At 39.5% G+C, this 288,358-nt stretch overlaps 1 protein-coding gene across 7 annotated transcripts; it reads left to right on the top strand.

The window, feature by feature from the left end:
* The first annotated feature begins 50,814 nt into the window (after positions 1 to 50,814).
* On the top strand, positions 50,815 to 276,029 carry SEMA6D (semaphorin 6D). Of its 7 annotated transcripts, none has more exons than XM_086757155.1 (20): positions 50,815 to 50,875; positions 140,485 to 140,565; positions 261,115 to 261,271; positions 261,636 to 261,747; positions 262,346 to 262,406; positions 262,523 to 262,585; positions 262,678 to 262,779; positions 263,000 to 263,090; positions 263,368 to 263,487; positions 263,945 to 264,033; positions 264,786 to 265,003; positions 265,112 to 265,243; positions 265,441 to 265,596; positions 265,680 to 265,853; positions 266,602 to 266,742; positions 266,844 to 266,921; positions 267,726 to 267,787; positions 268,135 to 268,191; positions 270,053 to 270,220; positions 272,321 to 276,029. In XM_086757155.1, the coding sequence occupies exons 3-20, from the start codon at positions 261,163 to 261,165 to the stop codon at positions 273,622 to 273,624; spliced, it is 3,237 nt and encodes a 1,078-aa protein (XP_086613281.1). In that variant the 5' UTR covers positions 50,815 to 50,875; positions 140,485 to 140,565; positions 261,115 to 261,162; the 3' UTR covers positions 273,625 to 276,029. The 7 variants fall into 7 exon arrangements, with proteins under 7 accessions (XP_086613281.1, XP_086613274.1, XP_086613280.1 ...); XM_086757148.1 differs by having other exon boundaries at positions 267,696 to 267,787; XM_086757153.1 differs by lacking the exons at positions 50,815 to 50,875; positions 140,485 to 140,565 and adding exons at positions 244,634 to 244,664; positions 248,376 to 248,449 and having other exon boundaries at positions 267,696 to 267,787.
* The last annotated feature ends 12,329 nt before the right edge of the window (positions 276,030 to 288,358 follow it).

Genomic DNA, 288,358 nt, shown 5'->3' with positions numbered 1-288,358 from the left:
TGATTTCTGTTCCTATTCTCTAGCATACCTGCAGGCCCTCCCTCTCTGGTGTCGTCTGCAAGCATAGAAAGAATCTCTCCTTGTAAAATCTTGAACAGAACCAGACCCAGGATAGAGCTTAGCTGCTTCTTTAGGTGGTTGCTTTCTTACCCTGTCTTTGAAGGAAATTACTTTTTTTTTTTTTTGACACAATTTGTTCATGCAGAATCCATGTCAGCTGTTGCCTACCTTCTTGTCATCTTCTAGGTGCTTACAAATAATTTTATTACTTTTCTTCTTTTTTCCAAGAGTTGAAGTTAAGCTATCTGTCTGATAAAATTTTCCAGTTACTCTCTCCTCCAATTTTTTAATATTAGGACTGGATTTATCCTTCTAGTAAACCCTTCTCTCTCTCCAAGTTCCCATAGCTAATAACTTCTGAGATTTCTTCAGCTTGTTCTCTGTGTATTTTATCATTAAAATCATCAGGCCTAGACTGTTTGAAATCACCTTAATTACCTAAATATTATCTGACATATTCGCTCCTCCTCCGAGATCTTATACTTTTTTTTTTTTTTTTTAATATTCAATGCAATAGACTCCTACTTGTAGCTGACTTATTCTACTCGTTAGGAAGGTGTAGACCCCTCTGCCAGGTCCCTGGCATAACACACTCAGTGCAGTTTTCCTAAAACAGAATTGAGGAGGTTATAAAGATTCTTCAGCAGGTGTTCCTTGTGCCCCACCATAACTCTCTAAAGAATCTCTGCGTTGCAGAGTGGAAGGAGGTAACGCGGCTCCAGTGCAGCTCAGCATGTCTGCCGGGCCATGGAGTGTCAGCCTGAGCCCATGTACTGGTGCCACCGCGACTCGGAGACAATGCTGGTTACAAGACTTCCCTGAAGGTCTGCTCTGCTTTTACAGGCAATGCAGTCCTGGCAAGGCTGTTACCTTGGAGGGACTTTCATGTGCCTCAGTATAAAGCAGAGTTTTTAACTTAGTTATTTCCCGTTATTGCAGTTTCCTACCGTAACATGCCTAGTTAGCATGGGATCAGTTTATGAATCACGGCCACTGGGGACGTGGAGAGGCATCCGAGCCAAATCCCTGTGCAGGGACAAAAATAAAAATTTAAGTGTCTCTGGCAGATGTTTGCCTTATCTGTTCTTAAAAACTCTGCAGCCCTTCTAAGTAGTTCTTTCAATGTCTAAATGTCCTAATAGCTAGGACGTATTTCCTTGTGTGGTCTAAATTATTCCTGTTGCATTGTAAGGGGTTTATCTTCTGTCCTGTCCCATCCTAGTGGAAAAGCAGAAAAGTTCATTATCTTTCTCTCTGTGGCAAAAGATTGCTGTCTCATGTCCAGGCAAGGTAGTTCTTCAATATTTACACCATTTCCTTTGAAATATGTTTTAAACATGTTGGGGACAGAGAATAGGTTGTTCAGTTTTGGAGCTGGCAGAATGTGAAATCATGTATTGATTCTGTTATTAACCTAAACTATGTTTAGGTTAATATGTTTGATCAGCTTTTCTCACTTTTCACTGCACAATCCTCAGTAATGCTATATTTTATTTTTATTACAATTTATATTGTCATAGTTACAAGTTTAAACAGGATAAAACCAGAACATATGGAAGAATCAAATATCAAAGTGAATATTTGATTTTTTGTATAGTTTCCAGGAAGCAAAAGTTATACCTAGTGTGAGCAGACACAGTTATTTGGACTTAATGGAGATATGCGGAATTATCAGGAGTCTGAACTGGCTTGTCACTGCAGTATTGGTTATTGTATATGTGCAGCAGTCTCACCTCTCCTGCCAGTAGTATTCAATGAAAATATAAAGCATATAAGGACACTTATATATGGTTCCATATTAATGTTACTATAATAGAAATTAAACTGAGGCTGTTAGAGTAATAATAAGTACCAGACTTCTGTTTGCATAATTAATGAAACAAACTATATTTGTAAACCAATTTGTAGGGCATCAGCTTTGTAGGATTTTCCAGACTGTAGGTTAGATAAACTGTTTAATGTTTAACAAGGCACATGTGAAGACTTCAAGCTGTGACTGCAGGACACAAGGTCAACCCCTTGTGGAAACAAACAGAAGAAATATTAGGATAAACAGAGTTGCATCTTGAAATTTATAAATTGATGGAGAGACTTGAGGGGAGGAAGACAGGAAGAATAGTATCAAACAGCAAGAATATAATGTATCAGAAGCAATAAAAAATAATGATAATGGGAAAACAGGATTAACACCTTCTCATTAAAGATCAGATACTGATCCTTCACCCTGTGAAGGGTGAAACGTGAGTCCAGAGGGCCCAGCCAGCGGAGCTGAGCGCATGCAGAGTGATATTTGCATATGGGTTCATCATCGCATAGTTACAAAACTGAGCACTCTCAGTGGTGTCAATGCCTTGCAGAAGGCAGTATGCCTCTAAGAAAGAAAGAGGAGGAACAGATAACGAAGGAGATGGTGGTGGAATAGGCTACATCAGCATCAAATTTGTGAAGGTGTTGCATTTCACTTGACATGAGTTCTGTATTAAGGCCAAATTCACTTTCAGAGCAGGTTCCTTCTCTGATACAAAAGACAGAGTGGAGCAATATACAACTATTATTTGTGCTTGCATAATATCCGTGCAAGTATAGTTTGTATTATTTCTGACTTTCTATAACTGCATGACAGTTATAGAAGTACAGTGGAAATACAGTGCACACATGTGCAGAGTCTCTTTGTCAGTTACTGCCCGGACGCAGCATCTGAGGTGGCCTCTAATAGAAATCCCTAACTCTCAGCATCATGTGCTGCGTAGAATCACACACGTTCCAAGGTGTTAAGGCTTTGCAATAATGTTGGAATTAAAAATGAAAAGTATAAAGAGATGTAGTTCTCATGTATAATTAAAGTGAAACTGGAGCTTATTTAAATACTTTTGTCAATAATCAGCATTTGACTTTTTACAGGATATATGTCTTCATGGAGTAATTAGAATATCTATACCTTCTTGTTCTTCTGAATTCTGAGTTTTGTTTCCTGTGTTTTCTCTCCGAGTAATATCAATCAGGCTACATGGTGTGAATTGGATGTTGCTTTTAAAATACAGCATCTCAGGCAGATCCAAGAGATGGCACAAAAGATTTTTGCAATAACTAGTGAATGTAAACTCTGCTGGTCCTGAATAGCAGGAGAAACTTGTAAGATCCTTTTTGTAATACAGTGCATATAAGAGCATCCCCAAAACTTGCACATGGGAGAATATCTTTGTGGGGAAAAGGACATAGCCATTGGCATATTTGAGATGATTGAAACCATTGACAAAATGCTTGTTAAGAGTTAGTTATTAATATTTATGCTGAGATTTTCAAAAGAGCTTAAGGGAAATGTATGCTCCTGACTCATTGAAATTCAGAAGGAACCGAGTGCCTAACTCCCTTAGCTTCTGCTGAAAATCCCAGCCTTAATCTCTGTGTGACAATCTGATTTTGATGTTTTAGAAACCATACTCCCAATAATAAGGATATGCTCGGGAAGCTGGGAGAATGCTGTAAGTGCTTATATTCAGCACCTTTATTTTGACATAATTGTTTAAAGGACTTTAGATAAAAATCTGTAAAGTGAAGCAATTTCCAGCTGAAAGCCTCATAACACAGGCTTCAGTCTGTGTTAGTGATGTAAACATATACATTAAACTTTGTAATGGAATTTATGAAACTTAATGAGCACATTTTTGTTGTGCTGAAATACTATGTTGAAGCTGTTCTTCCTTCTTCGTTTTTCTTTGCCTACAGCTACAAATAAATTTGACTTGCCATATTATTATGTTGTCCTAGTTCACTGTAAGTTTATAATGTTACCTAAACCCAGAGCCTTTGTTTGAAATTGCTGGCAAAAGTGATTTTGCATCATGCCTTTCACTCAGAACAATACACAAAATGCACACAATCTTTTGAAAAATAAGTTGATAGCATCTTTTTTTAAAAGTATTTATTTCTAATGTTATTGCAACTGTGAATCTTCAACTAACAAAGACAGCCCAGTCAGCTTATTTCTTCAAAGACTCACTGTAGCATTGTGAACAAATACAAACAGGTAATGGTAATTTAAACTATCAAATGGCTGCTTTTGTTCAAAGACACTAAGATCTGTGTGACTATGCAAATGTAGTCCTTGGTTATATTCCTGCAATCCTGCTGTCATCAAGCTGATTGCAGAAGTGTAACCAAAGGAGAAAGTTTTGCTCCTACTGATAAATCTGCGAGCCTGACTCCATAATGCCCAACTGTTTTATTAATAAGGTACCCAAGGGTGGAGGGACAGCCTGAGGACAGGCTGAGAGAGTTGGGGCTGTTCAGCCTGGAGAAGAGGAGGCTCCGGGGAGACCTGATAGCGGTCTTCCAGCACCTCAAGGGGGCCTACAAGAAAGATGGGGAAAGGCTGTTTAGTAGGGCCTGTTGCGATAGGACGAGAGGTAATGGTTTTAAAATAGAGGGGGGTAGATTTAGATTAGAAATTAGGAAAAAATTTTTTATGATGCGAGTTATAGAACACTGGAACAGGTTGCCCAGAAAGGTGGTGGAGGCCCCATCTTTGGAAGCGTTCAAGGCCAGGCTGGATGAGGCTCTGAGCAACCTGACCTAGTCAGGGATGTCCCTGCTCCTTGCAGGGGGGTTGGACTAGATGACCTTTGAAGGTCCCTTCCAACCCTAACCATTCTATGATTCTATGATTCTATGAAATAATTGAATATTTCAGCCTGTGTTTCAGCTAATTGCTTTCCCAAAAATGAAGTATCTCGCAAGGCCCAGTTCTTTCTGCAGAACTGGAAATTTTGCCAAAGGCTTTACTGTTGGAATAGGCTGAGGATTCCTAGCTGTACGAGCAACCTCCACCTTTTGTAACTCGGCTTCTTCCACATTATTGTTAGTGTCAGCTATCAAGTTAAACCACAGCTCATGTGTGCATATAGATTCGTAGAAATAGACCATAAAAATTGGACCAATTACTAATAGGTGAACTATTGTAGTTAAGTTACACTGTGTCATAATACTGGAATAGGATCATTTCAGTCTTTCAAATGACAGACAGTATTTTCACAATGATGTTTCTTTTACCTGAAAGACGTATCTTGAATGCCAAGAGCTGTAGCAAAATATGCACGATTCACATTAACATTCTGTTAATATTTAGAGGTGTAAATGGTAAGGTAACTGTATAGATGGAAACACTACACCCAGTGAGAGATGAACTACTTTATTGCTCTTCTTGTATGTGCTGCACCTAGAACAAGGGGCCCTAACTGAGGCACGCTGACCCGTGGACTGTTTGGCTCTAGTGCCATGTGTATGATAAATAATACCAGTAATACTCAGCAAGATCACACTTCACTGTCCAGCTGAAACTGGAGGATTCCTTACATGCTTAAAGAAATATTTACTGACATAGACCTTAAAGTAGATCTTACTGTATGGGTTGAAGGGCTCAGTACATTCACTGAAGGCAATAAGTTATTAGCATAGCTAAGGGTCCGCTTGGCTCTGACTTTCCAGGCATCCCAACCAAGGCTTTGTTTTAATGAGAAAGAATGCTGTGTTCTGGGGCTTATAGCTGAATTAGCTGTGAGATTTTAATATTCTTGTGCCTGGTTTGGAGCCCAGGTAACAAGCAGAGCTGGTTGAACTTCTTTCTGTATGAAAATGTAGGAAAAAATAATTAAACTGAAAAAAAATGTCAACTTTTTTGTTAATGCTTCTCCCCAGGCCTCGTTAGTTAATTATGGAGCTCTCCTTTCTCAAATTTGAAAGGTAAAAGAAAAAAAAAGAATAAAATAATTATTCCGCAATTTCATAGTTCTTCCATCTTTCTTTTAAACAACTCTAGAAATGAACCTTTTTCTTTCTACTGTGATTTAAGTTTCTCTGCCTAAGACATGAGAACACAAGACTTACTAGTGACCACAAATGATAACATTGGTTAACTTGACTTCAGAAGCTTCTCTCAGCTCCTTCTATTAAGAGAAAATCTTTGGTACTCAAAGATCACATAGTGCCCGCTGAAGGCTCCAGGAAACTCAGTTGCACTTAAATGGTAACAGACATCTATTTTTATGATAAATATGCCCCAAAACTTTATCTGTGCAGGTTTTCTTTATAGTCTTTAAAAAAATCTCACTATTCAGCAAGACATTATCCAAGTTGTAAAGAACCTGTTAAGCATTGCCAATCCTGTTAACATCATTGTGATGAACACAAGTGTACTAGGAGTCATCTGACAACAGGCAACAGGGCAAACCCTCGTCTTCCTAGGCAATTCCCAAAAGTGTAGAACAATCTTTTTTATCTTTGTTTTGCAAGTGGAATGGCACCTTTGTCTTCAGAAACATGTAAACTGTCACTGGCCGAAATATCAGGCTGAGCCTTGTCATGCCCATTTATATGAGGCTGATTGTGTAGTGCTAATCTACAGGCTTTGAAACTGCTTCACTTGCTAAATCCAGTTGAAGACTGAAAAGTGCTTGATAAATCCTTAGAGTGCTTTAACTTTGAAGAATTATTTTGCAACCGAGACAAACAGGATTAGTACATGTGGCCTCCTGTAAGGGAGCTCTGGATCTCCCTTTTACTGACAAGAGCACCCCTGCCATTTTTCCTCCCATTGGCACCTCTTGATCAGAAAGGTAAATAGATCGATAAGTTTGTAACAGCAACTTTTTAGCTGGGCCCTAATAAAATATCTGCTGAACTCTTTATATTACAAGACTGTGATTCAGATCTTTCTAATTTAGCTGTAAAGCACATTCTGGGCAATATTTTCTGATAGGAAAGTGTGCTGAAAACAGTGGAGTGCTTTCTAATCAATTCCAGTGGCTCTGGATCAGGTTATAAAATTTTATCCTGTTTTCCAGCTCCATCACTAAAAGATTCTACTATTTTTTTTTTTTAAATACAGATAAACCAAAGCTTACATAGTCACTGTAATTAAGGGGTTTGAGATTGTTTGGGTCTCGTAAGTCCTTTGTATGACTGTTTTTTAAAATAAACCTTACAAGCTGCTAAAGGCCAGGCAATCTGTGGTCCCTTTGCAGGTTCCTTCACCTGTGTGCACAAATAGCTTTTACTCTCCTCTCCCTTTGCTGAGAGTCCTGGCAGCCACCCACCCTTGTGTTCAGAGGAGAAGCAGACTCTCCTCTGGCAGCTGGGAGGTGCGAGCAGGATGGAAAAGCAAGGCCTTTTACTCCCACTCCATCCAAATATACATGTCATTGTGACCCAGTTTGTAAAAGCAATGGAGAACCATCCTGTATGCTGAACACTGCCAGCAGAGCTGAGAGGCATTTTGCTGCCAGGGAAAATGCCTGGCAGGTTACAGCGGCTGGAAAATTAGCTCATTCATTTTGGAAGTGTTTTAAGTCCATCAAAAAGAATTCTGTACTAGGACATGAAGACACAAGTGAGTGAATCGCACAAAAGCCCTGCTCAGCCTCTTCAATGCCTAGGGAGCCTTGGCACCTTTGGAAAGGCAGCCTGCCCATTTGGGTTGAGCTGAGTGCTTGCTTCCCCCTGCAGCCATTCTGGAAAGATGGACAAGGTGTTCTTATAGTTAACTGTCCAAGATGAAGACCTGTGCATAACACATAAGCACACGCTGACCATACTGAGTTCAGCTAGTGATGGCCACTGATGTGCAAAGGTTGCTCTGGTATTAGTATGGCTGCTGCCAATCTTTATTTAACACTTGAGCAGCTAAAAGCATCACTCTACAAAGTGTGAGATTATTCCCTCTGTCCTCTTCAGGGTGAGGAAGATCAAAGCCATGTTGTCAAAGGAAATGCTACCAGCATCCATGCTGTGGGCTCTGTCCAGAGTTGAGGTGGGTTCTGGGCCAGTGTATAAAGAGGTTTCATAAGGTTAGGCCTAGAGCAACCAGCAGTAAATGCAGTGGGTATATTTGGGCAGAACACTAGCCATGCTGAAAATAAGTCAAGTACCACAAGTAGTACCATAGAAGTCATGCTTCTCAGCAGAGCGGTTTAATGCAGGTGAAGTGATCCACTGAAGACTCACAGGGAGTGAGCTCAAGTAGCCCATTCTGGTACCGTGCTATATGGAATAGATATTTATAGAGAAAGGCAAGACTTCAGAAACAATTCTCTTTCCAGCGTTCCCTATTCCTCACTTAGTCTTCTGTCTCTAGTGACTTCCCTTTGTAACCATAATTAGTAAATTTTGCTACCAGGGTTGAATGCATTTCTAGCTGGGTCTTAGTCTTCTGCTTTTTTTTTGTATGGTAAATAATGGCAAATGCTTTGGCTTGCAAGGTTTTTCAAATGATGGTTAGCACAGAGGAAAAGCATCTTTGACAGCTCTGCAAACTCAATCTTCAGATACAATAGACTTTTACACTGCTGTAGTTTAAAAAGTTAATAGTATACAGTTTAAAACTGCCTACCTAGATAGTAACATGACAGATTTTAAGCGACTTTAAGCCTCTCCAAAGTAAACACTACTAATACTAAAAAATTGTTATTTCAAGCTTTTTCTTTCTTTTTTTTTTTTTTTCGTTTTTGTAAGGGGAAACCCAGCAAAGATGCGAAATGTGTATCTTTTCCGTCACTTCATAGAAAAGCAGCAAAACATACAGAAGAAAAGCCTTTCTCTCTGGCTGATTTCCCAAATGCACTTTGAATTACCAACCACATTTAAGAGGCTGCTGGAGCTTCTTTGTACAGTGAGAAAGTGCTGAAACAGAAAAAGCATTGAGCAGAATATGCAAGGACTTTGTCACAATTATGGGCATCAAACACAGGGTTTTCAGACACAATCCTTTATCCTGCAGATGTTTCAGCTCAGTGTATTGATCAGCACATTGCCCCAGGAAATTGCCTTGCTGATCAAAAAGTGTCTGTGTGTGCTCCCCTTGCACACATCCAGCACAGTCTTTTCAGGACGACTGCAGGTTTGGCTACATAGGAGCTAGCAAAATTGTAGACGAGCAGTGGAAACACTCCACCAGTGCACCTTGACTCATTAGAAATGCTTCATCCTATAGTAAGCAAAAATACACTCCATCACAAGTAACATTCAGCATTTATGTATGTAGGAACGTAACCTTTGCCTCTCTGTTTAATGCTCTCCTTTGGGAAACAAGTGCCTTTTGAGATATCAGGAAATGCAAGCTCAGTCATGGTAACATCTAGTTTTCCTTTCAACTTGTTGTATATAAAATGTGCCAGTGAATGAGAATTTTCTTGGTACTACAGACATGAGGACAAATCTTTTCCTGGTATTCTCTGTTTCACTTAGTTGAAGTCATGTCAAAAGAAAATTTAGTTTTATCTCTGTATTGTCTTTGTTGCTAAAACTGTGGCCACTATATAAAGTTGGCAAAGTGTTATTTATTTCTGTGCCAGGAAACATCTTTCCTTCTTCACCAAGATGATCAGTGATTTTGTGCCTTTTCTTTGTCAGATGCCTACCTTGTGCCATTTTGCATCTGAGTTTTGAAGATACTGAGAATCTGCTGCTCCTGTGAACTTCACTGACTGCTGGAAGGACTCAACAGTGAGAATCCATCTTATAGGTGAGCACTCAAAAATAGAGTTTCCATTATGTCCTTATAGTGATAAGACTTCAAACCACAGTCTGCCTCCCTGATCAGTCTAATGATGAAGGGCTAAACATTTGGATCTGGGTTCACCCACTTAGCTCTCTGGGCATTTACCCGAGACATCAAGTTTACTGTTCAATGCCCAGAAATTCACTGCTATAGGGAAGTAGCCAGGAAACACAGAAGGAGGAGTATGCAGGCTAGACCACTACTTGTGGAAAGGGGAACAGTGGGTCTATACTTGCCTCTTGAGAGGCAAAGGAGAACAAGGAAAGATTGGATCTTTCTCCCCAGTGTCCTCACCTCACATTCTTCCAACCCGGCTAAGCGAAACAGAAAAATAAGAAAGTAAAATATTGCTGTGCCTTGCAAAAGGGAAGGGAAGAACAAAGTGTGATTCTTCCACCCACTGTTTCATAGAGAAGCAACATGTGGCTGTAATTCAATCTAGTGCTCACTAATTAGTTCTACAAAGCATTTGCACTTTTATTCAGAAATTGGATTTGGTAAATCTGACGTATTCTACTGTGGACCAGAAGGGAAGTTCATTAGAGAAATTGCGAGGCTAAGGCCTTTTCACCTCAGAACAAGCCTTTGGATTTTGTTAATCAGGTACATTTTTCATTTACACTGATGATAAACATTTGACAAGTAATCAGCTCTGGGAGGAATATGATTTACTGCTGCAATCTGCATTTGTGCTATTAATCACAAAAATAATGTTTGGCAGCAGTATAGCCAGTGTAAGCAAAGGATAGAACAGATTTCCCAAGCTCTAGCTGGCTGAATGTGGTTTTCCATGTCCTGCTGAGAAGGGTTTGCCAGGGACAGGCCTACTGGGTTCAAAAGGACATGGAAATCCAAGAGCAGTGGCTTGGTGCAAGTTTGTCATTGTCTTTAAGGATGGATTACTGGGTTTGATTAGGATTTCTTCCATTTCATTTCTCTCAGATGGATATAATTTAAGACTGAATTTTCAATGTAGTGTTGTGAAAGGATTTAATTTTTGAAGGGAAATTTTAGTAGGATTCTGAGTAAACCATGTTGAAAATTTTATCTTCAACTTGCAGAAAATTAAGCATTTGTTGAGGTGATGGCTGGTTTTTGTTGTTTTTTTTTTTTTTCCTTTCATAGAAGGTGTTTGTTTTCCTTCAAAAGTAAAGGAGATCTGTTTTCATTAAAAGAATGAAAACCTGCAAACAAAACATTTATCTTGGTTGTAAAATCCCATCTCCTCTCCTAATAATTCAAGTTTAGTTGTTCAAACTTGCACTATTTTCAGGAAGGTGGAAAGGAGGATCTAAGAAAGGAATTTCCAGAAACATCTGGTGTGTGTGCATGTTTCAAGAATGTCACCCTGTCTTGGATCTGTACATTTTTTCCTCTATTGCAAAACTGTCTTGGGTCCAGATATAGAACTATTAGCAGTGAAAATAATTCCCACCAGGTCCATTTCTGTACTTCTGGGTAGCTGTTAACTTTTTCTGCATTAGTATATGAAGAATCAATACAGTTTCCTTTCTAATTCAGTTATTATTCAAAGGGTCTGGACAAGATTAAGAGCTGTTTGACTGACAGCAGAGCAACTCTGCCATTAAACAAATGTGAATCACTCACGTCCATGAGAGCCTTTATCCTGTGGAGCAGGAGCAGATATTCACTAACTTGTGCATTGGTGCAGTGTTTCTTTCTTATGGCTGATTGCTTAAATAGCAGAGCTGAGACCTGTGTGGCCCTGCTGCTGGAATGTGATAGGTCTCAGAGGGCAGCAAAGGTTACATGCCATTTTGATTATTTTATTCCATTTGATTCCCAGCTTTTCCAAGCTGCAACGTAGCCCTTATCTGAAAACTTTCTGATAGCTGTGTCATCTCAAAGAACTATCACCAACATTTTGTTCATATATTTACTTCTTTAGTGAAGAACTGTTTTTCTTTCAGGTATACCTGTTAGGAATGAAAATACTATTTTTGTAATGCACTTGAGTGTTTTGCATTTTATGCAAATTGAAAGTCTGGACTCTCTTTTCATCCTTTCTATTGCAACCTTTATAATATATTTGATAGATTTTATTACTATGTTTACTCCAATTTTATACAGCAGATTTAATTTATGAGAAGTAGTATCATACTTTGCCCTCATTCAGCCTGTTTTGTTTATTATTGTTTATTGTGGGTTTTTTTTACCACTTCTTTTCTTGGGAACAGGTTTGCAGCAAAATAAGGATCTTCTCATGTCTTTAAATCCAGTATGTTCTGCATTGCTACCTTAGAGAAGAATCTTACGTATTGAATTACCAATAAATTTTGTTGGCCGCAAGAGTTCAGAAATCTAAAGCACACAGAAAGCTTCCATCTTATTACATGGCTTTTTTTCTTTTTTTTTCTTTTCCATTAATTTTTGTTTGAAAAAAAAAGATTTTGCAGGGCAAGTCATAGTGATTTACTTGCGTGCTGCAGGCTGATTTAGGATGCTTATTTGATCAGTCTGCTTCTAATGACACTAGAAATACTGTAATGGATGGAACATTCCTGGCCTATTCTAAATTGGATTAGATGGTTTACTAATGTAATACTGGCAAGCCAAATCAGCCTGTGATGCCATGGGGATTAATCTATAGGGAATATTTGATCTCTAATGCCCATGTGCTAGTTGAAGTGCAGTCATATCTTTTGATTTAATAAACCATTTTTGTATTTCCCAACGGTATGTGTGTGTTTGAGCAGGATGAGCTAATTGGTAGCATTACCCTTTTAAAATGAAACTTCATAACTTGCTGCTAAATGAAAGGATACTAAGTACTTCAGTCTTAAAAGATTTGGCCATTGTTTATGCAATTTCTTCTTGATAGCTTAAATGCTAAGGACCACACAAGAACTTGATGTTCTCTGTTAAGAGAGAAAACTGACGATGCTGATATATCTTGTAAAATATTAATTTGTTACTGAACTGAGGAGTCACAAAAGACATGTATCACTCTAAGTCCAGTATATTAGATCTGGCTTTATTCTGGTCATCACATGATTCCTTTAAAAATTAACCCGTGAAATACAGACATTTACAGATCGATGATCAAACAGATTATTAGAAAATAGGTTGGGAAACAAGGAAAAAATGCACAGTGTCATGTTCTTGGGTGTCATTTGTTAGCACTGTACTGTTTGCTGAGGTGTTGGCTGCAGATGTGGCTAACCTTTGGGTGGCAGATGGCCTCTGCAGGTAGCAAACAGAGAGGCACAGGGGAAGGAAGAAGAGAACTGCAGTGTGCTTGTACTAATTGATAGCTTTTCCTAAAGCAAATGTAAAATATCTGCATTATGCCAGAGTAACTTGACTGTTAAATAACTCACCCTTTACCAACTGAAATCTGCTGCAATTTTGTGATTGATTTTGATAGAAGCGGAGGACGTTTTTAGGTGAAATTAATAAATTAATGCATATATATATATATACACATATATATAAATGTTTCCCTGGAATAGTCACCTTAATTCAAATAACCATGACATAATGTACAGAGACCTGAAATAAGATCTTTCCTTCACTTTGCTCTCTTACTTAGGTGCTTCTATGGCTGCTGTTTCAGACTTCCGTACGGATGACATGAACATGAAACAGTACCTACCACAGTACGAAAATATGTAATTTTTCCCACCAAATTATGCATGCCACACATCTCAGACAGACATATCTTTTTGCTTCCCGGAACTGTGACAGCTCTTAAATTTACTATCCTGATTAATACCTGGTTTGAAACACTCGCTGTATTCCGTAACACAGCTGGGATTATAGGATTTCCAGTTATATGTTTTGAAGTGTGTACCACATGGAAGCATGTGTTTCTAACTTTGGCCATTCACAAAATATCAGACCATAAAATAATTACATGCTAGTATATAGGAACAAGATTTTAGGTCTTTTTAAAAGTTTAAAGAATTTAAAGAGTAAATCTGTTTGAAAAGCACTTTGAGAAACAGTACTATAAAAACAATGAGGTTCCTACAGTTTTGTCTGAAACCCTTTTCCAAGCAGCATCATAAACAGAAATCGTGAGAATATTGGCTAGTCTGTGTCAGATGTTTTGGGTAACTTATGCAACCTCTTATATAGCTAGATATCAAAATATCGGTCAGTACAATCACCAGTACATCGTTCTGCATTAGAGACTCTCTCTTCACCCACTGGTTTGCTGGTAATTAGAGTGGGATTTCGTGTAGTTTGCTTCAAATGATAATCTATCAAATATATCAAAAGAAGAATGTCAGATCGTATGTTTAGCTTTCCAGCCTTTTTAAGAGGCAAGAGATGTTTGATCTTTTGACTGCCACTGAAACTTATCCTTCCAAAGAAATCTCTAAACATTACTAGATCAGCTGAAGTATTGTTGCTTGCTGGAGTTGTCTTATCCTTCATTAGACCAGTTGTCTTCACCTGACATCTTTAAAGTGGAATATTTTTCACTGGTACTGAGTCATGATCAGTTGCGTACCTCATTCCTTTAGGTGTCTGTGAAGGTCTTGTCTCACTGTAATATTCTGCATCTCTCTCACTTTATGTTGCTATGTAGGCCAGAATCTCACTATATGATAGTCTGGGTGTATGAGGAAACATCATGTTAAGGAAACAATTGTAGAGATTATTTCCTGTGGCTGGGTTGGTCAATCATTACATTTTCCAGCAGTGAGCTTTCTGATAGATGTGGACAGCTGTTCTTTGACTTATGCTACTAGCTATAAAACTTCTCCAGCAAGGGTAAGACACTTGTGGTAATAAATCAAGTTTGAGAGAACCCACATGCATTATTTGTTGTGTTTGTATGCTACTGACATGAAGGGACACCTTTTCAAATACAATTGCTTGAATTGTGCACAAGTATTTCCGTGCAAGAACAGAGACTGAGTTGTGCGTCTGACTAGAGCTTTGCATTTGTTTGTGCATGAACACATGCTGACTGTTCCGTCTTGAAGTACATCTGTGATGCTGATATACTGGACATTTGACACTGAGGGACATATATCATATCTGACATGTGAGTGTTGCTCTTATGCTGTAAAATTTAGCAGTTATTCCATTTAGAAGAGAAATATAGTTAGAAAAAAAGTTACTAGTTAACAGTTAGAAAACATGCCAGATGCAGTTATGAAATAAATATGTTTGACTTAATTTTTGAATAGTAAAGAGTAGCCTAATAGAAATGGAGTGATGTTACACATTGGAGTATCTAAATGTATTTTTACCTATTGGCATAGCTCTGCACAGTGCAAACATTCTTGATGCTGTGACAGTAGAGGGTGTGCAACCTTTGTGTCATAACTACCTGGAGTCCCAGGAGTCTGACTGGTTCTTGGTTAATGTCTGCTGAAGAAAATTAAAAACCATGCCTATGTAATTATTTGTCCCATGTACATTGTTTATAAACATTCGATGAATCCATTTATTCAGCTCGACATCTAGTGATTTGCAAGGAATGATGACTTTGAATGGAACTGAAGGTAACAGGGCGAAGAAGTGCTAGAGTAGTTCCAAATGCCCCAACAACATGGAGACCTTGTGCAGCCAATTCAGTGACTGTATCTAGAAACCCCAAAAAGCTGTTATTATGAGGGCATGTTTTACAACAACTTTAACTTCTGATCATTTGGGTTATGTGTAGCTTAAAATGAAAGATCACTGTGTTTGGACCGTAATAGAGACTTCTTACATTTCTGGTTTGAAACAATAATAATAGCAGTGGGAATAAAGATGTAGCCGTTACACAGCTATATGTATATAGAAGATATTTACTCTGAATTTGGGATTAATTTCCCTACATACTGTCCAAGACACTTTAAACATATTAAAGACCCTGCCATAAATCTATTCCTGCTATTTTCCACAACTGGAAAGTCACAAGAAAACAGGATTTGAAATCCTTGCTCATCAGTGTGTGCATATAAGCTGTCTGCAGTCTCTTCTGACTTTTCTCACTGTCAAGCCATATAACTTCCAAAGACACCTGACTTTACTGATGAAGAGCTATAATAAATTGTTCCAATAAACATTTCCAGACGTGTTCTGATGACACTCAGAGCCACATAAAGGTAGAGTCAGTAAAGAGCAGCAAACAAGCAGTACTTCATCGTCGCTATGATGCTAACAAGATAAGCATGCCGCTCCTGAGAACGTTACAGTATATGTTACGAAGCACACCCTACCTTGTGCAAGAGAAGAAGAACTGTAGGATAATGATGATTATTTGGAACAGTGCAAGAATAATGTTCTGGGTTTGTATTCCACCACTTTGTACTCCTTGACTTTCAGAAGCAACCATTTCATAAAAGTCGTATTTGCTTTCCTTTGATTTACAATTATTGAAATTTTAATAAGGATTGTGCAGCGACTCCAGACATCACATATTGTCAGTGAGAAATTATAACTTTATTGCAGCACACACTGACAGCCAACTCATAAAAATGAATGACATTCTATATCATAACATCTCGTAAGCTGTTCAGCATGTTAATAGCTCACTTCATCTTTCTTTAGCATAATGAGGCAGACAGTGTACCAATATTCAACGTGAAAATGAAGATTAAGAAAATTTGAATTGAAGCAAGAAAATAGCATTTAGCAGAGGTTCAGGCAACATTCAGATAAAAAGTTTCAATTAAAGTACTGTTAGGGAGCCTTTTATCACTGGAGTAAGGCTTTGTTACCAAAGACCAACACTTACTACAAAAAATCTCTGTTTCTGGCTGTACTTGTCTCTTGAAATGCTACTTCTGAAAGGATCTATAGTCTTTTTCTTATGCCATATAGGACTTTTTTGCAGACTCAATTGTATATTGTTAAATTGATTTATAGTAAGGTATTTTTTCACAGTAGATCAAACTAAAAAAATTGAAGTAATATTTAGGAAAGGGAATAGACAATTTTAGGACTAGCTTAGATTATACTTTTCTTTATGCTATTGTACAAACAGATAAAAATATTTAGTAGCCAACCTAGAAACCATTGCCATATAAAGCACTGATTACAACGTATGAATGTCTCTGAAAAGGATATTCATAGGTCCGCTTCAGCTCCAAGAGATGCAGTTACAACAGCAATATTTATGATACAGAATTGCTGCTTAAATATATACTTAAAGAAATGTAAAACAAAATATCATGGCTGATAATCTGTCAAGTTGCCTTACAGATAGATTTTTACTACTTTTATTAGCAGTTCCCGATGTACCTACTTAAACACAGCCAAAGCGTCCATTTACTGTCCCAAATCCGGGAGTGTTATTAGCCAAAAACTCTGTAGTCACTGACAGCCCTGGTTAAGACACCACTGCAGACTCACTGCAGTCAACTATGACCATATTTCTCTATTATATGGACCTGAATCAACCAACTGTAACTACTCATATGAGTAAAATTATCCAGTAAAATCGTGCAGCTGAAGTTGCTGCTGCTGCCTTTAATTTTGGTGATGATCAATGACAAACTCTCACTTTAGCTTTGTAAGGACTCCTCCTTCAGTTCTGAACATATCAGAATTAAAGAAATATACAGTTTTGGAAAATTCCTAAACCAAAGTATTTAATGTTTCTTTTTCAAAATACATGCGATTTTGAAACAGTTTTGTGGATCTGCATTATCTAGTGCAGTGCCTGAGCCAAATGTAGCTCCCTTTATGTGGAAATACATGTTGTATCTGTTGGAAGGGAATGTATCCCATAATCTGGAGAGGGCACAGTAGATTGGTATTCCTTCTTGGAACCGAATGGAAGATTAGGTCCTTTATCACTCTGGAGGAGTCTTTCACTGGAGTTTCTCTGTAAAAAATAATGTACAGTACATTAGTACGTTAGATCAGTACGATGTTTCATCCATCTCAGAAATATTTGTGATTAACCAACTTACTTTGGGGTCTGCAGTCACCAGTGGTGAAGGTTGTTGGTGCTCCACAGCATCAGTGCCAGACAGACTGCCAGCCACAGAAAGCCTTCTGTGAAGTGGCCACAGAAGTGGCCACAGGTCCAGCACAAGGTGACTTTTTTTTTTTTCTTTTCAAATCCCAGTGATTAAGTGGATAACTTAATCTCCAGGCTTGTTTTTTACCATTATTCAAACCAGAAAGTTATTTCTTCTGAGCACTCCCATAAGGTCTGACACCTGCAATGTTGTCAGCTGAGGTACAGGAAACAACAGCAACATCCTGGAAGCACTACTAAAGACACATCCAATTTTCAGCCAATTTAATTGAATTCTCTACCCTTGTTCCAAGTACAAAGAAATTAGCACTGTATGTACCAACTAAAAAGGACATTCCTTGTGATGTATGCTGTCCATGGAGATCTGTCTGCCCAAATGTAGTGGTGCTCCTCTGTTTGTCTGAGCTGCTTTGGCCAGTGCTTTTTTCCCCCTTTTGTTTTTGAGCTGTTATTCCTTCAGTGTGCTTTTCAGTTCATGCCATTTGGATTCTCTATCACCAACCAACTGTTCGTTCTGATTTGTTACCTAATGGCCTAAGCTGACTCCTGATTTGATTCTTCACTCATTAAGACTTTTCATTATGGGTGATTCTGAAATTTATGCTGATGCTTTGGAACATCCACTCCTACAAAGGTTTAATGGTTTGTTGAATCTCCTCAGTTTATCACATTATGTTAATTTTCTTTCTTGCAAAATGGTCGTACGTTAGGATTGGATATGTTACTTAATCTTCATCACAGTAATATACTACTCTTTTTCCTTCCCATTTGTTTCCTCATTGTGGACTAACTAAAGATTTTTCTCCCTTTTCTTGCTTTGCCTGTGGTATTTACCAGTTACCCAGGGCTCAGCAGTGTTTTTAAATCAGTGGCCCTGCATGCAGACAGTTCTCAGAGTCAGCTAAGGTCCCCTCCTAGGAATTCTCTCTCCCTTCTGGTTGTCCCCTCTCTGTCTCCTCCTTCCCTCAGCTGTATGGAATTCCTCCTTGCACTTCCTTTCCCTTCACTCATTTGGTTCAATGAACTGTCAAGCACACAGTGGCCATATTGGTATTTATTGCTTTTTTTTTTTTCCATTAAATTAAGATTCACTTCTCTGTATTTCTGCAAACAAAGCCCATTAGACTGCCTTACTCTTTTTTTTTTTTTGGTGGTTTGCCTTGTTTTAAGTACGTTGTATCCATTCCTAAGGCTAAGCAGCCTTCTGCTGAATATTTCTTTTCACTCAAGGTCAGTTTCTAGCTATCTAGAATATACCTGCATTACTTTTAAATTAAGAAAGCTTCACTAGTCTGACTAAACATAGTGAGTTTTAATCCGATCTATACCATTCCTTTTATTTCACTGGCAGTTAAGAAGGTGGTAGTGAAATAGCTTTTGCAGCAGCTTCATATATTTGATTTTATCAGTAAGTCTTAGTTTCCAGACCTGATTGCTCATTGGAAAAACTCAGAAGTAACTCTGTGCAGCTAGTCAGTTTAATTTATCCCTATGTTATAAGCGAGTTCAGTTTAGGACTAGAGGTCTGACGCAGATTAGTATTACTTTAAAGGTTATCTGGCTTTCTGCAGGGTTTAGGACATATCGCTGCAGTGAAGAGTAACTGGAATGCAACCACTGTCTGGCAATGTCATGGACACCAACAGATTTATGAAGGAAGTACAGAGCTAACCATATACATCAGCTGATGCCAGGTAAGGATTGTCCCCCAGGTTGATGGAATCACTTCTCGCACCTGCAGTATGAATGTACCATATACTTCAGCCGATGACAGGTAGGGACTGTCTCCTTTGCTCATGGAATCAGCTCTCACTACACAAATATATCGTGTAGCAGAAATTATTTGGGCAAAACTAATACGCATGGGAGGGCTTCATGTACCATGTTGCTTCATTTGAGGATGATTGCCTCGAATTCATGAGAGTTCAGAGATGTAAGTCTGGTGCAATCTGGGTAAAATTATACAGATTGCCTTGTTTTGCACCAATTAGTAGAGTTCAAACTTCTCAACTGGTAGGATGTAGTCAATCACTCTACGCAATATCTCTGTTTTCCTGTTTACCAAACTTCTTTTTTTCATGATCCAGGTATTTGTGATCTTTTCCTCTTTATTTGGGATTTTGACTGGTTTATCAAATTTTGGTTTTCTGTCTTCTGTTATTATTTAGCTAATTTATCTGAGGAATTATTACTGCAACTGCTGAATGCCTTTTGTGGTCAGAACACAAAGTTAACATTATTCGTAGACATTGCTTGTAGTGTCACTGGTATGGAGAAAATACCCAGATACACTTTCCAGTCTTCAGAGATCTTGAAAAGCAGTTCGTGTTTTGCATATTATCTGAGGGATACTTCTAGATAGATGGCTTCATATTCCTTTAAACCTAGTGGGTAAAGTACAGTCAAGCTGCTATTGAATTTCTGATTTTCAAAAAAAGCACTCAGGGTGAAAACAGCAGCTTTCTGCACTTTTTTCCCCCCTATAAATATATGTTATACTTATTACTAAAGCTATTTGCAGGTGATATGGGCTTTTTAGTTTGATCTTACATTTCAGTGTTTCAGTGTTCAAATACCTTATTTATAGTTTTTATGTCATCTTTTCTGGAAGAAAATCCTCCCACTTTTCGATATATATGTATGATTTCCCAAGGAAATGCCCGAGTTCTTGTACAATTCATGTAGTCTGTTCATGATTACTTGGATTTAGTACTATACTGTTTCCAGGTTCTTTTCTTCTTTGATTCAACTTCTCAGAGAAATGGAGATCAACAAAGAATAGGAGAAATTAAACAGACTTTTTATTAACAAAGCTTTTCAAGCACAGAGCCTGCTCTCAGTAGTTCAGCTCAGCATACGGAGGCAGAGAGTAAGAACCAATATCCTATAGAGACTTCTTGTGCATCTCTTAAAGAACCAGTGCCCTCAACAAACTTTTGCAAAATCATCTGCAAAACAGTAGAAATTCAGACACATCATTACTAGTATCCCTCTGTAATATTAGCTTTGAGAATGTACATCACATGGTGGGGAGGAAATAGTTGAGCCGTCTGGGTTCAGGTTGGTAGCTGGGCAGAGAAGAGTTGAGTATTTAGGTAATAATTAAGTCAAATACATGGTATGTAGTGGTGCATCTATTTTTTTTTTTTTTGTGGAGCAGAAACAAGATCATGACTTTACCAGAAATTCAGCATGGTATCATTGCTAGTGATCCATGTATGAAATGCATTTAGCACTGGAGTAGATGGTCCTAGGAGTGAAATCTCCAGCACTGAAGCTTCCAGGAACAGGCTAGGCAAGAACTTGTCAGCGGTACTTTAGGTCTAATTCATCTTGCCTTCCAGCAGCAGTTGGATTAGTTGACCTCAGAATGTCATTTCTAGCATAATTCTATGTATTTTCATGGTTGTGTTCATTAATGTATGTAACTGACTTTCAGGATCGGTAAGGATTGTCATTACCTTTCCTATCAGTTAGTGATTCTGTAGGTTTAGGCTAGGGGAGCATTTCTTCATCCAAGACTTAATGATATCTTTTGCTACATAGCTTATTAAATCTGATAGTCCACTTCTGTCTTTGAGAACAGTGAAAGATTTTTCAAGCTACACAGGACAGCATAAAGGAATATCTCAAATTAGCCGGCCCCTTACATTTTAATTATTTTTAGTGATCCGCTAGGTTATTGCATTCATGGTTGAAGTGTGTATAAGGACAGTAAGTGATTTACATCAGTTGGAGTAATAGCATTGGAACGTTAGCAAGGATAATATATGATACCATACGTCACTTACTTATTTTAACTCTCTTATTAAAAAAAAAGGAAAGAAGGCATCCAATACCACTATTTTACAAACTCTCCTTCATTGTGTCTGTAACCGTCCTTCCATCCATTCAAGAATATATTTCTAACTGTTATTTTAACTTAATATTGTGCTGTTATCCTCAAAAGCACTGGATAAAACTTCAGTTGACTACCTTACCATTGCCTTGTCTCTTTCTTCCTTTATTCTGTGAGGTCAAAGGTCTTAATGTTTCCATTAAAAAGAACATTTAAATACACAGGAAAGAGGATCTTCTATTTATTTTACAGATACAATTTTATTTATTAAAAAAAAAAATCACAAAAACATTTGTCATGGGTACATGCTGATGAAATATGTCTGTGCTTTAATATAACATATCCAAAACCAAAAAGGAAGTGCAGGATAGCTGCATAAAATCAGTAATAGATGTCCAAACTGAATGTATTGCCTGAAAGAACTTCAGGCTAATTTTTCTGATTTTAAAACAGCTGGAATGGAACTGAGACCAACTCCGTGAATGTCTGTCCATTTCTCTTTCCTCATTTGTAAAACAGAAATAATATTTTCTTCCTCAGTATGGTGTTACAAATCTCAATTTACATGCTTTCATTGCTTCAGCAATAAAATTTTTGTTCTATTGGTCTAAATCCAATGTAAAAGCTACACATGGGCAACAGCAGAATTGGATTCTATGGTATTATCAGAGTCCTAATAATTATAACTCAAACCATAGTTAATTTCTCCTAGGGATTTAAATTTACAAAATAAAAAAATGAAGCCACTGTTGTCCACAGTCAGCGAAAGGACAAAGGGAGAAATGTGAGATTAAACATTTGCATTTGGTAACTGATAATAATTTCAAACTCCATCATGTTGACAAAGCATTAGAGTAGCCTGGGACTGTTAAGTTATAGTCTTCAAAATGTTTAATAGGTAGACAGAAGAAAAAAAAAAAGGCTTTTGTGGGTTAATGCAAAGGAATCTTACACTGCCCTTTTAAAGACGGACACAGTGAGCACAAGCAGACAATATCCTGATCTTAACTCTGCAGATAGGAGTCTTGTTAAAAATGTAGTGTTGTAAAATATGTGCTTTTGATTCATGGCACAAATTAAACATTTCTTCCATATATTTCTGGAGCTAATTTGATTTAAATCACTTTTATCTGAATGGAGCATGTCCTACAAACCAGAACACAATAGATATTAAATATTGACTTTTCAATTGGGAGGACATATTCATTATCCACCTGGAATTATCCTGTCTTAAATGTACATAAGAAAACAGAATCTAAAAGCTATAGAATCCCTCTTGAAAAGTAACGTTTATTGTATCAGTAATGCTCTTCTGACTCTGCTTTTTGTTACTTGTGCTACTGTCAACTATTTGATGTTAGATGCTACCTTCCCATTATGACTTAAATAATGTTATAGTCTCATTTAAAATTGTTGTACACAATCAACTATTCTGACAATTACTGTTACAGGTTTTCTAGAGGTGGCATCACAGTTTCTAATTTTCTGATACCAAAAAAAACAGCCTTGAAAATATTTTTTCCCTCTTTATTTAAAACTTCATAGATTATATGGAACTTGCATTACCTCAGTAATGAAAGTGCTAGTCTTTTTTCTTTCTTCTTTTATAAAGCAAGTTTTCACATGGGACGCTTTCAAAACTTGTTAGGCTGGTTCTTTATATCTATCCAATTCCTACTTGGCGTAGCAGTCAGAATAGCAAAGGAGAGTGTAAGCCAGTGTTACGACTTCTCACATCCTGAGTTGTCTGCAGCCCAAAGTAGGACAAATCACTCAGACCTAATTTATAGTAGCAGAAATAGACTGCTAGCCTGTACGAAGGCCTATCAGACCTTTCATCTGCTGGCTTCTGTCATTCCCAGTATATGTCCATTTGCAGACGTGAATTCAACGTCCGACTTTGTCCCTAGCTGATTTTCTGGCTGTCTTTGTGTTGCAATGCATGGGGGACTCAACCAAGACCAAGTATTATGTCCATTCTGTCTATTTCCTGGCACAGTCAAACATAAACATGGTTTAGTTTTGCTTCAGTTCTAGTTAATCTTTGGCTGAGGCAGTTCTATTTCAACATCACAGTTCACATTTAGTTCTGACCGGAGAAAGAAAAAAAAAAAATGTCTGAGACCAGGTTTTGGCTGGAGTTTTATTTGATTCCCAGACTTACTTCTGCTTTAGTCACCAACCTATTGTGTCCATCTTTCTTTCTCTGAACTAATAAATATTTATAAAGTAAAATATTGGCAGCTGTCCCATGTGGCTTATTACGGTGTTTATCAGGAATATTATCTCTGTTTTACATAATCCAAAGCAGAGGCATAGGCTGGGTCTAATCTGAGTGTCTCAGCCACTCAGCTATTTACTATTTGGGTCTTTCCTGCTATTTTTTCCAGGACACACATCCCATACTTAACTTCAGAAATCATTCTAGTGAAAATATAACCTAGCAAAAATCCTTGACCAGGTTTAACCTTCATCCACAACAGTGATTGAATATTCTGAAACCCCTCTACCATTGCAAACTGCTGAGGACAGGCACACCTCACATGATGAGAATGATAGCTACCCTTGATAAATCCCTCCAGAAGTGCTTTCCTTAAAATCATTATTTGTGCCCTACCTTCAGTGAGCCTGAGGCTGTGACCTTCTGTTCAGAATCTTTTCTGGAAGAAATTAGAGACTGAAAAATCTAGGTTTGATCAAAAGATGTAGAGCTGAGTCACTCCAGCAAAGCGATAACGCTCATGCTTAACAGTCATGTCCCTTGGCATCATACTGGCTTTAGTCAAGTTGGTGTCAGGACAGAGGAAGGAACCTTTTGGGAGGATTCGTTTTTTAGTTACGTGAACCAGCAGCTATATTTCTCTTACCTTACACATCAGTTTTCAGCTTAGTGGAGCTGAAAGTTTTTATTTTTACAGCTTTCCACTCTACTTAGCTTCTTGCCAAGTCATAAAATCTAAGGTACTGCAGTACTTAGTCTCTTCATGTCCATATAGAGAGCTTATATCGGCAATATCCAATATAAAGGTGGCTTTGCATGACTTCTGTTTCAGCAAACAGTTGAGGATCCCGTCACTAAGTGAGTATAAGAATCATCATCCATTGTGTAACTGCTTGAGAAGCTGTAATGCATTTCTTTCCTACATCCAGGCTTGTTGTAGCCACAGGTATCAGATATAATTGAGAACATCTATCAAGTATCTCTGTACTACACCTGATCAAAATTAAAATTGATAAAAGAAGAAAAATGTAATGAAGCCATTTCCCACTGGAAAATGCACATTTAAGTACACCAGAGCATTTCAGAGTAACCTCTTTTCTTTATCAATATTTTTAATGGTAATAGCAAAATATAGCTTTAAAAACAATGTAAGCCATTTCAGTTTTAGTTTGTGTAATATAATATAATCAATTAAAAGTAAGATCAAAAGAATAATGAAATGAAAAGCATTATTAAGATTAAATATTTCTACAAAATTATTTGACGCTTCTGTAAAATGTTCTTCTAGCATTTTTTAATTCCTAGGAAGATTGACATTTTTTATCTTTTTCAGATTCAGCAAGAAAGAAGATTTCATAATAGTGACAGATATTTTGCAGAAATTGTACAGTTAAAATTCTATGGTAAAGAGCTTTGTTAATATATTTTGAATGACAGTGAAAATTGTGGTAGAAATATCACAAAAAGAGTGAAGCTTTGCAGTACAGTTTGTGATTTTTATGAGATTGCTTGCTTTGGGACCAGCTCACTTTCTGTAGAGATTTAGCAGCTCTAAGGATGGATATAAGGTATCCACAGGGATCCCAGGACTAAGCCAGAGGCAGAAGCAGGAACTGGGAGTCAGAGGCTGTACAGGCAGGAGTGAGAATACGAGATGGGTGCAAGAACTCATGCACAGCTGAATTACAGCTTGAGCAAAAGGCAAGAACAAGGTGGTAGATTTGCATAGGTTTCATTCCTGTGTGGTGTCAAGAGGTGGCCACTGTGAGAGCTTCCATGGCAAGAGCCATTACTGTGGCTCCTGCAGCCACATTGTCCAGCAACAGCATGAGACCGTCTCTGAGTGAACCGGTGTGGATTCGTTGCCTGTCACCTACTGCTGGCTCTCAGGATGTCATCATAGGGGAGTGTCCCTTTTTAGCACATATCCTTGCATTAAAATCTACTATGATACACATGAAGTGAATTGAAAGAATTAAGAGTCAGAGTTCCTAGGCTGGGCTACTCTTGGTCTCTGAAACAAATGGGACAAGTTCTTATTCCAGCAGTAGCAGAATGCACTGGAAATAAATTTTAAATAGTACTACAGTAAATGGCAGCTGTGAAAGAAAAAAAAAAAAAAGTCCTGTAAGGTCACCTGCACTAAAAAAACCTAGCATTAAAGCCATCACATCTGTGAATAGTGACTCTGATAAAAGTTTTCATTTCCTATTCAGAATAAGCAAGCAACAAGGAAAAGAATGGTTGAAAATAACTCCATCTTTACAATTCCTTGCAAAACGGTAAAGGATAATCTCAAGACTATTTGTTTTGATGATTTTGTCTTTTTGCTAGATTCAACTGATTTAAACAAGCTCAGGAAAAGGCAGTCATTAATATAAACTCCTTCTTGGCTTTTTAATGATATTTCATCCTAAGTGTGGTACTACAGTGGGTACTATTGCTAAAATAAACTGTGCTTTGAGAAGGTGTCTGATCTCTTCTCCACACTGGTCACAGAGCTCCAGAGAGAAGAATTACAAAACATTTTACTTAAAATCTGATAATACATGTACCTTTGTAATCCAGGTTATATCTGCATTAACTGGCATACTTGTACTGTTTTTATTGAACTGGTTTTACTAGCTAGTACAGACGCTTCCAGCAACATAGCCAGCAGACCATGGGATTAAGGTAATTTGAAAAAAAAAAATCAGAACAGCTGGAAAGGGGAGACAGAAGTCCACCACAGGAGAGACTGTGGGATAAGAGCTGATTCTTCAGGGGCAGTTGAGAGAGGAAAAGAGTTACACAGTGGCTGTGGCAATTCTCTTTTTAAAGAAAAAAAACAACCAATCAAACAAACAAACCCAAAAACCATTGCTGTATTTCTTGATTTGATTGTGCCTAGGTTTCTTTTATTTGTGAATATTCAACATCCAGCCTTTGATGTTACCTTTGAGTAAAGCCTTATCAGGTCCTGAGAATAGCTTCACAGATGAAATTTTTTTTCTATTTTATTAGCCTGGTTTGAAAAGAACCTAATTGACCTCCTGTAATAATAGGTTTGACTTTAAAGTTTGATCCCAGCTTGCAAGGGTTTGTATCTCTTGGTTCTGTCTTTTGAACGCTTAATCAGGAGACATTTTTCAGCTTCTAAAAGGCTTTTAGCTCGTCCACGTGTATGGACAGTACCTAATAGACCCTACCCGTTTATTCACTGGTCTCCACAACTGTTAGATGTGATTCTTTTATGTTTTACAACTTCAAAAATGCTTTCTATTTTTAGGTCCAAATGAAAAATCTATTTGTCTTATTTAGCTTTTTTAATATTTATTTTATAGTATTTTACACTCTTTGTGTTTTTGCCATGGGGTATTTATATAAAACATGCTTTAAAATGTGCATGTGATTGATTTGATTTTTGAGGCTGGCAGCAGAAGTCAGGTTTAACTCCCTCTGAAACTGCAGGAAAGTGATGGAGCCTTGTTAGACAAAGGGACTATTGCATTTGCCTTGCAAGGAAGAAAAAAATAGATATTGAAGAGAATGACCATGACTTTAAAAAGAATGGGCTGGATTATTTTCTGGATCTGTGCTGGCTCTGCAAGGTGAGAATCTGGCCCAGTATTTTTCTGTAGTCTGTAACATGAGTGAGCCGTGAAAAGTCAAGCCAACAACATTTTATTGTCCATACATCTTAGTGCCTCATTGGAGAAATATGATGATTTATTACTGGGAGGCAGAAATAGATTCTGTGTTTGAATTGTCTTTCCCATTTCCACTCCATTGGCGAGTGTAATCGAACATATCAGGTCAAAGAATGGAAAATTTTCTTCCCGAAGGAAGGCACTGGTTAAACCATTGAAGGCTGATTCTGCAGGTTGCACTCAGGTGCAGTGGCTCTTGCTCACTTAAACAGGCCTACTGATGAGAACTGGAGCTCTACGCTTCACAGACACTCGGCCGAATCTGAGCAACCCAGCTCCACATTTGTGCAGTCAAAATTCTCACATCAATTAACGGGGATTGTGTGAGAACAAGAATTTAGTAAAAAGTGAGGATGGCAGGATTTGGACCTGTACCAAATGCCTAGGAGAAGGCTGTGCTTCCTGCCCTCTCAGTTAGAAGTTGGGTGTTGTGAAGCAGTCAGTAATGCCAAGACAGTTGGCAAGCGAGCAAGACAGAAATAATAGAATTAAAGGGTAGAAGGACCTTTTGCAATTAAAATTGCATGTACTGGCATTTCTAGTGCGTGGCAGAGATCCTGCACATTTTACTCCTGAGTAACAAAGAACAGAGCTGTGTATGTCACCATGGATATGTAAACGGAGCTCCTTTGACAAGCAGAGAAATGTATGCTATTCCTTTATGCTCAGATGAACTGTTAGTAGTGGGATGCAAGAGAAGAATGGGATGGCTGTTACAGAAAAGACATGAAAATGTAATTGTAGAACCTTGTTCTCCATTCTGTTAGATTTTTATTAGGAGTTCAGAAAATATAGGGGCAAAAAAGGGTTATTTTTTTTTCTAATTGATTAATTAATACAATATTTATAGCAGGCAATATGAAATAGCAGTGATCAAATAAGTAGCAAAGAGCAGAGAGGAGAAACTATATATTTGTATGCTATGCTGCTCTACCTGGGCTGTCTGACTGCTTAGTTTAAAGAAAAAAAAAATTAAGGATATTTATGAATGAAAGGAAATTTTAAAAGAAGTGAGCAGCTGTGTTACAACATTATGAAGTTAATTGGAGAGGTTTTTTTGTTTAGTATTTATGATCAACATGTATTTTGTAATTACTCTTCTAATTCTGACTGTGCCATTCTTTTCTTTCTTGAGGCATAAGGATGTGTAGAGTAAAGGTAAAAATGATAAACTACAATCTATATTGGGAGCTCAAGAACTCATAACTTTTTTAATATTCTGAAGGTATCTGCTTAGATTTTTGCTATGTGCCATTTGGAAAAGAGGGCTAGGTAAATAATATCAAATATTTTCTGTTTTCTGTGTTGCTGCTGTAACATATGCTTGTGCTTGACTCCACCAAATACTTCTGAGTTCAGCTCCCACAATGACTGTGAGAAGTGAGTATCTAGCTCATATGTTTGGATATTTGAACTAGAAATGTTTCAGGAGACAAGCAATGGTGGTGGTGTTGCCAAGCCAGTCACTCTACAGTGAAAGCATAAAGGCAAAGAAAACAGAGAAGTATTTAAATCCAAACTCTTTATTTACCTTTTTACTGCCTCTGGAGTTATGTTTTATGACTATCATAAGATGAAATATCTTTAAACTCTACAGCAAGCCAGTAAACTTTACAGTATCCTATTTTCTTCTTAGGAATAAGGCCTTGGATGAGATTTCTGCAGCTCAGAAAGGAAAACCTTTAATGGTATCTATTGTTCACTTAATTTTGCTTATTTTCATTTCTTTCTAAGAGAAACCACCCAAGAGCTTCTTTAACCCATCTTCCTCATTTAAATTAATTCATTCAGAGTAGCAGTGATGCTCCACCCAGCTCGTGTTTTGATATGGAATCTTAAACATTCTCAGGGAAGTTCGTCATCAAGATATAGGGTGCTTTTCATAAGTTACAAAAGACATTTCTGAGTAAAGCTAATTGACAAATTAATTGAAATCACAAGCAATTTTCTAGTAACAGAAAAGATCAGCAAATTAGTAATCACCTCTAAAATATAACCATAAAGACTGCCTAGAGGCTAAATTGGCTTACTTAAATATGCTCAGCAGTGACCATTACCATGTTTTTTATAGATTATGAATTAAGTTTCTTCTTTTTTTTTATTTAGGAAAAAAAAATGTGTTTAGGAAAATTAGGGAAAATGCAGTGCTTTCAAATATAATGATAATCACATCATTTGTGTAGACTTTTTTTTCCCCCAAAGTAAGATAAGATGACACGCTTTTTTTTTTTCTTGGTACTAAAATGTAACTGATTTTGAAATGAAAGTGATACCAGGAAGCAACATTTCACGGTAACTTGAGACAGAAAGTACCCAACTGACAATGCAGGATCACTTTAGGGAGATGGACTATTGTATGGCCAGCATGAAAACAGTACTGGGGAAAGGACCGTGGTAGATTGTGCCATCACTTTTCACACAGTATCTATTTTTGCTTTAAAAGTTTGTTGTTTTTTTTAAAAGTTAGCACTCCATATGTAGGATAATAGTCCTTTAGAATAACTTTAAGGTAATTGTTTCCCAAGTACCTTCTGAAGGATCTAGTACTACTTTCTCCTTTCTGACCAACATGTCTCATAGCCTAGATTTTCTCTTGATTCCTGCTAAATAACAGTATTTTGTATAACTTGATGTGATAAGATACTGCAGCTTCCTCTTACCTCCATGTTGTACTCCTTGCTGGTGTTGGGTTTGGACAAAAGTCCTTTGGGTTTGTCTTGATGGAGAAATTACATGACATTGGCTTTTTACCTCTTCACGCAGTGTTTAACTATGCAGAAAGTGTAGTACCATGCTATCTTCTTATATTGGCTTCAGTACATTGCTTGCCAATCAGTGCAAACCTCTGGACTGAGTTTAATGTTCTGGGAAATGTCTCATGATACAACTTTTTCTGGTCTGCTCCATATTCTGTTTTTCAGGGGTGATACTGTTGGGTTTTCCCCCCACAGCATATTGTGATACGCTTGTGGGGAAGAATAAAAATTCTAGAATGAGGCAGAATCAAACTAAAAAGTGATTTCCCTCACAAAATCCAGTAGCAGTTATGAGGTGAGTTTTGAGTTGCTATTTGGTAGCTGAAAGAAAGTACTGTGACCATGAAGATTCTTGTGTGAATAGCACATGGAGTTTCAGAACCAGCTGGATTTGGTGTTGCAGCTTTGTGGGGATGAGGATGCTGTGAGGGTGTGGTTATAGCAGGAGAAGGAAGAGCAAGGAAGTAAATTTTAAGAGGTACATTTGTTGGCCTTGATATGAAGCAGTTATAATTAGCTGCTTTTAGAGTAAGTACACCCAAATTATACTGGCATCCCAAGGGAGCTGCTTTGCCTTGCATTGTGCATGCCAAAATAAAGTATGCTCTTCATCTCAAGTTCTTTTTTATGACACCTACATTTTGGCATTAAGCACACTACAGAATTAATAGCAGTCTGCAGTACTTGTTCTCAACCCAACAGGTTCAAACAACCCTGGATGCATATAACACCTTAAAATCTCCATGCTGTTTGAAATGTCTGTGTAGCCTAATTTGGGCTACTTAATTCATAAAATCCCACCTTAATCCAAAACTGAATGAATAAATGAAACTGATAGTCAGTTTCAACTTTGCTTTTCCTGTGTCTGTGGCTGCAATAAATATGTTTGCTTTGCAATATAGTTGAATTTTGTACCCATCTGCCCTCACCTTGTGCTGAGTTTCACAGCAGGCAATGGAGAGCTGGCGTGCAGTTAGGAATAGGGGAAGAGGTTTGGGAAGCAGCTGAAGAAGAGGGATGTATAAGCAACAAGTGTGCCTTCTGCTTTTAGGATTTGTTACTGCAAGGACATAAAACTTCACAGCATTAGGTTTATGGCACTTTTATGCTATAGTGAGTGACTTGGGAATGAGGGGATTAAAAGACAACAGGCAGAAGGAGAGCTGTAGCTTCTAACTCTTCCCAAAATGGTCATGAAGAGCTGGATACAGAAAAAATGAGATTTAAATTCCTCCCTGTGCCGTTCATAAGATAATGCAGTTCGTTACATTTAATAATAGATCTCCTCCTGTTCCGTAGCTTTACGTGGGGGCCGGCTGGGGGCTGTGGGTCCCCTCCCGCCGCTGCTCTGCTGCAGCCCGGAGCCGCGGGAGCTGTCCGGGCCGGGGGTGCTGGGCGGCCCCTCCGCGGGAGCCTGCGGGGGCAGCGGGGCAGCTCCGCGCTGGCCTCATGGAGCTGGTTGCTAACAGTATGCGGTAGAAGTTTCTAGTACCTCTTGCTGTGGCGTGGTGAAATAGAGTTTTAGCGCAGTTTGTCTTGTCTTCAGCTCTTTCTTTCTTTCTTTCTTTTTTTTTTTTTTTTCCCCCCAAAGCTTTTCCACTCATTGCTTGGGTCACATTTGGATGTTTGCCTTTCATTTTTTTACTGAATCTCGTAGGTGCCTTCACTCTTAGGAAAGCACTGGTTGTGCAGTTCGTCAAAGAGGTAAGTTAAATCTAAGGCCTCTAGTGCACACAGAAGCACCTGAAAAACACCAGTTTTAAAGGGGACGTGACACTAATTATATGAACTCAGTTCTGCCTGGGGTCTAAAAAGAACTTCTGGCTGTCTAACAGCCTTTGAGGAGAGACAAGAAAATGAATCCCTGTGAGCCGAGAATTGCTGTGGGTGCATAGATGCATGGATTTGTGATATAATACAGTGAGAGGATCATCAAAATAAGAGTAGAAATGTGGGGTTTTGGTCATCTAGAACAAAGAGATGTTAAATGATGTTACTCCTTTCCAGAAGGATTACTCATATAGAAATAATGTGCCAAAGATAGGGCTTAGATTGAAAGGATTTTTAGGATACCAAAGAAAAATCCATCTCCAACTCTGTATGAAATAAACTGGTAGTTTCAACATAGTTCCTGGGATATTGATGTCATGTCACAAAAGTTAATGGAATTTATACTAGTTGCATTTCAGATGTCAGATTCATTAGGGAAAAAGTCACTCTCAAACTTAACTAGTGCCTGATCCAAAGGGGAGAGCTCTGCTGAACCAGCGTGGGCATGGTGTGCAGGTCACTATGGGCAATCTCACACTACAAATGTTCACTGTGAATTTGCTCTCTATATAAAGAAAAATTGAGATTTCAAGCCTGTCAGTCAGGTGCCATTCACAAGACTTCATTTCAGAAAAGGAGAAAGGAACCTGCCCAGAAAAGACTGATTTGGAGGGAGAAAAAGAGCAGCCAATTTGCATTGTCTGCTAGGCAAGGATATAATAAATGAATCAATGACATGGCTTTCTGTTAATTGTGGGCAAGGCAGCATTAAGACATGGGTCTTAGCAAGTTTTGTGTTGGCTCTTTTTAAAAAAATTAATTCCAGTAATGATGATATTTAAAAAAATTAGCAAGAACATTCCCTATATTTCAAAACACCATTTTCAGATAAATCTCACTCTAGGCAGAGTAGGAAAAGGACACAGTGATGAAAAGGAAATTACAGAAATGGAAGAACTCAAGCTATCTCAAAATATGAAAGCTGTCTTTATCAATTTTGATAACAGGGCTCTCATGGACCTCTAAAGTCTCACAGCAGAAAACAGTAGCATGAAATATATGTATGAGGGTCCAGAAGAGTAACGTCTAGGAGAAAAACTGTACAGGTAATTTCTCTAGCCAGCACTAAAGAAAAATTCTAATGTAATTTTTCTGATTTTCTAAAGATCACAGTTTTTGCCATCTTGGTAAACTGGACAACTATGCTTACAGGAGACCTACTGTGGGTAGAAGTGATACTATTATTACTACTAGTAGTAATAAGAATATGTACCAAAACATCAAGTTTAGATCTGAATTAATAGTGCTGCTGAAGCTAGACAGAGAAGTTATACTACAACTAATAACATTTTAACTGATATTTTTCTAGGATGTCAGAAAAAGCTCATATATCAGATAAAGATTTTAATTTTAAAAACATTGTATTAGTTCAAAAATAGAGCACAAGCAATTTTCTCTTTGATCTGTTCTCTGAATGGGAATTCCCTACGTATGTTTTCTGCCCATCGGCAGGATAAGATGCAGTATATGGCACACAACTCATTTCCCAACTTGTTCTTTCTTAGTATCAGAAACGTAACGTTAGGCACTAACTTAGCAGGTGTAGACGCATCTGTGAATGACAACCTATTCTACATTCAGAAAGCTGGAAAATTCTCAGTGAAGTAGACAGCTAGAGAGCTTTTCACAAAATAATGATATGAAAAGGTTCCAATTCACCAAATCCTTTTTCCCATATGCTTGAACATCTGGAATACAGAAGAGCTTTCTATACCTAGCTAGACAAAATGTTATACTGACTGCTACCTGCTAGAAATTGGTACCTCATTTCTTCTATTTAAATTCCCATGGGATAAGCTACAATCAGGAGCTGGCAGATACCAAGAATCTACTAAGATTTGTAGAGAAGAGCTGAACAAATGCTTGAAAATAATGAAACAGAGGAGGAAGAGAGAAGTAAGAACACCCTTGGGTTAGTTATATTGTTCAAATGAAGAGAGGTTGAGAGACATGGCATTGGTAATATCCTCTTCTGGCAGTGACACAATAAAATGATTCTTTTCTGATTTATGCCTCTATACATCTGAGGTAATTTATGGCAATCGTAGAAGAATTCTACATTTGCATTTTGAGTAAGTTAGGTCAGTATCTGCTGCACTAATCACACTATCAAGTTCTAAGCCTTCCCATTACAAGTTATTAAAAACTCCATATTTTTATAGTGTTATTCACAAACAGATGGTAAGTTGCTACCTTTCATAGGTTTTTAAACTAATTTTCCAGTATAAAAAGGCTAGTGTACGGATTCATAGAGAATCACTAATAAAATAAATGCAGCACTGCATTCTTCTTTGGAGCCAGAACTGCATGGCAGTGCTCTTCACAAGAAGGTATTCTTATCTAATAAAAGATTCCACAACTAAATTCATTCATAAAATGAAGATTAAACAATTTTATTGTATCTCTTCTTTTTTCTGGAAGGGTCATGACAGCACTAATGAAGGTTAAGTAGACTGAGCAGTGATTTTTAGAGTATCTGTGGGAGATCTCAGATATGTGTAGCTTATAGAAAAAGCATTGTAGCACCTACCACATGTGTCATGTCAGGTGGAAAAAATCTTTCTTCAGTTCCCCAGGCATTTCAAATATAATTACTCTAAATACAATGAGTGAAGAATCCTATTAGTTATGAGTGAAGTGTTCAAAAGCATTTTTTTTCTCTCTGTTTTATTATATTTAGCTGGTTTTTTTCACCATGACTTTTTAAAACTGTGTTGAGTCCTATATTGAAATAATGACAACTTAAGGCATAGGAACATGTCAGATGGCTATACATGAGCAGGACAGCAGGCAAGGAGCCTTCCTCTGCTAGATGTGTGATCCAGGCCCAATCCACATCCTTTGGTGTTAAGATCAAGACGGTGCTAGGACTCTCTTAGCAGGCAAAGGGAAATGAAAAGCTTTTACTTGTCCCTGTATCTGTTCACAGACTTGTCCAAACATGGAATTGAGGAAGGACATGTTGTGGATTTTTAAAGGATTTCAATAGATTTGGAGTCATCCTGTGAGAATTTATGAGGCTGGGCATGTTGGCCTTACTATGGACTGTATACAGAGTACAGTTATGTTAGTAGTGAAATGTCTGAGATACCCACAGGAAGGGAAAGAATAGCTCATGATAGCTGTCTCTTTGCAAAGAGTTAAGTTAAAGTGTAATACCAAAACTATTAATTTTGCTATTTTTGCTGCGTCTGTGAATACACAAAACTTGCTTTGTCCCATAATGAAAAAAAGCCCATGACAAAGGCTAACAAAAGACTTGACTGTGGCTGAAGGAGAGAGATGTAATTATTGGAGAAAAACGGCTATCAGGGAACCAAACTAAAACATGAGGCTTGTTTGAATGTGCCTGAAGAAGTTAGACTTGCCTATGTTGCCATCAGGCTGGCGACATCTAAGTACACTAGGCAAGCACATACAATGCTTGTCGGTCTCAGGAATATGTGATTATATGCTTTATTTCTGCTGCTAATGTATATGGTGTTTTGTTGTTTAAATGGATTTTTGACCAGTATACACACCTCCCAAATGGGAGAATGCCACAAGTGCTTGAATTCAAGTGAACGGAGTGTGTAGTTGTATGCAGGGTTTGACAGTTTCTCAGCAGTTTTGACATTTCTTTCCAAAAGAGATAAATGGTCTGACAGCTGCGGATGAATGCAGTCTGAAAACTCAGAAAGGAAGCATGTCCAGCTAACTACATATCCGTAATAGAGATGCATCTATTTTATGAGCTCTCTGTAGTGTATGTTCAGACCTCATCCGGAGTGCTTATCTCCAATTTCTAACTAGGGGAGGAAGAGCTGGTTGTGTTATACATGAGATTTTCATTAAATTAAAAAAAAAGCCAATGTTTCTTTTGCCCAGAGCTGGAGTACTTCAACTCTAGAGATTGTGGGCCCAAACTTCTAAGAGACTGATTAATGTCTGGTTTTTTTCACTGTTGGAAAGAAAGTAATAAACACTATACTAGTATCAACTATTAGGTCAATTTGTGATGGAAGACACGCATAAACCAGTCAAAAAGGGCAGTCCAGCAGATTAAAATCACTGATGCCAAACAAAATCCTGCAAGCTCAGATGCTACACAAAATAATCACGTTGAAAGGCAGCATACCATAGCACTCAAACTAGCTAACAGAGAATTCAAGGGGAATCGTATTAAAAATGGTAAAGATATTTGTAGCAGAAAATAGAAATGTAGCGAAATATGGGAAAATGCAAGGCATATAGCACTACAACAAGAGTGAGAGTTTTAAACTCCGATGCAGTCTTGGTGCTAACATATGGCTGTGAGAGCTGGAGCTACCCGAAGTGTAAAATCAGACATACTAAAAAGCAAATGTCTATAAAAGATTCTGATTCTGAATAAATATACTTTTAACCAACATGGAGAGAGGAGAAATCAAAATCACCAGCCAGGTGTTTATCTCCATCAGTATGAAGAGCGTCCTCAGTGGATGCGCAGTGTGTACTTCAGATGCCAGAACGCAGACACATCCAGAGCTGTCAGATGCAAACTGACCAGTGTCATGAAAAGAGGCTGTGCAAGAAAAGCCCTTGGAAAACCCGTTAGCAAGCAGGATGCATTAGCAAGGCAGGTCACAACTCTATAGGGCACTTGGAAACAGCAGCAAACAGCAGAAGCAGAGAAGACTCCTTTCTGACCCATTCACTTACATTGGCAAGGAGGTGTTAAGCCAAAGAATACAATCATTAGAAGTGACCACATCCTTAGGTCAAAATAGCCAATTTCTTGGTTAATTCCAGTGAACAGAATCTTCTTCTAAAACTGAATTCTCTGGCACTTGCAGCTAATTAAAGTTGTCTTAATAACAGCTGCATCATTTGTATAACTATTTTCTACAGAGAGCAGAACTTGTCAGAAGCCTCAAGATGCTGCAATAGTATATAGGAGATTAGCATGGGTTCAGTGTGTCCATGAGTTCAGTGTGTCCCTGTTTCCTTGCTACACGTGTTGTGAAATGTATTCCTCCTCATGGCTTTGAGAGAGCAGCAATCTATATGAAAAATACAAAATACGACCTCCTTTCACTGTTTTGAAAGTTGGTGGGATAAGAGGACCGTGCTTAGCTCCTGCATGTTGGGGGAGAGAGAATGCCCATCCTCTGCTTGGAGAGCTCTGCTCTGACTCGGCTTCTGCAGGGCAGGTTCTTGGGGAAGCTGTGGCAAGAGGGTGGTTTATAGGGAAGACTGTTCCCTGCAGCAGGATGGATGATATAGCTACTACAGGTCTGGACACCTGGTCCCAGGTTACAGAGAGATTGCATAGGCTGTAATCACAACAGACAGCACTTTCTTTGAATTTGAGTGCCCTTCATCTCTGTAATCCAGTGTTTCTTCATTAGATGTACAGAAAAGCTTAGAAGCTGTGCTAAGCAATTCTGCTTTGGAATAATTTATTCTGTGAAGTAAATAAATAATTAAACCTGACAAACGTGTTTTTCAAAACTCTGAGGAACTGCACATTGCCTGCTGGCACTTCTGAATTTAGAGTGCTGCATATTGAATTGTTTCTGCTCTCCTGTATTTTGCTTTCCTTTCAAAAGCTTTTTCCACTGCAATTTGTAAAACATCTTGTGGGCAATTCCTCCACTTGCAGGCTTGCCTGTCACATTGCTTTTCCTTCTCAAATAGTATAAGGAAATAGAGAATGACTGTCTGGGATGATATAGGTTCTTTTGTTGCTATTACATGTGGACAGACTTGTGTTTTAAACTGGTTATCACTTGTTTTCTTCTGAAAATTGCAAAGCAATTTTCTTCTTTCTCATAAAACACATGAAAAATCTAATTAATTTTGCTCATATCCACTCATTTACATAATAAATCCTCATAGGACCACATGCTGAAATCTTATTCAAAATTCTCATAATCCATTAAGACTTTGTGTGTGTTTAATAGCAGTGTTTTCATTATTTGGAAAGCAGGGGGTGTGTAGTGTCACATTGTGCTACTAAATCCCAGAAATCCTGCGAAGTATTCACACTAAGTTTTGGAGTGACTTCTCTGTTGTATCACTGTGTATGTCCTCTGGGATCAAGTCTTCTAGAACATTGGCTTCTCAAATCTTATGACTTGCATGTTTGGTACCACTGAGTTGTTCCTCTTGCAGATGGGTTGGGCAGCATTGTTTCTGGTCTTTATACATGTGTTTCTTCCAGGGAATTTGGAGTCTGACACAGGATGCCATTGAACAGAATGGCACTGGTGAGTAGTTTAGCCCCAAAAGAAGCTGGGGCTTAATTACAACCAAATTCAAACATTTCAAACTTTCTATCCTTTCTCAAATCCTTGGCTTTTCCTTTAGATCTGTCAGTCAGTATTTCGTTAGGTATGTTCTACTTTCCAGCATCCTGTCATTTATGATAATAAAATACATGGTCATGAATCTGCCTAGAGGAGGTTTTAAATAAATCTGTGTACGTTTATAAATTCAAGTGAGCATATAATTCTTAATGGCCTGCATGGTTACATGATAAATAATTGTCATTGTATTCCCTCATTTTTAATTTCAGTGACAAAAGACTTGTTGCCATACACTTGAAAGGCAAAAAGAGTAACAAGGCATAGCAGAATACAGTTGTTTGTTCTGTTTTGTGGGGGGTTTTTATGTTGGATATCAAATAAATTTTTACACCTTGCTAAGAGCATTTTTTCATGGAATTTTTAAGGGGAAAATTAATTGTAATTGTGTAAAAATGTGATGTTTAATTATTCTCTTTAGTCAGTGGCATGCTGGAAATATGGGTCTGAAGGTTGCTAGCCAGATAGTGCAGCCTTGAGGAAAGCCTTGAATGGGTGCCCTTTTTCATGCCCAAGGAAATAGTGTGGGGTAGGGAGCAGAGAGGACTGGCTCTGTCATCGTTTGCCTGGGGCTGATAACACAGGGAAGTGAGCATCCTCTGGGCAGTGGTCTCTGTTGTAGGTTCTTTGGACTTCAGACGGAACTGGCAGTGCTTAGGACCTTGAAGGACCAAACAGTAGCCAATGAACTGGAAAACAGACAATTTAGTTAATAACTGGCCAGAAACAAAGGAAAAAAAAATGAGAGAAAAGCAGTGTGGCAGTCAAGGCCAAGCAGAGATAGATGGAGTTTCACCATTTATAGGAGCCCCTCTGGGGACTGTGATGGATTTTAGAGGAGGCCATATATGACTGTTAAATTGACTTCAACAAACCAAAGTTGTCTGTAATAAAATTTGATTTTCCGTCGAAAATCTATTTTTTTTTTATCTAAAGCACTCAAATTTTTTTGAGATAAAACAAGTGGAAAAAGAACCGTCAGTTTTAGAACAAAAAGCTGATCTTTTCACAGAAAGTAACTGCCTTCTGCCATTTTTTCCTGAAATTATTATTCTGCAATTAAAAAGATTGTCAATAATGAAATACAATCTAACAATTATGCCAAATTCTCTTGTTCATTTAAATTCTGAGGTGGTGCAGTACTGACTGGATTTGAGTTATACCTCTTCAAAAAACTGCTAGGCAAAAGCAGATAAGATGAGTTTGGTTCTTGTCCAGTGACTTCTGTTTTCATCAAATTTTATCCCTCCTTGGGTGTAAGAGGGCCTGTGGTTTTTATCTTTTTTAGCTCTAGTGGCTAATTCTCTGAGCTTTCCAGCATTCCTACTCTCTTTCCCTCTCTGAGATTCCACATCACAACATTCATTGCAGTGAATTGATATTATTAATACTCTATCAACTCAAACTAAGAAGTAGGGCTGTATTGTGACAGCTACCAAGACAGTATGTGTCCCAGAGCCATTATGGTCTGTTTGAAGGATAGGCAGGGAAACAGGCACACGTTGAAGGTAGTTCGGTGCCAGAGATGCTTGCTAGATCAGTCTGGCTTCGCTCTGGAACAAATCACAATCTTGCTCACTGAGTCTCTCAATTTCCTGCCAAGAGAATCTGCGCAGATCATGACGTTGGCAGTGATCTTCTGAATTGCCAAGAAAATTATGAAATAGGTGCTAACTATGGTATCTGAATGCCAGTAAAGGCCTTTAATATCCTATAATATGTAGCTACCCTAAAGTAATTCCAACAAGGTAACTGGTTAATTACATATTTCTAACTAAATACTTGTGTAATTTTAAAGGACTGTTTTTCCCAAGGTGGTCGTAAATTGCCAAGATAGATAGCATTAGGCAATTACCATTTTGAAGAATAGATGTTGTCACCATTAAAAGTGGGTACTTAGGACATATAATAGCAGTGTCACATTCATCACAGCATCTAAGAGACAGGATGTTTAAATGCAGTGAGAAGGCTATTAATGCAGAAAGGTTTTAAAACTGCCATCAGATCTCTGTAGTCAATACTGGTGCTTTACATAAAAATTGCCTGCACTGATGATAAGGTAACTTGTCTGAACTCAAATCATTGGAGAACAATCAAATATGATAAATGATTGCCAGGTGCTGCCATTTTCAAAGTAGAGACAAAAACGTAAGATAATGGAGCTAAGACAATTCACAGAAACTTCAAAAGGGTGACCCTTTCAAGTATTGTGTGATTCCTGACACTCAGTCAATGTAAATGATACCTGGTTTTTATAGGCAATAACAGGTTTATTTTTCATACATCCAAAACCATCTGTCTGTATGCAGCAGACACAGCCTATACACAGAAAAACTGCATTATATATCTAACTTATCCATAATTATTATTTAGAATAGCTACACTCATTATAGAGACTCCCATAAAATATTATCAGACCATCTGTACTGAGCAATTGCAGTTGTTGTTAACTTTGTTCATGGTTGAGGGTGCACGGCACTGTTGCAAATGATGCCTGAGTGAAGTTAAAATTCAGCACATTGGCAGAGTAGGCATTTAAAGTGAAGTATAATTTTGATTTTATAATACAAAATTGTTATGAATATTGTATACTTTTATGTTCAGGAAATTTCCAGGAGCTCACATGCAGCAGGGTGAAAATACACCTAATTTTTTTCAGAAAGAAAGGAAACACCTGTTTGGGGACCAATTATGAACTTCATAGAACTATCAGTCCTAATTACTAAATAGCTACAGGAGTCTCATTTAAGCAAAATCAACCATACTTGAAAACTAAACTTAGAATGTAAATGATGCAATCATTCATAATTCATTCTGCCACAGTACACAAAAGCAGAGCCTACTGTAGGCTGTTTTCAAATCTTTTGTGCGAATTAATACAACCAATGCTAGACTTTAAAAAGCTGTTAAGGAAAAATAGATCTTTAAGGGTACTATTTTTAATCCAGCATTTTAAAACCAATCTTAAACTTGACTGCATCTGCTTGAAAAGGAAGACTTAGCAGAAAAGGCAATATTACAAGCAGTCTGTCTTTGAGGAGAGTAATCTACGTTTGCTGCTCAACAGAAATATTAGAGGCTCTTTAAAGAATGTTGTATTACCGTTTGCAAGACCCATACTTACTTGTAACTGGCAAGTTAAATCTTAAATCTGGCAGTAGATAATATCTACTGCCCATACATTAGTGAAATCAATGGTCCAAGGTAATCCAAGGATAATTTCTCAGGCAAGCTAACTGAGGGCAAGACCTCAAGATCTCAAGTACAGCTACAGCCCTCTTGGGGAAGAAGAGAAGACTCTCAATATCAATCCTTGATTTGCAGGTCTCAGCCTTTTTGCAGGCTAGAACGATCGCACAAATTAGTTGTCCAAGCTCGGGCTGAGGTTTGCAGCTGTTACCCTTATAAATGGAAACTCAGTATAACAACTGAATATCCATTCAGTTTTTGCACTCATATAAATACCACTTTATGCACACATAAATATTAACCCTGCAGAAAGTTGATTACTAAGTACAATACACTCCAAAGCAGCAATTCTATGGTTTGTAGTGTTATTCGCTTATCATGTGCAAAGTTAAGCAGGAGCTGAGAAGTTTAATGTCTATGGTATTTCTGTGTACCCATACTAAACATTTTGTAAGCTGCTATTAATCCTGTGAGTAGCCTGGGAAAGAATTTGCAGTAAAAAAAAATATATTAATCAAATGTAGTCCTTCTTTCTGTTTGCAAATTGCTTGAACAGATTGTGAGATCTCCTCATTTGTTTGCCATCAGTTGTTCTTTATCAAATATTACGGTCAGGAAAGCTGAGCCTACTGATCGATCACAAATTGTTTGTTGATGTTGTAAATACATATAAAAATATAATGTACTCCTATACATATAATAATTTCTTATGCCATCTGTGTGATCCATCGCTTCAGATAAAATTATTAAATTCCCTGTGCCTTAACCTTTTTTCAACACAAAATGTCGCATTTCTCCGAAATGGCTTTCCACAGACATTCCTAGCACTAAAGCAGTATTTCATGTGAATTCTATGCATTCTAACCTCTTGGAGTCTGTCTGTTTATCTCACAGTGACGGTGTCCAATCTAGTGTCAATCAGATCCATGCTGGGCTGGCAGTCTCAGTGATCCAAGAGTGTATAGCACTCACAAGGGTAACTGAATACATACTGCTCTGAGAAATCTCTTTGTCATTAAACTGATCTAGGACCTTCTGTTGACTCTTATTTACTCCTGATTGTACAGCTCAAGTCTGGTAATATCACGTATTGCTTCCATTTTTATTCACACTGGTGTATCATATTAAATGGAGCCTTCGTGCAGGTGATCCCTGTATGAATACATCTTTGGTTGAAGAGAGATGGTAACAAAGGAAGTTCCAGATTGCAGCAAACAATGGATTCTTGTTCCTCCTGTCATATTGAACACCTATATGTTCACTCAAGCTTTTACTTGAAGTAAGGTTGGCGTAGAGTTGAATTCCCTAGAGGGTGTGTTGAGATTTTTCATTTAATTCTGATTTCTTCAACAAACACAATGCATTTGCGGGGCAAGAAAAGCAATGCTCAAATGAAACTTAATCCCATATTTGTAAAATCTGTAAATGATTTGAACTCTGTTACTGGTCACTTCGGATTTCGTTAAAGAATAACAGCATGAAAAAACAGCAAGCCACAGTGTTCCTTCATAATTTGAAAATACAACATTACAGATAATCGAATGTAATTGTCCAGAGGTTCAAGGAAGTGTTTCTGCAGACAATAATTTATGTAACAAGAAAGAAAACCCCATTGTCCATTTAGAAGGGTTAAAGGTGAGGAAGTGGGAATATAAACTATGCTATGTGATCAAATTCTTGACATAATTGCATTTGGTTTTGTGTTTTGTGTGCAAAAGCCACAAAAAATCATGTGTTCTAGGAGTAGTATTCACTTCAAAGAAACCTTTCTGCAAATATATTAGCAAATATGAAAGAAACTATGTAAAAAGTTCAAGCATTCAGCACGTTTAACCATTTATGAGTTGCTTATTAATATTTTATTACCTATTGCTTAAAAGAACAGGAAAAATGCTGCTCACCAATTCAGAGAAAGTAAGTGATATTTAGTTTAATGATTTAACATATAAGCTTTATGAAATTATGAAGTGTGCTGGTTGCTATGGTACACACGCATTTCTCTGATGGAATAGATGGGCAAGTAACATAATGCACATTGCATTCTCTTGCATGAAGAATATAATTCCTTTTGGATCCTTTGGAGTCTGCCTGACTTTTTTCTTCGACAGGCTTAATTTCCTATCTTTACTCTTTCTTGCTGGATAGTATTCTTTTTTCATGGTAAAAATGCATTCAGCAATTGAATTGCACCCTTTTTGAAAGTGAACAACCTTGTGATGTGCTTTTTAAAGTATCTGTTGCATTTAGAGCAGTTGAACTGCGACAGATTTTGAAAGATTGTGAAAAAAAAATATTGCTATTTCTGCCAGCAGGAACTGTTTCATGAATGCAAAAGCTATACAGAAAATAGAGCTCAAATTCATACTGTACAGGGTATTTTTACCACCTTGTATATGATACACTATACATCATAATATCTCCCTAATTTCTGTCTTACTCTACAGGACATACACTTTCATGAACCATTCATAATAATAATAACTAAAACAAATAGTGGTTGTTATTTTGACTGTCATTGTTTTAAAATGTCAGGTAAGTATAACAGATTGGGCTGTTTGTGTAGACTCTGAAACAAATTCTTAGTAAAGGGTGTACCACTGGGGCTACTGAAACATATAAAATCATTTGTGTGACTGGAACACTAAAATCTGATTATCACCTAAGAGATACAAAGTTGGTAGAAAAAAAAATCAGTGAGGGCAGCATGTAATAGTAAAGACGTGTTTAGACAACTCAGAAGACAAGAACCTGGGAATATTACAGATAAGTGTGTTAACTGGGAAAGTCCAAAGGCAGACCTTTGGAAACGTGTGCAGATCATCAAATCCAACTGAAGAAGAGATAAACATATCCTTAGCACATACCTGAAGAAGAAAAATAAGGGTTGTATGGGTGAATCAGTTTGGGAGAAAAATGCTGGAAGTAGCATGCAAACAGTAACAAAAATGTCATTAAAGTTCCTGATAGTTTTCTATCAAGAAGACAGTTTAGCCAAAATCAGGCATTTCTATTTTTCACCTGAAATTTTTAGTGTGCACAAATAGGACAATCCCAACAACTATGTTTCAAAAGGGGAAAATGTTTCACTGGTGGAAAATCTGATCAGGACCAAAAAAAAAAATTACAGAATGTGTGAATGAAAATTCATCATCAAATGAGGATACTGTCAGTGAGTTTTGGCAGGGCTAACGAGGAAGCCTGAATCTTTGCTATAAAGGTGTAGATATACGTATAAAATCCCTACCACTAAAACTCATGGATGAGCCAAAGATTGGGAGAACAATAACAATGAAGACAGGATGTCCACACAAAAATAATGTAAACAGTCTGCAGAGCTGCCTTAAAGAATTGCTTTAAGACAAGGAGATGCAAAGTTACTCATCCTGGGGTGCAAAAAGCTGGCCAAAATAGATAAGACAACACGACTTCTTTAGAAGACAGCAAACGTATATATCCTTCAGGCCAAAGTGTGTCTCTGAGATATCCAAACAGGCTGTAAAAAGCCAGCTCTGTGTGTGCTAGAGCTATGGCAAACCAGAGTCCTAAACAATCGAATTTATCCTGCCAAGAAGTTTGATAAAAACTATCTGCAGTATCTCTGTGATGCAGTACAGTCTATGATATTGATGTGTTCATATATATGTAGATAGGACTTTCATATCTAGAAGAGATATTTTTTTTTAATGATAGGTTGTTTCTGGTTGTTTACTAGGCTTTCTTAAAGTTCTGTACTAGCTCCTCTCTTCCTCTAGACAAGAAGATTGAAATAGGTAATTTTCATCTTCAGAAATCTACCCCAGTTTTCTGCTTCTGTCAAATCTTTGTACAAGGCCTGGAATCAGTACTGGGATTGTGGGTAACTACTGTTCCCTCTGTGTACTGTACATGTAACATAGTCCACATGCAGACACAGAAAAGGCTAACTTTTAACAATGTAGCCTAAAATACATTTGACCCTATTATCTCCGATCTCTGTGTGTGCTTAGAGTAGAAGCATTGGCCTCCAGTGGCTATGCTAGCATCCAAGTTCTAATTCAGGGCTTCTGATGTCTAACTTGTCAAAGTGTAGGTATTGCATCTAACGTGGTGAATATCTGTGTTCTGAGATCTTAGCTGCCACTTCTTCCATGGTTTTCATCAGATAATGTTAATGTTTGATGGGTTTATTTAGATCACATGAATCAGTTAATGTCTGTGCTCATTTGGGTTTGCAGTAACAACTGTAGAACAAAACATATTTGTAGGCTCATTTACCTTTTAAATATCTCTCAGTTCTTACGTATCAAATTATTTTTAAAGTTTGTCTCTTGAGAGATACTTTTTCTTGGTGTCTGGTTCACTAGGGTAGATTATTTGTCTACTGCAATGGAGTGTTCTCCTTTAAAAGGTTTGAGAATAGACAATTTTGAGAATTTTCCTGGTATCTCTGTACTATCCTGCGGAATTTTGGCAAGAATCTTTTAAACTAACTTCATGTCTGGACAGGTTTTATTGTAAAATTGGTCGAATATCAGCATTTGCTATTTGAATTATTATTAAGTGACACTCTCTTAAAACAAGACAGAATAGTTAGCTGTCCTTTTACTGGTATTTTATGCCCTGAATATGAAATAAGTTTTGACTTCCACTTTCGTACCCTTTTTTAATCTGAAGTATTATCACAACAATAACAAGGCATTGTGTGTCATTATCTGCTTGGAAACAATTCTGCTATTAACATTTAGTTGTATTCTGCAATCTAAAGCAATTTGATCTGCATTCACTGAGCCTGATTCTCTAGGACTCTAAGTTTGGTATAATCAGAATAATATTTCATGACAACTTTGCTTAGGAGTACATTATAGTAGTTAAAGGTAAATAAAATGTACGTTAGGAAGGAATCAGACCTTTCAATTTTCTTTGCAAAACTTTGTTATATTCCCTTTTTAATAGATATTCTGTCTTCTGCTTACTTTACATATTTGTGTTAATGTTGCAACTCTAAGAACTACACAGTTCAGATTTTTTAAATGAAAGCTGAAATTTCCAAGCAGTATTCTGTAAAATGAATCAAATTATTTTTCCATTATATCAGAGCACATAGAGATTTGCTCTTATATTGTCTATTCTATTACTGTAAAAAAAAAAAAAAAAAGGGAAAAACAGTAGCACGTACAGTGCTTAAGAATATTGGGAATTCCAGGAAGCAAGAGGATATCTGCCATATGACCTTAACTGCTTCACAAACTCTTGATTTAAATGCTCTCCAGGAAAAAAAAAAAAGGCTGCTATATTTGTAATTGAGTTTTAAGATCACAAACCAATTCAATTGCAGCTGAATCATGGGACCAGCTGCGATATGAGCCCCAGAAATATTGATAATATTACAAATATTACACTAGAGAAATGTAGCTGAGAGCTGGTGATATACAGTATATGTACTCTGAGTCCTGTAAGCAAAAACAAGATGTTAATAAGAAATCTGTGAAACAAGCAACATTATATCTTGGAGTTTGTAAGAGCTGACAGGCAGGAATACCTTGCTGAGCAACAGTGTGGCATGAAAAAGAGCAATTTGCTCACCAAGTTCCATCAAAAATACTGCAAACTGAAAGAGGGAGGACAACAGCATCCCAGTACCATGGGGATCATCCACACTTGCAGCAGCCATAGTAAGACAATTGAAGCAGGAACAGACATATCTTCAAAGAGAAGGTGGTGTTACATCTTCTGAAACAAGCACAGTGTGGATCTGCCTCCAAACAGTGGTGACAAAGTTTTTTGGTCAACATGGATTGGCATTGGCTCAGAAACACTTAGTGATGGAGAACAACATTGCTCATGAACAGCCCCTGAGAGGCTCTTGCCTGCTCTGCTAACATTCAGGAGTGAGTTTTGTGTTAAATTATACAAGCTTTCCTGTCACCTGACAAAGTTTTCTTCATCCTGTAGTAAGTACCTCTGAAAACGAGTAACTATGGATTCTTCCAGGAAGAATTAATGTTTACACTGAACTTAGTATAAACTGAATGAGGCACCTTCCACGTGCTAAGATCAGAGCAGATAATAGTTTTATCTTAGGAAATGGAAAGGGCAAGGGAAAAGTTATGCAGTGCTATGACACCAAGTTACAGTGACTTCTAACTAAGAAAAGAAAGAACACCAGGCTGAGTGAAGAAAAGCCGGTAATAAGTTTCCCTGCTTTGGAAAATCGATTTATTTGTCCATCCAAGCCCTAAGAAAGGTACCAGGAGAAGTATCATCACAAGTGTTAAAAGCACCTTAACGCTCGGCTCAGTTCACTTTCTGTCAGGGATTTGCATCCAGGGTGAGTGTCATCCTTGAGGCTGCAAAACAGGGCTCCTCCAGCTTCTCTTGCTGGAGCCCCATTGAACTCAGGTGGAAATAAATGCTGATTGAGAAGTATGAGCAGGAGTCTAGTCTCCCGGTTCTCGCTTGAGAGAAGACTCTGATCTAATTCCCACTCCAGTTAATGTTATTTGTACATATTGAAATAGTATTGTCAGGAAAATAATCTTCTCTTCCCTCTTCTTACACTCCCAAATAACTTAAAACTTAGTAGATCAACAATAAGAATTCAAATTCACTCAGGCAGAGAACAGAACTAGACCTGGATGTCCTACATGCTTCAAAACTTATCTTGCCTTTAATGTACTAGAAGAAGAAAGATTGATGAAAGTGATTCTGGCTCATTTGTGAATCTTATCCTGAAAAGACTCAAAAAAAAAAAAAAACCACCCTATTCAGCAAAGATAATCCAAATCTGTAACTATTTGAGGGTACTAAGCGAAACTGCATCTTTGTTGGATTTAGCACGTGGAGAAAAATAATTCCCCAGCTTTTATCTACAATTTTGTTTAAAGGGAACTAAGCAATTCCAGGCAGTTTAATCACTGATCTTGTAAAACAGACCCATGCTCACGACTTGAAACAGGGATATTCTCAAGAAGCAGCAAGAGAGGGGGGAGCGTTCTATTTTCCAATAATGAATGTTCAATTGAGATCATTTATGGGACAGTAAGGAAAGTGCAAACAGTACAGTGATTGACAGTAAAAAGTGATTTTTGCCCCGTGCAGTCGTGATGTCATTCTGCAAAGGGGACTATAGGATACAAATACGCGAGCTGACCTGGCTCCAGTGCATTCAGACAAGAATGGTAATCAGAAACTGAAGGTGTTCCAGTCTACTGAAATGCCCTGTTCAGACAGTGTTACACTGCAGTGAAATGTGAATGATCTGTTGCCAACTGGCAATTTCAGCAAAAGACATCTCCAGTACCCTCAACGCCTTCTGCAGTCAGCGGGATGGCAGCCCAGAGCTGAGTGGTGATGGTGGACCCCTCTCTGGCAGCACTCAACCAACCCCACAGAAGTTTATAACCCAGCCTGCACTGAAACTGATGTGCTCTGAACAGGATTCTGTTTCCGCTATGATGCCTGTAGCCCCTGTGGTGGGCTGATGCTGTCTACTGCCAGCCACCCACCTAGCCGCTCCCTTGCTCCCCATCTCAACAAGACGGGGGAGAAAATAACATTAAAATCTTGTGGGTTGAGATAAAGACAGGGGGATCGCTTGCCAATTACTGTCATGGGCAAAACAGACTTGATTTGGGGAAAAATAGAGTTGGATAGTGAGAAGCAAAGCCAAAAAATACCTCCCATCCCCCAGGCTCACTTTAGTGCCTCAGCCCGAACACCTCTACCTCCTCCCCACCCTGGGCTGCTCTGAGGGGCTCAGCTGAGCTGCCCTGCAGTCCCCCAGCTACCGAAACCTGGACAGGGCCATCCAGCATAGGGGGGAGGAGGAGGAGGAAGAGGAAGGCTGCACGAGGCTGCTGAGCACAGTAAGCAAAGCTGGCGGCCAGGTGGGAGAGGTGCCAGGTGCCGCCATGACAACTACAGTCATCCTGGCTGGGTCAGGTTCACGATAGCAGTGACAAAGAAATCAAATGCAATTGCAAAACATGGCCAACAGTGAGTCTCTTCCCAAAACCAAAGACAGAACAGGCAGCGCCCAGCAGAATGGTGAGTGACCAGGGCTGCAGCACTCACCCGCACGAGCTGCTGGTGGGAGAGCAAGGAGAGAAGATTTTGGAGGAGACACCAGAAAGTCAGTCCCCCTGCGTATGGCTTGAAGCCAAGCTGCTGTTGCAGAATCTGAGAAACAGGAGTGACACCAGAGGACTTCCAGCAGAAAAAAAATGACTAGTATATATTAGCATCCTCATCCCCTCACAAGTATCGCTTTCCTCTCTAGCAATCCCCTTATTTGTGGAGAAGGGTGTGATAATTTCCTTATGCTTGAAGCTAAGCTGCAGGATAATTTCTGTTCTATATGCTTTACCTTCCATTTATTTCCAAAGGGAATATCTAGCTTCTGAACTCAGGTTAGAACTACCCAAATCGTCAATTTAGTGGCTTTATTGTTTGAGTTTTTTTCTTCAGTGAAAATGATAGTGAAACAAAGAGATTCAGATTAGACGTTATGTTGCAACTCCCCAAATACAAGATTTCAATAAACAATAGCAGCAAAACAAAAGCTGCAAAAAAAAAGAGCTTAAATTGATATTTAACTTTCAAATTTAAAGCCCATTGTCTCTGATGCTGGCTGAGAAAGAGAGTATTCTGAAAAGTCATCGTTGCAAAATCTGCAAGGACACAAAGCCAAACCGAACCAAAAGGTTTCTGTTTCACACAAAAGTCACACTAAAGGGCTGTCGTCGGTGAACTTGGACCGGCTGGGAGGGCACTCGCCTTGCCTGCTCGGACTCTTGCGGGAGCGGCGGCGCTTCCCAAGGGAGAGATCCTGGCGGGCAGAACCTGCCCTTCCCCGGGAGCCGGGGGAGCAGCCCCTGCTCGCAGGTAGCGGGAAAGTTCGCCGGGAAGCAAAACGGGAAAAGTGAAACGATTTACTTTTCAGGGGAAAAATCTCTGCTTGATCTCTTTCCCCGCAGCTGAGCCAAATGACTCCCGTATTGATTGCTGGAGAGCATTTGCAGTGGCGGCTGGAGCCGGGGCGGGAGGGGACTCGGGCGGCCGCCGGGTTCCCCGAGATGCGGGGCCGCTGCCCCTCAGCCTGGGCCGAGCGCCCACGGGGGGTGCGGGGCTGCGCTGCAGCCGGGGGGGCGGCGAGGGACAAAGGCGAGGGGGGGGGCACGGAGGAGAGCGGGGTTGGGGGGGCGACGACGAGCAGGCCAGCAGCTCCCGGCGGCGAGCGGGGCAGGAGGCCCCGAGGCGGGACAGGCAGGTGCGCACGGGGGCGGGCGGGGCCGCCCGGCGGACAATGGGGCTCGCGGGGCGGGGGCGGGCGCAGGTGCGGGGCGGGGCAGCGGGGCGGGGTGCGGGGCGCGGCCGCACGGGGCGGGCCAGGCCGGGCCGGCAGCCGCTCGCCGCGCCGCGGAGTTGGCTGCGCCGCCAGCCGCGCCGGGAGCCGCGCTCTGCCTTGTCCTGCCGCAGCCCCTAGTAAGTCCGTCTGTCCGTCCGCCATCCTCCGGCCCCGCGGAGCTGGCTCTGGCCACCGCTGCCCGGCGCGGAGCCGGGATGCCGGGCGTTGCGCGGGGTTGCGCGGGGCTGGTCTCGCCTCCCGCCCATTGTTTGAGGCGCCCTTAGGCTGGGGGGGGTGGTGGGACGCGGAGCGGGGGGGTGAGGTGGGGCGGCTGCCAGCGTCTCCGTGGGTGTTTCCGTGGGTGTTTTCGCGAGCCCCGGGCTGAAGGGCCGCTGCGGGTCCGGCCGCCGCCGCTGGTACGCGTCTGTCCGCCGGGCACTTCGGGCATTTTGGAGCTCGGGGCTGCCGTTGCTGTTAATTCTCTCAGATGTTTCCACTTTCCAATTATTTTCTCAGCTGGAGGCTCAGCTCTTTCTACTCGGTGGACTGAGGAAATATTTATTTACTTATTTTAAATGGTGTTATCTCTTCTCGGTTGTGTTAGGGCATAGGCGGGCGTGCTGTTAAAGGTCTCTCTCTCAGCAGCGTTCATGAATCCCCTTTGCCATCATGAGGCATGTGCATCCAGGGCAGAGTAAACCAGTGAGGTACAGGAGGCAAATGCATGCTCTCAGACTGTGTCTCGCTGAACACAGGCACCTGCGAGCACCCTTTCCTCTTGCAAGTCCGTGTCCTGGTCACTTTGCTCGCTGCACCCACAAAGGAGTATTTCTTTAGCTGTGCAAGGTAGCAACGATTCAAAATACAGCTCATCTAAGAGCTGGTACAACTTATGACCCTAAAGCGCTCGTGTGCATCGAGTGATGCTGGGTGTTAATCTCTGTGGGCCCTACATACCTGACTGCCTGGAGTGCTTTTTGTTTGGTGGTCCTTGATGGACTCGCTAAGTGCATCAGTCTGCTGATGCTGAGAGTTTTCTAGCCCCCCAGAGCAACACATTGTGTGAACACTTCTGTCTCACACAGAGTTTGATTTCAAAGGGAAAATCTGAGATACAGAACTGGTATATGATACATAATTTCTTTGAAGAAAGAAGAAATCTTGAATTGATTTATAAAATGGAATGTAAGGATGTTTTGCAGGAATAAAATGTTTTCATTATCTTTCATCAATATAGCCATTTAATTCCTCTCTGCTGTCGTAGCAATTTGTTTTCATTTTCTATCTTTATGGCCCTTTCCATAATGATTTTCTACTGATTGAATTCCTTCTTTCCTATCACTGTGCATGTTGATCCCTAATCCAGTTCTTAACAGCATTTGTAACTACAGTTCTGTTTATGCCCTCATCTTAAGGAAAAGGGGAAAAAAAATTGTATAGGCAGTGCTCTTATTCATCTCACAACTTTGAATTTATAGGATTCATGCAATGTTGATCCCTTGACTGTTTGTTTGTGTTCTTTTTCAAATCTTAATATAACTTGTCCTATTTCGGGCAGGTCTTGATTGAGAAGGTGAAATAAAAATGCGTTGCCTGCCTTTAATGATCATTTTACCTACTTCCATTGTGTGTTCTCCAATTACAGTATGATGTGAGTTCTAAGTCTGTACATCTCTTCTCTCCCCTTCCCACCCTATCCTTATATTTTTCCTCTTCACCAAAATATTTAGTAATAAGCGAGCCCATTTTTCACATAACTCAAATTTGGTTACGTATGATGCTAAAATACATGGGATTGCTATGATTTCTTTTTCTTCCTTCCTTAACAAAAAAAAAAAAAGAAAGGAGTTGAGATGTGTATATGGGAAGATTTAATAGACAGTGGAGAACCAGAGATTTCTTTCTTTTGAGAAAGAATCCTTACCAATGTTTATTGAATTTGTTCGTCTGCATGAAGAAAAGAACTGTTGTTTTGTTATCTAGCAGCTGTAGGAAGATTGACAGCTACAAATTGCAAATCTATGAAGGATCTGTCCATGACACAATTTTTAGTTCATTTAGATAGTTATCCTACACATCTTGTCATTTGCAAAATTATATAAACAAGATCAGTAAGTTTGTTGAGAAGATATAAATGCAGTGAATATACTGTAAAGATTTTGAAGCTCTTTGGGATAATTAGCAGAGCATGGTCTTGTCTGAAATATGACATTAATACAGTTAATTTAAATTCAAATATAAACACACCATTGTGAACATTATACTGTAGAAAAGAAATACATATTTTGAAACATGCTAGCTCTGTCAGAAGAACATTAAGTGTAATAGTCTTTTTGTTAAGATAAAGAGAACATCATTGATGTCGTGGCGTGCTTTGCATTTTTAAACAGAATCTAATGAATTACAAACATTCATTACGCTACAAGCAATTGCTGAAACTTCTCAGGACCCCAAAATAGAGAGTTATTTGTGTACTGATACTTGCATGTTTTCTGATTATGGTTTGACTGTAAAAACAGAGATAAATAAAAAAAAGCTATTGTTCTGAAATTCAAAGAATTCTCTGCTAGCTACAAATCTTTTGTTGGTCTACTTGTGTCTTGTAAATTTGTGTTTAAATACGTCTGTGTGTTCAGGTTATGGAACTTTCTGTTGGGAAGTGTAGGAAATCTACAGGAGCGGGCTGGGAGCAGTCTTTGTTGGATCTTGGAAGAGTTAAGGGCATATAATCTGCTGCAGAAGGTCAGGCTTACCAAATGTCTGAAAAAGAAGATAGCTGAAATTTTCAAAGGTCGAAAAGAATGATGTGTTACTTTTAAAGGACATCTTGTATAAATATTGCTTATCCTAACATGTCAAGATGCAAAAAAAAATTAAATATTTATTGATCTGTGTTAAAGTAAATATTGACTTTAAGAATTCACTCTTTCTTAAATACGGTATTTGTAACACAGTTACTGTTCTTCTAATGCTGTTTCATTCTCTGTGGACTCGGGAACAAACCAGTGGAAATGGGCTGTGTTTATAGGCCCAAGCCAACTGACGACTTTTGAATGCCTCAGTTTGTGACCATTCTTGGCACTGTGCATTGGGGACTGTCGCTTTCCAAAAATTGATTCTTTGAAAGGTGGGTCTTTGGAGTTCAGTTTCATTTTACTTCCTATTCGGTTCCTGTGCATGCATGGCAGAGGTGGTGATCATGGTCAGCAGACAGACGACACGGAGCTCATCACTGCTGTCTGTGTTGACCACCAGCGCTGTCGGTTGACAAGCTTATGGTCCAAAAGGCTGATTGGCTTGGGTCAGTACAGATAAAACTAGATAGTTCCTCTGGGAATGTGGACAGAGTAGGAGGCTGATATCCTCTGCTGTTCACCAAGGATGGGTATTGACAGTTTATTACTCTGCTGTTATTTACAACTGTTTTGAATTTGTTTTTAAATAATGTCTCATAATCCTTTATCTTGAGAACTAGTTCCTGCCATGGCACTATATTTTTCAACTAACATAAACCTGAGTGGGTTCAAAATGCAGGAGACCCTTTATAAATGACAGTGTTAAGGACATGACAAAATGCAGGAGCTGGAGAACACATACCAATTTATCTGTTGGTTTGTGGTGCTTTCCATGCCATACTACAATTACATTGATTGTCCCTGGTACTCCAGGTGATTTTCGTTGAGTAAATTGCAGTGGGACTGAGGTGGGAACTGCAACAGAGTGCACACCTGCAGGAACTCTAGGTTTGATCTGAAGTAATCAAGAATTGTTGATCCTTCAAGGAAGTTCTTAATGCTCATCCCTTTTCCAGGCGAGAAAGCAGTCTGTAAGGATGTCTGCTACATGGGGAGTGAAGTTTTAATGGAGACAAGTCTGTGTCTCAAATTATGATGATGTTGTGGATGATTTAATTGTGAACTAATGTAAATGGTGTCTAGAAAACCAGACAAACCTTCAAAATGTAATTATAAATCAAGAGAAGAGAAAAGAGAGATGCAGCGTTTTCGAAGGCTGATACCTGGTGGTATTTAACGGCTAGAAACAAATGTTATTCTATGAAAGAACTAGGGAGTTCTTCTTTCTGATGTATAAAACATCTATTTCTTCTCTTGTAAGCTGACTTTATCATACAATTTAGATGCTTGAGATAAGCTTTCCTTAGTAGGGAAGAGTCATTGCATTTCTTGGTGTGTTCTGCTCCCATGGCAGGCCTGCCAACGCAGTAAGTGCTGATGATGCTATTACCCAAGGGACTGTTCCTTTAGCTCAAGTAGGAAAGATCTCCACTTGGAAGAGAGGCTTTTGAGTTCTTTCTTCTAGAGTAGGAGGAGTTCCTATCAGTTTTGCAGTAGTATTTTTAAGCAGCTTCAATTACATTTTCTTAATGTGGTTTCACTAATGGGAGCTTACCTTTCAGTCTCTCTGACCTTTTTCAGTGAGGTTACCTTCCACTGAAGCCACCCTGCCTGTTCTGTTAGGTTGTAATTCCCTTTACGAAGTCAACTTTTGCCTTTCTTTATTCTGCCACTTCTGGTTTTGATCATCTTCCCTCAGTTCTCAGAAATATTTCATATTCATTAATCTTTACCTTTCCCACTGATTATACTACTTCTGTCTCCCTTAGTCTATCCAAAGAAACCAATTCCTTCTACTCCAACTGTTTGGTTTGCTCAGTAGCTCTAAGATCTCTTTACACCTACAACTTTTTCTCCCACTTCAAAGCTAGTCATGACAATGTGACAGCACACATTTTCTTTCTCCAGCTGTAGTGTGTATCTGTAACTCTAGTATTATGTTTCTGAACTTGAATTTTCATGCCACTAACGCTGCACATGAAGTTGTCCTCATGAACAGAGTTCACCCTGACAAATAGTAGTAGTATGGAAATGGATGATCTGTCCATGTTCTTGAAAGCTGGCAGAACTGATGCTTGAGGACTTGCATTCTGTGTGTATGAGAGACCAGAACCACTGTAGAGATCATCTAAGAGACATATGCGATCCTAATTTTCTTTGTTAACAGGTTAACTTACTGCTGATGGGTTCTATTTGCTCCTAGAACAAAAAGAAGCGATCTCCTTGAGTTAACAGCCTGTGCTCCTTTTTCTTGCTAGTCTTCCAAGGCTCAGAATTCTCACTTGAGATCTATTCACTACTATAGAGTTTAGGTTTCTATCTACAAAATATATTGGGCGTCTCTTTGCGAGAGCCTGAAGTACAGAATTCTGCCTTACTGCAGCTACTCTAAGAAGTAGTAGTCTAGCCCTGCATTTTCCTCATGGATGGTAGCTTCTTGCTAGCTCATCATGGGAAATATTGTAGTTCCAATACTAGCCAAACTTATAAAATCTACTTTAAAAATACTTTAACCTCATTTATTTGTTGGTGTGGGGTAAGGGAGTGAGTTCTTCACATATAATGAAAATGCCCAGTACTGAGTTAGACGTAGCCAACCTGAAAATGTCAGATTGTGAAGTTCAGCATGTTTGAATTGGGGTTGAGGTGGGGGAGACCCACTTATGCTTTGCCATTTCAAGCAAGTATTACTTTTTTCACTTTCCTGTAATTCAAAGAACAGGTGAATGAACTTGTCAAAGGCTGTAAAATTAAAAAGAAAAATCACCTTTGGAAGGAAAGGAAACCAACTGTTTCACAAAGCAAAATATCAGGATGGGACTTCTCAGCTATAAATGAGAAATTGCACGAACATTATTAGCATAAGAATGTGGGTTTATAGTGCAAAGTCTAATGAAGTGAAAAGTCCTGTTTTCTTTCATACAAAACATAAAAAGTGAAAAATCCCAGGATATGAACAGTAGTCACAAAGTCAAGTATCCAAAATTTCTCAGAGCTGGAACTTATGTTTTCTAGACATCTCCAATTAGATCTCTCAACTACATGATATTTAAAAAAATATTAATTGTTAAATGACTAGATCAAGAGATCTTTGAGTTCTCCAATATCCATGCTGTTCTGCATGTCACCTCCGTATTTACTGAATATTATTGTGACCCTGCTATGAGATCAGCAGCTTTACTAGTCAAATCTATTTTTTTACTGTATTTCACAGCTTTTTAATGAATTTTTCAGACTAGCAGTGCTGTCTGGGCTTCTATTGATACCCTGCAGCAAGTACAAGTATTAAAGCTTCTGCAGGCTGGGCTGTCGTGCTGGTTACTGAAGAACTGAGTTAACATGCAATGACTGGGCATCTCTGTTAGGCTTCCGTCAAGGGCCATTCTTTGCGGTTCTGTTACAGAGACAGGATTAGAATCAGTTCTCTGGAGCAACTTCCGATTGCATTTATCAGTGAAATCTGCCTTCAGTCTTCTGTCTCATTCACTGCAGAACTCTCAGCTTTTACTAAAAAAAAAAAAAAAGGTTGGGCATTGTATATGAACTATTTTTTTTTTTTCAGTGAGTTACTGTGTAAGTCTTTGTTATGTTTAGACAAGAGTCTAAGTTTCAGGCTGAAACTACCAGAAGGCTTGTTGCTCTCAGCTTGTGAATGCATAACACTACAATTTTTTTTTAATGTTGCTTTGTATTAATATCTTCCTTTGCTGTTAAAAGAGGTAAAGAGATTGCGTCTGCTTTCTTAGCCTGTGAGCAATGTTTGAACCTTTGAATCACCAGGCAGAGTTGTGCCACCTGAACTAATTAAGTGTTAAGGAAAACAGCTGTTTCTGCTCAAACTGTGTTAGTGGAGAACATGGTACATACATTGCCAGATCTATCATTATTCTGTCATTTTCCCCAGCAATGTTGTATCCCATTCAGATCTGAAGAATATTCCAATTAATTAATCTAAATTAACTTCATCTTTTTCCACAGCCACATGTTCTTTGCTCTATTGCCCCACATAAATCTGACCTGGTTTCTTGTTCCGGTCTTTTCCACTGCTCACCTTCACCATCCCAGTTTTGTTTTCTGCTTCTCCAGAAATCTTACTTAGTCAGTGATATCTTTTAACAGCCCCCTCTGCCTCCATCCCCCCTTCCTATACAGGTTCACTGATCTCAGTGTTGCTTTATTGCTCTCGTTTTCACTTCCCACACAATCTCACTTGTCTGCTCTACAGTCTCCTTACTCTTATTCTGCTCTGGTAGTAGGGCAACTCTTGTTCCCATTTGAAAACTAACAAAAACCTGCTCTTTCTCCAAATTGTTTGAGGTTGTGAGGAGAGAAGCTTTACCTGCTAGCTGTCTAGGCAGCCAAAGCTGCGCTGGCTCCACCAAATCAAAGAAAAAAAAAATTGGGAGAGTTTTGCCATGTTCCTGAACATTTAAGATAAAATATGTTGTACACATGCTGAATTTCCAGAGAACACAGCTGTTAAACTCTAAACCCTTACAGAGAATTTCACGCACTTGTAAAGCAGACAAGCTTCTCTTCTTCCACATGAAGAATTCGTCTCTAACATTAGGACATGTTAGAAATGTTACTGTTTTGATCAAATGTCAATTTTTTCCACTAATGCAGGAAAGCCTTCAGATTTCCACAGGAAAACAGTTTGTCCATGTTAAAGCATTCCCATTTTCTCTTAGCAAACTGTATATAGCAAACTATGAAATTCTGATGAAGCATTTATTGAAAAAGCCAAAGGAAAAGGCTTTTTCTTTCCCCTCTGTAAAATGTCAGCATGCTGACGTTTGTGCAAAACTATACCTAGCCATACTTATAACAGCATCCCGTAATAGGAAATGTTGGGCAGCCTTAGGTAGGAACATGGCTCCCGTTCTACCTTTGACACATCACGGGTAGACAGAGATATTTTTCTGTTTGCAGATCCCCAGGCCTGCTAGGATGTGCCTGCACTCGCACTGTGCAGCAGTGAATTGATATGAAAGCCAGTTAAGTAAAAACAATGTGAATTCACGCAAGCGGAGTGCTCTACTACTAGATCTGCTATGTATGGAGTAGTTCAAGAATTTCCACAAAATACTTCTGTACACAGTATACTTGTAAGTGTCTTGCAGCATGGGGCTATACACTGAAAAGCAATTACATCTGGGGTACGCAACTAGCGTGTCTATAAGTGTATGGGTGAGAGGGAGAAAACGTGATAATGTTGGCATCGGGGATTTCGGTAGCAATTCAACTTAAGATGACTGCATTACGCACAATTGGAAGGGATATATATGTTGATGGATAGATGCAGAGAGTGAAAGAGATTGGTGTGTATGTAGGTATTTATCGATTTGAAAATAAGATGGAGTGAAGATAAATGCAGTTAAAGCACTGCAGTCGGAGAAGTAATGCTGTTCTGTAACCATTTTACCCTGTAGAAATGTTCACGTACGTGGTTCAGCTCATTATCTGAAGATGGCAATTAATTGCCAAACGGGGAGTTACCTTCTTAGGCTTTCAATTGGTTTAAAAAAAAAAAAAAGTTTTACAATTTGATTTTGTATGTGATGAGAGAAACTACATATTTTTCACAGGGCTTTCTGCTTTATTTAAACTTGTAAAGGCGGAACTCTGCTTACCTGTGCATCATTTCAATGTATTGTGAGCATCTAAGAGACATACTCATTGAGAAATTCTTGAAAAGGTTGTTAGCACTTTACTTTCTGGCAGGCAGTCGATAATCCAGTTTGTCAAATGAATTTTCTTGATTGCCTTGCAGCATATGCAAAGTACTTAAAAATGTCATAATTACCTCTCTGAAGAATTTGGGGGGTGGGGGGGGGGGTGAAGAGAAAGACACAAAAGAAAACAGGCAAAAATTCAGCTTTCTATTCTTATGTAAGTGTAAAGAAAATGGTACTGTACAAAAGCAGCACAAAAGATGTAGAGAAATTTTATAATGAGAGCAATCAAGTCCTTCAAATTACTGGATAGTAGCTGTACCATTGTAGGGGGGAAAAACCCCACAGATTTCTATGTAAAACATTGACATGTATTTGTTTCTATTCGGCAAGCTAAACTTAAACTATCAAATGCACTTGCTGATTTTCCCTTCAACCTAAATATTTGAGGTGTCAGTTCTGCAGGACTTTTAAATGTGGGTGCTTGCTAAAGAAGTCAATGGGTGCCCCTCTGCCTCTAACTCCACTGTTCAAAATTGCTATAAAGATAAAAAAAAAAAATTTCACTTTTTTACTGTGATATTTAATGTGGTTTAGAATGCATGTAAACAATTGTCATCATTGGCTGTGTACAGAATTTACAACTTACATTGACTTTGTTACCTACACGGAAGAAGGGAGAGATGTTTTTTCTATTTATTATTGTGTTTGGGTTATAGCTAGTCTTAAGCTATTGCTTTTCCTGTGTTAACTTATATTATTCTTACCAAAATCTTGCTTACAATATTTGTCAGGAATCTGTGGAGGGCAAAGATACAAACTCTTAGCAAACAGGCTTTCACAGAGAAGTGAGAAAACACTTTGCGAGTTTCATGTTATGAATTAAGCTGCTAGTTGATTAGCTTTTGCAGCTATTATTCCAACCTCTCAAGAAAGGCCAATGTGTGGTACAATAAATTTAGAGAACTTAGAGGCTGGTATTCCTATATCTTAGGCTCTCGATTTCCACAATGTCAGTAGTGCTTATAAATCCCAAGATTCTGCTTGGGGTTCCGGGCAGCATGCCTTTGAAGCCAGGCTGGAGGGAGCACCATGATTGTTGCCTTTTGGCTGAAACCCCTGAAAATTGTCTGGAGAAAGAAATTGTCTTACGTGGGAAAAGACCTTCTCGGTCTGTTGCCAGGAGGTGTCACTACAGTTCAGGAGTAACTATTTTGTCCCTTGAGACAGACTTTAATAGTCTCAAGGTCTCATATAAGTGCTGGTGTCATCAGGTGTAATAATGCACCGCCATTTATCATGTGCCTGGAGAAGGAACTCTGAAACTGTGCAGTCTCCTAATTCAAATATAGACAAGTAAAGAGATTATGCTAATGTGTGCTAAGTGTGTTGTCCCTCAAAAATACCCTTAGTACATCGATACAGAAATATGCATGCGATGTGACATACGCACATCCTTTCTTTGGGGAATTAGTGCTTACACAGAGCTATCTGACGCAGTTGTTTGTACTCCCTTGATCCTGTTCATCTTTCAGGGTTGTAGCAGAATCTCAGCAATCGCTGATCAAACGTATTATGCTAGAATTAGCATGGCAAGATATCTGTTGAAAACCAGAAGGGTGACAGTGTCAGTCTGAAGGAGATGGAGCCACGAGTAGGTTTGGGAATCATATCCTTAAATGCTACTGATACCAATCTTTCAAAACAATTTAAATCATTTATTTTAATGCATGAGAAGCTTTTCATTCTCAATCAGTTTGCACAGCATATTATATGTATTTTATACAGCCTGCTAATGAGCTGAAGGCTTGTTAATTATATGTGTGTGGAATGGCATAGCTGTTGAATTATGCACGTTATTTTTCTTTACAACGAAGTCTTCCTCTTAACTGTATCTGTCCCGGTTGAAAGTGTATACCTTGGATTGCTACTACTAACTCAGCTGCTGTCACTTCATTATCATCGGTCTCAGGGTTTGGGACGTATGAAGAGACAGTCTGAAAGCTGAAAGAGTTGACTAGCAATAACAAAATATACTGTTTAAAAGGAGCTTCAAACAACTGTTGGGAATTTTATATCCCCTGAAATAAAAGAAAAAAAGTGTAATAAAGGTGCGGAAAATCTTTAATGGTTCACTTCATTTTCTTTCTTTGGCTGTCTGGTTTGTAATTTCTTACAGTTTTCCTATTTAATAGTGTCCTCTTGATGTGGAAAAACAAACAAAAAAAACCCCTAGCCTCCCCCTCCCCCAATTCCCCAACATCAAAACCTGAAATTATACATGCTATTTCCAGCAAAATATTCTATTGAACCAGATTGGTATTATGGGAATTGGGAACTAAGTAGAAATAGGTGCACTGTTTCCTGAATTTGTTACTCTTACAAAGAGTATAAAATGCAATGGTAAAGCTGTTTCTTACCTTGGATAATTCCAGAAAGCTGCCAATGTTTGCAGTGCTGGTGATACTAGTTACTTACTGAACAGCATATTTTTATATAAACATGGTGTCTGGTAGAGAATTTAAATTATTACGTGGAAATAGCATTTTCAAAATCCCTCTGTCTTTCACTATGAATTATTCATGTTAATGAATCCTGTGCCTAGCTCCATACGTGTTGAATGGGGGTGATATTTAATTTACATGTGTTGGAGGTCATTCTCGTAGATCTAGGGTAAACATAGAGATGATGAAAGCGAACAGATACACCTTTGCTTTTACTGAGAACTCTGACCTCCAGTCACATTTACGCTGTGAGGCTGCTGTTAAAGTCTGGCTGTGTAGTGCTCTGTAGCGCACGTCTGTGATCAGAGCGGTATGAGTGTAGCTTTTAAGCCTCCATTGGTGAAAGATGTGCAAAAAAAAAGTGAAAACCTGTATGGAAAACTTGCAAAATGATGTCTGTTGGATGTTAGGCATCTCATTTCTTAACCTGCCCTTGGTGCTTTCAAGTTTCATTCTGACATTTAAAGTGGTGGTTTTGATTTAGGAGCCTTAAGTAGATGGAGATCAGCTTGTGTTAGCAGTTTTCACAAGTCAGTGTCGCGCTACCTGTGTCGGAAGCTTCAGATGTTTTGGGGCTTGCTGCTGGAGTCTGTGTCCCTTAGAGCGCACTTTGCTTTCCTCTGCTCTGTTCTCTTCCCACGCTGTGGGCTACGGGGTCTGCCCCAGGCTGATGGACCACCTGGCATTTGTGCAGGTGCTCGTGGAAAGCAGAGGTCATTTAAACCGGGATTTCTATCACGTTAAAAATTATGAACATGAACAATGTCATGACTGCAGCAGGACTGGTAGGCTGAAAGTCTGTCTGAAATGCTTTCTGATTTTCAGTGGCAAACGTTGATTCTTTCAAAAAACAAAACAAAAACCCCACCAAAACCAGATGCCCAAACCAATGAACAAATTCAAACCCCAAAAAAACACCCCAGCAAAAATCTCTCAGTTGAAAGAGTGAAAAGTTATTTTGCTGAAGATTTCTGAAGCTTCGTAGGGGAGGGAGAAGGTAAGAAAAGCAAAGCTCTAAAAGTAATATTATACATGTAATAAAAGGAACAACAGCTTTATTTGGTACCCTGTTTTTTTGAGTTTGTCAGTTTAGATTAGGGAGTTGTATATGGCTAAAAAAAAAGCAGAAAAAAAGTCATTGGACTGTCTTAGTCATAGGCCATGGCTGCATAAATCAGTATTGCCTCCACAAACAAAATATTTGCAATACTGTCACTTGAAAACCTGATCAGAAACTGTGTGTGTTCACACTCCGAGCTGCATTTGTGGACTTCAAGCTGAGGGACTTCTATGTTTTTCTCTAGTTATTGGGGTTTTTTTTTACAATTCACAAGCAATTTGAAAAAAAAAACAAAACAAAACCAAAAAAAAGCTGCAGCGTTTCACAGTATGCGCATCTTGGACACATACTCATGGAGAGAGGAACGGGTCCAACGTAAAAAATCCTTTTAGCTTGAAGGCTTCTTCAGTCTTTGTTTTTGTTTATGCAGAAAGCATTCAAGAGATTTCATTTGTTGTGCTAACATCAGCTTGTTTCAAATAAGCCATGAAATGACTATTAGACAGATTATCAGCCTTAAAGGATTATATGCATCTTTCATCTTAGGTGCTGCTGCAATATAAACACAATAACAATAATCAGCTTAGTTAAGTTCAAACAGGTGGTCTAAAAGCAAAGGTGCATTTTTCTTCCATCTTCAACAGCAGAACATGTGAGTATGTGGACAATAATTACGGAAATTGCGTAGAGGCATTTTAGGTAACTAGGTTTGTTTTGTTTTTCTGGTTATATTTTTAACCTGCTGAATTCATGACATGACATGGACATGAAGAACTTCAATTTTCTTGTCTGCTTTGTATAGGAGAGTGATGTATCATGGCAAGATGGTGAGTGGATTTGCCTTCCAAGCGAGCTGATGACCTTCCGATCATTCAAGTTTTATTAGTGAAAAAAAAATTTCTTTTTTTTTTTTTTCCATTTCCCATATGAGTATTGATTTTTCTTTTCCTGCCTTTGAAACACAGTACCTTTGCAAGTAAAAAGACTCTATGACCATTTCCTTCCATGATGTGGAAGGTGGTGGTAGCAGTAGAGCTGAGTTGGTGGCTCTCAGTGGCTTCTTCATGTTCTCCCCTTGGGTGGGCTGGCAGCTACAGAGCAATGGGATGCTGAGTTTTAATCAGACATGAAACATCTTGGTAGTTAAACTGAGTGTTAGGCCCAAAATAACTTTTAACCACTGCACATTTCCCAGTAACTTGGGATTTGCCCTTCCATAACAGACACATTCTGTTTCCTCAAGTTATTAAACATCTAAATTAGTTTGTTTCTTTGATATAAATTACTTGCTTTACTGGCTATTTGTGGTAGTAAGGGTATATGCCAAGTTCTTAAATGGATATTGATACTATACAAAATATTATTATTTCTGGAAATAACTGTAAAGCCAAAAAGGAAAATAGAGCTATACAATTACTTGTGGGGATACAGGGACTGAATGAGTTATTTCTTAGTGATTCATTATAGAGCTTAATTAACTGCTTGCCAAACTTTGTAGATTAATGTCAATTGTTCATGAACAATTTGGAGTACAATTTATTGTACTGTCTCAGAAAAAAAAAAAATGTGACCAAGAGAGTGTCTTAGGTAAGCAATCATTTCTGTAGTAATTTAAAAATATTTTCCTTTCTGCAGAATTCCTTTGGGTATTTTCTATGATGGTATAAAACCATGATAGCTTTAATTGTGTCAAAAGTTATTGTTATTAAGAACATTTATGGCAAAATGCTACACTAAATGGCTGCAGAAGTAAACATGTGGAAGAGGCAGTTTTAAGACTTTGAAATAAAGCCATGGGAGCTATGATTAACTGGAGATTTTCAAAAAGCCTTTTTTCAGTTTTGTTTTTTTCATAATGTTGAACTTAGCTTGAAAATGACATGGAAATCCCTTGACTTACAGATCAAAAAAATAAGAGGCATGAGATGCTGTCGTAGTAAACTCTGCTACAATTGATCAGATCTGTGTTTTGGGGCAGGGAGCGGAGGAAGGACTGGGAGGAGAAGGCAGCCTAAAAGGCTGTTGCTCAGTCTCTATTGAAGGTGGTCTTTCCTGCATATGGCTAAAACTTCCCTTTTTTTTTTTTTTTTGCCCTGTGTGTTCAGAGGAAAGCTTGTGCAATTTGCATTTCCTGAATTTTTTACACTGAGGTTGGTAGAACACTGGCACAGGTTGTCCAGAGAGGTGGTGGATGCCCTATCCCTGGAAACATTCAAGGCCAGATTGGACAGGGTCCGAGCAACCTGATCTGGTTGGAGATGTCCCTGCTCCTTGCAGGGGGGCTGGACTGGATGGGCTTTAAAGGTCCCTTCCAACCCAAACCATTCTATGATTCTGTAATTTACTCTTCCTAATTCACATCCAGAAAACTTGTTTCTACGTTATGTGGCTTTGTTTGGAACAGTGCTTGGAAGACTGTGAAATTCACCACAAACAGAGTTTCAAAGTAGGAACCCAGGATTAGCCCCTTTGTATCCCTGAAGTCTCTGTATATGGCAACAAGATTATGGACTACACTAGGATGAGCTAATTGGTTGATTAAGAGGGGTGCTGTAGCTTGCCTGGCTAAGATGAGAGTACATTTAGGACAGTGTGTTTTCAGACTTTTGCCATGACCTTGTTTTTGATTCTTCTCTATGGATTGTCCAGATAGAGGTGTCAACATGGTGTTATATCGCAGAAAGCACCAATATTTAAGCAATGCGGGGGAGGGGGGTATTTCTTTTTCCCCATGCTGTGCCACAAATAAATTGCAAGCAGAATGACCAAGAGACTGATTCCACTTGGATTGTGGTTGAAAGAGGGCATTTCATCCTGTTGTCTCATGTAGATCTAATTTTTTGGGGTTTTTGTGAGATGCTCTTTACCCTCACAGAAAATTGTACTGGCTTTCCTCATTGCAATAGGTTTTGCTTGTAATAATGCACAGCATACTGTATATTTTGCCACAGATTGATCTGCTGGGAATGGAGTGGAAACATACATTAGTGAGATAATGTAAAGATTTCACACTTCTGCTGCTTCCATAGTGCTTGTGTTTGAGATAAATGACAGACTCCAGGACACCAGTTTTCCTCCTCATTTGCACTTTCTCTAGGCACCAGGGAAAAGATTCGGAAGCCTAAACATAGACATCTAATGCCATTTTAGGTGCTCTGGGTACCTGAGACATCTGTCAGGGCTAGCAGGTGTGACAGACAACTTAATGCCTTCTTTAGCAGCAGTTGAAAGCCACAGTGGGATGCCCTTGGGCATCTAAAATAGCAGTAGATGTCTATGTTTAGGTGCTTGCATTGCTCCTGGATGCTCTGCTGTAAAAGGAAGTAAATCAGGTAAAGAGGATTTAAACAATTATATAGGTGTGTTTGATGTGTTTAAGAAAATACCTGGGATAATTTGGTAGTGGAAGGTAGTGATAAAAATGAGATTTAAGCTGAATTTCCTTTTGTATTAGTTTAAATTGCTTTAAAATTGCTGGTAGTGCAAACTCTATGCTAATTTGCAATTGTATAAGAAGTGAGGTGGGGGCTTTGTTTTTTAAATGATCAGTTACAAAGCTCTAGATAATGACTCATATTAAATTTGGTGTATATTGCACTATTAAAGTTGCTGCTTGTAAGCTAACTAGTGTCGCATTCACATCACTATGTTCAGGGAGATTTCCAGCAATGTCTGTTTCCATCTAACTGGTGCCATTATGGAAAGAAGACAGTGGTATGTCCGGTGCAATGTTGTGATCAGGCAGAGTCTTTGACCGGGGATACGCGTGGCAGTGAAGCCGTGTCGCCAGCAGTCGCCTTGCTTTGCTGTTGGAGTACCTTTCGTCACGCACCCAGATAGACGGTACCTGTATGCTGCTGTGGTCCTTCAGCCTTTATTGCAGACTGAAACACAGGGTTCAAGTTCTCCCTTGCAGCAGATGAGAAGTAAGGAACCTGTCTGCCACCTCAAAGGCTGTGCCTTGGACACTGTTAGTTTAGAAGGAATAGCAGCATTTCTTATTTTGAGGCATTCACTAGCCAGGTAATGTAGATAATTAAATAGATTAAATAAATTCTAAATAACGGTATTCTGGAAGTGGTAGTTACCCATTGAGCTCTATAATCAAAAAGAAAGTTTGAAAATTCCAGCATTATGTTATGTATTTACAGTCTCTGTAGTCAATGTATAGTTAAACAATGAGGCACAACAGGCATTGATCCCTTTGAAATACATTCCTGATGTCAGAGGTATCGTTGGAAATAAGCTGAAGGGTGTGTTACTTTAACTACCTGAAAGCTACAGTAATCTTTCATGAATTAATTACCTGAGGCATCTCACTGCTATTATGAAATGGTAATTTAAATAAATAAATAAATCCCTCAAGGAGTTGCTCTTCAGTTGACAGGGCACTTAAACAGAAGTTTGGCATCATTGGTAGTTAGTAAGAAAAATTGTATTTACATGCTGAGTTCTGAAGATGTTTGCTTCATTCCTATCAAGTCTAGCATGTGACATGGTCAGAGCTACCAGAACTATCAAAGCTTTAAAGTATGTATGCAACTGCAGTCAGTAGCTCGAGTAACTTTTCTTACACATGCTATCCACAATTTATTCTAAGCAAAGCCAGAAATAATTTGGCTTTAAAAACAACTGGAGTGTTGAAAACCATAATGCAGTACAAGCCACTTTTTTTTTTTTTTAAAGAAAGATGGAAAACAAACTACATGAATGATTTTTTTTTTTTTTTTTTTTTTTTTTTTTTTTTTTTAATAGTGCTTGACAATTTCCAGTATGGAACACCTAGTTAAACAGTACATTATTACAAAGTGCAGGAGGTGCAAACAAAAGTAAGAGCAGTCTACTTTTTTTTTTTGTCTAATATGCAATCACGGTTAGTACAAGATGTTTTTATTTTAAAATATGGAAGTGTATGTGTTCATAGGTTTTAACATCTGTTCTTTTGCAATTGTTTTCTTACCAGCTATTCTTAAATATTTCAGAGAAAACCCAAGGGCTTATTAAAATTTCAGTAAGAAAGCTCTTTTTTTTTCAGGGCACACAAGATGTTACCTCTAAAGAAATATTAGTGAATTACTTCATTCCCTTGACAGTAATGATTTTATAATTATACATTGTCATAAAGGAAATATACACAGGTTCATTGTTTTTCATCTTTTCTGGGTAAAAGAAAATCTGGACAGAGGGGAATAACCCCTGTAAGCATTAGTTATGATTATTGCTCTGCAAAAATTTAGTTTTGTTTTTTATCTTGATTTTTATATTGAGAAGAAAAAAAAAATCCATATGTATCCCACCACATTTTGGTCACTCTCTGTGTAGTGATAAACTGGAGGACAGCAACACAGACTACTTTCATGGGCTGGAAGGGATGACTTGGAAAAAGAATGCTGTATTATGCTATTTTATAATTAAGAAGCAGGCAAGAATGCATTAACTTGTTATATATTAATTTTCTTATGGGGTAATACCTTGCCAGATATGGACCTGGGAAGAGTCTTTTCTGTTAGGACTGCTGGGATCTTTTTCTGGTCATCTTTCTGTGTCATCAGTGAGATACAGTGGGATCGAGCGCACCCTGCATTGAGTTATCTGTGGAGTATTTTGTGGTAGGCAAAGTTGGCTGGAGGAGGGGTTTCCCTTGTGGAATTGACTTGATAATGTCTGTTACAAGCTGTGTGTGATCCTGTGAATTCACAGTTATCTTTCTACTTGCTCTTGTACTCTAGGGCTCCAGCACTTCATAAACATGATTTAAAAAAGTAAAACCAAAGTTGCCCACAATACTGTGACTCTCGTAATTCTGAAGAATGTAAGATAAAGATTTCACATGAAATCTAATGCCAAACAGAAATGTTTAAAAATCTGCAATATCTCATAATGAATGAGTAATCCAAAATAATTAAAATAGAACAAAATTTATTCCTTACTCTTGTCAGTAAACACCTGACTGAAGTATAAGGATTTAGATATCATCTTTAAATTTATGTATTTAAGGTCAGCCAGCCATCTTGCTATTTATTTATTTATTTAAATATCTAATCCTGTCTAAGTACTACTAAGCTCTTGGCTGTGAGTTTCTCCTGTAGCAAACTCCCCAAGTTAGTAATGTACTGTGCAAAAATACTATCTGCCCTCAATTTTACTTTTTTGCCTTCTAATTTTGTTGTATCTCTTCTTTACTCTTTGAGAAATGTCTGACTTATCTTCTCTGTACAATTTATTGTTCTGCACAGCTTTACTAGATCTGATCTTGTTTATTCATCTCTTATGGAAACTAGATATTCCTAGTTTTCTAAAGCCTTCTTCTATGTCTCTGATCATTTTCATTGCCCATCCCTGGACCTCCTCAGTGTTTTCTGGTGTTGACTTGTGTAATTGCATTATTGTATTTTCAATGTTTATTCTATTTCTCTATGTACTAATATTTTTTCACTGCACGTTTGCAGTTCAGATTGACGCTCATGTGTAAGCAAGACTATGTAGGAGATATTTCTAGCAAATGGCACTGAACCTCCTTTAAAAAAAAATTGTTTTGAAAACAATCTGTAGCAAGCTGTGCTGCCTTTCAGTTCTTCTTTGCTCCCTCTCCCTTCTGACCAGGCAGGACCCAAAAGCACTTACCTCCAGCGCGGAAGGATACGGCTGATTCTTGATTCCTGACTGACTTCTCTGCTTCCTCCTGCTCATAAACCTGTTGTGAGCTACCTCAAGGACTTGAAAGTATGGAAAAGTGGATCATTCTAAAAAATTTTTTTTTTTTTTTTGCCTTGTTCCTATCTTGGAACTGGTTTAACTGCAGCGGTCATGCCGGTGAGGGCTGAATAACCCTGTTGAGAACAGCTGGTTGTTAAAACTTGCTTGTATTGTCCAGCTGCACCCGAAGAGCAGTCTGCTGGAGTGCCTTGCCTTGTGTTTGAGCTTATTAATTTGCTGTATAGTTTGTGTTACAATTTACCATGTCTTCTGTAAAGGCAGGGCATGAAGGCTCTGCCTTCATCTCTTTTTGCCTTGGTAACCACACTCTAGGGTAGTTAGGAAGGGAAAGACCTAGTAGCACATTTGCTGAGGGTCTGGACAGTAAACCAGAAAACCAGTCAGATCGTTTAAACTGATGATCATTAAAATCTATCTGCTTTCCCCCACTGACTCAATCCACTGGTGAGTTTTCTTGAATTTTCTTTTGTTTTTCTTTCGCTCTTTCCAGAACAAGAATGTTACATCAGTTGATCTTGCTCCTTTGGTGTAGTTAAGACCTTTTAAATCCTCTTTGAGCTGCATAAGTAGCAGAATTAATGCTTGTAAAACTTAAAATACTTCATCTTTCAGGATGAAAGAAATCAGATAAGTGGCAGAATTTTATTATAGACTATACCAGAGACCTGATTATAGCTAGTCAAATCTGTGGGTGCAGAAACTCTTTGAGAGGGTGAGCAGTCAAGTCAGTTCTGTGTGAACATTAAAACCCACATTTCAGTAAACCAGAAGTGGTTTTTTTGTACCTGTTGTGTGTGAAGTGAGTTCAATCAATTACAAACAACAAAAAAAAAGACCACTGTAGCATGTATTCTGACACATGTCAAATTAATCCTTTAAACTGGTTTAGGGCTATAAAAATCGTTCTCCACTTCCAAATTGGATATTTCTTTCAGGGAGAAAAAACATAAAGGGCTGAAATTTATTGAATTTAATTAGCCATAGCTTGCAGTGCTAGCTATTTGCTTTTCTTCAGTAAACTCTAATTCATTTACCCCACACCTGATGGTATTATAGATGCTGAAGGAACTTATGAAGAACTCACATTAAGTGTTTGAGTGGTGAGAGGTTTTGAATCATTTTAAAAAGAGGAAATGTAAAAGGGAAAAGAGATTCCTGAGGATTTTTACAAATACGTGGGTATGGGCATCCTACACAATCTATCCTGGAGTTTTTCTGTGATGTTTAACTGTAGAATTAATAACTTGGCACACTTCCCAAGAGACATGAGAGTTTGTAAGAAGTAATTCCTCTTATGGCATGATGCTGCCCTTTCTAAAATTGATTTTAAGATATAAGACACTATACTTATTCCTGCTGTAAATGTAAAATTATTAATTGTTGAATCTTCATATTTTGACAGACGCATAGCAGTTTCTTTATATTAAGTATGTGCGTAAGTGTATATACAAACAAGAATAATCTTACATAATAATTGTGAATAATACTCTAAAGGCTTTCTTCTGAGTTTGTCATTGCAATATGTATTGAAGTAGCAGGCATACAAAAGCACTTTCAGCCTTTGAGTATGAATTCCACGTTGTGAGTAAGTCTGTCTGAACTGTGTTTTGTTTTGTATGTGTATGTATACATAGTACCAATCACATAGAGAAAAGAATGAAGGTCTTATTTTAAGCACTGAATAAACTCATACTTCTTCCATATGGCAAGAATGGATGTTAAGGAGAAGAAGGAGCCATATTTGGAGCAGGGGAATAAATATTCTATTGTTCTGATTTAGTGCACAGACCTGACCTTTCTCATGACTACTTGGCTTACTGCAGAAATGGCTTGTGTGATCTGTAGGACCTATGTAACACACACACACACACACTCTGGTAACCAAGGGTGAAAATTCAATGACCAGCAGGCAACGCCATGGACTACTTTAAAATGTAATAATTTTTGTTTGTGCAGGTCTTGAATTTATTTTTTTTTCAAGACTTCTATAGTACTTATTGATCTGCTAAAGAACAAATAAAAATCATTTAGATCCTACTCTAAAATATGGTAATTGTAGTCATACACTTTGCATACAATCAATAGGTGCCTTTCAACATTTCCTCTATTGCTGAAAGCAAGCGTGCAGGATAGCGCAGTTCGAGCTCCTCTGCTTAGAAATCACATTCAGTACGAGCTAGTAAGGCAGCACGTTTATAGAGGACAGGAGCTGAATACAAAGAAGTTACGGGTGTGTTATAAGGACAGTGGTCATCTGTGCAAAGCAGTGCATAGCATTCAGGCTATTGCACACTTCGTGTCCTCCTTTAGGAGGAAATTATACAGTAAACAGGGACTGCCTGAGGACAGCAGATCAAAGTCATTATTGATGTAAGCAGATACAATCCCACTGACGTGTCCATTGTGATCTGTAGTTTTGAGGCTTGGTATTAACTCTAAAAGAAGCTAACAAAGCCAGATGAGCAGAAAGCAGGACGGCAGATGAAATTGATTTTTGACGAGTGAAAAACTGCTCATACTGGAGGAACTTCATGTACACATTGCTTCTTTCTCTTCAGCCTCACGCACAGCAATGCTCCACCACCAGCTTTCTTTCAGGTGATAAATCATTCTGAGATCTCATCTACTTACTGACTTCTGGTGTATGTGGAATAAGGTAGCAGAATCTATCCCTGGTAAACCTAATTCTATCTCTCTGTGACTGTGAGAAATCATCTCTTTGTCTCAGGAAAGATTCCCTGTATCTGAGACAACATTATAAAGCTACAGAAAACCCAGGGAGGGAAGAAACAGGCTTGCATGCAGAAGCATAACACTGCCATTTTAAGGAATTTGTCCATCCACTTCAGAAGGAAGGAGAGAGGCACTGACAAGTCCCTATGTTTGTGTCTCCTCCTTGTTCTCACAGTAACTTGGAAACATCCAGATGTTGTCAGAAATCTATGACCAAATGTATTCTATTCTAAGGAAATGTTCACCAAATGTGAATTTCGGGAATCTTTAAGTCTTCATTGAGAGAACACTTCAAATGCCATAAAGCACTTTGATTATATTTACTAAATAAATTCTATGTTGTAGAATAGCACAGAATATAAAAATCAGAGTTGAGATCTTACCTTTAAGGAAAATGGCAAAACTGACTTCAGTTTGGTCATTTTTCACACCGAATCTCTAAGGTGTTAGAAAGGGAGAAAAATAGTTTGGGGCGGGGGAGGGGGGAAGCCTGTACCCAAAGGCAGTACTGAATTTGGAGCTAATGCTGATCCAGTCTTAGAGTTTTAACAATTGCAAGAGTTCTCAGATACATTTTATTCTGTTTTCTAGAGTTTTTTTCCATTTTTTATTTGCCTTTGGCCCTGTCAGTGCATTGTACTGAGAGTAGTTTGATGTAATTGTCTAACATGCATGTTTGTTTAGTGATTGAAATGAAAGTTGAGTTAAAATACAACTGAACAGATTAAAACATAGTATCTGAAATTATCAGAATGGGGTTTTTTGGGTTTTGTTTTGGTTTGGTTTTTTTAATCAAGAGGTAGCTTTATCTTATGCCTCTCCCCTACCTGTTTGTTGTCCTCGTGCTCCCACTGTCAGCCATCACGTGCGTGATCTTTGGTCTACTGTTGCGGAAGCAAATTGGTACATTCAGGGGACAGAATGAACTGGTTAATATTGTCAAAACATTTGTCAATTTTTCACATTAGGTGCAAATTGAAAGAAGTATTTTGCTAAGCAGAGCTACTAATAGGAGCTATATTAATAATGAAAGATAATTTAACAGCATGACTGCACAAGCAGAACAAGCCTTTGAAAAGGTCCGAACTTATGACTGTGACTGAATAAACCCATTAATTCCTTACACATTTCCATTCTCATTCCAGGCAATCAAAATGAAAACATGCAACTCTTTATTATAGGGAAGGAAGATGTACTATATTCAGAATATCGCAGTACATACGAGGTTGCCTGTAAAAAGTCATACAGACTGGGAACACCGAATTTTTAGATCAGAAGAAAAGCATATATTCTGTGGTGGATGTTTTGTTTACAGAGCTCCCCTTACAGATCATGTTTCAGGTGCATCATGCTGGAAACATTTAACAAATCAGAGTAAATAATTAAAAAATTAAGAAAAACATACCATCTTGCTGATTTCTGATGTGCAATGGGGACACAGAAATAAAACTACTTTAGCATTACAACTTTTGTCCTATTGTTGATCAGACTACTTTTGCATGTTTTTAAATGGGCCAGAATAACATTGGAGGAGTCACTCAAATTCATAAATGTGTACTTGAGAGGTGCTTCTGTGATATGTTAATATGTCATGTTTTTTAAAAAGTCTTTATAGAGAAGTTCTGTCATTAGGCAGTAGACCAGGAAGGATGGATCTTGCTTAAAAACAAAAGAACTGATGAATTACTGGGGCTTGATTAAAGCATGGGGTAGATAAAGGGGCCTTAACTGGTTCCCTGATCCCTTGTCGTCCGTTTTTTACCTGCTTTAACTGAACCAAGGCCCTAAATGACTTAAAACTTCTGCATAAGTGTGGTCTATGTTGCTCCTCTCTATCCTAGCTATTTTCTCACAGTGTAAGAAGGGGAAAAAGTCCAGCACAGCTCTTCCTTGTTGCTGCTTTTAGCAATTTTACAGATGAGTGGGAATTCTTCCCTTGAGCTCCCTTGCCACAACAATACTGAAATATCTGATAGAAGTTTCCTGTATACTTGGTAGACATGAATACATTTGATATGATGGGGAAACATGGGTAAAAAATAGAGATCAAGAAGGATTAGTTTAAGGGGAGAAATGAGATATAGGGGAGCAAAGGAGACTTAAGGAAAAGAATAAAAAGTTTACAACTGAGGAGGAGAAGATAAGATGATAACAGGGAGGAGATAACACTTTTTAAAGAGATACAGGAGGAATTCTACTTCTAAGAATTTTTCCTGTAAAGTGTAGGAAGGCAAGAAAAAAAAAAAAAGATAAATTGAAAGAGAGTGGTCATTTCGGTCTCTTAAACTAATAACTTCTCAAAGTCTTCCTCTAAAGCTTCCTTTTAATGTCAAGGAAATTAGAGACTACGTTGAAAAAAAACATGCTGTGAAAGTGGCTGACAGCAATCAGGAAATTTGGAGTTAGTGCTAATGCTATCTCTACAAGTTATTGGACTGCTTTGTTACTGGGATGGCTTGTACTTGTCCTAATCTTTAATAGAAGATGTATTGTGCTTCCTATCAGAAACAGGACGCAGTACCAAATTGGTATCCCAATTACTTCTCTTATCATTCCCTGTTTAGACTTTGCTTCAGGTACTTTTAAATGAGAATTTCTGAAATCTTGAAATTAAACCTCTAGTTATTAGACATGATCCTTCAGACCTTGCATAGGCAGTAACTCCTTTTCATTCTACCTTTGATAGACATGTCCGTGTACATATAATAGAGTGGCCCCTAATGAATTCACATAGGCTTTCGCCTCAGGGAGGACAAGGTCATGTAGATGACTCTAAGTATGATCCTTTGTCTATTGCCATTATTTTTAAACTTTTCTTCCTCAGACTGTGGTAACGTGTACTAAATAAATTATAAACACCATACCTAACAATCACCATTTGGGCTACAGAGGGTGCTTCCCAGGTAGTTGGAAGGTTTGTGTGTGTGAAGTATTTATTTGGGGCAGGGGGTTGATGGTGTTACCCTGTCCCTAATTTTCTCAAACAACTAGTATTCAAGTGTTCAGCAGTGGAGATGGATAGTATCTAGCAGTATTGTTAACTCAAGTGTATTTAAAAAAAAAAAAAAAAAATCACTACAATTCCCTGTTACACTGTGTCCAAACCATCCAGTTAGTATCTTGATCCAGGAATGGGAGAAACTGCTGTTTTTCCAAGTAGCTGTATTGCTAGTCCTTAGGTCCTGTCCCAGCAGTTTCTCCTGACAAAGCATAAGATTGGTACTGGTAAAAGTGCTAATTTCTTCTCTGATCAAACAGATATACTAAGTGATGAAATACTCACAAGACTCTTCCAAAGGCCAGTTTTATTGCTTACTTCCAATAAACAGAAAATACATATTTGGGGCATAACTGTGTGTAGCAAACTTCTTTTTAAACTTCTGTTAAAGAAATAAAGTTTCTTTACAGCTTAAACTGTAAAGATAGTGTTATCTGTATGCAGGATGTGGGTGTCCTTATTTTTCTATGGAGGCTAAAGCAGTTAATATAACTCGCTCGCTAGCCGCTTTTAGAGCAAAAGAGAAGTTTCAGATGAAACAATGTGTTGCCCTCATTCTGAAGCTGATCCATTAAACTGTGAGAGAAAGCCTGTCAGGAGGGTCACTTGGAGAAAGGAAGCACGTTGACCAGTTCAGGCTTATGCTACTGGGAGAACCAGGTATGAAGCTGTTCATCATAGCAGAAATGACTTCTGCATCCAAGAGCATTGATTATTGCACAGACTATGCCTTCCATGCTTTATGCTTTCAGCTGTAAATATTTATTACTTTCACATTTTGTTTGTTGTTTCTGAACATAATGAGTTTTTGTAGCATAAGCAAGCTCCCTGCTCTGCCAGCCCAAAAAGAGACAGTGAGTGCAAGGAAGTGTCAGGAGAAACCCAGCGTGCCTGTGATGTGACACTTCGTCTAATACGTTGCTATGTAATTCCTGCAGAAGTTTGCTAATTAGTCATTAAACTAAAGTTATCCTTATCATCTTGTCCAAAATGTCACATGAATAACATTCATTCAGAAACCACAAAGATGATTTTTTTTTTTTTTTCAAGCTGTCTGCATAATGTTGCATTATGTTATGTGGTGCCTTTCAATCTCTCTGCATTATACGTGCCCTTTCTAGCAAGTGGCGTGAACTAGTTTTAAGTGGGGGAAACAGTCCTAGAATTTGTGTTAGAATGACAGACTCACGTGTAGCCAAGGTTGCTATGTAACTACATGTCCTTCAGGTGCTGATATGCTTTACAGTCCTCACAAGATCGGGTGCAAGATTTGTATGAGGAAGTGACTCGGCCAGTACTCTGGGTCAAAAACTCTACCCTAGGTACGCTTAGGTTAGAAAGAGACCGCATACATTTCACACTGTCTTCTGCTGTACCTTTAAAAAATGTTATTGAGTTTATTTTGTATGGTGCTGTAAGCAAGTACTGTTTAGGAGGAAGGGGGACGTATGTACCAGCCTCGTGACCTAGCTGCAGAGAGACTCAGACTCTGTAGAGATTCAGTAGCAGATGCGTGGCGTCTATACTTAATGGAATTTCTCTCTTTTTTATTGCTATTTTTAATTGAATTAATAGCTAGTTAACTTGCTGCAAGCTACAAACGTTTGTAGTCTACCCTAGGGGACAGACATTTGGCGAGTGCCCAGCGTAACCTTTAGAGAGATGTTAACTCTTCTTAATTATTTGACTGTTCTTAAAAACGTAAGACTTGTTAGACCACTAAGAACCAGCGGGCACCTCCGACTGGGTGTGCAGGAGACTATTCTGGCTGGCGAGGAGGTGGTTCAGGGTGGTTTGTGATCAAACCTCTTTTGGTGTTAACCAGCTCCACCAGCAAGCAGTTATTGTATGCATATCCATTTTTTGTTTTTCAGAAATGAATGTTGTAAAATGTTAAATGGTGTAGCAAAGAATCATAGACCTGTTTGAGGAGAGGAGAAAATACCTGCAGTGAGAGATCTGATGAGCCAAGCCAGCACATTTTATCAAAAGTTTATTAGGAAATAACTTAAGATGTCTGAATTTATTGTAGGCAGGAAAATAATGCACAGAAAGGGTACCTTAATTTGATGAAAAAGGACAAAAAAGTTCACATGTGAAAGAGCACCTACTGTATTTTTTTAAACAGTGGATCTGATTAACTATTGAAACAAGATATTGATAGTTGCAGTGGATTTTGTAGGTTGTGATGATGTTTATTTGGAATTGTATGCTTGAGAAAGTTTCCAAATTTTTAAAGTAAGCAAGCTACTGTCAATACTCTTCAATTCTTAGGGATGACCCTTTCCTCAAACTTTTACTGGCAAATACTGAAAGGATGTTATAACGAAAATCCTAGGCTTTGTAGGCTACCTAAGGATCACTTTGTCATGGCCTTGTAGATCACAACAGAAAAGCCATTGTGTTACTCAAAACAAGATCTAGTTTAACCAAAAAGCAGCTATTTTGTTTATGAGACTCATAATTTAATTAAATTAAGGTCAGATTTCAATAGCTAGTGGTCTTTCTGGCTTTAAACTCTTGTAAGATGAGGAGTAGTAGTACCTTTCTTAAATCAAAAAAGTCCTGAGAATGTGCAAGTCCTAAAATCTAGGAAGATCTAGGTAAAATGACTATATAAACTATTTAATGTTCCTTGGCCCTAGTTACTCAAGCAATTGAGAAATGTGTTGGTAGCAGCCAGGAACTCTTACGGTAAAACAGGGGCAACTGGGAAATTGAAACAGACCACCACAGGGCAAAGATGGGAAAATTGGCCATCATTGAGAAGACGTGGAAGTGATCAGGTTTATATGGGAAAGATTCATGTGAATGAAGTTTCTTTTTTTTTTTTTTTTACAGTAACATTTTGAGGGTGATTCCACAAAACTTGGAGGAGTAAGAAACATCATTTCTCTTTTCCTCTCAGTCTTTTATCAAGAGTAGTCGTCTCTTTGAGCACCTGTCAATCAATTAAAATTCACATAAAATGTACAGACAAAACCATTTCAACTGACTCCATGTTGCTGACTTTCCTATATAGTGTTGCTGTTGATACAGTCAATTTTGACAGCTTGCTCATGTAACTCACATTTTAAGGCAAATTGGATCGTAAAAACTGCTTTTTTGAATGACTAGCTGTTGTGCTAGGCAGGATCTGTATAGAGATTTTGAGATCTGCTGTTGTGGAAAAAAAGTGCACTTAATGTGTGGTAATGTATGATAAAGTCAATATTTCTCAGTGCTCTCTGTATGCTAAATGTGGTGTCTGTTAGACAGACATTAGGCCCTATGGTTTGCTCTTTTGGAGTTTCAGCATTGCCTTCAACGAGAGCAGGATTAGGTCCTTTGTGCATAATCATTTCACTATTTATCAAAAGGCTTGACTCGTCGTTTGGGCATCCGGCTTCAGCAAATGGTTATGCAATGAGAAGCTTGCGATACATTTCCAATATTTCTTTCAAAGGCAGAGTCAATTTATCATTAAGTGACATACTATACTCTTTACACAATTACTTTTGGGCCTCAACCAAAAGCCATTAAGTATGTGGAAGAGCTCCCATTGACTTTAATTAGGGCTGGCTTAGTTGCACACTGAAGAAGACTTAATTGCTGTCTGAAGCTAAGACATAATAGTGAGAGGTACTTTATAACTACCGGAGATAAACAGATACTATTAGAATGATTTTATTTGTATGTAAGTAGGAACTACAGTGTCTGTATAATTCTTCTTACAATTTTTATTGCCTGTTATTTACTAATAAACAAAATAAACTTGCATTTAAACTGTCAAGTAACTACACTGTGACAGTACTTTAGCATAACATGAAAGTGACGCTGTCATACTACCTGATTTTAATTTTTAGAGATGGAACCCCAAAGCATTATTTCCTTTTGGTTTTGACTGTCTTTTGTATTACATTTTAAAAAGGTAAAATGCATGTAGCTCCAAATACTTCTAAACATGAACTTTGCATTACTTGCATTATTGCTTTTAATGGCACTTTTTTCTTGTATTAGAAATGTTAAAGAATGGCAGTAATTTGCAGTGAAATGGAAGAGACTGGTAATTCAGAGTTCTCAGAGTGCTCTGAACTAGGTCTGGAACATAGGCCTTATGGCATCCAAAAGGTTTCTCAATTAAATTTTGCAAGAGAGAAGAGGAGACTTTTCCCACAGCATACAACAATTGAACAGACTGTGGGGTCTTACGCATGTTAAATTTGTGTTGACATTAATCAGAATTACATGTGTGCTTTCTGAAATGAGTAAACTAGCTGATATTGCCTCAGATAGCTTTAGATTATTTCTGTATTTTATAATCTCATAGAAATGCCTCAAATTTCTGCAAACAGTAACTGTTTCTCCACAGCATATGTTCATGTGGAGTTGGATGCGACCGAGAAAGGAAAACTAGGTAGTGAATGAAAAGAATAGACTAGCGTGACCAGATTAGAAAGCAAGCAAAATGATTTTTGCTGCAGAGTTATTAATGAATAAGTTCAGAGAGGTAATAAATCCACCAGGAAGAGAAATTATGCAAAATGGGAGTCCAAGATCAGATTTTTAGATTAGTGGATAAGAAACAACACGTACTAGATGTTGCATTAAATGTGTATGTGACTTGGTTTAGGAAGAGTTTTTCGTTTGTAATAATGATTAGATTTTGTCATTTGAGTCAAGAAGAGGATAGATCTTCCTTCTTGTTTATTTGAAAGGGTCTGCAGCAGGGTAGTTTACTTGTGACTTCCTGAGGCAGGTGTGATAACCTCACCCCCAAGTGCAGAGGTTGAGAGAGAAGATTCAGAAGAAAAAAGAGAGAGATCCAAAGTTTGAACTGTAAGGTTCTTGTGAACAACATACGGAAAGAGTAGTAGAGACGCAGAGAGAGAATCAGGAGAAAACAGAGCCAAGGGAGGAAAAAATATTGAACAGTGTATGATCAGTACTTATAAGCCAGGTCTGAGGGTGAAACAGGAGGCTGGAGTATTGACTGTTACTAAGCTTTCTGCTAGGAATGGTGTTACACTTCCAGGAAGAGCTGGATGCATTAGAAGACAAAAGAGCAGGCCAGATGGGACCTGTTGGGGGAAAATGGTATGGGGATGGCAGTGAGATTGAGGAGGAAGAGTTACTGGAGCAAATGGGGGATAAAGTATGAACAGTGATGAAAACTTAAGTCTTGTTGATAGGGAAAAGGTAGAAAGCAACAAAGGATGACATAAGGAAAATCAGCTTGCGTATTTTGCATATATTTTCTGAAGAAATCATTAGATGCACAGATAAAAGAGAGAGGAAAGGTTTCAAAAGAAGAAAGACAAAAAATAGCATAAAGAAGTCTAGGATTACAAGCACAGCGTTCTGCCAGGGCAGAGAATTAGAGTATTTTAGCTAGGAAGATGTCAGAGCTGAAGGGCAAAAACATTTATAGAAAAAAGATGTCAAGTTGGTCAGTTCTTTCCTGCCAGGAATGCCCCCAGCAACACATAATAGTAGAGAAAACAGATTATGTGGATGAACTGGGCCTGTAGGTTGGCAAATGGCATTGCTTTTGTAGGGAAGGAAGAGAGAGCTGTGGTTAGGAGTACGGCCTGGAGAAAATCAGTTATTCTCAGAAATAGACCTGAAGAAAAAGAGGAAAGAATTTTTGGAGCAGAAAAGAAGTCAGTATTGTGCATGAGCTGGAAGTTGTTGCACAGATGTGGATGAAAGAGGGATGACTGGGAAACATTTTGGTTATTAAGAAAGGCTTGGTAATTTTGTCAGAGCCCTTCCAATTTGGGGACATGTTCCATGTTAACACACACTCTCACTTTTGTGAGACTAAAAAAGTAGTTATGTGTTATAGTGAAGGTATATTTATTTAGTACCTTTTAGCTATATAAAATTGCTTTTGGATTGTTTTTAGGATTCTTCATAAAACAAAGACTTATTAAATTTACTTGGCAGCTGTGGGGTAAGGTAAAAATGAAATAAGCTGTGCTTGGTTGGCTGTTCCTCCCCCTCCCCCTTTTAAATAGCCTTTGGCAGTTCTCCATCTTTTATTTTAAGCAGATCAGACTCAAAATCAGTGATTACATGTAACATCTTTGGAAACTTTTGATCATATTTGGCTATCATGAATTGTAGTGGGAAGTGTCCCGGAGTCCAGTTTGTGACCTAATTCCATGAAGGTTTAGCGAAGGAGGTCTGCTGCCTGGGTCAGATGTGGCTGCAGCGGTAATTAAGGCTCTGAGAGGTGGCACGGTTTCTTTTATTGTGCGACATGGAGTGTGTGCCACACTGAGGAGTGTTAATGAGAAGGGAACTGTACCGACTGAACTACTGCTGTAACAGAATTATAAATAATAAAGTGTTTGAAATGTCACTATTTAGATCCTCTACAGGGGTTTTAAACATGAATGGCTGCATTGATAGGACAAAAATATTTATCTTTTGTGGGTTTGGGGTTGGGGTTTTTTTGCTGTGATATCTCAGAATGTATTTCTTCAGCCTCAAGGGAGTCTCATCAAATTTTCCTTTTTCCTTCTTTATCCCATTTCAAGGCATTGCAGATTATTTTTCTCTACTCAAAACAGTTAGCAAGACTATAAATTATGGTTTATGCACAGGGAACGAGCCACTTTTTTTTTTTTCAATTTGTTGAGGGGAAAAAAAAAAAATTATTTCCTTTCATTTGTTTCCAGCAGTTCCTTAATTCTGTTCAGCTTTATTTGCTGACAGCAATTTTGCGCTCTCTGCTCCTGAATGTGATACAGCAGGTCAGTTATACCTTTTCGTGCTGATGACTGTCGTTGCTGGTTTCTGCACCCATCTGTGGGACAGCATCACTGAAAAGGGGGCTGGCAGCCCCTTCCAGCAGTGCCTGCCCAATGCTATATACATATTCCTCTTCATTCTCCTTTCCATGTCTAAAGACTGCATCTTCTGTTTACTTGTCACTTGTGATAACTTCTGGTATTAGGAATTTGCTTGGACTCCACTTTCTTGTTCTCCGTGAGATTGTTGTCCATTTGTTCTAATGTAGTATCTTAGATAAAATATTGTCTGGCTTTCACTTCCAGACATTAGATTAGTTACTCTAATATCTGAAAGTACTGTACCACCAATGGAGGGGTTTTTCCTGAACTGTTTTTTAGGACTGATTAATCATTTCCACTCATTATTTTAATGAAGAAATTAAGATTTAAAGAGCTTTTGTTCAGTTTCTGTGATTGACAAAGCAATTTTCTATAGGTAGTATTCAAAATCATATGTTACCATTTCCAGTAGGTATAGCAGTCAATAAATGAAAAGGTTTATATGTTGACCTGCCATCCTTGATGTTAAAATTGGAAAAATAAAGCAAATACTACCTTATAGATATGGACCACTGTTTTCAGAGAAATAAAAGTGGTAGACAAGTATGCACTAAAAAGGAATTATCTGAAACAAGGTGCTTGGTGGGAACTACTCAGTATTGCTACCTGTGTAAAAATATATTTTTCTGTAGATTTTTTTTATTATTCCTTATTGAATGTTGAATGTTGAAATATTTTCCATGCTCAATAAACTTTATTCTAGAGCTATGACTTCTCTTTCTGGCAAAGTTTGACTATTTCAGCGTAGCTTAATTTTGGATGCCTGTGAGATTCTTCTGAAAATTCCAATTTCAGTGTCTCCTTTTATTGGAATTTTAGCTCAAACCTCAGATAAGTTACAGAAGAATGTGTATCATTTGTCATCTTTGCCTTCTCGCTGATACCAAATATTTAATCTATTTGGGGGGTCGTGGGTGGCATGGCATACCATTGTATGCAAGAGTCAGATTATATTATTTTTCTTACAAGATTTACCCTGTCCTGCCTGTGTTGATTGAAGGCTGTAAACTGCTGACTGCTGTTCAGACCTGACTGCAGTCAACCTGCAAAGCAAATGCCTTCTTTAAGTACAAAGCAACCTAGTAACTTGTTTGATGTTAAAAAGTGAAACTTTTGGCAAAGTGCTGTAAGTGAAGAGGTCGTTGTTAAGCTGGGACTAAGCTCATGCTTTGTGATCACAAATGTGATCTATGGAGTTACTGGTTTTCTTCAGGTTGTTCCCAAGTCGCTTTCCAAGTGCGCTAAGGACAGGCTCAGCGTTACTGTTCGCTCCTTCCGTGCAAATGCTCGTCTTGCGTTGGTGAAGTCAGATAGGATCAGTAGATAGAATTGTTGGGAGAATGCGGCAAATCAGATTTCTAATTTACTGTGCATTTAATCTGGATTAAATCTAAATATTCTTACTTCTTTTCTTCTTATCTGCCTTAGCAGTTTGATTGTCTTTTAGCAGCCTTTAGAAGTATTGTGTGCTCTCCTCTTTGCCCATTGGGTCTGCCCATTTTACTTTGCTGTTAATTTTGTTATTATTTTCAAGCCCTCTTTTGAAAAGTTTATATTATTGCTGTAGATTGTCTTAGTCATAGGTACCTTCACATGTTGCACTTTTCAAGAGGAATCTTGTTTGTCTTCAAATAGAAATACAGCCTCCGATTTGTTTACAAAATAGAGGAAAATATACTAAACGCTGAAGATGAACTTACCAGTGGTCAGTTATAAGGAGATTTTTGTCAACTTTCATAAATTTTTTTGGTCTGTACTTAACAATAATTTGTTGCTTATGTATTAGAAATTCTAAAACATAAGACTTGGCCAAATTGAAAAGCTGCCTGTGAGAAGAAACTAGATAAAATTGAAGCTAACAAAGAGACTTCTGCATTGCTACAGCACTTAAATAAAATCGCATTGAGTCTGTCACGTTCTATTCATTATGGCCTGAAGCTTTAAATATTTGTGCCTATAAGTAACTGTTTATTTGAGTAAAAGTTCCCATTTGTGTGTATATTGGCAAGAAAAGATTCTTGAATATTCCAAAAGCTTTACAGAATTGTGGTGCAGATCTTCTTACCTTCATTTAAAAGTTTTAGTTCTGTGTGCATTAAGATGTAATGTAGTATGTGGTCTAGCTTAACATGTGCTAATTGGTTTGGATTCTTGGTTAATCTTTTCCATATATGAGTGAGCATCCCTGCAAGATTTATTGCAGGACAAGTTCAAAACTTTGTAACTTGGTTTTCTATACATGCAGCTACTTTGTTCTAGATGCTTAAAACACAAAGGGCAAATACAAAGGCAGACTCCTGAATAATGGCCTCCAGCTCCTGAAGGGAATAATTCTGAAGACTACCTAACTAAAACAGGAATGAGATTTTAGGACTGAGTGAACACTTCAGACAGACAGCATGTAATTCAGAAAGGGTACCTATGAGGAAGAAGCAGATATCATGAAAGGGAGGAAAAAAAAAGCCCAAGGACTGGTGGGAGTATGCCACTGAGGAGCTGGGAGAGTGATGAAGTGCTTGATTATACCAAAACATTTGAAGATAGAGCTGTAGCATACCTTAGTAGCATAATGTCTCTATATGTATGCAGCCTTCATACTAAATATTATGTATGACCTATTAAAAGTGAGAGAGCTTATGGAATGCCCAGTGGAAATCCATCTAGAAATTCAGGCACTGAAGAAACAATCATCTGGAAATTGCCTGATCTAAGGGAGATTAAAGAAAAATGTTTTTTTCAAAGGAATCGTGATTTGTTTTTCTCTCTACATAGGCCCGTTATGCAGGAAAAGAGGGGAACCTTAGTTCCAATAAAGAGTAATCGTCAAGAAGGCTCACATTGGGCTCTTTCTCCTCATCCATTTATCAGCTGGCTGTAACCAACTGAGCAATGCATACACAACCAACAAAAATGTTATCGACCTAGGACTGTGAATGTTCAGAAAGACTGATGCAGTTATTTTAGAATGGAGAAAAGCACTGTCCTTGCACGCATGCCAGTCACTTCTGGCCTTTCGAGTTTAAAAGGGTGAAATTAACTGATAGCTGTGTTGATAGTTGGCTCACATGGTACTTTAAATGCAAAAGTCTGAAAATTGTGTTAGCTGTGTCAGTCAGTACACTGTTATGCCAAAGTACTGTAAAAAGGAGGTTTTACACTGAAGAAAGAATGTATGCAAATAGCAGATTTCTGTTCAACGTCTCCCCTCCTCTAGATATATTTTTCACTCCTCTGCTTTGGCGGGGTGGGCAGAGGGAGACTGTTATGTGTAGCTGTCATCATGCCAGGTGATTCCTGGTATGTAAAATACCTATCTCTGTCCTGTGCCTCGCAGAGTGGTGGTTGGTAGCTGCTTTGCCTTTCCAGGATCACCTGTAAAGCCCTTACTTCTCAGTTCATGCCTTTTGTGCCATTGAAGACAATGGGGTTTTAATTGTGTGATTTAGGGATGAAGCAGCAGCTCAGTGTAACTGAGGGCCCTGTGGGTCTGAAAAACCTGATATTTATGAGATTGGAGGAAATTAAACTGACTTCTCTGGTTTAGTTTCATTTTGAGACCTAGCAATTAGTGGATGGGGGAGGTTGGGGAGCAGGTAGGGGCGGTGAAAGATCACCTTGGAGCTGCTTACATCTGAGCATCTTTGAGGGACAGTTGGTATGGAACCATATGTGGCTGTTCTTAAATATTTTGCTACATGGAACAATACTTCAGGGTTTCACCCTTTAAATTACTGTCTGGATGTGTAAACCTGGATTTCTACAGAAGCTCTACTGTGGTTTGTACCACGTTTAGAATTTGTTTTATTTTTATTATAGAAATGGTAATAAACTAAACTAGAAGTAATGGTAAAAATGAACGGTATGGAATATAATACAGTAGCAGTATGGAAAGCTAACATTACTACTGCTGTTTACACTCATGGTATTTTAAATGTGCAGCTTTGTCATTACATTACCATAGTTTTTTAATTGACACCAAAAAGAGTAGGAAAAAGCTGTCTATGCATATTAATATAAATTAAGATAAATATTAAATGTTCCCCATCAAAGTGGTAGCTGGAGTATAGCGTGTTCCACTGAACTCCAGCCATACTTTCCATGGAAACTATCCATTTAAGCTGGGGCCTGGCAGCAGTGGTGGTGGCATCTGTGTGTCTTTCACACACAGTTTATGTAGCTAACTGAAATACGATGAGCTTGAAAACATATATGTAAACACATCAAACAACATTGTATTCCTTTCCCTTCACAACACTCCAGGCAGGTCAAAAATAATCTTGCTTGTGTATCCCAAACTCATGTCAGTGGATTTTGGATGCTTAAAGTATGCAGGGTCAAATCCCCATGTCAGTATTCAGCTAAATACAGTTATAATATTAACAACCTTGGGACTAATGGGTGCAAAAACGTGACAGAACACAAGTTTTCCTTCAGTCTTTTGATTATATTCCAATTCTTTTAAATCCTAGGACTTCACTGCAGGTTACTAGTATATTGAAAATTGTGGTCAGCATCTGTCTTGTCTCTTTTACTGCTAATCATGTTTGATTTGCAATAGTTTACATTGTAAATTAGACATTATAAATAAAAACTCTTGCCAGATCTGAATGGGATCTTCAGTATTTTATGAGCAGAAAATTAAATGTGCATAGGCTTTTGGCTATACGTTAAGAGCAAGAAGGATCCCAAGAAAATAATTGTCTTTTTTATAGCATAGAAAGCCTAGTAGCTGCATAGCCACATAGTACATAAGTATAACTCATTGAAACTTGAATAGGTGAATTAAAAAAAATCTGAAAGAAAAATGTTAATTAAAAAACAATTTATGTGTCCCTATATAGTTTACAGCAACATATGAAATCCAGAGCTGCATGCAATATTTTAATAAGTTCTTTTACAACAGAATAATATATTGCTGTAGTAGTATTTTATTAAAATGCAAGACTTAGGAGAGGAAATAATCCCTTTTATTTAACAGATGAGTAAATAGTGCAGTAGATACCTACACAGACTGTGATTAGGTGTAACTTATAAACCTGTGGCAGACAATTATCCTTACAGTTGTTTTTTTTTTTTAGCACCTTCCTTTTCCTATTAACACACATCAACCTAGTAAATTATAAAGAAATTGAACTATGAGGAAGGGGGGAGGAAGCTGAAAATGCTGAAATGCATTTAGTATGCTTTTTCTTTGCCTCTAAGGAGTAATGAGAAATCCAATAAATAGAAAGAAGTGGTAGACACTAGTCATGTAATCAGGCTTCAGAAGTCATGAGTAATCATCTCAAACACATTGATATAAACCTTTATTTTACCAAGTCCTCCAAGATATCTGAGTCTACACTATGTTTACAGTGATTTTCAACATGTTAGGGCACTGCTCACTGTCATACTGCATGTCTGTGTGAGGCCAGGACGGGGTGGGGGACACTCTCCCCTCTGGTTTTGTGGCAGTTCCTTAATCAAAGCTACTCTAGCCAACAGAAGTAAGCTTGCAGTAGGTGACGCATGGCCAGTGAGGAGTCCTGCCCAACGGGAGCTCCCTTAAAAGGTGGCTTAACTCTTTCAGAGCTGCCCATAATCCACAGGGGAGACTAGGTGATGTCCTGCATATCGCGATGCTCTGTGGTGTGCCCAGGCTGGTGTGCCGTATCAAGATCCGGACTTCCCAGGCCAACTCTGTGATGTCTAACCATAGAAGCAAAACTTGGCCGTGGTTGGAAACTTATACTACTTTGTGCCCTCCTCTTTGCACAGAGAGATTCACTGCAATGACTACATTAAGATTTCCAGCTAAATAACGTTCATAAATACTGCTGGAATTGGTTCAGGGGCAGAATTGGTTGAGCAGTCACCAGTGAAAGGAGAGCCCTGTGCCTTGAACCGTGAGGGATAAAACTAAATGAAAGCGATCCCGCGGGTCCCCAGCATATGAACGGAATTACAGAAGTCACAAAACAATATTTTTCAATGTAATTATTTTATTTACTTTCAGAGCACAGATTTCTAAGCAGGACTGAATTTAGACAAAATTATTTTTCTTTCTGTGGAAGCAGAAAAGAAAAGCAGATATATACTGGTATTGTGGAAACTTAAAGACTACTTTTATGAATCTGACCAACACTGACACATGGGTATGTAACCTCTGAAGGCTGCATTTACCGAAACTAAAGAACAAATTATGCACATCCGAAGTTTTATTCAGTGCAGTTCTGATTGTTTTGGGATATTTTTCTTTGGCAATAAGAGTAAAGTTGATCAGCCCAGTCAAGAAACAACACGTTTTTCAGTTTTATCAGCAGGAGAGCTTTGTTATGGGCAGCAACTTCAAAAATTATCTCAGGAGGTGGGATTAATCTGGGGAAATTAAACTCATTAAACCGAGATTTAATGATCTTCAAGTAAATCAAGGATAAGAAATTATTTTATTCTTTTAGATTATGTAGCAGTTTTGTTCTTATAATATAGAACTGTAAAGAAACATGACTCCTCATCTGACTAACCTTGTATTCTTTAAAAAGGTCTGCTTTTATACTGTGATGTGTCAGTTAACAAAAGCAATCATGCAAAAATAGAGTACATTAGTGCTAGCCAGATAACTTCTTATTGTGTACAGCTGTACAGGAAACAAATACAAAGTTAATGTTTAAATTTATAAGATATTTTCCATTAACTCTCTATTTAACAAATGATCAGTTATTGTATGTAATACCCAATCTTCAGAAGTCTTAATGATCATGGATGTGCACAGTAAGAGATTAGCATAAAATTAGCACTGATGCAGCTATTAAAGAATCTCAAACGACTCTGTTATCCTGGTACGTAAATTGGGCTGCAGAATATATCTGAGCTTTGTCAAAACCCCCAGGCTAGCAGAGTTAAAGCATATTTATGTTCCCCTGGGGTGTAGTCCCTATATTCCTACCCCCTGTTTATTACTTTGTACTAATCTTCAAATTTAATGAAATAATTTATAAAGCTGTAGGAGACATGCTCCCAACTGATGCATCTTTTAGGATCAAAACTCAAAATGATGCAAGTTGCTGAGTGAGTCCTAGGCAGGGGGTACTGTGTTTTAATATCCATATTTGCTTTTTCAGCACAGTAAGAGGGGATGAGGGGGGAAGGGATGAGAGTTAAGGAGTGTCCTTGTTTGTTTTAGTTTGGTTTTTAAACTTTGAGGTTTGCACTTCTTGCAAAGGTGTGCAACAGTCATGTTGTATATCGTGTCAGGGTATCTAAGTGTATTATGGCTTGATGTTGTCTGGTACATACTGCAAATCAGTCTTTTTTAATATAAGCAAATTACCTAGTTTGTGATAATGTCCTGTTTCCAGTGATTTCCCTCAGCCCTGCTCCTGTCAGAGTGTTACATGGAATCGCAGCTCTTTTTGCTATTTCATCACTCTACTGAATGCTTCAGTTTTTAAGATATCTAACAGGACTCTCGGGGAGCCAGGCATATTTTCAGAAGAATCTGTTAGCCCTGTAGGGAATATTGTCACCAAAATGAAATATTTCCAAGATGAAGCAAACTCTTTAAATAGTCTGAAATTAATTCTGCGTCTTTTCAGCACCAGAGTTTGGGATGATGTGTTCTCTTTCATATTCCTCCCCCATCTCTTCAAACTGGCTCGCTTGTCCCTACTGGATACAACTTCCTGCTACTTGCAAAGCAGTAATTATCCTAATTACGCTTCAGCATTTAAAGCCATCTTCTGGAAGATGATTTACAAGAATTACATAAAAGAGATCTATATACAATGACACACTTGCTTGTTTGGCCTGAAGCGTTTTATGTTTTTCAGCTTAATCGGAATTCTTATTATGAGTAGAGAAGTTCTAATGAGTTTCTGTATGAGTCTGTGCCTGAAGATGCATTCAGAATTGTACTTGGCTAGTTTTTCTCTATGAACAGCTGAGATGGCAAAGCAATCCTTTATTACTCTGACTTGCTATAAGGTGTTTATTGTGACCGCATGAGATCAGTTGCCACCAGCGTGTGCTACACTTTCCACTAGTTTAAAAGTTAAAAATGAGAAAATACTGAGCTGAAGCTAAAAATAGTATCAAAACAATAGGCAGATTGATACACTGGTATGAACCAACACATGATTATTTTTTTCTGAAAGGAGAATTCAAAGAAAATATGAAAATAATCTACAAAAAGACTGAAGGATTACTACCTCTGCTTTTTGATATCTCACAGGTGAAGCCTGGGACATAGATTCGGACCTTTGGGTGGTGGGAGAGGAAATGGATGTGTGATTTTTTTTTCATAAAGACACTATGGCAGCATTTGGTTCTTTTTATCTGTCTGTCAGATACAGTTGTCAGAACAGCTGAAAATGAGTGGTGGAGCAAGATACGGCAGTAATTTGACTTATGCCCGTTTAGAGTTTTGTAGTCATACCCAAGACTAGTCTCAACTTTGTTCTTCATGTATATCTTGGAAAGTCGGCCATTGACACATAGACAAAGTGCATAGTAAACTGATATTCCCAGATAATACAGTAATTAGTAATGATCGGTGAGCTTAAATCAATCCTGAAAAGCCCACAGGAACATGACAGTACGCCTGATGATTTAAATTAGAAGCCCATTTCAAAACACTCCAGTTGTACATAGAATGCTTTCAAGACAAAACATTTTTTGAGTGATTTTTCTAAGCTCCCAAACTATAATTCTTATAATAATTCTGAGGTACAGTGCTTACTATCGTGCAATATTAAAAGAAAAGGACAATCTTTAAAAGCTGATTACTCTTCAAAAGTCTCATGAAAATTTAGAATGTATGCCAATGCCATTTTATTTATTGTATCTCTATATAAACTACTAAGTGAAGCATTAACATACAGTAGGTTAATACACATTTAAAACTGATTGTAGAATCGTTCAGGAGCTTTGCTTCTCATAGCTTTTGCCTCTGCCTCTAAAATAGTGATGGGAAAGTGGTTCATTACAGAAAATCTGGTGGCTTCTCGTGTAAGACTGTTAGAACAGAAGTGGTTGTAATGAAGGGGGAAGTAATTGAATCATCTACCATAACATATTCTACTTTCGCGATGTTGGGGTTATGATGATAAGCAATCTAGTTCTGTAAAACAGTCCAGTATTTTCTGTAGCTGAAAGTGGATATGCCAAGCTCTTTGATTAAGTAACTGCCCTCCTCAAAGGTCTTGCTTTGTGTTACTGCTAGCACTGGGGAATGGCTCATGAAAAAAGGGAGATTGGCTGATGCTGTCTTAAAATATAACTTTCTTTCAAGCATATAATGTCTCGTTTCTTTCTCATTGCCTTTAATAATGAAAAGGGCATTGCATCTATTTTTTCACATGATGCTTATCATCAAATATTAAACCTTTCTTACAGGGCAGATTTTTGAACAGGCATTTTAAGTGAATTTGTAGAACTACAAAAATACTTTAGCTGCTGACCAAGCAACTGAAAACTTTCACCTGCATTTCAGTATTGGTTCAAATCCCATTCTTCCTGACATTCTTAAGTTACTGGGTGGGGACACTTCAAAAACCTTTACGTGGTGAAGTTGTGTTCTTGACTGAGTTTCTGACAGCTAGATATCCCCCTGCCAGGTGAGGGTGGTACTACTCATTCTCTAATTGTATAAAGAAAAGTCTGCAAAGTAATGGAGATGTAAGTGAGCATACAGATTTCATGGATATGGATTTCATGTGGACACACATCTCATGTTTTGAGGGGCAAAATGGTAAAGAAGGACTTCTGTCTATAGGAAGACTTATGAACACTAAATTGGTTTGGGAAAGGATTAGGTCCTTCGATTAGTGTGCAATATTTTTCAAGTCAAATATGACCTCAGAAACTTATCAACCAAATTGCTCTCCAATTCCTTGCTCTTTAGCTTGCTTTGATGCTCGGTCATGTTATTGGCCTGTAGTGGGTCAAAGTGTGTTCTGTATTATGGGGAAAAAATAGGCAAAAAGTGATGAATTTACAGATTATGCATTTAATTAGGTAAATTAAGACTGAAGAAGACTGCAAGGCTTAAAGCTTAGCTAGTGGTCAGCGTAATGGAAGGTGAAATGTGATATTGACTAGTGCAAAGTAATGCACATTAAAATAATTTCAGCAGCTCGTAGAGATTACAGGCATGTAATTAACTGTAATTACTCAGAAAAAGGCCTAGGTATCTTTGTGGAAAGGTTAAATAGATATCCCTTTGAAGTAGAACACAGCAGTCAGGAAGTTCCTAAAGTTGGATAAGCCTAGAAAATGAGATTTTAGAAAATAAATATGAAAGTAATGTAATTCTCTATTTGGAAACAGTTTTTACCACAGTTTTAAATGTTGTATTAGGTTCTGATCAGCCATTCTAAAAATGACATTGCAAAGAAGATAAGGATTGGTAGATTGGTATTCACTGCTGTAGGATAGCGTTGTAGCAAAAAGCTTAGCAGGATTCAAGAAAGGATTAGACATTTCCTTTTAAAATGAGAACACGCATGTTTACAAAAAATAGGATAAAAACATTTGTAAGAAATATACCCTAAAGCTGAAAGACTGAGAAGTCAGCCACTGACTGGAGGTAAATAGAAAGCAATTTCTGCTAGGGACAGTTTCTCTGTTGTAGGATTTCTCTTAAATTTACTGGATCTACTCTAGGAAGTAGCGTTGTGGACAAAATATTACTGTTGCTTAGCGTAGCAAAGGTGGCGTGTAACCCTCTCCCTCCAGTGTATGAAAGAAGTACACCTGTGACAGTGTTCGTTGTGATGAGAAAGAATTACCTTGGCTGCAGATGCTGTATGTTTACATTTAAAAAACAGACAAACTCAAGCTTGCATTCTCCTTCGTAGGGATTATCAGCACAATCAAACGAACTCACAAAGGCGCTCATGTTTCCCACTGGGTTTTGAGGTCTCTTGCTGAGGGTTTCAGTGGTACTAGCAATGTAGTTGGACATAAATTTTAGCAAAGAAAATTGAACAAAAAATAGTGTCAACATGAAGTCATGCAGCCTAGATCCCAGTAAGATTTTTTTTTTAAATTACTCCTTTCATTTCTGTAAAGTTTTCTAGAAAATATTTCCCGTTTTCTGTGCTTTACCACCAATTTTATTTTTGTTAGAATTATTTTACGTTTTTATATTTATAAAATGTGTATTTTTAAAATCTAAGCGGCAGCAAAACTCAAGAGAAAAACATGCATTATTGATACTTTTTTTACTTGGAAGTTTTAGAAATATTTATGCATTTAATTATTCTTATTGAACAAACTATCAAGAGACAAAGTTTTTACACTTCTTTATTGTTTTTATTTGTTAGGTGTTTTCCCCTCATGTTTGAAAAAGGTACTTGGTGAGTGTGAGCTTGTTTAATGGTGCGTGGTTCACCTGTCTGGAAATGGTGTCAGACCACACAGCGTTACACTTTGCACGCCGGGTCTGTCTCTGTCACCATGCCAAAGCAGTTCAAACCCACAAGATTTGTTTGAGCTACAGGTTCCATTGGCATAAAGTCCCCAGCCCCTCCCTGAATGTGCTAACCTCCATGTGTAGAGACCAGGCTGGGGATAGGTGGTAACGCACAGACGTGCGGGGACAGCAGTGCAATTCAGAAACTTGAGGTATTCACGCAACTTCAGGGTTGAGACCCAGGCCAAAAAAGCAGCTTGCTCACCTTTTGTTTCCACCCAAGCTCACTTTCAGCCAGTATGTTTGGCCTAGAGGGTTCCTGCTGTAAAACAGTGAGCTTGTATTCCCCTAATAAATGTTTTTACAAAATCTTCAGCTGCCACCAAAACATAGGACAGTGGCATCATTGAACAGACTATTTCTGCTTGAGACTGTGTGAACCCATTAATACCTGGGCCTCAAAGAAGCAAGTGGACATACTTTATTTGCTTACACTTTCCCTGTCTTCTTTCCGTGACAAACTACCTGTCTCAAAGTAGAGACTTTATCACTTAGCGTTGCATATGGAGGGGGAGTGACTGCTTAAACAATCTTCTGTAGTGTTTTTCTTTATCGTATTCATTCTTATTCAGTGAAATCCTTTTTTTTTTTTTTTTTTCTTTTTTTTTTTTTATTTCTCTGAATTAGCTTTCCTGGAAACAAGAAGCAATAGTTCCTGTCAATCAGCTGGCAGAAGGTGTTGTTTCCAGGAGTGCTGATTAAACAACACATGGAACTAGAGCCTATAGGAATCACTTAGAAAAAAAATTCAGTAAGAAGATTTTATGAAAATTCCTTTGGTGGGTTTGAGTTTTTAAATGAAGTGCGAGGGGAGGACTCCATAGGAATGGAGTTGATTTAAATTTTCTCTCCAATTTACTCTTACATTGTGCAAGTCCTTTTGTCTCAAAAGTTGAAATTACCTCTTTCCCTCAGCTGTTACGGATTCAGTTGTTGCTTTTTCGTTTAGCAATATTGTCATCTTTCTGGAAGTCTATCAGCATCCTGATAACATCACAGCTGGACACTCTACCAGAAATCAATGATGCAGAATTTTTGTAACTTATTTTATTACATGCAAATACACAAGAGTGTAAAAAGAGGCAGCTGCAAACACTACACAGGTACTCCTATCTTCCAGATATCTCAGTTCCTAACATCCAGTTCCTAGGAATTGCTTCCAAATGTAGAGAATAACACAGAGAGCAACTCTTCTAATCTGCCACCAATTTTACGTTAATAATAATAATTTAAAAAAAAAAAACAACCAAACAAAACCAGCTATTTTTCTTTGTAGAAACTAAAAACATGCTCACACTGTGGAAGAACTCATAGACCTGTGTGTAACAGTACTTTTTTAATTCTTTAAGACTGAGATTATGCTCAATGTGACATTAAATAAGGACAGCTGTACGGAGTCCCGCTAGGAAATTGCATCTAAATTATTCAGTATTGTAGCCATGCTTAACTTCTTTCAAAGAGACAGGTAAGATCCTGATCTTACAAATTGCTTACTGCTTGTGCCAACTGCCTTTACTTTCTTACCTTTAAAAACACATCCACGTGTTTTTGTGTTGCCCTCAAGTTACACTCCTCAGACATACACCCACATCAAGCATTTTATAACTTCTATTTTGGCTTCATGCCGCTGCTCAAACAGTTTGAAGTGCTGCTCAATGTTGGCATTGGTCTGTAATCAAGAAGGCACTTGAAGGGAGCATAAAACAAGAATTCCCAGGGCAGGAGGGAGATCATGGATGTGCCAGGAGCAGGAGCAGGTCTCTCAGTGTGGCAAATTCAGGTTACTGTTGAAAGCTCTCAGAGGAAGGCAAGATAAATGGAAATATCATAATTTGCAGCAAGCAAAGGCCATTGGACATAGCAACCAAAAGAAAGCCTCTTCCACTATTTCTAGAGAACTAGTTTCAGCAATTGGAGAGAGGATTTTAATTTCATGAGCTGGGCAGCTGGAGCTGATGAGGCTGTAGTTTCTTTCGTGTGAGTAGGCTAAGAACTTGTCATAATCTATACCACAGTTGTATTTCTTTAGCAGTTTAATGGAGTGGGATAGGATATAAGACTTGCTGGGGTAGGGATGGAAATAGGAAGTGTTTTCTCTTTAGCATCATCTGAAGTGGCTTTTTGTAGAAGTAAAAATGTTGGGCTCTTTGGGCCTTCTGTAAGTGTGGTGAGGGCTTTTCTGAAGCTGAAGAGTTTGGAAAATACCAGGTTTCTGAAGGTTTTGTTTGGACATGGAACGCTTCCACTAAGTAGAGCCTTCAGTAGCCAGGAGGGTCCATTCTGTGCCACTGTGAGTTGAGCGTACGTGTAGCTGAACTGTGGAGGGGCTTGATACCTGCTGCGCTGAGAAGCACAGGGTTTTAGAACACTGATTTGCGAAGCATTGTGAGCTCCAGACAATGCAAATCCACAGGCCACAACCCCACTTGTTATTCACTCAAGGTGTAATTAATATGAGTTTGGAAAATCAGCAGTGTATTAGACTTCAAAATGAGGTTGATACAGAGTATTGCCTGTCTACACAATCAGAGGAAACAAGAACCATCTTCTGATGAATAAACATCCGAGGCTTTCATTTTCTGCCCTTCTGACAAAGCTAATGTCTTTTCCAGGTTTAAATTTGCAATATCAAATAAGTTGCAATTGCCGGAAGTCTAGGCTGTTAAAAAAGTATTCAGTAAAATCCTGTAAAGTTATTAGAGTGAACAGGATTTTTTTTTAAATAGGTTATATGTAATGGCTACATTATTTACCCTGGCACAGGGAGACTTACTCTTTTCATAGATCAATCATTTGTTTTTGTTTCTTTGGGGGAGAAGAATAGTGGATGTTTGGGTTTTTTTTTTTTTTGGTGCAAAAATTAGAACTGTTTCTCACTCTTTGAGTAAAGAAGAGGTGATGCCAGATTCATGACAGGTTTGTCCTTAAATGGATAAAGACCCGTGGCTTTTTATTGGGAACTGAGGGAGCCCAGAACCAGCCTCCAAACCAGGTCCTGATACTGAGTGATAGATGATTCTGTCTGAAGTGCCTGCAGCTTCTCCTGTGCTTTCCTTGTAGCGAAAGAGAGAACATTAATTTTCTGTAAGTGTATTGCTGCAAATATGACTTTAATATAATTCTCAGATGTTTGAGTAAAACCCTAATGTCTTCCAGTAATTCTCTTCTATAATCCTGTGTCACTGATGATTGTAGACAGTGACAAATGCCAGACCATGTCTGATTGCTGTTTTCTTTGTCTCCTGCCTCCAGTTACCTTACTGGTTTGGATAACACAATATTCCTTGTTAGGCTGTTCTAAGTTTATTATCCTTCATATAAAAGTGGTACAGGCGCTTGATGGATAGGCGTACCCAGCAGTACATCTAGGGAGCTGCTAACCACCAGGGAAGAGCGGGTGTGAAGCTGGAGGCAGTGGTCACTGCAGCTGAAGGTATAAATGAATGCGTGCATGTGCCTTATATGTGCGTGTTTTTTTTCCCAAAACCATTACTTTGCAGAAGCTAACTTTTTTTTTTCCATGTCTTTCTCCTTCACAGACTTACTACACAGATAACTTGGTATTGCTCTTCTGCTGCATCACTTTATTAACACTACCTGTTAGTGAAATCCAGATCAAGACCCATGTGCCTTTGTAGAGTCTTGATGTGCCCTTGGTATCCAAAGTTGCCCTTGGTTTTCTGTTGCTTCCTGTACATGTGTTTCTTCCTTTTATTCAGTGACTGTAGCTGGCAAAGTAAATGTAGAGGAAGGGCAGATTCATAATGAGGAAGCTTATCTGCTGCGAGTCTTCTTTTCTTTTTTTTTTTTTTTTTATTTTTTTTAGCATCCCTACTGGAGAAAAACACTTGAAAGTGCTGCATTTGTGGCTTTAAACAGTGTCCCAGATACCAAGAGAACACTCATGTAGTCACTGATTAGTCTCTACTGGTATAATTGAATTTGAATTTGTGGGAAATTTTGAAGGCTTTCAGGAATTGTAGTTGGCATTAAATTACTTTGAACATTAGGAATACAAGTAAGTGCAGCTGACCACTTGCCATTATGAAAAGCCTCTATGAGCAGTACAGGATCTGAGAGGCACTACTTTGTGGGAAAAAAAAAAGACATTAAAGGGAACATATTTTTCAAATGCAATTGTCACTAATTTCTTAGCTGCTGGGCAGAAAAATAACTGGAACTAAATTTCAAGATGGTCATACTTAAAATTTGAAGTCAGCAGCCACTGTGAGAATATTACTTTAGAGAATTTAATAATAAATGCTATTTTCATTTTGACCAAAGAAAAAATTACTTGGCTTAATAAAGAAAGCTGTGCATTTTGCTGTCTCTGAAGAGGAAAGAGACACTGATTAGTTACTGGCTTGTGAAGATTGACTGGGTTTCTTTAGTTATTAAAATAGTTTTGCTGTCAGCCTGTACAATTTTCCAAATCCTCTATGTGCAGATCGAGCTATCTAAAACAAATTGCTAATGGGTTTTTTCCTATATTGAAGAGGACCCATTGAGTATGGCAAAAGTGCGTTCAACATGTTTTTAGATGGATATCGTCTGAACACCCTTGTTCTCTGCTGGGGAGGGTTGCGTGTTGCCCCACCCTTTCATTTCACTGCTGTAGTTGTGTGCTGAGAGACAGAAGAGGGCAAGCGTATTATCCAGTGGGCCAAAAGACTTGTATGGAAGACAGCAGGAAAAGCTGAATTGTCGTACTGCTGAACTGAAGTGTAGCTCCCGACTAAAGTCGCTTCTAATTTTTTGTAGCAACTTTTTCCAGTGTTGCTTCTTTTGCACCTCTCTTTAGGTCAGAACAACAGGGTTGAGAGAGGGGATTCAGACTGATATTGCCACTGAGGGCATGGCTGTGGTGCAAGAACAGACATGGCAAGAAGAGAGCGTAAGAGAGTACATAGAGGGCTAGATGCTTTCTAAAGATATTTAAAACACTGAGAATGTAGTTGATGCTGTTTGGAGACGACATCTTTTCTGTCAATGGCAATCTCTCTCTGACGCACGCGTATACACCCCCCACCCCCATATGCTGTCCCAGAGGCAGAGTCAAAAGGGAATATATGGGCTCTGGCACACAGCCGTCAGAGCAGCTCTGAGCATTGACAGGTGTCACAATGCTTTACGTTGTGAACCTACTCATAATTCAGAATGCAGTAAAGACTGCAGTTCATTAGGGAAATGAATGTTTAGAAAGAATGAAACAGCTAATCAAATTTCTACTGAGGAAGGAGTGCTCCCTTACTACTTGTTAGCACTGACAAAAGAGGGTACTGCCTTTCCTTTCTAGAATTCCTATGAATATTTCCAGTTTTATGCCTTCATATTTTAGGGATAGGTGGGACTCTTTTCTAGATAACCCTGGCTTTTTTTCATGGGAATAGTAGAATTGCAACTAGTTTTGTATTTATTTAAAAGGGCAATGTGGGTTTTTTCCCTTGTTCTTGTGATGTTTGTTTTGCCATTGTTTTTGTTGTAGCACAGTGTCATAAGATTAAAGAAGTCATCACGTTGCTGTTTACTGTTATCCTAACACTGGTTTTGACATTTCTGAGTGCCTTACAGACATTGTTTTCTTGGCTTAGGACTGCTCCCAGAAAAACGAAGCAATCGTGTCATGGTTGAATACAGGTTTCAGGCTGTTAATTTCCATGAGCTGGCAAACAATAGCCCTTTGCAAATTGAGATGCATAATCTAATTCAAAACATATCTTCTGTAGAATTTACGTGTACTATGCGAGTACTGCAGCTGATAATCTTTCAGAAGACAATTCTAGTGACTCTATGCATGTGTGTAGTAATGCTGCCACTGTTATTCTACTGAATAACATCATTTTATGCATGTAGTCCTATTGCTTTTAATTGAATAATTTGATGAATAGGGAGGGAAAGAGCTTTCTTCAGGAGGACTAAGATTGCAGCATCAAGAACATGGATAAAGCAATGGTGCTTCAGGGAGGAGCATTAGACTTTAATATTTGTGTTATTGCCACTGAGGTAAGTATCTTAAGCTAAATTCTCAAAGGTTTGCAAAGGTTTTAACCTCATGTGCCATTCAAATCAAGGGGAGTCACAGAGCTAAAACCCCATGTAATGTTTCGGAATGTATCTCCTGGGTGTTAATTTCATCATCTAAAATATATAGCATAACAGATAGTTGCTACATGAATACGAAGTTTTAAGTCCCTCTCGGGGCTCTGCTAACAGCACAAACCATGAGAGTGTATCTGAGTTGTTTATGAGCAGAAGCAAAGTCCCAAGAGTGATACACAGCTATAAATTCAGTCCAGTCTGTGCCTATCTATTGTTATTTGTAATAACAGAGAGAGCAGTTTTCCTCTAAAATGACTTCCTTTAAGAGCTTTAACTGAGGAGCTCTGCTTGAAAATCAGTTCTGGTGGCTGAGGAGCTTTGCTGGAGAAAAAACTGTTTTCTCTATCAGTACTTGTGTATTCTATCACACTTTCATTTTGTACTTAACATAGTTATTTAGTCAGTTCATGTGACAGTGCCATTTATTTGCAAATAACTTTAAGAATGTGTTTTATTTACTGGACCTTATTTGAAAATGTTCTATTAAACAGATATGTTTTGTTAAAATGTCCTATTAACACACAAGCTATAATGACATACTTAGCACACCTCTTTACACAACCAAAATATGATGTTGTGTGGGTTGTTTTTTTTTTTTTTTTTTTTGCAAGAAATTGGAGATGAAAAGCCTGATGAACTTTTGAAGGGTTCAGTTGCATCCTTTTCCTGACAGCAAACCCAGCCAGGCCCAGTCAAAGCAAAGGAATAACATATTGGAGAGGACAAATTTGATTTTTAACCTTGGAATTTTCTACAGCAAGTTTCTGATGAGTTTTTATGAACACAGAATTTTTGTATAATGTCTAATTTGTATTAAAATGATCAAATGTTGCTGTAGCTGTCATTACAGTGACCTAAATAGTAGCGTATTATTACATTAAGTTGTGCTATGTTTAGATATAACAGAAGATATTGTATTTCTTCAGTGTGTGACAGCATGCATGAGTGCTACTTAAGGTCATGATGCCAGGTGACAGGCATAGCTGCGCAGAAAGGAAAGCCGTGCTTCAGCTTGGGGCTGTGGACAGGGATTGGGCAGCACTAACCAGCTTTGTGAAACATCAGCTTGAAAAATGAGTAAAATGAGGACTCTTAGTAGCAAAGAAAGCTTATAGTACTCATGACAACACTGGTGTCTTGAGTCCTGAGGAGAAACAGAGTATTTTACACATTGCTTCTGTATTTGGTTAGTAAGAGGCTCTGGTCTTTGTTCTTATCCTGCACTGGTTTTGGCTGCTACCTGGAAGAATTTACCACTTCTTGCATTTTACATTATTTTGGGGAGTTACTGTCTTGATGGGTATGTTTTACTTGTTGCATATACAGCAGTGTGGACACAGTTTTATCCAGCATAATTCTTCTGATAAAGCATTTGGATCAGCAGCAATTACTCTCTTGCTCATTTTGTACCTTTTTGTTTGCCTTTGCTTTGCTGTTTCCTTTCTGTGGAAGGTTACTGAGCAGTACATTACACACGCTTCAGCTGTGTGAAGAGGTCTCTCCCTAGACGGTCAGAATTGGTGCCAGAAATGGGAAGGACTGGCTCCGTTCCGTACCTTGCAGAGGCGTAGCAGGTGTAGGATGCCCTGAGCTGCTGGGGCTGGAGAGGACTGGGTGTCCACGGGTGAGGGTTCTGCCTGCTCACTGCCCTGTGCATGGGCCTGGTTTAGGTTATCAACCTGCAGGAGAAAACGGGGAGGGTAAATTCCCACTGTATATGTGTTAAAATTTAAAAAAAAAAAAAACAAACAAACAACTAAAACATAAACAAACAAGCCCACCAAACCTGCAGCATTTTTTGAGATCATTAACTGGGATAATACTGGGGGGTTTTTGGCAAAGAAATATCGTCATTGAGGCCCTGTCATCAGTAGGTATAAGAGAGGAGGCTTTAAATTCATTCTAGGTCAGCAGCAATAAGAAACTTGCATGTTTTAGAATAGATATGATTGTGCTTGAACATCAGTTTCATCAGTACTAGAGTTTTTGGTAAGTTTTTGCAGTAATTCTTGAAATTCATTTACGTTATAATTCTGTGAAGTTACTCATTATCAAAACAAACTTTCTGTAACTGTGCAGCTGCATGGTAGGAAGCAAGTCGTAAACACTTCTGTTCATGTTATCTGGCAGTTCATTTTCAAAGCTAACTGGAAAGAGTTCCATTATTTCCCTGTTATTTCTTAAAGAAATGTTACTCAATTGAAATGAGCAAGTGGGTCTAAAATATGATCTTTGTAAAACCTTATGTTGGACTGCTGTGTTTAGTTTGATGGAGAGAGATTTTCTGAGAGAGGCTTCTGTGATAGCACCACAGTTGAGTACCCGATGTAGGTAGCAGCTCTTTTAAGCTTTGACTTTATTGCACACACAGCAGTCCTTCCTCCCCCACCCTCCTGTGAAGAATAGGGAATAGAAAAAGTATAAAAACAGTAATTGAAAAGGGCAAGTTGGCATAATACACATTGCAGTGAAAAATACATGCAGCAAAGTTTCATATCTGTCGAGATATTTAGACTGTGCAAAGTCACTCACGTGAAAAATGTGGCAGGTTTTTTATTTAGTTTTTCAGACCAGAATCCTCTGCGAATTCAGAGTGCCTGAGCAACCAGGACAGGAGCTATTCTTAATGTCTTGGCTCGGTCTTGTCTAGGATCTTACTTTTAAAAATTTTAGTTATTCAAAGGAGACAGCTGAGGCCATTCCATCACCAAAGATGTAGTCAGCAAAAACACTCAAGTAAGCTGAAGTCTTCCTAATCTCTTCAGTATTTGTTAGACTGGGCTGCACAACCCTTGGCATCTTGCCTTTATCAAACCCCAAAGGGGTTTTTTTGAACTCGTAGAAATCACATTATCTTTAAAAGTAATACTTATTTTCAGCTGTGGAGTATTCTACGTACTCATAGTGTTAATGCTCTCTAACTGTGTTGTTACCTGCTGGCTGTTGTAAAGGAAGCCTTGACTGGAGGCCACCGTAGAATTTTTTCAATATGTATGTCTTGAAGTCCAGCTCCCTCATTCCTGTGAAACTTACTTTAAGTATTTTAAAAAAAAAATAATGTGATACTAGAAAACATCTGTGGGTAACAGTATTATGTCATAATACAAAAACTAATAAAAGAGCAAAGTTATCCTTGCTTTTTCAGTAGCAGCACGTTTGGATGAAAGCTGTGTATTTAACAAGTTTAAAAGGCTGCGTTCTCTCCTGACAGGGAAAGCAGCAGCAGGTGACAGGGCCTTCCTGGGCTGTGAGCACCCAGCCCCGCTGCTGCCTGCGGGCAAATGAAAGTCCCGGGGTTAGGATGGAAGCAGCAGTTGCCCAAACTTGTGCCTCGTCTGTTCAGTATGGAATGGGTTTTAGCAGTCATGTTCTGTACTTTTACATAACCGTGAAAAGCACTTTTGTGTTTCTTTTTTTTTTTTTTTTTTAAAAAAAAAAAAAAGAAACACAAAAGTCTTTCAATGTCATCTTGGCGTGAGGGAGGAAGTGTTCCTGTGAACTCCTGCAAAGTTTAGGAACTGGGCAAAGCAAATAAATTGGATCCTGGGGTTGGTAACTGTAAGACCTGTGAAGCTGAAGCTGTGTAATAGAAGTGTGACACTGAGAGTGCATCCCTAAACCATTGCATTCAGATTTACTCCTCTTATTTTAGACCATTAGCTTATGAGAAAGATTAAGCTGACTATTATGGATAGCATATCTCAAGAACATGGGTTCCAAAGCCTATTTGAAAGTCTACAAAATGTGGCTTCAAGGAGACAATTCATAAAATATTATTTGGTCTGTTTCCATGGGATTCCTGAAGTATTTCCCCACTGATAACCATTCTTTGTTTACAGTTTCTAAGACAGTTTTCACTCTTTTGGAGTTCTTCCACTATCCTTTGTGCTCCTATTTTTAAATAAGCTTTCCCCCCCCGCTCTGCTTTTTTTTTCCTTTTCTTGAAGGAAAACCCTTTGGAAAATCTGGGAGGAGACAACAGGGAAAGTTCACATCTCTCAGCACAGACTGACTTCTGACCTAAAAAAAAAAAATTATTACTTTTAATTATGTTTTTTCAAATTTTGTTGGCTATTGCATGATAACCTTTGTTTTGCACAAACCAATTTACTGTTGAGTTGATTAATAAAAGCTTCCAATAGGCTTTAGCACAGTGACAGTGCAATGATTGGCGTGAAGCAGGAAATGAGATTGTACAGCAGAACTAAAAAGTGGCACAGCATCTGCCAATAGTCAGGCTTTTGGTTCATCAGACTTAAAAAAAAAATATTATTCTGCTCTACTGCTCATTTCTTTCACATGACACTAAAATCTTAAAGAAGGTAAATAACTCTTCATGGCTTTTGTTTTGTCTTGACTAGACATAGTAGTTCACATCATTGATAATGTTAATAAAGCTAGAATCTAGATGGATACATAACCAAAATGACAAAAAGGGGATTTTTGAGAAATGTATCTAAGCATGGGAGCTCATTTCTGCAACAGGGACCTGTTCTGGAAGTAGGTAGTCTGAGGTATTTCTGTAATTTTGTAACTGACTGAAAAGAACAACTACGTTTGAGGAAAATTATAGGTTTTCTTCAGCAGTATGTAAATAATGACTCATAGCATTCAATAATCTCTGCAATGTGATTATCATGTCTACTTATACAGTCTTTTAAATGTAAATAAAGTGTCTAATGTGCAATTATACTTTGCACATAAAATATGCAAAAATTCATACATCTAAAAATTTTATTTTTTAAAGACCTCTCTTGCATTTTTTTCTTCATTTTTACTAAAAGGACGCAGAAGGATTTACTCCAAACATGTTATTTCCTGCTTAAATGTTGACTATTAGGACTTACCCAGGAGATGTCTTGTATGGTTGTCATCTGAGATAAAGGCAGATAGTAATTATAGTTAGAGATGGCTGCCTGCCATACTGTTTAAAAGAAGAACTTGTGTGATTTTTCTAAAGGGCTTAAAATCCACATTGAACCAATCTCTAAGGCTGGCAGGATCAGTATAGAAAAGAGAAACCAAGTAGGTTTATTTAACGATTTAATCTGCCTAAAATGTCTGTATCCAGTTGTCCATCCCCTTGGAATGAAAATGCTCAGAGAACAGAGAACTCTGAATTAATTCTGAGTTTATCAGCGAGATTCTGCACATCCCTTAAAACCTTAAGAAACAGCAGGAATTAAAGCAAAGTTTGATCTGATTAAAGATGGCAAAGGTTTAGATTTTCCCATGAAGAAGACCAGAGTCTACCCTGATTTGCTAAATAGCGTTCTATTTTCTCTTATTTTATGCAGAAATTATCTCAAATATGCATAAGAGATGATAAAAAGTAAGTTTGTGATAAGGTAGACACTTGGAGAGGACAAAATCTCAAGGTTTCTGATATTAATATTTATACAGAATTAAGTCTCCCTTGCAATTCCTACCCATTTTAAGAGTCTCCCTTGCAATTTCTATCAATTTTAAGATTTGCTGCAGTCTTTTTTTTTTTTTTCATCCCACTCCCTTTAGTTCTCCATGAACAAAGAGAAAATCATTTTATTTGTCAGTGATCGCTTTCCCACATTGAACAGTATCTCACTCTGTGAAATTGTCATATTGAAATTGGAAGCTAGCCTGAAAAATATGCAGTGAGAGCAAGCCTGGAAAGATCTATTTTTATACTTATTCTAATCAGTTAAAGAAGTATGACTTAATCTGTGATCCATTGATTGTAGGCAGCCCAGTCCATAAGCAAGTAATTCACTGTATGATTGAGCTTACAAATATTAACCCCATTTCTGCAAGTAAGCAAACTCTGGTGGAAAATGAAGTAATCAATGAATAGACAAACCTTAGGCTAATTTTCACTTGGCTGTAGATTAAGAACATTGTATAAAACAGTCCAAAGATTTGTGTTACATAGACTACAAAAACAGTGACGTGAGGCATGCCTAGTGTCAAAATGTCTAGATGTTGCAATATTATTTGAGAACAAGAAGGAGAAGTCGTAAGCTTAAAAAATGGCTTATTCTCACAGGACACTATTTGACTAAATGCTGACAGTTTTTTCTGGAAAATGATGCTTATGTTTTGAGTATGGTGCTGTACTGGTGCAGTAGTTTGGGTATCTCAGAGTACCACTACATTAGCATTTCAGTTCAGAAGCACACATGTGAAGTGAATCTGCCAGTCGCATGTGCTTTGATTTGCTGACAGAGGAGCTATGAAGTGCGAACTGAACATCTTTTACATGAAACTAATCAGAGGGTGCACTGCAGAAGTAGACCTTACGCCTTCTAGCTTCTAGTTGGCCTTTGGCCTATGGGACCAGACTACAACTCAAGCAAAGCAACCTCAAAAATACAATGTGTAGACACCAGGTTCTCACTACAAACTTCAATGTCTGTAGCTCTGGTTTCCATGAATAGACTGTACTTTCTCTAATTCTGCTTCTGTGACTCCAGGTGCACCATAGATTTGTTTCATGGTTGTCTTCCACCTTGAAACATTCAGGCTACCAGGAAGGCCACACTAAAAGAAAAACTGATGTAAATTCCCATGGCAGTGTCTGTGAATTGAATACTTAAGGCTTCTTGTTTCTCAGCAGTTTAAGGACTGAAAAGACAGAAAGTAGGCTTTTATAAGAACAAATTTTGGTTTAATTAAAATTCAACTTAATGAACGGTTTTGCTGGATCTTTTTTAGCAATCCATCCAGTTACATGTCAAGTTAAATGATATTCAGATACTGTAGTTTCATACTCATGGCACTAACAATAATAGAAAGAATGGAACTTGTGTAGAGTTTTCTTTAACTATCTGAGTCTCACTGTGAAGACAGTGATTTGCATGAATTGTCCTGATTTTAGTCAGTTCCCTGGCTTTCATAATGGGGGCATATTTGGTTGCTTGGTTACCCATTTGAGATGACTGTATTTTAGATAATCATTGATGGAAACGTTACCCAGAAGGTGAATGAGCAGCATAATGCAGATTTTCAACAGGTCGCAAATGTAAAAAGCAAGCAGAGAGAAATTGTAATAGATATATGCAATTTACATATTTGCTCACACTTCCTGAACAGATTTACACGCTGTTTGTATATGCCACTTTGTTGTTGTTCGTGCCTTCTTAAGGTAAAAGAAAGTAGAAATTACAGAAGTGTATGCTTTAGATCAGCAGGGGTGGTGATAATGCATATCCCATAAGACGCTGAGAGGAGAAATTGAGAAGGTGCATAGAGAAATCAGACTCTTGTACCTGATTAGGAATCCATTTACTCTCACATCTGCAGCAGCTCAACTGATCTTTACTTTGTAAGGAAAAAAAAAATTTGTTTATCAAACATAAGAAGTGTAATCTTGAGTATGTGAAATAAAAGATTCATTAAAATGTTTCTGATAGGAGGTGTCAGTTGGTTGACATGACATGGGACAGCAGTTTAAGACTGCTTAGAAGTGAAGTCATATTGCACAATACAGTGACATGGAGTGTTCAAATGTCTCTCATCTGTTTAAATATTTTTATTTTTTAAAAAAGGAAAAAAAAATTTAGAATTCCAAATTTACTAAAAACAGCTGGTAATTTTGCTGTTACAATGAAGTTTCCAGACAAAGGAATTAAGGAGGATGGCACAGACATTCCAGGTGACCATTTTGAACTGGATCTACTCCATAAAACCTCAGAACACCAGTGTGGTCAATGCTTATGATAGTGGTTTCTCTCCCTGAAGCTTAATCTCTGAGTGGATATTCAGACAGTGAAGGAAGCTTGTCTTTGATGGCTGAATAGAAGTGCTTGAAAAGAGAAAGCTGTGACCGAAGGATGGAAAATTTAAAACAGAACAAACTTAGAATAAATATGGCTAGTTTAAAGGCAATACCGAAAATTTTAGAGATATCTTCAGATCTCTCTATCTTCTCTATCTCTGTCTGGCTCATTACATGCCCATTAATATTAAAACACTTTAAACCTCAGATTATTTTAATCTGAAATTTATTTCCTTTATTTTTTAAACTGAGATGCAGATATCACTGATTTTTGCCCAGAAATACTGATTATGAATAGATGGAGAGTCAGAATGGCAAATTCCAACGTTTTCATGAGGGCTGACTGTTTATAGTAGCAGCTCCTATGTTCTCCATACAGATCTGAGTCTTGCTGTTCTAAGCACTGTGGCACTGTCTAGTATAAGATACTCTTCATTTGAAATATTTTCTTATGTGAGAAAGACTAATGGCAATTTCTAGGCACAATTTCAAAAGTGCATATAAAAAGGAGAATAGGATAAAAATGTTTGTGGTTGTCAGCATTTTTAGTTTTTGCAAAGGAGAGTCACCAAAGTGTCAGGGAGAACCCAGCCATGACTACAGGCTAGTATCCTGCAGTATTTCCAGAAGACAAAGTTGAAAAAGCTTGTTTTCTTGCAATTCTAAGTATTCAAAAATATACATTATTCCCCAAATTATCAGAATTCTGCTGGTTTTTTCCCCTCGAGATACAAGTTGTTTGCATTCCGGCTTTTGAGTTTTTACGGTATAGTCGTGATTGTTTTCAAGCTCTTGTCTCATAACTAAAAGAGCTAATAACTTCATCTTCATATTTGGCTTTTTCTTGAGAGGTTTAGGATTTTATTTTTCTTTTAAGAAAGCAGAGGTTCTCATTTAATCACTTCTCTCCAGGATCTTGAGATTTCAGAAAAGAACTAGATCATAGAATCACAGAATGGTTTGGGTTGGAAGGGACTTTTCAAGGCTATCCAGTCCAAACATGTCCCAAGGAGCAGGGACATCTCTGACCAGATCAGGTTGCTCAGAGCCCCGTCCAACCTGGCCTTGAATGTTTGCAGGGATGGGGCATCCACCACCACTCTGGGCAACCTCTGCCAGTGTTCCACCACCCTCAGTGTAAAAAATGTCTTCCTTATGTCTAATCTAAGTCTACCTCCTTCTATTTTAAAACCATTACTGTTCTATCACATCAGGCCTTGCTAAAAAGTTTGACCCCATCTTTCCTATCAGCCCCCTTTAGATACTGGAAGGCCTCCTGGAGCGTTCTCTTCTCCAGGTTGAACAGCCCCAGCTCTCTCAGCCTGTCCTCATAGGAGAGGTGCTCCAGCCCTCTGATAATTTTGGTGGACCTCTGCTGAACCAGCTCCAACAGGTCCGTGTCTTTCCTGAGTTGAGGGCTCCAGAACTGGACACAAGGCTTCAGAGCTGGATGCAGTACTCCAGGTGAGGTCTCACCAGAGCAAAGGGGCAGAATGACCTCCCTCGACCTGCTGATCACACAAATACTGCAGACCTGGCAGTCAGAAATGAATTTAACAACGCAGAGTCCAGTTATCCCCAAATCCATGAAAAAAATATTCTGGAAGAGGAATTCTAGGGATGTCCTTAGGTAATATGATATACGAGGTAATAGTATTAGATCAAAACTGGGATGCATATTCCTTTGAGCACAAACTTATTGAACTGTAGCTAATTCAGATGTGTACGTTTTGATTTTGTTACCCGCTGGGACTGAGTGATTTCTTGTTGGCAATGTTTGGATAGTTTGTCTGCATTCCATTTCAGGAAGGGATGAAAACAGAAGGTAGTATAGGTTGGAGTTGAATATAGCCAGCATAATGATCATGCATGAATCTTTGTGACTTGCTTCTGTTATTTTTTTTTCTTGTTTGAAACCATGTAATAATCTCCTCTCCTCATCAGCATGTGATGCCTTGTTTTCCTTTCACTCTGTACCAAGGTAGCAAGAGACTTCTTTTAAAAACACATCTCTCTAGTCATTAGAAACCCCACTGCCTTATAGCAGCTATTTAGTGTTTTAACTGCAATAGTACTTCTGCCTTATGGGTCTTTGTATTGATTTTCCCTGTGGGAAATTTAACCCCATCATTCAAGAGTAAATAGTGGATTCGGCTGTTTACAGAGTGGAAGAACAACTTTTCTGACATTAGAAAGGGCAGGATATGTTGTGGCTGGCCTCCTGCTAGTCTTATTGATACCGTTTTGGAGAGCAAGTGGCTTTTATGGGCAGATACCAGGGCCAGCAAATAAAATTACTTTGCAAGTGCATCTGATATGCACTTCGCATTATTACATGACCTGGAGCATCGATACTGGTGACAGCCCTACTCCTAGAAAAGAGAGTGTGGTTATAACGATGTGTATATGGACAGAGGTAGTGTGTTCATCTAATCTTATTTATGATGCAAACTTCTGATGTGTAATTTTGAATCAGTTCTTCTTATCTTATTACCATTGCATAGCTAATCCAGCTCCACAAGTGAATTGTTGGTTTTTTTTGTTTTGTGGGTTTTTTTTCCAAATATTCTTCATGGGTTCTTCTCTGTTTTTAATAGCAGCAGTAAAACTCTCATTGGCCTTACTGGAGGAAGAGGCAGACTAGCATCAAGTGCTTGCTCTTTTCTAAATATACTGTCTTTGTGAATCAGTAGAGTGGCAAACTTCTGCCATGATATAATAGTGATAATCTTCTTACCAAATGAGGAGATACAGAGGACAGCAAATCTGAAATCACATTCTCAGTGAAAATGCTAGTCCTGCAGCAAGATTCCTGATTTTGGCAAGCATCTGGAATTTTAAAGAGGGTCCTGAAACATTTAGTACGACAAATGGTAAAGCTGCTAGCCCTTCATAGAATTAGGTTGCTCTTATTTTGATGCTTAAGTATTGGAGATTAACTACATGCAGGCTTCCAAGTTTTAAATATTTTGCCTTTTTGTGTTGCAGAAGAACATTTAACAAATGTCATTTGTTTTCCATACTAGTGTGGTAACAAACATATGCCATCATTTTTTAGTACGGGAATACTAGTATATTTGTTATACATGTATGATATTAGATGGAACAGTTTTGTTTTAGCAAAAGCACACTTCACTTTTGCCTTAAACTCTTATCTGGTTTTAAAGCCTGAATTTGCCCATCATTCAAGTCATCGTGGAAGAGACTTTACCTGGGATTTGAGTCCTTTGTGCTGTATAAAAGTAGGATTATAAAACATCTGGCTGCACAGTAGGAATATTTCACTCTAAAGTACAAAAATAAAACTACAAAAAATAAAGAGAAAAACATTCCTGGCAAGAAATTATCCTTTCTTTATGTATATTGTATCCATCAAGCACTAGCATCTTAAAGATCATACAATGGTTTGGGCTGGAAGAGACCTTAAAGATCATGTAGTTCTGCTATAATGTCTCCCTGGAGTCTCCTCTTCTCCAGGCTGAACAGCCCCAGCTCTCTCAGCCTGTCCTCACAGGAGAGGTGCTCCAGCCCTCTCATCATCTTTGTGGCCTCCTCTGGACTCGCTCCAACAGGTCCATGTCCTTCTTGTGTTGGGGGCTCCAGAGCTGGATGCAGTACTGCAGGTGGAGTCTCATGAGAGTGGAGCAGAAGGAGAAAATCACCTCCTTCGACCTGCTGGCCATGCTTCTTTTGATGCAGCCCAGGATGCAGTTGGCTTTCTGGGCTGCAGGCATATATTGCCAGCTTGTGTTGAGCTTCTCATCCACCAGTACCCCCAAGTCCTTCTCCTCAGGGCTGCTCTCAATCCATTCTCTGCCCAGCCTGTATTTGCATTTGGGATTGCCCTAACCCATGTGCAGGACCTTGCACTTGGCCTTGTTGAACTTCATGAGGTTTGCATGGGCCCATCTCTCCAGCCTGTCAGGGTCCCTCTGGATGGCATCCCTTCCCTCCAGTGTGTTGACCGCACCACACAGCTTGGTTTCATCGGCAAACTGTCTGAGGATGCATTCAATCCCGGTGTCTATATTGCCGATAAAGATGTTAAACAGCACCAGTCCCAGTACTGCCCCAAGGAAAGCCACACATTGCTGGTCTCCACTTGGACATTGAGCCATTGACCACAACTCTTTGAGTGCGACCATCCAGCCAAGTGGTCCATGCATCAAATCAATGTCTCTCCAGCTTTGAGACAGTGATGCCAATAAGATCACAGCCCTGCAGGCGTGCGCTGATCTCTAACTCCACTTGTTTATTCCCATGCTACATGCATTTGCATAGGGGCATTTAAGTCGAGCCCCCAGTGAAACTGACTTGCTGGCTGGAGTAGCTGGAATTCCTCTGTGCTGCTCTTCAGGTGCTCGCCTGCTGACCTGTGATCCTTTCCAGGCTCTGGGCATCTGGTGTCAAACTGGTAGGAGTGAGATGGATTGAGTTTCCCCTCCCCTGGCAACTTTAGTTTAAAGCCGCCTTCACCAGCTTGGCAAGCCTATGACCAAAGATGCTCTTCCCCTTCTCTGACAGATGGACCCCATCAGCCCCCAGCAGACCAGGTTTCTCAAAGCGAGTCCCACGGTCTAAGATGGAAGGCAAGGAGACAATGAAAGAAAAATGGAGAGAATTGAAGAGCCACATCATATCATTAATACATAGGCAGTTTTAGCAGCCATGAGTAGCAATGAAAAACACTGCTGTTCCCACATCTGCAATCAACAGGGAACTCAGCAGATTCTCAAAGCTGGGTCTGTAGTTCAAATTCACAGAAAATGAGCATCCCACACTGTTACTGGATGATGAGGTACTTCAGAGCAGAAAATTAAGATGGTCAAATTTATTTATTAAATAATCCCTGAATAATGTATTTTTGAGTCTATTACTAGACCTGAGAGTTTTTTAAAAGAAAAATTATATATAATTCTTTTTAAAAGAAATCGGGCATTCGCAAGTCATTTGTTCACATCTTCTTTAGTAATTTTCTGTGTCTCAGTTAAAAACTGGAGCTGAACAAGTGTTTTTACTCTCTCATTTCTGTCTTTTGCTAATCATAAAGACATCGCAAAGATCTGTGTTCTGCTGTATTTTCATTAACACCTCGTCAGTCCAAGAGTAACTTGTCATGACATATTCATAGCATAAAATAGCAGCTAATGTCTTGGATATTACTTAAGTATTAGTTATATGGCAATGGAGCAAAGAACCATATTAATAATTACAAAAATAATTTCCTAATTACAATGTAAAAAGCACTATAAAACTGAAATATTTTAAGACTTTTAATGAAAGCCTTAAAATACCCATTTGGATTAAATGGGTGGTATTTTTTACATTGTGAAGTATTTATCAGTAGATGTGTTAGATATACAAAGAGATACCTTGCTAATTGTGAAATATATTATCTAGCTATCTTGTGCCTCAGCATTGTACAAAAAGCTGGTCAAGAAAGATGAACTTGCAAATGAGATTTACGTAAGATTATATAGCCTAGCAATATCAGATGACAAAACCATTGAATGTGCTATGATTTAAATAATTTAATTTTGAAAGGGGGATGGGGAGTAGTCCAGTTTAGGAAAAACAAACAAAAACACCTCACAAACCAAACCTCCCAAAAACACAAGTACCCTTTCTACTCAGCTGTCTGTGAAGCTGAGTTCAGCAGCCCAGGCTGAAGACACGTGGACACTTTTGAGACATGAGAGCAATGCAGGGATTAGCTTCCCAGTACGTGCTCTTCTGCCTGTTGGGATGACATTCACCACCAGCCGGTGCATGTATTTAAACTTCACATTCTGAAGCTTCTCTTGCAGACTGGTCGTGCTATTTCAGTTTGGTTTTCTGGCTGCTTCTGCTGTCCATGTAGCTAAGAGGATGAAAGGCTGTAACTCGTCTGGTAATATATGGCAGCTCTTTACTTGTAGAAGTCGGTATTTTCTATGTTAAGGTACTGCGAAAGTGTAGTTTTGGATGACCATTTGCTTTGAGTTTCCTAATACTTCAGAGACTATGATCAATTATTACTTCTGGTTTTAATGTAAATTCTTTTAGAATTGGGTCCTCTCAGCATTTGCACCTGTACAGTGCTGGCTGGTTTTACCAATTACCTACTTTGAATGAAGGGAGATTGGAAGCAATGAGCAGGCATTTATGAGGTGTTCTTCAGTGCCTTCATTTTTAGTTAAGAGGGAAGCTGAAGCTGGGGTCTATCATCTTCCTCTGTTTAATGTCCGCTGTCTTCAGGAAAGGAGAAATGGGTTTCCCAGTTCTGTGTTGACAGCACTAACATCTATTAAACATTTCAATTAAATAAGTTGAAGCAGTCCTGTGTTTACCTCTTACACGGCTGATGACAACCTTTTGGCTCACAACCACTTCCATTTGACAACATGAGAGCCGCTACTTCGGAGAACAGGAATGTCCGGTAGCTTGATATTCAGCTTTCTTGCCAGCAACTGCTTGGGTGCAATTCAGCCTTGTAGGAAGGTTGCAGAGAACTTCAGCAGAACCAGTGTTTCTCTGTGCGTAGTGATGCTTCAGTAGTACAAAGTGAGACATAAGCAAAATGTCTTGCTCATTTTAGGCAAGCCACCATTATTCCTAGAAGAGATAGGATCTTTTAGAATTATAAAGAGTTTTATGTAATTTCTTTCAAATTGTTTGACACCTTTACAATATATTAAAGACTTGCTAACGAAAGACAATAATAATTTGTAACAGATGTAATACTGTCTCAGCAAATTTCTTTGCTATATATTTTAATTTTCCATGATGTTTCACCCACACTACTTAGAGAGCAAAATCTGAAAGTACTGTTGTGATTTTAAATTCTTTTCAATTTGAGCTGAAAAGTTAGATTTTTCTTCAATACTAAACGATGGCAATTATCTTGAAACAAGGTTCGGACTGAATCTTGCTGATTATTACAGTGATCAGACTGCATTTTAATGCAAGCATAAAGTTAGCAAATTAGAACACTTTTTTAAATTTTTACCTCTTCTAAAACAACTAAATAAGAAACAGAAAAGTTGGGGTTTTTTTTAAATGGACAGTTTTCATTATTAAGCATTTTCTTATTAGAGGCAGTAGAAGTCTTAAATATTTAGTTATTGTGCACAATGGCCTGGATGTGTGTGTAGATATGTATTGCACCAGAAGTGTCTATGATAAATCAATACAGTGATGAAAAAACATTTTACTGTTTTTTCACTTAATTCCACATAAACTATTAGCTACTTAATACAGTCCAGCTTTGGATTATTTTTTAACTATTTATATTACAACAGCTCAGAAGTCTAACTGGGGTTGGTGTCCAAATGACCTAGATAATTGTAAAATTATAGTAAACTATGATCCTCGCTCATAATCGCATAAAAGGTAAATGGGTCATAAAGAGAGATGAGATACAAAGATACCAATGACTGGTTCAGAGGTGTGCTGAAAGCACGTGAAATATCCAGTAACAAGGATTTTGGATTCCTGTCATGTATTCCAGTGCTGTAGGCAGGCTCCTCTTTGCCCCAGATACAGCCAGCATAGCATCAACTTGAGTTGTGTACCCACAGTTTTTTGCAATGGCCTTCTGAAAAAATGAGCCTTGTGAAAGCATACTGTCTGCATCTGCCTGTCTGTTGTAGCTCAGCCCCGATCAGGACCAGACTACGCAGTCTCTCCTTCTGCCCTAGTAACTTCTGAACCAATGGGCCAATTCCAGTGAAATTAAGCAAAGTGGAGAGCTTCAGGATAAGTTAGTTCTCAGTTCTTCAAATGGGTAAAAGAGAGACACTGTGACGCGGAGTGAAAAGCTGTGGAAGGAATTCCTACTCAAAAGACAAGAGATCTTTGTTTCATAAGATTTGTGCCCTAACTTATGGCACAGATCAGTCAGCAGTTGCCCTTTACCAGGCAGATAAATTTGAAGATGCAAATCTGCAGAAAAACAGATTGGCTTAGCTGAAATGCTCAAAACTTCTCTTAATTTTTAAGCAAATTGAATGTATGTATTGGGGACTGTTTCAGCCAGATCCTTTATGCAGAAGCAGAAGGGAAGACTAGGCAAAGATGTATTTCCAGGGATGCAGGTCCAACTCTCCCTTACCTCGGAGTAGTGACCAGGGCACAGGCTGTACCATGGTAATGTTGCATATAAGGAGAAGCAGAAGTTTCATCTTTTGTAGTCCACAACGACCCCAAGAAGAGAAATCTATGGAAACATGTAGCATGGAATAATGAGGAAAAGGGCACATGGACTTATCTTAAAAAATTCCTCAAAAGCCAGGTAATTCACCCAAAATGACAAGTCATGAAGCTCCCATCAAAACAGATGTATATAGCCCTCTAGAACAGAGCCGCTGTTTCATGTTCCTACAGAGAGGAAAAATTCCAGTGATGATGATCTATTAAACAAGTGATCAGTACTGTGGTGAAATAGTCCTGGGACAAATTCTCACCAACATACTGAAGTGCACTGGAGTTGAATGAACATTTTCCAGGAGAAGATCTGTCACATAATTTAGAGAACTTCGGATTGGAACAGCTCAGTAAAATAACCAGGGAGACTCTTAATGCCCAACTTGTGGTCCTGTACTCATTTTTTTTCCAGTTTTTATATTAATCTAGTTAAGTTAATAACCCAAAAAACTATTTTACTCACTTATAGAAGTAATATTAATAGGGAAAATGTGCATGACTAATCAGGTAATAAAAACATGGACTCTGAAGTAGCTTCTTCAAGACAACCATCTAAATTAGCATTAACAGCTCCACCATTTCTGTTTTAAGTATTTGTCAAGAAAGGCTTTAGCATCATATAACTGTGTTCAATTTATTTATTTTTATCCTCTGCTGTTATTTGCAATTAAATTCTAAAGAGAACAGATGTTACTGTTCAAGGGCTGAGTGCTAATCTTGGATTTAGAAGGGCTTTTTTCCCTGGCAATTGAGTAAGTTCAGCCAGACGTAGGATGCTATAAAATTTCCAAAGCATCTACTCTGTGCTATAGTTTTTGTATAACTCTGCTTTTATGGTTTTTAAACCTAGAAATGACATGTTTTACATCAAAGAGATTGCACAATTCAGGGGTATACAGAATGCTAAAAAGAACTTGCTGCAAAGTTGAATACATGTTGCAGTACATACTGCAAGTTTGCTAAGTGTTGGGGAAAGATCTGTTTATGTATGAAGTGGATGTCTCAGTCCCTTGTATTGTTCTGTCTAATATCTTCATCAATACTTTTTGTAGTCTTTCTAGCGCAACGTTTCCAGCCTGGCTGCAATAACCATCGCATCATGGTATTCGTGTCTTCCACTGGTCATGCCAGAATCAGTTTATGGATAGTTGTTTTAGCCTTCTCTTTTGTCTTCTGTAGAGACACTATGCTATTTTATCTGTGGCCATCCATAATTATGTAAGCTGCTGTTTCTAGTTCGGTTGAAGTATCATTAACCGATATTTTGGAAATGCCTAAAAAGTAGTAAACAAGGTGATTCAGTTTATCCTACAGCCCATTTAGAGCTAGAGACTCTTAATCTAACATGGACCTGAGTGGAAAATTTTGACAGAATTAATTTACTGTCAAGAAAGAACTTTTCTGACCTCTTCCCCCCCGCCCCCCCCATTTCTAACCAATTTAGATTTGCTAAGTTTAGAAGCATTCTGTGGTATTTGTGTCTGTCTTTTTCTTGAGGCTTTGGCTCTGCGGGGAGTTACTCAATAACAACCATTTCTGAATCCTGATTGCAATCTAAACATTTCGGTTAACTTAGGGCATCTCTGAAGAGTAGGAACAGGCTATAGGCATCATTTACAGAGGGAGAGGAGACAGTGGTACCATCTTTTACTTTCTGTAGAAGAGAAAGGATGGCCTACTAGCTTAGAAGTGAAGACAGTGATTTCTCATAACATCTGGACATCAGCATGTGATTCTGTGACTGTTTAAATGGTTTGTATGGAGACAAGACCCTTTCAGTGGACAGCTGGAGGGGAAAAAAAGCTCCACTCCTCTCTGTTATCCTAACAGGAGGCCTCAGCTTGTTTTTAGGCCCTGTCTCAAGCCAAGAAAGAAAGGACTTTAAGATGGACTTTCTCATTCCGGCATGACTGCCCTGAGCATTAGCCTGACGAAAATAATGGAATGAGCCCTGTCTGCACTTCAAGGTTTATGAATGGCACGTAGGCTGTTGTGGGAGGCTAGCAAGGCTACCTTGAGAAGTCACACTCTGCCTGATATGCAGCGCAAAGACACATTGCCATTCCCAGAAGTGTGTTTTAATTTCTGTGTCTCTGGACTGATCCATACTGGGACAATCCCAGCACAACTGGAGCAGTCTGTGGGTTGGACTAGTTGCTCTGAGGTAGCTTTTACTCTTGGAACTGAGGACTGTCAGACCTGCTGACTGCCCGTGGGACATGTGAAAGTCGATGGCATGTTAAGAGCTCAGAGCTTTGCAGACCTTCTGCCGTGGTTTGTTAGCCCAGCTGCAGGGCAGCATTGTATTTGGAAGGGGTGCATGAGTATTCATGTCCAAAGTCAACTGATATCTCTTCTTGTTACAAATATTTATTGTTACTGATGTTGCTAATATTTATTATATTCTTGTTTAATTAATAAATGTATCTATAAGTTGTAAGTGTAGAAATGTGAGCTGATAAAGCCCTCTGCTGAACATGTTCAGGTTGCAAGCAAACATTTTCATTTAGCTTGTGAGAAGGTCAGAGATGCAGTAATTCTGTTTTTTCAGAAGTGACGCCAGATCCCGAGATACTGTCTGCCCACATGAAATGTGAGATGCATCTGAGAAGGACAACAACGAAGTGCAGCAGAGATAAAGAATTGACATGGTTTGAAAGGGATATCTAGTATCATTTTCTAAAAGACTAGATAACATTAGCTTCAAACCAAACACGAAAGATAGCAATCTTTTTTAAACAGAGGTGAGCATGTGTTTAACAGCTGATCAATTTGCTACAATACAAAGAATTAGTAGGAGGAAATTAGGAAAAGTGGAGAAGATTTGTTGGCTAATCCATGTTCTTTTTGTGTGCCTTTCTAACTCCGATCTCCATTTTATATTACTCTTTATTTCCACTTTGTTGCTCTTTACTGTGCTGTTACATTTATTTCAATATCATTAATTCATTTTGATCTTGAGCACAGTTGGTTGCAAACTGCTGTCTCCCTGTTACAAATTGATTTGTCCTTTATAAAAAAGAGAGACAGACAGAAATGTCAAACTTGTTTCACAACGGAAATGTTGAACATAAGAGTTGGCTCCAATATAGTGTCCACCCAGTGGTTGTATGAATAAGTGTTTATAGATTGCACTGAGCATTCTGGCCAACTCCTAGTGTCTCCTATAATTGCTACTGTAGGAAACAGAAATGTTTGTCTGAAAAACCAAACTCTTAATTTGAGCTGTATAAAGCTATTGTCCTTTAGCAAGCTACCCATAAAGTAGAATAATAAACTTATGTGTTTAAAGAATACAGAAATACAAGATTGACTCACTGCAGATTTTCTTCCAGCTTCAGTGATGGTTGACAATAACACTCTGGTTTACTTGGCCTCATTTACGGCCCTTTCTGTTTTTCAGTACTTTGGTGGGGGTTGGAAGGAGTGGTCCATATATTGGTCTTCATGTTTTCAGGGTTTGAGGTCATCTTTTTCTTTTCTTTTTTTTTTTTTTCATTTTTAAAAGCATTCTGAGCTTTTTCATGAGATTCTTGGTTTTACTCAAAACACTGTTTCTCCTGTTGGTTAAGAAGGTAGAGGAAATTACTTCAGAAGAAATGGAAAAAAATAATTAGAGAAGAATCATAACTATATTGACAAAAGTAAGCATTGGCAGCTGGCAAAGTAGTCAGGAACAGCTATAAAAACTCTATCTGATATTCATTAGAAGAATGTGCAAAAGCACATACTTGTCTTTAGCGTACAGGATCATGCAAGTGATGATTTTTTTTTTTTCATTTGCATTAAGCAGCTGCACGTGAATTGGTCCATACTGCTTTAGCTGATTGATATTGGTCATTGCCCTTTGAATGTATTAATATGGGACATATGCTAGATCTTTCACTAGCTCAAAGTTATAGTCTTTGTAAGTGAAACAGTTGCTAAATGGTACACAGACAAGAATCATTAAAAACTCTGATGCTGTAGAAGCTGGCATTGTTCTACAGTGCCACTCTGCTCGCTGCTTTTTAAATACGATGGGTCCTATCTAAACACACAAAATGCTATACAGTAAAAAAAAAAAAAAAGGAAAAAAATAAGGAAAAACTATATACTGCTTGCTGATGTGTGAATTGGATGGCCATGCAGGAAACGACGTGTTCAATTACTCTGATGATAGAACGAAGAAAAGTTAGAAAGTATTTATTTTAAAACACTGAATTAGAACATAGCATGTGTTCAATCTGTAATACAAAAGCTGAATTCAATATAATATTGGCCACTGACATTTAAAGTTTGAACAAATGCAATTATTCTAAAATTTAGCCATGAAGTAATACTCAGAACGTACTGCTATAATGTATGCAAAGGATTAAAGATTATACTTTATTAAATCTGAATCACAAGTCTGAAAGCCTTTCAGCTTTAAAGTCCATTTGTGTAGAAGTATGTGTGCATGGATGAGTGTACTTGTACGTATGAAATACAATCTGATTTTTCTAAAGCTCCATGGACAATGCACTTGTGATCTCACATGCCAAGTATCAGATATAGGTCTTTGTCCTATACTTTTTATACACAGGAAAGGTAGATTTTTAACTTTACCATTTGTATGTGCTACTCAGCACAAAAACTAGAAGGAGAATTCCAGAAGCTAATATACTCATTCAGGTAATGTGATTCCCTCTTTTTATATGATCCTTTAATTGAGGTATATTGCTGTGTATCCGAAATATCAAATTCCTATTTTATATTAGAAACATTAATTGCAAAACTTTGCAGCTTCTGATACCATGTGACTAAAGGAGGCAGCTTTGGTCATAGAAAAACCTCTCTTCAAAGTCTGTTTGCTAAGAATTTTTATGGTGAATTTTTAGGAGGGATGAGAGTGGTGGAATAACACACGACAAAAACAGAAGTTTAAACTAGGACTTGCTTAGGAAGAATGCATTTAGTGGCCAGAAAGCCTACATGTTCTTTGAAGAATGAGGGAAGCTTTGGCTTAAAGGCTACTCTGACTCGGGTCTGAACTGAAGACGGAAACTGGTAAGAAATTAATAACAAACCTTGTAACAGCAGAAAAAAAACCATAGTAATCCATATGAAGAAGTAATGAAACAGAAAGATGAAATGGAAAGGTAAAGCTATAAGGAGAAAATATATAGATGATACAGCTACAAAAATGGGTAAAGACTGAAGTGTGCATTTACTGTTTATTTTCTGCACTGGAAAGGATGCAGGATAATGTACTTTGATTACATGAAGAAAGCAAATAGTTTGAAGTGTCTTAGTAAGCAAGGAAAATATTTACTATCATTGAGGTCTAAACAATTTTTACAACATCTGTGGATCTGCTGTTTGAATGCTCTATCCAGTTCAGAGGCCCACACTTTTAAGTGATGCTGATAAATCAAGGAAGGTGCTGAAGAGAAAGATGAGATGATTTCTCCATGTGAAAGACTCTTTATTCTGTGTAGTTTTTTCATTCAGGAGGTAAAATCATGACACGAATCATCAGTTGGAAACAGAAACATAATAAATTCAAATGAGAAATCAAACAGGAGGAGAACAGTGGTGCTGATTAACCTTGAACAAACCCAACGGAGTGCAGAGGTTTTCCAGCTCTTGATAGACTGAGGTCAGGACTAGGTGCCTTTTTGGAAGGTCACGCACAAGATTTTAAGCTCAATACTGGAGCAGCTAATGAAATGTAATGACTTGTGGTGTACAAGAGGTCTCATCAATGCCTCTGACTGAAGGTGTTCAAGTGTATTCATCTTGGAGGGGGGAGGGAAGCTGAAACTCTGTATTGGTCCCTGTAAGACAGTGGGACAAAGCCAGGAGCTCACCCACCAAGCTGGAAGCCTGGCTCTGCATGCTCTGTTGACAGTCAGTAGGAAGGCTGGCACAGGGGCTTGGGGGATGGCAGCCCAGGAGCAATGCCGCACCACGCTGGCACTGCAATGGCAGTCAGCAGCTGGCATTTTGAGGTGTGATCTTCAGAAGCCTTCCTCTCGGTGGCTGTCCCTCAGGGTTGCTCCTGCTCTCCTCCAACTGCAGCTCTTGGCATGCTGAGAGCGCTGCTGCTCTTATGCATAGTCAGAGTTGTGGAAAACTTTAAAACAAACATCTGCCAGCAACACATCATTTCCTGTGGTTGTCCTAGCCATGAATTTTTTACATTGCTCTGCCTTCCCTCTTGCACATTGCTGATCTCTGATCGTGCTTTTTTCTCCCCTCTTATTCACTGGAGTCCGGCTTAGATTTAATGTAGAGGCCAGCTTGCACTGCTCATTGCTGTGCCTTTTTTTCCCTTTCTTTTTTTTTTTTTTTCTGAACTGTATGGTCAAGTTGTTACTCCTGCGCTGGCCAGTTATTCTCAGTATGTGACACTCCTCCACAGTTGTGCTGATTGTGCCACGTCCTTCTTCATTCCTCAGACTGTGTGCAGAGCCAGATTTGCAATAGTTTCTTTTTCCTATGACTTGCTTTATTCAGACACGCAGATCTCCCCATCTTTTTAGGTGGTAAGTACTGACAGATCTAGAGCACTAGTAATCGGGCTTTTTACCGCTGTCAGCAGCCAGTATCATCTAACGCCGTTGCACTGTGCACCCAGCAATAAGAAAATGAGGAAACCACAGAAATACAGCTGTGTTCCAAGTAACTCTTGTTTACTACTGTGTATAAACGCGTGTGGCTTTTCTATTTAGATACGCTGTCTCTCTCTCTCTCCATATTCTGGTGGTTTCTACAGCAGATCACAGGAAGAGCGCTTTGAATTGGGGAAATAAAACTGATTTTTCAGTTCTGGCACATGAAATGATCCAAAGTGAAGATTACTTGTGACAAATCAATATGTATATAAATATATTTTTGCAGGGTGGTTTTTAAGCCAAAATTCAATATTTTGAGGCATTTGTACAAAAACGTTTGGAAATAAACAGGAATCTTTGACTGTATTCCAGTTCTTCTGGCAAAATGCTAAAGAAAGAACTCTCTGTCCCATTGAGCTCAGTGATTTGATGCTTAACCCACAAAACAGAAGGAAAATATAGTCAAAGAGACTGTGAAATTCTGTTTACATAGATACTGGGAGCAAGTCTGGGATGGGTAGGAGGGGTAATGATTTTTTGTTGGTTGATTAGTTTTTTTAATTTTTTTTTTTTTTTTTCTTCCCTTCTCCTTGGGAGCTTGTATCTGAGAAGGAAGGATGGATTGACACCAAGACAGTGCCGTACTGTGGAATGCATAGCCCTCTGAAGATATGCACTCTTAGCATGAGAAAGTGTAAAGGCTGCTCAATAAGGGAATGGGAAATATATAAAGGAATAAACAATTGAGAAGCAGGTATACCAAAACAGTAACAATAACAGTGCTGTCCCAGGGAGATGGAAAAGCAAATTGTAAATTTGATACCACTACAAAATTATCAGTGGTCGTTTTGGTGAGTTTTTGGATTTGTTTTGATGTTGGGTTTTTTTTAGAGAGAGGGGGGATGTACAGAAAATATGAGAAGTTTGTGAATCATTCAGAGGTTAGTGTTAGTCCTCTGGTTGTACTGATGGTTTGAAAAAGATATTACATATGGAGGCTTTTGTTGAAAAGGTGAGGAAGTTGTTGCCTTTTGTTAGTGGCAGAACACGTAAGGTCCTGCATCACAGTACTCAGCTCAGGAGGGGGCCTGTGCATCTTGATTTTTTTTTAGTACTGTAATGATCCAATCTGAGATAGCAATTCATGTTTAGCAATTCTGATTTAATTTACAACTCAGCTAGAATATAATTATTTTCTGATTATACTTTAGATTTTGTGATGAAAGACAGATTGTTTTTGAAGTTTGTAGGAAGAGGAAAGACTCATAACTTTTTATAGTCAACATTTATTTCTAGAAAAGTGAGTTTTCTGCTAATGTAGAGTAGATTATGACTTTTTCTGATTTTTATTTATCCTAATGTCAGAATTGATTCCCGGCTGAAGATAGGTAAGGATTAATGGATTTCTTTATTACAAATTTTAAATTCTAATGCCTGCACAACAGAGTTCTGTTAATTTGTACTGATGACTGAAAGATTTGCAAATGAGCTAGTAAATACGATTAGAAAAAACACAAAATTACGTATCATAAAGTTCAGTGCATTCATTGACAGACACTGCATAGGATTTGGATATTTATTATAAAGCTACTGTATTAGCAAACAGAAAATAAAGAGGAGACATCAGTTTAGCACCATGTTCCTACTTCAAGCAGTTGTTACATTTACTAGTGCATATGTTGTGTGGCTTTTCTCTTGAATACTTGCAGCAGTAACCCAAGGGGCACATTCAGCCTTATGGACTTCTGCATCATACAGGCAATGTGGAAGACCACGCTGCCTCCTGTATGTTGGCAGCTCTCACCCATCTCCTTGCCCAGCCTTTGTACTGCCTGTGTTAGGACTCCAAAAATTCCATTCCCCCACCGTGAAACTTCTCTCTCTTAATCACCATTAATTTAATATATTTAATATATTTCATTCCTTTTTTTTTTCTTTGTAAATCTCCTTAGATCTTTATAGTATCATCAAGGCCACAGGCCTTGTCCTTTCAAAATGGCTGTACCAATTCAAAGCAGATGCTGTATGTATCTCTGGTTCTTGGGAGAAACATTTATCTCTGGTGCTTGAGCCATGCATTTATCTGCTAGGCAGGAGGCATCAGGCAAAATACTGGAACTCCCTCACTGGTTTCTCAGGAGTCAAAGGAACAAGCAGAGGCTTCTTATCTTATGAAAAGCCTGCATGTGCTCTGGCGTACCGTGCATCAGTATGGCTGAGAAATCTTCATCAGAGGAGGTAAAGAACAGATGGATTTTCAGGGACAGTACTTCTGAAGTACTCTTCTGGGGCATGATTCCTCTCCTCACGCTCTGATCCTACTGCCGTGTCTCCAACCCAGATCATTCCTGGGGGCTGGCGCACACCGCAGTGCTAGGGAATGTCGCTGCAGCTCCTGCTCTGAAGCAGCAAGCGCTGCTGGCACAAATTCTTGAGCTAGCATAGACTCTTACAGAGTTAATTCATCACTGCAACCATATTCCACGTGTTAGTCTGCAGAACTGATAAATCACAACACTTGCAGACACGTTCCCTGCTCAAAAACCTAATTTCATGCTGCTCTTCTGGCTTAGGCTTGTCTTTGGTGCCAGGGTTGCAAGTCCTGGACTAGCAGATCGAGACACTGATCCAGGAACTGATGGTGCATCCCCAGCCTTGCGCGCCTGCTCTGCTTGCTCCATCACAGCTGTCTGGAGGGCACCCACATGCACCCAGAGCAGCGAGTTCCCTGTTGCACTTACAAGTATATAAGGTGCAAGCACCTGCAAGGTGCTAGGAGACTGTGAAGGGTCTAAAGCTGACACTGGGTTTGGTGGTGGGGTACTCCTGTCACTGTGCGCACAGCTTCAGACCTTTCTAATTGCCGGTAGCAGAATATGTGTGTGGATATTTACTCAAGAGTTAGGGCAAGGTTATTATAAATAACTTGTAATTTCTGCAAGAGGTAGCTCGGGGTCTTTGGCATGTAAAATTCTGCAGCTGAAAGTAGAAGCATTGGTCATGTATTTCACCCTTTGTGCTCTCAGGGGAAAAAAAAAATAATAAAACAACCAAGAGAAACCTTGGGGTATGGCTAGCCAAATGTCACTGAGTACCAGTATGAGGGGCTCATACATGTCATTTTAAAGCTTTTTTTTTTTTCTTTAAGCAAGGAAAAGAGGGAGCCGATTTTGGGGGGATGATTCTTTTATAGCAATAAATATCTGAGTTACCTGAGGCACAAGTTTCCTGTGTTTGGGTCACTGGAGAAAAGTTATTGATACCACTGTATGGGGTGTGGGTGGCAAGGGGCTGGCAGGTATGGGGCTGTGGGGCGGGGCTGCCCCATGCCAGACACAGCCGGTTCCAGCCGGTTCCCCAACTGCCCCCTCTCAGGGCACCACTGAGCCCCTCGAGGCAGCTGGTGGTGCCTCCGTGGAAACAAAAAAAAAAAAAAAGTGCGGGCAAAACCCCACCCAGGCAGTGAGGTGTGAGGGTAAATGTGTGAGGAACAGCCCTGCCAGCACCCAGGTGAAAGCAAAAGCAGGTGTGGAGAAGGTATGCTAGTCTTTGTTTTACTGTCCAACTCTGTTTTAATTAGCAATAAATTAAATTAATTTTCCCCAAGTTGCGTCTGTTCTGCCTGTGATGGTAATTGGTAAGTGATCCCTGTCTTTATCTCAAACCATGAGCTTTTCAATCTTATTTTCTCCCCTGTCCTATTGAGGTGGGGAGTGAGAGAGCAGCCGGGTGGGCGGCTGGCAGCCAGACAGGGCCTGCCTACGGCGGCTGTTTTGACGTAGGGCTCTAAAATGTTCTCACTTTGCATGAAAATACGTCTGTGATTTCTGCTGATAGAACGAAGAGTGCTTGGGTTTTACAGCTTCATTCAAAGCAACACAAGAGGAAAAGCCTTATGGTGTTGGGCAGTTTTGGGGTGGGGGATCACAAAGGCAACGGCCACCTGGCCCGTGTAGCTGCAGTTTGCTTAGAGGAGTGGGCCTGTCATGTTGGCTGCAGTTCTTGAGCAACATTGTTTGGATCTAGGTTTGCTCTGTAAGAGATCAAACCACATAGTGTCTGGGAATAGCACTGTCAGACAAGCATTTAACAGAGCTAGCTTTTGTCTGGCATACTTGAAATGGAGTCAGGGACTCCCAGAGATAAAAGCAAAAGCTGTTGCATCTGAAGAGCCACATTTATGTGCACTGACAACATATCTTCTCTCTGAATTGGTCTGGAGGAAGGCTTGCAAGACACACCAACAGTTTTCCTCCAGCACTCTCCCCTTCTTGGTCCAATTGAGTGCATTGGTCACTCTTCAGCGCAATACCCAGTTGCAGAAGCTGAGAGGCAACTTAGTCACAAGGATGAAATTCACCCTTGTGCAACACCCAAGTGGTTTTTGAGGCATCTCTTCACAGAGCTGAACTGAACTCTGGAGGAATAAGAACTTCACAGAAAATACCAAACTTCTTTGCTTCCCTGTGACAACTGTGTGGACTGAAAAATCAAAGCAGTTAGAAACTGAGGGATGTAAACAGCAAGCTACGGGCATGGCTATTACATAAAAATGTAGTTAATGGTTTGCTAGGTACATGAGATACAACTTCCTCATGACTCAATAACATAATCCCATATTTAATTAATAAATATCTTGTAGAGTATTACAACATTGTGTTAGGCTTCTAATAGTTCCCTAGGGACAGGACAGCTAGTTAAGTGAGAAGATCTTCTTCAGTTAGGCCCCAGTACTAGAACTTCTGTGTTGCAGATATTACATATGCAATTCTATCCATGTAAGGGGGGAATGCCTAGTCTGCTTCCTGTTGATTTGCGTGGAAAAAATGTAAGGATTAGACAGAAAAGTTGTAGAAATACTTAACTTTACCATTCATGCAAGCATCTCAAATTTCTTAATTTATGTATTCTTGATAGATAAACTTGATTAAAATTTTCAGTGTAGGACTTCGAATCATATAAACGAGCTGATTTATTAAGTACATATTTACATATTTTAATGAAATTAATGTCAGTGGGCAAAAAATATTATCACCTACATTTGAATACATTACTCTTTTAAAATAATGTTCATTTTAGAAAAAGAAGTAGACTAGTGAGAGACATGGTGTTAGAAGTTAGTAGATGCTAGAATACCTTTTATTTCTGTAATGCTAGCCTTTTCCTCTTCAGCTATTTGAAATGGTGGAATTAGATTACTAATGTCCCTCAAAGGATACTTAAACTAATCAGGAAATATCTGAAAGAGCTTCTTTCCTCCCAAAAGGACCTGATAGGGTTGTCCCATCTGCCATGTATTATTTGCAATAGCAAAAAAGCTTCTAGGACTACTTAACGAGAAAGGGTAATGGAATCATATATATTAATGGTCAAGCCTGAGTAAGAGCTGATGCCCCCTAAAACAAGTTCTGAATATGTCCTTTGGGAAACGTTTTGTGCACAGATATTTTTTAAAATATATGAGGAAAATGCACCAGGCAACACCACTTCCAATATTAAGGAGCTCGCATGCACTCATCAGGTAGTGAAGGCCAAATCCTGAGAACCATAGCATCCAGGGCCTATAGCTAGTATCAGTTTCATTAAAGGCAGGTCTCATTCCAGTTGGATAACCAGATCCGATCTCCTTGTATATCATAAATCACTGCATTCCACTTGGTTACAGCAACATGAGTTTTAATAGGTTTCTTTAACTGAAACAAATTGATAAACCATACCCAATCCCATTTGCTAGTGAATGCACCTCTCCTCCTTGCAGTTTCTAATGATTAACTTAAGAAAGAGGGAGCTGTATTTTTAACTTTAATTTGCCTTGTTTTCAGCTTCTAGCAGTTAGTTCTTGTTATCCCTTTCTTCACGGTATTAAAGCAGCTCTTTGTGAAAAGTATTCTTTCAGTTATGGTCACTTTTCAATCTTCTTTTGTGTAAACTTAACAGATAGAGGTCTTGGAATATGGGAGGCCTAAGACCTTCTCTCCAGTCCTCAAAACATTTCTCTAGTTCTCTTTTGCACTTCTTGATCAGTTAGAGTTTCTTAAAAGTGGATTCCTCCTCTTTAAGAGGAAAAATGTATAATTCTTTAAATACACATTTTTTTGGAAGCAGGAACCTCAGACTCCCACAGTATAGACTTATGAGGACTGTTATCATCTATGTTGACTAAACAGAAATAATTTTCACCAGGGAATAGGGTATCTAAACCAAGAATACTCATTCTTGTAGTGGATGTTTCATGATGTTTGTGCAGTTCTGTTCTTTTAAGAACATATTTAGACAGAGAACATTAAGATTGCAAAATGAAGCACTCAAAAGGTAATAGATGCTGAAACAAAGGTTGCCTTATCCTACTCCTCTTCCTCTCCTCACCTCATGTACTCTTAAACCCTGCTGCTTCTCTTGGCACTAGCTGTCAGCACTACCCTAGTGGTAGGTCTGGCACCCAGTTTTACCCAGGCCCCTTGCAGAATGTCCCCAAGAAGGCCTTTTAAGACATGCTCAGTGTATACATCTTCAGATTAGTTAGTTTCCAGAAACTAATATATCTCCAATAATCTTATACAAATAAGATTGAAGCTACAGGATATGGTTTAGTAGCTGTGGCAGCAATGGTAGTGGGAAGACAGTTGGACTAGATGATCTTACAGGTCCCATCCAACCATGTGATTCTATGATTCTATGATTCTAAGATCTTTCAAGGGTTTTTCATGTAGCCAAATTTGCATTTTCTTAGGAACAACAAAAGGTACATCCTTACGCACAATTTGTTGTTTGAAAATGTATTTATATTGTGACATATTGAAGCAAAGTATTTAAAAAAAAAATGACCCCAGCATAGAAAAGTTCTCCTGCTTTCCCAAATACAAGGAGTTATGAGTCAAAGACCTAGATCGCTTGACCCTCCCAAACTAAGAAACAGCTGCATATTTGCAGATATAGAACCATAGGCAACAAGGGAGTTTTAACACCTGTGAAGTTTCACATTTTCCAAGTGAACTGACAGCTAAATTAGGTTTTTCAGACATGTGGTTCGGGTGTAGACACCAAAGTCCTTTGCAGATTTTGTCATAACGGTCCTGAAAAAAAGTCTCGAATTCACAGAATCAGCCTTGTAATGAAATTCTAGCTGATAAAGTGTGGATGATTCAAGGTTTTTACAAACCACTTGGCTTTCCACAGCTCCCTAGTAATTCACTGTAATTTCATAGGACAGAAAAAGAATATTCTTCACAAGGGAAGCAGTTGATGGAGTCCCAGATGAAATATATAATTAGAGCACCCGTAATATATCCAGTCTGCTGCTCTTTCACCATTTGTCTACTTCCAAATTGCAATTGTTTAGTAAAGTTATTTTCATTTTTTAATGTATTTTCTACATTGTAGCAGTTGATTTGTTTTTTCCCCCTTTCTTTCAGATAGGTTTTAGTACACTTTAACTGTGACAGTAGTAGGAGTTGTCACAGAACATTTTAAGGAATTACATCGATCAATTAGTTCTGATACCCAAATAACTAGAGTTGCAGAACAGTGCCTAGGTTTGTAGTGCATAATCATGCAAAAATTCCAAGTTTTAGATACGGATGTATTTTAATTAATTCTGTCAGTAACTTAACTAGTAATTTATGTTAGAAATATGAGTTTTAAATAAAAAATTCCAGAATTATTGAGAAGTAATATCTGAAAATTGATGAGTGAAATTATGTATGTTATTAGATGTTTCAGAAGGTATATTTTTCATTTACTTGCTTAAAACATATATAACCAGTCAAAAGGCTTTAGTTGTCCTTTTACTGAATATAACAAATGAGAATCCACTTACAGAGTAACTCAAAGAAAAGCAATTCTTGGCATCAGAAACTGGAAACAATGGAACTGTGCAGAATACTTCCATTCTGCAGAGCCCTCCCTTTGTATGGATATTAGACTGCCTCTGTGCAGAAAGTCTTGTAATGATAAATATAGTTGTGAGGTATGTCCAAAACCATGCTGCTGCTCTTCCTTTGTAATTTGCAGTAGTTGCCAAGATTTTCTTTTGCAGTTTGTCCTCCAGCCATTCCGTGATGGGCCAGGTGAAATATGGCAAACCTCTTTTTTTCAGGTTTTGTTTCCCAGGCCAGCATGTGACACTTCATTATCACTGCCTTCCAAATGTCACATACATCTGTTTCTTTGTGTAGCAAATCTCAAGATTTGCATAAGTAAATAGCTTTCAGCTTTCTTGAAGCCACAACAGTGTACAAACGTATTGGAAACTGGTGAACTAAAAATTATATTTGACTGACCTGTTCTAAATAAAGATTTAAAGGACTGAAAAAATTACACTGATTTCAGTGTTATGTCTTGATACTGAGATGATTAGGATGACAGGTTGACCAGGTACATTTAAATTTTGGTCCGTTATTTTTAGTTTGAGCTTCTCCTGAAGAAGTTTGAATTAAGAAGAATAGAATGAAGCAGAGACGTAGTTTGCATACTGAATTTACCTAGGAAGTAGTTCAAAGGGAGAAAACTTGAATATGTATGGAGTTAAGACAAGGTGAAGGCTTTTGCTTAGAGCAAAATATAATCATCAGCAGAGTTTTAGAAAATCTATATATATTTTCCTTGCATTTTTTTTTTCCTCAGTTCTACCATCTTCTGTACAACTGCCACTAAACTGTGCTTTGTTTCAAGAAGAAAGGTAGCTTCGGATTCTAGCTTGAGCTTCCCAGCCTGATTGCAAATACATATAGAGAAAGTCTAATAAAAATGAGTTTCAAGGTTCTCAGTTCTGGTCAGGCCCTAGTAGTTTATCCTCATGATTACCCTGTGATTGCCTAGTGTCCTTGGAGAGGTCTGACCCCTCTGCCTCAGTTGTGCTCCAGCAATGCAGGTTAGCCTTAGACAGGATACAAGTGTTCATGTACAGGTAATTTGGCTGGTGTTGCAGCCTAAGATTTTGTGTATACCCCTCTGCTTCTCTGGTTGGGGCAGAAAGGGGAGAATCAGCTGATTCTATGGCTAGCAGTTTCTGTGCCCTTAATCAAACTGGGTATCCTGTGAGGAATAAACTGTTGTGAGATATCCCGGACTTCTCCAATGGTTTATTTTCATAAAGGGATTACTCAAAGCACTTGATTCTTACTCTAAACCCGATGTGATTGTATTTGGCAATGTCTATATGTCTTCGTATTTGCATGCGGAGGAAATGAACCTTAAAACCATTCAGATGAAGATACAATATAGCTACTGTTAAAGCTTTCTTTTGGGGGAAATACCCACTGCTACCTGATCATGGCATTTGTCTGTTTTCCTCCTGCCTTTCCAGCATCTATCTGTTGTTTGGTTTTTTTTTTTTCTGTTCTTTAGAAGGTTAATTTAAGTGATGATGCCTTTAATGGTCCTCAGAAGGCACCTGTCACATATGGGACTCTACTTGGTGTAGCTCATAATGATGATAATCAGCCCCAGAACTTGAAATGATGTGATAGTAACTGTGAAGCCTGTAGTCAGTTATCTGTAGTCTTTAAGTACAATAGCTGAACTGTGAGAAGAGCTTGGTGTGAAAGCTGCAGAATGGAAATGAATGTCTGGCTGTTAAAATGAATAGATGTCTAATATCCAAATTATTTCAAGGATATGAAAAAATCTGAAAACACATGTTTACATGTCCATTTTAGCAAGACTCTCTTATTTAGACTCATGCTACTTTATCAGTGCCATGTATACTAAAATACATGCAAATGTGACCGATATTATGATTTTACTGGTAATTATTTTCAGTTATTTTTTAATTATACATAGTCCTTTACTTAAGCTCTCTGTAAAAATAGAGATCTTTGAAAAAATTGGAAAGGTATCAGGAGGAATAAATATATTGTTCTGCAAGTTCAGCCTTTATGTGGAAACCATTGGATTAAAAGCAGTACGTATTACGGGTCACCTGCACTCACTAGTCACTACCTCAACAAGAGAGGTTGACTTTGTTGCTAGCTGGCTGCAGTAAGACTAGTAAATCACTTCATAGACTTTATATTTATTCAGTTCACAGCTTGATCACTACTGTTTCACCTTTCCTCTGAAAAACAGTAATACTCTTCACTTTGTCCAGAAAAATAGAAACTGCTCATGGAATCTCCTATTTGTTTTAAGTGAATGAGCAGTACAGCTTATGCCCACTGGTTCCTGAAATGAAGCACTGTCGTAGCATGGTGGTTGCAATTAATATTTGTATTGAAAATTAGGGGAGGATGGGAGAGTGGTTTTTGTTTTGTGGGTTGTTTTTTTTTTTTTGACAGCCTCTGATGATGATTGTGCTGCTTTGTGCATTACAGTTTCTGTACTTTATCTGTGAAGACTGCCATAATATAACTTTGCAGGTAGAACTGCAGGCAGGCATCATGTGAAAGATGAGCCTCCTGGGATACTGATTGCATTACCATGCTAGACAAAATTGCTGTAACAAAAATGTTTAGCCAAATCTCCATAGAAAAGGGTAACATTCATCTAAATATATTTTCAAAGGGGATCTTCTGAAATGGAGAAAGTACCTAAATATGCCTTTGAAATAGCTAAGTATGGAGATGGAAGATGAAAAATAAGTGTTTGTTGACATACTGTTTAGCTTTCAAGCTGTAGAGTTTTAATTTTATTAAGAATTAAAGTGATGCCCTAGGTACTTATTGACATCAATATGTGTCTGTGCCAGGAAAAAAAAAGTCTTTCTGCCTAGAGCCAGGTTTGGAAAGATAGACGTGGAGGAAAAATTGGGCCTACAGCAAAGAACCGCCACGCTGGGGCTGTGGGACAGGCAGTTTCTGAGGGAGGGACATAGAGATGCAGGCATATTCTTGTTGGAGCAAATACCCTTTTCCATTGACTTCGTTGGTTCGAGCTCATGTCTCACAAAAGGAAAAGACTGCCTCAAACATTAGCTACAGTTAGGTCTGTAACGCCAGGTTTTGTAGTTTCCAGTACATCTTTTTGTAGCCAGTCACTAGATAAAAATAAGTTTAAATGCTTTGCTTTGATTGTGGGTATTCCTACTCTAGCTCTTAACCTAATAACATCTGAGTTACAATTTGAATATGATTATTATCGTCTAGTTATGCGATTTGACTGTCCTTTAAGAGGAAGAAATGGCTTTAATTCAGAAGTATTCCAGCTCACAAAATGGGTTTTGGAAGGTGCTGAATCCTTGCCTGCATAAATATTTCAGATCCTGTTAACAGAGTAATATGCTGCTATTAAACAATGAAATCAAAGGTTCATGATAGTCCTTCGTAAATCAGTGGCAAGAAAAATGAAAGTACAACAAGCACATGGTTAATTTAAGCCAGAGTTTCCAAAACTATGTCACATATACAGTTGCATTTAAATGAGTATGTTCTAGACATGTAATTAAGTTGGTTGTGGTGCAGCTAATGAAATACAAGCATCAGTTTCCACATATATTCTCTTGAGCATTCAAACTTTAATATATTACTGTGCTTAAGGCAGAGTCTTGAATTATGGGGGGAGAGTTGTTATTGCCTGTTAGTCTCAAATGTAGCAAAGCATGATACTGCTATAAAATGCTAAGGATATTTTGATATAGAGGTGATAAAAGAAAAGCTGTTCAATTAGCTGTTAACTTTAAATGATAAATTATAGCATATCGCTCTTCCAAAATATGCAAGAAGTGGCCATTCATTAAAGTGTCATGTGTCATTATTATTGGGGTTTTCATGCTTTTTGTAATCAGCATACTCTTTGTGATTAACTTTCTAAAAGTGCTTTTGGGGCATATAGAGGCCCACTTCTTCGAAGTTAGGGTCACTGATTTTGATGTCACAAAACACCTTTTCAGGAGTTTTTGTTTGTAAAGAGGCCTCAGTGCCTTGAAATTTTAGTGTACTGCTGAGATCCTGACTGATTTGCCTATGAGTCACATTAAATTCATGTATTCGGTAATCAGAAGGTCTGAACTTTGCATCCCTTTGCCCAGAGGCTAGGGAGAGATGATAGTTAAACAAGCTGCACTATTTTGGAAAGGGCAAATTCTTGGAGAGCTGGGGACTGTTATGTTGTGGAAGAGACTACTAATACTTTACTGGAAAAAAAGTACAGCTTCAAATAGGTTCAGCGTTACCTGGCCTTGGGCAGTAGTTGCTTCATGCTGATGGAGACAGCACAGAAGAGAACCTGGTCATTGTACCACATGTATTTGTAGTAGATGAACCTGGAATCATTTTATGTAGCAGTGAGAAAGCATCTACTTACTTATGTATCGAGAGAGAGATATGTTTATATTTAAATGGTTTTTAAGAATAACATAGGATACAAGTGCATAGGATGTTTACAGGTGTATTATAATGAAGATTTAGACTGTAATTCATAGAATCATTCCTGCAGTTTCTCAGGGGTCATTAATAACTCCAGCCTAATAAAAGCATGCCCAAAGAAAGAAAAGCATCCTTGCAGGACAGAGGCAGACCTCCGCAGGCCTAGGCTCCTCTTCTGCTGGAGCGGGGTGTAGGGATGCAGAGGCAGAGAAGAGCTGCGATGTGAAATCCAGTACCTCACTGATGTGACTTTACAGGGGAGTCCAGATGTTCTTGTTTAAAGTCTGTCTCTGAAAACCACCCCTGTTTCCCTAGAGGGATGGTGATAACCATAGCCAATTAAAAACTTTGTCTAAAGGGAAATGGGGGACATTCTTTTTTACCCTCTCAATGGGGGAAGAAAAAGTAATCTTTAAAATGTTTCCATGGTAGTGGTTTCCTATCTCTTCCAGGCCTTCAGAATATTTCAGTTTAGTAATACCTATTATCTGCTTCTACTTCTTCATTTCTTCAACTAATATGCATTGAAAATGTTAACTTATCCACCTGGGCTCAATGCAGCTTTATACACCATATGCATTCCTGTTAAAGGCTGAACTTATTTTTATATTACTTCAGGTTTTCAATTAACCTTGCTTCCATGTATTTCAGAGCATTGAGAGCAGTTTAATGTTAAACGGAACTCCCATCTCCTTACACCTTCTCTCCTCCCCCCATAAAACTTTAAAATGCAGCTTTTCTATGCTGTATGAAACCTTGTGACATCTGAGTTACACAACCAATTTGATATTGAATTTACATTATTTCTAGAAAATAACACTTGTGGTAATTTTCCAGTGTTTTACTCCACTGTTAGGCGTACTAGCAGGTGTTGCTACACTGAGCTGCACTCCTTAGTAAAGCATGGACGTCAATTTTTATTCAAGGTGGATAGGTAGATGCAGCTTTTTAATGTACATGTATACATCTAAAGAAACAAAAATTATTTTGGAAAATTCTAGTAAATTCAATGCATTTACATGGAAATAGGTGAAGAGTAGATTCATGAAGGAGAGAAAAAATGGTGAGAAATCATATTCTAAAATGTTATATTTGGTGCTACTGCATTTCTTCTGTCACACAAATATTTTACACAAGCTAGTCTAATGGATGTGTAAATTAATGAGTATTTTGTAGTAATCCATTTAGACAAGTTGACTACAATACCATATAAAATTAAGGATTGGTTTAATAGTGAATTTCAGGGCATTATCAGTTCAACTATGTTACTCTTTCTCATATCTAAATTTTTGAAAGTGCTCGTGAATGTTTGCTCAATTTTAATGTTTCTCTTGCTAAGGCCTTTCTCTCTGTTGTGCTTGATACCATCTGTGACATACTGCTTAGCAAGCTGAAGTCATGGGTGCCATCACAGACGATTGTGATTTGCAATATAAATTTTATCTTTAGGGAATCATCAATTTTGTCCTCTCAGCTAATTGTTCCATTCTGAATGTACGTTTGGATGTTACTTGAGATTATCTTTCTTAAAGCTTTTTAACTTAGAATTTTTACTTTTTTTTTTTTCCCATTCTCACTCCTTTAGTCTCAACTCCTGACTTTGCCAAAACAGTATTAAATTTCATTCGAATCATTAATAAGAAAATATCATCATCCAAAAAAAAAAAAAAATCCATTCTCAGTTTTTTAAAACAGTGTATTTTTATTAAGCTTTCTGGACCATAAGTGGTCATATTATCTCCAAGCTCTTCCTTGCTTCACAGGACTATAAATTTGCCTTATATAAATCATAACATTAGCTTTGTCAGACATTGTATCAGCCATTTGTCTGCCAGTGCTTTGAGGGGCTTGCTGCTGCCTCTGCTCAAAACTGTGTGTGCTGAAATCCTTCTGCAGTACCAGAAACATGATAGGATTGCTAGCATGCATCTTTCTATTCCTAGAATGGACTTGACCATAAAAAAAAAAAAAGGAAATTTCAGCCCAAATCATCAAATGTTCATGTCCTCACACTGAAACATGTCCCATGAATGTGAAATACTTCATAGGTTTTGCCTCAAAGTACCGATCATAAGATTTTTCTGAGATAAAAAGCATAGTGGGACAAATATGCTTGCATCTTTTAGGCAGTTCAGGTATTGTGTCTGAATATAAACCAGGTATTCGGGGACCTTTTATGGATTTGCAGTCATTTCTGAAGTGCTGTGGCTCCATGGTAAATTAAACTCATCCACGTGTCAAGTTCTGTTCAACTGTGACAGACACCATGAGAGTTTTAAAGACCCACTTACGACTTGGTCTAGCAAGAGTGGAAAATGCCCAGAAACTTCTTTGTTGTCTCTCCTCCCTTGATCTCCTTCCACAAAAGCAAGCAATGTTCCTGAATTGATTGAGTTCAGCATCTGCCCTTTCTCTGATTCTCTCCAAAGCCATTGAGACCACTGTTCTTACAGATACATTGTCTGCTTGTTGCTTTGTGCAACAAGGCATTTCTGGTAGAAATACTGTGACCAAGCTGACAGTCCACAACACAGTCATTCTTTTTCCCCCTCTCAATTCTGTCAGATGCCTAGCTACTGTAATTGAAATCTTCATCCACAGTCCTAATCTCCTCTTTTGCCACCTTTGGTTCATTCCTCAAACCTCTTCTCCCACCACAATTTATTTCTCTGAGAAGGATCTTGACAATTTGTTCCTGGTGAAAACTGATAAATATGACCTTCATCTTCATAACTCCTTCTTTCACTCATTACTCTGTTCCTGAAACAGTCCTCTAGCCTGTCACAAGTTATAAAGTTTTCCAACTGCTATCCTTCTTTGCTTGTCTGCTTTATGCAGTGGCCTCATCTTATCCCTTTTTTTCCTTCAATCTGTCACTCTATTCTTCCTCTTTTCTCACACAATTCAAGGTTGCCTTGGTCTTTCACTTCTTCAAAATGTCCTGGTGTTCACACTGCCCTCCCCCCGCCCCCACCCTTCTAATAAGCTCTCATCCTTGAATGCGTGGAACACACTGCAGTCGCTGACATCTTATTCCTACTCTTTGTAGACAACAGGAGCTGCTCAAACCAGTCTGTAATAACTTTTTCCAGCCTGATCAGAGAATCAGTACTCCAGCTTTGACCATGTGAACCTAGCAGGTGTCTTGGTATATATTGTAACTTTGATAATCTTACTACTTCCATGACACTAGCTTTTTCTCTGTGTGCTCTTTGGTGAATCTGCCTTGTCAAGTCTTCAGTTGCAGAAGTTTATGAGAGAGTCAGGTTTTTACTTCCTTCCGAGTTTATCCATGAGTTTATCTCACAAGAAAGCACAAATTCAGCTACCATATTAATGAGGCTGATAAGGAACTATGTGGACCTCTGTCCTTCAAGCCTGCCTCTTCCTACCCAAACTAAAATCTGTCTGTTTCTGTGTAAATACTGAAGTGGTATCTCAAATCAACATCACTGAAACACTCATCCTTACTCTTTCTCCAGAAGTCCTCTCAGTTACTCTTTCTCATGATGTCTGTTAACAACCTATCACCTTATCTGTCACCCAAATTCACTACCGAAGTGTTGTCTTCAACTGAGATTTCTCTTTGCCACCTCAAATCCAGCTGACATGTAAAGTTTGATGTGGTCTTTCCTGGCTATCCATATTGACTCTTAGATTTCTTGCACTGTAAATTTATTTTCTCAAATCTCAACAAACATAATCTTACCCAATTCAAATAATTCTGTTAAAAACCTCATTTTCCTAGTTTGTGGTTTTTTGGCCATATTGCTTTCTGACCATAACACTCAGGTGATACGTGACTCTTCCTTTTCTCTTTTAGGCAGCTTATTTGTCCTTTCTCTACTCTGTTATCTCTTAGTCAGTGTGAAAACAACAGCCTCAACCTCAGTTTGAGTCACGATGTCCATTTCTTCCTCAACTCTCACTTTCAAGCCAGCTCCTTCCTGCTTTCTCCCATCAAAACTCTTCAGACAGTTCTGCAAAATTGGTTCTTGAAATCTCTCCTCAAAATGTGCCTTTGCCAGGCTGCCTACAAAAATAGTGCTTATCGTAATGGCTATTATCTTCTTTTTTTCCCCTCTTACTTCATACTGACCTATTGCCTTTTGTCCTGAATCCACCGTATAAATTCTTAGAAGTTTTTTCCACCGTGGATTTAGACAGGCTAATACTGTGAAGTCCTGGTCCGTGAGTAGAATTCAGAGGTGCTGTGGCAGAGTAAACAGCACTGAAGGGAGCAGTAAAGGCCAGGAGTAGTTGAAGTCATGGCTGTATCCCTGCAGAATGGGCCTGGCACACTATTCTAACAGTTAATATTTTTGGCAAAAACACAGATATGGAAACTATGTCCGTGGCCAGATGTGCACACAGAGAGCTGCCAGAACAGAGCAGTATACACTGTAAGCTATGCTGTTTTCCCAATAACATATGGAGATGCTAGTCCTTACCTTGGAAAAAGTGAAATGCTGGATAAACTCTGCAGTCTGCAGCTATGCTTCCGGGGTGATTTAAAGTATTGAGAACTGATGCTTAACCAGCTAAGTCATTCCCTTCAGCACCCTTTTGTTGTAATCTCCCTCCAAAGATATTAAAAGCACAGAAACTTTGGCCAAGTTGTAGTTGATCTAATTTATAAAACATTTTCTGGGTATTAAAAGCTAGGGCGATGCACTAGTAGTTTTTAAATTGTGTTAAATATACTATAATCTCCCAGAAAGAACCTTTCATTGAAGATTTTTGTATGAAGATTTGAAGATTAAAGTGTCTAGATTAAAGATTAATGTGAAGTGCACTGGGAAATTGTTTGATGTATAAGGAGCTATATAGTATATTAATCGTGCACTTCTCAAAACTGCCTGAGGGAATTAGACACCCAGTTCTCTTACATGTTTTTGAAAAATTTCACTCCAAGGAATTCGTTGTTATACAGTGAAAATGGTAATATTTTCATTGGGAGCTTGAGTAAAAGAGGAAAAGAGAGACATAGAGACCCTGTGTACTCGTCTTGGGCTTGATGTTAGCTCCTTACAGTTTTTTTACTGTTTTGAATTTGCTCTGTTACTGTATAGAGGCAACTTGGATTTGAGTGCTACAAGTTTATAAAACTGGTCTGACCCCCAAAAAATTCTCCACCCACCTATGTATTTCTTGTAATCCATCCCATTTCTTCTTTGCTTTCACTTCAAGATAGTTTTCATGTTGTCCTAAACAGAAGTAATTTGAATAATTTTTAAAATAACCATGTAAACCTTAATGAAATAAATGTATACCTGTACATACCTGTATTTACATTATAATATGGATGAATTAAAAGTAAATAGCAAAAAATAATTGTTATACATTTATTTGATAAAATAATCCTTTTGCTGGAGTTTTTCTTAGTCCTGTTTTTCTTTTGTGTAGGAATTTCAATACTTCAATGAAAGAAACGTTTCACATACAGTAGAAATTAGAAGTCGTCTTGTCCCTGAAGTGCTGCGATACAAATAAGCTGTTACATGCCAACTCTGAATGTTATTTTTCAGATGTTAAGAGAGATAATCCTGTACTAAAACTATTAGGAGGCAAATTTGTTTGAACTTCAAAACCTCTTTGATCTGAAATGAAAATGAACTGTGTATGAGTGTATGCTTCGTAAATTTAGGATTAGCCAATTGTGTGTGTTTGTGTGTGTTTGGTTTTTTTTCCATGAGGCATCTTTCTAATGCAGTTTATTAAAACTAATTCATTACACTGTTATTTTTCCTAGTAAAATCTGTTGCATTACTTTCATAAAAGGACAGTTTCTCTATAGAAAGTGCCCTGTGAGAATTGATATTCAGGTTCACAGTCACTCAAAAAATCAACGTGCTGGTGTGTTGTGTTCAGATCTATTTTAGTGGTCTTATCATAAAACCTGCAGTAGGCATCTATAAAGTAAGGCTTCCATGGGTACTGGGAAAGTGTGATTAAACATAATCATCTGTCTGATGAATATTTTCCTCTGACTTTTGGCAGGATCGCCCATCTGAATTTGTGCCAGACTCTACAGGAACACTGATGCCAGCAATTTAAGGATCTTCACGTTTGGTCTCAGTGGTAAGGTCTAAAGATACCATAATAAACCACATTAGAATATTACTATTTTCTGTTATGTTACAGTGAAACTGAATCTGTGTGAAAAATGTATTTCCCCTTGGCTAATGCAAGGATACAGAGATGTAAGAACATGTATTGATCTGCAAGAGACTGAGCTCAGGACACAGGTTCTGAGCAATTTTCATCAAGCTAAAATGAGAAGAGCCATTTTTATTGTCCTCTCTACTAATGTAACTGCTCTCAGAAGGTTGTCATTGTACATTTTGAAAAATGTAACCATTTACAGAAGGATGGTGGGCAGGCTCCAAAGAGAAAGTAAAATGAACAAAAAGGAAATTCAGTAGGGTCCTCTTGCTGAGAACCAAGCAATAAGTAGGAAAATTACAAATTATTTTCCCCTCTAATGCTATCTTTATTGTAACCAGTCTGATTGCTCAAACCTTGGGTCATATTCTCAGATACTGCTGTGAAGACCTTGTGAAGGGATGCAGTCTGTCTGCATCTTGAAGCTCAAAATTTCTGCTACTGAGATAAATTCTCAGCTTTAGTAAAAGAGAAAAGGAAGAGGCAGCAGCTGAGTCCTGCCATACTTCCCATCAAATTGGAATACATTTTGCAGAAAACTTAGTTATGTAGTATGGAGTAGTTCTTTAACAGGAAATCATATTGGTGTGTAAGTGTTCAGCTTTTTAATTTTTAGATCATGATATTGCCTGTGATTATATTTTGGTCAAAATTAGTCTCACTGTTTTGCCACATACTGCATTAAGTATTTTGGGATCTGGGGAAGTAGGAGGTCAGGGGAGGGATATCACTGCGTGCTATACTCCTCCACTTAGCATCAACTAATGGCCGCTGTTAGAGGCAGGATGTAGACAGCCCTTTGACCTCAACCTGTCCAGTCATGCTCATGCTGGTTTTAGATCACTGTGATACAGATGTGCAGTCCCACCACTTCCGAGTCCTGCCAATTGCAGGCTTTTGAAGTATATATATATATATGTTAAATTAAATTACCACAAAACCTAGAACTCTTCTAACATGGAAACAAAACCTGTATTCAGCATTCCTCTAGCAATTTATCATCATTAACCAAGTAGTTCAATCAAATCTCTGCTTCACTGTAAAGATATATTCAGCAACAATAGCATTTCTATCCAATCATGCTCTTTTCATACAAAAATGAATATAATAATGTGTTATCATGAATCCTCATGACAAATTACATTTCATTATTGCTGGGTAAGTTTTATAATGTTGGAATGTGTTCCTAAGAAAGGCCAGTATCCCCCTCAGAGCATCCTGTATTAGTAATGCTCTTTATTAGAAATATAAGAATACAGCATTCATAACATGTTACTTGATCACATAAACAAGGTGTAGAACAACAAATTATCAAGGCAATTTTGTAAGGAAATAATATGATACTAAGAACGCTATTCTAAACTTTTCAAATTGTTGCTTGACACTATTAAATCCTGTATGCACTATACAATGGAGAGCTGAAAGTCAATGCGATTCTGACAGACAGAATGCATGGAAGCTAGAAGTGACTGGTACTGAATTACTAGATCTTTTTCCCCTGGAAACAGAAGACGCTAATGACCTAGTAAAGGAAAGCAAGAGAGCCTCATCTGTTGTGTCTTAACTAAGGCAAATGAAAATCCATTATGAGTCATCCAAGGTCCAGCCCTGTGACAAAACTCCCATTCACTTCAGGAGGAGCAACTTGGGTAATGAACATTTAAGCACTAAGAAATATAACTGATTTTAGATAATGTTCTTAACGTTTAGGAGAAAAATGTGACTGATTATAAATTCATACAGGGAGAGAGGGAAAGTTCTGTATACATGTTATCAGTAAATACGTAGCATATGCTTCAGAAGGATTAGTGACCTTCAGGGCATACAGATGACCAGTTCACTTTTTCCACTGTTATGGAATAATAAAATAGTTCCATTTTCTGTACAATTAAAGGAAAAGTGTGTGTATATACACATATATGTTAAAATGAGGAAAAAAGAGTGTTCCTTCTTACTGCATTTCTTTGTTTGACCATCCCTTCACACTTCATTTCAGCTTTTATATGGTTTTTGTGTTCATACTTTATTATATTTTCTTGAGGCAGAAAGGTTTTCAATAAGAAGTTGATGAATGTCCATATTAAAATGGATCTCCTTTTTTAATTAAGTTCATCTAAATTTAATTTTGCAATTTTACTTCAGTAAACTCATCTGACTCCAGATGTTGAATGCGCTTTTCCTATCCCTGCTCTCACATAATTGTACCTGTAAAAGATTTATGACTTAGAGAGGCATTTCTGAACACTTTTGAGTGTTTTCAGCATGTGTTTCATGGATGGCTAGTAACACGAGCAATTAGCATCCAAAAATACTGCTCTGCACCCAGGCTTTCTTTTCATAGGATGTTACTTCTCTTAGCTTGAACTTTAAGCAAATAATCAGTTTAAAAGAAACATTGTCAAAGCATTTCAAATGATAGAGGGATATTGTGTTCTACAGAAATTTGAGTTCTATACTCACTTTGATTAAGAAAACTCCAAACAATTTGTGGGGTTTGGGGCTTCTTCCTTTCATTACAACCGTGGTGGTGAATTGTTTGGTGCTGTCAGCATGTTACTTGAATTTTGTGAACATGGGAAATACATACTCAAGTGCTTATTGCTCTTAAAGATTTCAAAATACTTTTACTAATTTTGCTAACGTGAGCAATGACTTCTCAGATTAACTGTCACCACATACTTTTCATATTCCATCATGACTTCTGGATCAGTGTGAATGGCTCTTATTTTAAGAATTACCCGGAATTTGCTCCTTAAATCTGGACATATCTAATAACATTGTATGTGACACATATGAGGCATTGTATCATGAAGGCTCTGGTTCTCCTCAAAGAAACAGATACCCCAATTCAACTTTCAGATAATATTAAAAAGAGAGCAGTCCAATTGTAAACAAAAAGATGATTGTATTCTTTTTTTTTCTTCAAAACAAACTCACATTCCTTGAGTCTTTTTGCTAATGTAAGCACTTTGGAGATATTAATTTGAAGTATTTATCCATGAAGTAAACAAATCCAGTTTTGAACATTTGTTCAAATTCAAGGCTTATAGGATGCAAACTGCTCTAGGCATGATTGGCAATCTGTCACTCCAAGTTTGTTTGGAGGTTTCTTCAGAACAAGCAGAATTACCAGTACCAAGCATCAGTAATGCTAATATGAATCAACTTCTATGTTTTCTTCTTTAATATTCCTACAAGCTTTTGTAATATAACTTGGCACTTACTAAAGAATTCAAAGAGGTTTCGTTATTCCTGTGATCCATGTTTTAGGAAAGGGAAGGAGTAAGGGACCCGGTAGGTCCTGTTTGCATGAGGGAGGTCAGCATCAAGGCAGGCTGTACAGCAGTGTCTTTAATAACTTTGCCTAGGCAGTGGAGGAAGTTGGTTGTGGGAGCTTCGTCAGACAGAGCAAGACCGTAAGCCCTGGAAGTCTGGCTCTTCGTCTGTGCTCAGATTGTATCTTCCTAGTGAAAATCTCACTTCTGTGAGTGTTAGACTTGGGCATCTTTCTCATAACATATTTTATTACCTTTATTCTAGTTCATCTCTGTTTCCTAAATGGACTTTTCTCCATTTATCAATAGAGGGCGTGATTTTGCATAATTTTCATTTCCCCCAGAATTCTTAGTGGTGCTGGGTTAAAGTAACTGCAATACATAGCACCAAGCAAGTATACACTAATGAAAGTTTTAGCAAAGAGACTCAATAGCTCATTTAATTTCTAGCCAAAGAAAGAAACGTAACAATCCTCCATTGGGTGAAAAGCTTCTGAGCTTTAAAGGCTTCATGTGGGAGTCTGGATGGGACCCAAAGAGGGAACCACTTGGAAATTACAAAATGACACAGTTTGTTATTGTTAAATTGTCAAGATTTGCTATATATTTGCTGACATGGTAACCATACAGGGTGTTTTCAAAGACACTAACTAGAGAAGGGTATGTTAAACCTCCAGAGTCTAACCAATGTCTAATGACTGCCTGCCAATACAGCTGGATCCTGCTGGGTAATGGGGGAATGCCTACCATGTAAATATAAAGGGGGTTATTTAGGAGACCCAGTGAGCTGTGAATTATTGCCTAGGTTGTCACAAAAAAAAAAAAAAATAGTTGTGAGGAGGAAAGAACGTGTACTGAGTTCTGAATAGTAAGACTTTTTGAGATAGATGAGGAAACTCATATATACTCTCTGCAACAAGAGATATCTGTTTTGTCAGATTGCAGATGCACTAGCCACCTAGATTACTGTGAAAAACTCATTAAGGAAACAAAAATGGGTCATTTTTATGCCTGACAAATGCATGAATCAGAAGAAACTAATATTTGTCCAATAACTGAATTTAAGATCTATCTTGATCCGACTTCCACTGAAGTCAGTGGGAATGTTTCCAGTGGTTTTAATGGGACTTGGGCCGGACCCTTGGGGAGTTAAAGACTTAAGAGCCGGATTGATAGGAGAGGTAGTGGGGAATACCTTCCAAGCCCATTTGTATTGTGCATCATTAGCACAAAGCAATTGATATTATAAACTTGGAAATACTTTTTAAAAATTTGGCACTTAATATGCTAAAACTCATAATCTGAATTCCAAATGAATAGTCTGAAGATCTATACTGTGTACTTCTTTAAGTTTACATGTACGCAAACAATTTTTTTTTAAATGCAAAGAGTTTCACCTAAATTATGAAGCTCATCGTTCTGTTTCCCTCAGGCACTTCATCAGCCTGAGGCAGAAAATACCAGGATAGTAGGATCTAAACAGCACGTTATTTCTATTACATTAAACTCATGCAATCTCTGTATTTTCTGTTCCATTATATCGTAACAGGAACAAATGAACTGTCATCTTCTTATCTCTTTAAATAGAGTATGTGAGTTTATAAGTATAGTGACAGAAAGAGCATAGGAAATGAAAGTAGCTTATGTCAGCTGTATTAATTTTTTATAGATAGTTCCTTTAAGTAAATCTAGCTGGAAATATTGTCTTGTTTTTCAAAATTGTAAATGGCTTTTCAAATTAAAGCTTTTTTTTTCAAAACCATGCTTTCAGCAGAATAAATAAAATTTTATACAAATACTGAATAAAAGGGGAAGACTAAGATGACAGGACTGCTAAGTCCACAGGAAAAAGTATTTTTCAAGGGATTTGCCTTATTTTTCAATTTTAAAGGTTTGAGATTTTATTGCCGAAAATGAGCAGCTGAAATTAACATGAAAAGTAAATGTTTTTTCATCCACGTTTGCAGGTGGAGTAGAATTCTTCAGATCTCTCAGTAATTGTTGGTAAGGACTTTCTCTACTGAGTGGAGTGATTCTAAATTAAATTATTTGTTTTTCAATATGAATAAGGTTTTCTTATCAGTCAGCTTACACATAATCAACTTAAATGCAGTTTTAGAAAGAGATGAACCATGTCAATGTAATTCCCAAGATGAGAAATGAATACCTGATGAACTTTGTTCTTCTAAGGTAAAAAATAATGCATTATTTTAGGAGGTTTTTTTTCTCCTGGTGATTCTGTTAAGTAGTGGTTATGGGATGGGTTCTTGTAACAGAGAGAATATTCTCCATATAATATATACACATACGTAATCATCTTGTACTGTAATTCCATTAGTAGTGAAATATCCCAAACTATGTTAAAGGTTTTACCAATAGAACTGTTTAAGAACACTGAAAAATAAATTAAAGATGACAAATTAGGCTAGCCAAAAAGGAGGATTGGGTTTCAAACAAAAAATATAGTAGTCAAATATGAAGTATGGACATATACTTTGAACCATTACCTTATTTTTATTAGGTTTCACGTGATGAAGGTGAGTGTGAAACAATAGTCTGAAAGCAAACCCAGGCCCCTGAGAGGAGGGAGAGAGATATTTACGGTAGCAAGACAAAGTGAGGTAGTATGGACAATTTGGTGTTAAGCTCTGTTGAATTTCCTTCAAATTGACAGCACAGAGTCAATGAGAGATCTTGGAAGGGACTGCAGGCAGTTGTTTGGGTGCAGTGTGGGTTAGTCCTTAACTGTGGCGTTAAGAGAAATATGAAAAATGGTGTTTGGGAAAGAGTATAATATAAAGGCAGGTAATTAAGAAATCTTACATAACACTGTGGTGCTTCATGACTATAGGTTACATTTTTACCGAGTGCTAATGGCCTGCTGGATCTCTCTGTTATGGAGTGATAGGATGTTATTGTATCCCATAAAAATGGAATAATTCTTCATTCATGAGAGTTAATAATACACCATACAAGAAATTCATTACCTAATTTCTTCTTTTTTTTTAACTATATGTTCGTAGTGAAAGTGCAAACAATATATAGTGATTAAAAAAAAAAAAAAAAACATACCAAAACAAAACATAAAGACCCTACTGGTCCTTCAATTGTATCTGCTACGTGCTAATGCAGAATTACTAATGAGAACATATTTAGGTATAAATAAATCTTTTATCCTCATTATAACTCTACTGTGTTCCTGCAGTGAAGTCATCCACACAGAGCTGCTTATGGGTTGAAAGCCTCAATAGCCTCTTTTATTTATAATAAATATTGCATACTAATGTTAACAATGTCATTGTGCAATGTCTCAATAGAGGATTATGACTTCATGTAATCAGTTAGCTTGATGTCTCTTCTCTCCTGTAATGGAGTCAGTTTTGCTTACAAAGGAGATGAGAATCACTTATTCATAAACCTTGTAACAGATATTCTGTATACTTACTGTGCCAACCCAATATTAAGATGGCACAATGAAGCTTAAAGCCAGGAAACGCAGGGTTAAAGTTGAGTGCTTAATCTTAATTTACGCTTGTTGGGTGCACTGAAATACACTGTAAAGTTACAAATGCGTATTTTGCACCCAAGTAGTATTTGAAGTATGAATTACTGCATTATCAGGTGTAATTCCACATACAGGTATATGGAATATTCCTGAAATGTGCATACCTATAAATAACAAAATCATTAAAATGATTTTGTGGCACATAGCTAGTGCAAAGAGAGGATAAAATGTATTTGTATTAATGAGCAAAGGGTAAAGCGATCTTCCGTCATCTACCAGAGACAAATGGCACGTTGGGGAATAGGCACCCATCTCAACAGCACTTATGCACATGCTTAACCTCAATTATGGCATCAACGGGACTTCAGTACAATCTTAAACACTAGGGGGGAAAAGGGACTAATGCATTGGTGGAAAGACTCGTATTTATATAATAATGCAAAATATTAAGTAAACTGTAGCACATTCATTTGTGATGCATGAATATAGATATCTTGTAATTTAACATAATACAATTGAATGCTTAGCTCTTGAACGCCTTCAAAATAATTTATCTGAATGCTCATGAGAGAAGTTCAGGCTAAGATGAAAAGCATAAATCCAGCTAACAGCTAACAAATAATTCACATAACTGTCTGAAGTTATGTTCAGAATACAGGATTTTATGATAACTAATGGGCAGAATATTCCAGCTCTTGTGAAAATACTGGCTATTATTAGTGCTAGTTTGCAACTTAACATGAAAAATACAATTAAACAAGAGTTATCCTAAAACAAAACTCAAATAGGACTGGAATTGGACACCTCTGGTAGGAAACAGTTTCAGAACCAGTTTTTCACACCTGTATGAAAAATAGATGTCACATTGTATAGGCCAGTGCAGGTACTGAAAATACATGGATACTACTTATGGAGAAGAATCTGTGATACTTGAGAAAGAAATTATATTCTGATTAAAATATAGACATGAGTTTAGTTTAAGTGAGAAATAGTTCTAACTAAAGTGTAATTGTGCTTGATTTGTCTGGAGATCTGCAACGTGCTAGTACTGTTATCAAAGTTACAAATATGTTATTTAAGAGCTATTATTTCATTTAGTAATTTTAGGAACTGTTAGCTAGATTATTTTTTTTTCTGCCAGTATAAATTTGGGGATATTCCACCCATGGCAACAGTCAACTTCACATTTACACCAATGTATCTGTTCAGGATTGAGAGTTTGCCCTCTAGTCTACATTTTCTAAGTTTAACTGCATATTCATAACTTTATCATTTGGAGTTTCCTTTTATTTTCATTAGAGTATGTACTAATTAGGAAATAATCTAAGCTACAAAATGATGTGTATTGTGTTGGAATTAACAAAACGGAGGATGAGTATGTGACACCCTCTGGCTGAAAGGGGTGATCCGTTCCTGTGTGCACGAAGGAAAATGGTTAGGAATCACTTGATATTTTTGCCTGTAGTCACTGGGATGACATGGGTGTAGGTTTGAAATGTGTGTGAAATGAGAGGAGCAATGAACAGATGTCGTTTCAGCTTGTTGTTGACAAGCTGGGTGTCAGCAGGTATCATTTCAGGGGCAGTGTGCAACACTTTTGGTGCTCAGTGGTGTAGATGTGTGTACCTGTGGAATTTGTTACCTGTGTCCGGATAGACCCTGTTCATTTAACTCCAAAAAGACTGGCCTCTGAGTCTGAGCAGGACTCACTGTAAGTCTCATGGAGTCTTAAAAATTTACATTACCTCTGACTTAATTCTGTGTTACTTTACTTCAGTGAGCCTGTTCACATGCTTACAGTCAAGCATCTTGTAAACGTCTGCTGGATCAGAGCGTTTATCATGGCTCTTTGGGACACGACGCTGTGCTCGGCGCAGGAGGGGTCAAGTGTAATGGTGCCTTGATGTTTTAGCATGATGTAAATAATCGAGAGAAATGTGAGGGTCTAAACTTCAGGCGGCTTTTGAGTGGTCTTAAATGTATTTGTAAAACAGGAAAACCATTATTTTGATCTCATTTTCATAACATAAAAAATTCTAAAACAATTTTTCCTTTGAGCTTTACAAATATCTGCCGAAATCATGCAACAGCCCTGCACAAAAACTGCAGGTTGTGAGAATTAAAAATGAATGAACATGGGGATTTTTGCTGAGACAATATTTCCAGTTTATGGGATGCATGTCTAGCTGAACTTCCACCTGTCATAATAAACAAGGGGCAAAGCCTCCCCAGCTGTGAGGGAATTCCCCATTTGGGCAGGTTCACTCTGGTCATCTTGGTGGACATGAAAGGAAGAGCCTCTATGAAGAGGCCTGGAGCTCTCACCCAGTGGGCCTTGTCCCTGCTGAAGGTCCATTTAGGACTGCATCCTTCCTGAACTGTGGGGCTGCGGTATGTGCAGTAGCATCTCTGCCTGGAAGCGGTGTCAGTGCTGGACTCAGGTTACAGCCTGACTGCACGGCCTATCTGCAGTGAAAGCCATACATTAAGAGAGTTCTTGTAAACAGATAATTCACTTCATGTTTAATTATATGTCCAAAAAATTGTCTGAAAATTGATGTTCCAAAAATTAGAAATGAAAAACTAATTCAAATTTTTTTTAGCTGCTCTCACAACACTCATTAGGAAAATCCTCAAAAAAAATTGTCTCTCGAGTAAATAAGCCTCCACTTACATAAATAAAGGAGCCATATTTAGATGCCAGTTCAGCCTGCAGGAGAAATTTGGCAAATTTAATGTTTTAAAGTCAATTTGGTATGTGTTGTGAGAATAATTTCAGTGGGGAGGTAACTGTTTAGGTTTTTTATCTTAAAAAATGTAAAAGAGAAGGAAGAAAACTGGCTTTGATAAACAGAAAGGCAGCGCTTTAAATAGCAAGAGCAGTGACAAGGCAAAGAGCTTCTAAATGAAAGCAACATGAAGATTTTTTTTTTTTTTTTTAACTCCAAATGAAAATTCTGTATTCACCAGAACAGCTTTAAATTTTGTGAAACAGGACAGCAATATATGGTACAATTTTGAGCAAGGAAGCAGAGAGTCTTGCCATAGTGGAATATGTACTACATCCCTGCGAAGAAGACAAGTAACAATATCTAACATGCTTTCACCTTGACCAAAGAAACTGTGTAAGATAGAAGTAATTTTGATTTTGCCACAATAAAAGAACATCACAATTTGGAGTTCGATAAGACTGCTCTGTTGGCTGTGAAATCTGCCTTTCAGCTGTGTTTGATGTGATACTCGGTTCATTTTGCCAAAATATTTTATGCCAAGTATTGCTATTAAATCTTTTATGTTGCAGAGATTTTTGTCAACAGACACACAAGGATTGGGTTTTAAGTGGAGTTAATCATTGAACTTGGAGAAGAGAAACACTGGGGGAGTACTTCACTTAAACAAACAAACCGCCACGCAAGCTTCAGCCATTTCTATAATTATTACCCTGTTTTCAGAATAGTGTAGGTAAAACATAAAATCTGGCTCCCTCTCTGATCTCCATTCATGTTTACGTCTTGTAGAACCTATTAGGAGAAATGGATAATAAAATAGAAAAAGCCATGTATTTGCTGCAGGTGCTCGTTTATCAAATCTTTTGAAGCCTACTTTAAGCAATTATAGCTGAGAACTTCTTTTGGAAGCCGAAGAAATTACATAGAACTTTCTAAGATATCGTTGTTTTCTGACTCTTTCAATTCTTTGTAAATTACTATATATCATTATAATGATAGATTAAATGTTAATACATTTTGCCTTCAAAAAACAAACCTTAAAAGGACGAAGATCCCCACAGAGTAATGTAGTGCCCTGCTTTTTTTCCCTGTACCCGCCAGTGTGTCCAAAACAGTCACATTTTTTAATAATATTTTTAACTGGTGTTTGTGGTTTCATTTTACTACTTGATTTACATTGTAAATTTGGACATCTCTTAAATGAAAAGGTAAATATATATTGCAAAGGTGTGGTTCGGTGTTTTTGTTGTTACTGTGTACTCAGGTGTATATAATCAGTGAGTGTTGATTAGCTCCGTAATGGGAGCTGCTAATAATTGTAGACATTTGGCAAGTGATCCCTTACCACACCAGAGAGGACAAATAAGGGCATAGTTGTACATGGACAATACTGAGTAATGTTTAGCAGATATTACTGTGGTATTGCTGAAACTCTAGCTTATAATTCTTAAAGCAAGATCTACCCCCCATCGCCAAAATCAGTGAGGTGTGGTAGTCAACTGTGATTGGGAGAGAAAATCCGTGGCACAATCCAAGATAAGAAATAGATCACAGCTTGAAAACCAGGCAGCACTTGCTACCTAATGAAGCTGTAGTTCCTAATGAACTTGTCTTCCTGAACCATAGAGGATAATGGATCTATGCAGTTCTATAGTCCTTTCCCCATTTTGCAGAGCCCAGGTCCAACTGGGAGGCACTATGTCATAAAAGGATGACTACCATTTTCCATTGCTGACTCTTCAGTTAAAATTATTTGTCCTTGTGTTTCGTATTCTCTGTAGTAATCACTACCATAACTCTGTGTTCAGTGGCATTTGACTGAAAGTGACAGCCACGCTAGGGAATATGTCGAGAAAAGAAGCAGATGACATGACAACTGTTGCTAAAGTAGCATCATCCCTGATGGGTTTGTAGCACTCTATCCCAAACAGGGACAAAAACTTACACCATGGACCAAAAAGTCAACATGTTCAGGGTCATCTGCAGGCAATCGCTAGTTTGGGTTTTGAATAAGGTGGTAGGGAGTGGTCCTGTCTTCCTTGATACCATGATCAGAAGGACCATGGAGAGTTGAAGTGCAAGGTGGAATCCTAGGTATTATTTAGGAACTGTTGACAGGGTACAAAAAAGCATGCTGATATTGATTGCCTTTCTTTTGGTAGGCTAATGGCTCCTTGATAAAGCTGGCATGTGTTAGAGATGGCTTGGCAGTACAACACAAAGATCCCAGTATGGATGTCACAAGTAGTCTTTCTTCCCAGATGATGAGAGTTTTACAGGAACTGCTCCAGTCTGGCCTGGCAGCACCCAGAAATAGTAGCTTTCCCCACTGCTCACTTTGGCTGCTGCTGTTCCTGCTTCAGCTATAAGCCAGCATCTAAGACAGACAGACCCTGCACTGGTGAGCTCACTATACAGCCGCAGACAACAGTCAGGCAAAGAGTAATCCCAGTAAGATGCTGATTGACAAATGCCTGTGCCACTTGCACAGCTCCCTGGAGATGATGGAAGAGACATAACTGACTCTTCCAGAACATATGATTCCATTTCTTCTGATTTTGAGGAAGGTGGTCTGACTAGCTTAAACTTTGTAAGTGTTTATAAAAGGGTATAAATAACAGCTTTCTGAGCTATTTTAAACATTTTAAAAGTTGTATTAATCACAAAGAATTTATGTTTAAAAAAAATATATATATATCCTTCCGGCAGAGACTTGTCTGTTGCAAGTACTTAAAAATCGATCCCTGAACTGAAATTTCCAAATTAAAAGTTTTATTTCAAAATAAAATATTCTAGCACATGTTTTTTTTCTGAGGAAATCTTGATTAATTAGACTCTTTGCAACTTGTTTCTGCTGTTACGGCGTGGGAAGGTGGTTCTTCCCCTGCAGTGGGTGGCTCCAGGAGACGGAGCTGAAGAGCAGCAGGATGAAGGGAAAGATCCCGACTCATCTGCCCATTCACTGACAGGAGCTGTGGCGTGTGCGAGCCCTGGGGCTTTCATTTAAAGAGTATTTCTTTTAAGGGAGTTACCCATGGACTCTTGCATCCTACATTACTTTGTTGTGCTTAGAATGACTGTTTTCATGGCTTGCATTAAACAGCAGAGCCTATGTATTTTTAAAATAAAAGAGAGAAAAAGTCCAGTTTACTACTTAGTCCCACAAGCATCTGTTTTGGGGACAGTACAAGTGCAGAAATAAGGAAGATGATGCACAAAATATCTGATTATTTTTTACCCAGGAACATTTTCCTTCAGGTATACAATGTGGTCTTCAAATGCTTTAGTCTGGTTGAGGAGAATACTGGGGTACAGGGGCACAGCATGTGGCCAAGGCTCCTTCAGCTGTCACTGTGGAAGGAGACAGTCATTAATGTAAATCCCTGGATTCAAGTCTTGAGAAGCCCAAACAACCTGGGAATGGCCAAGTCTTGCACCCTTATGAGTCCACAGAAATCAAGACTTGAGTCCATCACCAAGACCTGTTACTGTTATTTTCACAACATTCGAATGTCCAGCAGATACAGGGGTACTATGCTGGCATAGATAAGTAAGGAATATTTTTCTGAACAGAAGTGGAAACAGCTGCTATGTAATGTCTCTGAGTTACCTTGAAACAAGAGCCAGAGAAAAATGCAATGTGTCCCTTGCCCATAAAGTCCCTCTGAGGCTTTAACTTTGTGCACATCAAAAGGTTTTACTCTCCAAAAATTACTCTTCAGTTAAAAAGAGAAAATATGCCCTTTGCTACTTTTGCCTAGAGCCCAATATCTTCTGACATTCCATAGCAGCTGTGGCAATGCTCTGCTTAATGCAAAGAACATCTGGGCTGCCTGCAATTCCAGGAGAGAAGTGTCAAAAGTGTCATAGACATCCTTGAGCAAAGAAGGATCTTCACTTTTATTACACAGAACTGTCAGAAATAGCATTATTGAACATCAGGTTGCAATTTGGCACGCAGAATATAAGTCTGAATAGATGTGACAAAACCCCTTCTAGGAAATTGCTACTTAACATTATTTTTTTTGTAGTTTTGAATTAGCATTTGAAGAAAAAGAACAAATGGAGAGCAGCTAGTAACCCTGACAATGGAAGATTCTAGCATTCTTTTTTTGGTGCTTACTTCGCAACCTCATTGCTGTCCACTGAGTGACTGAGATTGATTAAATCATTGTCATCATTGGTGGAATACACTGCATTGATCCAGCTTCCCTCACAAAGGCAGCTTGTGTGATGCAGCTAGTTCAGCATCATTGAAAGTTCCATCTCCAGAAGGTCACTGAGCTGAACTCGGGACACCAGCTACCATTTTATCCTTGTAACAAGGTCAGCTCTCCTGATCAAATACAATGGCTTTGTGTCACACTCATAATTGCTTTTTCATGGTGTGTGTAGGATAAACCCAGGCTTTCATATTTTGATTGAATTTTTATGGTGGACAGGAGACAATTATTACCTCTTTATGCTAATTTGTTTTTTAAACTCTGATTAGACCAAAACACGGGATTGAGCTCTTGTTTCTTACTCAAGTACAATTCTACTAAGAAAATCTTCAGATCAGGACAGCAAATGTCTTTAGATATGGATGGCAGTGTGACATACATTATTCTTTAATTTACAAAGGAAAATATGGCACTAGTTAAAAGTTTGTTGGAACAGTGTTGAAGGTGATGTTCCTCTCTTCTGTTATCACATCGGTTTTCCGCATTCCTCTCTTTGTTCATTTTCTGTTGTTATACCTGGAGCTTGAGTGCTGCAGTTGAGATCTCAGGCTCAAACAACTTTGAGACCATGGAGTTAAGTAAACTCACAGGTCACACACAGAGAACAGAGGAGTTGTAAAAAGACATGCAGACAGGCATCACAACTTGGTTGTCAGCTTCTTAGTAATGCCAAGTGTTTCAGTTGAAACTCCTCTGAACAAGGTCCAATTTCCTGATGAAAGGTTGTGCCTTCAGGAAAACGGCCATTAGGCCATTTGCTTCATGCTTTAAGGTGGACACTGAAATCCCATGCCACTTTCAAGAAGTGTGGTTTATGTAAGCAGTGCAGTATGAATATGCATATGTAAAAACAGTTTCTCATAACGAAGAACAGTCAAACACTGAAGTGTCTGGATAAAGAAATGTTTCTTTCTACTTTACAGATTCCAGTGGGCGAAGCTAGGAATTTAGGTAGGTTTACAAGCTGTGTAATTGCTTTGTTGGCCTTTTGCTCACAACGAAATTAGCAGCATATCTTTTATTTCTTTCCCTATATTTGCTGTTAAAAAGTCAGCCTATCCCAGTAGCTCCCATTGCTTCCCATTCCAAGTGCAGGTCAAAATACCAGCGTTCGAAATGTGTAATTTATCAGAGAAAAAAGGACTTGATAAAATCGCTGCAATAGTTTCTTCTTGGTTTGTTATTCAGATAAGGGTTTTCTTGTGTTTTGGGGGTTTGTTGGTTGCTTGGGTTTTTTGGAAGCATGCCTTCTATCAGCTTTAAAGCAAGCAAAAAAGAGAAGGCACCAAAAAGCTGAGGTACTGGTAAATAAGGTAAAGGCCAGCTGTGATACTCTTTTGGGACACTGGCTTGACACAGCTGTTTTCTAATCGATTAGTATACCTGAGTATCTGAGTTGTTCACAAGAGATTTGTGGGGAAGGATTTTCACAAAGCAAGCAGCATAGAATTGTTATGAGTTTGATGATACAATATTTTTTATGATGAACAAAACAGTGAGTTAAGATAGTTGGCTTATTGAATGAGCGTAAGACACACAAAAAGCAAATAAATCTGTAAGGTTTAAAAAAATCTAGTGTTTGGACATATGCAGAGAAATAGGAGGTAGATCTGTATCAAATATATAGCTCTCCTTTCAAAAATAAAGGCCTAATTTAGGCCAAAGGGAAATAACAAGCCATAATGCAATAGTTCTGATTGTTTTATATTTTGTAAGTCTTACAAAAGTTTCATCCTAGCAGCTTTTAAAACAAAAGTTGCAATCGACAAATTCCACTGGGCTCCTATTTATAGTATTCTAATTTCAAAGAAAGCAAATCAGGCAACAGTTTTTAACGTGAATAAAATTGCTCCCAGCATTCTGCTTGCAGCCCACACATTGTGTTTTTTGGCATGATCATGGTAATTAAAAAAAAAAACAGCTTTTTAAAATATTTTTTTTAATACATAAGCTATTTCAGTCAACGCTGACACAGCTGGCAAAGAAACTCAGTGAAAGGTAAACATTCTGCTCAAAATGTAATATAACATATTGTTGGTTTTGGTTGTTAAAATGTAATCTTCCTGAAAGAATATTTATTTTTTAAATATTTAAAAAAAAATTTACAGAATTTCTAGTATCTTGATATCTGATTAAAAAAATAATAACCTTTTAAAGAAATGACACTTGTGATATTGGATATTTCAGTCAACAGCTTATTGAATTTTTAAAAATAGTCTTACCAAAAATCAGGAAAGAAAATGAGGTATGATGTTTTATCCTTCAGCAGAATGTAATAGTCTGAGTTAGTAAAATCAATTTCTTTTAATAAAATTCTGTCAAAAGTGGGAAGTTCAATAATAAATGTCTTCAAGTATTTAAAAGGAAGAAAACTTCCAGTAGAATTAAGATTAGTTTTTTACTTGCTTCAGCACAATAAAAGATTGTCTAATTCGTTGACCTGTTTACTGTGAGTGTGTATGAAGGGAGATTGTGGAATGATATGTGTTTCACTAGAGAAAACACGCAAAGGTGTTTCTTTTAGGTGAGGACCAGAGGTAAATAACTATCTGTCCTATATGTCCAGAAGTCCTCAAGGTACTTTATTTTATTTTTAAAAATCATGACTTTGTGTGATTGCTTATGATTAAGATGCTGCACTTCCAACATTTTATTCCCTGTTGGAGGCAAATGCGGTGGCAGCCAACCAGAGCTGGGACCGTGTGGGATGCTGGCGCTCTCGCGGTGCTTGGGAGGATCCTGAACAAGAGCCGAGTGCTGCCCGTGTGTCGCAAAGCCCACCTCCGCCTCAAAGGATGCTGCTGTTCGTGGGGCCACTTTGTGGGAAGCGTGTGTAAATAACAAATGCTGAAAGCAGCTAGTATAACCGTTGTGAAAACTTGTGGACATATTATAGCTGCATGAGTTCCATATTGTGTGACAGCTCTGCAGTTACTGAAAATCCCAATTGCTGTTTGCTGGCCTGCCATGTAAGAAGATGAGATGTGCTGGTTTGTGCTAGCTGTGGGCAGTGGGACAGCGTTCTGTCCCCAGCAATCTGAGTGTCCACATAAACGTGTCCCTGTCAGCTTGCCTGGCACACTTCAATTATTTTTGGAAGGAATTCTTGAAAAGATCCAACTTTTCCTTTTACTGATTAGCGGTACATCCGTGGTATTGGGGTCTTCCAGCTTCCAGTTGTTTCTCTTTCTCTCAGACTGAATTATGAAAAGGGCAGGTGTGCTGCAAAATAGTTCTCTGCCATTTTGTAATCTAGTAAATAGCCCCCTGAGTACAGAATTGGAGTATATGGATTTCGGTTTACAAAAGCAACTGAATAGTCGTTTTTAATGTGTATAGCATGAGATGAAGAGAAACATTTAAAGTTTAGAGCAGTAGAGAGGAAAATTATATGGTGAATCCTATTGTTGATCTTATAATGTGTTTCAGATGTTAGATGTGGACTTCATATCACCCTCAGGGCACTTAATAACAGTTAAATGAGCATTAACTCTGCTGAAGTCAGTGGAGTTCTATCAGTGTGAATCCAGGGGGGGTGTTATCTTTATGTCTCATCACAAAATAAGTTCAAAATAACTGTGCGGCAAAAGCAATTTAACAGAAACATTCTGAGGCCTGATTCTCCAGTCATTCTGATCTGCTACACTAGCACAAATGTGACCAGGACAATTGTGAACTAAACTTGTCCTCTTTGACTGCGACAAATATAATGCAAAAGATTTTTTTTTATATAGAGATTTTTTTTTTTCCTAGTGGAAATACCAGAGTTAAAAGAGGAAGGGAACTTTTGGGAGACAGGAGATAATCCCGGAATTTTTGTCTAACTAGACATTTAACAACCTGTGCTCTCTGTGTTCATGGAGATGATCATACCTGGCATCTTATCATATAAAAATAACAAAAGGCTAGGAGCATGATGTTTTTTGTGTGGAAACTCAGTTGCCCTAATCTGATCCTCATATAAGAAAAGAGGGGAAGCCTTTCCAGGTTCAGGAGGTTTCAGTACAGCCTAAACTGTTAGAATATTAGATATAATATATTATGTATATAAAATTAAACACATATTTGGGGGCATCCCACATCAAGTTTTCTATTGATTCCTTAATCTCGATAGATGTGCCCCACACGGCTGTCCATACATGCATGTTGGTAGAGTTGAGGAGAGTCACGTAACACCTGACTGGGTTGTCTTGCTGTTCTTATTGACTTTCTGAGCAAGCTCCTTGCCAAATGCAACACCCAAACTTGTGGATTAAATAAAGTTAACTATGTTGTATCAATCAATTACACTATAGACCCTCCAGGATCAAAACAAATGAAAGCTTCGTGTGCCCCTCTCTATTCTTGGCAGTATATTTGGTTTAGGGTTTTGAAGCCATTGCTGTATGTTTGTCTGCTCTCTGCTAGTGTTCTCAGCAGCCTACATAGGCCTGTACACAGAGAAAGGTCATCTCCAGTTGGTGTAGTCCTGATGAGCATACCATCACCTGTACCTCTTCTCTGAGACTTCCAGCTGAGCAAGTTGGGGCTCCCTGTGGAGCTGTTGTCGTGCCCATGTCTACGATGGACAGCAGGCTCTGCATTTCCAGTCCAGCCCAAAGTAGGAAACGAGGTACTATACTAGGAAAGAATTTCAGTCTTTTAGGATATACAGCACTATGATCATTATTATTATGGACCCTGTATTAGGCACGTGTGAAATGAAGTTGTTGATGTTAAACACAAGAAAATCTGAGATATTTTTATGTCCATTCAAAACAAAAGGGATAGAGGGGGAAGAAAGAAGGAAAATGCAAGGGACTGATATTTGCTTAATAGAAAAAGTCAGCATCTGTAGGGAGAAAATTATAATTTTAAGTTTTTTAAGGCTATAACAAAGAATAGAGAATAAAAACAGAGCTGGAAAAAGCAATAAAATCTATAAACATTAATTCATAGCGTGCTTTTTTTGAAGTATATGACTTTTTTTCCCCACAAACACACTAACAGAGCTCTAAATATGAGTGAGAATAGCAAATTGCTTTTTCCATTTCTAGGATCTATAGCTTTACCTCTACACTTGAATCAAAGCATTAACCAAGAGGCAGATACTTATTTTTTTTATGCTTAGCCTCAGCAATTTTTCAGCTGAAATCAATAATTAAAAGGTTTATTAGCCATTGTAAGCGTTAGAAATGCAACTTTGTTAAACACAGATGTATATATATATCTGGAATAACTGAGATATTTATGTCCAGATTTTTTAGCCAAGTAACAAAATGTGGGAGGAAAGACAATGTATAACTTCATATTTGCTTGGTAGATACTGTGTTGTGTTCACTGAGGAGATTCAAACAATTTGGTATCTTTTTGTTTTCTTTACATGATAGAAAGCAGTAGTTGGTTCTTAAGAAGAAACAGATTCACATAGGGTTTATTTGAAGTGTTATAGCAAGCGTGGGGTTTAATGTAAAAGCTTCTAGAAGATCACAGGAGAAATGTACTAAATGATTGCGGGAAGTCAAACTCCTGGTGCAACGAGAATTTCAAACACTCTTCTAAATGAATATAAATATCTGATTAATCAAAAATACTTATAAAACCTACCTGATGTTACATATGTAGTTTTATACATGCATATGGAGCAAGATTATTTGGTTGTATATTTGAAAAGAGAAAATGAGACCTTAGTATTAAAATAGGTATCTTGGCTTGTAATACCTTTGCTATTGTCTATCTATTTCCCTGCTGTTGTCTGCTATCTCTACTGTTGTCACTGGTGCTTAGGAAAGAGAAGTGTTCTTTTAGAAATTTCATAACAAATTAGCTGAACGCCATCTCTGTGTCAGATGTACAGGACAGCAGCACATGAACCTATATTCAAACTGAGTGTTTGAGCGCATGTTTTGGATAGAAGAGGGATCGTGTGCACATGCACAGTACTCTGCAGTAGAGCAGCAAAGGTTAAAGAGACCCACACTTCTGTTCCTCCTCTTCCCATGGTGCTCTGGCCAGGAACAGTTTTATTGCTAAGGAGTGAAGACATGGTTCTCGCTTGTTAGGCTCTTGGGATCATAACACTGGGAGCTGGGAAGCTTTTCTTCAGATACCCACAGAAACATAAATCTGTTTTTATTTTTTTTTTATTTCCTTTAACAATTCCACAATATCAGTTACTTTGCCCTGATGAAACAAATTGCAGCTTCCTCATTTTACTCTCTCCGAGCATCGCTAGCTCTGAGGTGGAGCTGCACATTCAGCTGGCAAGGTGCTGACAGGGGAGGGCCACTGCTCCAGCACGCTGCTGCTAGCCTTTGCATTCGGTGGCGGTCCCTTAGAGAGAGTCACTCAAGCACTGCTGGATTCTTCCTCCACACCACAGCAAAATAATTCAAAATACTGTGTTGCCCCCTTGCTCTTCTCCTTATGCCAGTGGTGCTGCCTTGGAGTACTTCATTCTCACATGCTCCATAGCTTTTCTAATAAAATGCCTTAGTTTAATGAACATGTGAAATGCTCCTCTTCTCTGAATCTTTTCTTAAAGCAACATCTGCTGCAATACCACAAGTAACTTGCACCCAGGGACACCAGGGGTTCTGTGACAGCCAGAATCAAAAGCGGAGGTTTTTGTTAAAAACTTTCAGATTATTTTGGAATCATTAAACTGTGAAATAGCTATTTCATTAACTTAAATTTTTTTCTGCACACAACATTTATTCCTCTTCATCATTCCTTGGTTTTACTTCTCATAGCTATTTGTTGCATCTTGCTTCAGATGAAAGTGTAAACTCTGAATAAGCCTCAATATCCTCTTGCTGACTGACCTAGCACAGTGAAGCCAATAGCGACATCCACATCACTGCGGATAAGAGTCAGCCCCTCTCAAAGAAGGCGTAGGTAAGCAATACCCTTCTCAGTGTGAACAATTGCCAGGCATAGGTATGGTTCATACTGTAGTCCAGCATATTTCTTAGGAATTACATTCTGTGGACTCTGCTTTGATATGCATTTCTTAGGATAAAGCTATTATCCTATAGGCCAAATTAATATGTCCACATTTTAAAAGGAAACTAATAATTTGCATTTAAACGCTGTCTTGTGTTTGCAAGAGTGGAGAAAATTGAGTCTAATAGGAAACCCATGATTATATATCTGGTGTAATAAACACTAACAACAGATTTCTAAAGGCTGTCCAGAACTTGCAGTAATGTGCCCTCTGTTTCGTTCTCATTTAAGGCGGTGATAATACAAACAAAATCCTTACAACTCCATGAGTGGACTTCCTCTGAGCTGTGATCAGAACTAGACCTTCTGTTTGTATTGATACAAACCTGCCAAAGCTTCTGACTGGCAAGGAGATCCTTCGCGGACTGGAGGACTGAAAGTCCCTGTACTCCTGCAGTCAAAGGCACTTTGTAGTCAATGGCTCCTTGTAGCAAGCAGTGGCGGATTGAATTTTATATCCCTCAATTAGTTTCTGGTCAGATTTCTGGAAGGATAAGTTTTAAATTACGTGTATTTTGTTAGATGCTGAGCATGCCAAAATGTGACCTTTTTGCTTTATTCACTGCTGCAATTTGGAAATAAGCAATGCAGCTAAAAATGTTTTCTATTTTGAGATTGATAAAGGATAAGTATTGTCGAAAAACAAGGTTATTATTTCTGTGTGTTCTTCATTTAATTGTCAAAAAGTTTAGCCAGAACAAAGGAAAACTATTCATACTGTATGGAGGCTGTGATATGAGTGTCATTTTAAATACTCATCCCCTCATTTTGTCTCAGCTCTAAAGAACAGGCTTGGTTTAGCAAAGGAAAGTGCAAGGCTGGTAGACTTGGCTGTATTTTCACAATGCTGGATACATTGTATGCAGCCTAGCATACAAGCAAAAACATTGCAAAACAAAAAAAAAAGGCAAGCAGACACTCTAACAATAATTAATAATTCTCAGATAAAGGAAGAAAGCATATCTGGTGAAACTACAAGACAGGAAGGATACTGAGCTCCTGCTCTGCCAGATGGAAAGAAGATGGGGCTTGGATCTACCACAGCTTTCCACACTTGGCCTGGAAAGTGCAATGCTGTGTGTGAAACAGCCAGTTGGTTGGTGCGTTCCAGTGCCAGAGTCTCTCTTGACACTGCTTAAAAAGGAAGACATCTATTTAAATGAGAGTACAAAGATAGGACCCCCAAAATATGGTCAGATCCCCTTACACGTTAGTCTAAGTGTGTCATAAATATCACAGAAACTCTTTAGGACAAGAAAGATCTCTTTCTTTTTTTTTCTGCCTCAGTACAAACCCTGGATGAGGGAAGGTTAATCCTGAACGTTGATGCCCAGTTTTGAGATATCATGGTAGGCAGTAGCTCCTTCCAGCCTCATTTTGTCTAGATTGGCCCACAGGGACCTCTGTGCCCATAGATCTGGACTGCTTCTCATCCGGCCAAACTCAGTTAAGTTTGCAGACTCTATGGGGGAGGTACTCCTCATAGGGCACCAGTAAGGGCTGGGACTTTTCAGTATTACAGTAATACAAATAATACATTATGTTAGGAGGCTTTGAAAGAGAAATGTTTGACTGTATTGAGCAAGTAATGATGTTTGATGTACCTCCAAGGTGGCAGTCAGTGGGTGAGCCTTGCAAAACTCAGCTGCTCTGCTCTCAGAAACTTTCCGCCTTGTAAACAGTGCCTTTGTTTTCTGTCTATGTGGGCTCTCACGCCTTAGATTTCCCTTTGATGTATGAATGAATCCAGTGCTTCAAAACAAAACTCAAACTAGAGCTGGAAAAGTATAGAGAGAGAAGAAAGAAGGGAAAAGGAAAATGTAGTTTTGAATATCCACATTAATAAACCGGTGAAATGATCTGCGTACAGACAGGATGATTGTGTACTTGCTGTTTGTGACCATTTGGGGCGGTTGAGGCTTGTGGATATGCTTGAGGTTGCATGAGGTTTTTTCTGTTCACTAGCACCTACATAGATATTAGCAGTGGCAACATAAAACAGCAAAAGTTACGATCACTGACTCGCTGACCAGAAACAGTCTGATAGGCACTGGCTGTTTGAAGCATGCAGTTGTGCAGACAGTGCGTGAATGGCAACAGCGAGCTGTCTGTAAGCAGCTCAGAGGCAGAACTTTGATGACCTAAAGCATCTATTAAAAGAGTCGATGTAGCAAGTAATTCAGGTGAAAATAGTGATCTGGTCTTGGGCAAACTGCAAGAAGACAAATGGGCCAAAGATTAGGCTGCTGTGGCCCATGTATGGGAGAAGCAACCTGTCCTCTCCTAGCATCCTAGAGAGGATGATTCTTTCTTTGCACCTGCCCATCCCATGGCTCTTGATCTCTACCAATCCTCTAACTGGCTGGTTATCCCCTACGGAAATTGAAAAGAGGGAATATACCCTCTCTTGCTATTGCGTATCTGTCTGTGAGAGAGAGAGAGAGGTGAGGCTGTTTCCTGGGTCCAGAGTCTTGCAAGGCCACATGGGGCAACGTGCAGGACAGGCTGCCCTTCTCGTTTACGTTTCAGAGTTGTGAAACAGAGCCCAGCTGTACTGGCCTTCAGTTTGTCTAATAAAGTTGTGTACTATAAATGGATCAGCCAGTTGGGACTGGAACCACAATCCTCAGAGAGCATTTCAACAAATCTGGTTTGAGTTTCAAGTTGCAGTGAAATATGAAACGAGGTGGGTTTCATGCAGTTTCAGGTTTTGTTGAAAATGTTTCAACCAGCTCCAGTCAGTAGCTGTTGCTTTTTCAGTTTCCTCCTTCTAATGCGCCTCTAGTATGTCTAGTTGAATGTGCCTCAGATTAAGGGCAGTTGGGAGAAGGGGTGGAAATAAGAGCCCCTTAACACACTGGGAATTGAGAAAGAGTGTAGGGGATGCCCTTTCCTTGTTAAATTCCTCTTTTGGTCCCACTCATTCTGGAGTTTTACTGAAATTTCATTTTCGTATGGAGATTTTTTTTGGACAGTTTAGCTAACTGTGATAATAGCACTACAGCTCACCTCCTAACTGGCTGGGGCGAGTGTAAAAGGAGCCCTGCAGACTCTGTTTGGCAAGTGGACAGGAGACCTGGAGAAGCAGTCGGATTCCCAGCTGGCCCGTGACGCTCGCAGCCGGGAAAGCAGTCTGCGCGCTGCCTGCCACGGAGCCGGGAGGCGAGAAGGTGCTCGACTTCCCAGCTGGCAAAGGGAACGCGAGGCTTGGAGGAGCGGGCTGCTTTCCGTTTGGCTTCGCAGCTTGAGCAAGAGGCCAAGAAATGAGGTTCAGTTCCCATTAGCCTGTCTGGTTCTTGATTTGCTTCCTTTCGTTAAAAGAGGCAGAGAATACTGATGTTGTTTTGTCAGGCACAGGATTGAAGCTGAGTGGCATGGAAGAATAGAGACTTAAATAAGCACAGCTCGCTGTCTCCACTTGCTTTTGTCAGTTCGTGTAACAACCTTACTGCCAGCAACCTTCCTTGCTAAATGGAGGAAAAAACAGGGGTCACTGGGAGGTGATTGTGCAGTTCTGCTTTTCGTACTTAGGGTTGTTTTAAGTTATTACAGAACCATTTATATCAGTAGAAACCCATTGTCAGCCTAGGCAGTGTATTGATGGTTTAAATATTTAGGAAAAGATTAGTATTTAGTGATTCCTTCCCAGATGTATGGGAAAATATATGTAATAGTTTGCCTGTTAAAAGGTTATTTGAATACATCACAGGTATTTTATGTGCAGACAATTCAAGCTTCATCTTCCTTGAAAGCATATTTGTAGTAGAGTATTTTTTTTTAACACACAGTAGTTATGAGAAGGACAACAGTAGATCTTTTGTTAATATGCGGTTAGCTCCGTTGTAAAACCTGGTGATTTGGGTTTGTTTTTTTTTTTTTCTCCCTCATTGCCTGTAGTTATTCCTTTGGAATTTGTGACCTGTTTTTAAAAAAAACTAACTCCTGATTTCTGTGCCAATCTTCACTGGAGTTTGTAATAACACACTGTAATTTAGGCAGCTCTCTGAAGTCCCATGTGTAAAATTATCTGTGTAGCGCTTGCATGATCAGAATCCAAGATAGCCCCATTTTCATTGAGTGCAAGATATTAACATTTTTAAATTACTTCAGACCCATGATTCAGTAAAAGCCAATGGAACCTGAACTTCAGGGCTCTCTGCGCTGCAGGTAATAGCACATCTGTTACCTCACTTGTAACACAGTGCTGATAGCCAAGACTGTGGCAGCACATACTTCAGCTGAGGAACACCCAAAACCTTTGGAAGGCATGAGCAGCCTGGACTGAAGTTTGTGCTGATGCAGCTTCGTTCTTGGTATCTGAGTTGGCCAGTGAGTCTCATGCAGTGCATTCACAGGTGCAGCTTTCAGTACACGTCTGGTCCCAGTGCAGAAACAGCATGAGTTGCTTTTGACTTTTGCTGCAGATTTTTAGCAGATAACATGCATACGTGTACATAGCGAGGGCTCTTTTAATCTTTGAATGCCCTTTGGTAGTAGGCATACTTTGAAACTAGTCTCCCAGTCTCATCACACCACAGCCAAATCCAGGGCCGTGAGTGAACTCATGAATGCAGTGAATTAGTGGGGTGCTCCTAATCTACCAGCACATCTTGGGAACCATGTGTATCTAAGGACATATCTCCAGGACACAACACAGGTTTCCATGAAGATTATCCAAGCCAGTTCAGGTACTACAAGCAGTATGACCAGCTTTCTCTGTCAGTCCCCTTGGACTCAATTGCACTGTATCGTGCTGTCTGTGGGTCCTGAGTGGGCTACTGCACCCTCATTTTGGGAGATGTGTCACTGGTGAGGAGCTGTGAGTTTATTCATCAAACCCCAGTGTCTTGAAGCAGTTTATCAAGGAAAGCTGCTCAACCAGCTAGCATCTTCTGAGCCATGGAGGGGTATTTCGGAGTGCCTCAAAATACAACACTGTATGTGGCTAAGCAGAATCATAAGAAAGGTCATATACTCATTACTAAGTTATTAATAGAAGGCCCAGTAATGAAGGCAAACCACAGTCCAAAACAGGCACTCTCGAGCCTTCACTGAACCTCATCAGCATGTCTTTATTGAAACACACAACATCCATGAGGTGCGTGAGCAACCTGCCCTTTGAAAGCACTTGTGGTCACCTTTTTTTTTTCAGGAAGCCAGCTCCAATGGCGTTTGAGGAGACAAGAAGGCATTACCCTGTGTTCACTCCACTGGGGAAATGGTGTCCTTGCAATACAAACACAGCGCAAGAGATTCCAGGGGAATTTATTCACCAGGTTCCCACTTTGCACCCCAAGCTGGACTTCCGCATCCACTTGGGAAAAATGGGTTTGTGCAACTCGGCATGTACTCAGTGCACAGCTCACCCGCATAAGGAAACATGTATTTGGCCTGCTTGTACTGTCACAAAATTTCACTTTTTCCATAATCGGTTTTAATCATACTATTTATAAGTTGGTTCATTTTACTTTTTTTTTTTAATAACAGTTGATTGCCACATTATATAGGCAATAACCTATAAACTGGAATTGTTTTACACTCATAAAGGCTTAGAATAGCAAGTCTAATTTGTTTATAAAAATAAGACAATGCCCCATGCTGAGACTCTGTACACCGCCTTTCATTGTGGAGTACGTCTTTATAGCTGTGTTATAAACCTCCCATAAATGGGTTTTGTAGTAAAAGTGCTGACACAACTTTAACTATAGAATCTTGAACAGCAGCAATAAAAGATCGAACTGTAATGCTAGAATGCTACAGTCATGATATGCAAAAAAGGGCAAAAGCTTAGCTTTTAGACTGCCTGCCCAGGAGGCACTGGGCTGTTGGTGTCCATTGATCAGGTCCAGAGAACTACTGAAGCTCAACTCACTCTAGTGGGTTTCTGTTGTCCACTTCTGGCATGAACAACTAATGTTCATGAACAGCAGTCGGTTTACACTGCACTAAGCAATCAGTAAACTAGAGACCTAAGAGAAATGCACTTCTGTAAGGGATCTTCAGTGAGATAAATCCAGTGTAAGGCATTCCTGCAGCAATGCAGGCTAGTTGTTGTCCATCCATGTTGTCCATGCTCTTCTTGACAGCAGCTAAAACAGCATCCAAGTCAGTAGCAGCTGTCTGTGTTATAAGAGAATCCTTCTGGGGTGCCATATGCCAAACAAATTTTTACTATTGCTTTGCATTTGTCGCATTGATGTTCTGTTTGAATTAGTAGAGATCATGAGGAAAATTATGAGTTTAGCCAAAGAACGCTATATAGCAGTTGTGTATTGTAAATGAAATGGCTGGGGGGGTCTGCTGGAAGCAGTCTGACTGTGTCAAGTCACTTTGTTGTTGTTCAGCTTAGCTGTACCTGTAATGTACCTCACGCAACTGAAAATCAATTTGTTCTCTCTCAATTCTAAGCTACCTCTCAAATTAAGCCCTATAAAACATTTCAAATAGAACAAAGCAAGCTGGCTGAAATAATATTTCATCTTCTGAAATAAGGATTTGTCAAAGCCAGTTGCATTACATGTGGCCAAAGAGGACACTGCTCATTTGAAAGGCTATTGAGAATCTGAGAGCTCATAAGTTCAAGTCCATCTGCTGCAGACTTCATGCGCTGCTACCTATTACAGTAGCCTGACAATAATCTCAGCATCATCTTTTATTCCAGTCACAAAGGACTGTCAAAAACCAAATAGTAAGAATTACTATAAACAGCAATGATTCCGTCTCAATGGCGATGGCTCTCTATATTCTAGCAATGTAATCTGCTGCTCTACCCTTAAATTGGATATAGCATATGAAGTCTGTCAGCCATGCAGAAAGTGAAAATGTATATTGTTAAGGCCTTTGCTGTCTGGGAAACTGCTGATGAAGAGTCACAAAAGGAGTTTTAAATGCCCTAGAAGAAATTCCAAGTAACATTAAAGTCACAAATAGCAAATTTGACAAGTCCCTCTGGACTAAGAAACTGCCTTCAAAAGTTTTATATTAGCTTCATGCATCATTGTTATAATTTATTAATGTACAATTTTTAGGTTTTTTCAGACTGCATGGCTGGGGAATGGTAACTGTAACTTCTTTTTCATGATAAACAGCTGTTGAAAGATTTGGCAATATTCCCTCCTCTTATAATTCAAAAATGTATGCGTTGCTTTTCATATTTCTGTTTCCCCAAAAGCATAATAAGATACTATATTTATGATTTAATTGATGAAACCTGTTCTCTGTGGATATGACTACATTGTTTAGTTTGCTAATGTGCATGTTTACACCTAATCTATTAAAAATCAGATATCAGGGCTGCACTAGGGCGTATACTGGACAAAAGCCATCTTTAACACTTTGACTTTTTCGGTATTCAGTAGTTCTCTGGCAATTCCTATTCATCTTTGATCACAATCTCAGGAGCTTGGAAGAAAAAGACAAAATTGATAGGCCGTAAAAATACAGAATTTTGAAAAGGTCACCTGCTAGCAGGATTAAAACTTTGATTCCACCTGCTCGTTATAAAGAAGGTACCAAACATGAAATGGCATAACTTGAATCTGTCCTTCCAGCAGCAGTTGGTTTCTATGACAAGCAAATGCCATGTACCATTCGTACAGCAGTCTGCGTGCAGAGAAGCTTTTGCCCTGCCTGGGTATTGGGCACACTGATAGCTGAGGCATGTGCTGTTCTAAGGAAGGACGGTTTACATTGTCCAGCCCCTGAACAGTAGCTGCTAAAATTTGCAATGCAGGTCTGTCTCTACCCCCTGCAAGTACAGAGTCTGTCTTGCTATTTTGCATCTGAGTTTCTCCATGAGCCGTAAGTCACTATTTCCAGAGCCTATGGGGGTACAGTATGTGCTTGATCTTTTGTTCATCTCTGTGTAGCATGACAACCGAAAGACTATGGTGTTGTTTCTATGAAATATGTTTGAATTCTAGGATCCTCAATTTAATCATACAGTAAAACTCAACACTGGAAGTATTTGCCATTTCCTTCAAAATGAAAGCATTGTTCTGTTAGAGGCTTGAACAAATACTTTAAAAATTAATTAAATGTAATAATCTTCTTAATATTTATTATAGGCAAATTCTTCATTTGATCTTAAGCAACTCTCAGGGTAGATTCAGGTAAATGGGGAGAGAGAAATAATGAGGGAAAAAATCTACATTTTTTTATTAAATTCCACCCAAAGTCTTGTAACGGCTAGGTAGTGCATGTGTCTGATTATTTGCACTAAACTCAATGACAAAATTCTTAGTTTTATTTCATCTTTCATGTACCAGTCATTATGAACAATCTGCTTTTTGGTAATAGTTATTTGAAATCCTTATCTCTCTTCCTGAAATAGAGTGCTGTAACTGGCAATAGTTGATCCATAGTACAGTGTGATTTAGGTACTGATACAAAAATGTAACACTTTTCTGCTTCCCTGCATCACTGCACATAAGACTTCCTGCTTCCTCCTGTGCCTCCCTCAAGGATGGGTTCTTGTATTCCTGCAACCCCTTACCAGTGCAAGGGGGTTCAGGAGATAGCCCCGAGGATTCCGCATTACAAACCCTGTTGTTTGTATACAAGCTCACATCGCCCTTAAATATAGAGCAAAATTTGTCTGTATCAGAGAAGTGCTAGAGAAGGAGGCCTCAGTAGATAATTGAAGGAGAAATAGAGTCATTGCATAAGGAAATCTGCAGTGGGAATGTGTGTAGATAATGAAGAGAGTGGCAAATATTTTTCATTGTTTATGTGCTTGTTTTTAAATAGCTTTCATTTCATTGTATCATAACAAAAAAATGAAGGGTGGAACAGCCCCCGCTTTTGGGGTTTGACACTCAGTAGTTGTTCTGTAGAAGTAGCTAACTAATACTCCCATCCCAGGCTGTTCCAGCACATATCATTACAAGGATACTGGAGAACAAAGATAGAAGTAATTTTGGCTTCTGTTCTGTCCTAAATGAAATAATTCAAAATGCTTGCCCAGTACCTTAGATCAGCACAGTAACAGCAACTCTCTTAATAATTACCCAGGGACAGATAAACTTATGGCACAAGCAAATGTTTGCTGTGGAGGCATTTAGGCAATGGTATTAGTAAGTTATGATAAAATAAAGTAATATTATATTTTGTTTTCATGGTACTGGCCTCAGGAACTGCTGTGTAGCCTGCAACTCCATCCTCTATCTGCTCACTCACCCTAATGCATCAGGTCTACTCATTTGGCATATACAGCCAAGACATGCTGGCATTTCTGGCCAGAGTTGTCCTGGTGTAACCCCAGCCAGTAACAAAGCACCACACAGCCACTTGCTCACCCTTCCCTCTCTGCCCCCCGAGGGGTTGGGGAGTGAATCAGAAGGGCAAAAAAATGAAAAAGGTGGGTTGAGATATAGACAGTTTACTGGGACAGAAGAGGAAGAGATAAAAACAATAATAATATATATTAATAATTATTATAGTAATAAAAACAATAACAAAATGTACAAAATGAACGATGCAAAATTTCTCATGACCGATGACCAGTACAGCCCGTCTCAGGTAACGATCATGGAGTGGAAACAAGAGTGATCTTGGGACGATTCCCAGCAGTGATCTTGGAATAGCAATTTCCGGATCTCTACCCCCCAACCAAGCCCAGCTTATATACTGAGCATGACCTCTGTGGTATGGAATATTTCCTTTGGCCAGTTTGAGCCAGCTGTTTTGGCTATACACCTCCCAGTTTCTTGCACCTGCACATTAGCAAAACCTGTGAAGCTGTAAAAAGTCCTTAATCTCTTAGCAACAATTAATAACATCAGTGTGTTATCAACATCTTTCACATACCAAATCCCATACTAAATCAAAAACACAGCAGCTACTGGGAAGAAAACTAATTCCATCCCAGCCAAAACCAGGACAAGAGTTCATTTTGTATTTTACACTGACCCAAATGTGAGATAATCCCATTGATTTCACTGGCCCAACAGTGATTTAAACTGAATTAATCTTCCAGAAGTTTATCTTTGCGTCAGGGACTTGGCAACGTTCTAAAAAATCCTTAAGATTTATGTGGATGTTACATCAATTAACACAGCGTCTTGGACCCAGCAAGTTTTGGTTTTACCGAGAGATTACAGTGAGTAAGTGGGAGAGGACAGATACCATTTCAATTTTATTATGACTTCTTAGAGACTTTGTCTCAGGTGGGGATTACCCAAATCTGAACATAGTATGGAGATTGTTGTTATAAAGCATCCTAGTCAGAAATGGGATTCTTCTGACACTCCAGCTATGTAAGAAATCAGTATTTTTGTTTTCTTGAGGATGTGGGTAAATCGCAGAGAAGTGTGATTTAGAAGCAGAGAGGCACAACTGAATTAGGACACTTTGGCATTTTGTTTTCCACATGTTCTGGCTGTTTATTATCTTGGACCTCGTCGCTTCCTTTCTTCCTAGCATATGTTACTACTTTAGAGGGGCAGGAAGTACAGTCTGCTTTGATATGAGTGCCATTCTGTCTTTATTTTAGAAATTGCTACATCACCAGTGGATACAAAAGAAATGAAGGTCATAATCTGTTCACAATTGCAAGTTACATAAAACAACTGAAATTATTAATATAAAAGAAGGTAGCTTTGGCCTTATAATAAAGTAATAAAAATTAAAGGAAGTGATAGGGAGAGTCAGATATTTAAATGACTATCTGGAATTTTTATCTGTAGGAGTGAAAAAAAAAAGGTCACATCAAATCTTCTTTTAGTGAAAACAGGATAAGAATCTGAGCTCAACTGACATGAATTCTGTAATCTGTAAACTATGTTATTCCTTTACTCTCAAAGGAGCATCTGACTCTGCCTCCTTATTTCACCTCCCACCGCCCTCCACCCACTTCTCAAGTCAGACAATGCACAGCTCACACCTCCACCTAACTGGAGGTGCAGAACATGTCAGGAATACCCTCAGTGGGTTTCTGAAACCCTTTTGTATCTGTCAGTCTTTAATACATGTATCCTTCTCTTATGATCACAGAAGAAATAATTAAGTGCACTAATTGGTATTGTGAAAATGCTTTTATTTACATATTTTTAAAAAAATAAGTAGTGCTTTAAAGTTCTCCTTTAGTTCACTCCATGTTCTTCTTTGCCCTCTCACTAAAATCATTTTTGCTCCTTACTTTTCACTTATTTTCTTCTCAGCCTCCTCACTGCCATTCTTATCTCTCCATCCAGTTACTGCCCCTCCATATAGACCGCCTATGCTGTGCTCCAAGCAGTCAGAGCTTCTGTATTTTGGTGGTGTAAGTGTGCGCATTGATGGTACGCTTCTTGGGAAAGCCAGGGTGAATTGTATTGTCTGTCAGAGGCAGAACCAGGCACCTTTTGATCCAAGATTAGCTGGGTGTCCAGCTTCACAGGGCATTTGAAAACAATGAAAAGATTTGCACCAAATGTGCAGGAACTCTCAAAATAATGACAGTTCTAGGGGAGATGAGTTTTCTCAGACAATTCCTTCTTCCACTCAGCTTCTCAGTCCTGCCTGATTGAAGTCTAGCCATCCATCTGGTATGAAGATGTTTGGCTGGGCATGGTTGCACACAGCTGGAAATTGGTTCATCTTTTCTCACCTACTTTCCAGAAGTTTCATGCTGATAACGAAAAACCTGGGAAGAATCCTGGACCAGGTGGGGGGTTTGAAGGTCAAGAAACAGATGCTCAGGAGGAACACTCATTAAATACAAACAGACCAAAACTTTTCAATGAATTAAGTTAAAAGCCCACATAAACATCAGAGACCAATTAATGGTGCAAGAAACACAATAACCACCTCTTTGCAGATGTGATGCAGAGTACAACCACACAGCTCACAGCATAATAGCCAAGATCCTATTCAGTGAATCCAGCATTCAGTAAGAGTAGTCCCTGCTCTTAGCTTTCTACCTTAAGAATTTTATTTGTTTGGAGTGGGCAGCTGAACCTATATGCATCTTTAGGTGCTTTTTTTAAGCTTTGTGTCAGTGCTACAGACAAGATAGAGGCTGACCGTGCCACTGGAAGGAGGTTTAGAGAATGACTCACTGTTTTATTTCTAATTTGGTAATGTATCATTTTTCCCCACCTGCACTAGGGTGCCATTGCAAGCAGCTGAAATGATTGCCTGAATGAACAGGATGATGTCAGATTTCCAGAACTAATTTGTGGAAATCTGCAGTGTGATCTTGGTTCTGGAGCACAAGTCATGCAAAAGAAAAGATGATCTGTCTCCTAACTGAATGGTTTTTCTAAGAACCATGATCCAGAAAAGAATTCACCCAGTTGCCCAGCCATAGGTCTGTCTTTCCTTCATCTCATGGTCTCCCCGCCGTGTAAGCAAAAAGCTGTGAGCCACTAAGTGTGGCTTCAAAAGCCGTATGATTTTAGAGCATTTTGTTCCTTTCTCTATGGTTTTATTCTAGGTGAGTTCACATGAGCAATTACAGTTCTTTCTGCAGATAATTGGCATTAATGGTATTCTTAGTTGTAATTATGAAACAGCACTTTGACTGCTCGTACAATGGCTGTAGGTACAGTAGTGTCAAGAATCCTCTAATCTGGCTCTAAAGTAATTCTTTCAAGCTAAGCTTTCATGATCACTATGCCTGTACATCGTTTTCCTGTCTTCTACCCTGTAAAAGAAAAGGAAGCATCCACTGGACTGTGGTGTTAGTCATTCACAAAGTAAAAACTATTTGTTCATCTTAAATGAATGTAGTTCTCATATTGGTTTACAGTATACATTACTCTGACTGTAACTGCTTTACGACATTTCAACTGCCTATTTCAGTAGGTATGAATCACTGAAAGTACTGACAACTTGTTAGAATTGGGCCTATAAACAATGCTTTGGTTTTAACCAGGCCTTTGGAGGAGAAGATACAAATAATACAAAGTGAAAACCCTTTATTCTTCTTTCTCAACTTACCCTGAATAATGCCCAAGCTAATATTGCTTCTTATTATTTCCAGTTGTTTTACACAAAGGCTGTTATATTTAAGGCCAGAATATGTGCAGCATATGTTAAGCTATTTATAGATTTACAATTACCTCATCAGACAGAATCAGGCAGATGGTAAACATTACTAGTAGGCATAAGTACATTTACAATCAGATATTTAAATAAATTCAGATCTGTCTCAAGCTTATGTAAAGGGTTTTATCTCTTAAGCCCTTTGAGGTGTCTGGTTCTGCTGAGTATATTTGTATCACATTCTGATACCAGGCTGTATCGCCAACAGCCTATAGATAGCTGTAGAAATTGGATGACATTAATTCTTGTTTTTTGAACCTGACACAGGCGATTGAACTAGCAAGCCAAATTAATTTGAGAATAAAGGGAATAAAACTTTTAGATTGCAAATGACAATGGCTGATTTCTTTTATGTTGTTGAAAGAATATACATGCTTCAGGGAACATCAATTGGTCTCTCTCTAAAGCTGAAAGACTTCATATAGAGATTTAAAAACTGACAAAGATACATGCCAGAAGGCCAAATTATAATCTTTCAACTTCAAAACCCCAGGCTATGGTGACTTGCACATGAATCTTACAGAAGAACAAAAATAAGAGTTCAAACTAGATCTGAGACTTGAGTGAGCACTTTGGTTGAATGTGATTAAAGTTCACCCAAACTGCTTAAAAACATCTTTGGGTTCTTCAAAACTTATTTTTAGGCAATTTAAAAATACATATACAGTTAAATGGTGTTGGCAAATGAAACCAAGCAATCAGAAAAGCAGAGTTTGTCATTTGAATTGAGCTATCTGGGCTTTGAGGTTCTTTTTTTAACTGTCAGGGCTCATTTTCTGTGTTTCTCCAAAACTCCTTACCTGATGCACTGTGATACAAACCTGTTAACCTGATTTTTCTTTGGATGGCAGAGAAAGAATGCAATGATCCAAATTCTTCCCTTTGTTACTATGCTGCTAATCCAGAGCAACTCACTGTGAGTCTAAGCAATTCCTTCAGAACAGCTGCATTGTAGCTGAAAACAGAATCTGGCTTGAGGTCTCTTTAAGACACAGTCTGGCTAAGAGGCCCAAAAATATAAACCAGAGGAAATATAAAATGATGTATCTAGAATTTAGGTAGATAGTATCCCCCCAGATGCTGACTGCAGAAAGGGAATGAGTGACTTCTGCGTCAGCACTGCTGTAACATCCTCATCTGTGCAGCAGCTCATACATGGTGTGAGCACGGTCCCGGGCCAGTGGGAGCTTGCTGATACCCTTGGGCACAGCATCACAGACTGCAGGGAGGAGCCCTTCCAGCAGGGTCCTGGCACCCAGCAGGGACAAGCACCCAGCTTCTTGTCAGAGGTGACTATACCAGTCCCAGCCCTGGCCAGACCCAGCAAGCTACTGACACCTAGCATTTTTCTAAAACATCGGTTGGGTTAATCTACAAAGTGCCTAAAGCCACTATCCCCAGGCACTGAGTGACAGAGGAGTGCCTTCTGAGCCAGCAGTCCATCCCACAGAGCTCCTTTGTACTGCTGGTACAGGGAGCATGGAAAAAGGTTTGCACAACCTCCACCTCCATGAAACAGTTCATGCAGTTGTGTCTGCCAGGTGCTCCCACAGACAGCCCTCTTTGTCTGCCTCAGATAATATATGTCATGCTGGTAGCTGATCTGTAAAATGGATATCCACGATTATGGTAATTTGCTATGGTAATTGCCACATAACTGCTGTGGTGTTGGATTTTTTTTTTTTTTCAATTTGCCATGTAACTGTTTTCCAGAACCTAAGCTTTTTCTGTAAGTCTAAACCTTTAGCTTTTACAGTTGAAAAGTAAATCTTTGAAACACTCTATCTATCTAAATGTGTAAGAAGATAGTGAGCACCATTGTGATTGTACAGGGGTTGATTTGAGAAGGGTGGTGATGAAGAGCATGAGTGAGGCTCCTGCTCTATGATGCAGCAGTCTCCGCATCTCTGCACCTCACTGTGGATATCTGTATCATTGATAGTCATATGGCATCATAGATCAGCCCAGGTTGGCAGGGACCTTGAAAGATCATCTGGTCCAACCTTTTGTGGGAAAGGGAGCCTAGATAAGATTTTCTAGCACCCTGTCCAGTCACATCTTGAAAATCTCCAGTGATCGGGACTCTACCACATCCTGGGAGGTTGTTCCCATGAATGATTGCTCTCACTGTAAAAAAAAAAAAAGATTTTATATCAAGATTAAATATATTTGTATTATATATTGATACAAACTGCACGGGACGCAAAGCCATCCTAGACTCACTGTTGACTTACACATTCAACACCTGATACATATCACCATCACTATTTTTGCACATTGTGAGATAGCAAACAAGATCTCTTTATTTAGTCTATGAGTGTGTTAAATCCTAAACAGAACTGAGTCTGAATACAAATAATCTTCATACTGCAGCAAGTGATGAATATAAATTGCTTGTCCAACACTGTTGTACCTATCAAGCTCCATTGTTAAAAACACAGAGTAGAGTTAGTGTGGAATGCACTAATGCATTTAGATGTTATGCTTGGTTTTGTTAAAGGACTTGCAGGTCTGTCTTTGGATACATAGAATTGTCTGGGGGCTTTAAACTATTTTATTCTATGCAGCATTAACATGCTAAAACCAATCTTTGCTGCCAAAGATGAAGAGTGGACATACGTCTCTTATTGCAGGTGGCTCAGTCCTCGTTTCTTCTGGTTTGAAATTCACTCTGGTCTTGTATTGGTATACTTTGAAACTTCCCCTTCTTCTTCCATTGTCTTTTTAATAACTGAACCCATATGAGGAGGGGCAAAAAACAAATTAATGAAACTTATACAGATTAAAAAAAAAAGTAATAATAAGCTTACCTTCAGAAAGCTGCCTGATAGTACAGATAAATCATGGAGTAATAGGAAGCATAGTGTAGTCTAGCTAATTGTAAATGGATTTATACTGCATGTAGTCAAACCCTAAATATTTGGTTTTGTGATCGCAGTAAAACACAATTACTTCTACTGCTGTTTGTTACTATAGAATCAATAGGATCACTGTGCTAATATGCAGAAAGCTTCGAGGGATGTAGTTTAGAGGCGCATGTTTTGTACTGGTCAAGTTACTTCCGATACGAATCCTGCTTTTTCTTTGCTGGTAAGGAAGATCTTGCTAAATAACTAAACCATCATTTTTTCATGTAAATATAGTAAGCTCTAATTTAGAAAAAAAATAGTCAGAAATATGCAGTCTTGCCTCAGTAACTTGTCAAAATGATTGCTAAATGTAAGTTAATCATTTACGTCCTTGATATGTTTAGCTTGTTTCTTATTAATTGCTTTAATTTGGTTGTATGTAGTTGAGAGTGGGCTGCTTTGATCTGAGATTGTTCTATTTCATCCAGTAGCTTTAACTTCTAATGAGTGTAATTTTAATGATAAAAGTGGTTCCTAGCCAAAGTGTTGTATCAAAGTCTTTATAAGGAAATAAAGAAATTCACTGTTTGTGAAGAGAGCTAATCTTAGTTTTCTTTATGAATCTGGAAGTGAAAGGGGGAAGCTACTTTAGTTGTCAGTAAACTGGCAAGGGCTATTTTATCTGAGCTTTTGAATAAGAACTCTGAAGAGTACAGAAAGGAAACTTTCTGGTTTTAGATTCAGAAGTTTTCTGAAGAATGCAGAAAAACTATTCATGGACAAAATTGAAAGAAACATTTGTATTTTATCAAGTAATTATGAATACTTAGACTAGTGTGGTGCCTGGACTATATTCAATACAATATAGTTTTGAAGCGTCCAAAACCAATAACTGTTTTCAAAGGAGTTCAGCTCACGTCTAGGTCCTTAAGTGAGTGGAAAGTTTGGAAATTTGGCCAGTGGTGTCACACTGAGAACTTGAAGTGGCTAAATGCTTTGAAAAGTCTGTCCTTAATCTTGTGCCAAATGGGAGGTGAGCTCTTTTCATAGTTTGGTCCAGAGTTTTGTAGTTAAAAGTTTGGTTGCAAGTTGATTTGGATAAGTGGCTTTTAATGAATTTCCTAAACTTATTTCCTAAGTTTTCTCTATGAGCAAATGCAGTGACGGGGACAGGAAATCTTCTCTAATGCTAAGATTTAAAACTAGGGATGTTGAAAAAAAGTTGTGGTTCAATTTTTCTTTTGAGTTACATACTGGAAATAAACTGTTCCAGTGGGGGCAGCAGTAAGATACTGTGGAATTATTTTCAAACAGTGTACATTACTTTCTGAACTTCAAGGAAAACAACTTTTTTTTCACAATTATACTGGCTCCATGCAGAGCATAAAGCATAAATCAGGAGAAGAGTTTGCATATTTCGTATGTCAGCTGCAGACATGTGCAAGAAAATTTATAGAAATTCTGGGACGTGAAGCCAGAAAATATACCTTTTGCCTCTGGCAAAAGTGTTTGATTCCAAATGAAAATTGGTGAGCAGAGATGAAGGAACAAAAGAGCTACAAGCAATCTCTTCACACTCTGTCTGACACAGAATCTAGGGAAAGTCCCTGGAGATACAAAAAGATATTGCATATCTTTGCACTATGCACAGCCCGAAACTCTTGGTGCTATCTTTTTACTAAAAAAGGTCTTGTGCAATAAAAGTGACTTACTACTCCACTACTCACCAAAAGTAAGACTGCTTGGCGTTGGCAGAGGAAAGCTGGTGCTGTGCCATATAGATCCCTCACATATGAATTACATTGTATGTATATGATACAACGTAGATGACACAATGCTAGCTGTGTGCCGAAGAATGTAACATGGCATACGCATCAATTTTTAGCAAAAAAAAAAAAGCCTGATGCCATTTCATTTTCAGATGTAATAACTCATTGTGGATGTGCAAACCAAATGTTTTTAGTGATAAGCAAACCTGCTCTAGTTTTCAAAGCTGAATGGTAACCCTAAGATTAACAGCAAGGCTATCTCCTGAAAATATTTCTGTTTATCTTGATATTTCACTGATGAAGTTGAATTCATCAAAAAAAGGGAAAGATTCAGCCTGCTGTAAGGAAAAACATGTGACAGGAACACGTCTTGCAACAGAGGGATTTCACAGCTGAGAAAAGTTGAGCACAGTTCCCAGCGGCATGGCTTCTTTTCAGAGGCCTGCAGACTATGACTACTGCCAGTAAGCTGCACATGCAGCAATAAATTCAGCCCCAGGATGGGTGATTCTGTTAATTTGGATTGGCAGGCACAATGGGGCTATGATCAGAGTCACATTAAAGTGATGCATACTGACTGGGCTGAAAAAACACCCACGTTAGGACAAACCCTCTAGTGACATTCCTTATTTTTAAGGATATCTGAGAGGACACCAGTAAATGTATTCCTATGTTTCCATCACAATTACTAAACAAGCTAATTAGAAATATTAAATGTAGGGTATTTAATTACTGGAGAGTTAGTAGCACCTGCAAATAATTGTACGAACAGAGGCATGTGTTAGCCTGCCATGTGTATGCAGTAAACAGTAACCAGAAACTTTACATGCAATATGCAATCACTGAATTTTAACTGGATAAGGCATAAACAGGTATATTTAAAGCGGTCATCAAGGGAAATATAGACTGGTTTGGAAGCCTATTTTTAATGTACTCTGTTCCATGAGGAAACCTGAAATGTGCTGATTGTTAGAACAGGCTTCCACAGGAGAGTTTTTGCAGTACGTTTTTATATAAAACTCAAGTTACTGGATGACACCACAAGCAGAGGTGTCTGTAGAATTTCTGAAAGGATGGAAGCTGCAGCACCAAGGGCACGACTGTGTGGTGGTTCAGGGGAGGGGGAGGTGGAAATCTCTGAAGCTAGCCTTGTCTGTGGAACACAGTCATGTGAGGCCCACTCTGAGCCTCAAAGCAGTACAGTTTGACATTTGAAAAATGCATGTTTCACTAAACAAAAGTCCAAACTCTGTACTAATACATCTTGCTCAAAAAAAAAAAAGATTTGCAGAGATAAAAACAGTAAGATTACAGATAATTTACTTGGCATATGAGGTAAAAACAGCTAGTGTATCACGATACTTAGATAAGTATCATAAAACTAGGTAGCTGTGTGTCCGCACAGTATAGATATGTTACAGGATTTCTGTACAGGAAAAAGTAATGTTATAAATAGATTGGTGCCATTTCAGTGTTATTACTTGACAAGAAATTTGCAGAGCTAGTGGTAAGTTCTCAAGTGATGGCAAGTTCTTCCTCCCTGGGAATGTGCACCGCACCAGGCCCCTTGCTGCATCATCACACAGTGACTCAACCGACTGTGCCATACTTGTTCTTACTCCTACTCCGCTCTTCAAGGGAAAGGGCCAGCACCTTGGTCATCCATAAAATTAGAATTATATGACCCAGGGCTTTGTGAAAAATCCACCACTGCACATCTGACTCTTCACACCATGTGATGAGCTGGCCACAAGATGGGCCCCAGTGTCAGCTGGTACTTGCAGGTAGCCACAGCCCCTAGGACGCATGTACACTATCACAGCCGAGGTACAGGTGTCATTCTGGGAATAAAGATGCCCAAAGATGGGTCAGGGTAACAAGGCTGGCAGCTAAGGGTGTTGCATGTACACAGCCTCAGAGTCCATCTATCAGCAAAGCTGTGTGGGATGTGGGATCCCTCAGCAGGTTCTCTGTCAAGCCCAGAGACCCACAGTTCTTCCCACTCCAACATGGCCACAAGCAGGGAAGGACCTTGGCTTCTATAACACAACATAAATGTGTTAATGTTGTTTTTAGGATTGCAATTGCACCAGAGAATAAATTAGACCATATTGTAAATTAATCTCATGCCTAATTTCAGTCACATGAGTAACCCTGGTGAAGATTTAAGTGCTTTGCAGAACTGAAGTCTTAAAGAGGTTTCTTTTTCTGGGAAAGTTTCCGCTGTTTCATCTGTAAAGTTAGCTAGATTCACTGATGTGAGAACAATGGAGCAACTATAACTTATTCCAAGTAAGGACAGCAGTGTATAGTGCACAATCACAATGTGATCTTTAAACACCAAAGTGATTATGTCAGGGGCTAAAAAACAAGATGTTCCCATCTCTCCCTCTCCCAAAGAAGATAACTGAAAAGAAGCCGAATGTTTTTCCTTCTGTATTACTCCAGGCTATGGCCATTACTTGGCTATGGCCAAACATAAAAAATTTTAGCATAGAAGATTTTTGAAGGTGTTTCAGAATGTGTGAAGTGGCAAGGTAGAATGAAAGTCTCAGCCTTAACTCTCAAGTCTCTATTAGGTTACATCTTGAATTTGTTTTTAATTTTTGTTAACAGTAAAGTGTCAATGTTAGAGTTTTAAATTATAAATAAAATGTTTGGTTTGACATATTTAATAAGATCTCATATCAACAGCCTGTCTGAATTGTTAGTAGTTACCATAGCAACTTCGCAATTTTTCTCACTATCATTATTTGCAGCCTTTGGTTACATCATTTTAAAAGTTTGGTTTCTGTGATAGCATAGGATAGTTGCAAATTTATTCATACCATTCTTTTTTTTTTTAAAGGGCCACCAATTTCTGTCTCTCTGCAGAAGTCTCAAGGTTCCTAGCAGTTAAAAGCAAACTTGTCAGTGTTACAGCATTAAACAGTCAGTGGCTAAATAGTGGTTTGGGACTAAGCAAGAAACAAGCTGAGTCCATGGCTGATAACTAGCTTGTGGTTAACTTTGGTAACCTTGAAAAAGTCCCAGGCCTGAACTCGGTGATTATTTGGTTTAGGCTTTAATGTCTGTAGATTTCAATTTTCCATCTATAAATATTTAAAGAAATGGATAACTCTTTGTATGGATAACTGCTTTTTTTTTCCTCTGTGCTCACAGTTTTTATATTAAACTGCATATTTAATAGAAAAAAAACCATAGAAACATAGGAAAAAAAATCTTATGTATGTAGGTACAGCACCCACCTCAGGTGGTCCTTACTTCAGCTTCATCTCTAGGTCCCTCTCTAGTTTCTCTATCTATTAATCCAAGGTCAAACTACCCAAGATAGGATTTTTTTTTTTTCTGTCATAGAATGGTTTGGGTTGGAAGGGACCTTTAGAGGTCATGTAGTCCAACCCCCCTGTAAGAAGCGGGGACATCTCCAACCAGATCAGGTTGCTCAGAGCCTCATCCAACCTGGCCTTGAATGTTTCCAGGGCACCAAACTGCTTCTCTGGGAAACCTGTTCCAGTGTTCCACCAACCTCACTATAAAAAATTTATTCCTTATATCAAGTCTAAATCTACCTCCTTCTATTTTAAAACCATTACCCCTTGTTCTATCACAGCAGGCCCTGGGAAAAAGTTTCTCCCCATCTTTCTTATAAGCTCTCTTGAGATACTGGAAGGCTGCTGTACAGTCTCGTTGGAGCCTTCTCTTCTCGAGGCTGAGCAGCCCCAGCTCTCTTAGCCTGTCCATGATGCTTCATGGCAGTTGAGGTAATTTTTGATACTCAGGACTAATTGCCACAAATGATTGAAGAAGGGAGATTTCGCAGTAATTAAAAAAAAATGCATTTGAAGTGGTTTGCTAAACTACTTTTGTCTCATGGTAGTTATTTCTTGTCTTCTGAGAGACTTCCAGTTAGTTGACCTTTATGGGATGTGTCATAGTCAAGATTTCTTTTTCTGATCTTTTTTTTTTTTAAAAAAAAAAAAAAAAGTAGGTGAAGGTGGTGGCTCTTTCATTTTGCTTTTTTTTTGTCAGATATTATTGGTAATTATGATGCATTGATTGAATAAGGAAGGGTTTAATAATTAATCTGTGAAATTCACAAATTTTTCTTTGGACACATGCCAACTGTGAATGGATGGCTGTAACTAAAAGGAAATACGTGAAGCAAATAAATGGCACAGTCAGTAAGCTTTGCTTGTTGTTTCACCTCAAATGATCCTTTCTTTGGCTCTATTCCACTCCTTGGGGTGACAGCACACTCAATCCCTTCAGTCCTGTTATTTTTCAAACCCCACACGCCCCTAGATGTGTTAGTACTTACATCTAAGTAATACAGTTCTGTATGCATACTGCTTCTCGCATGTCCCACAAAATCACTTCATATTAATTTACTCTTGCTTTTTATTCTGTGTCCTTTCATCTATGCCTGCCATCTTCCCATAATGACCTCAACATCCATCCACCTCTTATCTACTCCATCCACTTCCCTCCCAAATATTTTTGTGTATTTAGACAAGATGAGCACATGGATATATGAAGTCTTCAACTCAGCCTCATGGGCAATCTTATCCTAATGATCCCAGATTTTTTTTAAAGCTTTGACTTAGCAATGTTTAACCAGTTTTCTAAATAGCAATGAAGTCCATAAACAGTTATAAATGCATCATATTTTCTTTGTATTTTTTCTCTACACATTTGTCTACGCAGTGATCTCTTGTTTGTGACTTAAACAAGGTAGGATTCAATCTTTTAATAAGCAGCAATTGCTGCTTATTAATTGTTTAGTGAGGCCCCCCCTCACTAAACAAAACCACAACACTTCCCTAAGACATAGAAATAATAAGAAATATAAATACTTTCAAGGCATCTTCTTTGCTATATACAATAGTAAATGTTTTTATTTTTTTAATGCTCCTAGGAGCATTTGAAGGTAACTCAAGTGTCCTGCATTAACTGTTGTACCTGTTAGTACATGTCACAATAAACTTTCATTGCTTAGCTGTTTTTTATTGGCCTCCCACTGACACATTAGATAAAACAAAGACCAGAATGAGTCCCACTTACTTTACCAAGATTATCAAGACTGAAAGAATACTCAGGTACTGTCTCTTAGAAGGGTATGGTGCTGGAGGGAAAAAATCCCAGAACGACCTTGAACTGCATTGCCTGTTGCTCACGGATTCTGTTCTTCCCCTGGCAGAAGTCCATCTCGGCATCATTGCAATCTACCAGTGGGTGCTACTATGGACACGGGCAGAAAAGAGCCAAGTGTGAGATAGAGAAAAGGCAAAGACAAAAAAAGGGAAACCCTTGACTGAAACAAAGAGCAAAAATGTGATGGGTGCTATGGGTACTAATGGAACAGCTCTACAATTTCAGTTTAAGTCCTGCCACAAACAAGATTTCTACTGCTTTTCCAAAAGTGTTGAAAAAAAACCTCTGGTCTTTAAATAGCTAAATGTTACATCTGCAAATCATCTGTGGAAATAATCCATCTGTATTTTAAAATGGAGAAGTATTACCCTCATATGTTTCAAGAGCTCAGGCTTTAAACTGCTTTACTGTACAGCTGTATTCTCCGAGTCCTCCGAAAGAAACAGCCAAGAGTTAAATAAGACAAATGAATTGGGGTTTGGTTTGCATCTTTTTTGTAAAGTGCTGCTCTGAGTATAGACACGGAAGAGTATCTGAGTATTTTAACAGATCTAGTGTTCTTCCTGAATATTTTCATTCTTACAGCTGCTTTTCCTTTAAAATCCTCACATAGGAAATACTTTCCATCTTCTTTGAAATCTGTTTCCCTCTGCACCCTCACACACAAGCGCTTTAAGGGATTTGTTGGTTAAAAGGCTGTGGAGTAATTACTTTTGTTGCTACAGTACTATGATAGATGAGACTGTGTGTAGCTCCCATACAGATTCACCACAGAAAGTACTGTTCATATTTGAGGACATTTTGAAGATTGTTTTCCAAGCATAAAATCCCACAGAAGTCTATATATCAGGTCTTGTAATTTTGTGTCTTAGAATAGCTTTGACAAAAAAAAAAAAAAATTGACATAGATCAGCTGGCCTACACCACACAGGAGAGGACTATCAACAATCTGTTCTCCCCTGCCACCCTGTGAACAATAAAAAGACAGGGCTAACATAGCAAGAGCAGTCCCCGCTGCCGACACTAGCCCTGCAGAAGCCATAGAAATGGGCTGAGCCGTTACAGAGCCGCCAGTTCCTTTTAGCTGTCCCGTGCTCTCATGCCACTGGGCCCAGGTGCGGTGTGTCAGGCAGGGCCTGGGGACATGCTTAGCCCGCTGCCCTTTCCCCAGAGCTACTGTGCCGTGCCAGCGCTGCTGTCCTGTACACTGTCAGTGACCAGACGTGGCATTTTGCACAGGAGGTCACAGCAAAGTGCTGTGAGAACCTAAGGGCAGTGGGATGGGTTTGTAGGGGTAGGTGGGAGGGGTAGGGGTAGCTGCGGGTGGTCTCTTGTTCAGATTGGCCTACATTGCAGTAGTTTCTTTGAGCAATAAAGAGAAGTTCACCTGTTGCAATGCCAACTCATCCGTATATACAAACTCCTCCTTAGTATTATCCCAGTGCCAGGCAGCATCCAGGGCTTCCCAAAGGTGAGTTTGCAGGCAACAGTCATTTAAATGCTAACATCTTGCTAGTGCTACTGCTGCCTTTGGGCTCCTCTGCCTTTTCCCCAGGGGACTAATCCAGAGCACAGCTCGTACTGGATCTGAGGAGCTCAGACACGGTATGAAGCCACATCTGCAAATGTGCAGGTATGCACGACCTTCCAGCAGGCTGAACAGTGCAGCACAGCGATGGGTGCCCGCTGGCCGTGCCCTGCACGGCTTCGCACCCTGCTCCGTCAGCTGTCCGCAGGGTGCAGCTGTAGGGTCTCCACCATGCAGATGGGGCTGGCAGTTCCCACTGTGCTTCAGTTGATTTTGATACGAAATTGATTAGTAGGGTTGGTTTTTCTTAAAAAAAAAAAAATGTAGGAAATAGATTTGCAAATTAAGGTATATCAAGCTGGCCTGCTACATTATCCATCATTTTGTGAATAAAGTGGACATATATTGATTTACATTGTATCTTCTGGTAGCTCCTCGCAACTCAAAACTCTGTATGTGACTGGATAGTAGGTCACCTGTTCCTGAAGACTTAAGTTCTTCTTTAGGCTTTTCATATCTTGTTGTGTTGCTGATTGCCTTCTGTCACATCGCTTCATGTTACATCAGTTCCTGTGCCAATGTGACTGAAGGTCAGCAAAATAATATTACATAGTGGTAAAACCAGGAGGCAAATACGCCTGCTTTTGGATGAAATATTGTACCTACTATCAGCTCAGATAGTGCAGAGTCAATCCCAGTTTAAGGCAGATAGTTAGGATTCTGTTATCTGCTAAAAGTGGGTAATTTTCTCTAACCTTGAGCCATCCATAGAGACTGAATACCTGTCCTCTCTATCTCTAATTGGTGCACTGCAGATGTGGCCAGTAGTTTTGTACATTTTTCCCCCATCAGAAAATATTAAGGAAAAATAGTTATTGAGTAACAATAATCATTTTACCTCCTATCCTCAGCTTCCCAGGAAGAGACTGAGCACATGTGCAGTACAGCCCAGGCAGCATGAAGTGTAAAGGAGGGGAATCGGTACCTTTCTGCCAGCAAAAGAACAGGAAATTGGGCAGAATGGTTATCATAAATGCGTGCTGGAAATGGAAGATGGTTTGCAATGATGCTTCCACCATTATGCCTCTTTCAGAAGCAATCCATAAGACAAAAGTCATTTTGGATGATTGTTTATTTATTTTTCTGCTGTGTGTACATTAGCCAGAATTTTTAATGTGTGCGTGGTGGGTTCTTTGCAGTTGGGCTGCTTTCTTTGTGCTTGATTTGGGGTTTTTTTGCAGGGAAAGGTGTTTAGTTGTTTGTTTGCTGTGGCCAGGACTTTGAAATAATGCAAACTAGTCTAATGGACTTGTTGGGAGTACACATAGGTCCCCACAGTGTAGGGCCTGTGGGCAGCCCTCTAGCCCAGCAACATCTAACATCACATCTTCAGGAGTCAGACTATTTTTCAAACTTAGTAAAATCTTATTTAAGCCTTTTTTTCCCTCAGCCAAAACAGACTTCACAGAAACCTCAGCCTTTATAGGAACCACCTGACCTCTTCCCACCTGGCCCTGATAATTGAAAAGAGCTGACTGGCCCCAAGCCCTGTGGCTCTTTATGAGGCAGACCACCCCCAATACACATGCTTTTTTCTCAAAACAACATACATTTTTTGGAGGGGGAAGAAACTTTTTAAATGAAAGATGGCAAACACTGTAAAAAATACCAAGTTCTAAAATCATGTATGTATTTTTAGAAGCTGTAAGATCTTCACAGATGTTTTTGGGAAAGTAGACATACACAGCATCTGTTCCTACATGTCCATGTACATACAGGCACAACTGCTTGACTACACTGGTCAAGATTCCCGTGAGGAGACATCAGGTAAAAAAAAAAAAAGCAGGAATTGTATAATCTTCCTTGTGTTTCAGACGTGTAGGTGTGAACCTGCTCCTCTCTTTCCATTTTGTACTGCTTTAATACAATGTCCTGAAAGAGTTCAGAGAGACGGAGTCCAAATGATGAAAATTTGACAACCTGTCTCACTCATTCCTTCTGTTTCTGACTCTTCTTAGCACTATCTTTCACGGCACCAACATGGATTGGGAATGTTGGTTTTAGGTACTAAGAGCACAATGTCACCTTTCTTTTCCTGACCTAGTGATTTTCCCGTTTCAGCCTTAGTGTTCTCCTCATTGTATGGACTTTCATCCCTATGAGGAAGAAAACCCTAAACTATGATTTCTATGTATAATTTGTAAAAAAGAAACATCCACAGTTAGAAAACTGTCAGAGGAGTTCTGATCCTGGTAATAGTCAGCTAAAATACCCAAGAATCCAAGAAAAGAACAGGTTTAACAAGGCCATTTGCTAAGTCTAAGAAAAAAGAAAAGGCAAGTAAAAGACAGCATCCAGAAGTCAGTTAAAATCACTTCGAAAGTGCAAAGAAGACAAGAGGTCAGTAGTCAACAAAATGACATTTTGGCTGTAAAGAGTCTTTATTGCATCTTGCTCCTGTATCGTATGAGGAACGATAAGGGCTCTTTTCAGTGGGAATGTCTGCTTTGCTTCTCTCTCTCCTTTTTTCACCTTGTTTTAAGTGACTTTCTGCTGGGATTCTTCCATGGAGGGGCCCTGAGTTGTCTCTGATTACTAGCTGATGTAACTTTGCCTCACATCATTCCTTTTCTGGACTGTGAATCCAGAACAATCTTGAGGCTATGTGTGAAGATTAAAAGATTTTTCCCATCCTTGTTCCCCTTTTCCAGTAATCTAATATTACATAAGGCCTTATGAAGGTATCACAGAGCAGATTTCATCGGGATGTCTCTGTAACAGTAGTATTTGCTAAGAACAAACTGGTAAGAGAGTGAGCAGGAATGTGACAGAGATCCCCAGATAACCCATACTGGGATATCTTGATTCTTTTTGCTGGCGAAGTCAACAATAGCCAGTTGTTCCTTTTTCTTTTTTTTTTTTTTTCTAAAGGAAATTAAATGTAGAAGATATGTTAGCACAGCCTTAAAGCTGAGATTTAGATATGTTTCCAATGTTATGATTCCCACAGCAATTGTAATTTGACTTCACTGCACATTCTACTGTAAGGCATAAAAATTAACATCACACTGTATACAGCAGAATATATTACTGTAGCCTAGCACTCTGTGAAATACTGTAGCAATTTGAGAACAGCATTAGGTTGTGTCTCCTCCAAGATCTTGAATGTGCGTAACTTTAAGCATTAGTATAGAAGTTATTTGGTTTTGGCTTATATTTACAGTCCACAGTCCCAGGTTAGCAAGATTTTGTACTTACATGTAACTTGCAGCACATGATTTTTCATTTTTTGTTTCTTAGGGATTACTCAAGTGCTTAAAATCACATGCCAGCTTAAATACCAACCTCCTGAGACCAAGGCCATTTCCGCTCAGGGGTTATTTGAGCAACTGCTTATATCTTTTTAATCTTTCCCTTTTCAAGCAAAAATTTCCCATCCTTGGTGACTCTTTTTTTATTACATTTAAAAATTAATTTTAATAAAACTTGAACAATAAATGGTTCATTGTTTTTGAGAATGAGGTGAAGCAAAAAGATCACTTTTCCCATTATGAAAATTGCATGTGACTGTTATTGAACAACTCAAAAGCCACAGCAGTTGGGCTAGGAAGCTTAAATTTGGCAGGAGGACAGGTGTTCGGGGGAAGAGGTGCCTTCAGCTGTTCCAGTAAAAAATTATTTTTCTTTGCTGCGTGCTTGGAAACCATTGCTCACTCACTTGGTAGTCCTTTAACAGCAGCCTTCTTTCTCTGCTGATGTTCCAAAAGCAAATGGGCTCCATGGCTACTGAACAACAAGTCAATTAATGACTTCGGGAAAATACGATAAATTTATGTACTGGAAGAAGTAGAGATGCATGTCATTGCACCCACTTTTACTACTTCTTCATCTCTCCCTTCCACCGTTAATCTACTGTGGCATCAGACCTTATGCTAAGTATGATTTTACACTACATAACCATGCCTGGCATGTTGTTCCCACTTAAAAGGTTATAAAATATCGTAGAGTGAAAGTTTCTTGAGATTTAAGCCACTGCTGTACTGCTCTAACAGACTGAACTTAAAAGTACTCTTTTATGCTGCATTAGTAAACTGTGTGGTAAATCAGAAGCACAGATATGGTTGTAGGCAGCTTGTAGACCAGTTAATGATTTTGTGCTTGGTACAGAAGATATGGAATCCCAGGTTTTCAGAGCAGGGCTTATTATTGCAGCATGTGGAGCCAGCCGGTGCTCTGCTGAGAGGACTGCTGGTTTCTGCATTTTTATTGTCATAGAAAACATACTGTAGCCAGAAACACCTCTGCCTGGACTAACTTCATTTATTTTTCTGGCCTCTTCATCCTTAAAATGTATGAATATCCTGGGCACTGTGCATACATGGCAGCTGAGACAGCTATACATGTGAGTAACACTTAGTTATTGGTCATACTTCATGTTTCCAGTAGTACCAGTAGTGACTGAACCGTGCTAGGCCAGTGGTCTCACTAATTCCCTAAAGGGTTTTTGTCAGCCTCCGTGACATGGATCAGCCCCTGAGGCAGCACGAGGCTCCCAGCCTCGCTGGGACAGCCCCACGGCCTTGGTGGCTCTGAGGACACAGAGCGAGCACAGCCTCTGGGAAACCTGCTGCCAGCTATGTTGCGGTTATAACCTCACGTGAGCCCAGTTGTGAAGACCAGAGATGAAGGAAGGAGCGCAAGCATGTCTACAGAGACTCTTATGGCAGGACATAGATAATCCAGTAGATTCAGGACAAGGCATGGGAATTGTTGAGTCGTGGTACAAGACAACGTGAACCCTTTCCCATTTGCAAAATCAGCTTCCTCTGTAATGATCACCAGCAAACAAATAATTCAATATTTCTTCATGTGTTGCTTAGGAAATTAGAGCATTTAGTATTAAAATAGTGAAGTGAAAATTTAACAGTTTTCAGTTATATTTCTCTGCAAAAAAAATGAGGAGGAACAAGCAAAGGGTTTCAGCAGTATTTTAGTCCCCCAGTGAACCTACAGACCGCAGAGTTCATGAACAGATGAACAAATAGTGCTTTTCCACAGTGGAATACAATGTTTTTGGAACTACAATAGCATGTGAATTTAATATCTCCAAGAATAACACATTTTCATTACTGGGTGGATATAGAAAATCTGGATCTTTCAGAAAGGGCTGAGAACATGACATAGTATAAAAGAACAGGCGCAGAAGGAGGTTTGTAGAGCTACAGGCAGTTTCCTCTGGAGACTCTTCAGAGCTTGCTCTTGACATTAGTGGTAAATATGATATGATTAAATGCCAGTTTGAACCCTGTTGAGGCTGATAAAGGTAAATAATTATTGTGATTTGGGTTGTTCACAGTCTTATCTGCAGCAGGCAACCCCTAGCCTCATGTGCCAAACATCTGTTTAAAGAGCCAGGTGCTTTGAGGGCTCCCAGTGCTCATTGTTGGGGATGAACTGAGCACATAAGGAAAAGCTTTCCAAGGAAACGCTCCCTGTGGCACCCATATAGCAAAAACAGGAAGGGTCTGGATTCCACTCAGCTTTCCAGTGGACAAAATCAGAAGAGATCATTTTAGTCAGGCAAAATAGTTGTGGATCCAGATAAGAATAATTTACAACTTTAAACTCACTTTTTCTAACTATTCTACAATCTCTTGTGTTCGCATTGACTGACAGAAAATTGTTCAGTCATGGCATGCTAGTGGAGATTAGTAATCCACTTCTGAACGTGTTAGAGCAAGCAGTTGTCACATCATCTAAAAAAAAATAATAATAATTGTGACATTAATAGTTTTATCATGGATTTTTGCACACTTCTGATGTTCAAATTGTTGTTCCTCTCTCCAAATTAGTATCAGGAATGACCAATAACATTGTCCAAAAAGTGATGTGGAGATAAAATTGTATCTCCACCATGTCTTGAGGAAAGCTGAGGAACCGGAGTCTTTTGGCCATGTCTATTAGTTCTGTCACAAGCCAGAGGACTTGCAGACATCTGCTATTAACGTACTTCTGTGGGTTAGGCATTGAACTCAAGTAGCACCTCTGTGTTGTGCATTGGAGTCTTTTCCTTAGAAGTTTTTTTGACATCACTTGTATTTTGAAGGGATTCCATCTGAAAGATTTCTTCTAGCAGCATTTATACTGTAAGTCAGTGTTTATTCTGTGGTGCTGTAGAATGCATTGGTATATACAGATTTTTCAAATTTGTATTTCTTATTAGTGTTGGAAGTGCAGTGAGTGGGGCAGACTCGGAATCATTAGATTTAGGGAGTCTTCAATATTCAGACCCCTGAATAAACAGCTGCACTCTTCAGTAGATTATTATAATAATAAATACAGTTTTATGGAACATCTGTGCCCAAAGGCCTCTTCAAAAGCACATTTCAAATGTTAGCATATTGCAATCTCTTCTGCTGCTCATCACATTGCTTTAGCTGAATTGGGAAAGAACTGCCCACAAAATAGTCCTGCCAAAATGTCACAATAATCAGAGTTTACAGGGAAAATGGTAAGGTAAGAGAATAATGGATGAAATATATATGATTACAGAAAATTCTTGGTTTCCATATAAACCATACTTTATCAATGTAAAGTGCCAAAAATACTGCTTAATGTTGCGATGTAATGCTCTTACCTTTCTGAGAGCAGGACAACTTGCTGGAGAGCAAGCAGGGCAAGGGAACGGATCTTTCACTTCTACTTGGCATTTCTGAGACTGTGTCTGGAATCTTGCAGCTAGTTTTGGGGTGCCCGAGGACAGCAGAGAGCTCAATGAAGAGCAGCTACGGTACTCAGGGGCTGGAACATACTGTGTGTGAGAAAGCTAGGTTTGTTTAACCTGGGGAAGAGAAGGCTCAGAGGGTTATAATCAGTCTTTCACTACCTAAAGAGGGGGTTGCAGAAAAGATGGAGCCAGATCCTTCTCCAAAGTGCACAGTGAAAAGACAAGAAGCTATAAGAGAAATTTCAGTTGGACACAAGGAAATAGTTTTTCACAGTGAGAGCAGTGCAGCAGGGAGTAGGCTGCCTAGAGAGGCTGTAAGATCTCTGTGCCTGGAGGTTTTTAAAACACAGCTGAACAAGTCCTTGACAAACATGATCCATCTTTGAAGTTAGACTTGCTTTGAACAAGAGTTTGGACTAGGTGATGATCTGCAGTGGTCCCTTGTAACCTCAATTTTTCTTTTCTTTGGTTCAATTCATTTAAGGTACAAACTGACCCCCTTAGCTGTACACTCTCTGACATTCCCTGAAGTAGCAAGGCTCCCCATAAATTTGTCAATAAGTGACATGTCAAAAATTAAAGGTAAGGAAACAGCATGAACAATGACCTTTGCATATATTGTCTTGAGTGCCTGCGTTATCTGCACATGGACCAGGATTTTATGTAGCTAGTTAGGAGCTGTGTGACTGGAATATGAAGACTGAGGTATTCCCATCTTGAAGGAGTACACTTCAAGGTTGAGTCCGCAGTCTCAGTAGAGGTGCACAGGATTTTTTTTACCAAGAGACTGGCAGCAGAGTAAGGCCATGTTGGAGAATAGTTTCTCATGGGCTTAGCAAAGGGAAAGATGGATGGTGGGGTGAGACTGAAGAGAGGTGAGAACTTGTGGCACAGTAGTGAGCCTTAACTCCGTTGTAATGATGATTTGGGGTAGTAAATATAAAAGAAAGATGTAGGGGGGTACTTCAAACCCATCAGTCATGCCTGACTTTATTCATATTGCTGTCTGTCCTGCTGCTGTAAATGAAACTCTTTATAGTTGTATCATGTTTCAGATTGCACTTGTGTAGGTTTGGTTTATGCATATAAGGATGTAAATATTTGGTTTTTCCCTGAGATTTTGCTGCTGATACTTCCCACCAGCTACTTTGTTTGAATCTTGACTTCTAAAAATATTTTATGGCAAGAATAGCTTGGTGGAATTGTGCAACCTATCAAAGTTTTTGGTTCATAGCAACATTCACTGACTTTTCATTACTATTTCTGTGCTATATCCATGATAGTAACATAATCACAGAGCAAGCTTAACATCTTATCACTAGAATAAACTATGCCAACTATCATACTTGAGACTGAGAATTAAACAAGAATGCATATAATAAATTATTTTCTAGCAATCAGTTTTAACTGACAGTAGAGGATGTTGCCTGCTTGCAAATGTCATGTCCAACAATGAAATATAACTTCAAAATATTTTGAAATTGTCATTGCCAAACTACAGTATTTCTGATCAGCAGTGAAAGATGTGCCTGTAATTCATGATGCATATGCCCAAGCTAGCATCGAGCTAGCCAGGTATGCTGTAAACCCAAACAAGGCTCTAAAGGCAGCCAGGGACTTGTTCCACTGCTAAACATCCCTCTGAGCTGCCACAGCACTGCTGTTGGAAATGCGTCTACCCTAAGCATTCTCATACGTGTTTTTTTACACTAAGACCAGTTTACACAGTTTTTGTCAGGAAAAAATAAAGATCGGTGTACTATGATAATGCATCTACACTGCCAGTATTTTTAACTGAGTGATGTTGGTTTTAATCAAAATATTAATGATTTGCAGAGTCTTTGGGATTAAAAAAGGTAATTATAATTAAGGCTGGATGGGCCAGCTTCCATCATTACAGATCCCAACTCATCACAACAGTATGCCTTGTAATCTTACTGAAATAAATGCCTAGGGCTCTCATTCTGATCTGCTAGCCTTTGACACTGGCCTCACACTAGGATAAACAGCTGCAGGAGCAGTGGGGTGATGAGTTAGTCTCCCAGTACTTTTTGATGGACTGGAGTTACATAGGGCCATTAAATTAATTAGCTCAAGAGCCTCTGATTCACCGAAACGTCCTTTACTTTAGAACATAGCTAGGTGAAACAATTGCTTAAAATTTTTAGTGTTCACTTTGTTACTTCATCCAGTAAATCCCTTATAAAGTAATCACAATGTGATATGCACAAGGAGGAAAAACACTGCCTTTGTAAACACAACAGAGAAAGAGCCAAGACACCCAAAACTATTACTCTGTGGAAGGCGTGCAGGGCAAGGGCCAGGGGGATTGGTGGGGTTTTTTTTTTTAAAAAAACACAGCACATTCCATATGGCAGCCTGGCTTTTAGGAAGCAATATTGTACCTTCCACTGCAGGACAAAATATTTTCAAACATTCAGATGAAAGCAAATAGGGTCTGAGGATCTGCTGTCTCACTTACAGAATCAGCTATAGACATGTAGATAAGCTTCTGCTTAAAAGCGAAGGCATGCCTGCTGCCTCATTAAGTACAGCGAGTGTAAGCACTGCATTAACTGACTAATGCACAGCAGAATCCAAATGGAGCCTCATCAGAGTGGATTCCATTTTATGGGAGAGACGAGCCAGCAGCTTGAGGTTGCCCTCATCAAAGACTGCTGATATTGTCGTTAAATCTTATTTACTCATCTCTGACATTAAATTATAATCTGAACTATGTTGTTTTCTCTGGTTTTGTGAAGGGAATCAGACATAGTTTGAAGGTACTTACCAGTTCTAATTGGGCTTCCTTGCTGAAAACTGAGCTTATGAACCTCTGATTGTAAAACAAAAAGCAGTGGCTCTAGGAACTAACTCATAAAGGTTTCTGCTTTAACTGCACAGTTGATGCACTGTGTTGCAGTTAACACAAGGCACATGTATGTGTGCACAATATGTACATACATTAAAGAGTATGAATGAAAGGGAAATGTCTATAAGCAGAGCGCTGCAAAGGACTAGAAATGTGATACCCATCTCAGGCTTTATTTTTGTCCTGGTGTAGTATTACCAGTCACCCAAATTTGTCACTTCATAAATGGTTCCTGTAGCCACAGATACTGCGAGCACAGGATACCTCCTAATGGGTCATGACAGGCTGTCAGTTTTCCAGTAGGAAAACTTGAATAATCTCTTTTTACATGGCACATTATGTTTGCATTAGCATGAGCTGTTAGGCAGGCTACGTTGTTATTGCCCTCTCAAGCTATTACTCAACGATATATTTACTGCATCTTACATGCAAACTTTTACGACTTGAGCTTTACCTTTCGGTGAAAAGGTCACGAGTTCATTTCCCAGTGAGAATGACTTTTCAGCCCACTTACCTGAAATACGGTGTTGCCATTTTTAGCTGCACTGCCATGTTCATTCCACCGGAGAGAAAAACATCTTGGAAAAGCACTTAGAAATAAAACAAAGAGCTGACCTTATCATATTCTGCTTTGTAGGGGCTTACCTGGTATCTGTGTAAATGGTCCCTATAGCCACAACTATTGAGAGCACAGCATACCTCCTAATGGGTCGCGACAGGCTGTCAGGTTTCCGGTAGGATGCTAATTGATTGTACAGCTTTCAGACTCACAATATGTTCATACAAAGCACAGCATTCTACCTTTTTGCGTTGAACGCTTTTCAGCCACACCATACTGGTTTTTATGGTTCCAGAGCCAGAAAACAGACGGAGGTGCATTTCAGGATTTTTTAGCAGTATATATTATTTGAAGCTAAATTATGTGTTTTTACAGTCAGCTACTGTGAAACTAATTATAAGGAGTCTATATGCATTCAGTTCTGCTTATTTAAACATGCAAATAGCTCCTTTGTCTTTATTATGGTTCAGTGAATAGGAACAGGGGTAAGGAGGGAGTTCAGCTGTTGATTTCTGTGGGGCAGGAACTTCACTACAGAGCTCTCACTTTTCTGACTTGGGTGGAAATTGTGCAAGACTATGACAGTAATTATTCTCATCTCTGCTACTTCAGCAATGTTTAAACCTGGGCTTCAGGTTCCCGGATTGCAAAATGGGGGCGGTGATCTATGCATCCTGCTGAGGAGGGGCTGGGAACGATGGGTGATTTTTGCATACGTGCCAGTGGTTACTGCCCAGGTGAACAAGGTGAGCAGGATTACTCCTTGTGCAATGGCAGACTGCTGTACTCTCTGACTAGCTGTTTCTTAGTACCATGGTGCCAATGCTAGCCCTTGTCATATACAATCAAAAGATGCTGCAAATTAAATAAAATCATCGTAGCAGCCACAATTAACTGAATTCAATTTGCATGTTTTTCTGAGAATTTATTTGGGGGATTTTTATCTTCAGCAGCACCTAATTTTATCATTAATTCCACAAACCTGGCATGGTCCAGAGTGTATGCAGAATTATTACTGGTCCCTAATGGGGAAACAGGCAATGGAAACTAAAACCTATCTGTGGCTGAAATACCACACCATGGGTCTGCGCCCTCAGCTGACCTCTTGCTTTTTTTCAGTGTTGGGTTTTCTAGTGTGAATCTGTTCAAACCAGAATGGGAATTACTGACCCAATAATACCCATTACTGGAAATTAATTGAGAAACTTCATTCATGCTAGAGAGAGAACTGGTACTGATAGAATCATAGAATGGTTTGGGTTGGAAGGGACCTTCAAAGGTCATCTAGTCCAACCCCCCTGCAAGGAGCAGGGACATCTCCAACCAGATCAGATTGCTCAGAGCCTCATCCAACCTGGCCTTGAAAGTTTCCAGGGACGGGGCATCAACTACTTCTCTGGGCAACCTGTTTCAGTGTTCTACAACTCTCATTGTAAAAAATTTTTTCCTAATATCTAATCTAAATCTACCTATCACAACAGGCCCTACTGAACAGCCTCTCCCCATCTTTCTTATAGGCCCCCTTAAGGTACTGGAAGACCGCTATAAGGTCTCCCCGGAGCCTCCTCTTGCCTGCCTGGAGAAAGTCTTCCATAAAAAATTGATATATTTTAAAATATCTCTTGTAAACTATGTATTTGTAGTGTTGACTGTCACATTTCTTGTACCAGAAAAGGATGTGGAGCCATGTTTTCTCCATCAGGAGGTAAGGAGCCTTCCCTGGCCCTTTGCACAGGGAGGCAGAGAGCAGAGCAGCCTGGCAGCCCTCCCTGGTGCGGGTTCCCTGGTACCAGACCTACCTGCCATAGCACAGGGAAGCTGTCCAGTGTATCTGCTTGCAGGCCAAGGGCAGAGCACGTTGTCCTAGAAATTGAGGATTTGTAATTGGCTTATTGATGGCTAGCTACCAAAGTGTATAAGCACGGGATGAGTTCTGATACAAAATAGTATAAAAATATTATACTATACACACACTTAAGGACTAGATTTCTTAGTGACCATTTATTCTGTGCATCAAGCTAAAGGAAAGTGAAAGCCTTTTGATAAATATACAATACAGAACAATAGTTAAACCTGAATAATAAGACCATGTGGTCTTTCTTTGAATCCATATTACTAAATGTTCTGAACTTTGTCTTTTGCATCTGTTTATGTCAGCTCTGAGCTATTGCCTGATGGAAGTCTGATGTGACATGACACAATGCAATGTTCTTGTCACCTGATAATGCACTCTGAAAGGGACCCTGATTTTTTGCATGTGTTGTATTTGGAGATTATTAATTGTGAAGCTTAGCTACTGTACTGTTTTGCTGCTAGTCACAGCTGTAACACGAGCATCCAAGATTTTATGGCTAGTACACTTCAGTTTAAAATTTATACATTCCATAAATGCCATAATATTGTTATTTTAATCTGTAAATCAGGTTTGTCATGGGCTATATGTTAAAAATGGCTCCTGTGTCCAATATCACTTCTAGCAGCCCCAATTTTGGTGGATAAGTGTTGATTTTAAAAGGACTCTTATGCCCTGAGCTCATCATACTCCTGACTGCCACAGAGCAGCCATACTATGGAAGATCAAGAGGGAAAAATATTTCTGTTAGTGAAACATTTCTTCTTGGCAGGCATTGAAACTTAGCTGGATTTTCCGTTCTACCATTCCCCAGAACCAAGACATCAGTCATCTTTTTTTAAAGCTGAAAGAAGTGGCAGTGGTGGGACCAGCCCAGTCAGTTCTGTGCTATTGCGTGTAACTCCTTGAGCTCCTCCAAAGGAGCTGTGAGGAGATTTTACAAGCTGCCTTTAAGCCTTGACACACAGTGCAGCCATGGGTGGCTGCCCAGCTACAGCAGCCAGTGGGTGAGCACATTGGCTGGGTGCTGGGAGATGGGACCCGAGAAAACGTGACACTGGTGACCTGCGAGAGAGAAGGCTGGCGGAAAAGACAGCAAATGGGCAGGTGCAGTGTGAGGATGTGTGTTTGCTGGTAATTGATTTCTGTTGCTTGTCCTTAGAAAGTGTGACATCCAGGGGCTGACAACACGTCCTCTTGGTTCCTTATTTTGGCCTGCATTGTCTTGACACTGAGGTCAAGCTAAAGAGCAGTAGGTTGAGGCTTCTTGACTTAGTGAGATGTCATTGTATCTGAGAAAGGCAGGGGGAATGTATCACAGGGTGTGATAGCGGCACTGAGGACTCAGTGCTGCCAGAGCTGGGCAAGTGGCCAGTGTTCCCTTTTGCCATCTGATCTAGGCGAGTATGTCAGCAGTCGCTGAGTTTCTTTCAGTTGTCTCCATGAGTATTTTAAGATGCTACTGAATTAATTTTGCATACTATCTGTTCAGAAAAGATTACGTATGAAAACAGGCTGGTTCACAGTGAGTTGGTATGAATCAAAAGAAGTACTGTTGCTCACAGGTATGAGCTGATCATATATTTTCAAAAATTTCAGGGAGTTGTAAATTTTTGAAAACTTTAGCCTATCTTCTTCTGTTATTGATGCTACTGCTTTTCCTGTCTTCTCATTAAACAGCAATTCCACCTGGTCAGACCAGCAGCTTTACATTCTTATTTTTTTTAAAGGAAAAAGAAAAAAAAAAGCTTTCTAGCTGATATTTTTGCAGATAAAAGTTATGGAAATGAAAATGCCTTCACTCCCCTGCAAAAGCAGATATTGGGAAACAAAAATTAGTTAAATTTTCCCTCAGTTTCCAAAGTTATGCATGGCCTTAAGTTACCAGGGAAAAGTTCCACTTAGTCTGATTGTTTCCTTCTCTAGAAGGACAAAGAAGGTGTTTTGCAGTTGCTGATGAATGTTGCTCTGGTCACAGCTGAATAGAGCAGGACACCACCATTCATTTGAGCAGTGAAGCTAATCCTGTTATTCAGAACAAGGGCCCTTCATCACTGGGGCTGCAGGAAGATTCCCCAGACCTTGATTCCTCTCCCACACACACTCACAAAGCTGGGGCAGCGGCAGCAGCCGGACTCCCTGGCAAGGGCTGGCACCAAACCGGAGCCAGGTGCTGCTGCCTGTGCTGATAAGTGACGCAGTGAGAAGCAGTGGGCATGGGACCACCTTCCTTTCTGCAGGTCTTATTCATTATTTTCCATTCAGGCACTATTCTCCTGGCTAAAGACAAAAGCAGGTATTTCGTCATATAGAATGTCATCACTTTTCAAATTTAGGTATAATTTCTGCAGCATTCAGTGCAAAAAAAAAGTAGCACCTTTGGGGTAGCCTGTTACTGGAAGGGAAACAAAATCTCTGTTCCTAATGCAGGGCAGATTTTAGATGTTTCAAACTAGAAAGGAACCTGAGTTACATCTTTGTAACACATATTTCCAGTAGCCTGTGTTTACAAAGGTTCTGATCATAAAATGTGGTGGTAATAAAACAGATTGTGCCCTGCCTGTGCATCCAGTTCTCGAATGCTTTACAATTGTTTTGCCTTCTGATGCCAGCATTCCTTAACCTAGAAATCTTTCTCCTCCATCCAGATTTCAGAGCAGGATGTAAGACGTGGTAGATACACTATTAACTCTATTAACACAGTAATCCCTCCTTGAATGTTTGAGTAAGAAACATGCAGATCTGTTGTGTGGTGGTGAGTCAAAAATGTTGAATGGGCACGTGGTGTTTGGCCAGAGAAAAGAGTGAGAGACAGAGTGTGCCAAAAATGCCAACGTGTGCATGCTGGCTCACAGCGTGAGGAAGCGTGTAACCTGCCTTGCTCTGCTCTGTACTTGTTATGGTCAAATCTTGTTCCCTTTGACATATGTGTAATTAACAAGAGCAAAGTTTGGCCTCTGAACTGCAGAAACCCATGTCTGGTAGTCTTTTTAAAAACCTTCTCGTATCTGTATTTGTGGATAATTTTGATATTTTAACACTGTGTATTTCTGTGCTCCATTACTGGAAGATGTGTCTGACCTTAGCCCTCTAATTGTGCAGTAATTAGCATCTAAATACCATGCAGAACTCCCTGCAAATCAACCAATTGGAATATTAATTCTTAATCTAAATATATCCTAAAAAAAAGAAGTGCAAATTCAGTCAGTAGAAAACTGTTTCCTCTGCATCTGGTATTGCTGTGCAATGAGGTGGTTTGTATTTGGGGTGTATCCATAGACAGAGGAAAGTGCCTCTGAAACGGAGTACGAGAGATGTGATGCCTGCCCCTAGTCTCATGGGTTTAGGCCCAGAGCCCCAAGTAGTGTTATTCCCTATGCACACTCCAAGCAAGAAAATCCAAATGTGCAGATTTTGTGCAGAACCTTAGATTCCATTATTATTGACCATACACATATGGCATATTACAAGTCTTTTTGTGATTTAGAAGAACAGTTTAGTGGTAGCAATACATTTTATCTAGACAGCTTTGCGACAAGCCATAGTCCCCAGTGCTAATCTCCCAGGATATATCCAAGTGATGAATAATTAGAACTAGGACTCCCCATCTCACAGGCCATGGAAAGGTTGGCATGTACTCCTACTACTACCCAAGAGCTAGAGGAGCTCTCACTTGGTGGATGGCCTGGCTCTTCGTGTAGTCTGGATTCAAAGAATACCATGTCTGCTTTGTTTTAGTACTGGAAAGGCAAAATTTAATCTAATAATTTTATAAGCAGAGAATTTAAATTCTACTTTTTAGTTTTGATTTTTAAAAAGACAGACTTTTCAACTGTTCAGACTAAAACTATCAAAGGTATTAGAAAGGCAAGGACACGGGGAGAAAAAATGAACCACAAAAGTGAGTCAGCCTCAGAACAGATAGTGCCTAAGGGGACTGAATGCAAGGTTAATTCAAAAATCTACACCTGAAAATTGAGAGAAAAAAACCACAAATGTCAAACTGTAAATAAGAATATTATTTTCTATTTTGGGCACATGTTGCTATTTTATCAGGAGATGTCTAATATTCATTACCATCTACCTACCGCCCCCTCCCTCACCAAGCTGTGCAAATACATTAATCTATATGTACATTATGATAATCAGCAAGGTTTTGGAACTTTGGTTGCTTTAATAATGTGATTGTATTTCATATGTGCAAGATTGCAAGCTTTAGGTCATCAGTAGCAAAACATGAAATACTGTATGAATTAGGAAAAATCCAATAACAAACAGCAGGATGCTCCATGCATACATATCACTATTGTGGTTATGAGCAAATACAAGACTGTACATGATTAACCACGATTTATTCTTACTATAAACTCAGCAGACGGATGCAGAAGACATACTATAATTGCATACACATTTCCTCCCAGAGCTTAGAACCAATAAAAATATGGTAATTTTCTATAACTTAAGACACATTCTTTACTGTTTTATAATAAATTATAGGGTTTTAATATGCTTCCATTGTTTTGCTTTTTTAGTTTTTGAAATAAATTGTGTTTTGAATGCTGATATGTAAATGAACTAGAAACCATATTACCTGTAGGGACACTGATACTGTAGTAGAGGAAGATTTTCTGAATTAAACTTAGCAACATACAGGGGTTTTTTTTTACTGTATGCAGTCCCAGCTATTTTAACACTTTCTGGTTTATCCAGTATTCAGAGTTTTGACTGAAATTGTTTTCTTACATCACATTTTGCCATCTCCGGAAAGGATATTTTCAATTGCACAAAGACAAAACAAATATCTAAGCCAGAATCAGCCTCCAGAGCTCAGAAAGTGGATACAAAATTTGACAGTAATTAAAACTACGGAAACATCAATTGTCTCAGTGTTAATTTAAACTAAACAGTTCTATACAGAGTCTAAAAGTGTAATAAGAGTATATCTAAATATACAGTTGATTGCATCAAAATAGCGCATCCATCTGTGAGCTTTGTTCTCAGCTTGCTGAGCGAGTTGAAAATACGGAATGTGATCTGCAAACCAAGCAAGTTACTAAGTAGCTGTGGAAAACTTCTCTGAAGAAGTTGGTTTGCTGAAGTTTCCCATTACAGTTCTCACTGCAGGCGTAATGAAGCAATTTCAGGACAGTCTCAACAAATTCAACCTCTACCACACAGGTTATTATACGAACTTGACCCTCTTGCCTCTCCTTTCCCCCTTCCAATTTCCTTGAAGATTTTCTCCGCTTGGTAAGGTAAGCACCTCTTGAATATTCATTGCCTTGGCCGGTGCAGATGAGAAACTTTCATCAGCTATCCATGTCTTTCTGCTGGGACAACAAGGGTCTCTTCACAGGGCGTTAGCGTGAGCCTTCTGGAGTCCACAAAGTTACCTTTTTGTTTGTGTTTGTAAACTGGGAATCCGAACAAATAAAATGGAGCATAGTTGCTGAATACTCAGATCTTTAGCTGGAGAAAGCCAGTTTTTGTCTTTGGTTTTCCAGTCTGATTAATCCTTTTATGAAACTGAAAGCCGCTAACCTCTGTAGCTGGATCACATGGCAGCGCTCTTTGTCCGCCCCGCTAATGCGGCAGTGCACCTTCAGGAGAGCCTGTTCTTCGGGGAGGGTTACAGCAGGTTGCCTCCACAGATCACTGTAATGTTATATTTTAATTATGGTTTGCAGTGCACTTCAGACACTCCAGCAGGACTGCCTAATTAACAAGATTGTTCAGCTTTCACAGAGTATCAATCAACTAGTTGCTGAAAATGTCTTGATCTCATTTTCTGAGATTAAAGTATAAGCGAAGGACACTTTGCTCCATTGTTACTAAACTAAGGCACTACCATCTGGTTTGCAAATATGATATTAAAATCTCTGGAAATGTCTGAGGCCCCAGCTCAACACAGCAGTAAGCACATGCTTACCTTTGAATATGTAAGTAGAACCATTTATTTCAAGGGAATCCTGTGCTAAAGGTTGAACGTATGCCTAGGCGTTTTCTTTTAATCAGGATTTCATCGACTCATTTTGAAATACAATACCAAACTTTTCAAAATAGACAACAGTGCACTAAGCTATTTGTAACATCAGGGAAATCATAGCTTAAATAGCTTAAATAAATTGACTCTCCCCAGTACCTTGTAGCTCAGTAACAGTGCCTGATAAGATAATGTAATTTTGATTCAAAAATCTTCCACAGTGTTTTAGAGTCAAACTGGTAAAAAAGGTAATTGCAAGTTATTCACAGAAAAATGAGTGAAAGAAAGTGGCTATAATTAGAAATCATTTTTATCCAGAATATATGATATCCAAACATTTAGTTTTAATATGTATTTGAAACAGTAAAATTGTGTTGAGGATTGTTATTATACTAACACTCAAAGTAGATTCAAACTGGGTTTGAGTTACTTACCTCTCTCTTTTCCCCTCCCAATGTGCTACATTAGTTGGAAAATTCTTACTTGTGAAATAAAAAGTAGATTATTTTCCCAAAATCTGGGAACAGTTTGTGGATTTGCCTCTAGTCCCAGGAGGCCGTACACTGGATCTGAAGATGTGTGGTGATGCAGGAAATCAGTGTAGTTCTGGACCAGTTGCTGTAATGGGGAGTCAACGTGCACCTGCCCTTTCCCTACCACAGGTCTCCCTCTGCCGTGGACCTTGCTGTGGCCGGTCAGAGCTTTGCCCAGCCACTGCCCTGTACCAGGAAGGCCAGGAGAGGAGTTGCAGAGGCAGTGGCGAGGGCAGCAGCCTGCTGCAGAGACCGCTCTGCTCACTGTCAGGCGTTGCATGGAGGGCGTGTGCAGTGGAGACAGATGGTGCTCGCGTTCTCTGCAGTGCCATCACTTGGCACTTCCAAAAGAAAATGTGATGGCTGCATGAATGCAAAACTGTGGATTTCAATACTCGAAACTCAAATTCACCCCTCTGCAAAGAGCACGAGCAAGACCTCTTCCCCACTAACACACCACTTCAGTTCTGTTGTGATGGCATATGTGTGAGCCTAAGTGGTGCTCAGGGACAGATTTTACTCATAAAATCATAAATGGATTTCATTAAACCTACATGGTCTTTAATATATCAGACACAGTTGAGCCTCAGGAGTTTAAAAAAAAAAAAAAAAGAAAGAAAAGAAGAGAAAAAGATATATTGGTTCATTCCCCTCTCCCCCAAACATGAATCATGTATATTTCTAAATCAGCACTGAAAAATAAGCAAAGTTAGAGTAAGAGCTGCATAAAAACAAGGTGAAGTGCCCTTCCTGGGAAACAGAAGTAGTTAATAAAGGTCTGTAGATGTGGTTACAAATCAGTGATAACATTTTTAAAGCTAATTAAAGAAATATATAATCCTCCCTCTTTGGAGCCCTCAAGAAAAGCCAAAACAAGAGTCCATGACCACAGTAGGCTGAGTATGCAGTGAAGCAGCATAGAATATTGTCTTTAATAATTTCACTAGCTTTGGAAATAAATGTTTCAGCATCCTTTTACCTTCAAACACACTTTTTTTCCTTTAAGTTACATTCATCATTTATGTCTTGCAAACCTAAAGCAAAGGCCAAATATATATCGTTTCCTTATTCTTTGTCCTTGCTCTTTGAACAAGTTTTTACAGGCATAGCGTATGTTTTCATATTACATTGGACTTATAGGAATAATTCTTTAAATTTTTTTGCTTAATGCATGGTTTTGAAAGGAGAGCTTTTTCTTATAAGCAATGATATTTTATTAATGTTCTGCACATGAATATTGGAGAAAGTACTGGCAGTTGTAATGTGCTCAATAGCTAGTAACTTTTTAGGTTAAAAAAACCCTTCTGTGTTTCTGTAGTGTGCTTATCTTGAAAAACCACGTAGCAGTAAAGCTTTGTGGATTAATGCCTTCGAATCAGCAAAGCTGCTTCAGATAAACAATTATTTTAGCTAGTGCCATATTTTTTTAGTCTGTATAATAACAAAACATGATTAGCTCAAAAGTACTATGCTCTCCAGAACCTGTTTGTAATTGGGAGAATCTGCAGCGTGTATTCTCCAGTCCAGCTCACACTGAAGATTGAAGTGTAATTACAGCACAGGCAGTCTCATCTCTAGTAATTACAGCTGTCACCATCGATCCAGTTAACCAGGATAACTAACTCTGCTGAGCCAGAGTTGACAAAGCTTCCTGGCTAAACCCAGATTGCTGCATAAGAGGTTTTGTTGCATTTTGGAGACTTTTTGATTGCCAAAACACTGGTGCTTAAAAAAGTAGATAAAAAATATTGTGGATTATGGATTAGGAAGCCAAAAGCAAAATCTAATTTCACTTCATTCTCAGAACTGAAACTTGTAAACACATCTTGCAAGGCAAACAATGAAAATGCAAACCAAACCCTTACATAAATGAGCTGGATGTAGAAAGAGGCAGGACTGCATCTCGATGTACAGATCAGGGATGTGCTTGGTCCCCACAAGGACAGTGCAGTGCAGAGTTAGAGGCACTGCCTGATGGAAGCCATGGCTGCAGGGTCCAGTGAGGGGTGGTGCAGGGAGCCCCAGGTCTGTCAGGCCTGTAGCCTTGGGTCTTCTACAGCAAAGTTCAGTTCAGCTGCAGTTCAGTTCTTTTGCAGTTCAGCATACCTATACAGTTTCCAATTTACGTGTTAGCCTTGTCTTACTTGACAGCATTGAAATGCAGGAGTGTGCCAGCTCAGCTCAGCAGCAGACCCAGGATCTCCATGTCCTGCTGCAGCCCTTGGAGAAGATATACATGTCCATTTGATGCTACAACATTGTGGAATCCTTTCAGCCTTGCTGTGCTGTGACTGAGAGCAGAGTCTGGTCCAATCCATGGACAGATACAGCCTCTCTCTTCTCGTTCTCCACACACTGATTTCTTAAGAGATGCTTTTAGATACTCATCAGAAGTACACCACAGTCTAAATCATTTAAAGAGGAAGATTGACCTCAATGTGTAGGTCAGAGTCCTAAAGTGTAGGTCTTAAGCTTGCTTGGAAAATAAAACCCAGAAGACTTCTCAGTTCTGACCAGGAAAGGTCAAAAGCAAATTAATATTTTATGGAGGTTTAGTACCAGGAGTACATCTTCCTCCAGTATACTGCAGTAGAATTGTTTCCTTTGTGTGCTGTAACCCAAAGGCACCTGAAAACTTCCCCATATGCAACTTGACTAAGCCACTACTATAGATTCTGCTGTATTACAAACTGTTGCCTTGCCACCTTGTTGGTTGTTGGCACTCCAAACTTAGGAAAAGATTGTGAAATTTTGTATGACTAGGTAACACTTCCTTCACAGGTGTCTGTAGTGAGTTCACTGGGACCACTTGAGGTACAAAGTAGTCTCCTGTGAGTTTAGACTAGATTTTTAATAACAGAGAAGACTTTCACATTCTCTATGTCAGGCACTTTTCCAAACCCAAGCTAGACTGTTAAAATATGATGTAACTAGCCTGCTTGACTTTTTGTGAAAAAAAAAGTCATGAAGATGTAAGTGAGCAACAAAAACTGATATTTCCTTCTTTCAGAAGACTCCACAGTATTACTACAGTAGGCTAAAGGATACACCGCTGCATTTCTCTGCCTCTGGCTTTTTAGGAAAAAATACAGGTTTTGAGGGGTTTTCTGTTTTCAGAATTTTCCCTGGATTCCAAGAGTTCAACTTGACAGAAGGTTTTGAACAAAAAGGCATTTACTATTTTTCTCACGCAGTTTTGTGTAGATCTTACTTGACCTTAGCAATGCTCCAAAATATGCAAAATGTCCATTATGCCAGCATTAGCAATGAGAGTGACAACCGTAAACTGTGAAGCTGGAAAGTTCCAAAATAGTTCACCATCAGGTTTAACACATATCAGGAAACTTCTTTCTAAAATGTTATCAGGAGAAACCAGAAGAAAGTGGCAGATCTTAATAAAATTTGTCTTAACGGCATCCCGGACCATACTGATAGCAGGCCAAAAAGCGCCGTAGGTAGGCAGTTGTAATTGATGCCTTAGAGATTTTTTTTTTTTTTTAACACACTGGCCATGGAGAAATTCACCTTTTCAGGAACAGGCAAAGATATAAATTTATTCAGTATACTGTAAGAGAGAATGAATCCACAGAACCAAAACCCACGGCATCTTTCACTCCTCACTAAAGCAATATATAGGTACCTTATGTGCAGTACTTTGCTTTTACTTGTATTTATGGCCCCATTGAAGAAAAAAGTCTATTGGATGTACTCACCACGGGCCCATATATACTCCAGCATCTGAGCAGGATATAAAATTATCCACCAGATGCAGTGACTGGCTGTGCACTACGAATTCCTCTCTGTGAAATGTCAAAAAAAGTAAAATATAAAAAAAAAAGGAATTGTGAAGCCATGTCCCATCAATAATACAAGGTATTGTAAAAGGGCCATAAATTGAGAGGACAGCTTGTTGGTTTGGGCTTTGGTTTTGTTTTGTTTCTTCGGTGAATGTGTTTGTCCAAGAAAAACCTTGCAGTGAATCAGTGTTGTGCTGGTAGCTGTTTTTTAAGAAATGTTTTCTAGCTTTTCTCTCAGCAGCAAAACTAGCAGCCGGGTTTAATGAGTAGGTGTTTTAACATCCATTCAGGTCTTTTTGGTTTTCTACATTTGCATATAGAAGACTTCTAATAAGGACATCTTAGAGGTGTGTTCGCTGTCAAGTGTAAGCTCCTTCCCCTGTTCAACCCTTTGCTGTATTGCTGCAGCATCAATCAGTGGGTCTCAACGTTTTTGGGGAACACTGATTAAGCTTACCAGAGGAGAAGGATGGCAGCTGCTAAAGCACAGGAGCTCGTTCTGCTCCCATGGAAGTCAATGGTAAAACTCCCATTGACTTAAGCAGAAATTGAGGCATCCCCCGCATGAGAGAATATCCTCTTCCAAATATAAAAAAAAAACAGATGCATGAATTTGGTCCCTTTCTCAAATGACTGTACACAGCACAGTGACAGATTGGGTCGAAAAATCACATGTAAAGGATGTGACAACACAGAGCTGAACTTGTGCTAATGTCATACTTCAACCACCATCTCTCAGAGCTCTCCAGAACAGGTCAATTCCAATTGGCTTTATTTCCTCTGCTTTATTTGCCTTTGTTTTACATGGGCTAACCCTGCTCAGGGATAGGTTTTTCTCATGCTTGAGTGTTTACATACACACCTGCATCATAGACCTTTTTCAAGTACAGTCGCGGTTTTACATAATGTTAGTGGAGCACAGCTAGCACATCAAACGGCCTCTGCAATGCCATGCTCCACTGGACATGCTTTCTGGCTGTACAGCTTAGTATGCATGTTTTATTAGTATTCAGAATTAGATCTGTAAACACCTTAACAAATTCTGGGGGCGAAAAAAAAAATGTGATCCAATATCTCTTTGTTCAGGTTTCCATTAGAGGAAAATTCTATGACTTTCCTTTCTCCCAAAATGTAGATCCATAGCTGCTCTGAAAAAAATACTGTCTTTCCCTGTTCTGCACAGCTCATTAGCACTTCTCTGCGTACGCTTATTTCTGGTGCCATTTATTTCTTCTGATATCATATTATGCAAATGTAATACACAGCCTTGCTGTATAAATAAGAAGCCTTTCTTAGCACTTACTTCTTTTTTCCAGCTCTACAAAGTGCATTTCACAAGCACAGTTGCTCTAAAACAATTGCACAAATTGGATAACGGATTAAAAATATGTGTGAGAAGAAAATCCCCAAACAGTTAATCTTAAAGGTCACAGACTAAAGTAGTTTAACTTCATAAAATGAGACCCTGTGTCCTGAAAGCTGGCCAGGAGAACCCTGGAACATCTTATGTGAGGAGAGGTGAAAATCTTTGCATGTCTAATGGCAGATTTATGGCTAGACAAGCTCTAAGGAAGTCTGTCGTTGTTTTTTTGTAATCCTAAACACAGCTGTTTTGTTAATTGAAAAGACCTTTTAATAAAACTGAATGGTGGGTGCTTTTGAAGTAACCCAATTCAGCAACTACATCCTTGCTTGAAAGCTGAAGTAACAATGCTGCTTTTCCCAACAGTGTACATATTTGGAAACAATTGTTCAGTTTTATACATTTACCAGAATGTGTCAAGATTAGAGCTGGATTTTTCTGCTCATGTCTAGCCTGGAAAAAATATATTTACATGTCAGTCTCAGCAGATGCAAAACATTTTGCCTGACCTGAGACAAAGAACTTTATTTTGTAAGAGAGTTATTTACCCTTTTTTCACCCCAAAACCCAAGTGGGTCTGTCAGTTTCAAAATGCAATGTCATTTTGGAACAAAAAGTCAAAATATTTCACCTAGAAAATGTCAATGAATAACATTTATACTTCTCCTCTGATTTTACTCTTTTGGCCAAACTATTTTACAACATTATCTGACTTTCTGAATAGTTTAGTTCCCTCTGAAACTGCCTATCTGTAAATTTTATGTAGCCTGAAAACATTTTCAGCCTCTTCTAGTGAACATGCAGGTACTGCTAAGATTTGCATTCAATTCGGTACCACTCTACAAAGGCACATCTTTAAGTCACGAGGTCTCACCCAGGCTGCCCGTGGAGGTGTGACTGGGGGCACTCATTGGAATAGCAGCCGGGCAGGATCAGGCTCAGGTGAGGATCTCTTAGTTAGAGAGTGGATACACCAGCTTGCTGTGTGACTCTGATCATGTTACCTCCAGCCAAAGTTTTGTTTTCACTCATATCTACACATAGCTAAGGCTTTATCCTGGAAATTCTTCCTCATACCAGTAAATTTCATTGCCGGGAGATTCTCTTTGAAGGCAAGGCAGCTGTTTCCAGGTATGTCCAGGAGGAGGTGGTACAGACAGGATCAGACCTACAATCAACACAAAAACACTCCTGCAGTCAAACATTGTATTTATATATGTTAATCTTTTACAATGCTAAGGAAGTTGTGCTAGAAAAGCTCATTTTCCCTGAAGATTGTCAGCCTTAATAAGAAGTAAGAAACTAGAAAAAAGTCATCATGAATTCTAATGTATTTGAACATATGGCCCTAGGACCTGTTATTACCATATCAGTCAGATAAAGGAGTGGGAGAGCGGTTGCAACAGCACAGAAGGAAAAATGTTAACACAGCAAAAGACTCTTGATTTTAAAGAAATACTCAGTCTGTGAATCTAGTTTCCAGCTTTAAGAAAGTCTTGTGGATAGTATAAAGTTCTTACAATTCTTGTTTAAATAGTATTTTGTCATTATTATTGAAGCATTCCTTTTCTGTTTAAAATTGAGGTTTTTCTATAAATCTACCTTTAGTGTGAATGAGGGTGTCTGAAATACTGTATTTGCTGGTTGTTCATGATAGGCTAGGAGGGCAAGTAAAATAATCTCAAGCAGAGAGAAGTGAATTCAGGTCAGAGTCCATTTCCAAGGCACATCTGAAAACCTAATCAGTTCATTTAGTCTCTGTCCTCCAGCTCTCAAATGTGTATCAGCATAGGCAAACGTACAGTTCCCAGCTCTCCAAATAGCAATCAGCTGATTCTGCCAGTTGCATATGTGTGTGAGAGAGGGAGGGAGATGCATGAAACCATTTAATCATATGTATCTGGAGCAAGAACTGGACCTGGGTTTGCTATGAGCTTAATGCAAAGTTTAATCAGGTTTACCTATAACTCAAGATCATCTACAAGTCCAGACCATCTTAGACACATACAGCATGACTTTTTGCTGTTAATTCATTGTAGGCATTATGGTATTTACAGAATTTTTTGAGAAGCAAAAAAGGCTTTCTAAATGCATTTGATAATTGTATACAATTTGCCGTAAGCAGGATGCCTGGCAGCAGGTTAGTGAGTCAGGATAAGAGGTCTGGTTGAGTTTCATGAATGCAGATGGTGCAGAGCCAGGATGGATGGTACTGTCTTGTGATGAACTACTACCACCATGTTCCAAAGCATATTGCACCATCTGGATTGTGATCATTTGAAAATATCTTGGTTTATATATCATTAAAACATTTCTAAAGCTTTACTTGAGTTTTATACCAATCTTTCCGCTAACTTACAGCTAAGCAAATATAGAAGCATTTGGATAATTGCTTTTAATACTTGCATTCGCTTCCATCAGCTTTTTATTTAGAAAGATTTTTCTTTGACAGTGTTCCAGTGTCTTCTGTCTTTCTTTCCTTCCACAGATACCCACATAAATGAGTTTGCTCAAGATAGGCAGCATTTGTCCTGTATAGAGGACTATCACAAAGTCTGTATCATTTAAGTGCTGTGTTTGTCTTTGAAATAAACCTGAAATGACATCTAAATGCAGCTTAAGAGGTGCACAGGCTTTGAGATGCCTCCAGCTTGTTGTTTAAGTAAAATTCAGGTAGAGCAGAGCAGAGAATCTGTTATTATTCCCTGATTCATTGGGAAAATTGAGAAACTTGGCATAATTGTTTTGACTACTGACAGTCTCTTTACATATAGGATACAGCGGCAAAACAGGAATATTTAAGGGGCCCGTACCTATTTAGGAAGGGTGCTTTTAAGATATTAATATTAATAAATTAATATTAATAAAATCTAGTGATAAGACAATTACTGCATTGTACAACCAAGAGCAGACAGCAAGCTATGTGTTTTCAGTTGTTATCCTATTCTGACACTTCTAAAGCATTCATATTGTAGCTTCTGCAAAAGAAAGGAGAGGATGAGACAGGAGCCTGGAAGGAGCTGAAGTAGTCCTTGCATTATACCTCCTTATCCAACAGCTACAGCAGGAAGGAGAGGTAATGGTGCAGTCTGGTTCTGGGTTTGCTGTGCTAGCTGGGGACTGGTGTCCTGGCTTTTCCAGCGTAGCCACAGCCATCACCAGAAAACTTTTGCTATCCCAGTCAGTCCTAGCTTTTGTCAACAGGTTTTTCAGTCCTGCCTTTTGTCAATGGGACCTAGGTTTATGTAGTAAGGAACATTACTTTAGTTGGGAAGGGAAAATATGAGTTATTTTCTACTACATTTCAGGTTACACTGAACAGCTAAGCTCTTTCTTCTGTTAAGATTTAATCCAATAAGATTCACAACAGGCTGAAGCCTTGCTCTAGGAAAGACCTTTAGGCTACAAGCTTGCCTTCTTGCTTGTGACTCAATTTTGCAGTTAAATCTTAGTGCAATGGCCATTGGTTTTGTTGGGCTTTTTTATTTTCCTTTAGTGGCTGCTTTTGTAACATACATTTGTACCTTCATAATGTTTTAAGGAAAAATTTCTCATTACCCCACAAAAAAGGCAAGCAGAAACTTCCATGGAATGCCGAATATGAACAACCTTAATACTAAGACTAATTGTCATGTAGTCATAAGAAAGGGATGGAACCCTGTACCTCCATTAAAATTTGTTAACACCTCTTGAGACTTGACTTATCCCAAAGACCTGCTAAAAACTCACCACATACAAGTACAGGATTATTTTCCGAAATGCTTTGTCAGAAGATTTTGAATTATGAATGAAGCAAAACAAGCTGTAAGCTGTTCATTGACAGATCAGAAACAGAACGAGAGGCTAAACTTGTGCACTATAAATTCACTATAATTTGTTTACTCAGCTTCAGCCAGTTTATAGGTTGTGCTGGAAATCTGCCAGGTCCTGCTATGGCTGAGGCTCAGTAATTCAAGAAGAAACCTAGTTACTGCTTATGATAACAGGTTCTCAGTACTCTTCATGATGGAAAGTCAAATGAAATTAAAGTAGATCTTGATATACTCCATGCAGAATTTCAATATTACTTGTGGGCAATTAGGTCAAAACATTGTCGTCACTGGATGTGTGCCACCAACACAGCCGGTAGGCCAGGCTGAAGGGGTAGTAGCTATCGTATGTCAAACACTGATGTCCAGGAAAGAACGATGATACCCACATAGAAGCCACAGGAGTAAGAGCCTGATAATAAGGGATGAACTGGGATGTTTCCTAGAAGACTATTATGGGGCCACATGACTCAAAAAAAAAAACTTAACTTGACCATAAACTGTTGAGAAATTTCTTTTTATGCCCTTGAATCATGCCTGATTTCTGCACGTGCTGGAGAACAGATTGTTGATAATACAGCAGAGGGCAGCCATGGAAAATGACCCTTTGAGATTCCACACTCAGTGTATTTTGCAAACAATAAACAGGCACAGTGTAGATAAAACATGAAAAGGCCAGACCAGAACCATCCCTAAATAGATCCTCTAGGAGTAATCCTACAAAAGTAGAACATTCAGGCAATGGTACAGCTTAGAAAATGTCAGTGTAAATATCATCCTTTTCTCCTTGTTCTCAGCCTTAAGCAAATCTTCTGCTAAAGGAGTGGGTTTTTTTACTACAGACATCAGGAAAAGGGGTATCACAAATCAAATTGTGTCTGGGGCTCTTGGAAGCCCAGTAGCTCTGGTGGTTTTAGTGGCCACTTGCTGAGGAGCTACCCCAGTGTTGTTGCTGTGCCCTTAAAAATCCATTATTTTTATTGAGACAATGTCCCTTGGTTAATTAAAAGAAATTAAGTTTATTCTATCAATCTGATAAATTTCAGTCTGACAAAGTTTCAGAAACACTCCTGTGTCTAAAACCCGGCTTTTTGGAGTTAAACAATTTTCTGTGAATCAGCTAAGAGTAATCTCCTGCTACAATCAGAGCTCTGGGTAATGGCTGTATTTCAGACATACATTATGTGCACTTTAAGCAAATAAGTGTTAGAAGACAAAGTTGAAATAGCCTTCTTGTGAACTGTGCTAATACAGAATGGGAAGGATGGTCTAACTGTGAAACTTGAACAAAGGGGAAAAAGAGATCATTGGAAAAACCCAAAAATGGTAAGTGCATGAGGGACACAGGAAGACAGAATTATTACTGTGTCTGAGCACTTCATGCCCTGCAAAAGCAAAGAGCGTCATTTGGATCCATTTTCATTTACCAATCATGCCTTTTGAAGTGATGGATTTTGGCAAGGATGTTTATGACTTGTTTAACAATTACTGTTTTAAAATTTCTGTTTAAAAAAATCAAGCTGACTGTGAAACAGACTCACCTTTCTTTCAGACATGACTGCTGCTTGATTTGTATTAGATTAAATGGTGTCTTGAGAGTAGCATAGCCCTCAGAGAACTGTCATTTACAGTATTTAACATTTATTCAATGAACTAAGAATATGCTGATCTAGAAAACAGTAAGCAAAAAAAATCCTGCGTGATTACAAAGATAAGTGTACCAGTATTTGATTTGGAGAGCTCTGATCTGTCTGCTCTGACTTGCACTGGAGATTTACACTTCCTCCCCAAATGTTCTTTTGGAGATATTTACTGTACCTACAGCAGGCTTTGCTGAAACTGCATTCTGAAGGATACACGTACTGTGATTTGAAATCAGTAAGATAACTCCAGTGCTTCATTTTAAAGATGAAACTTTATGAATTTTAAACCGATTCGAAGTAAAACGCACTCATGCTGCAAATATTGCATAAATTGTTCCGCAATTTTATCTTGATTGGATGGTAACTTGTTAGCATCAGTATTTCCCAACACATTTGTTTCGTAACCATATGAATGACAGAGGCAAATGATGCTTGTTAAATATATACATTGATACTTTTTACCTTCTGTTGCTACTTGAAGTAAGCTTAAAATATATGCCTCATCTTCAAATGTGACAGCTGTTTCGTTTTGTTTCTTTTTACGAGCTTCAGCCCATTTTAGATTAGTCAGCCTTTGGTGACAGCAGAAGCTGTCTGTATTTCAGGCTGCTCAAACAAAGAGTATTTTGTATTTAGCATATTAAAGTCAGCATATTAGAAAATCAAGCACAGTATCGTCCTTACAATATAAAACATGTGAATCATTTATACATTTTTTGCTGTCAAATGATGTTTGACAATCATCATATGATAATGAAATGTATAATTAATAATAAAAATGCCAACATCTGTTAGCTTGCTATTACAGACTGATTCTAAGTGTACTACTTGGAATATGTCATCATTAAGTTAATTAATATTAAAATCCTTTAAATACAATTTGTTTTCATTAGTTGCTAATTTAGGTAGGTACAAGGCATACAGAGGAGGTTCTGTTTTTTCCCTGTGTCAATACTAAATTTCACAAATGCTTTTAAAACCCTCAAATTAATGTAAATGTCCTGTTAGCAGATGAATCCAGTAAGATGAATGCATTGTGTTCAGCTGCGATTGACTCATCCTTTGCCTTTCCCAGGTTTACCTGTTCAGGGGCGACTCCCTCTCTGGGAGGGATGCTGGTTTGCCTGGCGTCCTGCCCGCTAACCTCTTCAGTTCTTCTTCTTGCTTTCTTGCTGCCAAAGCAAAACACATTCACGTGTTTGTGCAATTCATAGCTGCATTATGCAGGCCTTGAGCTAATTTTATGCAGTTATACCATGCATGTTTATAGCCCGGAGACACTCTCCTGCCCATTGAGGAGAAAATGTTCTGAGGTCAGGAACCCTGAAGGCCTGATCAGCAACTGATGCCTTCACTGCATGCAAAAAAAATTTCCACATGAATTTACACATATATAGGTATATGTACACTTACATATGTACGTATGTGTGTATATTTAGGAAATTAACACTTGCCAAGAGAAATATTGAACACTTGGAAAATTATATGCTGAACAAACAGAGGCTGTTGTAGAGAAGAAATTCCCATTTCTTCTATCATGCCATCTGCAGGGAAGGTCTTACCTATGGGGCAAACTGTGAGGGACTGCAGAAAAACAACCTATAAAGCAAGTCTGCCTGTCTTTTAACATGCAAATTAAAGTCATCCTCCAGTAGCCTGAAAAACACCCTGGGGACTTGCAGAGGCCATCTGAAAGCTGCTAAGCTTCTCAATAATGGGGGTGAAAACATCTGGCTGTGGATGAAGATCTCCCAGAAACATGCCTTTCTTCTGGTCACAGCTGAACTGGGAGACATTTTGTAATTTTTGTGTTTGGAGTCTGTTGGTGGTGTGTATCCCTATAGTCTTTGTCTGAAAAGTTATTAAGTCTATTGAAAACAGCAGAACCAGCATCTCAGCACATAGATGCACTTAATTTTGCTTTATGAAGCTGTTACCTAAATATTTGAGATACATTATAATTATTTTTAAATAATCCCTACATTTTTGCAACCATGGATTTTGCAAATTTTCATAGGAACAATGCAAACAGCAGGGATTGATTACATCCTTGTCTTGCAGTTAAAGCTGTCCACAAAAAGTACCCAGTTCTCCATTTTCTGCCTGGGAAGGGCTTGAGCTGAAATAAGTGAGAAGCCACATTTTTTTCATGTCCTTTTTCTCTTCATTAAATTCTCCATCTACCATTCTAAGCAGCTCTACTTTAGTGAATGCAACAGAAAGCGACTATTGCTGGTTTTGTGGAGTTACAGTATACAATTCACAAGCTAGAATTAACGGATTGTAAAAATACACTGATTATAAAAATTAAGAAAAAAAGCAAAACCAGCATTTGTGCTGATCACAGAGATAAGACAGCTTTCGTCAATTCACAGTGACATTAAGAAAATTAAAATAATCAGTGAGGTTTTGTACATAATTTAACAAGAACAATGCCATATTTCAATATGATCTGTAATAGTTCAGTCTCCCACAGTATCTTCTTTTTTGTAGCCTTCTTCAATCTCCAGCAGAAAGAGGCTGATACCTTCTAATATTAAACTTTTCAAGCTGACTTGGTTCACTTTGGCATAAATTTGAGGGTGCTTCCATGTGTAGCTGAGTTGGCCGACCTGAGGGAGCAGTAACCTTCAGGAGAGGGAAAGTAAGGACCAGGGGTATGGGCTGAGGGCACTCATCCATTCAGCCAGAAGGACTGGGACCTATATGTCTGTAAAACTCCTTAAACTGAATGTATCAGTCAAAATGCCTATGGCTGAAGGCAGGTGAGATGAATCACATCATTTGCCTTTATCATTCATGTGAAGAGTGACTAATTTCTCCTAGCATCACGGGGAGCCGCATGTATGCCGCCAAAAGAAGTTTAAGACCCAAATAATTTGTAACAGCTTTTGTGAGCATTAAAACAAAAAACAATCTCAACACTAAGAACGAACAAAAGAAATGGATGCAACAAGCAGGTTGCTCCTAGGCTTTGTTTTCACATGAACAGCTTCTTTGTTGTATGATTTGTATGTGGCAGGAGGATGGAATAATATTTTCAGGCCGGCTGATGCTGTGTTATTAGCAGCAGGCCGGAGGTTTGGGGTTGGTTCCACTCCAGAAATTTTTAATACTGGATCGTAATTCAGCCTTGGATATAAAGTCTGGCTGATTCAATGATTATTGAAGCTATTTACTTTAATGAACTTTGGAGTGGATTTTTTATATGAAAATATGGAGAAGGAAATTTTTTTTTGTATTTAGTTTGGTTTTCTCTATCCTGATTTTTAAAAAAAAAATCACAATTCTGGGCCTACATTCTCTACTGCCTCTAGCAGTTTGTTACAGCCTGCCTGCAAGAAGTTGCTCTTCACTCCAGGCTGCTTGTTGAACTGCTCTGGCAATGCCTGCCTCCTCCTTTCAGCCAAAGCAAATCCTCGCTATGCAAGATGTGCAGGCTTGAAGGGCTTGAGGTGGGAGGTGACTGCTGACCAAGCTTAGCTGGCTGATCAGAGTAAGCCCTTACCTCCTGAACCAGAAATGGAAGCAGGTCCATGTCTCAGTGAACAGGCCACAGACATGCTGAGGATATGTGACTGTCCCTGTGCCAGACCTAGGTCATCCCTTTTCCCTCGGTCTCCTCCCTTCCGTCACTTTGTTTGAGTGGGAGCAGCTTGGTATGCAGCAGTTGATGTGGAGATTGCTACTGTTCTGGTATATGTGTGCTTTAAAAAAAAAAATGAGAAACTAAGACTAAAATTTGTAAAATCTGTAGTGTTGCTAAATATACTTTTGGCCTATTTGACATATTACCCTTTAAACAGTTTAGCCAATAAAATATGCTCATTTCTAATGGCGATGAGCAGCCTTTAGCTGAACACGTACTTCATGCAGAGGAGATCAATAGTATTTACTGAATTGTGAAAACTGGATACATACAGTATTCTACAGGCAGATTGCGCTGGGACTGCACCCTGATACCACTGAAGTCAAAATCAAAATACACTGATTTTAATGGGAAAAGTTCTGACCCTTGAGAAACAAAAATAAGGATAAAGCCAAATCTTTTTTATAGTCTTCAAAGAATAAGTATTATAAAACATAACACTTACTGTAAAAAAAAAGTAATCATATTTCTGCCACAACTGAATTATATTCTATAGTAAGTGGAATATACTAATGCAAAGACACTATTTCCATTGGCCAAAGTATCCACTTTATCTCACACGTGCAAGAACTTCATATGCCTCATAATCTGCCTTCTCAGTATAAGAGAAACTCTGTATGGTCTGGCTTCTTTCTTGCAGAAGAGAAACTATGCACTGCACTTCTGCCACTATCGTTATTACTTGTCTATCAAGTTCCCATCATGAAAAATGCAAGCAAAAGGGCTTTTTGTTTCTAACATTCTATATACAGAACTCGGCTTCCTCTACCCTTTCCCTAGTCCAGTTAAGATTCTTATATTAAATACTATTGTTTAATTAGTGATTGAAATGGTAATAAAGCATTTTCCCTTTGTGCTGTTAATGGGTATAGTGCATCTTTGCAGAAAGTTTTAGCATTATAGAAGCCAGTGAATTTCTGTGCAGTAAGTGAAGCTTTGCACTTTGAGGATGTATCATTAGCAGTTTGAGGATATGTTATAAAGCATCCATGAGGTCTGAAGGGGAAGGCCCATCACATGAAGGACTGTAACCAATATATCAGGTTTCATTTGTGGGTGTTTTGTAAACCACCTCAAATTTCCAGACTCTAGCATCCTGGCAGTTCCAGAGTATTTGTATGATTGTTTTCTTTTTCTTTTCTACCGCCTGATACTGTTTTAAGATTTGTTATTTTCTCTGTATATTTTCATACAACAACAACAAAAAAAACCTTCAGCATGCATTTACTAAGAATTCTCCCATTTTTCAAAAGTTTTGCTAAAGAGGCAGACATTCAGGTGAGCAGGGCGAAGTGGACAGCCATGCTGTTAAGAAATCACATTGCCTATTTAATATCACATTTCATTGGTGTTTGTAAAATACAGACCATTGGTAGCTCTATAGCTCTTCCCTGAACATACAGAGATTCCCAACCAATGCTGTAGAATAAAACATACCAATGGACTAGCACCTAAAATTAGTAATTTTGAGAATAACTTCACCCTGCAGATCCTTCCTGTAAGATTTTCAGATCCCCTGAAGGCAGGTTTGCAGCATGATTGTGGTTCTCCTGCTAGAAACTATGCAATATTAAAATAAAGGGACCCCTACATGACTCTCTCCCACTCTTGGAATGCCCCATCACCCTATCCCTTTCTCTCTCTCCCAGAGCAGATGTAGCTCATATATTTCTAATGCTGAATGTATTGAAATTGAAGACACCAGTTTTCTAGGGCTTCTAGGAATTATCTCTGCTTTGAAAGGAGTCGTATCACATGTTTAAGCAGCAAAGGTTCATCTATTTTGAGAGATAACACCCAGTCCTACCGAGAGGTGGATGTGAACGCAATCTGGCAAAGAATAGGTACATCAGCGAGATATGCTAGTGCCAGGCAAAGTTTCTGCCTGGCATCAGCAATGTGTGTTGCCCTTCGGTATCTGGACGCAAGGAATGAATCATAATTCATGAGGTAATAGGAAGACCCCCTCTGATCAAATTTTGAAAACCACAATCCAGTAATAGCTGCGTGGGTAGATGAGAGATTGGACGTGCATTAAAATAAGATTTCCTGGGTGGTCTGATGTTTCATAATAAAAGCAGCAAGTGTAGCAAACCCCATCAAACTTGTAGGGCTGAACCAATTAAAAACATCAGCAAGTCATCTGTGCACGAAAGTCCCTAAAGGTCAGTGAGGTGAGCTATTTCCTCCTAGGCTTTCAGGACCACCACAAGTTGGAGAAAATTAGTCAATCTTCATAAACAGGACGCACGCTAAGAATATTTTCTGTACGTCTGAGTTGGCATGGCAGCATGGAGCTGAAAGCAGAGGCAGGAATAAGGAAAGTGCCAGTATTCATCATTGTGGATTTATTTATTGCTTTGCTAGGCCAATGCACGCCCTTCGCGTGAAAGTGGTATTAACTGAGGGAAATATTCATCATCTCCTTTGTTTGACATAAGATATGAATCTGGTCTAAAGACTGCTTAAAGCAAATTATTTTTGAGGATTAAGTAAAAAAAATCTGTTTGGTTTTCATCAAGGCTGCAGTTATGGCCACAAATAGCCAAGCAGAATACCATTTAACCGGGCTGTAACTGGCAGTGCATTATATTCCCCAGCTCCAAAGCTGTGTCTTGGGCTGCTCGCTTCTGATTCAGCCACACACGTCTAGCTTATGACAGCTATTCAGAGATCGGATACAGCAGTTAGCATTACTGTATTTTTTGAGTCTAAACTTTGTGATTACAGTTTTCCTGAGAGAGTAATATTTTCTATGTAAAGTATACTTTACAATGTATTGGAATTTAACTACAAAGATATACACCTTCATAAGTATTGGCTATTAAAACAATTTACTAGTATGTCAACAAGTACCGATATGTACATAAAACCAGAGTAATTTGGTTTGTTCTAATGCACTGAGCCAATCCAGCAGTGTGCCGTCGAGTGCCATTGAGAATCACTTCACACTATCAGGATGACATGACTGGAATCGCATTCACTGCACATCTTCGTTCTAGTTAATGATCCAGAGTTGAAATGAATGACTGACATTTCGTGAATAAAAGAAGAAAGCGATTGTGCCATTCACACTGCACTGAGGGTGCAAATTTACTTTCATTATACTGGGTATTAAGATTCCCTATATCAGAGTTCATTAAAGTAGGTGGGAGAATGGGACTGAGTTAATAATTAACAATAAGTCATTTATCAGGGAAATTTAGTTTTTCCTCCTGCTTGTAGAAAATCCATAAGCAGATCACAGCTGCTTCAGAAGTATTTGCTATTCAAACTTATTTTAGAAATAGGAATATTTTTTTCCAATTCTTAGCAGTTTTGATTGATTGTAATTTGTCTTTGAGCCTATAAGGTGCTTGTTAGTCATGGATCATTGATTAGCTATAGTTTATCATATAGGTACATGATTATCTGTCTCCCTCCTGGTTGGATGTGTTTGCCTACTTTTCCAGAGCAAATATCAGCATCTACCTGTGCAAATGTAAATTTTTTTCTTCACCAAAATCTCTTCAATGACACTTTGAAGGCCATTTATAATGAATGCTAGTGCCAAAAAATGAGGTTCCTTGAGTTTCTATGAAAAATAAACCAAAAAATCTGGTGTAGAAGTAAATCCATTTGAAAGAATGACAACATTTGCAGAGTATTTTTGCAATATTTCACTTTCTTTACTAGGTTGTATTGATGAATATTCAAATTTGAAAGCAATTAGGTAGATAAAGAAGCCAAATAGTCAAAAACAGTAAGTCTGACACGCAAGATATGCAAGATAGCAAACATCTGCATTACAGTTTGCAGCGCTTTGCTACAAAAGGCATATTTTGAATACAGAGACTATGACAATATTGTTCACAACACTTTTTTGTGGTTATGGCTCCACTGAAGTCATTTTGCCATTAGGTGCAGTGAGATCAGTGTGTTACCCAATACAATTGACCATTGTCCTTTCTAATGGCCCAGAGCAGAGTGTTCCGCAGGCTTCCTCCTTCAAATGATAGGATCCCTCGTGCCACATATTTAGCTTTCCTTTAGCAGTAAGTGCCAGTATCTGGTTTGAGATCAGTGGATTAAAAGCTTTGCAGGAGTGCTGAGAATTATTATTATCTTAGTTATCACTATTTTTCAGAAGTATTTCCCAGGAGTGCAGAAACTCCGGGCCTCTAGATTGCTGGGTCAGACAATGCTGAGTGCCTGACACTAGTAACAAGAGAATCCATTCAAATAGAAATGGTGGTTGCGTCCTACTAGTTCTGATAGCACTCAGGGAAAGGAAGGATGCCAGAGATGCCTGTGGGAAGAGATCCATCTCTAATCAAAAGCCATCCAGAAGGTCAATAAAATTAATTTCTCAGTCATGGTTGATAGAGGAAAAGGTGCGTTTCCAGTAAAATACAGATACTGGATCCCATTAGCAAAGCAGCACACACCTTATACTTAAAAATATATCAAGCTCTCTTTGAGTGCCTTTTCAGAGCTCACGTTGCCAGTGGTTATGCCCTCTTTCATGTGACAAACATGCCGGCACACCTGGCGAGCAGGGAGCGGTGCTCTTACACCGGGGGATTGGGTTACGAGGAGGGGGCAGTGCCGCAAAAGCCTCAGGAAGCATGTCTGAATTATTTTTTAAGAAGAAAAGCTTCAAATGGAAAGTGTAACCCAATGCTTTCTAAATGTGGAGGCATGCTTAAAGAGCAGTGCTATTTGGTTTCTCTCTACTTTAGAGAAATTCAAATCCTCAGTAAATAAATCCTGCTCTTCAAGTACTGAACAAATGAAAATTGCCTGATCAAAATGTAGAGAAGCTCATGCTGCACTTCCCAAGAGCAGGACAGATGGGGAAAGAGCCAAACTTGCTAAGGGAGAACTAAAGCTCAGCCTCTAGCACCAGAGATTACAAGAAGCTAAACTCTGTCCTTGGGTCGAACCCTGTGGAGCCAGGAGAGCCCGGGTGTAAGATGAGAGCTGAGCCTCACCTTCCCAGAGAGATCACAGGCAAAGTGCACGGGCTTTCCCACAGTAGAGGCAGCTGCTTTCAGAATAAGAGTCTGCCTCACGTCGAAGCCTACATGCGTGACAAGCATAGGCTTAGCAAAAAGAGACAAGGGGAGAAAGCCAGGAAAACAGAAAATCATTGGAAAAATTTTAAAGCACCTAATGTATGTGGAAGAATTCTTTCATGTTCTTGTGCAGTTGTGATCTCTACACACAGGTGTGAGGACAAACACGTTCCCCCGCAGTGGAGGCTGTTGGCGTGGGAGAGGAAATAAAACTGATGAAATGCTCCTCTAAAGCACTGCTAGCTAGGACATGTCTTACAGTATTTTTACTTGAGTGATGAGATCTGTGGTCAGAGAAAAGTAGCAGGGATGTGGTAGGGCTCGTGCAGAGCTGGTCAGGCCTCTTTCAACAAACAGTTTGGTTTAGGGTGTTTTGTTTTTTTTTTTTTTTTTTCTGGAAAATGGCAGTCAAGCAAAAGCAATCCCAGTCCAATTCAGCCATGCCTATTTGCCATGCCTATTTGCTCTGAGGAGTCATTGGAGCAGAGACTCAAACCTGCATCAGTGACACCAGAGGTGAATGCTCAAACTTGCTCAACTGTAGAATATATCTCTCATTAAGTTTAATGAATATTTCATTATTCCTACAAATTGGAACAGCTCAGGAGTGACAGAGAAATCCTCCTGACGAGTGACCAGTTCCTAGTAGTTAGAACACATATGTGGGATGTGAAAGTTCAGGTTTTGAGTCCTTGCTTTGACCCATTCTGGGCAGACTTGAGATGATGAGGTGGAAGATCCTAACCATGAAGGTTATGGGCTAATTCATTGTCAGGCCTTTTTTTTTTCTGTTTTTAGGGGAAAGGAGGGGAAAAAAAAAGAAAAAAAACGCAGAAGATGTAGTTCCTTCTTATACATCATTTTGAATCTCCCAAAAAAATCTTTCATGCTCCCCTTGTTCTAGGCAGGATAGGCAGGAGCACAAGTACATATTTATACTAAGCACAAGTAAGTGCTTCATGTGCAGTGTAGCTATGACAAATGCAAGGTCCCATCTTGCAAAAAACATATGTCTGCGATAAACTCAGCCTTGCGTAGAGGGGCTCAGAAAATGGCTTCTATACTATTTGCTTCATCTTTAAAGCCAAATAAGGATTTAACATTTTCACAGCATGATCTTTTCCCCCTATCCCATGACTCATTTTACCTTCAACAGCAATTCTCTTCATTATTTTATCTGCTGTCACTGTTTAAGATGAAAGTAGTTGAGGATTAAAACCAGGAAAGAAGATGCAGAGGTATGTAACAGTGCTACAAGGCACAAACAAACACACAAACTAAACTTATTCTGCATCCTCTTATGGCCCTTAAAGGCTATTGAAAGAGGGCCAAAAGAGGTCCCACAAGAGTAAGGGGCCTTTAGTGTATTCTTCATGTTTTTCCCATAGATAATTTGGAAGAAAGACTGTACTTTTATGTGCCCCTGAAGTAAAATTACAACCAGCTGATAGAACTATCTCAGCAGCAACAACGAGAGTCAACTCAGAAAGGCAGGGTTTGTTGCCAAATAACACAGATTGTTTATAATGAATATAAACAATTACACTGCTGACCAGATTCCCAGTACACTTCCATCCACAGAACATACAAAATGCTGCTCTGGCACTGGTCTCCCAAATATTTGCCATATATTGAGCATTTTCAATGAATGAAATTCAGTGGAAATGCAACAGAGGGAAATCCACACCACACTGTTCCCATTCCCCAGCATTTTTTGTTCTACATACTTATTCTTGCCTTTCATATTATAATCCTATGTAAACAAAATGTCTCTCAGTCCACCATGATCTCTTCCTAATTCTTTGATCCCACATTGATTTTTCTCGTCTTCTCATGTAACAAGTTTAACATTGAGCACAGACAAGGGGAGATGTGGGAGCAAATATCATCACATTGCAGCTTCCTCACCCATACCGAGAAGTCTTGCCGTTTTTCTTCTTACCTCTTTGTCTGTCACATCTTAGTGCAGATCTTGACAACGTGACTCATCCTCCCAGAGCAGAGATCATATGTAAATTGGTGATAGGACAGAAGAAAGGCTTTCCACTGTAACATCCACCCAAGTGGACTGAGCCTGGGCACCACCAAGCATTTATCTGAAAGCAGAAACTGAAGAGGTTTCTGGTGCACTGTAAAATTTAGACCCTTTGAGAGAAGTATCCACAACAAACAAGAGAAGAATCTTGCAAAAGAAAACTCCTTTCAAAGCCTTAGGTGATGGAAATATATTATGTATGATGTTAACACAGGTAATTTGCAAGAAAGGTCCATAAATCATCATTTCAGTGGGTCATGAACTTCAAACTGTGCATTCAGCTCAGCAATTTCACTAGAGCAGAATAACCTCATTTCCACCTTATTTCCATACAAAGAGCAGTAACGGCGCTAATTCTAAAGTAACAAATTGTTCTTTTGTTTCAAAATTTATTACTACTATCACAGACAGATATGCAGAAAAAAAAAAAAAAAAAACCAAAAAAAAAACCAAGAAAAGCTGGCCTTTCCAATATTGTCCACAGAGGGAAAGTTGAAGAATGATGAAGATGATGGCCCACTCACTGCAATTTTCTGTTGACGTCAAAGGAAATGTATTTTGCTGGCAGAAGAAAAGTTGTATTAGTTGTATTTTGACTAGAGTCAAAAGCAAGCTCTATGTATACCAGTTTGGAGCACAACTTCTATCAACTGCTTACAGATTTCAGTACTGTAGTTCCCGAATCACGTTGAGATGCAGACACCTATCAGTCAGTACCAGTCCACACAATGTCAGCTTGCAAAAATGATTTTCTTTACCCATACATACTTCTGTCAACACTGTATAAATAATAAAGAAGCTGATGTTTCCCAGTTGCTCCCTATATAAAATAATCATAGAATCACACAGAATAGCTGAGGTTGTAAGACACCTCTGGACATCATCTAGTTGAACCCCACTACTCAGAGCCAGATCAGCCAGAACAGGCTGCCAGAGGACTGTGTGCAATTGGGTTTTGAGTATCTCCAAGGATGGATACTCCACAACCTCTCTGGGCAATCTGTTCCAGTGTTTGATCATATTCACAGTTAAAAAAAAAAAAAAAAAAAAAAAAAAGGTTTTTCCTTATGTTTAAATGGAATTTCTTGTATTTCTGTTTGTGCTCACTGCCTCATTTCCTTGGGCACTGCTGAGAAGAGTCTGGCTCTGTTTCCTTTACATACCCCCCATCAGGTAATTTATACACACTGGTAAGATCCCTTTGAACCTTCACTTCTCCAGGCTGAACAAACCCAGCTTTCTCTTAATCTGGCAGATGCTCTGAGACCTTAATCATCTCACTCCTTCACGAGACTCAGTCTAGTATGTCTACGTCTTCTTTGTAGTGGGGACCCCAGCACTGGATACAGCACTCCAGATGTGGTCTCATCAGTAAAATACGTCTGTTAACTACTGTGTCCTTATACTCTATTCACATATAGTCCCACATATCTTCCTTTTTTTGTTTTCCTTAGAAAGCTGCTCTTATCTCCAGAATGTTTTTCTTGTAAGAAACAAGAATTAGTGTAGCACAGTTATGCAAAAGATAGCTTTTCTCTGTGATTTCCCCAAACCACTCCCACCTCCCACCAACTTTATCATGAGCGTTAGGAAGATCTCTGACAGGTGAGCTGTGGATTAAACCTGTATCTGTCTTTCTAGAAAGCTGTAGTTCTGATGCTGCCTCATCATCTTACTACTCCCCCTCTCCTTGCCCATTTCTACCTACCATCCCACTGGGGTCTGGCAGTCAGCAGCAGGCCCTGAAATTCTTACCCTCATCTCAGATAAACTCACTCTTAATATTGAAGAGGTTTCCCAGTTTACAGTTTTATTGAGTGCAGACCCAGTTGTGCACTTACCAAAGCTGAAGGCAATGACATTGACTTTACCAAAGCCAGGACTGGGCCTGTGATGCTGTGATTAAAGTTTCAGGTGAAGATACAAACTCTCTTGAAAACAATGAACTGTCATGCGATATTGAGTGCCAACCAATCAGTCAAGTTATTTTCTTGGGTTCCCTGTAAAACACTGTACGGCCTTGGGTACAGCAAATATGAAAGCTAATGATGAAGTATGAGACATTTGAGTCTGGCCTTGAAAACCTGCAGCTACTGCAGCTGTGAGCGCCTTGGACTAACTACATCCTGTTTATAAACAGCCAGCACAAAAAATGTCATTTTTCTGATTTGAAACCGTTTGCTGTAGCCAAATATGTATTTCACGATAGCAAAAGTGTCTCAGCCAGTTAGAATTCATTTCTCTCCCCCTGCAAATAAAGGGTAATCAGCTCGCCCATTGGTGGCAGTTGCTCAGTTTGTATCTGCAGCTCTGTCTCCCTCCTGCTATGAATATGAAGATCTCTCCGCTCTCATTAGTGCCTCTGCTCACTCCGCTCGCTGTAGCTGCCATTTCTGAGCTGCCTGGGTGACAACACCACAGCTTATCACTCTCTGTTGAAGACAAAGATACCTTTTAAATGCACATAAAAGGAAAAAAAAAAAAAACCCATACCATGCCACAAATCAAATAAAGCTGACTGTTGAATTTTGTGTCTTAGCAAGGGATTTTCAATACCAAGAAAGAGTGGTAAGAAAATACCTCTTGCAGATGGGTGGCTTTCTCTGTAAAGACTGAGTAACTTTGTCCCATGCCGATAAGCCTGGTGGAGTGCATTTGCAGGGTTCGGTCTGAGCGAGGCACATTCTCAGAAACTAAGTTTGTTCAATGTATACACACAGGCTCCTGCTCTCAGTAGTCTGCCTTCACAGCACCGGCAGGTGCTTGTGCCTTCTATGTTGTTCTGGTTTATTTTTTAATAAAAGATAGTTTAGCAGACTGCATTAAGTTCCAAAAAATATATTTGTGTTATTAAGAAAAACCTGAATCAACAACTCCTTGTAGGCTCATATGTAGGCTACATGAGCAGGTTTGTGAAGTGTACATGCTGATCTTGCAGAGATTTCCATCTGAGTGTAACCTCCCTCTCTCCCCCAGAGAAGTGGTTGTGAACCCACAATATCAGTTAACAAACCATTACTGTGGTTTAAGACATCGCTGTTTTACTTTCCCAAGTTACCAGTCCAGCGTCAGACATTTCCCCGCATTTATTCAGCAGAATAGTCTCCAAGACTTCTCCCTGTTTATCCTCTAGGCTGTCAGGGATTTAAAACTACATTAGGTTTAAATAGTTTAAGCAGGTGGTTAAGCCGGCTGCCTGATTTTGCCCAGAGAGCTCAGGAAGAGACACGTGATCTGTTCTGCCGGCAGAGTTACGGTGCAGCGATGGTTGGCAGAGGGGTGGTAAAAAGCAGCTGGGGCTGGTAATGAGCATCAGCACGCAGGAGGGGATGCGTCTGCTCAGCCTGAGCACCTGGTCCTGCACCAGGCCTGGTGCTGGCAGCCTCCTCTGCCCAAGCAGAACCTCAGAGGCTGGCTGGGACAGGCTTGGAAGTCCTCTAGCATATCTCATCACAGGACTGGAAACTCTGGTCTCAATCAGGAAAACTGTTCAGATCGTTAATAATTCCAGTCTACGTCAGTGGGCCTTAAATGCATGTCCAAGGCTTTGCCATCTGCAGATGGAAGGGAACATATCCAGGGAATTTAACTAAGCCACAGGACTTTGCACTGAAGCAGCTACCGAGTGCTGACATGGTCTGCTCCATCCACTCCTTGGCGGGACACAGCGTCTGACAAGCAGGTGGTAACAAACAGCTTGAGGAAATTGCTGCATCTGCTTTGTTAAGTGAGCATGTGTCTGAGCCCTGAATCCATCTTTCAATCAAGCTTTTAATAGGAAAATGTAATTCTGAAAATGGTATTTCTGAATGGGACCCCAGTAAGAAATAGATGGAAACGTAGGCATGGCTTAGAGTGAAATCAAAACAAAAAATCAGTCAAAGTGCTGTGAAAACATCACACGGTGCTGAAAGCAGTCATAATTGCGCCAGTCAATTATGAAACTGTAAATTGAAGTCTGAAACTGGCCAATCTCCTATCTAGTTTCATTTGCAAGGTTGAATCTAGCTTAAATAAAGGACATCAGCAATAAACCAAAGAAAAATAATGGGGACACACGGATCCAGTGTTTACATTGCTACCTCTTTCACTGGGCTATGACAAGAGAGAGACTAGGAAAAAAACAAATTGTAAAATACAATCTTATCTTGCTATTCCCCTTTCAGGATTGATGAGTAATAAAAGCAATTAGCCAGAAATGTTTTAAAAACTTGTCAAATACATTATTTGACAAATATATTCATATATCATGTATCTAGTCACAAACTATGTGAGCTCTGAAAACTACCTCATCATTTTAAAACAACTTGAAAATCTCATTTCATCTATTGATGAATCACCTGCCCGCATTAGCAATAAACTGGCACAAGCAAGACAGAGACATTTTTATCCTTCACATTGTATGTAATGCATTTCAGGACACACTGCTGAATTTGAACACAGGCAAAAAAAATGGCATATATGTGTGTGTTTTGAGACAGTGGATGCACACCCAGGTTTGGGGCAATTCTCTACATTTGTGCGAGGTTCCGCTCTGACTTCTCTGCAAGGATTTTCCTCTGCTGTGGAGGCACAGGAAAAGCTGAATCTCTTCTCTGGAGTGATCCCCAGTGAACCTGCAGCTTCTGAATAGGGAAACAACCCACTTAGTCCTTTAGGCACCCAGAAAATGCAATTATTATAGGTCAAGTTTCACATTCTCATAAACAGCAACTTTAATCTTAAGTGGTCAGGTAGCTCCATGCAGACAGCTCATGCAAAGAACCTGTGTCACCTCCAGTAACCCACAGGTACCTCCTTTAGAAGAAACCGCTTTGTCCACCCACTCGGATGGCACTTGTTGAGGTTGAGAAGCTCCTTGCCCTCTCATTCACCTTCCTCTCTCTTGTTGTAGGCCTCGACAACAGCTGAATTTTATAAAAGTCATAAGAACTGTAAAATCCATATTTATGTAACTGTTTGTGTAATTTCAAGAGTGCTTGTCCTGCACAGTTAACTAACAGTGGCTTTCAGGCTTTCAGAGCTGGTGGACACTTCATCTGGCAACTGTGTTTTGCCTCGTATACTGTTCATGACCATGCATTGTCACTTAATTAGGCTGAAATTAAATAAACGGATCCAATCCAATTCTCCAAGGTTATGGACTCATATCTGTGTGCTGGACTGTAGCAACTGGTTGCTTTGCACTGCCAGGAAATGTAAATTGTGTGCTTGGTTTGGTGCCTACACAGCGTGTACTGAACTCCTGCGTGCTCGTCAGGGAGTCCCTAAGCTGTGGCCAAACCCAGCTTCGCCAGGTACTTCTCCAAAATTAATGTTATATTCTCAGTTCCTTGCAGTCATTCACAATTCAGCTCTGAATCACGGTCAGTTTGTGGTGCTTCTATTATCCATTATCAGTAAACTGATTATAATTTTGTGGGGTTTTTTGCCATAGACTCAGTGACATTTGTAGATGAGCTGGCTGGAAGTATGATGTCTTGGAAAGGGAGAAACAGTTCACAAAGATTCACTGGTATTCACAAAAATTTTAGCTGGAAAAGATTTGGATTTAGGAAGAAGGGAAATTAAAGGAATTAAAAAGAAAAATAAGTCCTTTGTTCAAAACGAAATGTCCGAAAGCATTGCTTTTGGTGCAGAGCTGAGTGGAAACCCACTACTGAGCCTCAGCGTTGCTGCAAAATGGAAGTACTGCCTGCTGGATCATTTTCTCCATTTCACAGACTGAGAACATCAGGTCTTAGCTGAAAAAGGAACCCAAGTCTTCCCATTTTGAAGTCCAGGTACACACTCTCTCTTGCTTTCTCCTGAGCATTGTTCCAGCTCATCTCTATTAATTCACAAGAAGCTATACCATATATTAATAGACAACTTGGCCTAGGAATTTATTTTGCAGGAGATTTTATTATTGCCTCATAAACATAGAGCTCCCTTAAATTGTCATCAAAATACATCACCATAAAATTACTGAAGCAATAGAAGAAAAAACCTACAGCACAGCTACACCAAATTCTGCTTCATGTATTATGCTGCTCTTCTGTGAAATTCACTGTACTTGCAGGGATCTAACAGCTTCACCATATTATTTCTCTGATATGGGTAGTCCAAAAGAAGCAAACACACTTTCAGCAAAAGATTATTTAATTTCCATGGGACTGTAGGCTCCAATCTAGTAGGACCATGTTAACTCTTCTTATATGCAGCCAGCACTAACTGCTGTTCTTCACTACTTTGCACCGTAGATAGATATTTATGTCTCAGTAAAGTAGCTCTAATTTATAGCTGAGCAAAGCAGGGCTCTTGATTTGGAAGCACCTTCCATGGGTGTAAATGACAAGCCCAAGGCAGCAGCAAATCCAGCCCAGGAGATACAGTCCATTTCAGGCCAGAGGAGAAATGAGACTTTGATTATTGGGCTCTGTACTGGGTAGATGTTAAAGTCTGTGTGAGGAAAGTTTGGGTTTTGCTGAGGCACGGCGCCTCGTTTCCCACGCTTGGTGTGCCACATGCAATGTGAGCAGGGAGCCCTGCACGCACCACAGGTGGAAGCATTTCCAGGAGGCTTCCTGCACCGCACGTTGTGAAGGGTTTTGGGAACCTCCCAGATGCGCAGACACAGATGATGTTATGATACGAGCACTGCAATTCTCGGTAAATAAACTGTTGGAAAATGGCAGTACCATATTAAATGGCAATAAAGCTTTTGTTGTTTCAGTTTTATGCAGGTTTTAAGACAGAATCTGTGATGAACTGCATTGTGTATGCTTGCACCAAAATAAAAAGGGTAGCGTGGCATATAAATAAGTTTAGCATTAGACTGGTATCTTTTTACAATTATGACTCACTAACAGAGTTTTACAAAATTTGATTACAATTTTACTGCATGGAGGGCTCTTCTGCATCTGTTTCACAGATACCCACCTTTTAAATTTTATTTAATTTGTATTGATTCTTCCTGCACTTTCATAAGCAGGCATCACACATCTGAGCACACACAAAAATGATTACTTAAGTGATGATTTAAAAATAATGGATGTACATTAGCACATAAATGATTAATTCCTTTTTGTGAGTACAAGCATCCAGGCTATGGCTGAGTAAAATATTGATGGTACAAAGGAAATGAGCTGTTTCTTAATTTAGTTTTGTTCTGGTAATGTGTAACTAATGTTGTTTCCTTCTAGCAGTATGCATTTAGTGACCCTTTTAAATTTTAATACCTAGTGATAGCTAAACTAATAGCTTCATGGGACATATAAGAGGGGATTTTGAAAAGATGCAGATACAGTTTACATGCATTAATTTGAAACTTTCTGTAACAGATTTAAAACAAATAGGTACTACAGAAGAACCTAGATGAAGTCTCCACACACAGGCTGCCATTTCACTAGAAAGCCGATGCTTTTTTTGCACAAGACGCGTGGAAAGGTGGAGATTTCACTGTCATGCTAGTCTCATGAGGCTATGGCATATGAATCCCAGTTCATCAAGGCCTGATGTTCTTGTGACGCACTTGAGTGTGTGGGGATTTGTGACACTAGTACAAAATGAGAGCAGGACTGCCTTACCACCTGATACTTGGGGAAATGTTTACACTAAATGTAGGGGGACCTGAGCACTGATATTAACCCTGTGTTGGACTCCTACAGCCCGAGTCAGAGACACCTACATTGTGGTTTCTCGCTGTTCCCACGGCTCTTGAGGTGTTTCTGGAAGTTTTTGCCCTTACTACAGCATCCTGAAGTGTTTTCCCACATATTTGCTGGGAAATGCCACAGTGGAAAAAAGGCACTGAAAGAAAAGTACTACTCACGTTGTCCTGCCCTTCATTGCAGAGCATGGCAGGCCAGGCTCACCCATCCAAAACTTCAGCTTGGTGCCTGGTCTAGCAGAGCAGTATGGGCTCAAAAGCAAATAGCAACATGTAGATGTGGCTGGGCAGCAACACATGCAAGGACACAGGTTATGGTGGAGCACACCTAGAGGCCCTGACGTTCTCAGATGGGAATACAACCTTGTTACTCAAGGTTGATAGACAGGCTGTCTCACTGGCACGGCCTGCCCACTGCCCATCTGTTAGCATGGCACTTTGCCCACAGACGTGGTGACATGCCAGGTTTCATTTGAAGTAGGTGCCTTCTAACAATGGGTTTAGAAAGCAGCCTGTTGAAGACAGCAACTGGCACTTCTTTCTTCAATAGGCTATTTTTGGAGTGGGAACACTTGCTGGCAGCAAGTGCAGAGGGCCTAAATCGGCTTCTGTTAGTCAGCTGCAAAAAATCTCATTTGCTACAGTAACAGAAGGTTTGGGCTAAAAAGTAAAGTGATTGCTCCCATTTGCACTTGCTGGCCTAGCACAAGTATGTCTATTGTGGCTACTTAATCCCATTTAACCAAACTGCATGGCAGTTTGCAGGTGAGAAAGGAAAAGGAGGAAGAGGAATGGTGTATTCCTTTTGCGACAAGAAAGGGTGCTTTTTTGTTTAATTTTAAACCATGATCCTTTGATATTTTCCACTGCTGCAATGCATATTACATGGTAATCCTGCCAGGACATTTTATATGTGAGGAAGAGTTTGAGGGTTGGTTCTCCAGGATGACATTTGAAAAATATAGTTCACTTTTTTTTTCCTTTGGCAACTTAGAGAAAAGAGGAATCTTCAAGCAGTCCCAACAAAAATCAACAGCCTTTCTGTCATCAGGTCCTTTTGACAGGGTTTTGAAGATCCTAGAGAAAACACAGACTTTGGCTCTGTCAAAAGACCATGAAGGGGTGTAGATCAGAAAGCAAGTTCACGCATGCAGTTCTGCCTGGTGACGTTCTGGATACAGGATGCCTGAAACGTGGGCAGGGTGTAAAACCACACAGCTTTAAGAGCAGCCCAGATGGCCAGCAACCCCAGGAACACATGCACACGTGCTATCCTGATCCTTCTAGGAAGGATTTTGAATCTAAATTGTCAGCCTGACATCAGAGCCATGACATTACTGATGGGCAGAAGTGACAGATGATCCACCTTGCAGAGAGCTACTCACTTGGGGCTGTAGTAAGGAGTAATATGGCCCAACATCCCTCTTCTGACATGTCCAAAGCCACCTGAACTTGAGTCCTGGCAATGTGATGTAATGGGAATTCGAGCTTGACCATGGCTCTGACCCGCTCTCAGAATCACCACTTGGCTGAGCATTGGACAGTCTGCTTCCTCCCCCCTCTGCCTCCACTCTCTTCCCCCGGCTCCCTCCCTTCTTCCTCGCTGTGCCAGGACAAAGCGCTGTCCTACCTGGAAGAGCATTCTGAGCCTGGGGCAGCACGGGGGCACTTGCCAGGCAGCAGGGTGCCAGCTAAGCCTGTGCTTCGTGCAGCTGGGTCCCCCATACCGCATATGGAGAGTGTTTCTGTATGGTCTGGCTATACAAGGAGGGGGAGACTTTTCCATCCCTTTCTGTTTTAGTGTTGAGCTCTTGGCCTGATGCACGGATGTGGGTAATGGTGACAGGGAGAGAAAGGACCAACTAGGCATTCTCTGCCAGCATGCAAAGTACATAAGCACAGAATAAACAATCATTGAGATTCTTCTGAACACGGGAAGTTATTCAGGCAGCATCTGAAGTACTCAGATAAAATATCCAACTCTGAAACAGCTTTTGGTAGGAAAGTTGAGAATAACCTGTAGTTATCTTTGGCTACTGGACAGTAGAGACTTTATTATAAAATGATTTATTTGCTGTAACACGGCTGCTAAAATTCTGGCACCTTGTTATGCAACTAATTAAGAAAAGTCAAATCTAAAAAAGGAGTTGGAAAACTTTGGCTGGAGCCACAAATACTGTTTCTTCCATTGCTTCCCAGACAGAGAGCCACTTTTTGCACCCTTCTCTTATCCACAAAGACACAGGAAAGAGGAGATCTGTAGCTAACAGCCACAGCAGCTACGACTGCATCCCTCCAAGCAGCAGAGGGAATGGAGCGCCTGCAGCAGTCTCTGTGCTTCACCAGGAATGGAGATGTCATGGCTTACTTATTTTTCAGCCACGTCAGATAATAGTACTGGCATTCCTATCCGAGCCTGTTTTCCAAGTCAAGCACCATTCAGAGGATTTAGTAATAATTTGATGATCACTGATTGCTTCTTTGTTGTATATTTTTTGCCATGTTAATTATTGCAGTATGTGCTGCGAATAGGAGACTTTGTGGGACAGAATAGGTGCCAGTGCTAATTTATATTGCTTTGGATCCAAAGTGCTTTCTACACTTTTGACCCCACACACACCCCTCTTCTAGACCAAGCCTCCTCCCTGACAGCTCCTTTGCACGACTGTTTCCTGCATGACTTGTCACAGACAATGGTATTTCCCCAGACTTCGTGAAGCTTTGCATCACTCAAGATTAGCGGGCTGACATGCACAGTCATACAAGCAGCTGGCAGACTGTGATCAGTGAAATAATGTTGGGATGAAATGGGCCACCTCATTGCCACCTACTGTCACCTCAAAGGTGAAAATATATCATCGTGCACCCACCAAAGAAAAGTAGTAAGGTGTGTCCCAGAATCAATACTATGAGAGTGGCTCTTGGACATGATGCGCCATTTCAGATGTTTATGGGGGGAAGGAGTAGCAGTAACTCCAAAGGATCAAAGCCATCTGAACTCAGTTTCACCTCTTAGTTTTGATAATGTGGTATATAGAGAGAAATAATTGTTTGTACTCACCTTCTGTAAGTGGAAATTTTTCTTCTGCACTGACATACAGAGCACAGAACAGAGAAAAGCAAACCTTTCGTGAATTGCTCTGTTATGGCCACTCGGTAGAGAGGATTTTGCAGCCCACAGCTAGCACACAAGAATGACCACTAAGGGACACGAAAGCTAGAAGTATTTTTTTCAAACAAACTGTAATATTATTAAAGGTATCCACCTATGGCTAAAGAACAAAATATCCTAGGCTAAAGTCATGCTGAGGTGGCAAGGGGCATACCCTAAACAGAAACTCAAGTTAACATGCCCAAGACAGCAACTCCTGTCATTACTGATTGTGTGTGGGCTATGAACTTTCTGTATGTGTCACAGAGGTAAAAGTGAATAGTTTGATCATCTTCCTTCAAACCTAGGGTGAGTCTGCCCTCTTACTGGATAGGAACGCACTGGAGAAATGTGGTAAGGCTTTATTTCAGAGTTCAAGCAGATACAAATTTACAAGCAGTTTGTTTACCTTTCTATTCTTAGAGATTACTGGTATTAACTATTTTCTGAGCACCCTCCCTGCATCAACCGTGAATAATGTCTGTCTGATCCTTTACAACTGTTTCGCTGTCATCCAAATGAGGCAGGCTTTTGGCTCCTGAGTCAGCGGCAGGCTGGACAGCTGCTTCGCCGTGACGGCCCCAGGAGCTCCCTCAGGCTTGCCCAAGGGAGATTCAGACTGTACTAAATTACATTCTTAGAGTCTTATTTAAGGCCTTAATCCATGGAGTTATATTTGGTGGGACAGAGAAGGAGCAAGGTTTATGTGTGTCTGTGGATGTGTCAGTGTGAGTCTCTACATGCACGCATGCCTAATTGCCTGTTTTCGCTAATACTGAAACCACCACAACTATAAAATGTCTGTCATCAGCTGGTACCTGTGGCCTCACCTTTGTGTAGGATGTGATTGTTGCTATATGAAGCCAAGCTGATTTCTGTTGGGCTTTATGGACTCTGGAATGAGTAATGTGATATAATCTATAGATAAACTAATCTGCTGGTATTTATAACCAGTGAGGAATTGCCTCACCCTTTAACTGTAGGTTTTGAAATGCAACAGTTACAGTAGATAGTAGCTTTACTGTAGCTCTGAGCTGTTTGGGAACCTGTATGATTGGCTAAATTCCGAAGGGAATATTTGATTTACCTTAAAGAAAACATCAATCTTGTCTTTGGTCATTCTTACTGATAGGGAGTAATTTTTCTTCTGGGCAAGGACATAAAACACTTAAAGTCTGAGCCCAGTGAAGTAAATAAAAGGATAAAATTATCATCTGTTCCCATCCTACATTATCTTGTAATTTACACATAAATAACAGTGAAATAATAGAATGTTTTCAGGCCTGTTCCTGTTCTGAAGGTCACTGGGTCTCCATAGGACAAGGGGGACTCATCACAGAGAATCAATGACAGGATTAGGTAATCCCCTAAAATGGGACTGAAAAGTGATTTTGTGTAAGAGAAGATGCTATATATAATACAAATAGATAACATTAAGTGTCTTGTCATCTTGTGATTATATGCCATGAACATAGATTTGTTACTGGTACGTCTTTTCATCTGTCTGCACCCGAAAAAGGCAGCACATTGTACTACTAGTGAGGAAAAGGGTAGGTAAACACTGCGGATATACGTAGTAGTGGTATGACAAATGAAATTTGGGGAATTAAAATTGTAGGCTGTGAGGAAGATCACCATTAATCTTGGAAGTACGCCATCAAATCTAATTACAGTATTTGTTGATACTACCTTAGATGTTTGAAATGAATTCCCCATCAAATGATAGGTGATGTAATATACCTAACTGAAAAGCTAATCATTGCACAGAAAATAGAGTTTTCTCGCTTTCAGTTATTCCTGTAGACATTTAAAGTGCTAAGGGGAGTTAGCAACCCCTACCACTCTATACCTGGCCCCAGAGGACACCATGGCAATGCCTTCAGCTTGGCTTTTCTGTTCCCAGCTCTGCCCTGTACACTTGTCCCTCTCTGGGATTTTTTTTTTACAAGATTATTCTTTTGCAAGGACCAAGAATTAATCACATTTTAGTATTGCAATGATCTTTGCAGGAAAGTGCCATGGCCAGAATTGTTGGCCTGAAAGAGTTGGTTTTTCAAAGTTGAGTCTGATGGGGAGCTCGCAGTCAGGAAAGACCAGTTTTACAAGACTCTGCCCAGTTACATTTATGGCTTGAATCCCTTTTACTAGCTTTGACATACAGTCATCCAGACCTCACTCTAAGCACATTTCAAGTAGTAAAATACACAGGACAACACATTACAGACGTGTCTTTTATGTCTTTTCCACCTTTGCTGATGCGGGCTTCTCCCTGCCAGCCCCACAGCCTCAGCAGAGGGCGAATTTCTGGCCTCCCACTGCCCCAGGTTCATCTGCGCAGGATCCCACGTGAGCCCCGCTGGCTGACCCACGCAGTGTACTGCCAAAGCATAAAAAAAAAATTATTTGTTTTCCAATAATTTTTATTCATTACTGGCACATCTCCTCTACCTCCCCAGAGGTAGACGGGGGAATTGGAGAGCCAGCGTATTGAATTTCAGTCAGACTTTTGCCTAAGTAAGAACTGAGAGCAGCTATTACATTGATTTCTTAAATATTCACTGTTTAGGGCGATACTGTTCTATATGCTTCTCAAGGTAAACTGATGTCAGATGACCGAGGGTGGGCATGGAATAGCAGTGTGGACCCATTTCTTACACCAGCCAGGAAGATAAGTGACAAGAGTGGAAGCATATGCACATGCTGATCCTGTACAGAGCCAGGATAAAGTTGCCAAGTTGGGATGCACAGCCCATGAGTGTTAGCAGAAAATCATCACTACGCCTTCAAGTGACAGGCATACAACCTGAGATTTCTACACATCCCTCTAAATGAGGAGGCAGATTGGAAAGATATAAAAAAGAGAGAACAATGATAACTGGAAGTTTTGACAGTCAGAAATACTTTAAAAACAACTCTCAACATAGTACCCAAGAAGATGCTAAAAGAATGTTGAAACTGTTTTGTGTCTTCCTGTATTTTACAAAATGCTAATCGCTTAAAAGCACCTCCTATAATTTTCTGACAACTGACAAGGGTGAAAAGGGAGGTTTCATATCATTTGGAAAATATGTGAAAACTATTTTATTTCCTTTAAGCATTATAAAGAACTACACTTATGTGCTACTTGAGTTGGATACGATTTACAGGGATAAAATTACGATGTCTTTTCTTAAACTTACCACTCTTTATACAGTACTTGACTTATAAGCAATTATTTGCCTGTATCAACACAGCACAGCCTTATTATATTAGCAATTTGCTATTTTTAGCCTATTGGTGTAAATCATGAGCGACAATGTTCTGAAATGTCTCACTTCTGACTTGCATTGATACTGCTGCAAGCTCAGGACTCAGAGAAGGAAAATGGTTGGCTCGGTTTTATTGTTTTGCCAGCCAAACACTGGGATTTTCCCCTGTATTTCCCCAGACAACAAGGTTTAGGGTGACTGAACCTGATCTAAATGCACCCCAGGCAGATTAAAAACCCATCTTCTTGGGAACTAAACCACGGGGTACTGGGGTGAGTAAGTGGCTACAAATAGGGCAATAACTACAGTAAGGGTTTACGGAGACTGGATGCTAAAGCCAGGAACAGCCGGCATCCACCTAACAGAGGTAAGCATCAGAAAACACGTAATTCTGCACTGGGCAGGCTACAGTGGAATACCATCACGAGCTCTCAGTATCAGCTTATGCGGCTTTAACTCTGTTCTGGTGATGAGCTGTGAAGCTCCTATTTTCTACATTTACGTTCTTAAAAATCCAAAGGAGAGAATTCTTCACCAATCGATAAGGATGAAAAGCTTGTTTTTCTTGAAATTGTTCGACATTTATTCACATATTATACATGTCTGCCCTGCCCTGGTCAATGGCTCCCCAGATATTGAGGAGGCATGAGAACACATAAAACCAGAGCTGTATGAGAATAACTTTTCTAGGCTGTTAAGAGAAACTAATATTATCAGGCAGACTAATATTTACTCCTGCTATGGGAGCGTTATTCATTGAATAGCACCTTAGATTGTCCAACTAATTTTATGCACTCATAATAAATAAATTCTATTCTCTTTTATTATCAAACTTAATTACAGTCAAGGTAAGTCATAACTTCCACACTTTGCAACTTAGACTTAAGGACAGTGAATATAAAAACTGTGCATGTCTACTTCATTGAAAATTACATATCTGATCCGTATTAAATTACCTACCAACTCCTCTGTACAATGCCATGCAGTAGGCAGATGTCTGTATGCACTGGTGAATTGTGGTGCTTTTTGGAGGAAAAAAAAAAAAAAGAGAAGGGAGAAGGAAAATATTTAGCTAAAATATAGTTACTCTTAGCATATAACATCATTGCATCCTGGCACTACTGTGATTTGACCATCCTTCTGTAACTGACGTTTGCTGTTTTTATTGGAAACGATACAGCTTAAATGAACATGTCCTCAAAATACAAGTTTCACATTTCATTCAGAAGCCACTGGGTCCATGCGTTACTGTGCTGAGTCACTGATTCAGCTCTGGCTCAGGCAGAGGGAAACCATCCACACCATTTTCCTCAACACTTGGTATTTCCTAGGGATGTGCCATTTGAGCAAACTTTCCCGGGTGACCATGTCCTGAAGGTGGTTTCCCAAACGTGCAAACTGCCCTGCACTGTGTGCAATTCCACTCTCTTACCAAATCATCATGAAGTTGTGATTTTAATGAATGCTTCTGCTTGCTGAAATCAATTCAGCCTTGGTTATAAACCCAATGGTGGCGTTCAAGCAGAATGAAATGTCTGGTTTAAACACATATTAGTTCAGTATTGTCCGTATTTTAATGAAGCAAAACCTCAATTTGTTGTTCTAACAGATGGTGATTCTTTTATCTGTATATAAATTTTTAATATTTTCCTTACGTTTTCAAATTTGTGAACAAGTGTTGCTTAAATCTGTAAAACACGTAGGGGGTGAAAAGTCCTTTAGACAGTAGGAATAATCCATAAGCTATACCTATGAGACAGGGTGAGTAAGTGCTCTCATTACCATCTCGTGCACAAGGACAGGCTCATCCCAGCCAAAGCCGGCGTTCCGGCATTCCTGGCTCTTGGGCTGACGCTCAGTCCATTTTATTGTGCCTCTGTACTTTCAGATTCTGCTGATGTGTTTCTTTTATAAATCAATCATCCTAGGGGTAATTAACATTTAAAAGCCAGGTTTCTTTTAATTCCATTAGTATATTTGTGACAAGAAATGTGTTGGCAGAATCCAAAGGTTAAGAGTTACAATGAAGAACAAGTTTTAGGATAAATGAAAGTTAAGGCCTGAAATAGCCTGACAACATCCCATTAATCTGCACGCTATTGACACAATAGTGGTCTGTTGTGTCGATGAGGAGTTAAGAAGCTTTGTAGCACATGTTACTGATAGTTTATCATATCAATAGGAGCCTGCATATATTTGTGTTTAAAAACCTGTGGCTGTGTAATTCCCGGACTGCGCACGTATTGTAAGCGCACACACTTTGAATCCCTACGTAAAGTGGTTTCTAGCCATGCAGCAAATTTGGAAACTGTAATAAGCTACCATATTTAAGTGTAGACAGAAGATATTAGCCGTGGCTATACCAAAATCCTTTAAAATGCTGAACTTCAAACGGAAACCCTTTGCCTTACAGGAATGTGATCCGATTCTCAACATTGTGTCATCTGCCTAATTGAAGCAGAAGGAGATTTAAACCATGTTAATCTCTCATCCTGATATACGGAAGCCTTGAGTCAGCTTGTGGCTGGGATGTACAGTGGGGAAGAAAGGTCCCTCCCCAAAAGCAGCCCAGCTCAGAGCAGAGAGGAGTGTGCAGCCGCAGCCCAAGCAGATACCATGGGCTGGGCCACACTTCCCATGCCCCCGCCGTAGGGATAACCGAGCAGCAGTGCTGAGTAATTTCTACTGTCAGTCACAGAAAGGCTGTATCGAATGAAAATATGGGTGGCTTTTCTATGACTGCAGTTTTGCTGGCTGGCACCACCATCAGGCATTTTAAAATCCAAGAAGCAAATCCCGCATTTGTAATACCCTGGTGTGGGAAGGTTGCACCGAGGTGCCGTACCCTCTGTAAATCCACACAGCAGCGGTCCGGTCTGAGTGTTTGACTCCCAGTGACAAGGCCACAGAGCTATTCTGTGAGCCCAGTCCTTCTCTTTGAAGCACTCTAAGCTTTTTTGTCCTCAGGTTGCAATCCGATTCCTAACCAAGCGAGTAGTCTCCATCACAGCATTTTCATGCACTGTGCAAATTTTGATGGTTTTCAGATTAGGGCTGTTCCTGAGAAAAAGAAAATAATGTCCTTACACCTTTAACCAGGCAGCAGCTCCTGGGGTGCGACACAGCCCTGCTGTGTTTGCTGCGAGGAAGCCCATAATGATCTCGCTTTTAGCCTGTCACCACTAGGAAACACCAGAGCCAGCCAGCCGAGGGACTGGGTTGCCAAAAACGTCCTATTCCCATGGCTGAGAGGTTTTGTTGGCACCATCTCTAAAGAGAATTTACTCTAGGCCAAATCCTGGCGCCCTTGCTGAGATGAATCAGTTCTCAAGAGGCAACGCTCCCACTGCGAGTGGTGCGTGCGTAAAAACCTGCAGGATCAGCCTAAAATATTGCTGGGGAGAATGAAGCGCTTGTCTTCCAGAGGGGCAGGAGCGCTGTGGGGAGCAACCTGCCCAAGGACTCGCTGTGGAGGCCGCGCCCGGCTGAGGGCAGGAATTTCAGAATCTCCTGTGAATGGCAGAGATGTTTCCCCAGCAAAAATCTCTAGATTATTTTTACTCAGAATTTTTCTATTTTTCCCATAAAACAAGCACAGAGGATGCAGTTTGGCGAGTAATCCTTTTTTTTTTTTTTTTTTCTCTCTTGCGGGGGCATCTCAAATATTTTGTGGCACTTTAAGCCTTAATTAATTTATCTTTAATGTGAAGAAAAAATGAATTCGTGACAGCTATTTCCTGGACTTCATGTCTGGGATTAAACCCTTTGTTTCTCGAATATCCGAGGGGATTTTGGACAGGCATTTAAAAAGATGTCATTTCAAGGACACCCCCACCCTCCCCCCCCCCGCCCCGCAAAGTACTCGTCTGCAAAATTGAGTCTCATTAGCCTGCAAAATTGCATTGCTCGCCATTACTTTCTAAGTAGCAATGAAAATTTCTGTCTTAAGCAGCGAAGGTGGCGGCGGCGATGAACAAAATGCTTTCCGGATGGCTTCGCTCCAGCTGTTTACCTCCGCGGCCGCGGAGGCGGGACGGGCACGGGCTCGCACGCAGCGGGGCAGGGTCACTGCGGGGAGGGTCTGGGAGGGGGAAAACTATGGGCGAAGTTTGCCGGAGCTCCGCGCACGCAACCGCGGCCGCTCGGTACCGGTGGGAGCGCGGCCGCGCCCGGCGCTGCCCGCGGCGGGGGAGGGCGGAGGCGGGGGCCGCGGCCAGGGCGGTGCCGGTGCCGCCCCCACCCCGCCATGGCGCGGCTACCCGCGGAGCTCCGCCGCCTCCTGCGGGCCGCGCTGCCGGGTGCGGTGAGAGCCGCGGCGGGAGGGGGAACCGAAAAGTTGGCGGGGCGCGAGCCGGGCGCCAGCGCGGTGCTTGCGCGGAGGCGGCGGGGGGGGGGGTGGGGGAGGGGCGGAGCGAGGCCGGGCGCGGCGGGACAGCGCGGTGAGGGGCGGGCGAGAATAAATACATTAGAGGGAGGGGGAAAAGGGAGAAGAAGAAAAAAAAAAAAAGGCAGGCGGGAAGGGGTGGGCTCTGCGGGGCGCGCCGCCCCCGCGCTGGCTCGGCACCCGGCGGAGCGGCGGGATGGGGCGCGCGGCGGGGGAGAGCGGGCGGAGGAGCAGCCCCGCCGGCGGGCGGCGGCCGCGGGCAGCGGCAGGTACGCGGGGCCGAGCGGGGCGGGCGGCTGCTCGCTCGCTGGGGGAGCCGCCGCTGGCCGGAGAGGGGGGAGCCGGAGCGGAGCTGGTCGGTTTGTCCCCCCGCGAAATCGCCGCGGGGCGCTGAGGGTGAGTTGGGGGCTGGCGCTGTGTCGGGGGCTGGAGCCGGCCCGGCCCCGGGGGCTCGGCGGCGCGGGCGTCCAGCGAGCCGTGATTTACGGGCTCCTCGGCAGCAGCCGGGCGCTGGGAGGCAGAGGGAGCTGTGTTTCGAGCTCCCCATCAATTATGGATGGAAACAAATACCGGAGTCCGTTCTGGATCATCCCCGTGCAGACCAGGGGCAGCTCCGCTCCGTCCTCCTCGCCTCCTGCCGAAAACAATGCTCTGGCTCAGGTGTGCAGCGGAAAAACTTTCTCCTTTTGTTTGTTTGGGGTTTTTTTTTTTGGTTTTTTTTTTTGTTTTGGTTTGGGTTTTTTCGGGAAGGGGAGAGCGTTTCAGCACTGCAGAAACCGATACAGCAGCTTTCAGGGAGTAATTAGAAAAGATTTAAAGCCTTCTTTATTATTTATAAGCACTGGATGGAAATGAAAGGTCATAGATATTTCTGGGTGGATACTGTGCCTGTGTTTTAAAGGGTTGTGGGGTGGTTGTGTTGGGATTTTATGGTTGTCAGTGTGTTTTATCTTGTGAGTTGAAAAATGCAAATAAGTATGCTTTAGGTTGGTGTATTGCAAATAGTGTAGTTCCGGTGGATATCCCACTTGTTAGCAGGAATATAGCTGGTCTTAAATTAGTTTTCTGCCAGTCTTTGCGTTGCTTCTTACTTCTGGTCAAGACAGTGTCTGTATCACAGCCTTTACCCTGTGAGTAATTTGAGCAAAATCCAGCCCTCTGTGTGTAAAGTCATTTGTATTTATATGTGTGTGTGGCTTAGAATACATTTGCTTTGGAGCATAGCAGCAGCACTGATGGTTCATAATGCTCACATATGTGGCACTTGCTGTACAGATGGTATTGTGGCTTATCCGTGTACACAGACACACACGCTTCACACATAATGTGCAGGAATTACAGCAAACTTCCTCTGAAATACTGTTCAGTGCTCTGTAAACGTGTGGCTTTTCTTTTTTTTCGTGGTTATTTCCTTTGGGGAAAAACATGCATCTTTACTGGGATACCTTTGTGCTCTGAGTTGTTAGTCTTTTCTTACTAGTGTTTATTAATTCACTTAAATATTATTTGAAGGAACAGCTTCCTACTGTCTTAGAGGCTTTTTACTGCTGGTCTGTTGCTCTTGCATACGAATACTTTCACAGAGAATTTTCTGAGGTTCTCTCCTTTTCCAAGTCCAACAGGAAGCTCATTGTAAAGCTTTGCAATCACTTTTGTGGCAAAAGAGAATAGATGTTTTTACTGCTTTATTCACACTGTGAAATTCTAGGCACCTCTAAAGTCTACTTAAGTTACTGTTCAGTAAATTAAGCTACACGTAATCATGTTTAATGTAGTAAGTGACAGGCATATTTTGTTATGTTGGCAGATATTGTATAAACATTTACTCTGGCTTACATAAATACAAATTGCCAGTTGAGCGCTCTGATTGCTTTTATATTTAATAATGAACTTTAACACTTTTTATATTAACTAATATAAAGCTCAGCTGTTTCAAAAACAGGAAGAAAAAGTTTGTAGTAAGAATTTATTAGCATTCTGAATTATGTAGCTCAGATTTGTTTTCCGAAGGGCAGCCAAAAAAGTATAACCCAGAGGCTCTAAATGGGTTTGTTTAACTGCCTTCTCGCTTTCATCTGCACCTTTAGTTACAGTGAGCAGCTACCTTCCTCCCTCGTATCCTGCAGTCTGTCACTACCTGTTCTCACTTATGGTCGAGATGCAACAAAGATAACATCATCTTCCAAACGTGCTTTGTGCGATGTAGGAGCGTGTGCCAGGAATACAGTGATGGCCCTGTCAAAGCCGTATGAACCAGCTGTACGGCTGCGGGAATTTTTTCCCCCTAGCCTCTCGCGCCCTTTGAGCTGGACCATCTGAACGTTTCTACCTCCTTTATATGGCTGATCTGAGCTGACTGTTAGAGCGGATACTTTAGCCCTTGGAGCCGCCGGAACTTTGATGTAGACTTAAGAAGAGAACACATTTAGATAGAATGCTTCATTATATATGCAATTAATTCTGACTAAATGGGTCTTCAATCTGATCGGTCCTGTCATATGAGATATGTGAAGGTAAAGAAAAGTATGTCATAGAAGCTCACTTCAAAGCATATATTAGGCATTTGTAATAACATATCTTCTGGTCTTACCACAGCCAGTCACACGCAGATTGCAGGTCTTGATTTTTATAGGTTTTTAATTATTTTAAAAACATTATTGCACTTAACCCAGGATGCAGCATCCCTTGAAGTCAGGTGAAGCCCAGTTAGCTGGACAAAACCTGTATAGAAATGTTTACATGCTTTGGCTATGCTTCCTTTTGGAAACAAACAAACAAAAAACATTTGAAATCTGAAGTCAAGTGGAGATCATATGTGAATACGGTTCATTTTTCTCAGGTGTCGTACAAGTGATATGACAGAGACTGTTTCAGTTTTAGTCTTCCTCTGTAAGACAAAGGCAACAGTTACATCAACAGCTTTGTGCTCCTGTGAGCTTGTGTTGGGCTTGCTTATATTGCCCTCTGATATTTTTTCAAGGAATACAATATGTGTTTGCTTTGCTTACTGAATAGAGGAGATGGTGGTTGATTACATACTCCTGTGTTAAACAACTATAATTCCAGTTTAAAAATCAGATTTATTTCTATTGGATAAAGTAAAAATTTGCTCCACAAGTAATTAAGAAAAGATGGAAGGCATATTACTTGCGTTGGGTAGTGCAAGTTATTTTTGGTTTTAGCAGTTCTGTATGTAATTAAAGCAGTTCAAATGTTGCTTTTGTCAAAACTGCTGTTAGAACAGATGATCTCTTTTCTTATGCATCAGATAAGCTACTGCAGTTAGCGTTAAAATCCATCTAAGCCATTTTATTAAGTTGTTACTTGCTCTGTGAATAGCTGCCAGCCTGGAGTTCAAAAGAAAGTGGGCTCTGATTTGTTCCTGTGTCACATGGAAGAGGTGTGCAGTGAAAATCCTGTTACTGCCCTTCCGATGCTGCTTTCCGGAGTTGTGTGTGCTCTGTGCCCTAGCCCACTTTCTCTCGTTGTGGCTTGACAATAATTACAGTACAGCTAATATCAGAAGTTGATTCAGGCAGGAAGACTTTGGATCGTCCCACTTTCAAAGTCAAATGTTTGTGTTAACCACAGAGATCAAATCTGCAGTGCACATATATACCATAGGAGTGGTGTTTATTTTCCTAACTCTTCTGTTCTATTCGGCTTTTGTTAACTAACCCAGATTAGCATTTTAAGAACCCTGAAGTGAACTTCTGCCATTCTCCCTGCCTGGACAGTGTGTGTAGACCATCCATCATCCTGTCCTTGGCCACAACAGGCTACTGGCTCCATAACCATTTGGAGCTACACAGAAACCATCCGACTGTGAACAGCACAGCTGGCTACAGCAATTTTTTCTTCCACACCACTGGCGGCATTGTCTGGCTATGGTAACTAAAGTTAACATCCAGAACGTGAAGTTTCTTTAGTTTTGGCACCCCTGCCCGGCCCCGCTGCCGTTCCGTGGGCGCACCTGCAGACGCCCTACAAAATGGCTGCGAGGATCGAGGCAACCGCTGGACTCTTCTTTGCAAGGCTCCAGTTTGGAGACAGCAACCTGTTGTTTGGAGTGGGATTACATTAACTCTGTACTCGCTCGAGAGGGAGCTTGCTAGCTGCATCCTGCGCGCCTTCGATTTGCAGATGAGGGTGTGCTTTGAAAGCCGCCAGCTAAGGAAACAGAACTTGCTGCTTTAACTTCGCCACGCAAAGTGCCAAAGAGCACAGAAAGAAATGGAGAATTTCGGCTGTGTATTTCACACATTCTTGTAGAAGCCTTTTTAGTTCCACAACGGAAACCATGTGATTTCACAGGATCTGTGCCCAGACTCTAATACTTGCTACAGATGCTTTCTTTGGTTTGTTTTGTAGATCCATGAATGCAATAGGAAAGAAGTCGTTACGGGATTTATTGTTCTAATTCTGACGTGTGCTGTGGATGGCAGGTAACCAGCTGGTGAATGTACTCGTTTTACCTGTTGAGATTTTTGCATAATGTAAATAAATTGGCCTAGCATGGCACCGTGTCATTTGTGAGCCACAGCATCCCTGCTAGAAGAGAACTCTTGGTTTCAAGAGCAAAGGAGGTCAGGAGGTGTCACCAGGCAGGGAGGGGCTGGGGGAAGTGGAGGAGTAACAGTGTGGTGGTGGGAGAGGAGGAGTGAGGAGCTGAAGCAAGCAAGTGACATTTGTTCTGTCCAGAATGGTTACAAACCTTCTAAATGGAATCAGTCCCTGGACAGCTTTGATTTATATTCTTGCACAGCAGATTGGCCTTGGTCTGCCTGACCTTGGTAACATTACAGAGGTCGTATTTGCACACAGATACTCTTCTCGCAAAAAGGTCTGTTGTTGCTGTTATTTTTTTAACCGTTGCTTCTAAGAGCCAAACTGCAGCCCAGGTTTCTAATTCAATAGGTGCTGGATAAACACAGAATAAAAAAGATTAATCCTGTTCCCGTGGCCTCAACAAGCAGGAGAGCCGCGTTGGCCTGTGCAATCAGCAGCCGCGTTAGCGCACAGGCCACCTAAACACAGCCGAGCTGCGTGTGTCGGGGAAAGAGGGCACACGTGCTGGTAGGCATCAGAGGCAAAGGAGAGCTTTGAAGAGGGCTGGGGATGAGCATGAGGAGTTAATTGGCAGATGCATGCTGGGGGGCTCTTCAAGTGCATGAGGGATGGTGAGGAAGCAAACACAGAGGTGCTCATCTGGAAAGGTAACGAGCGAGCAGCGGGAACCAGCATCACAGACTGGCTGCCCACCGGAGGTGGGGGTGAAACCTCAGAAGAGATGAGGAGTGATCAGCTGGTCACTCAGCTCAGCTATTACTGCAATAATAGGCTTTCCTTAACGTGAGCCACATAGTTCATCTCTCTTAGGCCAAATGGTTATGACAGCTGGGTCTCTGCTTTCCTGAGCAGCACTAAGGTACCAGCTCACACCTCTGTTGGGTAGGACCTTCCACAGAGTTTTATTGTGGTGTGAAACAAAAGGTATTTCCTTCAAGTGCTGCTACTGCCCTTCCCAAGCGTGTTTATGGGTGCTGGTGGTGGACAGGGCCTGCAGCAGCTACAGCACCAACAGAAAGTGTTGCTGCTATTTCTGTGTGTGACTGTCAAGACAAAAAGAAAATTCTCGCGCTTGTATTTCAAGCCTGTGTTTATATACCCCTCCACTTGGGTACCCTCTTCCCGTGTTGTGTGAACACTTACTTGTCCTGTTGGGCTGTGTAACCATCCTCTTCTGGGAGACTACAGAGAAGAAAAATGCATATATAACTTACAGAAGCCTTACAATATTAAAATTTTAGATGGTGTTTGAATGTAGCCTAGTGTTAGTGTAATGGTAGTTCCAAACAAAGACCTGCAAGCACTGTGAATGTTCCCAAGCAGCACAGCACCCAGGTGTTAAATATTGGAGTGCTGCTGGGTGGGTCAGAGAGGCTCATTGCCCTCTGGAAGTGACTTGGACCAACTGAGCAGGAAGGCAGGAGAGGGCTCTCCGGCTTTCCAGCAGTTATCCAAGAGCCAGCATTGGCACCGCTTGCAAATACAGCTCTTTTGTGGATTGCCACCTGGAGACGAGTGCCAAAGAGAAGGGTAAGGATAACAGAGGAGAAGCAGTGGTGTGAAAGCTGTCAGCAGTGCATGAACAATGTCCCCAGGTGTCTCATGAAAGGAGTAATAAGGGGTGGGGGGAAATAATTTTGCAGAGTTGAATGGTTTCTTTCATTTTGCAAAGTTCTGCTCTCTGTGACAGTTTCTTTAACCCAGCACGTGTTTATCAAAGATTAACACTGAGAAGCCAGTAATTTGCTTTTGCTCAGTAAATCATGTTTTCTTCATAAAGTAAAGGCTATGTGGGTATTCTTAGCATTATGTAGTTTTTTTTCCCTTAATGATAACCTCAGACAAAAGTAATCAAATCCCATGCTTTAGGGATTAATCTGATTCCCTGCAAGGGTATGGATAGAATTTTTTTTTTGTCCCGTGTACCACTATACAGGTTATACTGTGAGAGTGGATTATGGCTTTTCCTCCCCTTAAAGCATGAGGTTTTCATCCTCGCCAAAGACACAACAAGCACCACTCACGACTGAGCAGTGGTCTTATGTGGCAAACTATGCCAGCACAAACCTGAATGCACTTGGATGGAAAATAGATCTGCAGACAGACACAGTGTGTGGGTCAGATGTGATTATTTAGTCACATTCCTACACTGGCCCGATATTACCAGTGATAACACAAGGATTTAGGGAAATGTTGCCATTTTATTGGGGATCTCAGGAGGCTGGTGTGGAGGGGAGAATGGGAGAGGCTGTAACGTAGAGCTTTAAAGCCCCAAGTCTCATTCCCTGATTTGCCACAGGTTTCCTTGTGACCTTGATTCAAGCACTTGTGGTCCTTTTTTTTTTTTTAAAATATTTTTAGTCATCACAGCTTCTCTGTGGCTTACCAGACAAAATGCCCAAGCAATGTGATACAAAGACTTCCTTGCCTTAGAGAGTGGATGTTACCATGAGGTGATATAGCCCAAGTAAAAGACAGAGGGGAGAGAGCTGGTGCCCAGCATGGCTGTGTCCAGTTCCAAACGACTGCTGAGTGTGGACTCTGCAGATTGCCTTTGGTCCATGGAAAGTGGGCAATTCTGTGATGCCGAGAATCACAGAAGGGTTTGGGTTGGAAGGGACCTTTAAAGGCCATCTAATCCAACCCCCCTGCAAGGAGCAGGGACATCTCCAGCTACATGAGGTTGCTCAGAGCCCCGTCCAACCTGACCTTGAGTGTTTAAACCAGGGCTGGGGCATCCACCACCTCTCTGGGCAACCTGTGCCAGTGCTTCACCACCCTCATTGTAAAACATTTTTTCCTAATGGCTAAAATGAATCTACCTGCCGCTATTTTAAAACCTTTACCCCTTGTCCTATCACAACAGACCCTACTGAACAGTCTCTCCCATCTTCCCTGTAGCCCCCCTTTAGGTACTGGAAGGCCGCTATAAGGTCTCCCTAGAGCCTCCTCTTCTCCAGGCTGAACACCCCCAGCTCTCTCAGCCTGTCCTCAATGTGATGCAGCACAGGGACATGTCCAAGCCTGGGATGCAGAGCAGGACAGCCATGGCTGCACATTGCCTCCAGCCTGAAGCTGGCAACAGCATGGGTATAATTCACCTAGCTGCATTTATATCAGTTTCATAACTGTAGGGCAAGAAATCAGCTGGATCAAATCCTGCACTAATACATCTGGTTTTTAAATAAATACAAATAAGTGTCTCACCACTCCCCCTCTGTGTTCTTGATAAGCCAGGCGCTCCCACAAGACCCTCAGCACAGGCACCTCTCAGGCTGTACCTCCGACCGTCCCCAGGGTCTCGCAGCGTGAGCACCAGCGTTCCCTCCTCTCCCCTGTGAATATGTATATACGTTCATCTACAAATACACTTTTGGGGAGTACAAAAGCAGCAAACGTAATAATGTGATCCGACTGTTCAGTGCTAGGCTAGAAAGAAGTGTTTATCTGCCATTATGTGAAAATTTAGCGTGACTGGAACAGAGTCTGCATTTGATTAGGCAATTTAAGAAATGTAAGAGACTTCATACTGTAGGGCAGTGCTGCAAAACAATTGCTCAGAACGTGTTCTAAAATTGGTTTGTCTTCACCAGATTTCCATATGTTTCTGCATGACATCTCAAGTGAAAATATGAGCAGTCACGTGGGAAGTGACTACATTTGGTTATTATGGTAAATAAAAGTACCAGTTTAAACAATTATTCCAAAATCTGAGTAGCCGTTGAGATGAAAACACAAAACTCTCCCTCTATTTACTTTCCAGCCTGGGAAACACATTTCATAACACATCCTTTCACTGGCGTAGTTAATCTTTAATGCTTAACAAGATCATAGTAATCGTTAACTTTGAGCTTAGGCTTCCTCCAGGTTTTCATGCCTGCATTTTGTGTATGGAACGGATTGTGCCCAGGAAAGTGGTGGAGCGCATGCTCTGCATATACAAATAGGTAACTGGGTGGCCAGCTACCAGATTTGTCCATGCAGAAAAACGAAGACCAGTTAAAAACACATTGTTCCCCAGTCTCTGTAGGCAGTATTCCTGTGGGCAGGGCTGGCTGACCATTCCAGCTCCAGGAATGGCATACTGGTAATACCAGCACAGTGCTTGAGACGCTCTGATGTGTTTCTTGCCAGCTGACAGTCTTCTGTCTCTCCCCTCACATTTTCCAGCAGCCATTTACTTTCTCTTTGAAGTGAGAGCAGTGGCATGCAGCAGCCTTTTTCCTCAGCAGCAGCAGCTCAAGCCAGCAAGCCCTGTGCTCCAGCAAGGCACAGTGCTGAGATGCTGGAGGGAAGCTTATAGCAGGGTAGAGCAGTGGGTGGGAAGAAGTGATGCTTTCTGGAGCGAGGTTGACAGCAACGTTGTCTGGGCACTGCCTGTTGAACAGCAGATGTGCCCTCTCCACAGCGCAAATCCCTTTTTTCTTCAGCTGTCCTGCTTGTTGGGGCATATTCTTTCCCTCAAACCTCCCCTTCCATTTCAAAACATCCCATTTGCTTCATCCTGTAGGCAAACCCTGACCTCCTGGGCTCCAGCCAGGTCTAAAATGGGCAGCACTTATCTCAGGGATCAGGGCTGGAACGCTGGTCGAGGTGAAGGCTGCTTTCTCCACTGCTGGGGGACAGCGGGGCTGGCAGACAGGAGACCCAGGGCTGCTGCCACAGACTTACTGTGGCATCAGCTGAACTTGTGCAGGTTGTGCCCTCACCTGCAAATACTGGCTTATACCTGTCCCAGAGCTGCCTTATCAGATGGTGCCTAATCATGCTGAAACGAGTGGCAGTTTTGCTGTGTAAATCAGGCTTGCAGGAAGAACATGCGCTTACCTCACTAATGCTTGCCCACCTCTGTAGCCAGCCCTCCTACAGGGAGGAAAAGGTGAAGCTTTGCTCTAGGGTTCAGGGTTTATTTGGGGCCAAGGGGGGCAGTTTGGCTGTTTCCAAACCTACATCCACGCCTACATGCACTACGGTACATAATTAGATCTGTGCCATCGTGGTTTAAGATTTCTCTCTAGTTTTCAGGATAAAGGTATTTGAGACCAAAAAACACCATTGAGAAGCCCTGGACACCTGTGACACAGCTGGGAGCTGGAGGCACGCCACACTTCACCCTGATGAGCCACAGCTGATCCCTGCAGCCGGGCAGCGCTGCCTCCCCTGGGCTGGGGTCAGGGGCAGGGGCTTGTGCTCCCAGCGCTGCCCATGGCCAGGAATTAATGGAGGATCAGTGCTGGGAATAGAGAACAAACCCTGAACATCACTGCATTGACATTCTCTGCACCAGTCCTTGGACGCTTTCTCAAATAAATTTAGTATTTCCTAGGGCAGTCTCAGTTGGGCACAAGCAGTTTGAATTAATAAAATGCAGGCTCGCTAAAACGGTGAATCCAGAGCACTGCTTAAGGTAACGTACCTTGCACTTTATCACCGACAGCTTAACCCTGGCAAACTTTCAAGGGGAACACGTCCTGCGGGAGCTTTGTAAAACAGAACAGATTGGACCATAGATGTGAGCTGAAATCAAAGGTTGGTTTCAGCTGGAGGACTTTTCTATCACCCTGGTAAAGGAAGGTAGTTAACATTCATTCTCAAAAATTAACTTAAAATAAACATAATTGAAGCAATCGCTTATGGTTTGCTCAGCATTTTATTTCCTTTCCTGCTGAAACTACCTTGTGTTCAAGTAAATTTTTGATCACAGGAGAATTTAGTCCTCAAAGTGCATCTAATCAACCACTAAACACTTGCATCATTAAAAGTCACCCTATCCATTTTGCAAGCATTCTGTCAGCTCATTCTAGAGGGGGGCACTTTGTGTAACGTTCAAAGCCTGCAAACAACTGAAGTGTAACTAGCAATACCATAAGCCAATTAAGATTAAAGCTGTGATACTCAGTGGTAGGGTTTCATCACTTTAATATTAAACTATCTTTTTTTTTACTTAGGCATAGATCAAGAGGTGTTAATGCAGAATCCTTAAAAGAAGTCAAGTATTATCTTAAAATAACAGACCTGTTACTTGCACTTTCATGCTCAATTAATATCACAGCTCCAGATATCCTAATTTTTTTTTTTCTTAAGAGCTGCAGACTTTAAAGTTTTTATAGAAAGTAAGGATAGCTACATACTGTAAGTTTAAATTTGAGTGTACCTTTTTAGGTCAGAAACAGGTTTTCTTATCTATTTATTTGCACAAAATCATGCTGTACGTTTCTAAAAGGGATTACAAGAATTTGGGATGTTTCTTTTATAATAACAAATATTTTCCTGTGTTATTTGATAATTAGTTGAAAAAATCTGTCACCAAACTCCACAATATGGATTTATCACATCATAGACAATCACTGAAATTTGACTGTACATTGCCTTCAGGAACTTTACTGAGGCCAGCCTTCATTAGAAGAAACCTATTTATACTGGAATGCCATTTGGAAAAAAAAAAAATAATTAAAAGAAACTCACACTTGCATTGATGCTGGCTGTTGTACCCTTGTTTTGGGAGGACTTGCTGCACTATAAAGCAATTGCATCATTGGAATCTATGTATAGATATGACCTCAAACAGGAATCTAATCCTCTCTGCTTCTCATACAGTAGATACTGATACAGATTTTTAAGGCAAATGTTGCATTCTGTGGAATACTTTCTGGCTTGTAAGCTCTCATTATACCCATTTCAGACAGTGAGACATAGAAAAAAGGACCAAGACCGAAAAAAATACCTGAGGGTAGGACAAAGAATTGTTTGCTCCCTCCCTAGAGTTTAAGCTACCAGACCCTGGCCCATGCTTGTCTTCTGTCTTGGCTTGGATGATACAGAAGTGTTGCGTTTTCATGTTTTGATGACCAAAACACACTTTGGCCTTGTTTTCCCAGAGCGTGGCTCTGCTCTAGGGTTATCTTATTCCATGCATAGCAGGGATAAGGCGCTATTCTGACTGAATATTCTGGAGCATCCATGGTTGCCAACACATACATTTCTACAACAGGTCTAGGCCACCACTGAAGGCAACCTGTTCCACATTCATATATTTTCTTCTAAATGTTTTATCTTCTGAAAAGATTGACCAGTTTGACAACCCAAAATTCAGCAACAGCCTACCTTTGTGCTATGCACTAGTGAAGCACAGCTCCAGTTCCTCCACCAGCACCTTCCTGGCAAGCTGTTCTCTCTGCAGCTGGCTTAAGAAGTTGAACTTCTCCCACCTGTTAGCAGTTACCATCAGCAAGTAAACTCATGTGTGAATCCTTAGCCCCCTCAAGTAGAGTCACTGCCAGCACAACTTTGAATTTCATGAAGCTCAGAATTTGAACCATACCCTTTTCAACAAGTGTTTTTCAGCCTGCAGTTGGTGGACTATAAGTGACTTGTACATCAAAAGATAAACCCTGAGGCCATAGTAAACAAAATTTTTAACCTTTTTACATTAGTACTTTTCATCAAAACAAAAGGGGGAAGAGGGTGCTAAACACAAGTAGGTTCCCATGCAGAGACTAGCATAACTTTTATTTGGATGCAAGTGAAATCTGTGTCTTGCTTCTGCCCAACCAACAGATCTTTGTCGTTTGAGTGGTCTTCTGGCTGAAGAGCTTTGAAGCACTGATTTGGCCAACTGCTCGGTGCCTGGAAGCCACTGTCCAAGGATGCACTGTGACCCTCACCAGGGCATTGTCTCAAGGGCTGGGATGAGTGGAAATTGCCGAGTGTTGCACAGGATCTGCTTTGCTCTCCATCAGAAAGAGGAACTGAGGTCTCAGCTGTAGGCCCCCAAGAAACTTGTTGAGCATCTCTGAACAAGCAGCAGTAAAGGATTTCTTGTTGTTGTTTTAACTTTTTTCTTATTATTAGAATGGTTTTATGCTCAAAATTTCAGAAGGTGCCATCTCAGAAATGCAGTAGTTAGTGCATGTGCACTAATTAGTGCCCTCAGGGAGCCATTTGCATGCACGAAGGAACAGCAGACAACAGGGATTTCCTGATCTGTTGAAGTCCAATCACTTAGGATTGTGGGAAACCACATCACATAAATTGGCTAAGCTCAGCATATTACTAATCAATTCTGCCTGTGCCCCCTCAACATTATGGTTCACACAGACCTCCCAGCACAGAGGAGACCCTTGATCTCACCAGACAGCCTGATTTTGCCCTGTGTCCGGTGGAGAAGGAAGACGATGTAGTCATTTAAGCCTTTTCATGTTATGATGTGCCTGTTTTTCAGCTTTTATTATTGCAACCCTTTTCTCCTTTGCCTCGCCAAACTCTCCACAAATGAGCTAACTTTAGGATATATTTTTTGTTCTGACTTACCTTGAACTTCAGCCTGGATTTACCATATCACACTGCTGTCTGTGCTTAGCATTTCGATAAGCATTTATTTAGTTAAGGAGATTTTTCAGATTTTTTTTTTTTTTTTTAGTGAATAGAAGATATTGCATCAGTCTGGTTTGAAGCTATTTTATGTGTTGCTTCTCTCCAGCTGGCTGAATGCCTGTTCCCTTCCCCCTTCCTCTTTTACGTGGCAGCATGGAGAAAGATGATTGATGGAGTGTCACCAGTCCGTTGTCAAAGGCTGGAGTAGATTAATGGGCAAGAAACACCAGCCTGTTCCCCTTCATGTGTGATTGCTTGAAGGAGGGCTCATATTTTAACAGAAATTATATCCTGCTTCCCTGGATTCCCCCAATCAGGAATTGAAGGATGGGATTCATATCTGAGATTGAAAGGTGCCAGCCACAAAGAGCCAGTTTATTATCTGGGACAACTGCCTGCCTTCCACCTGACCAGCAGCCCTCACCCTGAGGCCTGTTTCAGCCAGGTCCTCTTTACCAGTGTGGATTTGTGCCACAAGTTAACGTTTGTACCTCCATTTCTTTGTATTTGCCGATACAACCAGTTACAGCACAGAGCAAATGGCCGGAGGAGTGACCTGTTACCAGCTTTCCACCTGGGTGACACTGGCCAATTTGCCTATGCTGCAAGGAATGACCACGTAGGACCCAGAGCAGCTCAGGTCCTTTGAAAAGTCTTTTTTTAGAGGTTGGCCTTGGTCACAAATTCAGCCTTGACCTGTGCCTCCATTCCCCAGCTGCAAAACAGGGATAGCAATATGGTGACTTCCAAACATTGCACATGCCGTGAATTGTTTCCTAGCAGAAACGCTAGGAATGCAATTTATAAGAGAAATTAATCAAAGACTGATCTGAATCCTGGCTGGAGAAAAATACTCCGACCCAGAGTATGATTGTTTTCTGCATATTCTTGAAGGTAGACATTGCCAGCATTTCATAATCAGCTATTTGGTCCAAACAGATACTTCAGCCTGGTTATTTGTAGTCCCCAGTAGTGGCCTCCATTAAAAGGTCTGAATGTGGCAAGAACTATGATGTCTTTCACGCCAGGCTGGCTGCGTCTACCGGACGCACACACCTGGCTGTTATAAACCCCTGTTCCAAGCGCTGGATGGAGCCCATTTTTCTGATTAGCCAGGGAACAACTGGTCTTCCAGATTTATTCTCTTTCAGATTTATTCTCTTTTCTGATCTCAAGCCTGTGTCCAACCAGCTAAAAGGTGCATTTAAGTGCCTCTTAAAGCAGGTGCATTTTCTTTTCATAGCTACTGTTCATTTTCCTGTAATATTTTAATAAGCAAAATAATAGAGAAATCTGTACTTCTTACTTGGCTGGTAAGTGAGTACCTGTGGTTCGCTGGTCCAGCCCAGCTCTCTGTCCGCTTTTCTCCCTTGTACTGACGAAGGTCTGTGCTTCATGCAGATGTGGACATTTTTGTTGATAGAGACTTGTGGCAGGTGATGTTTAGTTAAAAAAAGATTGTTGAACATAACTGTTCCGGCCTTCTATGTTCTCAGAGTTCATCTCTAGAGTATATTCAGAGGTTTGGAGTTTTTTTGAGGAGACACACATGGGAGTTTGTCTCTGCCCTGGATGCCAGCTCTAGGGAGACACATCCTGTGGTTTTACACTTAGAAAATTCTGCCTTGTTTTATGGAGTATGATATACTCCCTGAAATTTGAATCTAATTGAGGACTGATATGCTCTCTGTTTACGTGGCATTTTGGTTGTTTCCTTTTTGGTTTTGTGACTGGTTTTAGTGACAAGTGCTATACCCAATACAGAGCAAATTGCCCTTTTGTTCCTTGCAGCCATTTCCTCTAGTCTAGAAGACAGCATCTCTCCTTGTAAGGCAGGTTGCATTTAAGTTTCGTATTTGTTGCCCCAGTGAATTCTTCCTGGACAGGATACTGGAAGGAAAGAGAGGAAAAAAGAAACTTCCTCGTACATGCCCATGCTTGATACTGGCAGAACTTGTACAGTTTCAGGCTGTGCTTGTTTGGCAGCCAGGCCAGGGTCTCTTTGAGTCATGGTGTGTGGGCCACGAACAGCCTCATCTTCTATGCTAACTAGAGCCTACATGGCTGGGAGAGCTTCTTGTTCTTTGGCAATTTGTATTCATTTGTTCTCCAAGAAAACGAGGCTTCAGGGAGGACTTTTACTGAGCACCTTATAGATGTTACTGTGCACTGACTCCATTTACAGTTTATGTATGTGCCTTCCCTTTCTCTTCTTTACTGGGACAGCAGTGGGTTGGATATTTGGAGCCTGCTTTTCTTGAAAAAAAGACCAAAAAGAAAAAAAATACTGTGTAACCATTAATGATTTGTTGTTGTGTCTGGGAGCCGCTGTGCTGCAGGACTTTGCTCTAATGGTGCTTTCACAAGAAAGAACTAATTTGACTAACTTTATTAATTCCAGTTTGTTTTAAGTTTGCTCATTAGTAATTTAACGCAAGATGCTTCAGCGGAAGAGGCCATGTCAGGACAAGGAAGAGCAGAGGGAAAGTGCCAGGAATCATTAGTGTTTATTAACCACTGCACTCATCAATCTTGACTGAGAGCACAGCCCATTCGTTCTGGACTGGTGGACTGAGATACAGAAGTATCATTAACAGTGGAAAATGCTTCTTTTCAGGTCATTCCGTAATGGACAGGCATTCAGACAACACCCACACCCCCATCACCAAACATCACCAGCCGTTCAGTTGGTCTCCTCAGAGACCAGCCTGAACTGACAGAGCTCAGCCTGCCCCTAGCCAGCCATCGTATCAATTAACAAATATAGTATTTTCATCCCCAGTAAACGTTACTGAAAGGTTAAGTGTTGTTATGAAAGGGTTTTTTTAATTGCTTTTCAAATTATTAAATGATTAATACTTATGTGCTTTGCTGGATCAGGCTGGCACTTTGTGCTGGCAACGTGTACATCGCACAGCAATTCTTGAAACATTAAAATGGAAAGGTTTGGGTTTTGTTTTTGTTTAGACAAAGAGTTTAATAACCGATTTCAGCAACTGCAAGGCACTGAGCTGGTGACTCAAGGCTCTGACCTGTGAATTGGGGCTGAATGAATGCCTCCAAAAGGCTGGAGGAGGGAATAGTACTACATCTGCCAAGTTTCTAGTGAGAAATATGACCCCTGCCCAGACCACTTGTGGTCATTAAGGATTGCATTTCACTTTGAGATGCGTTTTCTTGCATCCTACCCAAATTGCAACTTGAGTAGTTACATTCTGCTCACTAAAATATCCCTGTGGTTTAATTGGAGAAGTTATGTTTCCCTTCCCCTCTTAAAAGCTTTGTTGTATAATGTTGTGGTGCTATCATAATATGTGCTGCATAATCTATACAGCACATAAAAAAACCAAACAAACAAAAAAAAACAAAAAAAAACCCAAAACACCTGAAAGTCTCTGTGCTAGCTTTCTCCAGTAACAAATAGAATTAGGGGGAAAGCGGCATCTTGGGAACCCAGTTCAGCTTTGTGCCTCCATTTGGGTCTCCTACCACCCTTGCAAAGCATGTGACAAGCACAGTCACCCGGCAGCGGCAGCATTTTTGCGTTTACTTTGCACGTGTGTAAATCGCTGCACAAGGCAAAGCATCGCATGTCTGGTCCTAGACATGCATAAGGTCTTTTGCAATGCGCATGTTAGGCTTAGTGTTATGATGGTACTGCCTGGAAACAAGCAATAATTTTAAAACATGGCATGGATGTTCAGACAGAGTGTGTGTGTCATGACTTTTTGTGGAGAAGATTTAGGTATTTTATGGGGAAAGGGGTTTATTGGATGACATTCAGTGATAGAGGGGATGGAAAGAGATTGCAGTTTAATTAAAATTCTAATCCCAAGTTTGACAATTTTTCTTGCCAGGTCAGCAGCCTGCATGTTCTGTTTGTGATTCCCGTGAATTAAATGGGCTGACAGTTGTCAGGGTCTTCGGAAATGCCTGTAAATCCACCTAAAAATTAGCAAACATCAATATGTTTCAGAGCAGCTTTGAGCAGGGATATGTCACGCAGCAGTTTTCCATCAGTGTAAATACAGGAGCCTTTCATAAGCACCAATTTAGTCCACTGCTGCCAGTGCTCAAATACAAACGAAAAAACCCTTCTGCTGCAGTAGGAAGTCACGTTTACTGTCCTGGGCTGCTGAAATCTCACTGGTGTGTTCTTGTTTTCCAGGTAGTTAAACGGTGTTGCCGCAAAGGTAGAACTCATCTTCCACCAGCCATGAGGTTTCCCCTGCTCTGTGCCTCCGTGATGCTAATGAGTCTGTCCCAGTGCCGAGCTGTCAGCTTCCCTGAAGATGAGGACCCTATTAACGTTGTTGACTACCACTGTAAGTAATCTGCAAATGGTGCTAACCACTAGGGAAAGAGTTTTAATGTGTTTTTTTTTAATCTTGGGAAGTTAAAAAAAAAAGGTCTGTTTTTTTTCAAATTGAAATGTGTTTACTGGCTTTGTATCTTTAATAGAACACTTAATCATTTTCTTAAAAAAAAGCAATTAGAAATACAGCAATAACTTCAGGAAAAAGAACATTTGCTGACATTAGCCATCTTTTTCTCATTTATATTCAAGACATTACTCAAGGAATTTAGTTTAAACCCTTCTACACCTAGTATATACAGCTAATCAATGCCATATATTGATTCTTTAGCTCTATAATCCTGAGTGATGGTGTAGCCCATTTTTACTTGCAGATTCAAGGCAATATCCAGTATTTAGAGGACGCCCTTCAGGCAATGAATCTCAGCACAGACTGGACTTCCAACTGATGTTGAAAATTCGAGACACACTTTATATCGCTGGCAGGTAATTTTCCTTCACTCAGTTCATTAGATTAAAATTCTTTTCTCTTCTAGTTTTGCATTTGTGTGTAAAATTCATTTAGAAAAATCTGCAGAATACAGTAAAAATTAGAATTGGGGGAGAATTTCCCAGATAAATATAGCGTATCTGTGGCCAGTGCATGAAAATTGGATTTGAAGGCTGCAGTTTCTGTAGTTATGCTAAAGCCAATGATCAAATACTTTTTTCCCTCTTTTATATTACTGCCATGACAAAAAACTCTCCTGATCATTTTAAACTTGGACTGACACATCAGGGATGTAAGACATGAGGATAGCATGCTTGAATATTTACAGTCTGGATTAGTCTTCAGCAGAATGGAAAGATGAAGATGGATAGCTGGACACTGTAGGTGCTATCTAAGGACCACACCAATAAAAATCAGAACCACCCCATGTTGCCCATGACCAGCCTTCCCCAATTTGTATTAAACACAGAAAAATCCACAAGCATTTCATAGAAGTTTCTAACAAAACACTCTAAAACTAGATTTACCTGATTCAAAAAAATAGAGCAAATGAATTAATGAATTTGCTTCTGTCTTTTTACTTTTTGCAAACAGGGACCAAGTTTACACCGTAAACTTAAATGAAGTTCCAAAATCGGAAGTTACTCCAAGCAAGGTGAGTAGATACAGGTGCTGGCAAGGGACGGGTATTTTGTTCAGTTTTAATTTTTTTAAAGATTTTTTTTTTTGTGGAAAGGAAATCAAATGTTCTTTTTTGGTTTGATTGAACAGAAATTAACATGGAGGTCAAAGCAGCAGGACAGAGAGAACTGTGCTATGAAAGGCAAACATAAAGTAAGTTAAGTTTAGCACATACATTATAGAGGAATAACCCTAATAACAATATATGTGAAGTCTGTGATTAATACATCTTACTCTCTTTTCAGGATGAGTGCCATAACTTCATTAAAGTCTTTGTTCCAAGAAATGATGAGATGGTGTTTGTCTGTGGAACAAATGCATTTAACCCTATGTGCAGATACTATCGGGTAAGAATATTGAAAATATCATTAATCAGTTGCTGGTTTTGCTTGCACTAATTATGCTATAGCATATACATCCAGTGTGATTGGAGAGTGCTTCAAGGTGAGATAAAAACAGACAGAAGCCAATGTGCTGAATTAAGTTTTCTGGAAAGACAATGTTACGCTTTTGTGCCAGTGTACAAAATAGAAATGACACGACCACCCATTTATTTTTCTTCTCTAGCTGAATACCTTAGAGTATGATGGGGAGGAAATTAGTGGTTTGGCAAGATGCCCATTTGATGCCAGACAAACCAATGTCGCCCTCTTTGCTGGTAAGAACTTTTGCTTGTAATGAGTCTAAATGATTAATGACACCAAAGGAGCCAGAGAGCTTTTAAAGCAAGCACAGGAAAGCTAAAGGTGTCATGGTGCCCCTGCTCTTAAATTTTTTAAAGGGCCTCCAAAGGATTAGAAGCTGACCTGTTAATAAATAGGTTAGAGCAATTTGGGGAAGAGCGGCAGTAAAGAAATGGAGAAAAATACAGGCCAGTCAGAATTCTGTAGATTATTAAAGGCCTCTTAATGCCATGTTTTCAACTTCTGTTTTAGATGGAAAATTGTATTCGGCAACAGTAGCAGATTTCCTGGCAAGTGATGCTGTTATTTATCGCAGCATGGGGGATGGATCTGCCCTAAGAACAATAAAGTATGATTCCAAATGGATAAAAGGTAATTTGGGGGAGTATTTTCCCATACACGTGGCAAATGTAATTTCAGTGGCACAGAGGGTCAGGTAATTCACAGCCAGCGTTCTTTACACATACGCTACCATGTCAGCATACATGCGGCTTTCGGTACAGTATGATTTCAGTAAGAAAGCAGTTTAATACCAGTAAAGCAAAATTTTTGTTAAATACATCAAAGAATGAATCTGCAGTAACAAAATACCTTGGTGAAATGAATTCCTGTGAGGCCTTTTTACAGTCCATTAGCCAACATTAAAGGCTTCAAGTTCATTTAAGCTCCAGTGCACCCGTATTTGGACATCCTAAAGTATCTGGAAGACTAGAGCTAACGTTAGCTGGTATGGACCTGTGGAGAAGCTGCCAAGTCACAGAGTGTAGTCAGTGTCGTACGCTGATAGAGTAGTTCTTTGAAGTAACCTTCTCCTTGCTCTTTCTTACAGAACCCCACTTCCTCCATGCCATAGAATACGGGAACTATGTTTATTTCTTCTTCCGAGAAATTGCTGTAGAGCACAACAATTTGGGCAAGGTAGGTATTGTCACAGCGAGCTGTCAGGTAGCTGTGAGTCGTTGCAGAATGAGATAATCCTAAAACAGCATTAGTAACAAGCACAATTTGCAATATGAAGTAGAGACTAATATAAAGTTCACACAGTTTTCCCATCATCATAACTTACAGGGTAGGGGAACAGGAGAAATAGACCAGTGCATTCTGCAACCAAAAAGTTGTTTCTGTTCTCTGTGCCTTGCTGTTAGGCGAGCCTGCTACAGGTATCTTTTAGTGTTGTTGTCGCCTTAACACTTGTGGCAAGTAATGGAAAATCTGAGACTTTTTTTCATGCTTATTAAATAAACAAAAGACAACAACACAAAAGAAGAGTTTCAAAGAAGTTTCTCTAATGTCCTTGGATATTGAATAATTCAGTCATGCCAATACAGAGTATAATACTTGTGCCTCACCATGGAAGGATATTCTATAATAAATTATTAAATCCTTTACACATGGTTAATTAAAGTCTTTAAATCTCACTAACAATATGATTTTGAAGGGAAAAAGGAGTGAGGACAAGCTGCAGAGTTGCATTTGCTAGGTGATACATTAAGATGCCTGTGCACTAAGAGCTAAACACCATTTGCTTTCATTCTTACTGTGCAGATAAATTACAGCTTCCTGTTAACAAAAATATCTTTGGTGCCTTATTAACAGCTCAGAAACAAGCATGGTTTTGCTTGTATTTCTCAAGCCTTTCTCCCTTTTCCTTTTTCTTTTGCCCTTCACAGGCTGTGTATTCCCGTGTGGCACGCATCTGTAAAAATGATATGGGGGGGTCCCAAAGAGTCCTGGAAAAACATTGGACATCCTTTCTGAAAGCTCGGCTCAACTGCTCAGTTCCTGGGGATTCATTCTTCTACTTTGATGTTCTGCAGTCCGTCACAGACATAATAGAAATCAATGGCGTCCCCACAGTTGTTGGTGTATTCACCACACAGCTTAACAGGTGAGAGATGAGCAACCTTACATCAAAAGTAGTTCTCTGCTTCTCTCTTGCACTGAGATTGGTGCCATTGTAGTCTGAGTTCTTGCAACTATTTTTCTAATTTTACAGCATCCCTGGTTCAGCAGTGTGTGCTTTCAGCATGGATGACATTGAGAAAGTCTTCAAAGGGAGATTTAAAGAACAAAAGACTCCTGACTCTGTTTGGACAGCTGTACCTGAAGACAAAGTACCAAAGCCAAGGTAAAAGGTTCTTAACTTATGATGCCATAATATTGTCCTTGTAAAGAGCTACTTTAAATCAGCTGCACGCTTGAATATCTTGTTGGGTAAAAACCAAAGCAGAGCTCGACACTTCAGCCATAAGGATGCTCATTAGCAGGCTGTCTTCTCTCATTAACTAATATACCAAGAGGAAAACAATGTTGTTCTCCTTTCAGACCTGGCTGCTGTGCAAAACACGGCCTAGCAGAGGCTTACAAAACCTCCATTGATTTCCCAGACGAAACACTCTCCTTCATCAAATCTCATCCTTTGATGGATTCAGCTGTTCCCTCAGTCATTGAGGAGCCCTGGTTTACCAAAACACGTGTCAGGTATGACACTGTTCAAAAATAACGCATGTGAAAAGGAAAACAAGAAAATGCACTGTTAATTATATGCCTTTTGGTCTTGTTAGATACAGATTGACAGCAATTGCTGTAGACCACGCTGCTGGACCCTACCAGAACTACACAGTCATATTTGTTGGCTCCGAAGCAGGAGTAGTACTTAAAATCTTGGCAAAGACCAGATCTTTTTCTTTGAATGACAGCGTATTGCTGGAAGAGATTGAAGCATATAATCATGCAAAGTAAGTATTACAGAACACCTAAGCTCTTCATCTAGTACTTGGTACCTGGCTAAAAAAAAAAATATGGTAAATGAAAACCAACTCATTATCACCAGCATCACCACTTGTTTGTCATTTCACGGTGTTCCTCACATTGAATAACCTGAAAATATTTGGTCACTTGCCATTTTGCATGGGTTGAGTGAACAACCTAATTCCACTCCAGTGACGTCAGTGATACAGTCTAATTCTTCTGCAAATAGATGCACTTTTCCTGAATATGAAACATCAGAACTATCTGCTGCTGTTAAAAAAGAAATTATCTGAGCTTATCTTGAGAGTTTGTCAAGAGTGACCAATAATGTATAAACTATATCTAATCATTTTAAACTTGTTTATTCCGGGGCAAAGAATTTGGGAATGGAAGTGTTCCAATTAGACTCTACAGGTGTTCAGTACAGGATTCCTGTTCTGCTCTGTCAAGATATTTACGCCAACTGAGAGAACAAAGAAAACGGATTTGGATTTTTTTTCCTACATAGTTCAGCGAAATTGTCATCTAGCTGTAAATAAGAACCAGAAGGTGGCATTTGATAACCTATAGATTTGTTCAGAAATCACTCAGCAAAGACTACTAAGTTACATTTATTTTAAAAGGTTTTTTCAGTATCTACACAGACAATAAACAAATAAAATACTTGCCATGTAAGCGCTGTACAAAGTACTGCAGTTACTAAAATAATGGCCTCCCATTATTTTTTCTGAACAGGTGTAATGCTGAGAGCGAGGAGGACAGAAAAGTCATTGCCCTTCAGCTGGATAGAGACCACCATGCCCTGTTCGTGGCGTTCTCCAGCTGTGTCATTAGAATTCCGCTGAGTCGCTGTGAGCGTCATGGGTCATGTAAAAAGTACGGCCCCGTTCCTAAACTCCCCCTTAAAGGAAGGGCACCAACATCTCTTGGAAAAGAAGTTAAAAATGCATGATTTTTTGGGGTTTTTGTCTTGCAAGGGCCTGTATTGCTTCACGGGACCCATACTGTGGCTGGTTAGACCATGAGGCATGTGGAAGAGTGACACCAGGCATGCTGTAAGTACTGCTTTTCAAATTAGCCCGGCATCTCTATGTAGGCTTTATAGACCACAGGAGCTCATAGCCTCTGCCTGTTCCCTTGACCTCATTTAATAAATCTCCATGGTTTTTTTAGGGATAGTTTTTCAGTATATTCAGTTTTCTTCAGTATTGTACATGCAAGAGACCGGGAGTCTGACCTAATTCTGCAATCTCTAGGTGGAGACTTGCTTTCAGTGGGAGTTTTACGTGGGTGTGGGAGGACCAGCAGACCTGTAGGCAGAGCAGTTGGACGCAGGAAGGCAAGAAATTGCTGCCTGCAAACCTGAGAGGACAGTACACAGCATCCCCTCCCAGGCATGCTCACGGCCAGGCACAGTCAACTGCAAATACGAAAACACAGGGAAAAGAGTAAGATTTTGCTTGGGTGATATATATGCATACCAAAGGCATTTTGCACAAATGAACTCTGTAATATACACTGCATTAGCAGATGTAGCTTAGAAAGAGGCCTTTGTAGCAGGCAAGTGCAGACCTTAAGTAGCATAATTGGTTGTATCTTAAACCAAGACCACAACCAGTGTAGAAGACATGATGAAGTTGCTGAAAAAAAGGGAGCATAAGAACATATATAGAGTTTTAAAGTCAGGTAATAACTAACGTGCATTTTGGAAGACAATGCTTTTGGGCCATACACTAGCTCTTCTGTATGTTTCCATTTGCTGTGTCCAGGAAAAAAAAAAATAGAAAAAAAATCACCATTTGTTTCCCTACTAATACTGTTAATTGCAGGTTCTCTTTGTTTGTTTCATACAACCACAGCACTGGAGGATATGCGCAAGATGTTGAATATGGCAACACAGCGCAGCTTGGGGACTGCCATGGTAAGGCCTAGTCATTGCTGCTCGGTTATAATGTCTCACCAGTAGTCTGTGGCCACACCTCACTATGGATGTTAAATTATGATGAGCTTTTCAGTAACAGGATGAACACATCACCTGGTGTTACTGTAAATGTTCACAAAGCAGAGCTTTTTGGTCCTGGGTGGCAGAGTTTTGTCTTTTCTTCACCAGTTTACAACTATCTGGGGTCTACAGCAAAGTACTGAAGAATTTATTTTTTTTGTAACAAGTAGTATTTTAGTTTTTATTTTCCATTACTCAGGTTTGAGATCTTTTGCTTTCTTTTTTGTTACTTTTTTACTGATTACTTGTTCCTTTAATTCTTTTAGAAATTTTGCCTACTACAGCTACACCAGATTACAAAATATTTGGCGGCCCAACATCTGGTTAGTTTTTTTTAATTTTTTTGAATTAATGACCTTTACTTTCCTTCAGTTCAGCATTTTCAGCCCTTTTTTCCTTCCTTTTGCACAGTTGGCAATCCTCCATTTCTGTGCTTTTACTCATGTTCCCACTGATGGTAAAGATAGCCAGACTCTTCTCACTCAGCACTTCACCCTGTGTAGCCGCATGTTAACAGCTCATTATTTATTGAGACATCTTTTATAAAAGAGCCTGATTAACATAGATGACATCTTCACTGCACGAAAGTCCACTAAGCTTTACTCTTTATCCCCAGCCATGCATTTGTGAATGCCCCTGTTGGTCATCTCTAGTAGATGAATGGCAGAATTTCATCATCTTCCTCCTTACCTCTCCTTGCCTCGTTTCCCTCTTTCCCAGCAAGCTTTTTTTGCACAAATACACATTTTCTAAAATGTGTATTTCCAAATTTTTGAAATGTTTTAAGTAGTTTGTGCTAATGGAAAAAAATTAACATCACAAACTCTGTAGCTGAATGAGGACTTGTGTAGACAAAGGTGGCTTAGAAAAAAACTTCATGTGCTGTTGTCAGATGGACTTTCACATCCTTTTCTCCTTCAGTGATTTTTCTAATAGTGTTTTTACCATTAGCCCCTGGTGTTCAGGGAGCCAGGACCCAGTGCTCCTCTGTTGAACTCAAAAGCCGAACCTGTGTTGACTTCAACAGAAACAAGGTCGAGCCCTTATTTTCCAGTCTTTGCTCCCAGAACTTGGACTCTACCTTCAAACCAGGGGCACATTTCTGATTGAGAAATATGAAAGTAATCTATTGGTATGTTAAATGTGTAAGAGCGCAACAAGAACATTCTTTAGTGGTTTGGTTTCTGATGATACTTGCACTTCTGTAACTTGACAAGAAGTACTGTTTGAGACAAGTATTTTCCAGATACATTTACCCATAATGTAAGTTAGAGACTCAGGAAAGCAAAACAAAAAACAAAATTGTGTTACATGGAAATGCTACATAGCTTGTGTGAGTGTTTATTTTATCAACTGAATTTTTAAAGTGATATTTTAGGACACAGATACAACTGAACTTTATTTCCCAGTCCAGAATGAGCGTGCTTTTGAAGTACATGTCTCAGTCAGATCTTGAGCCATAGACATTCATGCCTAAACCTACTGAGACAGTGAGCGCAAAATACTTGACTACAAAGTAGACTTTGGATTGTAAACACAATTCAATGTGTTTTCCTCCTCATGTGCATTTTTCATGTAGGCTATGGTAGTTCTGTTCAGCAAATGAACTAGAGGAGCCAGAATCTATGCAACATTGTTCCTTAGGAACCATTACAAAATAGAGGTTAAAACCATTCCTTTCATCCATACCTGTAGAAATGGCTAATTCAGCAGTTCCTGGTGTACTGTAATAGCACTAAGGGAGCTGATCTGGTTTCTCAGGCGTAACCTGTCATGAGTGTGTATCTTTCCAAGTAACAACTTCTTTTTTTTTTTGAAGATGTTTAAAAGGCAGCCAAGTATGTTGTCTGCAGTGAAGAATATTGCAATTAAGAGGAATAAGTTGTGCTTTTCACCTCCACCAATTGCTTACTTTAACTTTTGCACTGCTTTCATGTTTGACTTCTGGCTTTTTGGCTAGCAGCAGTTGATGTTTTAATGTATATTTTTTGTACTTACTTAAAGTTTTGAACCAAATGATGTTAATCAGCCCTCTGTACTTCTGCAGACTGTAGGGGGTCACATGTTGCTCTGGCATGTAACTCCCATTAAATACTGTCACCAGCTGTAGCTTAGATGTGCCATGAAACAGTGAGGAAAGCCTGACTGTAATACACATTAATAAAAATCTGTTTGCCACCACAGACATGGAGTTCTCCTCAGCTTCCATTACCACAATGGCAAGTATCCCAGTTATATCACCTAAAGTGATTGGTTCCTGGAAACCTAAAGTGACTGGCTCTCGGAAATTTGTAGTTCAAGATGACCCAAACACTTCTGATTATTCTGATCCATTATCAGGTGTCCCAAAGGGTAAGGCCTTACTAGGGAATACATTGCAGCTGAATGGAAACCTGATAGTCTCTGCATTGTCAAAGGCATAAATGTAACAGCCATGATTGTTGGGCTACATTTTACAACCATTTCCTGTGAATATGCAGACAGTGCAATCATGTTTTTCATACTTACTTATCCAGTGTACAAAGTGCTGCTTAGAGCTTATAATGGGACACACAGATAATAAGCTCAGCCTTTTATTCCTGGGGTGCTCCAAAGCTCCCATTAAAATCAGTGGGAGTTCTCGATGCATTAAAAAAAATTACATTCAAAACTTATCTGCACCTCTGGTGGTTATTTTCAAACCAGTCTAGTTTGGAAAAGACTATTCGTCCTCCAGAATGGTTGCTTACAAGAGCTTAATGTTTTGGAGTTTTTGTTCAGTTTGTGGGTGGGGTTTTTCTAGGGGTGGGGGGGAACAGAAGACAAAGCACAGCTCCATGACAGATACGTGCATTAAATGGGGCGTGTGCCAAACTGCCTGCCTGGAGCGTGTTTCTGAAGAACGTAGGTCAGAGCTGAGTAAGGATGGCCTGAATTTTTATTCTCTGGATATGAGCATCAGTTAAATGTCATCTCAGTACATAGAGAGACACACAGAAACATCTTCTGCATGTAATTCATCTTTCTGCAGCCATTCTTTCAGCTAAGTGAACCTCTGATTAGGCTCTTACGGCAGCAAAGACTTCATTTCAGTAGGACTATTGCAGTCAACCCAAGATTTGAGAAACTTCCTGTCCCATAACCAAAACTTAACACGAGTCTTCAGTAGACAGAATAGCCAGGTGACAGACATGTTTGCACAATTCTGCATTTACTGAAAATCTCACCAGCTGAAAATCATTTCTGTTTTATTACCATTCACCAAAACATATCAGGTTTCCTGTCGGCCATTATGGCAGTGCATTTGTCATTTCAATTTGTTGCAGTTATTTTCCATTTTGCTTCAAGTTTTTGTTATCATTTGCTCTTGGTTCTGAATCACATTTTTGTGTCATAGCTATTAGTGAACTTTACTCTTGTTTCCTTTTTTCTTCTGCACAGTGCCATTAAAACCTCTAACCCTGAACATTAACAATGTTCAAAGGCCTTGCCTCTAACAAAAGTGAATCTATTCCTTCCCTCTTGCTCTTTCATTTTAACATCCCTTGGGATAGTTAACAGAATTACTTTCATTAAAAACTAACATATTGTCTTAGCTGCAAGATGTCTGTGGTTGCTTTTAAAATCTCAAAAAACAAAGGGAGCTTGTTAATACACAAATAAAAAACTAATCCAATATTCACCTTCTTGGTCTAAGCTAAAAGTTTTCTAAATTTTAACGTTCTTTAATAACTTACCCTTGCAAGTCGGTTTTTTTAAATGTTATGCAAGTATTTATGTTCATTATTGACTTAAAAAAAAAGAAAAGAAAAATTAGTGCTCCAATAGAATGACGTAATAGTGAACTTCAAAAATTGCACACTTACATAGCACCAGGTATGCAGCTCCAAGGCTGGCAACCTGTGGATGTATTCATGTGCAAGTTTTGCACTGTATTACATTAGCATGGGTATAACGATGCAGTATGTATATTATGCAGTTTTACACAACATTTGCATAATCCTGTCTCTTTTTTGATACTGATTTATGAGTTGGGCAGAAAATTGAGAGAGAAATCCATCCATGAGTTATTAATTGCTGTCTGGCCCAGTAGCACCTTCTAACCTCAATTTTCCAACAGAAATCATTAGTGGTAATAGCATACAGGCCCCTGTTTGTGAGCCTTTAAGGAAATTTGGGGACAGGCTAAACCAAATGTAGTATCAGGAGAGAAGCTTGAACAAGCATGCCTCATTATCAAAGAAAATGGATGGTCTTCATTTAGACTGATCAGCGCTCACCCAGTCATTTTTATTTAGCAAATTATTTGCATTCACCAGTGCTGTGGATGGCAGGATCCAGCTGAGTTACACTCACGCTAGACACAGAGCACTTACAGACACTTCCTAGACACTTCCCTGAGGGAGGCAGCCTTCTGAACTGTACCAGTGTGAAGTACATGTAGATTTATGATATGCTGCATGTCTTTTGCAGGTGTAAGGTGGGAAGTACAATCAGGAGAGTCCAACCAAATGGTACATATGAATGTCCTAATCACTTGTGTCTTTGCCGCTTTTGTCCTGGGAGCCTTTATTGCGGGAGTGGCCGTTTACTGTTACCGGGATATATTTGTACGAAAATCCAGAAAAATACACAAAGATGCTGAATCGGCTCAGTCCTGTACTGACTCCAGCGGGAGCTTTGCTAAACTGAACGGACTGTTTGATAGTCCCGTCAAGGAATATCAACAAAACATTGATTCACCCAAACTTTACACCAACCTGTTGACTAGCAGAAAGGAGTTGCCACCAAATGGTGATACGAAGTCCATGATGATGGACCACAGGGGTCAGCCTCCAGAATTAGCTGCACTTCCAACTCCTGAATCTACACCAGTTCTTCAACAAAAGACTCTGCAGGCTATGAAAAGTCAGTCAGACAAAGCGCATAGTAACCTCAATGCTTCACGAAAGGAAACCCCACTAAAAAGCCCTCAGTTTTTTCCCTCCAGTCCTCCACCCCACTCTCCTCTGAGTCACGGACATATTCCTAGTGCTATTGTTCTTCCCAATGCTACCCATGATTACAATACATCTTTCTCAAATTCTAATGCGCACAAGGCAGACAAAAAGATGCAACATATTGATCATCCACTTACAAAACCATCCAGCAAAAGAGACCACAGGAGATCTGTTGATTCCAGGAACACCCTGAACGATTTTCTGAAACACTTAAATGAAACTACTAGCAATCCCAAAGCAATTATGGGAGATATTCAAGTGGCCCACCAGACTTTAATGCTGGATCCAATGGGAAATGTGGCTGAGATCCCACCTAAGGTTCCCAACCGGGAGGCGTCTTTATACTCTCCTCCATCAACTCTTCCAAGAAACAGCCCCACAAAACGAGTGGACGTTCCCACCACCCCTGCAGTACCTATGACCTCTTTGGAAAGACAGAGAGGTTATCACAAAAATTCTTCACAAAGGCATTCAATATCTGCCCTTCCTAAAAACTTAAACTCACCAAATGGTGTTTTGTTGACCAGACAGCCTAGTATTAATCGTGGGGGGTACATGCCTCCCACGGCAGGCACAAAGATGGACTACATGCAAGGGACGCCTGTCAGCGTTCACCTCCAGCCTTCCTTGTCCAGGCAAAGCAGTTACACGAGCAATGGCACCCTTCCTCGTACAGGAATAAAGAGGACACCCTCCTTAAAACCTGATGTGCCACCAAAACCCTCATTCGTTCCTCAGACAACTTCAGTCAGACCACTGAACAAATACAGTTACTAGGACATGTCTGTGCTAAAAATTAGTGTGGCATTGACCTGTACAGGTTGTGAGGTGATGTTGTGGTAGACACATAAGACAGAGACTTGCTTGTTACTAAAGAGAACAAAGTGGCCAAAGAAACTGTCTTTACTTCAGCAACATCCGTGTCCTGCCACATGTGGCTATAGCAAGACTTCGTGTACTTGCTAACAGCAAACACAAAAAAAAACAAAGGAAAGTGCTGGTCATTACATTTCTTTTGTTTGGAGCTAAGGAGACATGTAGCACAATGGGGTGGGGGCTACCTTACTGTTCTAAATAGCTTAAAAAAAAGCTCTTGGGAAAAAAAAAATCAGTAAGCAAATACTTGAAAAAAAAATGGGTTCCATTTTAGACTGCCGTTAAGCGTGGTCCTTCCCATTAAATGTGAACATTTTAATATGTATGCATTCACCTTGCCTCTTGCACAAATGTCAGAAAATGGTAATGTCTCAATGAATATCTGGGTTAATAATCAATTTGCTGGAATTCAGTCTCTGGCCCAACTGTAGCATTATTATTTTTTTTCTCTCCGTGCGTGGCATTTTGTTTGTGCCACAAAGCTGTGCGTGTGTGTGGATGTGCGTGTGTACTGTACACACTAAGATGTACTTAGATTCCCATTGCATCTTTTATGCTATGGAATTGTTTACATTGAGCATGACTGAACAAACAGATGACTCTGCCTTCTGCAGCCCGTTGGGTTCAGTTTGGGGAGAGCTAAGGATGAACTGTGCATCTCTGCCAGCCTTCTGAATAATACCGTCTTGATGAACTAGTCACCCGGTGAAGGAGTGCAGATGCGTTTAATTCTTCATCACTCTGTTATGCTGCTATTGATTCAGAGCTGTGCATTTCAAATCTAGTGTTTTGGGCTGGAACAGGGGAGTTTTACTGTGTTTCCACAGTGCCTCCATCCAATACCTGGCCACTGTGAACTTGAGCCCCTGTACTTCTCACTGAGGGCAGCTAATAATCTATTCACTTGGCAAAGGCCTGTGTAACTAGAGAGGGTTATGTTTTTGTTGCGTTTAATAATGCCCTACACGCTGATAGACTCTTGTCAATAAAAAAAGAAGAAACATTAATTGGCTTGGCAGAAGCAGCCTGTGAAAAATTCAACAGTAGTGCAATCAATTTGTTTTTGTTGTGTAATGTAAGGTTTTTTCCAAAGTCATGCAGGTAATGACAATATTCTGTAAATACTATGTGTGAGTTTACCTGAATCTGTGCATTTTGTGCCTTATTCATGCAAATGATAAAAGTACTAAAAAAAAAAAATAAATAAATCTGTCAAGTGTTCTCACTATAGCACATATCTCCCGAGTGCCAGTTGTAAAACCTCTCAACAGCACCCAAAAAAAAAAAAAAAGAAGATAAAAAGCAAGAATAATTAATGGTAACTAAAGGCAGCCTACAGTCCAAGAAGACAGCAGCATTAAATCACCTTACCATGATAAACATTCCACTCCAGCTCTCCGAAGGATCAAACAGTTATAATGTGAAATTAAATGAGGTTTCTAGGGTAATGGAACACCTGCTAAAGTTGTGTAAGCTATTTAGTAGGTTTTACAGTATCCACTTGCAGCTGATGTTCAACACAGATGGCTATTTTAGCTTGCAAACGACACACTACCACATTGTTTATTGAACATAACTATAGAAATAACCATGGCAGAGGAATATTCATGAATTAGCAGGACAAATAACGGCAATGGGTTTCAGAGATGGTGGAGATTTATATCATGTGTTCGAAGGGGAGAAAAGGTTAGTCACTGAAAACTGGATCTCTGTTACAGAACAAAGAATAAAGGATAGAAGTAGTCATTTTTTTTTCTCGTAAGGCTGTAAGGGACATTTATTTCCTGAGACCTCTGGATCCAAAAATCAATTATCTCTCTTCCTAAACACTTCTGTCTTGCAACTAAACCACTACAGATTAATAACTATTAAAAATGTACTCAGTTGTCAAAAGACACAAACTGATCCGAATTCACTTTACAAATATTAATTAATACAGACTTGTGTGAAACCGAAAGATAAATGTATGTGAACCCTGATAACCTCCTGTAACATTGTGCTGCCTTGTAGATGGTAATGTGAGTTCTCTCAGTATTTATGTTGAAATTTCTAACATTCAACCTAGTCCTTCTTCTGTTAATTTAATAATAAAAGATGCTTTATCCATTTGTGCAAAGGTAAACGCAGATTGTATCTTTTTTAATGGTACGGCATAAAAAAAAGTAACCCTTAAATGAAGCTGCTCTATACTATAGAGTACTTTAACATGTATAGATATCTTGTAAACTTGTATTGTGGATGTGTAAATAATACGTTCTTTGGGTTTTTAACACCGCATGTAAAGTCAAATAAAATATTCCAATGTACCGAGTGTCTAAGTTCATTATTAGTGAAGCTAGGTTTGGTGCATTGTTCTTGGGATTACAATAGAGGGAAAAGTCAGCTTGCCTTTCATAGCTCTGTGAAGGAGGCACGGAGCCATCCTCTCATCAGCCTTACAGGGGACTTGCAGAGCCAGACAGTGACGCACGCAGGTGTCCTTCCATTTCCATTGCAGCCTCACGTTGAGATGCACGTTCCTGAGGGAGCGCGAGTGTCTGTAGATGACTTTCAGCCTCCTGAGTTAAATATAAAACATGAAAGTAACTGGCATGCAGTGGGAGGGTGTAGTACAGAGTCAAGATTGCCCATATAACATTTGAAAATACATCATGTATGCCCATATGAAGCCTTTGTTGGAGCTTGATCCAGGTTTCAGCTAGGCTCTGGGTCCTGCAAACTATTCTTGTTAAGGTTATAAAAATACCAATTTTCTGCAAATACAGTACAGTTTTGAAAGAAGACAGTGTGTTCCTTTTAAAACGTAGGCTACAAAAAGACATCATTCTTGGCAAAATTAATTGCTGACTCTACATAGCAGGACATTCCTAAATACTTACTAATGTTTAATAATTGAAATTCACATTTCAGTCAGACAGGAAAGCCCAACAGAAATATACTTGCCCTGTAGTGAGTATGTGCCAACATCACACGTAATTTTAAAATAATCAGGGTAATTTAGTATCAGAAAACAAATATAATTTATTCTTTTAATTAAAAGTTGATTGTGATAATGGATTTTTTTTTAATGAGATTATGCTGTCAAGGTACTAATCATTTGAAATTACTGTGCATGTTATAACAATACAATAGCACCTAGTTGTATCTTACTACTAAAAAAAATATATTTTTTTAAAGGAAGAAGAAACATGGTGCTAAAAAAAAAATCCCCAACCTATAATAACTCACTATGTATTTTTTTTCTAGTGCAGAAGCAAATTTAGATTTCTTTTTATTGCTGTGGTTTTTTTCATTGGATGTCTTTATATATGAAAGGAAGAGTCAATCATACACAGCTGTCATGTTGCTGCAAGCCTGTGCTGCTTTTCCACTTTAAAATTAACTGCCTTTGACACCAAAGTGTCGGCCAGTGGGGCTAAAGGTGTGTGCTCTGTGAAGGCGCTGTACCTTTTGAAGCACACCTACTTGAATCATTGTCAGTCAGGTATTAAGGGTCTTAATGAGAAACTGCAAATAGTTATTTTAGTGACATATAAAAGTGCACCTGCAACATGAATGATGGAATATTTTTGTTCAGAAAATATCAGTGTTTATTGTATCTAAAAGATGTCAAGTGTCCATTTCCCACAGTTACTTGTTTTGGTCTATATTGAACCAGCCATCACTTACCCAGAGCTATGTGGTGGCTGGATGGGTCTAGGCCAGGCGGCCGCCTCTCCCGTCATGCTCTGCCAGGCTCCATGGTGGGTGCAAACACCACAGAAGTCTCTGAAAACAAATATTCACCATTTGTTAGAAAAATAAGTACAAGAAAAACTCTCCTTTTACTAACAGAGAGTGAACGTGGCAACCCAAGGCTAACCAGCCATAACAGCAGGTTTTAAACGGCCTTGTCTTTAATGATTATGCCAAAGCAGCCACCTACAGACTCCCCATTCTGAATGGGAACTGCAGCAATAAGGAAAAGCTTAGCAAGAAAAGAAATGAAAGCAATTTCAGTTTTTCTCCTCAGCTGCCCTCCTGTGTCAATTGGTTGGTTTTAAGCATCTAAAGTATCTCTTGAAGAACCATCTGTAGGCACAGCGCTTGCTGATTAGGGCAGGAGGGGTGCTTGACACTCGCAAGAGGAGGTCCAAGGCCCAGCGCACGGAGTTGGCCGGAGCACTCAGGGCTGTGGAGAGGCGCGCGCAGTCCTGGTACGGGTGCACGAAGGCAGAGGAAAGGCTCCTGCTCGTCTCTGGCTTTCTTTGGGTTTTGTAGAAAAAAAAATAATTTTGAACTGAAAACAGACAAGTAAAAAAGACAAACCAAAAAAGGACTGCAGGCCCATAGTAGTGGGATGATTGCAAGAAAACCAATTTGTAAAGCCATGAGTAGTTATCTCTATGGCTGTGCAGGCAGCACAAACCTGTGGCCTTTTAAATTGAGGTCTTAAAGTAATCAGAGTAGTTACAAAAATCAGGATGCCTCTGTCTTAGTGCCGTCTTGCTAATGAGTCACTCTCTGACCCTGGCAAGATTATGCAGGGTTTATTCAGTATAATGGATCCTCAGAAGGCAGTGTTCTTAGATGGAGTATGTGCAGTTGGTCTGTTTGTAATGTTCTCCACTTATGAAGGTTTTCTTGTTTTTTTCCTTCTCCCTCTGTGATTCTGAGCACCACCAAGGACATCTTGCAGGTAAATAAAGGGAAAGAGAAATCCTTTCCCATCTGGGAAAGGTTAGTATTTGCAGGAGTGGGGAGGAGTTGGCTGGTATTTCCCCAGGTGCCTATTAATTTCATGGGATGGAAAAATACTTTTTTTAAAATTGATCACGACAAAATACCACATAAATGCAGCACCTGGACTTCAGCTGGGATGTGCAGGCTTTTCATATAAAAAGCAGTACCAGGAGACCCACCCTATCAAGACTGCATTTGTTGTTCAAATGTCATCATAGCACATTATGAAAGAGCAAGAAACCAAAGGATTTGGGAGACAAAAACATTAAATATTTAATTAGATTCTGCTTTGCTCCAAGAACTAGAGGTTCTCACCTTTTTATTCAATCACACTAAAGTGAGGACCTGACCCTGGACCAGCCATTGCTGCCTGCCTGCAAACATTTTTGTAGACATATTGCGTTGGCCTGACACACATCTGAAACTATAATCTGTCCTGAACTCTTGACTGAGAAACCATTTCTACTCTGCCTGAAATCAAATTTATTGGAAATTCTGGTTTTATTAGTGCATTCTGAATTAATCCAATGACCTGACTTAGGGTCTGCTTGCTCACTTTTTTCCTACAGTCACCAACAACTTTTCTGAGCTCTGCTCATTAAAATTGTAACTAGATCCAAGTCTGTGTCCTACCGTGAAGGCTGCTGACCACAGTGGAGATGCCAGAGGGTGACCATATTTAGGTAAAGTTGGAGAATTTGGGCTGCAATGATGACACTGTGTCCTCTCTGCCAGACTGGTGCCTCTGCCCTTCACGTCAGCCAGGAAGAGTGTTCCTCAAGCTCCTGTAATACTTTAAGGGTAGGGAAGGAGAAGAAAATCTACCACATGGACAAACTGTCCTGACCATTTTCAGGAATGGTTCCCCTCTGTCAACAAAAAAAAAGGAAGTTTACTACAGGAAAACTTGAATGGTCAAAAAAAAACCCAAATCAACCCCAAAACTGACCTGCATGCATCTTGCTGTCCTTGTTTTGTGACTCACAGGCTGTTTTTCCAGGGCAAAGTCCCACTGATTTGCACAAAACTGAGCAAAAAATAACAGTTCTCAATAAAGGCCCTTCAGCAGGATCATACCTGGCTGTAATAGCTGTTTTGTAACTTTTTCCAGTAGCTGACCTTAAACATTGGCAGAGGCAGACTGTGAACTAACTAGTTTGCTTCTGTAGCTGTAGGATAGCCTTTAACATACGTCTGCTCCTGCGCAGAAATGGACGGCTGCCTAGTAAGAGAAGAAAGGTGGCAATTGGCTTGTAATTTGGGTCACTTTAAGCACAGGCTTATTTCTCAAATCTTTGATTTACAATACTGGCCCCACATGAGGAAAAAATAATCAAAAGTAGATCAGAGCAGATGAATCATAAAAGCAATGCACAAGCTAGCTGTGCCTTCCCTTTCTGTGCAATGAATATCCATCTGATTACTCCGATCTCCTCAGGAATACGTGTTGGTCAATTAATAGCTTGAGATTTTTTTTTTTTTTGTTACAGACCAATGGCAAATTTTTATAATCAGGCCGTGCTGTATAACCGTGAATGGCTATTAGTCACAGGTTATTGTGCCTGGTCAACGATTAGGTGAGCGAGAAGCACTTCCAATATTAATGCTGTATGTGAGAACTGATTTCTGTGAAAGCTTGTGCATGCAGCTCTGACATTCAGTCTCTGTCACTGTTAGCGCAGGTGAAATACTGACTCCATCGAATGAGATGGCAGAGCTGCATGGGGCCAGGCCTTCACCCTCAATCACTCAGACGTTCCCAGAAAGCAAATGCTAAGGAGGTGCGAGCAAGGCCAAAGCAAAATAGGATGCGCATCTGCAGGAAAGCATTTGCTGTACCAGGACGCAGCTCCATCATCATCTCTGGCCACCTTTGTTTCATAAGGAGATCAAGGCTTCAGAGTAAGAAAAACATCTCTGCAGGAATGGTCTGCTTTTTCTGCAGGGTTTTCCAGCAGATACTGCAATGAGAGCCGAGCAGGCTTGCTTAGGCCAGCTGACATTTTATGTGTGGAGTCCTCTCGCTATCCCTGGACCACCGTGTGTGCAGCTGTAAGTTTGCCGGGTTTTAAATTCACTAGAAAAGCCCATCATGTTCCACTCAACTGGGACATAAGGCACCAAATGTCAAGCTCCCAGGCACAAGAGAAAAGCTGCACGAAGGCACCCCCTGAGCACATTGAGACTTGCCTGTGGGGAGCTGCTTGTGCTAACGGAAGCAGAAAAGGGTGTTTTGTGGTGTTTGCTTCACTTCAATTGGTAACATTCAAGTAAGGGATATCAAAATATCAAAATCACAGAATCACAGATGGCTGAGGTTGGAAGGGACCTCTGCAGATCTTCTGGTCCAACCCCCTTGCTCAGGCAGGGCCACCTAGTGCTACTCAAGTATTTGGGAAATCACTGAGCTGAATTCAAACTCTGAACTGAAAGACAGTAAAAATGATTACTCACCCTTAAAAACCTTTCTAGGAGAACTTTCAGATTAAGCAGGTCTTTTTGCATGAAGATGAAGTCTTCTTCCTACCCAGACTGAGATGAGTTTGGATATCCAACTACTATTTTTATTGCAGCACTTATTTCTCTTTGACAAGCATAGAGTGCACATCTCAAATAGTCCTTCACCGTGCAGATCTCAGAGGATATCAGCTCATCCTAACGCACAATGTACCACTCTCCAGGAGAGTCTTTCATCTGAAGTGACATCATGATCAAAGGTGAGGTTATACGGAGTGCACCATGCTGTGAGAAGTTACGTGATATTTCAATGCTACTTCGTTACTGGGATGGATAGTTCAGAAAGCACTTGAAAATGACATTTTACTATACATTATATGTTCCATATTACAAGCATTCCTTGCTAGTTCCTGCTGCTTCTGTTAAATTGCAGTACTTGGTAAAAGGCTTGATTTTCTCTTCCATAGGAACAAAACTCCAAGTAAAATTTCTTCCCAAACTCTGAGGGAGGGGATGTGCCTCAAAAGGCTCTAACTACATAACATATTCCAGGCCAGGAGAGACAAAATATCACATAGGACATCAGTTGCCAAAAAATATACTTTTTGTCATGTTTCAGACTAAAAACTCTTAAAAACTTGTCATCTCAATTTGAGGAGATGAGGTAGGGGGGTGTTGGAGGGGCAAGGGAAAGTTTGCCCTGAAACTGGTTGACAGCATGGACAGCGTTATGACACTGGCTTCTAATAAAATCTTGCACAAATGCTACACAGCTAACAATGTCAGCAATTTCTATCTAAATTCAGTACTGGATTTTTTTAAAATCCTCCTTGTGTTCTCTAAAATATAGTTTCCCTTGTCCTGCACAGAACAATAACTTACCTGTCTTGAAGCCTTACTTTGATATTTTAGTGCTCATTTGGGTTTTCATAAAGCTCTTCCAAGGAAGGCTTCTCCTCTCTGTCGCTGCTGCTTCATAGGATATCCTAGCCCCACGCCCCTTTGCTTCAGGTGCAAGGTCAAGTCAGAGCCAGAGGAGCCAATTTCAGAAAGTCAGACTGCACCTTCATTGTGCCACCAATCTCACCTCCAAACTCGTCACAGCATGAATGACAAGACAGAACCTTCTCCAGGATGGTTCTATATTAGCTCTTTCCTACGGAGCATGGGCATTCCATCAATGTAACTTGGGTGTTGACATTGGTACCTCTCAAAATTTTCTCAGATGTCCATCAAACACCCATATGTAGCTTGTCCATAACAGGGTGAGGGAGAGCAAGTGGGGAGACAGATCCACACCAAACCAGGAATCTCAAAGCAAGTCTGGAAAACCAATAGAAAGCAGCAGGAGATATATGTCTAAATACCACTCATGCCTTTGAAAATCCCCTCAGCTGTTAGGCCCATTTAATCCTTGCTCTCCGTTCAGACGTTCACAAAGACGCCAGCTACGATGTGCATCATTCACCCTGTAGGTACAGGGAAGAACCATGGCATCTCTGGAAAGCATACCCGATCGCCTAATTCCAACCCAAAGAAGCTACAGACACCAACTAGCTCATGATGAAGACAGAGTTTCAACCAGTGACCACAGACCTAGGAGATCCCCGATACCTTATTTAAGTATTTCTGAACTATTCAAAGTTGCAGAATGTGTTTTCGTTTGGGGGGTTATTTTGCTAGTTAGGTTGCTTTGCTGTTATGGCTGTTGTTTTAAAATAAAGCAATTCTGGATTACTAATAAGTCTGTGCACTTTTTTTTCTCCCAAGAATATTACAAAAGTTGACATTAAATGTACTAGCCTGAACTCAGTTTCTGTCTGATTTAATAAATTTATGCCAGCCAATCAGCAATTATTTTTTTTTATTAACCCTGGAGGTTAAATGGAAGTTTACTAAAATCAGAATATGTTAAATGAATAATTGCTCTTGGTTTATTTCAAGAAGTCTCTCTCTTACCCCAATAATCAGTTCAGCTGCAAAGAGATCAATAAGGTCCTTCAATTCAATGAGTAGAAGGCATACATTAAAGAGTTGGTAACAAATCTGATAGACTGGAGAAGATATTACAGCCTATTATGGGTATTTTTGACACTAAATCTATCTGCTAAAAATTCTTGAGAAAAGGTTACTGCCTATACACTAATGTTGCCAAATGGAATAATTTGTTAGCATTGCTTGAGAAGATTTCCTGGCATTTATCCACAAACACAAGTCTTGTCTGTTAAATCCTCATTACAGGAGAAACCAGACTTTTAATCCTGAAATCAAAAATAGCTTCAGAAGCCAACCATTGCTGGGTCTTCCCATCCCACAAACGGACAAAGCAGGTTATCATTTCCTAGACTACAAAATCCCAGTTAAGAATCCTCCCCTTCCCCATTAAGGAGACTCCCAACGTAACAGCTCAGCAGGTACAGTGTGCACAGCCCCGGGTACGCTGCACAGACCTCTTTGCCACTTTTGTTAGGAAGCTGTCTCTACACAGCACCTGGGTTTTGTTGGCCCCAGGAGCGGTCACTTAAGATGTGCAGGTTCAGTGCAGGTTGTGCTTGTGAGCAAAGACTAAATTCAAGGTGATTTTTAGTGTCAGTCTCACTGAAGGACATGGAACAGTATAAAACCCTCCAGTTATATCCTCTTTTTGACTGTAATTATAGCAATAGTCTTAGATCATTAAATATAGCCATCATCACACTTCTATCAATCTCCTCAGCCAAACGTGCAGACTCACAGAGAAAAGGAATGAGTTTTTAAGAGGGTCAAACTGTAACAAGAGCTCACTGACAGCATCCACGGCAGCGCACCGGAGCTTAGCTACGCAGCTCCCAGCAGAGCAGCCAGTGTTTTTACATCGGCCACGGGAGGCAGAGCTAATGCACTAGAAGAATTTCATGCTGCAGAATCACCTCCGTGGATTTAAACTCTCAGAGAGAAATGCCTTGGTTTATTCCCGTGATATTTCTGCAGAACAGAAATTACCTGGCAAATTACTTCTGGTCATGTTTGGTAGGGATTTACCAACAGTGGCTCAGTTCTCATCACAGCCTCAGTTTTCCTCAGTGGCCCCATTTTGTCCTTGTTAAGTAAACAAGACTAGCACTCAGAAAAGTGCTCAAAGTAAAGCGCTTTATTTTAGGTGCCTGACTGAAATAAGCATTTCAATTAGATTCATTAAGGAAGTTATTACTTGTTAATTGAATAGAAACAGACTGCTAAGGATCACTTATTGAGGTCTAATAAGTATGTAAGAGTGAAATCTACTCTTCATGTAATTCCATCAGCAATAAACTAGTGTAATTAGCTTCTTACTAACAAACTTAAATTGTGGGGAATGTTGAGGCAGATAATTGGCACTTAGGAAGATACCTATAGTAAGTTAGTGCAGTATCAATTAACATACTTATGAAATGTCAGTTTAAACTCTCAACAAATAGTTGATAGTGGGCTGTGGGTTACTTGGTTAAAAGCTATTTAAATGCTTAAACTTTCCTATTCAGAAAAAAATTAAAACAAGTCCTGTCACTGCTCTTTTTAAGAATTATTACCCATGCCTCATTTCCAGGTGCATAGGTATGGATCTCTTGCAATAACCATCAGTAGGGACTCTGGGGTGCTGGCGATGCACGCTGACACGTCTGGGTGACTGAAGGGCTTGTTTGCCCAGCCTGCTGTGTGCTCAGGAGCATGCTTGCCTCTGCCCCCTCGCTCCCTCACACCATGTGCAGGTTATTTGGCAACTTCTTTTCACAGATTTGTACTCCTAAAGGGGTGTGTCATCGGAGGACCAGCTAATCCCTACTCCTTGCACTTCAGCAGACTCAGCCACCACAGGACCTCACCCCCCTTCCAGTTCCATCAAATTAAGGTTCATACCTCATTGACTGTGAAGTCTTATTTTACAGATGAAGGATCTGAGGTACCAGAGCAGTAACTTTTGCCCAAAGGTGACTCAGAAAGATCACAGTAGCTCTGGGATCAATTTCTTCCCCAGGAGCTACATACGATACCTGTATCTGGCATTTGGACTCCATAACCAACCTGAGCTGATGGAACAAGGTAAACATCAGTAATTGTCTGGTCAGGACAAGCAGCAACAGAACCGACCTTCATGCCTCTAGTCCTATGATCTTATCACAGCTCTGTCTCTCCCTCCAAGTATTCTCCAGATGTTCTGGAAAGACTCTGCCTCCCTGTTTGAAATGGAAATCCCTCTGCTCTCTCTTTGACTTAACATGCAGTTTGGCTGCAGGAAATGAAACATTTTGTAATGGCACAGAGCTTATGGAGGACTTCCGTTCGTATGCAAAGCCTGAGCCTTCGCGCCCAAGAGAGGCCTTGGGAGCAGCGGTAGGAGAGGAAGGTAAGAAACCCACACTTCAGGGAGCAGAGCCAGTCCTTGGTGCACTGGAGCTTCAGTGAAGGTGTTTGGAGAGGAGGCAGAGGCACAGAGCTGGGATGATGCCAGGGCAGAAACCACGCAGGAGAACTGAGGACAGCAGGCGAGAGTCCCCAGCGGGATGCACCAGGATGTGGGGCAGACAAGGCAAAGGGAAGGGGAATAGAGGACTGGAGTCTGAGCCCGGGCAAGAAGGACAGGAGGGCTAGGAAGCGGGAAGCTATTGTCAAGAGCCGTACTTGCCATTTTAAGGGTATATGTGCAAACCAATTTTAGAAACTTCTATTTTAAAACAGGTCCACCCTCCCCTTTCCCCACACACAGAAACACACACTGATCCATCATGTGGAAATACTTCAGACTCATCTATTTTAAAAAATTGACAGCATATCCCTGTCAGCTAGGAGTGTGATTTTTTTTTTTCAGCTATGCCAGCAAAAGCTCTAATGTAGGCACAGCTGTAATATGAACAAAAGGGGAAAAAAAGTTTCTTTTTGCCAATACAGCTTCTTTTGCTCAGGCAACTGATACAAGCTGTATTTTTTGCAGGCTTTTTCCTAGTGTAAGCTTCTGCACTCTTGAGTGACTGCACTGTCAGTGCAGCTATGCACTAGGTTCAAAAAAGGTGTCCACAAGGCCTTAAATTGTGTTGAAGAAAGGACAGCACCTAGCATTGTGAAATCCTGTCGGTGCCTGGAGCTTGTAGGAATGGAGGCAATAAAAATACAAAATAATAATGAACCCTGAGCCCAACTTTCCCAAGGTCCAGAGTAATGGCAACTCACTTCCCCAACCTTTCTAACAAGCAGCTCCAATCCACGGCAGCATCGCAGGTAATTAATGTCTGCTTAGAGTAAATCACATCTCAAAACTTAGAGTTGGCTCAGTGTCCAGAAAGCCCTGGGAAGTTGGGAAGTATGGGAAGGATTTTTCTGTTCTGTACGAATGGAACAAAACTTAAACATTTGGGGAGAAAGGCAATCTGAAATAATAAATAATGCAGAAACTCCAACATACCTTTTAAAGCCTCAGTCCCCTTATAATTTAATGTTTGAAATGCTGTGCTGTTCCTTTGGAAGCCTTTTCTCTCTCCACTGCTGATGATGGTCTGTCTTCTTAGACACTTGAATAATGTCTCTCTTCCTCTTGTAACATTTTCTTCTACTACTCCTCATGCATAGTAATGCTAATAATCTCTCAGCTTTCAGCAACATTTTTCTTCTTTTAAATGAATGCCTGGTTTTATGCAGGGCTGTTTTGTTCAGCCCCTTGTCTCCTGGATGCCTCTGTCACTGCACAGTGTACCTGTGTACATACAAATGTCTATTTACCGCTGTCCGTTATGAGCTGTCCATGTTCCATTTAGCAGCACACAGAAGAATCAGACTAATTGATTACCTATATTGTATAAATTGTAGCAAAGCATAAATGATGCAGTCAAGATTAGCTTGCTATTAGGTTCAATATTGTACAAATACATACGTAAGCATAATCACTCCTGAACGAACTTATGCCATCATTAACCAGAGACCTTTTGCATGGGAAATGGACTTGATACTTGGCAAATTATACAATGGATAATACTATGTGCAGTCATGTAGAAGGATATATTTTATACTACCTGACCACCATAGAGTTTTACATTTCTTCCCTCAGAGAAGATGAATTCAGATTCTATCACCTCCTAAATGTAATAATGTAAATACGGACAATAGATAAGTATTAAGCTCATTTGTCAAGGGGAACTAGGCAATTCACCTCAGGTCATGAAGCAAGAAAGGACAAGAAATGCAAACAGAATCCAAAATGTAACTGTTAGTCCAGTCCTGTACCCGGTAAGGAGCACACTAATGTGCTTTGGGCTTCTCAGTTATTTTTAAGCACCTTCTTAGTCATCATTAAATGTTAAAAGGATCCTGTATCTTTTGGAAAGGGTGCAGCTGAAGATCCTGGCTGTTTCCAAAGCTTCCTGAAATAGAAATCCTCACGTGTAAATGGCCAATATAGGATTTCAAATGCATTTTATATAAATAATTCTGGTAGGAACCCTGGACTAAAATCATTCTGATGGCTTTGATACAAGTGCACAGTTGGTCTATGAACTTGCAGCCACTGCAAAGAGTAATCACATTAATGTGAACACTATTCCAATGGCAGCTGACACAGAAATGAACACCAAACCAGTCAGCGCAGGCTGCTCCTGCTTATTTAACCAGTCCTGCTACACTTAATATTATCACTGTAAAATCCAGAGAGAACTCTTCTGCTTAAATACAGTCTTAGAACAAAGTTGTACGATGCATCCTCAGAAACAGTCACACACTATTAAACATAAGCAAATTACAAGCAAGAGCTTACAATAAAGGTGAAACACGCAGACACTTTCAGAACATTGAACATGATTACAGCAAATGCCATCATTCGTTTTTCCTTTGAATTGATGTTAACAAGTAAAGCATTTTACTTGTCTTTGTTTACCGGGAGAACATAAATACTGCATAAACTACATCTTCTTGCCAGCTAAGCTTTGTCTACAGGATGGCACCTTGCTCTAACTATGTTTATACTTCCAAAGAGTTGAAAGCTCAGCGGTTGAGCAGGGACAATTTGAGCTACTGTATACATGTGAAATGTGCTTTTCATTAAATAAGTACTTGAGAAAACCTTAAATGTCTCAGGCTGAGATCGCCCAAAGATCTGCAGCACTGCTCAACAGGATCTATCTCCAACAAGTATTTTATGAAACACCCAAAGTGCTGTGGGAGCCTACATCCCAGTATAAATAGCAGCTTCCTAAGGGATTTAGAGCCATCTTTCCCCTAATAAAGAAAGGTGGTAATAGAAACCTAAGAATAGGATCACAAAACACTCAGGTCTTTCTGAGGTGCTAATACACTACTAAGCAATCCAGCAATGCCCAGCCTAGGCCTTCTACGTGTTTCAGCTTCCCTAATTTTGCCCACAGAAGCCCCTCTTGCTTGCACGCAGAGCGGCTGCTCTGAGCCCTGGGCTCCGTTCAACGAGCCTGCAGCCCCACACCTTGGTGTCCCAACACCC

This window comes from Chlamydotis macqueenii, chromosome 12 (assembly GCF_036417535.1).
Source record: "Chlamydotis macqueenii isolate bChlMac1 chromosome 12, bChlMac1.mat, whole genome shotgun sequence".
NCBI lineage: Eukaryota > Metazoa > Chordata > Aves > Otidiformes > Otididae > Chlamydotis > Chlamydotis macqueenii.
Note: the sequence above shows the minus strand (reverse complement) of the source record. Positions and strands in the feature narration are given on the sequence as shown.

Excerpts from the sequence above, each read along its gene's own strand:
- SEMA6D (XM_086757148.1), top strand. The coding sequence starts at position 261,163 with ATGAGGTTTCCCCTGCTCTGTGCCTCCGTGATGCTAATGAGTCTGTCC. Across the intron at positions 263,488-263,944 it reads TGATTCCAAATGGATAAAAG|AACCCCACTTCCTCCATGCC; the intron begins GTAATTTGGGGG and ends TCTTTCTTACAG. Across the intron at positions 266,743-266,843 it reads CGTCATGGGTCATGTAAAAA|GGCCTGTATTGCTTCACGGG; the intron begins GTACGGCCCCGT and ends TTGTCTTGCAAG.